General features: G+C 42.7%; 3 protein-coding genes across 7 annotated transcripts; 1 reads left to right on the top strand and 2 right to left on the bottom strand.

Annotated features, from left to right (window-relative positions):
- Positions 1-54,561: 54,561 nt before the first annotated feature.
- Positions 54,562-172,246, bottom strand: TBC1D4 (TBC1 domain family member 4). 4 transcript variants are annotated; one of them, XM_066619691.1, is made up of 20 exons: positions 171,466-172,246; positions 117,226-117,822; positions 115,371-115,460; positions 108,766-108,870; positions 106,187-106,319; positions 102,018-102,109; positions 101,629-101,739; positions 98,475-98,597; positions 97,666-97,740; positions 96,144-96,367; positions 92,014-92,163; positions 82,655-82,815; positions 80,078-80,287; positions 75,380-75,538; positions 72,974-73,132; positions 71,231-71,475; positions 64,347-64,506; positions 62,788-62,957; positions 59,834-60,010; positions 54,562-57,546 (listed from the first exon to the last, which is right to left on the bottom strand). In XM_066619691.1, exons 1-20 carry the CDS (start codon positions 172,099-172,101, stop codon positions 57,334-57,336), a joined length of 3,990 nt encoding a protein of 1,329 aa, XP_066475788.1. In that variant the 5' UTR covers positions 172,102-172,246; the 3' UTR covers positions 54,562-57,333. The 4 variants fall into 4 exon arrangements, with proteins under 4 accessions (XP_066475788.1, XP_066475789.1, XP_066475790.1 ...); XM_066619692.1 differs by having other exon boundaries at positions 98,475-98,594; XM_066619693.1 differs by lacking the exon at positions 92,014-92,163.
- A 7,706-nt stretch (positions 172,247-179,952) lies between these two features.
- Positions 179,953-192,035, bottom strand: COMMD6 (COMM domain containing 6). Of its 2 annotated transcripts, none has more exons than XM_066620774.1 (7): positions 191,957-192,035; positions 190,782-190,840; positions 187,910-187,975; positions 187,724-187,800; positions 186,064-186,232; positions 183,349-183,501; positions 179,953-180,556 (listed from the first exon to the last, which is right to left on the bottom strand). In XM_066620774.1, the coding sequence occupies exons 1-7, from the start codon at positions 191,997-191,999 to the stop codon at positions 180,506-180,508; spliced, it is 618 nt and encodes a 205-aa protein (XP_066476871.1). In that variant the 5' UTR covers positions 192,000-192,035; the 3' UTR covers positions 179,953-180,505. The 2 variants fall into 2 exon arrangements, with proteins under 2 accessions (XP_066476871.1, XP_066476873.1); XM_066620776.1 differs by having other exon boundaries at positions 186,064-186,227.
- A 5,344-nt stretch (positions 192,036-197,379) lies between these two features.
- On the top strand, positions 197,380-228,081 carry UCHL3 (ubiquitin C-terminal hydrolase L3). Its single transcript, XM_066620862.1, has 8 exons — positions 197,380-197,386; positions 203,199-203,327; positions 205,278-205,434; positions 206,252-206,337; positions 207,419-207,466; positions 225,695-225,770; positions 227,453-227,511; positions 227,851-228,081. The coding sequence occupies exons 2-8, from the start codon at positions 203,253-203,255 to the stop codon at positions 227,932-227,934; spliced, it is 585 nt and encodes a 194-aa protein (XP_066476959.1). The 5' UTR covers positions 197,380-197,386; positions 203,199-203,252; the 3' UTR covers positions 227,935-228,081.
- Positions 228,082-288,358: the final 60,277 nt, after the last annotated feature.

Here is a 288,358-nt window from a genome sequence, read left to right as displayed (position 1 = left end):
TCACCTGAAGAAATGTGAAACTTCTTTAAGATTTGAGAAGCCCTTATTTCTATAGTCTTCATTCAAACTCCTGTTCATGAACTCTTTCAGGATCTCTCCCCTCTCAGTGTGCTTTCCTTATCCAATTCTACATATGTCATTGTGCACATAACTAATACATTCATTCTTAAAAAAAAATGTAATTCCTCAGTTCAGAAGACTACACTCCACAGTTCTCTGTTCACTCTATCTTCCTTTGCTCTTTGCCTCACCCTGCAGTTCTATTCCAGCTTCAGCTGCAAACTGTCAAGAAAAAAAGTTGTGCCAGGATACTTCCAGTGGCCCGGGCCCCACAAACCACTCCCAAGTCTGCATGAAAAAGAAAATTGGCCTCACTGTTGGGTCACAATGGGTCTATAACAAGAGCCCTTTTTGGACAAGGGTGTGTGTGTCAGCCACACTGCCAACAATGTTTTTGTTTTACTTAAGTGATTGGTTTATTAATTGATTTGTATCACCCCCCCAAAAATAATTTTCTAGGGCAGCTCACACACAGAAATGACAATCTCATGAAATACCAACCCACACTTACAAAATAAAACAGCAGAAGCTCACACTTTCATTTCTCCCACAGGTAGAAAAAAACCCCACCTTCTGTATTCCAATAATTCATCTTTTCTTCTGCCACCAAATAAGTAGGTAGAACAATTGGCAGCTGCTACATGGCAGTCCAGGAGGCAGTGGAAGCAAGGAGTGTGTCAGTCAGCACTGTGCAGGCTTAGTTACCAAATGGATATTCACCGTGAGAGGACTGCCAACATGATCAAGGGTGAGTCTCTAGTCAGCAACCATGTGATATTTGTGGTGTTAATTGTTGTGCTCTCCCACCTCCAGTACCTCCTCCACTTAAAAATAAGGATGGGCATCTCTCTCACCCACTCCTAAGTGAGTGTACTGCTTCACCCAGGCCCAGAGAGTGATCACATCCTGCCTGAGCCAGCCTCTGACCCTCAGGCGGAAGGGAAGCCGTGAAGTGCCGCGGCCAAATGGGGCTTCTGTCATCACTAGGCAATGAAATTTATGAGACACCGCTGGAAGTGCAGCTAGCAGTGGTCTTGCTGATTGAGGGAACCGCAAGAAGGGAAAGGCTCAAAGGGGAAGGCTGAAGAGACAGAGGAAGAGGACAAAGCATGTTTGGAAGGGAGCAGAGGAGGCAGAGACAGAGGGGATGGGTCCAGAGGTTGGAGGACATACAGTTGGGCAGGAAGGAGAACCTGATAGCTGTTGGAGGAAATTAAAAATAATTTCCTCTTTGGGGGGGGGAAGCAGAGTAGCTTAAGCAGCAGACCCCCCCTCTTTGGGTATCACCCCAGGGAACCTCCCTCACCCAGCTGACTGCTATTCAATGAAAAAAGACAAAGAGGCAATGGCTTGTTGAAGTTGCAAAAAGAAGTTACTTTCAGTTCCATTGAGTGTATATTTACAGCATCTGATTAGGATCAGAGGTTCAGCTAACATTTAGAGATAGCAAGGCCCTAGAGCTGCCTCGCCCTGCATGCCTTGTGCTCAAGATGGCCTGGGCATCAGAGCCCTGGTGTGCGCCATCTTAACAGGTTGGTGGTCAGAGGACAAGAGGAAGTGCTCAGAAGAGAAGGGAAGGATAAAGGGTTAGGGCCACACCCCACAAGGATCACAGAGAGAAGAGGTAGAAAGGTCAGAGTCACTGGGCCATAGCTTGACCCCTTCTGGACAGCGTTCTGCCCCCTTTGGACAACAGACAGAGTTGCACCAACTCCAACACTTTTGGTCATAGTTAATCCAAAAAATTTTGGTTATGGTAATTCTGGGGGTTTAGCAGATGTCTGAGTAATAAAACCAATGTAATTACAGTTTAATTACAGTTTGTCCAAGAGGTATGAGGATTTGGTTAACCATGTTTTTGTCTCTAGAACTGAACCAGGATACTGTGAGTGCTCTCATATACAGTAAATGTTAAAGTCATTGTCAAAGTTCTTTGTCTTTTATCCTAAAAGCAAATGGATGTAGGAAAGAAATCCTAGGCACATACCATAATATATTGATCAATGTATGTAATATGTTAGACCTGTGATACAGATTAGGAGGAGAAAGGTGCTTATAGCATCATTTTTTATGAATTACAGATTTACTCGGTCAGAACAAATTTGACCAGACATTTGTTTTGCCAGAATGAGGTGACATTTCACAATCACTCTGTGGCAGAGAACCTCATCAATCTGAGTGCCAGAAAGAGTCCAAAACATATAAGGCTGATGAGCCAATACGAGTATGTTGTTAGCATTACTAATTTATTATTTCCCAGACCTTGGGCAACCATTTACAGAGGACAATAGTCATGATCATGTCTTCCTGGCACAACTCAGTCTATCAGCCACCAGATATTCAACAGCAACCCATGGTGTCTTTCTGTTGCTGCATATTTTACATAATTCATATTCCTGTATTAAAAGGTAGCTGTATACCCAGATTGAGTTAAACAAGGTGAGGACTAAAGATAATCAAAATACAAAAACACCTCCTTGTTTCTGGATTGCAAATGTAATGGATATAACCTGAATATTTGCTGAAGCACTAACACGATTAAACAATTTCTGGTGTGCTAATCATGAATACAATGCAATGCTTAACCAAATTAGATAATTACTTTCAGAAATGAGAATATCATCCATAATCCCCACATGGCTTGCAGTTGCAATACTTTTTAGGTTCTTCTTTGATTTTCCCTGTGGTAAGGCATCAAAGGGCAGGAGACTATTCATAATGCTTTGGGGGAAATGAGATGATTATAATATATTCTGGCATTTGCAACTAGAAAGAGATGCTGTGTGGTTCAGTGATTAATAAACTGGATGAAAATCTGGGAGAAGACCTGGATTAAAATAGCTGTGCTAAGAACTCACGGCCTCCAGGCAAAGTATCATTTTCCAGCCTCCATTCCTCTTCCGGATAATGAAAATAATTGTGAAAATCTGCCCTGTGAATCTCAGCCCTGTTCATGCAACATGGTGATTATAGGGAATACATGGCAGGGGACGGGCTGACTCACACTTGCTGGCTCCATCCCTGTGTAACACGCATTGAACAGAACTTGTGAACAGATCATGCAACCTGGAACTGGAGCCAAAGAAGCAATTTTCAAGGCCCTTGAGACCTTGGAAAAATACCACATAGGATTGTCCCATTGATACATCCTGCCCCTGTCTCCACAGGCTGGAAAGTCAACATGGGAGTTGGGAAAACACAGTCTTACCATGAAAATAGGGATATCTTTTTCCCCCCAAAGGTTATCAAATGTGTGTAAAATTTGTATGCAAGTAGCTCAAAAACCCTACTGAACATGAGCAATGGGTCCAGAGGACACCATTTCAGCTCCCATCTCTTTATGCACCTTGTACATGCTAGATCAGGGGTGCCTTGCCACAGCTCCTCCCCACTGGGCCTCGTGCAGTTTTCAGAACACCCTCCAGATGCAATCAGAGCACAGCTGATTGCACCCTCCAGATGCAATCAGAGCACAGCTCTGGTCATGTTCAGTCAAGTGCACCAGAGGCTTTCAGGGGACAAGAGGCTGGCCATGGGCCATATAGAGGCTTGCTGCGGGCTGCATCTGGCCCCCAGGTCAGGGTTTGGAGACCCCTGTGCTAGATCACGCAAACAGTGCTAAAGTGTTCCCACAATGATGCGTGAGGTTTTCCAACACACCATACATCTTATTTAAAGCAAACGCAGTTCAACTAAAAAGAAAAAAATTATTCCAAGATCCTCAAAACGTTCTTGTTTACTGTAACTCAGAAAGCTGCTTTCGGGAGATGACACTTGCTCCATCTGCAATTAGGCTAATCCCTAAGTGTAATAACTGATAAAGGGCGCAATCCTAACCAACTTTCCAGCACTGGCATAACTGTGCCAGTGGGACATGTGCTGCATCCTGAGGTTGGCAGGCAGTCATGGAGGCCTCCTCAAGATAGGGCAACGTTTCTTCCCTTACCTCGGAGTTGCATTGCCCTTATGTCAGTGCTGGAAAATTAGTTAGGATTGTGGCCAAAGTTTTTTAGAATAAATGTTACTAGAAAGTTGTATCTCATGTACGTAACAAAAGAAAGATAAATTCCACTCTGGAAGTAGATGAAAAGAAATATTGGAAGCTCCTTGCCTGGTATCTGACCACCTTATGAACAGCTGAATCTTCAGTCTCGCCCTGTTACCAAAATGTAAGGTAAGAGTCAAATTTGGCAGAAACATGCAAAGGCCAAAAGATTACTCATCAACTGTGCAGTCAGAAAAGTTCTTAGATTTCTAACAGAGTGGAAATCTATTTAGAACTGTATGTCAGATAACCTACTGGACAGGATGACTGCCATGCTAAAATAAGGAGAAGGGGAAGAGGAGGAGAGATCCTGGTAGGTGTATTATGAGCCAGAACAGGAAGCAGTTCATGTCTTCCCAAAGCAGCAGCTGTTTCTGTCACTTTTGCACAATCTTTGCCCGTGTTCAGGTCTGAGTTCTGATGGCACAGCAGCCCAATAGGCCTGGGCCCTAACAGTATTGTCTAAACCAGCTCTATATGTAATATTAATGCATAAATCAGTCCTAAGGCAGAGAATTTTCTTAGGCTTGTGTATTCTTCCCTACACTTATGAGTTGGAAGAGGAGGAGGAATTGGAGCCAAAGAGTCAAGAGAAATTTTTGAGGCCTTTGAGACCTTGCAAAAATGTAACAGAGGCTTGTCCCATTGATACAATATGCCCCTCTCTCCACCTGGCTGAGTAGTCAACACGAAAAAGTTGGGGAAAAAACAGCTCACTCTGCCTTGTGGGGCAGAGAGAACATTTGATGTTCTCTGTATCAGGACACAAGCCCAGAATAGCCCATCTGGCCCACAGGTATACACATTTGGTCGCCATTGCGCATATGCAATGTTGGGCAGAAATGGCTTAACATGGTGTATACAGTGAACAGTGAAGAAGGCAGAGTCGGATTGTGGTAGTTAGCAAACTCCCAAGACCTAGCATATGTCAGGCGGGCCAAAGGAATATAGGGATTGCTGCCAGACTTGCTAGGAAACCTCTTAATAAAAACAGTCCAGCATGAGTCATGCAAAACTCCCTTGCCCTTTAAAGTCTCCAAGTCAGGGGTTGCTTCCTGGCTTGAGCAATTAGGGGGGATCTGCCCTTGATGTTGGGTAAGGCTGTATTCGCTGCATGTCTTGCTTCACTCCATTCCAAGTTGACAAAAGCTATATCTGATACTCTGCCTCTTGAAACACTCAATATAGATAAACATCAGGAGTCATCAGGGAGCAGCTCACACCATGGAAAGTGCCTAAAAAGGCCTACCTCACAGTCTGAGAAGGTTTGAGCAAGGGCCAACCCCATCCACGGCTCCCAAAGAGAGGATTCTAGGACGTGTAAAGCACATATAGTATAGAAAGGAAGTTAGATTAGATTACTTGGAAAATCCAGTGAACACCTGTTATCCATTTCTCGTCTTTTAAAGGATTCATTAGAACCCAGTGCATACTGTAGAGGAACTTCAAGGTGTAGCCACAAATCTTGCTGATGTAATCATTATTTTGTTACTGCTGCTCAAAAAAAAAGCAGAAGGGGAAAAAAATATCAGAGGTTCTTAGATTCTGGAGAGATTACCAGGTAAGACCATGACCCTGGAAGGAAAAGAGGCACTGTTACCAGACTTTGTCAGAAGGGTAATTGGGGGAAACAATCTCTTCAAATAACACATTTTTGTACACATTGGTTGAAAGGAAATTGGTTGAGGGCAGGTATAAAGGGGAAATAGGACTTATACATTCTTCCCTTTTTTAAGGAAAGAACTATGATGTGGCTTTTGAAATCTTTAGCTGTACTGTACATCTTTAGATATATTGTGGATGGAAGCACTAATTCTACAGAGGTTAATTCTACAGAGGCTTGTTACTGAACCCCCTTCCCCAAATATTTAAATTACCTGAACCATCTCATTTTCTCGCAGTAGACAGTAAAGTGCATCTATCCACTTGCTTCATCTCTAAGGGAAGTAGCATGTTTTCAGAGTGCTCAACACAGTGCCCGAGGGGGAAAGGACAAGGTTAGGAAGGCAGGTGCAGCCATGACAGCTAACAGGTAGTTGGGAAATTCACTTTCAAGCAATATTTTATTTTTTGGTTTTTCAGAGTTTTATAGCTGCTTATAACCAGGGATGGGCAACCCAACTCATAAGACTCAGATTCAAGTTGCCAAACATGTGTTTCCCAGACTCCTGCGGATTCAAGACACACATGTTTTGAAACTGGAAGTTACTCAGGATTCTGGAATTTTTCTCAGGAACAAGTGGTTGCTGGGGTTTGCAAGGAACTGATCAGCACTTCTGCACTACTGCACTCACTTGCAGAGCAGCAGACTTTTTGATTACAGATAGGATGGGAACATCAGGGGAGTGTTAAATGAGAATTCTGACACACACATTGCCAGCAGCTCCATTTTTTCTGCAGTGCTGTACCAGAGTCAAAAAGACTCTGTCTTAAGTCCCAAAAGGCCCTGGCCAAGTCTCAAAATCTGCCCATTAAGACTTGTGCACAAGTCGAGTCAAAGGGGGCAGGGACTCAAAACTCGACTCAAGTCTCGCTGCGGTGGATCGGCACATCCCTGTTTATAACTCCTGTGGGGGTTGCAATTCACATTTTGAAAACCCATGGATTAATCAATTGAACTAAAAATTTTCCATGATTCTTTCTTGAACAGTTAAGAACAACGTGGATTGACAGCTCTGGAGAGTGGAAGCCAACACCCTCCCCCCCCCCCCAGCTTAGGAAACCTCCAAATCCAGTGTCTCCATTTTTTAAGAAACTACTGTTTGGCTGATGGCTTAGGGCCCAATCCAATTCAATTTTCCAGCACCCATGCAGCCACAATGCAATCCAAATGTCCCCATACCTTAAGGAGGCCCCTGGAACTGCAGTGCAAAACAAATGTTCCCATACCTTAAGGAGGCCCCTGGGACTGCCACCCCACCACAGGATATCGTGCATGCCCCATTGGCACGGCTGCACCAGCACTGGAAAATTGGATAGGTTTGGACCGTTAGTCTTCAGCTTGATCATGGACCTGAAGATATTTTTCTCCACATTACACTAGATGATCTAGTCCTTTGGCTTCTAGTGTCTACTGAAGATGCTTTTTTTGAGAAAGTGTGCTCCCTGAGGCATTTGAAGGGCCACTGTGAGATACAGGAAGCTGGACTAGATGGGCCTATGGCCTGATCCAGTGGGGCTCTTCTTATGAGAAGCAAGCCTATCATGTCATTCACACCTTCACCAAAATGCCTTGTTTAGCCACTCTAAGTTGCAGAAAGTTCCACAAGTAGTTCTTTATCTAGGGTAAGTTTCTTGTGAGGACATAGTATTGTAGACATATGGTGCTTGCACAGTATCTGTAATTACAAATATATAAATTGAACATGATGGAGCAGGCTAGCACCCAGGCAGACAGTGTTAATCTTCAGAACAGGAGCAGTTCTCCCAGAAGCTGAAAAAAATGTAGGGTTCTGTGTGACGTTGGCTACATTCCAACTGTTTCTTTGTTCTCCAGTTCTGATTTATACATTGCAAAACACCGTCCTCAATCTCCGCCCTACAGATAGTTTGCATTCCGAACGGTAGAAACGCCAAATGGCCAACAGTGTCCATTAATAAGCAATCAAGCTATACAAAAGATGGCCATCTTCTCACTTGATACAGCATAATGGCATCCAGTCCCTTTATCTCAACAAGCCAGAATCGGCAATGCCGCTGAGGCAGAAATTGTTAAACAAAAGCTGTGGAGAGGAAGGACCAGAAGGCAGCTGAGAGGGAAGGAAAATGCATTCCAACCATTTCAGTGTCCCTTTCCTCCCCACCTCCCAACATCCAACAACTGTCTAATCTAGCAGTTTTGCTAAGACAGATTTATTGGCTGATAACAAAAGTCTGGGAGTGTGAGAGGGGGGAAAAGCCTGACAAAACCCTTAAGGACTGTGTTTTTTTGTTATAAATATTACATCCATATGGAAAATGTCATTTGCTTAGATTTTTTTCGCCCACGGCTCTGAAGAAGCTTGTCACTGAGTGAGGAGTCTGCTGGAACAAACCAAAGAGGGGGAGGTTAAACAATGTTATAGAAACAAAGCAGCTAATTATTGTAACAAGACCCATGCCATTCTACTTTTAAAAAACAAAAAGCTACTTCTCTTTTGATATTATCATATTTGTTAGTCAATGACAGTAATCTGCTCCTTAGAACCTTCAGGCTACGTACAGCCTGCTAACCCTCCAAAAGTGGAAGAAATTAAAGTAGCATTTGGTGTCCAAAAAGTGCCATTGGAAAGATATTGCTAATATTCAGAGCTAGTTTGCTAGGAATAGAAACATAGCTGTTGTGCCCATTTGGCCCTGACTCAAACTGTCTTAACGCAGTTTCTGCGCACAATATGTAATTAGCTTTTGGAATTTACTCCCACAAGATACAGCAACGGCCAGTAGTTTAGATGACTTTTAAAATGAGGGTAGACCAATTTGCAGGGGAATCAATCTATCAACAATAACTAGGCATGATAGCCTCATGAAATCTTCATATTCCAAGACAGTAAATATTTGAGTACTTGATGCTAGGGATGCTGCTTAACTGTTGCCCTTCCGATTTATGCTAGGAAAGGGGAAGCTTTCCAGATTGAATGAAAAAGGAGCCATGTGGTTGAAAAGTGTGATTGCAACTGCCTCCCCCTGGCTTCCCCACCCCAAAGGACTTTTTCCCCTCCCTGGTTTTCCATCCAATTCTAAGACAAGAACCCCCTTGAGGTCCTCCTTCTGCTCTACCTTATCCCAAGAAAAAAATCAGACCACCCATCCTTCGTTCAATGATCATCAGTTCCTTCAGAGAGGAAAAAGAGAGCTTGCTCCTGCCTCCTCTCTGCCACCTATCTGATGCAAAATAAAAACATTAATCCTTCCCTGCCTCCTGGCTGGAACTTCCTTGCTGCAAACCTGATCTGAACAATGGCCCCACAAAGTCTTTCATGCCACAAAGAAAGTAAGCAAGCATACCCAGACACAGACAGACTCGAGCCTGTGTGCGTGGGGAGCGAGTGCCAAGTCAGTGGCCTCAGACTCGAGAATGCCAGAGTCATCGACGCAGGTGACTCGAGTGTACATGAGCCAGCAAAAAAACATGTGTTTATGCTACTTAGACTTGAGTCACCTGACTCAAGTTCCCATCCCTGACATTCAATAACAATGTTAGGAAGACAAAGAGTCTGACACAACATACAAAGAATTTTTCTACCTACCATGATGGTTGTTATAGCTATTATAAGTTGGTAAAGAACCATATTATTTGGATGCTCAACTGTTTGTATCTATTGTTTCATGTCAAGTAAAGAACATTGTGAAATGGGTTGATGGACCAGGATTTCACCTGAATTGTGAACAGCATCTTTTAAGAGGTTCTGATAAATGGTTGAGGTGAATTTTCTTGAAATTCATTTTTTTATCTCACTAGAAATGACCTCAGAATTTAATTCCTTGTTGAAAACCCTTAGGCTTACCACTTTTCATGCTTGTTTGCAGTCACTCTCCTCCATTTTGCGCTTACTTCATCAGCCATTTTTTCTCCTGTTTGTTTCTTAAGGGAGTACAGGCAACCAGAGATTACATACTGGCTGTGATGAAATAATTCATGCAGTCAGTCACATTTGGTTCTTTGCTGATTCCACAAAGAACAATAAAGCCCATTCTCCAAATAACAATAGATCAAGCCCATTCAGAGTGAGGGAAATGCACCCTACAGAGGCTGCATAGGTGGCTCTTGCCATAAAAGAATTATGAATTGCCTGTTGTGACTGTTTTTCACAACAGTCCCCCAAAATTGCTGAGAGAAGCTTATTTTGATTCAAGTGGCCTGTTTTGATCCAACAGGCCTCTACTTTTGACTCAGCTCTAGTTTGGATTTATTTACAGCAATGTACATGGAGCAGACATTATACTTTTTTGGAAAAAAAAATTGACTGTTTTTCAGCCTTGTAGTCCCAGAATACCATGTCTTTGGCCCAAATCCTAATCAACTTTCCAGCATTGGCATAGCGGTACCAATGAGACATGTGCTGCATCCTGCAGTTGGGTGTCACTCACTGAGGCCTCCTCAAAGTAAGGGAATGTTTGTTCTCTTACCTGAGAGCTGAATTGCCCTTATGTCGGTGCTGGAAAGTGGGTTAGGATTGCGCCCTTTGGGTATCATTGTGCTTTTCAATGTGTCAAAAACAGCACACCTGCAACAACAGTTACAAAATCTTGACAAAATAATAGAATATTCATTCAGGTATTTAAAAATATATTATATTTCTATACCTGAATGAAAAGTATATTCTATTATTTTGTTAAGTTGTTGCAGGTGTGCTGTTTCTGAAATCTCCTTCTCACTCACTCATTATCTGGCCTGGACAAAAGATAACATCTTCCCCTCCCCACTGTGTTGATGGCCTCCTTCACATAGCTGTTGCATAGATAGAAGAAATAATGGCTCTCGTAGCATTCATATTGCTTCACAAAGTATTATCTAAATAATAGCAAGTCGTAATAGCACTACCATGAAGGGAATTGGATCAGTTAGCTCATAGTAGCCATCTTAAAACCTTCAGGCATGGAGGAAATTGGGGCAATTCATTACAATTAATTACATATATATCTTAAGTAAAACCCCTTGAAACTATTGTCTTCTGCAGTGTCAAAATTTAACCAGATATAGAGTATTGAATTGCTTCTGACTGCTAATTTGCCCAGACTTTCTAGCTGCTGCAAATTGAGTTATATGCAAATCAGATCTTAAAATATTTGGATCAGTATTTTAAAAACCCATGACCCCAACTTCTTTCCACTCAGGCTTCCACCCAATCAGAGTATGCTGTTTTCCCACTGGCATTTGAATTTGGAAGCCACAGTAATGCTTATGTAGCAATAGTTTATGCAGAGTAATCCCTTTACCAGAGAATTTTAAAACCTTTTATTCCTGCAGGTTCTCAGAAGCTCAGCACTGTAAAATTGGGATATGTTCCTTATTTAAGGGATTAAAGGATTTAAAAGATGTTGGGGTAATGAAAACCACAGTCCTGCATGAAAATGCCCTATATTGTTTTATGAACTACTTGCTTATTTTTCTCTTTCATGAACAATAAAGGATAGGATCTGAAACAAAAATTATTCCAAAACAAACACACATTCTGTACACCTTCAGCTGTGGCTCTCAAGCAAGTGAATCCTCAGAAGGAAAAAAAGAAAAAGAAAAAAAAAACCAAGAAATATTGCTAAAGGGGAAGTTAGAGATGTACTCTGTTGGAATTTGTCTCATTCTAAAGTCTTCCATTTGTTGTATCAAGATGGTAGAACTCCTGTTTTGTAGAAATAAAGGGACGCTTGTGAGAGACACAAACCTGACTTCTTAAACTCACTTTTCAAGACTTACCTGGACTTCAGCCAAACATGTGAAAAGCTATGGGAAGGGTGCAATCTATTGGGTTGAAGCAGTGGGTGGTGTTCTCCTACTAGCTGCTTTTCTCCAAGCCATAGTTAGCACATGCCTGGGAATGCAGACTAGGGAAAAGCAACTGTGAGTCGCACTGAAAAAGTGGCAAGTAGAGAAAAATTGCACCATCCACTTTTTCTACTACCAGCATGGCCCCCTCTTCACCCCTACCCCTCACTGGGCCTGTTGCTGAACATCGAGTTGCAAATTGCTTTCCAAGGGCTTCTCCTAACCTCTGGATTTTAAAGCAATAAGAATATTCTGTGTGTGAGAGGTAAAGTTGTCAAAGGGGAGCAGAGATTTCTGGGGAAAGGACCTCCTGAGATGTTATGTCGGAGCCATGGGGTTGTTGGCGACCAGACCCATATCCAAATTGAAAGTGTCTTCTCAAGCTCCATGTCACTGAAGCCAAAGAAGTGAATTCAGCAGGAAGGAAGTCTTCACCCATCCTTCCAGATCTAAATACAGCAATAGCCAGAAGAACATGAATGATAGATGGCTTCTGAGACCCCACAGTGCACACACCCAAGAAACTATTTTAGATTTCTGCTCTAATTCATTCCATAAAATAGCTCATCTTCTGTTTACACTCTCAGGACTAGTGATGGTCTAGAGGTGGTCAAGGCAGATGGCCAGTTTCCTCCAAGTTGGCAAGCACAATCTGACAGCAGCTTGATGTTCTCTCCAATGACAAGTTGCTCTGAATGAGGAATGAGGCTATATGAGTTGGAAGCTTTACTGAGGCAGGTGAATTCCCACTGGCCCTCTATGTCACCTGATAACAGCTATGCTAGCAAGCTGCAGGACGTTCTTCCAAATTGTTGTATTGAATTGATGGAACACAAGCACAGAGATAACATCACATCATCCCCTATCCCTCAAAAGGTATCTAGATGGCATGCTCAATGAAATGCAAGCTGCAGCAAGAAAGGCAGAGACTGTTACTAGGGTATGAAATGTTGATCAACTGTCATTTGAGTTGATAGTCATGATGACCAGCTTTAATTGGTCTGCAAGAGGAGGGTGCATTTGTTCATTTTGGGAGCTGGTGTGCTGCTGTCTATGGAATTAAAAAATAAAAAGACAGCCTTTCCTTATAATAGTAAGAATATTAATAAAATGGTAAGTGGCCTTATATCCTTATGACTGTATCTTGCCTTCTTTATATCAATATCACATTTACTGATGTTTTAGTAATGTACAAATTTATTTCAGTGAGTGTAAATCATTTATTTTACGTTATGGTTATAAGATATATAAATGACATAAAAAGCAGGTGATTAGTCAACCAGCATCATTAAATTGATTGACAGTGCTCATACTGATTGCTCTCACCAAATTGTCTGATTGTCTCAGACCAGTAGCAGAGACAAAGGGCCCAATCCTATCCAACTTTCCAGCACCAATGCAGCCATGCCAACATGGTGTGTGCTGCACTCTGCTGTGGCAAGGCAGTCATGGAGGACTTCTCAAGATAAGAAAAAGTTTGTTCCCTCACTTTGGGGCTGCATTGTGGCTGCATCGGTACTGGATAGGATCAGGCCCAAAACCTTCTATCTTTCCTGGTTTCTGATGTTCTGAGCCAGGATGAATTATGCATTAAAACAACAGACCAGAAAAACATTCTTCCTCGCGGCAGATTTGTAAATGATACTCAAGATGGGGCTGCCACTAAATTGCATAGCCCATGTTGAGTTTTCTACCTGTTTCCCAATATCAAACTGTTTTCTCCATCCATGACTTTGGTTGCTGCTGGAAGGGCAAGACAATGAAAAGCATAAAATAAAATAATACATGGGCAACAGGGAGAATGTGACACATGACTAGCATTTTCAGTGACAGCTTCATGTCAAATATCACTTATTGTTCTGCTCTCAACTGCAAGTACCACCAACATAACAACTAGATTCAAATATGTAGAAAATCCATTCTTGCAACAACTCTGCATCGAGTCATATCCAGATGGTCTCCAGATCTTTTTACCAAAGCAGCAATGAATAGAATAAAGCAAAGGCATTTGTCCTCCAAGATGATAATTTATGACGTTAGCATACTTTTTCATATGCCAATTCAATTTCTTACCAATCTATGCAAAATCTTGAACTGCTGCCATGAAATGTCACTTAATATCATCATCGTTTTTTTCACAAGGTTCAGCATTCTGAAAAGTTGGCTTCATGATTGTTGATAAATTTACCCAGAGACTGTTTTATGTCTTTTCCTCCCTCCAAGAAACTATTCATTACAGTAGTTAACAAGCACTCTCTTAGTAAACTGCCTTTAAGACAAAGCTGAGGACACGTTAATAGCGTAATGAATCAGTCGTTACATTCAATGATCAGTTTTCACAGTAAAGTACTATTGCTTTATTGACCCCACTGTTTAAAGATTTATCACAGTGGCATTTTACTGTGGTTATAGGACACACAGTTGCAAGGCAAGAGGGTGCAGTTTATTGTATAGGGTACTTTTTATATGTTTTGCTGTATCAAGAACTTGTTGCAGTCTGAAATCCAAAATAATATTTTGGAAGGAAACCCCTAGCTGCAGCAGGTTCCTTAGCCAAACACAATTTAGAGCATCTGTGCTTTTAGTGCTTCCGAAACACCAAAACCTGCCAAACTTGTGTGCTCAGTGGGTTGAGAAGGGGAAGGGATCTGTCCACCGATCCTTCTGCTTTTGCACATCAAACTTCTCCAGCACATCTCCTCTCCTGCAGCCATCCCCCCCCCCCATGCAATTCCAAATGCATACTTTGCCTCCATGATTCTCAGTTGGATCCCTGTGGTTCCTGACAGCAACTTCCATTTAAAATAATTTGTCAGTCTGTTAATTACAAAAACCATGGATGTTTCCTCAGTGTGCATTCTGGATTTCTCCTACATGTGTCCCTTCACTGAGCATTCATAACTCATAACTTTGCTGCATGTTCATAACTTTTAGTCACTGGCAGAAACAAATTAGGACATTATGACTTTATTAATATTGGATTTCCATAACAATCGGGAAAAGAAAACAAGAAATCATGTCTTAAAATGAAGAGGTAGAGAATATGGGGGGAACATGCCTACGAGCTTCCATTCATTACTAGATCAATTATTCATTTTTATATTGCAATGTTTACGTCATGCACATGATAATGAGAACACAGACAAGAGAAAGCCCATATACTATGACATTTTGTTCATGTAAGGGCTGATGCTTGTCATAAAATGTCTATATTTTATGTGCATTCTACTTCTTGCTCTGGAGTTTTGTCCTTCCTGCCTTTTGATAGCAAAGAGTTATTCGTGGACCTTTAATTTGCTGGCCTTCATTTGCATGGTTCTTCCTGCTGCAATCCAGGAATGTTTCAGGTAGTGATGGGTCAGCAGATTGGTTCATGTTCCTGCCAGGTCCCCTTCCAGGAAGGGAGGGGGGAGGTAGAGATCAGGTAACAGATGATGTCATTTCAGCCGACGGTTCCTGACCAGATGCTTGCTCTCTTCTTCCTCCAGCTAACCAGCATTCCAGGTTGGAGACCCCACCAGTCTTGCGAGCTGTTACTGTAAAGAGCTGCTGCAACTGACAACGTACAATGACATACGGATTAGTTTTTAGAAAAATCATTAGCACTTCTGTTAGTTTCAGTGTTTTTTTCTCTAATCATTTGATGTGTTGGAAAGCAATTGAAGTTCATGGTAAAGCTTGGAGTTTAAAAAAAATACGTGTGTGATTCTGCAGCATCTTCACAACATCTGCTAGCCATTTGTATGGTTACAGGTGAGTCAACTTTTTTCATCCAGAGGAAGTGGGGAGGGAGGGAGGAGCCTTGCTCCACTGGATCCAGAGTCTCTGTGTTGGGCTCACCGCTAGACATGGAGGTTCTTGATTCACCACTGACCTTTGGGTTGGCAGTGAATCGAGTAGCCCCATTGCGGGGACAAAAGTCCCCTTCTCCCGATGAGCCAATGGTGGCTGCCCGGAGTGTGTAGAATGCGGCTGCAGCCATTTTCAGCGCTGCTGCAGCCCCATAAGCCAGGCAGCTCAGAATTAGGCTGTGAGGCTGTCCGCTTCACTCTGGAATGAAAGATGCATGTTCTTATTGCCCATCTTAGGAGAGGTGGTGCATTTAGGGGTTTCTGTCACAGGCAAACAATTACATGTTCCACAAACACATTTGTCTAGCAGTTGGACAGGTCCTCTCCTGCCTGCGTGAATGAAGTGATTCAGAATGTGAAGCTGAAGAAGCACATGTACATTCCCAACTCACTAATATGAGGCATAGTTACTCGAGGATATGAATAGGTGTGGGGAAAGCATCCAAACTGATAGGCACCAGCATCAGCATTCTGGTATTAGTACAAAATGTTTAAGCCATTTCTGCCCAACATTGATTGTTTGCAACAGGGACCAAATGTGTACACCTGTGGGCTGGCAAAAATAGGTTAAGGCACCTGGTATCTTTTTAAGGCTGCTTATGAAAATGAGGTATCTTTCAGCCTATTAGGCTCAAACACTGTTTTGGCCAAAACTGAAAGGCATGTAACAATGACTGAAAGGCATGTAGTAATAACTGTCATCACCATCACAAGCAAATAGATGCTTTCCATAAAAATTATTGGTAGAATCCATTATGGTCAAAGAAGGTTTAAAAATAATTGCAGTTAATATCTAGAGCAGGGTTTCTCAAACTGTGGGTCATGACCTGATTGTGATTGGGTTGCGAAGCTGCAACTGACAAGCTGATAGCAGCGGAGCAAAATGCATTGAACCCTATGAAAAGTGAAACTGAGCAATACTGAGTGTTTACTCAAGAGTCGATGAACATGCCTTGGTCCATTGCAAAGGGCAGGCTGAGAGGAATCCAACACCACCAGAATGGTCCCAATCCAATGAATATAGCCTCCAAAAAACACCCAAGAAGGAAGCCCCTTCCTCCAAACTGATGAATGTATTGAGCCTATGGAAAGCAAATCTTAGCCACATTTTCTTATTTACTTGTGAGTAAGCAAACGTGCCTTGGCTTGTGTGGAAGGTCAGGAGAAGGGGAGTGCAAGGCTACCAGAACGGTCTCAATCCTATGCACATGGAGCTCAACAAGTTCAGAAGCTCCAGAAGGCACTCCCCACCACCACAGTACAGTAGAAAGACATTTGAGCTGGTAAGATATTTTTTCTTTTTAGTCTTGTAAAGCTAGGTGGGTCCTGATGGTGTGTAATTTTAAAAAGTGGGTTCCAGTACTAATAGTTTTGGAACCACTGCTTGATTGGAAAGGATTGTTTTTTCCAGATTCCTCTCCCCCCCCCCCCCACAGTGGAGTCTCATTTTCTCTTCTCATCACTTTGCATTTTTAGAGGGAAGCTTTGAATCTCATTCCAGCCCAGACAAAAAACATGTTGGATTTAAAATTTGTCCCAAATCACACTGAACTGGTTTAAATATTGAAATTGAACTGGGCATTGGGTAGGGTTAAAAATCTTATAGTGCTTTTTTTTTGGGGGGGGGTGGGGTTTGAGGTTTTTGCAGGCAAGCTACAGAGAGAATTCACTTGGTGGCACAGGGCTGGCTTTCTCATCTCAACTCCTCTTATCTAATTATTTCTAATTATTCATTTCAATTCATTTAATTATTTATAGTCCACCTATCTAGGAAAAATGGGACTATTTCAGTGTTTGCCATGGGCAATTTCAGTGCTTGCTGCATTCTCAGGAAAGTACGTCCTGCTTGATGATGTCACAGCAGGCCATGACTTCACTTCCAGGTTAATGACCACTTCTGATGGATCCCGGCCAGACTGTCATTCTAAAAAGTGGGTCCCAATACTAAAAGTTTGAGAACTACTGGTCTAGAACATATGCAAGATCACTGGATAAACTGTAGCGTAATTTTGTTTGATGTTTACACGCAACCTTGGTGGTTTTGCACACACAGCATTTTGACTGCAGCATATAGTCATTTTTTTGTGACAGTGATACTCCATTTCATGCCTGGTAGCTTTCTGGACATGAACATAGCATGTCTCTGCCTTTGTCCATCTGTTTTCAACCAACACTAAGAGATTCCTATAAGGAAGTGCTCAGTCACCAGACTAATTTGTTTTTAGTGACAACCTGGTTCATTTAGGGTGAAGACAGATGTAATGTGGGGGGAAGGTTCCTCAGATGCAAGTTGAGCCTAGCTTTGCAACTTGAAACTGAGACAAGTATAAGTCTCAGCAAATCAGATGCCAGCTGTCAGCTAGTCTCATTTCTGTCCCATGCATCAAGTGGGCTGTCTGTCTTTTTTATGTTCAAAAGTTCCATATGGATATTCATTCATGGAACCATTCATTTTAGGTGTCTTACTGATTTTTTTAAATTTTTATTTATTTTTAAATTATAATTATTTTAAAAGTGCAAAGCTTCTCCAGGGATCAAGAGGAGGTTCTTTGGTGACATTCAAAATCAGCACCAGGGTATGGGGCGCTCTTGGGCACAGCAGAATTTGGGCTACTGTGTGTTAATGTGCATCCAGAGTGCCCTGCTCCCAGCCTTCCTCTCTCCACAAGCTTAGACCCAGCTTAACTGGGGAGCTGCAGGTGCTACTGGTGGTAATGGCAAACACAGCAATAATCGTCTCTCCCTGCTTGCTCTCTGATGGCAATGTTGCTCCTGAGAAGTGTTGCCAGATCCAGTTACATTGGGCACTGGAAGATAAAGGAAAAAAGGAGGTGTCCATTTTTTCCCATCCCCACCCGGCGGCTAATGTGGTCATAGCCTTGGTGTTCCCTCTGAGGCCATACAAGCATGCAACCTGTCCCTTACCCCAGCAGCCAATGTGGCCAGACCTGGCTTGCTCTCTAGCAGTGAAGCCCCCACTGGAAAGCAAGCTGGGGCAGGAGAAATGCTGACACCACAATGTAAGCCTCAGGTAAGAGACTATATGGTCAGTCTGCTCCCTTCTAACTTTCTCAGAAGCTTACAAAGATAAGCAGAGAGTTCACTGCATGCTCCTCCCTCAACACCCTCTGATTGCTGAGAGAGGAGCATCTGAGGTAGTTGCTAGAAGAAATGTGTACTTGGATGGGAGACCACCTGGGAATACCCGGTGCTGTAGGCTTATACCATAGTCTTTCGAGACTGAAGGTTGCCAACCAACCATGACATCTCTCTTCCTCCACCCTCCAAGAAACGGGCATCCTCAGAGGCCCCTACATTACCGCAGGGGTTTTTGAGGAAGCCCAGTTAGGTATGGGAGGGCCAAAGAAACCTGCAATGACTTAAGTCCCTAAGTTGATCCACTCACATTGCCATTGTCCAGGACAATTCATTTTTTGAAATAAGTAATGCCCCTCCCATTTCACTAAGTCCCTAAACTTCCCATTGACCCTTAAATAGAGAAGGGGGTGGGATTACAGTCTCTATCCACTGTTTTTCAATTCTGGGGTACTCACCCCCAACCAAGACTTCCCAAATAAGTGCTGCAGAGATAGAGCTATAGACATTTTCTTCTAGTCCAATCTCCAGTCTCCCTGTAGTATTGAGATCTGTACATTGCAGGCCTACCTTATGGACAAAGGTCCTCAAAGCCTATCTTGAAGTGTGCAAGGGAGAGGGGTGCACAGTTACGGGAATTATGAGATACTGAGACAGGGCCTTCCTTTCCCCATCTGCCAACCACACTATAAGAATTATAATGAATACACATTTAATACACATTACAGCAGTCAAGCTGGTAATTCATGATATATGAATCAATGAAAGCAGCACAGCATTTGAAAATGCAGAAGAATAAGCTGCTATTAAATGAAAGTTCTTTGATACTGATTTGCTAAAGGAAAGTTGATTTTTGGAGGGAAAAAATCAAAAGTTTTCCACTGGAAACTGGGAAAAGTTTGTCTTGGACTGAAGTATGGCTAGGATAATTTAGAAGTTAGTGTACAAGCAAGGTCATCAATTTCTCCTGAGCCACATATTGCCAATGACCTCACTTCCCAAAAACAAGCACAGTCTCTCCTAACTCCCTCTTGGTTCCTTACCTGACAGCCCTGAGAGTCAGCCAGGACTTCTCCCTGGAGGTCTCCCTTTAATTAAGTTCATGCTAATAAAGGGCCATTGATTAGAACGGAAATCTATAGCATTGCAGGGCACATGTGTGTCACCTTCCTCTAGCAAGTTCAGGTACTCCACCTTGGCATAATCTTCCTTGCCTCCCCAGACTTCCTGAATAATAATTAACTGTCCAGTGGTTCAGGGCACCTGGACTGTCTTTTCAGACTCCTCCTCCAGGACATCTCTCCAACTAATGACTTAAGCATGGATGCTGCCATACCTGTTGATCCTTCAGGAACCTCTCTGATTGGGGCATAATTAAGCCTTTGTACCCTCTTGGAAGGACACACCCTCACTCAGTCAAGCTCACTAGGTACACACTCCTGGACAGTGGCGTCGCTAGGGGGGTGCGGGCTGCACCGGGTGACGTGCCCTGGGGGCTGACACAATAAAATTGTGCTTTAGGGGCTACCCCATCACACCATAAGCCGTTGGATGCAGAATGTCCAGTGGAATGCAATGCAAAAAACAGAATTGAAATAGCTCCTTTCCTTCAAAAGTTATGGCCAAAAATCCAGAAAGAAAAAATGAATTGATCCCTATGGAAAGTGAAAGTGAGCCGTATCGTGCGTTTACTCGTGAGTAGGCTTACATGCCATAGTACGTTGGAAAGGGCAGGCTGTGAGGAATCCAACGACATGAGAATGGTCCTGATCCAATGAATGCAGCCCAAAAAAAACACCCAAGAAGGAGGTCCCATCCCTCCCAGCTGCGAGTCTATTGAGCCAGAAACAAAGCCTCATGGCCACGTTTACTTGCTAGTAGGCGAACTTGCTTTAGTCCGTCAGAAAGGGCAGGCTGAGAGGACTCCAAGGATGTCAGAATTGTCCTGATCCAATGAGTGCAGCCCCCAAGAAGGAGGTCCCCCCTCCCAGCTGCGAGTCTATTGAGCCCTATGGAAAGTGAAGCAACCTCATGGACGCGTTTACTCGTGAGTAGGCAGACATGCCATGGCTGGGGGTTAGGCCAGGCAGAGGGGAATGTGAGGACACCAGAGTGGTCCCGATGGACCAATGGAGCTGGTCCGATGAATGAATGGTCCGATGGAGCTGAAGTGCAACAAATGCTCCAGAAGGCAGCCTCCCCCTCCCCCCGCTAAAAAGGACAAAAAAAGAGGCTTGAACTGGGAAGGGGCATGTTTTCTATTTTGCACTTGCAAAGCCAGGTGGGTCTTTATCTTGATGTGTCTGAAATAGAAGCACTTTAAACTTTAAACAGTCATCACACTGGGGAGGGCTGGAAATCTCACTGATTATTTTTGGGGGGTTGTTATTGCAGGCAGACTACAGAGTAAGCTCCATTGACCACTATGGGACTGACTTCAGAGTAGACATGCATAGGATTGGGCTCACAGGCTGCAATCCTACCCACACTTTCCTGAGAGTTGACCACAGTTTCCCATTGACCACAATAGGACTTACTTCAGAGTAGATTCACTTGATGGAACAGGACTGGCTCCCCCTTATTTAATTATTTCTTTTATTTTAATTTAATTATTTATAGTTATTTATTTTAATTTGCTTGATGATGTCACTTTTGGCCATGGCATCACTTCCAATGGGTCCTGGACAGATTGTCATTCTAAAAAGTGGGTCCCAGTGCTAAAAGTTTGAGAACTGCTGCAATAAGATGTTAGTAAGTTGACACAGTGTGTGTGTGTGTGACTACAAGTTTTCAAAATCACTAAAATCAGAATTTGGAGGAATAAGACCATCGTGTTATATTTCAATCAATGCATAATTTCATGCAGAAGGCAATGAAACAAACCACATTGAAATATCTGTGTTCTAACAAAAGGTACAGCCAAATAACCAGTGGAGGCGGGGCGATGGTACATCACCACCCGCACCACCTGGGGCATTGCCCTGCCCACTGCATGGGGTGACACGCGCAGGCCTCCTGCACCAAGTGATGCGAACCTAGTTACGCCACTGCTCCTGGGGAGATATTCCAGATACCATTATTCACCCAGGAATGTCTTTATATTCTTTGTTCATTCTGGGGTTTTCTTCCTCACTGAAGGCATTCAATATGATTTTGTGATGCCACCAGGAGAGCCTCTAGTCTTGGTAGCTGCTTTCATCTCTGGAGGAGCTACTTTCTCTGCCTGCCAAGGGCACCATTTTGACTGTATGTTTCCTTTTCCTCCAGGATCTGAATCCACACAGCCTGGCCTTGCTTCACAGAAGGACATCATACCCTAGTCCACCCAGTACATGAAGAACAGGTAATTTCTCTTCTCCTCTCTTCCTCTAACCTTTATAAATTCCCTATCCCTTCTAAAAACCTTCCGTCCCCTATGCCTTTTTTAAAGTCTCCTGCTAATCCTGTTTCTCTCCTGTTGGGTCATATCTGGTAAAGGAAACTCAGTCCAGCTGGCAACCTCCCTCTCACTCTTAATTTCCTTCCTTCACTTTAACCTGTGCCTGTCCAAACAGAGCTCTTTACAAGAACATTTTCAAGCACAACCACCAAAATCTCTATGCAACTGGTCTTACATGTGAACGTTGCCTTTTTCTAGTTTTCCTATATTTCTTAATAAATTCTATACTCATTTGGAAAACTCTGTTTCATAGCTACTGGTAGCCTAATTTATATATTTTCCATATTTTTATACTGCCTTTCCTCCAAGGAGCTAGGGTGGTATATATAGGAATTAATTAGAGGCACTTTGAGGCTGTTTGCTCCACTATTCAGTTAATGGCTCCAAAACAACCACACAATTCATTATTGTTTCCCTATTATAAATTTGTCTAATTATGGGTCAGGCAGACCCAGACCCAAGATTGTGGGTGCAATCCTGAGAATTACTTGGGCCAGCTCAAGTCTCTTGCACTGGTCCAGGAGGGTCGCAAACGTGCCATAAAGCACGTTTGCGCCTCCTCAGGAGTAAGCTGTGCCAGCGCATGAAAGTGCGCCAGCACGCAGAGGCTGAATCCAGCCTCCGTGGCAGCTTCCTCAGCGAGCCTTACATTGGCCCAGAGTTATGCCAGATCCCAACCCCCGTTCCTGGGAAGTTTGGTGCGGCTTCAAGCTGCTCCACTCTCCTCAGACTTGTGCCACATCAGGAGGTGGCACAGTCCAAGGAGACCCATAGGGGCCAGCGTGCTTTACCTGGAGGTAAGGGGAAGAGTTTCCCCTGAGCCACTTTGGGCCCCTATCCCGCGCTGGATACAGCGCAAGCCTCTTGGCTTGCCTGTTCCAGCTCAGGGTAGGATTGTACCCTGTGTTTGTTTGTGTGTGTACTGGTGGACACATGACTGTATGTATGAGAACAGGTGGTGCAGGCCTGAGAGGGAGCAGGAACAGCAGCAAAGGCTGCTGCTGCACCCTATCTTCCCTCCCATGCCTGAAAGCCCTACAAAGGTGAACCTGGATCTGTCCCAGAGAGCTAACCAAGTCTCCACACAAGGTAAGGAGACTTCTGGCTGCCTCCCTGGCCCTGCGAGATAAAGCAGCGGCCCTTTTGCAGCCGCTGGACTGCCGCATGGGCAGCCCCAATAAGATTGGGCTGTAAGCTTTTATAAGACATCCTATAAATTATTATTATTATTATTATTATTATTATTATTATTATTATTATTATTATTATTATTATTATTATTATACAGGTATTTCTATACCACCTTTCTTGGTCCTCAGATTAGACTTTATTCAAGGCGGTTTACATAGGCAGGCAAATTAAATCCCAGTAGGGATTTTTACAATTTGAAAGAAGGTTTCTGTCTTTCAAGAAACCACAACATTCAGGTGTTTCTTTCTTGATCTGGCTGCACATTCTGGCCTCCATCCTCCCATGCTCAGAGCAGATAGAATAGCTCGGCTCAGCTTCTCAGCTGCTTCAAGGTCACACGGTGCTGGTGACCTCGAACTGGTGACCTTTGGATGTTATCTTCAGGCAAATGGAGGCTCAACCCTCTAGACCAGACCTCCTGCCCCTAATTTCTGAATCCTGCTCCTAATTTCTGAAATTAGAAATCAATTTACTAATTTTACAGATTCTAATTCCTAATTCCTGCTCCTAATTTCTGAAATTAGAAATCAATTTACTAATTTTACAGATTGGAATCATTGAGACTGAGGCTTTCTACTCCAAAATGCAATCGAAGCATCCACACCAGAAAATTTAAAAATTAGGCAAAGATCACTCAAGAAAGTGAGCCAAAATAGGTACAAAACTGCAAGTCGTCACAGTATGCTTTATATAATCCAGGAATTGAACATACAGAAAACATCTACCAATTCTGCTTCTTTCAGACACACAGAAAAACTCTCTCACACACATATATGCACATAATGGATGGATGCACACAACCCCCCTTTTTGTTCTGCTCTGTTCCAGTATCCATATGCACTTTCTGCACACATGCATAAAACTAAGCACGGAAAGTCAACTTTCGCGCTCCTTCCCAAAAAACAGGGGCTGCAGAAACCCTAAAACTGGTTGTGCTGATGGTTTTACATCCAGCTGGCAACTCTGGATCATGTGTACATGGTGGACTCATTGCTCTACAAGTTGTATAAGATCTGGAATGAATACATAGTATAAGTTTATATGAATATTTTTTAAAGTTTGACTTAAAATTTTCCAGGTAGTTGGAAAACAGATGCATACCGTCTGTTTCTATACATATTTCATTGTTGCATGTTGCACTAAGTACTCCTTGGAATAGAATTGTGGCTCACAGATTTAGGGGGGGGGGGAACCTAATCAGAAGCCCAACTGAGTTTGGCAAGACTTGCTACTAAGAAATCATCTATAGGACTGTAGTTCATATATTATTTTTGGCATTGTAGGTATTCCCTTCACTCTAAACTTCTTCCACTTTAGCACTGACCTACACATTTCATGATCACACAGAAAACCATATATAACCCGTGAGCTTACAAGACAGCCTACAAGGGGTTTTTAGTAGAATCACCTGGTGTTTGACTGCCTTGGCTTGTGGTACCTGGGGGTTGGGGTCAAATACCTGCCAGGCAACAATACACAGGCAGTGGACTGAGTTTGGCTTGGCATCTCATGACACTTATAAGCATGCCAGTGGAGACTGTAATATAAAAAAAAAAGGCACAAGTAGATATACAGCACATACATATTCTTCTTTGAGCATTTTTGATTCAGCACTTTCCCCGAGCATGTGTACACCTCTGGTTATCTGCAGAAACAGAGTCCAACTGATAAGAGCAATCCTTACAGTGGTGTAATAGATAACTGAAATCTTGCCACTGAAATATTGCAGGACTTTAGAGCAAAGAAAAAGTCAATTGCGTTTCATCGAAAAGTTATTCTTGTAATAGATTTTCTGCTGAGGTAAACTAATCCCAGGCATTAGAATCATAATATCTCTATTTTCCTCCAGCTTTGTTACTCTAGAATCTTAAAATGAAAGGCTGCAGTGTGACTTTCTTCCCGCCATCCCAGATAATGATTAAAACAATGAAAAGATGTTCACAGGGGACTCCAGCATCACACAGCAGTGGCAAAAGTGCCATCCCCCGTTGGTTGTTTCAGAGACACACACACACCTGGGGGTTACTGTGGGCATCATCTTGGTTGAACTGAGCCCAAATCCAGAATTAGGCAGAAAATGAAATAATTTCGTGTGGTGTCAACTGCATTTCTGGCAAGCTGTGTCTGTTCCATTATCGCTGGGGAACTTCTGGCAGCGCAGTAAGCTGCCATAATCCTTGCCTACACTGAAGTTGAGCTGGAAATAAAGAGAAGGCTTTTCAGTGTTTACTGCTGCGTTTATAGACCTATCATTTTTAATACAACTGTGAAATACGACAGGTTCATCCTTTCAAGCCTGAGTGGTGGTTACATGTGAAAAGATGGATCTACCCTGAATCTAGAACTCTGCATCTGTGCTTAGACAATTAATAAACATGAACTTCCCAGTGCTTCAAGATGGGGACTGCTGAAAATTAGCAATGTGCCAACAACAGAGGCATTGCACCACATGGCATGAATATTGCACTAACACCACAATGCACATTTTTAGAATTGGCAAGTCAACCTGCAGAGCTAGAATCAAAAGTGGCTTCATTGTGCAAACCAGGCCTGTGTTTACGCACAATTCTCCTGATGCATTCCCTGAGAATGCAAACATTTTCTTCCACAAACATTAGTAAGTACAATTTGGTTCTACTTTCATTTGTGGTAATTCCTGAAGGAATTTTTTTTTTTTTTACAAGAACGAAATGCATATATAGTGTTAAATATCAATATACTTTGGGATTGATATATATCCATCACTGAATATATTGATATTTAAGACTATACAAAAATTGCTATTTAGATGTATTCCTATAAAGAGAATAAAAGCCAACTGTCCCCTCTAATACCAACAAAGATTTAATTTAGCAAGAAATAGGGTAAGTAAAAGAGGAAAGGGCAGTAAAAGAGAACACTAAGCCAATCGAACAGTACAGTGGCAGTGTTACTTAGTTCTTAACATTTAGCGACAGTATGCCTCTCAATACTGATTGTAGGGGAGCAACGGTGGGAGAGAAGTCTGCCTTCCTCTCCTGTTTGTGGGCTTCCCACCAGGAGCTGCTCCATGCCACCTGGGAATAGGCTAGAATCCAGCATTACTGCTGGATCCTGGCCCTGCCTCCCACTCCCTGCCCACAGGTCTGCCACCGCCTTCCTCACTGCCCTGAAACACTTCCTCCCCGCCCTCCCCATGCCCCCAAACCCAGCCAGGCTCAGCCAGCGTGGACCTACCTCATTTCAGCACATCAGAGGCTGGATGCAGCCTCTGCAGGCCAGCCTGCATCCTTGTGCCAGCCCAGCTTACTCCCACGGAGGTGCAAATGTGCTTTACGGCATGTTTGCAACTTTCCCAGGGTGGCGCAAAGAACTTGCACCAGCCCAGGGAGAAGTTAGGATTGCAGTTATCTTCAGGTATACGCAGATATTCAGTGGTACTCTTCAGTTACTCTTCCCTCAAACTTGTCCCTCAAAACGGCCACGGTACCAGAAGATTGGAGGATAGCAAATGTCACGCCTATTTTTAAAAAGGGAAAGAGGGGGGACCCGGGAAACTATAGGCCGGTCAGCCTAACATCTATACCGGGTAAGATGGTGGAATGCCTCATCAAAGATAGGATCTCAAAACACATAGACGAACAGGCCTTGCTGAGGGAGAGTAAGCATGGCTTCTGTAAGGGTAAGTCTTGCCTCACGAACCTTATAGAATTCTTTGAAAAGGTCAACAGGCATGTGGATGCGGGAGAACCCGTGGACATTATATATCTGGACTTTCAGAAGGCGTTTGACACGGTCCCTCACCAAAGGCTACTGAAAAAACTCCACAGTCAGGGAATTAGAGGACAGGTCCTCTCCTGGATTGAGAACTGGTTGGAGGCCAGGAAGCAGAGAGTGGGTGTCAATGGGCAATTTTCACAATGGAGAGAGGTGAAAAGCGGTGTGCCCCAAGGATCTGTCCTGGGACCGGTGCTTTTCAACCTCTTCATAAATGACCTGGAGACAGGGTTGAGCAGTGAAGTGGCTAAGTTTGCAGATGACACCAAACTTTTCCGAGTGGTAAAGACCAGAAGTGATTGTGAGGAGCTCCAGAAGGATCTCTCCAGACTGGCAGAATGGGCAGCAAAATGGCAGATGCACTTCAATGTCAGTAAGTGTAAAGTCATGCACATTGGGGCAAAAAATCAAAACTTTAGATATAGGCTGATGGGTTCTGAGCTGTCTGTGACAGATCAGGAGAGAGATCTTGGGGTGGTGGTGGACAGGTCGATGAAAGTGTCGACCCAATGTGCGGCGGCAGTGAAGAAGGCCAATTCTATGCTTGGGATCATTAGGAAGGGTATTGAGAACAAAACGGTTAGTATTATAATGCCGTTGTACAAATCGATGGTAAGGCCACACCTGGAGTATTGTGTCCAGTTCTGGTCGCCGCATCTCAAAAAAGACATAGTGGAAATGGAAAAGGTGCAAAAGAGAGCGACTAAGATGATTACGGGGCTGGGGCACCTTCCTTATGAGGAAAGGCTACAGCGTTTGGGCCTCTTCAGCCTAGAAAAGAGACGCTTGAGGGGGGACATGATTGAGACATACAAAATTATGCAGCGGATGGACAGAGTGGATAGGGAGATGCTCTTTACACTCTCACATAATACCAGAACCAGGGGACATCCACTAAAATTGAGTGTTGGGCGGGTTAGGACAGACAAAAGAAAATATTTCTTTACTCAGCGCGTGGTCGGTCTGTGGAACTCCTTGCCACAGGATGTGGTGCTGGCGTCTAGCCTAGACGCCTTTAAAAGGGGATTGGACGAGTTTCTGGAGGAAAAATCCATTATGGGGTACAAGCCATGATGTGTATGCGCAACCTCCTGATTTTAGGAATGGGTTAAGTCAGAATGCCAGATGTAGGGGAGAGCACCAGGATGAGGTCTCTTGTTATCTGGTGTGCTCCCTGGGGCATTTGGTGGGCCGCTGTGAGATACAGGAAGCTGGACTAGATGGGCCTATGGCCTGATCCAGTGGGGCTGTTCTTATGTTCTTATGTTCTTATGTTCTCCCTTCACACACTTGCCGGAAGTATTTACCAGGTAATGAGATGCCACTTGAAGTTTTAAACTGGACAGTTTCTCAGCAGTGCCCATAAGCTATCCTTCTGCTCATTTCTTGGCTCAGACCATCTTATGAGATGCTGAAGATTATTGCCTAGCAACGGACGAGTGCTAGTTGCCTCCCTTCCAGAGCCAAGGATGGCTGGTTGGGACAAGGCTAAAGAGCTGCCAAAGACATCTGGCTGCCAGACCCCACTTGTGGCTGGTGCCTGCTGGGAAAGAGGCCCCACCCACCTCTGAAAGCAAGGAGGTATCATTCTCATGGGCCTTTGAAAGAAAATCTGTGTATATTCATTAGCCTCACCTCGGTTTTCTATGGGATGTATATTTGAACAGACCGTTTTGCTGCTGAATCGAGCCTTTGTTTTCAAGCTCAGAAATTACTAAAACCAAATTTGTATGCTATTCTGCCAGGACACTGTTATAATATGCAAAGATTCGTGTCAGGTCTGTCATATAGTGAGCTATGATGCTGCTCATTCGATATTCCCTTTTTTATAACTCTGCTGAATCTTGTTCAACAAATTAGTAGGCTATGTCATATTGTACTGCTGCTTAATTATGCATGTAAGCATTCGTTTTATCAGAGCAATACCTTTCTCGCACAGGTGGCAGGGAACCGAGTTTACTGCTGAAACTGAACACAAACTGATGTCTTGTTCAGAACTGTTGCCTGTATTTAAACATGGTGTTGTGTGTTGGCTACTGGCTGGGAGCTTGCTTAAGACTCATCTGAACACAAGAGTGTTGGAAGGGATCAAAGATGCCTCAAAAATTTTGCCTGCAGCGAAATTTGAGAGTTCATCCTCAGGTAAAAAGTGTTTTGATAAGATTCAGAGAAAAACTTTTCAGGAGGGTCAATGCAGCCCTGCATTTTGACTGGATTTATCCTAATTCAAAGCAAATTTAAACACTGGTGGTGAATTTTCAGGATATATGAAAGGCTTCCAATAAGACAGGTGAATTTTCTCAGGGTGTACTGCTAACACGTCAGCCAAAATCTCCAGATAACTCCAATTAGTGGCATTCATGTAAAAAAAAAACGTGGGGGGACAAGATGGAACCCTACAGCACCCCTTAAACCAATGGCCTCAGAGCAGTAGCACTGCTTTCCAGGCCTTAAAACCCAATTCTGAGCTCTTCAGCGTTCGCTGAATGGGTATACCGCTGGTGCTGGGTATGGGTGTTATAAACATGCCATAAGGCACACCCGTGATACTCTGCACCAAGTCAGCACCAGCCCAGTGCCAGTAGCTGCTGACCCCAGTGCTGACCGGATACTGCCCTGAGCTATGTAAGAGCTCCAGGAAGCGGTGAGGGCCTTGGTGGCAGAGTGGAGGTATTCCGGAGTTGGTGGGAGATTCTGAACTCTGTGTTGGGCTGGAATGCCTGACATGGAGTTTCTCAAGTCTGCACCGGCAAAATAGCCAAGACCTCCTGGCACTCAAGGCAGTGTGTCAAATGATGTGCCCCCACTTGGTGATGTACTAGTCCCTACTCTTCCCACTCCTTTAGATTGGAAAAGGAGGACAAACTATAAGTGGGATAGAGGTTATCTTCTCTTTCACGCTTCTGCTCCATCCTGGTCCAATACTGTTCAAGCCATTTGCTTCCCCTGCATGTGGCTCCTTACTGTTTCTCCAGATTAGACACAAATATGAACCCACCCTATCAGGGATCATGCACTGAACACAAGGACACCACAGTGTTATGTAACCAATCAGATATGGCTATGTGATGTCATCACTAAGGGTAATTGAGAGCGAGAGAGCAAGGCACGTCGATAGTGACATATTTTTGAAGGAGTGCTAAAAATCACTGCAAAAAGGAGCAATTTTTTTTCTAATACTACTGGAAATCTTTGCAAAGAACTATTTAAGCTGAGCCTTAAATAAAATAAAATATAATCAAATATGTGCAAGTGGCAATAGAGTCCCATCACCAAGGGCACCACCATGGAAATGATTACTCCCCTTTCAGGGACTGCATGGCCTGGGTGGTCTCTGGCAAGGGTTGCAGAACCCCACTTATTTCTTTCAGCCATGAGTATTCCCCGAGGGAAGATTACAAGTTTGACTGGCTTGCTTAGTCCAGCTGCTCAGCCGCTCTTCCTCAATTGCTGGGAAGGAATTGATGTGGTGCAGGGCCACCTGTGGTGCAGGGCACCAGGTGACTTGAGGAATGCTCAGGTTTACCCCAAAGCTCCTCTCAAACATGTCTTTGAAGATGATGCTGGTGTGATGCAGACAACACACTTTTGACAAGAGCGATCTGAATCTTGGCTGCCTTCAGGCCATCACTGACACACAGCTGGAGGTTGTGTGCAAAGCACAACAGCCTCCTCCTCAAAGGGTGCTTGGGTCTGCCGACTCCACCTGCTGCACAAGGGAGAAAACCACGCGCTCCCCAACATCGTGCCAGAAGTCTGTGTTCTCCATGCTGGTGCCCCTTCTGTCTCCAGAAGGCAGGCCTTGTCCTCCTCATCCTCCTGGCTGTTAGGCCAGTCCTCCTGGGAAGGGAAGTCTGTTGTGAATGCTTTCACCATGTTGTCTGTCACCATGTACCGCACCTCTTTTGTCTGGAAAGAGGTGCACACCCCTTCAAAGACCTTGGAGATGTTCACATCAGTATGCCTAATCAGAAATCATTGGCAAGCACACAAAGCAAACTTCAGCTCAAAGTCCACGATCACATGGGCTGTCACCCCGAGGAAGCTGCACATTCTCCAGTCTGACCAGATGTTGAGGGTCAGAGTGACATCGCCTCCCTGGGCCAGAAGGCTGCAGACTTCAGCTTTAGCCACCAAATACTGTCTTATTTCACCACAAAGCAGCTTTCAGTTCATCTGTCGACAAGGATCGAGCTCCTCGCAGAAGTGTCAAAATTCTGGCCTGTCCATCAATGACAGAGGGAGGGAACACCTCATGATTAATTTGTGGACAACAGCCCCCAGCATTCTCTTCTGCTTCGGGTTGCTGTGTAAGTGTTGCATGGGCCCTGATCCACATTTAGTGCAGGAGAGGACACGGCATTGGACAGTGTAGTCTGAGTGGAGGAGGGCATAGTGGTGGCAGCATGGCTACTAGACTGTGCATGTACAGAACATTTGAACTCCTCCACCTTTGTCAGATGATGGCCTTGAAGTTGGAGGTGGTGAATGATTTGTCGCTGATGGTGCTCTGGCAGAAAACGCACTGAGTAGAGATGTGATCATTGGCAAGTTTCTGCAAGTTAGTGAACCCAAAAGACATCCATTTGCTCCCCCTGCAAGAACTCATCGCAAAGCAAGGAATGGACAGTATGCAGTAGTCTACTCTGTCTGGCCTTGAAAGCCAGGGGGAGGGGGGGTTTGGGGGTTGGGATGCAGCCAAAGATGGGCTCTGCTGATCACCGAGACAGAACATGGGGTGAGGAAGACAGCAGGTCTGGAAGGGCAGCAGAATGGCTGGACTTAATGGGAGGTCTGCAGCTCTTAGAAAAAATCAGGCACCACTGCTCAGCTGTACACATTAACTAAACTTTTCTTATGTTTCTCAGTAGAGTCAGGAAGGAAAGGGAAGTAAAAATACAGTTTCTCTGGAAGAGTTCGTGTTGGGAAGGACAAGTGGAGGGGACTGGCCAAAATATATTAGATCAGGGGTGCTCAATACGTGGATCGCGATCGACCGGTAGATCGCGAGGCAAAATGAGTCGATCGAAGACTTCTCTCCTGTCCACGCATGCCTGGGAGTGAGCCCCTGGCAGGCTTGTGAGCCCAGGGAGTGAGCCCAGGGAGCCCAGGAAGTGAGCACCTGGCAGGCTCCTCCCTGGGAGAGGAGCCGCTGGCAGGCTTCTCTCCTGTCCACGCATCCCTGGGAGTGAGCCCCGTTGACTCTACTGGGGCTGACTTACCTTTCCTCTGTTTTTGCGCTGGTATGTATGGAGATCTGCCCCCCCCAACTTTCATCTGTTGGTTCTGCGTGCAAGGGGTTTTGCACTGGTCTTGCTGTGATGTCTATATAGAGATCTTCCCTCCCCCACACCTTTCCCCTGTTTTTGCACTGGTATGTATGGAGATCTGCCCCCCCCCCCAACTTCCATCTGTTGGTTCTGTGTGCAAGGGGTTTTGCACTGGTCTTGCTGTGATGTCTATATAGAGATCTTCCCTCTATATAGAGATCTTCCCTTCCTTGGTTTCTGCCATTATCTAAGTTGCAGAGGACTAGTCATAAATAAAAAACAATATCCTAGCTAGCAGGTTCATCTTAATTGCTATCTTTCCAAGCAAGAATTGTAGCAAGTTTGACTGAAATTGCAGACTGTGGACAACTGTAATTTATTAAGATTCTAATCTGTTGTTACAGAAACATCTTCAAGTTCACAACATTCCAGCATGATACTTCACCATCTCAATTACCACCTCATTTAAACTGTTTGCATAGTATGTGTGTTACTTTGAATGCCAGAACTTAGAGCCTGTTGATATTTTTATTGTGTTTCTGGTCAATGTTCACACAGCAAATATCACTGCAGGAATTGTCAAAACTGACGTATGAATATTGACAACTTACAATTTCCAACTTACAATTTGTGTGTCAAACTTTTGTGTGATGAGGATCTTTTGTGTGATGAGGATCTAGTATACATCACATCACCGGGTAGATGGGACTCGTCAGCCTAGGAAGGCAGCTCATCTAAGAGAAGGAAACTCTGACCTCAAACCTCCACTGCCTTGTGGCTACATCCAGTTCTGGAAAAGGCTTCAGGAGTCAACCTCGAGGCAAAATCAGGAGCCGGAGTCCCTTAGGCAGTTCATGGCTGAACACAGTCACGTTCTGGCAACTCCTGCGACGCCGCTGGAACCAACTGTATTGGCTTCTGCCTTTCCATTGGACCATTCCAGCAACGTGGAGAGGGGGGATTTGCTGCATGGGTAACAGCCTATCCTCCATACCTTCTTTACCCAGGCTTCGCGCACTGGAGAGGACACTCCAACTTCACCATACGGCGTCGGCACAACACGGGAAGCAGCAGTTTACCGGTTATAAGTCTTTGCTCGATTGGCGTAGAGCACGACGCCAGGGGCTGCTTCCGACGGTGGGAGAGATCATTGCATCTCATTGGGCAGCTACCGCCCGCCTTAAGCTGGGCAGTCCCCAGCCAGTAAGGTGTTGCCTCGCCACGGTCCGTTAACCTCATGGGGTGCGTGGGGTTTAGGGTGAAAACCAACAAGCGGATCGACAACTCTGCACCATGCAACAGAAAACAGAAAACAGAAAACTACTGCCCTAAAGCTGGGCACCTGGAACGTTAGGACAATGACACCTGGCTTCTCTGATGACCTGCAAGAAATAGACGACGCACGCAAAACAGCTGTCATCGACATGGAGCTGAGCAGACTGCAGATGGACATCGTCGCCCTTCAAGAGACTAGGCTGCCAGATTCCGGATCTGTCAAGGAGAGAAATTTCTCATTTTTCTGGCAGGGAAAACCACCAAACGAAACCAGGGAACATGGCGTTGGCTTTGCGGTCAGAAATACCCTGCTGAAATCCAACATCCCACCTACTGTGGGAAGTGAAAGAATTTTGTCCCTGCAGCTCCAGTCATCAGCAGGACCTATCACTCTCATCAGTGCTTATGCACCGACTCTGTCGTCTCCAGCAGAAGCCAAAGACAAATTCTATGATGACCTGGCCACCACTGTCAAGAAAATCCCTGTAAAAGAGCCATTGTTCATCCTTGGCGATTTCAATGCTAGAGTTGGTGCTGATAACAGTTCATGGCCCACTTGCTTAGGTCAGTTTGGCACTGGGAGGATGAACGAAAATGGCCAACGCCTGCTAGAGTTTTGCTGTCATCACGGTCTCTGTGTCAGCAACACGTTCTTCAACACAAAGCCCCAACATAGAGTCTCTTGGAGACATCCAAGATCAAAGCACTGGCACCAGCTCGACCTGATCCTCACCAGACGCTCCAGCCTTCCCAGCATCAAGATCACACGCAGTTATCATGGTGCTGCCTGCGACACTGACCACTCCCTGGTGTGCAGCAGAGTGAAACTGCAAACAAAGCGACTGTATCACACGAAAAAGGAAGGAAGACCTCGCATTGATACCAGCAAGACCCGGGATCAGAGAAAAGTGGAGGAATTTGCACAAGCGCTTGAGGAATTTCTTCCAGGCCCGGCCGACGCAAACGCATCCAACAGATGGGAACATTTCAAGAATACCGTTTACAACACCGCCTTGTCCATATTCGGCAAAAAGACCAACAAGGCGGCAGACTGGTTTGAAGCCCACTCTGAGGAGTTGACACCAGTCATTGAGGAAAAGAGGAGAGCTCAAGCAGCATACAAGGCCTGTCCCAGTGAGCGCAACCTGCAGGTCCTCCGAACTGCTCGCAGCAAAGTCCAACAGACTGCCAGGAGATGTGCTAACGACTACTGGCTCCAGCTCTGTTCCGAGATACAGATAGCAGCTGACACGGGCAACATCAAGGGGATGTATGATGGTATCAAGCAGGCCCTAGGTCCAACACGGAAGAAAATTGCCCCTCTGAAGTCTGCCACAGGCGAGGTCATCCAGGATCGGGCGCAGCAGATGGAACGCTGGGTGCAGCACTACTCTGAGCTATATTCCAGAGAAAATGTAGTCACCGAAGAAGCACTGAACAACATTGAGTGCCTGCCTGTGCTGGAAGAGCTTGACAGTGAACCAACCCTAGAAGAACTTCACGTGGCCCTGGACTCCCTTGCCTTTGGCAAGGCACCTGGAAAAGACAGCATCCCTGCTGAAGTCCTAAAATGCTGCAAAGAGATCATCGTCACTGAGCTGCATGAAATCCTCTGTCTCTGCTGGAGAGAAAGTGGAGTACCTCAAGACATGAGGGATGCAAACATCATCACGCTGTACAAGAACAAAGGTGACAGGGGTGAATGCAACAACTACCGCGGCATCTCTCTCCTTAGCGTTGTAGGAAAGCTGTTTGCCCGAGTTGTACTAAAGAGGCTCCAGGTACTTGCAGAGAGCGTCTATCCAGAATCGCAGTGTGGATTCCGAGCCAACAGGTCCACCACTGATATGGTATTCTCCCTTAGACAACTGCAGGAGAAATGCAGGGAACAACGACAGCCACTCTTTATAGCCTTCATAGATCTCACAAAGGCTTTCGACCTGGTCAGCAGAGACGGCCTCTTCAAGATTCTCCCCAAGATTGGATGTCCACCCAGGCTCCTCAGCATCATCAGATCTTTCCACAAGGACATGAAGGGCACTGTTGTCTTCGATGGCTCCACATCAGACCCTTTTGACATCCGAAGCGGAGTGAAGCAGGGCTGTGTTCTTGCACCAACCTTGTTTGGGATTTTCTTCGCTGTCCTGCTGAAGCAGGCCTTTGGAACTGCAACAGAAGGCATCTATCTCCGGACCAGATCAGACGGAAAGCTCTTCAACCTCTCCAGACTGAGAGCAAAATCCAAAGTCCAGCTGAAATGTCTGCGTGACTTCCTCTTTGCCGACGATGCAGCTGTCACTACCCACTCTGCCAAAGATCTCCAGCAGCTCATGGATCGTTTTAGCAAGGCCTGCCAAGATTTTGGACTGACAATCAGCCTGAAGAAAACACAGGTCATGGTTCAGGATGTGGACTCACCTCCCTGCATTACAATCTCTGAGCATGAACTGGAGGTTGTCCATGACTTTGTGTACCTTGGCTCAACGATCTCCGACACTCTTTCTCTCGATACCGAGCTAAACAAGCGCATCGGTAAAGCAGCTACCACGTTTTCCAGACTCACAAAGAGAGTCTGGTCCAACAAGAAGCTGACGGAACATACCAAGATCCAGGTCTACAGAGCTTGCGTCCTGAGTACACTTCTGTACTGCAGCGAGTCATGGACTCTTCGCCCACAACAGGAGAGGAAACTGAGCGCTTTCCACATGCGCTGCCTCCGACGCATCCTCGGCATCACCTGGCAGGACAAAGTTCCAAACAACACAGCCCTGGAACGTGCTGGAATCCCTAGCATGTATTCACTGCTGAAACAGAGACGCCTGCGTTGGCTTGGTCATGTCGTGAGAATGGATGATGGCCGGATCCCAAAGGATCTCCTCTATGGAGAACTCGTGCAAGGAAAGCACCCTACAGGTAGACCACAGCTGCGATACAAGGACATCTGCAAGAGGGATCTGAAGGCCTTAGGGATGGACCTCAACAAGTGGGAAACCCTGGCCTCTGAGCGGCCCGCTTGGAGGCAGGCTGTGCAGCATGGCCTTTCCCAGTTTGAAGAGACACTTTGCCAACAGTCTGAGGCTAAGAGGCAAAGAAGGAAGGCCCATAGCCAGGGAGACAGACCAGGGACAGACTGCACTTGCTCCCGGTGTGGAAGGGATTGTCACTCCCGGATTGGCCTTTTCAGCCACACTAGACGCTGTGCCAGAACCACCTTTCAGAGCGCGATACCATAGTCTTTCGAGACTGAAGGTTGCCAATACAATACAATTTCCAATCCCAACTTACCTCCAAGGTGCTCAAGGAAGCAACCATACCTTGCCTCATTTTATTCTCACAACAATCCTGTGAGGTAGGTTAGACAGAGTTACTTTCCAGGGTAGCCAGCCAGCCAGCTTCAGATGGAGCAGAGATTAGAACCTGGGTTTCCCCACTCCAAGTCGAACTTTCTAACTGCTACATTATGCCAGCTCTCCTTGCTAATAGTTATGGTAATGTGCTCTTAAACCACTTCTTGTGCATTAAAGTGTCACCAATTTGCAAAATATGATCCTGAGAATGTGCTAACATCACATCAAATGGTCTGCTGGCTAACTTATTACATGCAAATCCACTGAGGGCCAAGTTGTAATTCCACAGGGCAACAGGGCACAAATTAGCTGTAACATTGGCAAGAAGGAAGGAGGCATCTCATCCAAAGCAACTGTGCCATAAACAATCACTTTTGCAATGATTACAGTTATTTGAATCTGCGTTTTTAACTGTCCTATAAAAAAGCTATTTATTATCCGGGCTGCCTGGTTTATAAGATTAGCCCGATGATAGACTTGACATATTCAGGGGACTTTGTCACTAATTTGTAAAGTGTGCCCTCTAAACACTGAGCAAATCCAAGAAAAAACTCAGAGCAAAGAGAGCTCGCTAAGCAAGCACACCAAGGAAGGCTTCACCCGCTGACATTGAGAGAGCTGCAGAGGCTGGAAAGAAAGGAACAAAGAGAGGAATGTACACCGTAATCTAATGGAGCTAAGGAAACAGCCAGACTGTCAATTCACTGCGTTGGAGATGCAGGAGCTGACTGGGGCTTTTCAATTCCGCTGCCTCCTCCCTGGGGTTAGAATCAGGACTGGTTGCCATGGATATCCTAGATTCCTGCAGCTAATGGGAGGGATCTAAAGGCAGTGGTATCCTGGGGACTGTCTAGGACGAAAGATTAAATGGAGGCCTGTGGGTGTGGTGGAGCAGTACCGGGAAGCAGGAGGTCAGAGGGTCAGCTTCCAACCGCGTTGAAGCTGAAATTTCATTTCAAGTCACATTCATCTGGCAATCTCCATGTCAGACCTCGTTTGTCCTCTTCTCCTATCTGTCCTTTTCCAAGTCTGCCAACATTGTAGCCTTAAAAAGGTTATTATCAAAGCACTAAATATTGCCCGTAATTGGATGCACGCTGATGGTTTAGAGAGATTTTTTTTGCTCTTACCATATACTTTCAACATCTGTATAATTTGAGCCAGGCTGGGATTTAAAACCTACAATTCCAATTTCTAAACATGAGACAGCAGCAGTACTACCAAGATTTATACCTGCTAAGGGCATGGTGGGATTTACAGACCCACACACCCACACCCTGGAGATTTTGAGTGTTTGCACTGTATAATAATATTCAAGTCCAATTTTGTAGCGTTTCACCTGTGTTAATTTTTTGTTTGTGAGTGCTATAGCCTGTGACTTCTATAAGGATAGACTGTGGACAGAAAATCATATTCAGTCAGTGCATTTCCCCCCCCCCCTTTAAGTATATTTACCCTGTCAGCTGTTCTCCTCCAGATACCTCCACAGAAAAAAGGCAACATTTCTCCCATTTCATGTCTTTAAGACAGTGGTTCCCAAACTGGTGGGTGGCAACCCACCAAGGGAACTGGAAGAAAGCCATTCTCCCTTAAGGGGAGCAGCCACAAAATGACTGCAGTGATTGTGCTGCCGCCATAAAGAAGGAATTTTATAATGTACCTGGGGGTAGCGCCAGCCATCTGGAAGATGCAGGGGACTCTGTGGGCCTCCTTGATGCTCAGAAAGGATCTGATCTCTGATCATGGCATCTAAAGCCTTTAGTGATTTGTGGCCCATAAACATGGGGATTGCCTTCTTATATAAAGCCTATCCTGATCCATACTACTTTCGCTGTCCATGCAAATGGTGAGGGCAGATAGACCTGGGGACCAATCCTATCTAACTTTCCAGCACCATTACAACTGCAATGCAGCTCCAGAGTAAGGGAATAACTTATTGCCACCATGACTTGTGCGACTAGTTGCTTGTACTGTAAAAAGAACTGCTGCCATCATATCACAATTGCTCTATGTATAGCTCCCGCACAGAGGCAGCAATTCATATAATTGGTGCTGCCACATGATCCATACCAGGTTACAAGCCCAGTATTGGCCTTGCACAGTCCTACAAATGCTGGCTAGATTTGGAGGAAGGCAATAGAGAGATATTTATGGGGGTGAGGGAGATGTTGCTAAGCCATTTTCAGCCTTTACAAAAGCCTAGCACATTTTTAAAAAATATTATAAAGTGAGCAGCTCCAGCCAAAGCATCACACAACACCTATGGGAGATTAGCAATAGAATTCTAAAACAAACAACCCACATAACAATAGCAATGAATAAATCCCATGAAACACATAAATGTTTCATTTAAGGGGGAAAACAAAAAGGAACATTCCTGAGAATGTTGTTCTAGGGTTTCAGGAATCCTATCATAATTGCCATGAGCAAAGTTTGCCAAGTAATTTAGGAGGTTTTTTAAAAAGTTAATTAACCAATCAATTAATTGAGTAAAAAGCTCAATATCACTGAGTCTCCATAGACCTCCAAGAGCTTTCTTCCATAAAGACACAAAACCCCACAGGATTTGCTCTTCTCTGCCTCTCTAGTTCCAGACAGCCTCCAGTCCCTGCACAAGGACATACATGTACACAATCAATCTGCAGATTGATTGCAGTCTCTCCAGAGCAGCCTGGTACAAATGATGACCTTAGTGATGGACTCTTTAAGGAGAAGGTACCACTAGGAGAAAAAAATACAGCTGACACTCCAAATGGCAAGCATTGCTGAATTAAAACCTGCAATGAAGCCATCAATGTATACATTGTGCTTAGCTTACAATGTTGCCACAGAAGATCACTGAGTCTGGAAAAGTGAATATGTGCACAAGTAGCAATCTGATTTTGACACAGGTTTTCATCTGGACCTTGTAGCTCTACCTGTAACAGCAGTTTGATTTACAAACAATAGCAGGAGAAAATGATTATTATTATTATTATTAACATTATTATTATTATTAACAGTATTTATATACCGCTTTTCAACTAAAAGTTCACAAAGCGGTTTACAGAGAAAAATCAAATAACTAAATGGCTCCCTGTCCCTAAAGGGCTCACAATCTAATGATCCACTCCAGGACATGAAAAGCTTCATCTGATGAGTTCAGCAGATCAATCTACTGTTAAAGGTACAAAGACAGACCAGGTGGTATTTTTTTGATCATCTAATAATCCTACTTGGGCACCTGTTGCAAATTCTTGTTCGGGATGGGGGAAAATAGCTTTCCTTCTAGAATCTACTGTATATACTCATGTATAAGTCAAAAAATATGCTTAAAATTGGCTCTGAAAACATAGGTCAACTTATTCACTGGTCAATACAGTAAATAAAGCTTCTATGAGCAGCTGCGTGGTGAGGTGGGGGTGGCATGGGTCTAGGATGAGAAGCAGGATGGGGGGAGGAGCCATTTTACTTACCAGGAATTGTTCTGAGGCAGTGACAGAAAGCAAGCAAAAAACATAGCCATTTTAGCTTCTGAATTGTAGTTTGTATGAGGGCTGCTCCTATGGAAGTGCAGCACTGCACAAATTCCATAAGCAGCTTCATCTCCCTTCCTGTTTGGAGAAGAAGGTTAAATAGCTCCTTTTTTTTCTTTTTGGCTTTTTGCTGCTGCCTCAGAACAATTCCTGGCAAGTTAAAGAAATTCACACACCTTTAACGTATCCAAGGGTCATAGAAAGCTCCATGATTTGGGCCTCAAAACCTGCCCTTGTCTTATCTGCGAGATTGACTTATACTTGAGTATATAGGCATATTCTCCTATAGTAGAATATACAAGCCTATAGTCTGCTGCCATGCTAATAATTGCAGGCTGTAAATTCAGTGTTAAATCTTTCCTGAAAGCTAAGGGAGGGAGAAAAAATGATAGACATATTACAACAATAATATGTTGTGAAATAAACAGAGACATTTGATAAGTAAGCGGGTTGCCAGGCTGGAAGCATCTCTAACTTGAGATTCAAGAGGCAGGATTCGATGATGTCTCCAGGTTGCCAACTATTGATTAACAAACAAACATAAGGCTTCCACCTCTTCTCCTTTCAGTCAAGTTTGAGGAGCAGCACAAACTGAATTTTGAGTATAACAGACAAGGGGAATGGTGACAGAGCTGGTGGATGGCTGAAGACTGAACTGTGGCATGAATGACAGCTCTCCATGAACATCAAGCTGAAAAACTGATATGGCAACCTGATTTGGAGTGCCTGAGTTAGTTTACCAAAACCTGAATCTCAGGCTGACAATCCTAAGTTTGATAAACCAAAACAAGCCAAAAGTAAAATAACTGTGTGGATTTACCGATGACACAAACTGAAGATGCATCATCACAGAGGGGACATCTAGATTCTTTTGCACATACCTGAACATGACATGCAACTTGTACATGCATTAGCATGTACCCCTGCTAATTGGGTAAGAGGCACTTTTTCAAGTGGGTGCTCCTTTTTTTAGCAGGGGGAGAGTAACTGGCCCACCTCACCCCAGCACTGTCTGTTCTAGTGGCTGTCTGCTGGTATTCCTTTGCATCTTTTTAGATTGTGAGCCCTTTTGGGACAGGGAGCCATTTAGTTATTTAATTTTTCTCTGTAAACCACTTTGTGAACTTTTAGTTGAAAAGCAGTATATAAATACTGTTAATAACAACAACAACAACAACAACAACAATAATAATAATAACTTGCTGAATGTTGTGAGGGGAATTCTTGCTATGATGTGGGTAAACTGAGCTAATTCTCACATGGGCACTTTCCTCACCTCATTCCCCCATGGGGAATCATTTGTGTGACACAGCCCCATGGAGCAAAACAAAACAAACTTATCAGAAAGAATGCCTGAAAAACTAGTCTTCTGGCTACTTGACTTTTCTCACAGTGATGCAAGACGCTCATCTGTTTAAGACACAAGTCAATCACTAACTGCTCAGTCACTCAATATGCACATATTCTTATAGAGAGACCTTATCAAAGTTAAAGGTACCATTACTTTTGTTTAACCTCTAATCCAGTGGTGCCCAAACCCCGGCCCGGGGGCCACTTGCAGCCCTCTAGGCCTCTCAATGTGGCCCTCAGGGAATTCCCAGTCTCCAATGAGCCTCTGGCCCTCGGGAGATTTGTTGAATCCCACACTGGCCCAACGCAACTTCTCTCAGCGTGAGGGCGACTGTTTGACCTCTTGTGTGAGCTGTGGGATGAGGGCTCCCTCCACTGCTTGCTGTTTCATGTCTGTGATGCAGTAGGGGCAGCAAAGGAAAGGCCAGCCTTGCTTTGTGCAAGGCCTTTTATAAGCATTGAGCTATTGCAAGACCTTCATTCGTTCATATAAGTTCATCTTTAATATATTCATTTATGTAAACTTATGTAAATTTATTCAAATTTTAAATATAAATTAATTCTTTTTTTTCCCTGGCCCCCAACACAGTGTCAGAGAGCTGATGTGGCCCTCCTGCCAAAAACATTGGACACCCCTGCTCTAATCCTTACCCCATTTAACTTCCTAACACTCCCAGCCCTCCTTTAGATGCAGGTTGAAGATGCTGTTCTTTGCACAGGCTTTTAACAGGTTTTAATTGGTGGGTTTATGTTTATTTTTTTTACTGCCATTTTGAAACTGTTTTTAGATGCAGGTGATTTTTTTTTGTTTTTTCAGCTGCTGTTTTTGTATTGAGTAATTTTTAACGTTGCTTTTATTCAATGTTGAGGCACTGAGAAGGAAGAGCTAAGCTTGCACTTCTGACCTGCCTTGCTCTCTCTTTGCTTTTCTTCACTTCACTGTACTGTAAATCTGGAGATGAGGTGATTGAGTTCTAAACTGTGATCAGTATGTGATCAGGTGAATGTGCTTGGATTTGGATTTCCCCTCTGTTGCCCTTGAACCCAACAAAGGTGGCATGAGGTTCATTACCTGGTGTGCCACAATCCAATTACACACCAAGGAAAGGGGTCACAGATAACATTCTTGTTTATTGCTGGTACCAAAGCAAGGCAGCACGGAGGCCATAGCCTCAGATCATGTGCAAGTGCTAGCTGGATGCAGCCACCCTTTTATACTAAGTTCAAAGCAGGCAAAAAGTTCAGGCAAAAAGTTCAGTAAAATTTCATCCCTACCTCAGTCAAATACCCCCTTTACCTCTCCTATTGGTTGTTGCTTTTGCAAAATAACACAGACTGGCTCTGTCTGGTCTCGAAGGACCAAGGTACTGGGGAACTGGGACTAAAAGCACTGAGTGATTGCATGAAGGCTTAAGGTCTGGAAGCCGGCTCCTGACATTGTGTTATCAGTATAACAGAAGCACTGGGTGAGGGGTGGCACAAAGTTTTCTGCTAACTAGCATTTTAGGACCAGAGGCAGAGTCAGAACTGATGTTAAAATGGTGTTCCTTTGGCAAGAGTTTAGTGAGAGCTCTTGGGTTATGTTATCACCTCTACCCCAAGCCACTCTCTATAAATCCATTTTCTGGAGCTTTTCTGTGTAGTGTTGCGCTTTCGAGAAGCTTGGAAAACCAAGCAAGGCTCAGTGAAGCCTTTCTCTGATTTTATTTTTTCTGTGTTGTACTGCGCTTTGACCTGATCACTTTCTGTGGTTTTTTTCTGCACACATTTTATGCTATTCTGGTATGCAAAGGAGGGATACTGTGATTTTAAAAAAGAAAATCTGCTTATCTGTGAAGCTTAGAAAACCTATTTATGTGTATGTGTATATGTTTGGTAACAGTCTGGTTAGTGCAGATCCCCTGGGTGCTGGGGACAAGAATAGGCCCTCCGTCTGGCTGTAATTGTCATAAGAGGCGACTAAACAGGTAGATGGGACTCATCAGCCTGGGAAGGCAGCTCATCTGAGAGAAGGAAAACTCTGATCCCAAACTTCCACTGCCTTGTGGCTACATCCAGTTATGGAAAAGGCTTCAGGACTCACCCTTGAGGCAATATCCGGAGCCGCTTAGGCAGTTCATGGCTGAACACAGTCACGTTCTGGCAACTCCTGCGACGCCGCTGGAACCAACCGTACTGGCTTCTGCCTTTCCATTGGACCATTTCAGCGACGTGGAGAGGGGGGGATTTGCTGCATGGATAACAACCTATCCTCAATACCTACTTTACCCAGGCTTCGCGCACTAGAGAGGACACTGTGTTCCAGAACCACTATTCAGAGCACGATACCATAGTCTTCCGAGACTGAAGGATGCCAACAAGTTAGTGCAGTTTTGTGCCATTTTGTGCTCAATTGCCTCTACATACTTTTTGTGGGGCAGGCAGTCCACAGCCAGCCTCAATAACCCACCGCCAGTGCTAGTTATAACTCATTGAGATTCCTTTTGAGCAACTTCCCACCAGACTGAAGGCACATATGCACATCTCAAAGTAGTAAAGTTTATTAAAGAAGAATTACAGTACAGCTAAGCACGAAACCTCTGCTCTTCCCACCAAGTGGCAGGAAAGAGAGATGGAAAACGGTTCCTGGAGTCAGTATACATTCAGCAAGAAAATAAGAAAACTATCTCAGTCTACTTTGAGTCCTATTCTGGCTACCAGTCAATTTACCTTGGCAGATGGATGCTCATAATGACAGAGTTTCCCCTGGCAGATGCCAGGCTCAGAAGTAAAGGATAGTTCACCCACTGTATAGTTATAGGAAATTTTCCACAGACCCACGAGGGATTCCAGATCCAATCACTTTATTACAACTATGCTGAGTCATGTCACCCCAAGTTGTTATCAGATCACAATACAAGTCACATCTCACTTGTTTCCTTCTCTGTTGATCTCTCACGCCTGTGGTAAATTCTTTCTATTTCATTAGAATAGAGTGCTTACGGATCAACGCAAGTTCTGTAAGACACATTTGCGCTGACTTGGAGAGGCTGGCACAAGGACGTGCACTGGCCTCGCCATGCTGATGTGGGCCCAGGGATCTTTACACCGGCCTTTCAAGGCTGGAGCAGGGTCATGGGGAGGGCAGGGAGGAGGCATTTTGGGGTAAGGGCAGGGTGGGCAGTGGGCGGCAGGCGGGCCCATGGGTGGGCGGGTGGGGAGTGGGGCCAGGATTTGGCATTTATGCCTAGCCTCGTTCCTGCGCAGCTCTGGGCAACTTGGATTTGCGCCACCAATTTAGGTGGTGCAGATCCAAGTAGACCCATTGGGGTTGCTGCGGTTCCACCCAGGGTAAGGGAAATTATTTCTCCTTGCCCTGAGCCAAGCTTCAGCCAGCTCCAAACTTGCGCTAGATACAACACAAGCCTGCTGGCCTGCCTGTTCCAGCGCAAGTTAGGACTGCGCTGTCAGCATATGAAAAGTATGTTAACCCTTTACTATTGCCCTGTCATCTGGTCCTTTACATATGCAATTGTTCTTAAATGGACCAAGCTTACAGGACATTGCCCATTACCGGCTTACAAGATCTCCCCATTACTTCCCAGACTCAGTTTGGCCGTTATTGTTGCTAAGTATTTGTTCATTCAATGTCTCTCTTTTAAAATTCAACTCTGGAATTTTATTGCCATGTTAATATCCCACATTAAAATATTCCCCATAATATGCCAACACCTCCATGACAGGTCTAAAATTATACAGGGTTCACAGCTGAAATGCTTATTGCGCCTTATTGCACTGTTTGTACAAATCTGAATAAGACTGGATAAAAACCTAACACCACAATTGCTATTTTAATCAAGAAATTTTGGAAAAAATATCACCCCAAAAAACGCCCCTACATATGTCCCATGCCGTATCTAATTTTACCCTTGCACAGAGAGAAAAATACACATGTAAACAGGAATCTTCCATTGTGACTGATATTTATAAATCATCAACAAGGTAAAATATTTTGTTGCAGACACCCACAACACAACACTCTGCAGCAACTGACAGCCCGATCCTATGCACGTCTACTCAGAAGTAAGTTCCATTATAGTCAATGGGGCTTACTCCAAGGGAAGTGTGGATAGGACTGGGCTGTGAGGTGCTAAAGGATTTTAACAGTCCAATCCTAAGCTTCCCAGTACCCGCTGAAGCAGCGGTGCCAAAATGGCTACTGCTGTATCCCGCAGATGCCGGGAAGTGAGCAGGTGCTGATGAGCTCGTCCTTTAATCATCTAGCCAAGCATACTCTCAAGCTAAATATCTATGTAACTATTCTCATATGGTCTTTATCATGGGACATATCCTGCATTTACTGAGAGATCTCTGTAATTGTATCAGTTTTCTCTGTTTCTAGCTCCTATAATCTTAAGTATACAATCCAGGAGTATGCTCTAATATGTTAAGTTCTAGAACACAGATCAAGATTAAAAGGGGCATTTTTCCATGACCAGATTGCAAAGAGCAACAAAGGTTTGTTCTACATCAGCACATGACAGAGGCAGGTAATTCCACTGAATTCTACATATGATCAGCTCCTGTTTCTGTTCAGAAATCCAGCCAAGAATTGCTAGAACAAAAAAGGTGACCAAGATAATGAGTAGAAGGTGTGTCTCCCCCAGTCGCCCAAGCAGGTCTTTCAAGAGAATTAAATGTCTTGAAGATTTGTTCCATAAACCTGTTTCATAAGGAACAAAAGCAGCACACAACCAGAGCTCTGCAGAGTGCATACAATTTTTGTTTTTTTATGTTATGTTTACATTTTTACAGAACGATAATCTGAAAAATCACCTTGGGAAAGAAGCTTGCCTTGGGAATCCTCTATACCAGGCTAAGAATTAATCACCTGAAAATCTTCAGAAATATGATGCCATCTAGTGGTGTGCCCATGAAATATACTGTTAAAGTGACTTAAGAGAAAGCTGGAATACTTGCCTTGAAATATTATGCCTCTAGATTGAGGTTTGCTTGAGTCTAAGCATAATATCTAGAAATGGACCATGTTTCTGCACTGATACACTTTAAAGTAGATCATTTCACCTAACAAGATGCTTGCAGTGTATCAAGAAAACACCTGCATTTTTGTATAAGGTTAATAAAAAACAATTATAAATACGCGTATTTTCATTTTGTAGAATTGGATAGATAAGGGGTTCTACGGATACAGGGGCCCTCTGTAATAGTAATAACAAAAACACTGATTGGGACCTTAAGTTTGCAGAGCTCTGTCTTGACTCTTGCTTTTTGGTGACCCCAAAGTGTGATGGAATGTTTTACAGTAGTCCCACCCTGAACAGGGAGAAGTTCCAAGAGCAGTGCTGGAGGGTTTTATTTTCTTTAGATAAGGATGTCCTGGAAACTTGTGGCACCTTTGTAATATCTGCTGCATTTATACATATTGCACAGATTTATACAGCATTGCACACCCATAAGCAGACAGTGCAGCTGGGAGTCCTAAATTTGATTGCCAGAGAGCAACTTGAGCAGCCATCTCCCTGCAGGCCACACATACATTTTGGCTAACTTTAGTTAGAAAGGCCCAGCTCTCTCTCTCTCTCCTTTCCTTCTCAATTCAAAATTCTAAACTGGGAGTTTCAGCCTCTTGCCTTGAAGTACATGGGTTCCAGATTCCACCTCTGCCAGTACATTTCCAGTTAAGGGGGGGGGGGAATGCCATTACCATCTATGTTCTCTAAGAACAGTTATTTTGTCAAGCAACCGACTCCCATAAGGTGACACTCCAGCAAAGCCACACTGAGTCACCAATCCAATCAAGGCAACTGTAACTGTCTCTCTCTCTCTCTGTGCGTGCATGTGTGAGAGAGATTATCTGAGGTAAATACTAAACACTCACACCTAAAATGACTCAAAGATGTCGCCCATATGATACGACTTCCCATTGTGGGCAGAGTGTGTCTTCTGCAGGGAATGAAGGAACAGACAGGCAGCAGCGAGCTCTTGGGGCTGCCCCCGGGGAACAGCCTATTTTCAGCTTGCTTGCAAACCTCTCCCAGCATTATGTGCTGCATTTTCATGGAAGAATGATTTAATTTCTGTTGCCATCATTAATTTTTGACGGAGGGCACCATTCGACATCCTGTTTACAGCCCACTAAATCTCCATTATGAAGCTCACACTTACAAAGAGAGGAATCCTACGAAGAGCTGCATTAACTTTTACGATGGTATTACAACTCTGAAATACAAAAGGAGGAGGATTACAATGGCCAGGTTGGTGGGGTGGGGGAAACAGCATTCTCAAGGTACTACAGGACCACAGAAAATGCTGTCAAGATAGTAAACACAAAGTCTAGCAAAGTCAGCTAAATAAGGAGCATGCTGTTTACCACTGTTGCCTTACTTCCTGTATGTACTGCTACATAACAAACACAGAAAGTCCTGTAAATTTAAATTTACAATGTCATAAGTACTCAGGATCTGCGAAAGTATCTCCATATATAATAATCAGGGTATTGCAATAGGTTTGTTCTTAAGGACAATGCATCACCAGAGTTAAAGGGTACAACCCAACAAATCCTAATTCAGTATTTCTCAATGAGTGGTACGAGTATCACTGCTGGTACTTTAGGTGGTGTCTGGTGGTACTTGCAAGACTCCCAGACCCCCACCACCTGCAATGCAACATGACAAGTAGCAGTAGGTTTGGCTTGGAGGGCAGAGCTCCAGCATGTCAATTGTCAAAAAACTGATGGTGTGCCTTGACAATTTTAGTACCTTGTCAGCGTGCTGTGAGATGAAAAAGGTTGAAAATCACTGGTCTAATCAATGAACAGGATGCAGCTGTGACTTTGTCCAATGGCTCCTGTCCAGGAAATTCACCTGCATAACATAAGGTTCATTTGATCTTCCACCAAAAGAGGGTCCCATGTACTCACACATCTTCTCTCTTCTCAATAGCTAGCAATGGATAGTCTTGTAGTAGCACACGTGTGGTGCTCTGGAGTCTAGGCTCAGATGTTTGAAGTTGACTCAGGTATTCAAATAGGGTAGGTAGCATACCAGAACCGGCAGCTGTAAAGTCAGATAAATTTCTATCAACAGAAGCATCATGTATAAGGCTCTAGTCCTGGTCTGTTTTGCACTGATGCTTCTCAGCTGAGAGTTCCATGCCTTGTTTGAAGTACTATTATTCCATAGGCAAGTGTTATCCTAGGTCAGAAAAGCATCTTGGTTTACAGAAATCACTTTATCTTCTAGATCAGTGTGGATTGGGACCCACAAGGTGGGTTGCGAGCCAATTTCAGGTAGGTCCCCATTCATTTCAATGTATATTTTATTTTTAATATATTAGACGATGCTACCACTACATTTGGGGAAATGTTACAGATCTGTGCTTTGAGCATATGCATATACTTTTAACAATGACAGTCAATGGTGCTTACTCCTGGGTAAAGGGTGGCTAGGACTGCAGCCTTTGGGATATTTGGGGAATTTTTTTTTTTTTACAACAGATCAGCAACAGCTTGGGAGGGTTAGGAGAGGAGTTCTTTATTTTCAATAAATTTTTTAATTTATACTTCTTGAAAACTTTTCATTTACTTACATAAATTTGATTTTATAATGTGGGAAGTGTTAAAATTTTTCCTGTTCAATGATGTTACTTCTGGCCATGACATCATATCTGGTGGGTCCAGACAGATTGTCATTCTAAAAAGTAGGTCCTGATTCAAAATAATTTTGAAAAAGTGTACATATACCATTAACTGCAGATGCGCATGGCTTCCCCCATGTCCCCCACCCTCCAGAGGCAAGGGGACTGTCCCCAGGCTTCATAATGCCTTTTAAAGGCATAAAAACATCCCTTCCGGCACTGCCCCCAAAAAACCCGGTGACATTTTCTCGCTTGTTATAGTCATTCTGAGGCCGCTGGAGGCAAGGGGAGCATAGTTGTCCTTGCCTCTGGGGGGTGAGGGGCACCCCCCATATCCACAGATTGAGTTATCCGCAGGGGGTTCGAGAATGTCAAGGCAGCAGTTGCCCCTTCCTCAGTCCCATTTCCTTTGCCTCATTTACCAGTCCCCAAACACCAAAGACAAAACTGTGAGTTATGCAAAGCTGCACATTGCATTTAAAAGCTACAACAATGAAAAACTTTATGCAAATCTTGAGAATTATTATTTAACACTTTTCAACAAAATGTAGTCCACAAAGCAGTTTACATAGCTAAATAAACAAACAGTTCTATGTCTCCAGAGAGCTCACAATCTGAAAAAGATGCAAAAGAAACAGCAGCAACAGCCACTGAAATTATGCCATACTGCGATGAACAGTTGCTCTGCTCCTGCTAAATATAGAAGGACACCACTTTAAAAAATGCCTCTTGGCCCAGTTAGCAGAGGTGAATTCAGACTGTTTTTGTGCTTTCTGGTAGCAAGCTTTGAGAGGAGCTTGTGCAGAATTCTAGACATTTTGCCTTTGGTCTCACAGAGATGAACAGTTAAGAGTTTTGTTCATTCCAGAACAGTAGGCTCACCAGATTCGAGGTGCTTCTGGACAACAGTATATTACAACAACATTTGGGTGAAGCAATCACAACACAAAATGGGGCAGCTATAGGATTGCAGCAAATGATACTGCTGCCCTTCTACTGGCAAAGCATTAGGAGGAAAGTATTGAGTATCCTGGCAAACAGGATGTGGAAACAGTCCAAAAGTAATGATTGACAGGAGAACAGGAAGAGGAAAAATGCATTAAAATTGATGCTCAAAAGCTATTAGCCTAGGCTGGGATTGCTTGTCATCTGCTGTAAGTTTAAATTGTGCTATCGTGCATCTACCGAAGGCAACCTCTGCCAAGGTGTATACATCCAAGTAATTGAGCTGAACAAGAACAGAAACAAAAACAAAAAACCACACACACGCAAGAAGTTTTTCCTCCCTGTCTGTCTTCTGGCAGATTGTTTAAACTTTTCTAATTCCAACTTTCTGTATGTTGATTTGGACACCTTATTTACAAGGGAAGAGGCAGGATACAAAACTTTTAAATACATAAATTAGCAGCAACTCCACCAATTCCCTCTACAGGATCATTACTGCTACACTAATGGTGTTAGACTACAGGGTGTAGTGTTTCATCCTAAGTGAAATGTGCTATAAATCCCAATGGAATATAGTCAGCCTCCTATGTTCCCTATGTTTGTTTTAGGGAACAAAGTTACATAATTGGAAAAGCCAATTCAAGCTAAAACGTACAGCAGAACCGCTAGTAGTATTCATGCATGTGGTTTCGTAACCACAACAGAATGTGGAGGTGTATTGTTGTTCAATGTGTGCAGTGGAAAGTGACAATTGTCTGGGAGATTTCACCAGGTAAGAGGGAAGCAATGAGGACATCTAGTGGCTAATATAGAGTTGGGAAAAGGTTTTAACCCTCTCTGCAACTGTGTAGAGAAGACAGTTTTTCAGAGAAATATTGTCGAGCTGTCACTGTCTGCAGTACATGCAGTTAGTTTTTCTCAGAATAAGCCTCAGAAGGAGTTTACCATATTGTCATTATTTCTAGGGATCATAATCTTTTAAAATGGGATCTCTTCTGGGCTGAGTGTCTAGGTCTGTAAACGTATTGCATCTGATCTTTTCACAACTTTATTCCTGGGAATACTCAACTGTTCCAGATCACCTCAGTGACTAAACAAAACCACATTCCAGACTGTGTTAACACCACAATTTCAAAATTCCAGGTCTCATTTAAGGGAGGGAAAGCAAATTATATTTTAGACACAGCTTTTCCAAATTGGTTCAAAGCATTACAGCTTTGATAGTATTATAGCTAATATAATTATATTTATTCATGAAAAAAAGTGCGTGCGAGAGTGAGTTTGAAACCAAAGAAACCAGAAAATGACTGATTAAGGCTGTGGTTTTCAAACTCTCCAGGAGTTTGAAACCTGCAGTTAAGTCTTTGTGGGGGCGGGGGTGGGGAAGCAGCAGGGGCAGGGGGGAGGCAGTGACGCAATCCCCAGGATCGCGTTGCTCAGGGGGCTGCAGGAACTGGGATGCACCCTCCAGTCCCTGCAGCAGCCATCCCTGTGTGCGGGGAGCCCTGTGCGAGCGCCTGCAGGGCACCCCAGGTCAGGGAAAGGGAGAGTGGAGCGATCTGCTCTGCTTCCGCACTGATCGCCCCACTCTCCCTTTCCCTGACCTGGGGAACCCTGCAGGCGCTCGCACAAGGCTCCCCGCACACAGGGATGGCTGCTGCAGGGACTGGAGGGTGCACTCCAGTCCCTGCAGCCCCGTCAGAAGGGAAAGCGGAGCGATCGTGCTCTGCTTCCGGTTTTGCGGAGCAGTGCACGATGGCTCCACTTTCACTTTTCCTGAAGGTTGCGCAGGGCTCCCTGCACCCCCAGGAGGCTGCAGGAGGCTTGGGCAAGTGCACCCAAGCTCCTGCAGCCCCCCTGAGCTGCCTTCCCCCTGTCTCCTGGCTGTTCCCGTCCCTTGAGGGGGCAGAGGCCAGGACCCACAGGCTGGGGCGTTGTGACGCCCCAGTTTGAATACCACTGGATTAAGGTTTTAAGGGGTTGGCTGTGCCCAGCTTCAGTACCTATGCCCCTTCCGTAACTAGCCAAGCTACTGAGTTTGGCAAAATAAAATCACAAGTTGAGTCTCATTATACTCAGCAAGGGTTCCACTCCCAGAACTCACATGGATGGCAAAAATCACATTAAAGCAAATGCATTTAAAAAACAATGTTCTTTTGCTCAGTGTTTAAAAACAGCCTTTGTAATGTAACACAGAGTAATTAGTCAGACAATCCATCGATCTCCAGGAGCTTAGAAACACCTCATTCCAAGCCAGTGACCCCTCCCTTCACCAGAGCTTCCCTTCCCAGAGCTGGGAAAGAATGCAGAGTGATTATCTTTCTTTCACATGCTCTGGGGGAAGGGAGGAGTTGCTGGTTGGAGTGAAGCCATTCTAAGTACCTGGAGAGAGAATGATTTATGGATTGTCAGCCAGCTGTCCTCTCTCATATTAATGAGGCTATTGTTCAACAAGTTTTTCCTTTAATTTAAAGGGCCCTCCTCATCCTGTTGAGGCCAAAAAAGGTGATTTCCAGTTTCCCTCCTCATCCTGTTGAAAATCTGTGGGTGAAAAATGGGTGAAAAATCTGTGGCTAATTAGGTTATACCTGTAATTGCTTGCATGATTGTCTCTCTACAACTGTAACAAAAGCAGTTTTTTAAACTGTGATTTTAAAGTGGTGCATTCTTCCCCTTCTCCAGGAATCAGCACATTCCTTCTCATTTGCAGGGGCCATTCATGTTGAGTTAAATCCATGTATAAAAAATCCGTGTATAACAAGGTTGGACCTGTAATGATGCAGAGTTGTGCAATTTGCATAATTTAGTCAGGTTGCAGAAGGAAGGCTTTTTGGTGCAGATTTGGTGTGTGGGGAGTACATAAAACCCCAACCACAATCATTTTAGTATCTTGTAAAAGAACAATTTCTGTAGAATTCCCATCCCTTGTCTATCTTAGTTCATTTGTGCACTGCCTTTTTTATACACCGCACACTTGTCAGATACTCCTAATGGCTCAGAGCAAATCATGCAACATGCAACATAAAAGATTTCTGAAGTTTCAGAACTTCTGCTGATGCACAATGGATTTTCATGTACAGATGTGGCCTCGATATCCGCAAGGGATCAGTTCTTGAACCCCTTGCGGATACCAAAAACGTGAATACCAAAATCTGCAGTTTCAGTCCATTTATAGCCTCCAAAGGCAACCAGAGGTGTGCTCTAGAGCTTTTCTGAAGCCCACCAAGCTCATGCCCTTCAGCTCTTGGCCACTACAGGCTTCAGAATGGCCTAAAAGGCCAAAAAAGGTGATTTCCAGTTTCCCTCCATCTGCAGGCTTCAGAAAGCCTCTGGACATGGGCGGAGCACAGCTTGGGTCATCTTCAGATGGTTCAGGTGGGGCCAAGTCTGGGTCAGTGCGAGTCCAGGAGTCTTGCATTGAGCCAGATCCACAGATATAAATTTGTTGATAAACAGGCTCCACCTGTATTTCTTCTTCCAGTGACTCTTTTGCTAGCATTATACACTACTGTTTGAGTTGCCCCTAGATATCTGTGTCCAACTCCTGAAACTTTACACCAGTGCTTCCCAAACTAGTGGGTCACAACCCAGCAGAGGAACTGAAAGCAGTCATTCCCCTTAATGGGGTGGTGACGGCACTGCCTCCACTGATGGTGGTGACGGCACTGCCACCACGACCAAGGTACCTGGAGCAGCACCCACCATCTGGAGGATGTAGGCCTCCCCACTGCTCCAAACAGCTCCTATCTCTGATCGCGACCCACTTCGTTTGCAATCATGAACCTGGAAGTGGTCTGTGATCAGAGATAGGCGCTCTCTGGGGCAGTAGGGATGCCCACAGAGGTGACTGTAGGGCCCCTGCATCCTTTGTATGGCTGTCACTGCCCCACAGGTACCTTACTAAACCCCTTGGCTGCCATGGTGGTGTTGCTGTCGCTGTCCCCTCCCCCCCCGCAAATACTCACAGGGTTCCTTGTAGAAGTTTGGGAACCATTGCACTACACCATCTGACTCTGATATGCTGCCTCTGAACATTGTGAGTACATTTCACATATTTAAAAGGCTATTAGTTCATCAATCTCCCCAATCCTCTGTTAAAGCAACAAAGCCACAGGTTAATTGTGCAAAGTTAATTGTTAATTGTGCAAAAAAGTTAATTGTGCAAAAAAAGTACTTTCTCTTATCAGCCCTTATTTCAGTAATTTGCTCCCAGTCAATTAAACTGGGTGACCCCAAGTTCTAGTGCTACAATACAAAAAGAAGAACCTGTTCACTCTCTCCACACAGAAGAGCAGTACTGCAAATGAAAGCAGCCAGGGGAAATGCAGCAATGAAATATTTATTGAAAATTCTCCAGGTGATACATGAGCAAGTCGATATCAAGATCAATGTAGGGTGAAACATTCTGTGCCTCTAAGAACAAAAACAAAAAACATTGCAACATGTTCCTGAGCAACTCAATCATTGTAGCACACAGTTTGACAGTTGCCTGGAACTGGTTCCATATGCACTAAGTTGCCTCAAATGGTTTTGAATGAAGTTGCAAAAAAACAAACGAACAAAAAAAAAATACAATATACCATTTGGCTTTTCTTTTACTTGGTAAATATACTACTGTTACAACTTCACCAAATTCCATGCAAGTTTATTCATTTGGTAAGAGGCAGCAATGGCAAGAAAAGAATAGCAGGCACATTCTATAAGAAATCTGTTTTGCGCACAACTGGAAGATATCAGAAGTTACACAGTCTCCCATTCATTTCTTACACTCCAGTTGGACTGTGTCCATGGTACGCCATGATTACTATTGCATAACAAGGGAGGGGATGAGAAAAAAGACTTACAAAGCAGCAATAACTCAGCAAACCAACTTGTGTTTGCTGTCCCTTAGTTTTGCTTGTCCCTCACATAATGCACGTTACAAAAAGGAAGCAATGGCAACCTCCCCTGTTCAACCCTCCCCCCACACATATAACCTGTACGAGTAAGACACTTGGCTGAATTTGGCACTTTGCTTGTTATTAAAAACTATACCTGGAGGAATATGACAAAAACCCACTGTAACAATTCAAGCATGTTCCAAAATGCACGTTTCCTGTGTATGACTGACAGGCTATTTTCAGAGCTTTGTTAGGGTAACATTCTGACCAGGGTCTGGTTTATGCGACAGAAGTAACCTCTCAAAACAACAAATCTTCAAAATTGTGCAGAGCAAGAGTAAATAAGGACAGAAGGTGCCTGTAAAGCAAACTGTGTCTATTTCATATTTGCTTTTTTTTTTCTTCTTAAAGTAGTATACTATGGAACAGATGTTTTAAGCAGAAAATGTACCAATTGCTAGATCTGAGTAACCACTTCCCTGCAGAGTTCACCATTAAAAGCCCATATGCTCCTCTGAGGCAAGTGCATTTTTGATGCTATAGTATTTCTACATATTTAAGGAATCCTAATGCTTAAAAGTTAATCCAGTGTCTGTGTTCCAATAAAAGAAAAAAGCTGGAGGGGTCACTGACCCAGTGCAAAGGGGTGGCCTTTTAAACGAAGGAAACAATGAAATCACATAAGGTTTCTTTGGCTCTTTGAAACCCCATAACCATCCTATATTAAACAGGACATGCTATCCCTGCCTTGTGTTCCCTTAGTGCTAAAAGGAGACTAACAAAGCCTCCCTCCGCATGATCAATCTGCTAGAAGGCTAAACAAGGTGAAAGGATTAAATGCTTCCACCATATGATTGCTTTTCACCAATGTTTCACCGTATAAAATAATGCCAGCGTATGTAAAAATGAGCACATCTGAGAAGAGGTTATTCTAGAAAGTTCTCCAACATGCTAGCTCTGTACATGTATTTTATGTGAGAGAGTAATTTAAGCATTCTATCCACCACCTGTGTTCTGAAATGATACAGCCAAACAACAGATATGTCACATAGGGCTTCTGCTAGTCTGTTTCAACTTTTAATTTCACACAACAGTGCTCAGGGAAGAGTTGAGAGAAGAGCTGTTTCTAACCCTCACTTTTCCCTGACTTCTTGAGGCATCATTGGGAAAGCAAGGCCTGGCCACTTGTCAATAGGCGCAGGAAAGCCACTTGGCATTGTTAACTCTCCTCAACAGCAAGGCCAGAGAACGACAGCCGGTCAGAATTACTGTTGCATATATGCAATTGTCAGTAGAATTCATTACAGGCACATGAGAGCTAGGGATCTTCCCCCAAAAAGTTACCAGAAGGAAAGAAATCCTACACAAAACAAAGAATTCCCCCACTAAAAATGGGAAACATGCTCTTCTTTGGAGGGAAAAGAGTTACATTCTTGTTTTTCTTTTCAAGTATTAATCAATGTACGGAAACACACAACACCATGTTCCTGTCACCACACAGATTAAGGGAACGTACAGGTGGGGCCTTGGTATCCACAAGGGATTCGTTCTCAGAACCCCCCTCGCAGATACAAAAATCCAAGGTTTCAGCCCCTTTAAAGCCTCCAAAGGCTATGCTCTGGTCACCTCTGGAGGCCTTTTGAGGTCTGCAGAGGCTGCATACATATCTGCCTGTGGCCTCTGCAGGGTTGACCTAAAGGACAAAAAAAAAGTGACTTCCAGTTTCCAGAGGAAAACTGCAAGCTGCATTTTTTTCCTTCAGAAAGTCCTTCAGAGGCAAATGGAGCTGTGCTCTGGTCACCTTCAGAGGGTTCAGGTGGGGTCCGAGTCTGGTTCAAAGTGGGTCCAGGGGACCCACTTTGAACCAGATTCGCAGATATAAAATTCACAGATAAACAGGGTCCACCTGCATTGAGGCTGGCATTTTAAGTAAACACCAGTCTTTTTTTTCCTTTAGATCAATCCTAAATATACATCTAATTGTCCTCATCAGATTCAGCTTTTTTTGCATTGCAATTTATGTACACATTATTAAAAATATTTATCCTGGGATTTGCATATCAAGATTTAAAAGGCCTCTCTGCTGCTGTAAGAATCCCAGTACCCGTGTGAAATGATGCAGATACCTTTCTACAGCAAACTGTTCCTCTTTCCTTTCCTTTATTGACAGAAACCATGTTGCCTGCAACTCTTTACTTATGGCTTTTTTTTTTTTAGATTTTGCTTGGGTTACAGTTCACCTGCTTTAGCAGCTGCTCACAGTCGGACAGTGCTTCAGTTGGCAAGTATTTACAGAGTTTCTCAATAGTCTTTCGATAGAGTGTCTTCTCTTGTTCCAGTGACTGGATTAAGCTCTTCATTTTGTTCTCTCTTGTCAAGACATCTTCCAGAATAGATTCTACACTCTGGATTTTAGCATGAGCTGCCTATTAAAAAAAACAAAAAAACCAAGAGAGATTTTAGGAAGAGAGCTTGTTCAAGAGTAGCAAGACATAATACCTGGGAAAATGTATGGCAGCATCTTGTAATCAAATTGCTCATCAGGCCCATGGGAGGTACAGACATTTCCACATCACAAGTGTTTTCACACTACGCCCTTGGAAATAAGTATCTAGAGATTGAGTCTCTTTGTTTGCATTCCCAGCAAAAATCGTATTAAAGCAAATCCATTTTTTTTAAAAAAATGTCCCTTTGCTTGGTGATTTAAAAACAGCCTTTATTATACAGGTATTTCTTGCTGTATAAAGCCTTACTGATCTTTGTAGTGCATCAAGCGGACAATCAGTCTCTCTCCAGGCGCTTAGAAAGGCTTCACTCAGAGGCAGCAATCCCTCCCTTCACCAGGGGAAAGAATGGAGGTAGTGCTAATCACTGCTATTTAACACTCTTTCACATGCTCAGGGAGAAGGGGGGGAATCTCTTCCCTTGGACTAAAGCTGTTTGAAGTGCATGGAGAGAGAATGATTGATGAATTGTCAGCCAACTGCCCTCTCACATTAGGAAGCTACAGTTAAACAACTTTTTTTTCTTTAAGGTCCCGCAGAAGGTAAAGAAGGGCTCCCTGCACCCCCGAGAGGCTGCAGGAGGCTCTGGTACATGCAGCCAAGCTCCTGCAGCCCCGAGCGGTGCGATCCTGGGGATCGCGCCGCTGCCTCCCCCCACCCCTGAAAGAACTTAGAGCGGCTCAAACTCTCCAAGGGAGTTTGAAAACCGCTGGCTTGACCTACTGACCCCCAATCTGTGAGGTGGCTATAAACAGTAAATCTTCCCAAGAGCCCCCAAACATATTGGCACTTGGTGGTGATGGTGCCTTTCATGCAGCTCCCCACATATAGCGTAGAGCAGGGGTGTCCAAAGTTTTTGGCAGGAGGGCCACATCATCTCTCTGACACTGTCAGGGGCCAGGGGAAAAAAGAATTAATTTACATTTAAAATTTGAATAAGTTTACATAAATTAATATACTAGAGATGGAACTTATTTGAATGAATGAAGGTCTTGCAATAGTTCAAGGCCTATAAAAGGTCTTGCACAAAGCAAGGCTGGCCTTTTCTCTGCTGCTGCTACTGCATCAGACATGAAATAGCAAGCAGTGGAGGTAGCCCTCATCCCACAGCTAATGCGAGAGGTTAAACAGTCGCCCTCACACTGAGAACAGTTGCGTCGGGCCAGTGCAGGCTCCATCAAGTTTCCGGAGGGCCAGAGGCTCATTGGAGACTGGGTGTCTGATGGTCGCATTGGGAGTCTTCGAGGGCCACAAGTGGCCCCAGGGCCGGGGTTTAAGCACCCCTGGTGTAGAGCAGTGGTTCTCAAACCATGGGTTTGGGACCCACCAATGGGTCATGATTCAATTTTTGGTGGTTCGTGAAACTGACTTGGCAGATTAGGTTATGTGCATCGAGCATTAAACAAGCTGCTACTTGTGGGGCCGGGATTGCTGCCCAATCACCATTGATATTTATGTATCAGGCAGAAGCCCCTAGGGCAGTGATTTTCAAGCTTTTTCATCTCATGGCACACTGACAAGGTGCTAGAATTGCCAAGGCACATCATCAGTATTTTGACAACTGACAAGGCACACCATGTTGCTGGTTGGGTGCTCAAACCCCCCAATGGCCATTCTAATAAATGACCCTCCTCAAACTCCTGAGGCACATCTGTGGACCATCCGCGGCACACCAGTGTGCCACGGCACAGTGGTTGAAAATGGCTGCTCTAGGGCCTCTAAAGAGTTTGGAAATCACTGGCCTAGAGTGTTAGCAGTCCACAGAAAGGTCTAGAATTCGAATATATTGATTCTATAAACTGGCTAACTGCCTGCCTGCCAGTTAATGATATGGATCTCTAGCATGACCCACATTTGTGCAATTCTACTCAAAATCTTTTGCTACCTGATCTGTATCTTTTGCCAAACATTAAAAATTTGTAGGATAGCAGAAGCAAGAAAGAGATGCAAGGTGAAGGGGACCTTAAATAACCCACAACAGGGTTGTTTAACCCTTTCTCTACATTCCCTTTTCTTAGCAACAGCAAATGTGAATTTGGGAATTTGAGGAAAAGAGGCTAGGAGTAGGAGGGAATGAGTAACAGAAGGGTTAAGCTCCCTGCTCTCATCCTGTGCTTCTCCCCTCACCACTTTTGAAATGTTCTGCAGAGACCTGAGTTCCCGGATCCGTATCTCCTGCCAGACATCTCTTTGCCCCTTGATGGTTTACCTGCAGTTTCTCCAAGAGGTCCATATTCTGTCTCTTCAGTTGACTGTTTGCTCGTTCGAGTTTTTCTGGAGCTTCCCCATTGTCACATGGATTTGAGTTTTCTTGGAGCTCATCCTGTAGAACATAGTACTCCACCTCATAGGCATGAAGCTGTTTGGAAATGTCCATCTCAAATACCTTCCAAGAGAAGAGCAAACAAGTTGGTTTTTGGAGAGGGTCATGTGTTGATTAATTCAAGCAAGTCAGGTAGCTTGCTGGGCTGAAATGCTTCCCCCATCTTTGCTGCCTCACTACAGGCATCAAAACTGAGGGTGAGAGTAAAGTGCAACAAAAGAAGCTTGCACTAGCATTTTTAACCTATAGGTCCCTTAAAATAATATGCAATGATGTAGCTTTGTTCCAATAAGCTTCCGGGCCAATAAATGTACTCAAAAAGGTGTTACCAGCCAGGAACTATTAGCAGGAGCACAGCCATTGTTTTGTCCTTTACCCTGATTTCACTTTCTTATCCAGAGATACTGGGACCAAGGAGACCAACAGGCCCCTTATGAAGACCAGAAGGTCTGTCTCATACAGATAAAGAGTCTACAGACAGCAGGACAGCCAGGGAGTTTTCTCAACCTCTAGTCAAAATGCTCTGTAAAGAGTTCAAAGAAATTACAGATTTCACGGAGTAAACTGGTATACTTAGAATTACAGATTGAGTCTCATTATTTGCAAGGGTTCTGCTCCCAGAACTCAAAGTGGATGGCAAAAATTGCACTAAAGCAAATCCATTTAAAAAACCAATGTCCTTGTTTTTTAAACTGCAATTTTTAATGGATGCATTTTTCCCCTTCTCCAGGGATCAGCACATTCCTTCTCATTTGCAGGGGCCATGCCTGTTGAGTCAAATCAGTGTATAAAAAATCCATGTATAACAAGGTTGGATCTGTACTGCGGTGGCTCAGACACTATATTTGACTCCAAGAAGCTCTTCACAGAACAGTTTTAATATCATTAATTCACCCAAACATAGCCCAGTCAAATGATTCCTTAAGGTGTGCTCTCACTAGCTTTTACTCACACAAACACATTCTGAACAGAAATAGCTCAAATAAGATGCTTATTTGTGCATAAATGTGTTGTACCCAACCTGATGCTTGAGGAGGAAAGTAAAAAAACCACATTGTGTGTGGGAAGTTTCCCTTTTGCCACTGAGGAGACTTTGGGTCCAATCCTAAAGCTTCTCAGTGCTGGTGCTGCGCTCTAGCGCCAGTGTTGGGTGTTGCAAATATGAGGCACTGGAGAAGAGGGGTTGCTGGCGCTGGGCCAGCACCAGTCAGTGCTGAGCCTCAGCGCTGCAAGGAGGGCGAGCCAGCGCTCCAGCAGCACTAGTCGGTGGTAAGTAGCTTTGGGGTGGGGGAAGGTGGGGAGTGGGTAGAATGGGACAGGGAGAGGATAGGACAGGTGGAGAAACTGGTGCAGGAAGAGGGTGGAAGGCCAGAAGGCCCCATTTTGCACCGGCAAGATAGCCAGTGCAGACTTGAGAAGCCCCACTGCAGGGCTTGGGGTTTTCCATATGGTATGGGGATGAAAGGAGACTCCTGGCGGCTTTCCGGCACCTGCTGGATACAGCAGTAGCTGCTTGGGCACCACTGCTCCAGCGGGCACCGGGAAGTTTAGGATTGGGCTGTTTGTCAGGAAACATTCCAGGCTGCCATACCAAGTAGCAGACCAAAGCATTTCTAGCCTTCAGGTCTTCTTGCAAGAGGTTATGACATTTATCAAACTTTTTTCCCAAAGAACTCAGGGCAATGCATATAGTGTTTCCCTCCCCGCCCCATGCTCCCCTATTTCTGCTTACAAACACCCTGTGAGGTAGGTTAGGTTGAGAGATACCGATTGGTCCAAGATTACCCAGTGAACTTCATGTTTAAGCACAAATTTGAACTCTAGGCTAAGTTCAACATGCTAGCCACTATACTGTCAGCTCTCATTCAGAGGCAATTCTTCAATTGCAGTTTACTTTGAAAACCAGTGCAGTTACTTACTGGGTATGAAAAAAGAAAAAGTTAAAACACACACACAAAAAAATACAGAAATGAAGGTGGAACACAGCCCATGAATCAGGACTCAATATTCCAGGTATTCCAGAACTTCACCTTAAAGTGCTATATAAAAGCTACTACTGCATTTTGAGCCCTCTATCAATGTCACATATTTGTGTCTTAATAACCCTGTAAGGTAAGTTATTATTCAGTGGTGTAGCTTATGATTGTGTAGCCTGGTGCAAAGCTCAAACTGATGTCCAGAAGTGACATCGCAACCAAGCTTTTAAAAAAGTGAAAATGGGGGAAATCTGACTCCTCCCCCAGCAGCTTGCCAGCCACTTGCTCTGCCACTTCACCCCCATATTAACACCTCACAGGTTCCCTGCTGTATTGCAACAACACTTAATTGGCTCGGAACAGTCTCACTGGTCAATTTTGGGTTAAGAAAATCCAGTTTCTGTTACATAATGCAATTGTGTTTTTTATGTTCTGGTTATTTGGCTATAACCTTTGATAGACTAGAGATATTTTGATGCAGTTTGTTTCACTGCATTCTACATTAAATTCTACATCGATTGGTATCACATGATAGTATCTGAAAATACCAAGGTTTTCACAATTTTGGCTACTGTCAATCTCAGGTTGTTGCCCCCCTAGAGTTTGTTGCCTGGTACAATTGCTACCCCATTAGCTACACCACTGTTAATATTATCTATCACCCCCATTGTGCAGATGGTGGGAGGACCCGAGGCAGAGAGAACAGCAGCTTGTCTAAGGGCACATAAAGAGTTCAAGGTAGTCAGGAGGCTCAAACTGAGAATTTTCTGATTCACAGGCCAGTCTCATAACCATTGCGCTACACCAGCTCTCATGGGATATAATTTTTAGGCATGATACTTACTGGATAAAAATGAACATTACCTGTGTCATAATCTTCTCCATCTGGGGTTTCGTCATGTCTGGCAGCGTGTTTTTAAGAAACTCGACAATATTCTCAAAAGTCTCACACATCATGAGATGTTCCTCTTGGCTGCTGAGCAGACTTAGCGCAACTTTAAATATGACTTCTGTTCCCTGAAGAAAAATAATGTCTGGGGCATAAAGGCAAAATATAAATCAGATATACCTTTCTAATATAAGATATAGTTTCAGTCAACATACACAGCAAGTTGTAAATAAATGTATATGATGAAAGTGGGCTTCACAAAGCGCTTTCTAGACAGGACCCTGGGTGATCTGACACTCAGCATTTGATTGCAGGGGGCAGGAGCTGAATGTAGGGAGAGTTTGAATCAGGGTTCCAACTTGTGATAAGTAATCCCCCTCCCCGGATTCAGCACTTGTCTCTGCAGACAATGCACACACATCTGGAGCATGGCTAGGGAGTTGTCAGCTGGTGCCCTCCTATTTCCACTGTAGATGGCAGTTCGCCAGCCTAAAGCTACTGGGACAAAGCAGCTTTGCAGGGATGCTGAAACAGTGTGATAGGCAGTCAAGTCCGGATGAAACAGGTCAGTCTAAACAGAATAGATTACTTTCAAAATTATCTTAATATTGCCATTGCTAAAAGATCTCTTCCTTACATTACATGCCAACTTATTCTACATCACATAATAACTACAGTAGTTACCATTGGTGACCCAATGCTAATGATTTGTGTTTTGTATATGGTTTTGAAGAGGAAGTATTATTATTATTATTATTAACAGTATTTATATACCGCTTTTCAACTAAAAGTTCACAAAGCGGTTTACAGAGAAAAATCAAATAGCTAAATGGCTCCCTGTCCCAAAAGGGCTCACAATCTAAAAAGATGCAATTGAATACCAGCAGACAGCCACTAGAACAGACAGTGCTGGGGTGAGGTATGGGTTGAAGTATGCTACAAATGGATACTGGCTTTATATCGTGGCTTCTAGAACCCATAGGTTTAAGAGTGCCAAGAGTGCTGGAAAGTTGGTTAGGATTGGGCTGTATGGGAATTGTATCGCTGTGAGAGAAGCTGTGAATCTACACAGCTTCTCTCACAGCGATACAATTCCCATACAGCCCAATCCTAACCAACTTTCCAGCACCAATACAGGCATGCCAACAGGGTGAGCACTACGTCCTGTAGTGGAGGGGCAGTCTTCTCAAGATAGGAGAGCTTTTGTCCCCTTATCCTGGGCTGCATTAGTGTTAGAATTTGTTAGGATTGGGCTGATGGTTACAGAAAGAGATGGGTGGAGAAGACTGCATTTGTTCATTTAGTTAATTTTAAGACATTAATACCCTACCATACAAGAAACTCAATGTGGCCAACAAACACTCCCTCTTACATAACATCAACCTAAAAACAGCATAATAGAACAATTTAAGCAAACAAACACCACAATAGTCAATGAAAGACCCAGTGGAACAAAAGTTCTAATCCCTCTTTGAAATGCTTACAGATATTAGAAATAACTCACTTTACTACTGTACTAAAAAAATATTCCTACCAAACACTCTGGCAACAAATCCCAGTGGAAACTGTGAGGCAAATAAAGTAAGGAACCATGGTGCAGCATAAAGGCTAGGGCTAATTTCATTCTCTTCTAGATGGTTGTAGAGGTCTCTGTGATAATCATGGAGGAGCCTTGACAGCTGGTACATCTGGATCTATAATAAAATGGGAAAGAATTAGAAACTTCTCAACCATTTTCTAATAAGAATGCTCAACATATCTTAGCGCTGGCTGAATCTCTCCCCCCCCCCCCGCAATCAACATTACTATGAGACTGAGTGTACATATTCAGCCAACCATGCCTTTGCTTGCTTTTCCTTCTAGTCTAGGAAGAAAGGCATGAGCACTGGCCCGACTCAGGGTCATAACCATTGGCTCCTTTCACCATGTTTAGGTGTGTCACAAACTTCCACTGTGCAAGTCATTTGTGACACTGGCTACCAATTTTCCAGATGAGAGGAATAAATGTTGAAGGGCTCCCCTTGGGGGGAGGGTCTTCTCTGGCTTGTTGCTACCAAATATGCTCATGGAGTAACCATGCATGCTTGAAATACTTGTTTTCACGATTCACTGACACTGTGTCTATGGTAGATCTATGACTAAGGAACCACTTGGGAACCAAGCAAAAGCTAAAAAGTGTGCAGTTTGAATGTCACTGACCTAGTCTTTAACTAGCCCCCCTTCTCTCCTCCCCACCCCATCACCTGCAATGCACGTATAATAAAGTGAACATATAATAAAGTTGCACAACTTTATAGTTCTGAGAAAATGTATCTGAAACATTTTGAAGATTTAGGACTACTAACTAGCATTTATATAGCACTTCATAAGCGAGACTGCCTGAGAGATGAAGTACCTCCAATAACAGCAGTCATTAGTACTGTTGCAATACTGTGGTGCAGAAAATGAAGTGTAAACCCACTGACAGAGCAGCAGATCCACTGAAGACACAGACAGCAGATAAAGCCAGAGGAGCCAGAGTGAAGGATTTCAAAGCTTGCAGGGCAGCTTCAGATTTCTGGTCAGGCAGCAACACAAAATCTACTGGGAGAATAGCTTACTAACAGCCAAATTCTGAGCTGCCCAGGGTGCCCAGGCTCAGCAGCACAGAGAAGGGCTGCCGCCAGATCCTGCGCCTCCCGAGCTACTGCAGGAGGCGCCTCAGGAAAAGGGGACATTCATCCCCTTCCCCCGAGTAAGGTAAGAAGCCCCACAATGGGGCTACTCACTTTAGGTAAAGGCACTCATGTAGGGCGCGCAGCCCTACACGAATGCCCTGGATCCTGTAGAGCAGAGCTCCGTGGACCAGCCTCCCATCCCTCCCCCAGGCACGCCTCCAGCCCGCCCCCCTCCCCGCATCACACCTCCCCATCACGCCTCCTCACCACCCTCTCTCCACCCCCCGCGGGCCTCCCCCCTCCCCGGAACACCTCCTCCCCGCCCCGTCCCCACCTACCATTCCGCAGCTCGGCGGTCCAGGAAACGGCCGAGCCACAGAAGCTGGGCGACCGCCCTGCGCTAGCCCAGCACCAGCCGGCGCTGGGCTAGCACTGGCGGGAGCCCGGCGGTGAGGCTGGCCAATGTGCCTTACGGCACATATGTAACAGTGCTCAGCGGTACAGAGTCGTGCCGCCGAGCGCAGGACTGGGCTCTCAGTTAGCAGAGATTCCTGGACAATTGACTGCGAAGCCCACTTGGGATGTTTCTACAGGAAGGAGACACACAGAACTATGAGGACAGTGCTTGAGTTTTCCTGGGATAACTCAAGGAACAGGTTATCCTGGGAGGGGTTTGCCAAGAAGCTCTCTCACTGCCTGGCTCGTCCCTCCTCCTCCTCTCTGCTAGCAGTTTTACAGTGACAGGGAAGTCCTGGTAGATTCAGGTGGGCAGCCATGGTTTCCCCAACCAGTGACAAAAGGAATTCATTCTGCTGCACAACATGGGAGTGCACTTAAGTGGTAGTCACTCCAGATGCAGCCACTGAATTCCTTTCCCAAGGAACTGGGCTAAAGGAAAAAGGTCACTAGTCTTCCAGATGAGGTGAGACTTAAAGTCATTCTGCCCACTCAGTAACCTTCTTTGTATATCCATACGATAACTAATGAGCGCTGAAAAAACCCTGCCTTCCCAGGTCTCAGTGACAGCACCTTCCTGGAGCTGAAGGCCTTCTTTCCCAGGAGCCATTTATGCAAAATGTTACCATAAACTATACCCTTAAATGTAAGATTATGGTTGTCCTCAGAAGATTTTCAGTCTTTTCCATCTCCATTCTTTCAGCAAGTCTGAACTGGGTCAGAACTGATCTTCCTTACTGGTGGAAAATTTTTATAGACTTTTGCAAAGCAATCTCATGAATCTATAGCTCAAGTGGAATTTGGAACTAGGTTTAGCAAAGACACAACCTTTTCCCATGTGAATCTAGTATGGGAGGGGTATACTTTTGATTGCAAAAACAGCCTCAGAGGAAAAGGTTACAAACCCATCACATTTGTAGGTCTCAAGGCTGCATTTCAATGTAACAGTCTAGACTAAACACAGATTCCCAACACCACATAAGATTTTGTTTTCTAATATATATGATTCTACATATCACTGGCTGAGGTTAAAGAAATTGTTGTACCTAGCAACCACAAATTTGGTACAATTATAACCCAAGACAAACTTGATTTAAGGGAGACTCTCTCCCTCTCTCTGCTTATTCTTGCACTAGTTAAGATGCTGTAATTCGAAACCTAACGCCTAAGACACCTTGATTACTAGAACACACTTGATCATGGGACATTTTCCTTAAATGTTTGCAAACTATGTGACCCACACATTCCTCTACATAAGAGGACTTCCTGGGGGCATTTACATGCCGCATTTGTTTTTCAACTAGCAGCGCCAGTAGCACTCAAGAGGTGTATGTGACTCTCCCTCTAGTACGCTAGGGTCACATACATTTTTCAACTTCTAGCACACTTGCAACCTTTCCTTCAAATTCAAAAGGTATTAAACACAGCAGCCACCATGCATATCATTTGCCTTCCAGATGGAATGTGGGGGTGCCATGATTTCTGAGGACAGATGCCAAATGTTTGCACCATGATAGCTGAGGGTGAATTGGGAGGGGGACAAAACACACAGTAATTTGGGGGCTAGCTGCTGAATAAGTTTTTCTATAGTAGGTCTGTACAGGCAAAAATGCTCTTTGAAATCTTGTAAATAAATATTTAAAGTCACGAAAGCACCCTGAAGCACATTTTACGCAACTTTCTGTGCTTGTGATCATTTGTAAATGGATCAAACTAGAACCATGCTAGCGACATCACTTCTGCTAGTTTATAGGTGAAAAACAAACACAACCCCAGCTTAGCCCAACCCCCACTGGTAGTGTGCCAACAAAACCCTGCCCCCGCTCTCCCAGTGATCATTGTTTGACAAAGTCAGGCAGGCTACCCAGAAGCCCTCACATGTATATGAACGTGTGGCGGAGGACATAAACATAGGACCTATTCGTAAGTTACCTCACAATACAGGTCAGTATATCAAGTGAAATACGAAGTTCTGATATTCTTCCAGGAAACATATGTGCTTTGGAAGGTTAAGATTTCTATTAGCGGCCAGGAGTGTGCCTTTTTGATAGCAAAGGCCAGTTTCATTTATTGTTCACTTTATGTCCCCCTTGACTATCTTTAAGTTTAGAAAAAAAGGCTTTAGCCTTTCCTCCAGGAGCTCCAATCCCGAGATCAATCAAAACCACCAACTGCAACAGACCCTCTCACTCAAAGTTCTCATTTTTTTTTACCAATTGTCATTCCAAACACAGACTCCCAATCACCTCTGAAGAGAAATGAGAAGCACAGAAATATTGATCAGCTGTCAAATCTGATCACATTGTTAATGGAGGCTTACACTTAAGAAAGCAAGCAGCCATTTTTTCTTAACAGTTTGTCAGACCAGCAGCCAGGCTCCATACAGCTTTACTTCCACATTATGATGGGCAAGTTTTCCTGGGCACACATACAACCATCTGAGCTCAATACAGATTAGCTCATTTTAAGCTTGGGCATATTCAATTGTACCACTCCCAAGTAGGTTATTAGGAGCATGAGGCCTCCCTTCTAACACCTCTACCTCCCTCATAAGTTTCCCACCTTCTAGGGGACATGACAAAGCTCGGACACCTCCCCAACCTCATGAACTCACATATGCATCCTCCTTCCCTTTGGCTTCAAAACATAACTGGCAGGAGCAAGAAGGGCTGCTGTGACAGCCACCTTCAGTAAGCAGCAACAGCATACATTCATCCCAACTGGAGGCTCTCAACAGCAGCTCTACTTGCTATTGCCATATACATTTCCATGGACGAGGTTAGAAGAAGTGATTGCAGTGATGAGAAAGGCTGCTGCTGGGGATGCCAATCATGAGCCAAGCCTCTTTGACCTGCCTAGATTCCACGCTAAGAGAATGTCAAAAGGGCAGTGCTGGCACTTCGTCAGGGAAGTGAATCTGGGCCTTGGGAAACTCCTGACCACCATATAGCAGTAGCTATATGACCAATGATTTTGAAAATAACTGAATATCTACAAAATTTCACTATTTTGTAGAGGCCACTTTAGAGGACAAGAAGAACAATAATTAGTCAATGCTTTTAAACAAGTATTCATCCTAGGGCCTAGACCCTAAACCCAGCCCGCAGACCACATCTAGCACTCCGGAGATTTTTATTCGGCTTGCATTGTTCCACAGCTTCTCAGGGCTAAAATAGCTCGAAAGATGTACTTCTGGGTCATAAGAACACAAGAGCACTGCTGGATCAGACCAAAAACCCATCTAGTCCAGCTTCCTGTATCTCACAGTGGCCCATCATGCTGGGTCTCCCAGCATGGGTGTAATACCACATTCAGCCACTAGAGGTGCTGAATGTAATGGAATGGAATGGAATGGAATGAGTGGCCGAATGCGGCATATAGCCATGCTTTTTCAATCCTTTTTTCAAAATCCATTCTCACTCTTCCTGTACAAGTTAATTTTGCCTTCTGCTCCCCTCCTCTTTCCACCCCTACCAACTTATTGTATTCAATCAAAATCTCAGCACATCACTCCACGTATTTATTTCCTGGCCCAAGACAACATGTCAGATATATGATGTGGCCCTTGTGCTAAAAAGTTTGGAGACCCTTGGCCTAGAGAATCACAGGCAGACCCCAGACTCCTTTACCGTGCATTTCTAATCTCTTCAATCTACAGGAAGTCAAGGTTAAGTTCAAATGGATCAGAAGAGTCTCATAACCCCAACACAGTGTCAAAACAGAGTAATAATAATAATAATAACTTTATTTCTACCCCGCCTTTCTCCCCGAAGGGACTCAAGGCGGCTTACAACATATTAAAAACAATTTAAAAACAAATAAAAACATATTAACACATACTAAAAACAGCAGTCAGAGTAAAAATAGGTAAAAAGAGCATAGAGCAGCAGCAAGTCATAAAAGAATCAGGCCTGTAAAAAATATTAAAAGATGTTAAAAAGATGTTAAAAGGCCAAGAACTCAGAAGGCCTGTTTAAACAGAAGGGTCTTCAGGCCTTGCCGAAAGGTCTCAAGAGAGGGAGCCATTCTTAAGTCAAGGGGAAGGGAGTTCCATAGCGTTGGTGCCACTACTGAGAAGGCCCTATTTCTTGCAGCCGCCCCACGTACCTCCCTAGGCGGCGGCACTTGTAAAAAGGCCTTCTCTGACGACCTGAGAGGGCGAGCCGGATTGTACGGGAGCAGGCGATCTCTAAGATACCCTGGTCCAGAGCAGTATAGGGCTTTAAAGGTCAATACCAGCATCTTGAATTGGGCCCGGAAACGAATGGGCAGCCAGTGCAGCCGCTGGAGAAGCGGACTGACAGGGTCGAACCGCCTACCTCCAGTAACCACACGGGCCGCCGCATTCTGCACTAGTTGCAGTTTCCGAACCGTCTTCAAGGGCAGCCCCACATAGAGTGCGTTACAGTAATCTAATCTTGATGTCACCGAGGCATGGATCACCGTGGCCAGGTCTGCACGATCCAAGTACGGCCGCAGCTGGCGCACCAGCCGAAGCTGAGCAAAGAGTAGTCTTAGCCTTTAGCATCGTGCCTAACATATCAAATTTACCTCACAGGCATGTCGTAAAGATACATGGTTTATATCTTCATATATGCCACCTGAACTCTTCCAAGTCTGGCACTCAGTGGCTCAAAGAATAGTTTATCTCCACAAAATTCAGTAGCTACAGGAGGATGTATGCCCAGTGCCTCTCTACCATCCTCTCACACACAGGCAAACCTCTAACCATTTATTGGCTTCTATTCTTTCCCTTACCTTCCTCCATTCTGCGAGTCTCTGGTTCCTCCCTGTAACTGCCCTCCAAAATCACCAACCCCCATGCACACACTTCACAGCTAAAAGACTAACTTCTTCCCTGTGTTCTCCTTAGTCATTATACTGCCAAGCACCACAGCATACAGTCCAGATTTATTTCCACACCCTATATTTGCCAGCTTCAAACAGATTAAATGCACAAAAGGAGAGTAGAAACCTGCCAATTAGCTTCCAATGCCATGCTCATGTTTTTCAATCCACTGAAGCCAGCATTGTCACACAGCAGCAGAGCTGTTGTCTGAGACACTGAATACAACTTTGGAAACTGTTGGGTAGAAAATGTTAATCAAACCAGGGCTAGGCGCGGTTAGAAGAGGTGGTGGAAGCAGAGGGTAAAAGGAGAGTACTGAATATGGCAGTGACTACAAAAGATCAGCAGACAGAACTGGCAAGCCAAATTTAGCCAATGGGACATCACGGCTTTTCACAATATTGTCTTGACCCTAACAAAACATTCTGCTTCAAATTGCAATCTCTTTTGCCTTACCTGCAGTGACATCATGTCAGGCCTATACTGTTTCCGGAAGCCAAGGTCGTACATGAGAAACTTCAGCATTTCAAAGGCCTGCTCTTCACTCATATGGAGAAGCAGCACTCCAGCCACAAAGCTGATACCTTGGCAGTAGCCCACCTCCTTGTCCAGCAAGGAATAAGCTTTCAGGAGATTGAAGAGGGACAGTTGGCCTGCCCCCAACTGAGCAGAGAAGTAGGGATGTGTTGGAAACGTCCTTCCTGGGGCAAAAAAACAAGAGATAGTTGCCAATCAATACTTAAGCCACAAGAGGCCCATATATGCTATCTTTTATTAACAACAGTACTAAAGGCTCATATGTGCAGTCAGATTACCTAGAAAAAAGTGACCCAAGAGACCATATTGTGCTTATAAGCACTTGGGAAACTGATCAGCTCAACAGTTGGCCAGCTTCCAAAGTGATTACATGTATATTAACAGTATTTATATACCGCTTTTCAACAGAAAGTATACCACGATAATCCTTGACCAAATGGGAAAAGTGGATCATCCTATCAACACCATCATTCCTCTGCTATCCCAGCACTGGCCATCTTCACCACTTGGCAAACTTGGACATCTCCATCTCCATCTCCCCACCCCCAATTTCTTCCACAATGCTACCACTAATCTGTCACATTCAAGACAAACATGAGAAGAGGCATACAAAAATGGCTTCCATTTGGGCATTGCCTGGAGCATTTTCCTAGTACTCTAGTTGACATCCATAAGGAAGAAGCTTGATCAAAATTATGAATGATACTGTAATGGTTCAGGAAAAACATCTCGTGCAGCTGCTCTTTGTTTAAAGAGAGTATGTGGAAAGTTACAGGCTAACTTGTAGTCTGGTCCAGAGTTATCATGCAATAACCACAGTTATGCAAACAAATTCAAAGATCAACAATTTTTGTTAGAATACATTACTTGCACAGTAAATCTTATTAGATATATGTTCAGTGTATGATCAAGAACAAAAACAAATGTTCAGTAACAGTTGTTTGCAAGTTCAGTAGAGGAACAAAACTGACAACTACAGGAAGATATCCTGACCCCACAATGAAAGAGCTACCAGATTGGGATCTGGAGCAAGGATTCCCCATGCATTTGATTAAAAGTCCAGCATGAAGCGATAGCCCTAGCCCAGTGGGAGAGTTTGAGAGCCAATAAGTTCTTGCGTGGGCGGGAGGGGGGAGGCAGCAGGGGTGGGGGAAGGCAGCGGCGCGATCCCCAGGATCGCGCTGCTCAGGGGGGCTACAGGGGCTTGGGTACACGGACCCAAGCCCCTACAGTCTCCCAAGGGTGCGGGAAGCCCAGCACGACCTGCAGCAGGGCTCTCTGCAGCAGTGAGAGAAGATGCGAGCACAATAGCTCTGCATCTCCTTTCACTGCTGCAGGGAGCCCTGCTGCAGGTCGCGCCGGGCTTCCCACGCCCCCAGGAGGCTGCAGGGGCTTGAGTACGTGTACCCAAGCCCCTGCAGCCCCCCTGAGCAGTGTGATCCTCGGGATCGCACTGCTGCCTCCTCCCTGCCTCCAGGCTGCCACCACCCCTTAAGGGGGCAGGGGCCAGGGCCCACAGGCTGGGGCATCGCAACACCCCAGTTTGAAAAGCCCTGCCCTAGTCTATTCCACACACATAGCTCTACTCTCTACTGCCACGATGTTTACGTTTTGAGAAGCCATCATCTCTCAAGTATCTGTCAGCCATGACAGAGAAGTTACCTAGATCTACAAGGATAGCATGTTGTTGAGCTGTCAGTTGCTTCAGGAGTTCTTTGTAAGAGATGTCAGGGGGCTGCTGTTTGTTTGGCAGCCGATGTCTTACACGATGCTGCACAGCAAGGAATTGCCAGATTTCTCCCCGGCGACTTTTTGGAACACCTGAACACAAAAGGGGGGGGGGGGAGAAGAGATGTAAAACTGAATTATTCAGGGAACTATGCAATTACAGATTTCCATCACTGTTTTGCGTTTCCAAACATCATCCACATCAACACTTTGAAACATTAATGTTGCTCTGGTTCAAAAGAAGTGAGACTTTAAGGAAACCATTCTCAAAAGGGGCCATTTGGCCCCCTGGGAACCCTGGGACATTTGAAGAGGGCCGCAAACTGAAAACTGTGAGAAGTGAATTTTATCTGTTTGTTGTATCCTTGTTTGACAGGGAGTGTGTGTCCTGTAACCTGAGAGGAGCTCCCAAAGGGCCGTAGCCAAAAAAAGGTTGAGAATGGCTGCTTTAAGGAGCAGACTGAATATGCACCACAATGCCTAAATCTGAGATGTGGCCTGGTGGAAGCTCAGCTTCCTGATTTGTTTGTTTAAAATAGTGTATGAAGAGGCTGTGAAACATAGTAAAGCCATGGTGGGGTAGGTTGGTTGTGGCACCTTGCTCCCATCTCAGTTTTGATGTGTTCCCCCCCCCCACCATGCTGTTTTAGTTTTTAAAACTTCAATTGTGTTTACGTTCCCACAAGTTTTGTGATCCTTGTGGAGTGGGGAGGGGGATTCTGTTTTTAAATAAAAGGCTCATGGAAAGGATCACAAACTGGTGGGAGCTGAAACACCAAGACAAAGAGCTTCTGCAAGCCACACCTGACCCTCAGGCCTTATAGCTGACACCCCTGGCCTAGAACGCATGTTTACAGTCACAATATCTTTGTGACTCTTCTCGGTCACAACATCCCATGCCACTGATAAGGATGTTTATGTATTTTAGAGAGAAGCATTAGGGTTTGTTCTCATTCGGCATGAGAATGCCGAGATCTAGTTACCATTTCCAAGCCAAATAATATACAGTGGACCCTCCACATCTGTGGGTCCTGTATATGCTTATTTAACCATCCACGTATAAATGGGTGCCTTTGGAGGCTCCATGCAAATCTGGAACCTCTGAAAGCCTCTGCTGGGTTGTACCGATTCTGGTGGCCTCACAGTCCTCAGAATGGTCTGCAAAAGTCTCCAGAAGCTATTTCTGATTTTCCAGTTATTGGAAGCAGCTTCCAGAGACTTATGTGAGCCTGTGGAGGCCAACAGAGTGGATTGCCAGTCTGGTACAACCCAGGAGAGGCCTCCAGAGGCTCAAGGTAAGCAATTGCAAAAGTTTTAGAAGTGGATCCCAGCATCTACAGAATTCCTTATTTGGGGCGGGGGGGGGGAGGGTTGGAACCAAACCCTTGTGGATAAGGAAGGTGCACTGTATACCATCTGCAATACTGCTGATGGTTTTTGTTTACTTATTTGTCAACTGACAAACATATCAGTTTCTTAGAACCAGCCTAGGCACTACTTTGTATATATTCGGTGTTTCTTTTTTCTCTTTCCACAGAAAGTGGGTGGGTGGGGGGCTCTGACAGTCCTCCCCACAGTTACTATACTAATCATGTGCCAGTCAAGCATTATTTGCTGTAATATATTGTAAGTAGGGTGGCATAACCCTATATTGTAAGTAAAATGGCATAACCAGGAGATTATGATCAGGATTAAGTTCCAAAGATTCCCTAGACCCATATCTTGGTATCACCTTGTTTCACATACAAATGGGGGGAGGAGACGGAGGAAAACAGCCAAACGCGCACATTCAAACTAACATCCACTTTGACACTCACAGAACAGCATCTTAGAATATTGTCTTAAGCACTGGCTGTTGTCTGTACTGTCTGAATTCTCATAAAATTTATTCTTCTCTACATCTAAATCAGTTACACAAAATAAATGTTATGTTGGGAAAAATTAAACAGGTTCATCATTGACCATTACTTTTTTCCAAAATGCCTGTTTTCCCCTTATCATAGCAATGAACTGTCATTACGCTCGCCCCCTCTAAATTTTAAATACATTCCACAATGTTAATTTTATTGGAAACATTAATATTGCTGTTGCAGCCGAGAAATCTTTACTTTTTAGTCACACCTTTTCAAATGACGAATGCTAATCCAAGATTCAAAGAAACTATAATAAACAAGTTTTCATTTGAAAGTATGGGGCAATGAATGCAAAGAAAAGGAATCACTGGACAGAGAGCAGCTCCCCTTTTCTACTATTCTCCATCCCTGTATATGGGGACTTTCAAATTGAAGTCAGACACATGGCACTTGTGTATTTCACTCTATCGCCTACATGCAAAATTACCATCTTTCAAAGTGGCATGAATATCTTCCATGTCGCATCTGATCTTGGCTCTGCAATTTAATAGTTTCTTATCCCAGACATTGATAGCATCTTTATGACAAGTACCAACTTCCTCATAGTCCAATTTAACCTTTCTGGATTGGAGCTCATCTCTGCTTGCTGTAAGAGAGAACACACAAGGCACACACCACTTCAGATTAATGTCTGCTGATTAGCAGATAACACCATGTAGTTCAGGCCTATATGCATGGGACCTTGCGCACAAGGCTCTATACATTGTTATGCCTCACAGGTAAGATGATCCAGAGGCAAGTCTGAAGGTCGATGCATGCAATGTTGTGTTCACACTGCACACTTAGAACCTTGTAAGAACCAGTTCTTAATCATTCAAGGTTTTGGAGGAAAGGCCAATAAACTGGCATGGTCCCAAGTCTTATTGAGGTAATCATTAGACTTTATGGCATTTCAGATGGGTTAAAAATATACAAGAGGCATGCAAGGCAAAGTTACATTTTACACCATAACTCATGTTGTCAAAACAAATGCAATGCCAATTGAGTGCTGTTATACTATTTTCACCAATTCAAAAACTGGAGGAACCCATCTTTAGGATATCTGACTCTAAAGCATAATAAACGGATTTTAGGTACAAAATAGATCTAAGTAAATGGATTCTTTTCATCCAACTTTAACAGGAGTACTAATCCTTGAAAGTTATTACAGATGCAACACTGGTTCTCTCTTAAGCTTCTTTACAATTGGTGCCAATGCACCCCTCAAGACATAGAACTACTTAGAGCAGTGAGTGGTTCTCTAAGTCCTCTATGGGGAAAAAGAACCAACTGAGACTTTGTGTGGGGTGGTGATCCCCAGGATCGTGCTGCTGTTGGGTCAGAAAGGGGGTTTAACTTATCAACAGGTTGTGCCAACCTCTGGAGGGGTTGCAGGGAACCCCGTGGAGCCCTCCACAAGACTCTACAAGCCTCCAATTCACTAAAACTAGAGATTGGAAACCTCTTCTTTTTCAATTGCAAAGCCATTTTTCGATCCGTGGGGCTCCCCACATCCCCCAAAGGCCAACATCACCTGCTGGTAACTCCCCGTTCTGTCTCAGCAGCAGTGTAATCCTGGGGATTGCATTGCTGCCTTCCTTGTCCCCACCTCTTAAAGGGGCATAGGCCAGTGCTTCCCAGGCTGGTAGGTTGCATTTGGGAACCGCCAACATGAAAGTTATTAATGTTCATTAAATTACGCCCAGGTAAGGACTGTATATAAGAGAGGGGAGAGGTTTTGGACAGAGCGCAGGCAATCTGATGGCTCATGCTCAATCACTTAACCATAGGTAAGAGAACTGGTATTACATCTGCACCAGCCCAGAGATGTGCTTTTTTATTTTGTCATTTGTATCTGGGGGAACCCTTGCCCTGGTTCTTTGCAGGAATGCTTTTGTGCTGGGCTTCTGTGATTCAAACTCATGTATAATGGAAGGTTTAAGTTCTGGGGTAAGCTATGAATCTGACACTAAAGGACATACATGTTTGCCATTTTTATGATTTCTGCCATAATGCTATTAAAGGAAGTCAAATTTTCTCCACTGAGCAGACTTGCATGCAGAATCCAGGTCAAGAGAGAGACTTTCTGGGATGGAATGCAAGTAGAAAACTAGGGACAGATTTCTGTCTCATTCAAGTAAATGAGGGAACTCTGGTGCATGACCTGCTTCCTAACTATAGAGGGTGACTGGTAAGACAAAAAACTGATAAGATGTTGTGGGCATCACCACAACCAGCCCATAACAGAAAGACATGGATCCAAACGCCAGATCCAACATTCTGGGACTGCTTAGTCTGCTAACTTGTCTTTAGGCTTGTGAAGTGTTCTTCAGCTCACTGAAGTTTACTAGTAAGATAAAAATTATGGAATTTATGTAGGTATCAGATTCCTGCATTTACATCTGTGGCAACTGTGGCAAAAGGTCTGGGGGAAGAGGTTCCTTCTCACTGATCAGTGGTCAAGAGGAGAAAAAAAAATCTCTTTATTTGCTTCTTACCTTCTATAAAAGAAAAAATCGTTCAAGGGTCCTCGACAGCATTAGAAAGAACAAGAAGTATTTTATTAGTATTCTGTTCACATATGTCATATAAAGCCTATTAAAACAGGGGGGAACCTGCATATGGGGGCGGGAAATTAATAATCTCACAATAGCATGAGAAACCCCTGAACAACTTACTTACTCCTGGGCACAAAGGAAGAGCAGATTTGCAGCCTAAATTGCTTCAGTCAGTGAATTATACAAGATTAAATGCTATGTCATATAGTAAATAATTCTGAAGATGATGCAAGTCAACAAGGCTGAACACATGGATTAAAACTTTTACTCAAGCACAATTCCCACTGCCACTGTTTATTATTTTCTTGTTTTCACTATAACACATTAATCATTAAGAAAGGAAAAAAAGAATTTGCTTGTGCTTTTTTTAGTCCCCGATCTATTTAACAAGACTGCAAGGCATTTCGTTCTTAATACATTTCATACTTTTTCACCACAAGCCTCCCTGCACATCTCCCCCCCCCTTCTTAAACTTTTCAAAAGCTGATTCTATGATGCAGTCTTTTAAAAAACAATTAGTACTGTTATGCTGGAAGGTTAATTTGAGTCCAGAATTTGAACAGTAGACCCAAGATTGAATGGACTGGGCTGCTAAAGAGAGAGTAACAGCCTAAGTGAGATTGGTTGTAAAAATTCCAACATGTTGGTAAGGGATTAAGGGGGTTGGTGGATGTTTCTTTTGCATTCACCTTCCATTTTTCTGATTTCATGTGCATCTTTTGTTGCTACACTGGCTATCCCAAGTCTTCTAAATTTATGCTGTCCTCATCAAGAGATAGGATAGGTCGGAGTATGGGGAGGAAAGGGGGGTAAAAAAGTATGAGGTATGTGAGGTGGATTATGAGCAAAGAGAAAAACTGTGTCCATAACATCATTTTTTTTTTAAATAAAATGTATTGTATTTCATGTGCCAAAATAAAATTGATAATAAGAGAAGAGAGAAAGTGTGCACACAAGAACATGTCATGGTACTCAACCATTCTAGCCCCCCCCTCCCATTCCAGATTGATAAAGTTCTTACTCTTTCAGCAACTTGATTTGAACTTGTTTTAAAACAAGACATTTTGTTTGCAAAAAAAAAAAAAAAATGTGCCTCTGTGTGTGTCCATTCAGAAGTATCCTTAACACACGTGATGACCCTCTACACCAGATGCATCTATATGCCTACACTGCTTCCACAAAAGGCAGAGATTATTTGCATATGAATATGATGTGCCATGGGTCCAGCGCAGTGATTAAGAACCCTTTAAATGTGATGCTCAGCTATGGATCCCTACACAGGTAGGTGCCTTCTGCATGCCCAATACCCCATTTAAGAATCAGTTTATACATCCAGACATCCAAATGGCAAAGCTGTTCCTTGACCATATTGCCACAGCAGGGTACAAGAGGAAGACTGCCTGGTGCAAGTGTTTCAAAACAGGCGTTTTCCTGCATATGAAAACACGCCAACAGGAGTAAGTAAAGCTGAATCCTTCTCTCCAACATTCCATATTCACAAAACTAGGGAGTTTAGATTGGTGAGCATTCAAACACATTCTCTCACATGCAGCCTGTGGTAGTATGTTCCAGGAACAACTTTAGATTCTGCTGACCCAGCTTACACAATCAGCTCTTTTGTGCAAGCTGAAGCACTGACATTCTGAAGAGAATGACGTGGACGTTTTCAAAATTTCCTGCCCTTCAAAGGTAGCTTTCCACAAAATACTGACATTTGTACAGCACTTTGAGTGTGCATAGCATTTCACAACACCTCTTGATGTTATTCTTACAACAAATTAGTAAATAAGTATCTCCACTTGCTGCTGGGGAGCCAAGGTCTAGGGTGAGTAGCCTATTGAAGGCCACGTAAAGAATTCATGAGGAAAGCAAGATCTGACTTCCAGCTCAGTCTAGTAGCCATTGTATTACACCAGCTCTCATCAATGCATTATCTGCCATGAGCACTTTCACGTTCCAGGGGATTCCGGCACATATTCCAGGACTCATTCTCAGTTCTTGTGGGGGGGGTCTGAGCATTATCATTGCCCTATATGAGCCAAGTGTGCACTCTAGAATACTTCTCAAACTATCGTTCACCTGTGCATTGGTGTCAAAAATCAGGAAGCCATCTTTAGGAAATTTTGTCTGCCAATCACATTAAGGAACTCTCTAGACTAATTTCTGAGGAACACTGTTTGAAAATCAGTGTGCTACAAGAAAAAGAATGAGCAGAAGCTTGACTAGATAGTGATATGTGGCAATAATAATAATAATAATAATAATAATAATAATAATAATAATAATAATAATAATAATAAACTTTATTTATATCCCGCCCTTCTACCTACAGGGACCCAGAAGAAGAAAAGATCATCAGCAGATACTGTGAAGATGGCTGTTCAAGGAAAATTTGGCAATGGGAGAAAACTGACAAAATGATTGGAAGTGCTGAGCTCTTAAAAGGGATCCCTTCAAGACTAAATGCAAATGTTACATTAACAAGTTCTGTTTCAAGTTTTGTGGGTGAGTCATTAGCCAATACTGGGCCATGTGTATCTCGAAGGCTGAACAAATTTAAGCCATTCTTAATATTGACCATCACCAACCTTCCAACTTCTGATTTTCTTTTTCCATTCGAAGTAACAGTATTTGTTGATGGATAGCTTTTCTCCACAGAGTCTGCAATTCTTCAGAGTTCTTTTTTTCGCCACTCTTATCCTGGGCATCATCATTTTGCAAGAGGGAAACAAGGGGGTCTTCCTCCAAAGATGTTGCAAGGGGAGAAAGTGGTAATAATTCACTTCCATCACCTCCATCTGCAAAGAATTGTATGTTGGAAAGGATCAACTAAACTATCCGATAAATAGATCACAATGGCAAAGCAATGCATCATCTCCTACACTCACCAGTATTTTAAGGTTATATGAAAGATACATAGCCAAGCCTAATACATGCAAACGTATTTGCCCACATTCATCAGTTGTTTCCTTCTACTTCCCCCCTTTCACCAAAACTGAAGATTGTAAGTTCCAAACAACACAGTCCTGGAACGTGCTGGAATCCCTAGCATGTATTCACTGCTGAAACAGAGACGCCTGCGTTGGCTTGGTCATGTCGTGAGAATGGATGATGGCCGGATCCCAAAGGATCTCCTCTATGGAGAACTCATGCAAGGAAAGCGCCCTACAGGTAGACCACAGCTGCGATACAAGGACATCTGCAAGAGGGATCTGAAGGCCTTAGGGATGGACCTCAACAAGTGGGAAACCCTGGCCTCTGAGCAGCCCGCTTGGAGGCAGGCTGTGCAGCATGGCCTTTCCCAGTTTGAAGAGACACTTTGCCAACAGTCTGAGGCTAAGAGGCAAAGAAGGAAGGCCCATAGCCAGGGAGACAGACCAGGGACAGACTGCACTTGCTCCCGGTGTGGAAGGGATTGTCACTCCCGGATTGGCCTTTTCAGCCACACTAGACGCTGTGCCAGAACCACCTTTCAGAGCGCGATACCATAGTCTTTCGAGACTGAAGGTTGCCAATACAATACAAGCTCCCTGAAACATGAATCTAAACTTTTGGGGTTGTTTCTTTGTTTTGCTTATGCAATAAAGTTTATACAATCATATACATTAACTGTACTTTAAAAAGACTTTTCTGGGCTACTATTTTTATGAGTTGCAATCGTGTGCCCAGTAGAATATCTGTGCACATGTACCTGTTGGCACAAATGCTCTTTCAACAGAAAAGAAAAAAGGAGAACAGAACGACTATCCTGGTCATTATCTTGGATTCATCACGCTGCTGCAACTTTGCATTTTCTCTCACTGATCCTGCCCCTTTATGTAATCATGAGCAAATCGTTTAGGATTCTCAGCTTTCATAATTTGCCCTAACCTACAGACAATATACTCCAATCACCATTAGCACCCACTGGGCTATAGGAGCTCTTAAATCACATCACATCTGAATGTAATGGGTGTCAATGAGGAATCATTTACATTATTGCTGCTTAATATATAAGTACGGCCAGAACACAAGAGAACATTTATAAATCTGCAAGTTGCATCTCAATGATACAAGTACCAGGCATCTGCATTCTCTTATGTATCACAAAGCGGCTTCATAAATAATATGCAAGTTGAAAAGATATTCAACAACAGCTAGAACCCTTCTTCTGCCTAAAGTGCCCCTTCTCAACTGATAATAGCAGTGTATCTCAAACTGTGGGTCCCACTAAGTGGGTCACAAACCAATTTCAGGTAAGTTCACATTCATTTGAATGTCTTTTTTTATATATTAGACTTGATGCTATGTGACTGCATTTGGGAAAATGTTACACATCTGTACTTTTAACAGGCCACAATGTCTATGCTTTTAACAATGATAGTCACTCCTGGGTAAGTGTGAGTAGGATAGCAGCCTAGGATTGTGAAAAATTTTCCTACTTGATGATGTCACTTCAGTCATGACATCACTTCCGGTGGGTCCTGACAGATTCTCATTCTAAAAAGTGGGTTGAGAACCACTTGAGGGCCACTGGATAATAGCCAAATGCAATTAGTGCCTCTTTTGATTTAACACCCACAACTGCTATTAAAGCACTCTACTGGTAGTAGCGGTGCCTGACACTCACACCAAACCTCATCAGAGAAGTCTCAAAGCTGCAGACAACCACTTTCTCTCCCCCCTGGTCCAGAAGGTATCCAGAGGGCACCTCAAAATTGAATAATAAAAATACGGCAGTAGAATATAAACAAAGGCAAGCTAAGTCTTAGAGACCTTATGACCAAGTATGTTGGCATCAGAACATAACTTGAAACATAACTTGGGGTGATGCAGGAGGGAACAGGCCAGTGGTAGTCACACATTCACGTGCAGTTAGTGTGTAGTATAGACCCCAAAGTAGTCACACAAAACAATTTGCCATTGTTTTGCCCATCATCCCCTCCGGAACAGCACTTCTTAAAAAGTTAAAGCATTTTGTCAATCGTAGTCCTGCACAAACTCAAAGCTAACAATTTAATAGGTAGCAACACCAATGCCTGAAACAAGTTATTTCAAGTATCAGAAGTTGCAATAAGCAACTGCAGTTGTGCCCACTTGTTTAAAAATAAAAAAGGGAAACTCTTCAAGTGAGAAATGCAGCGATAGGATATTGTACAGTTGGCTCACCCCAAATGCACACAGACCTTGAAGTTGCATTGCTGAGGGAGACTTCTTCAGGGGCGATGCAACCCTTAGGAAGATTCTCTGCCGCCAAGAAATCCGGCGAGGGGTAAGAATGATTCCACCAGCATTTACAGAGTCATTGCTACACACAGAGGAGGTCCTTTTTCTTCTTTCCCCATCGCTGTAGAAAGGATTGGGAGGGGGAAGACAATCCATATCACTGTGAAGTAGTACAGATAAAGGCCTAGACGGGACCCATGCAAGGCCAGCAAACAAACTTGTCTTAAATACATAGGATTACATTCTATAAATGTAATCTTCATATATCAGGGGTTAAGCAGACTGACCCCACCATGGTCCAAATGTCCCCTTCCCTTTTCAGCCCATGGCATACAGAATTGCCCCCAAATAACCACACCCCTAGGGCTTCTACAAACCATTAGAGGGTTCTATACTAGCATTCTGGAACAACAAAAATTCATAACTTCAACAAGCATTGCTTAAAAATGCACATCATGTAGCAATTACAATGGGAAATCATATACAGAGAAGACACACACACAGTAGATTCTTTATTATCCAAATCAAGATGACCTGCTCCTTCAAATGTTTTGTTCAACCTTCATGTCAGTATATCCAAATGTTAAATATTTCCAGTTATCCCACCTTCAAATAATTTAAAGTCATGATTGCCTCAATCATGACCTCATAGACGAGGTTATGCTCTGTATGTGTACAAGTGTGAGACAGTGGCATACTGGGGGGACAACAGGGCAAATGCCCCAGGCACTGTATCTGTGGGATTAGCTGTGCTCCAGTTGCCACCGGAGGCTCTTCTGGGGACCATGGAGGTCCTAGAGAGGCGCTTACGGTTTTTGCCTGAAAACCGTAAGTGCCTCTCTAGGGACCTCTTGAGGCCTTTCCGAGGTCCGCAGAGGATGCGCGCGGCCTCCATGGGCCTCAGAAAGGCCCCTGAAAGTCTCGCAGGCCACTTTTCCAGAGGCTCTTCTTGCATAAAAGCAAATAAAAATTTATTTCTGTAGAGTTAGGTTGTTCTCTCTGGGGTTGTGATCTCCAACATCTGTGATGATTAGTGAATACAAGGTGAAGATATTGTGAGACATCAGCACAGGGAGGGGAGAGTAGGGGATAGCTGAATAAAGGTAACTTCCCTTCTTCTATGTGTTTCTCTTTACAGTACTACCAAAAATTGGACAGAAGGGAAATGCAACATGGGAGCACACAGTGAGGTTATTATTCTATTCATATCTTCTTGGGCACCTTGTGTGGTGTAACATCGTTTTCTATTATTAACATAGTATTACTGTGCATAGCACTCTAGTGCAGGGGCGTCAAACTCGTTTCATACAGAGGGCTGAAGTTAGCATTCACGGCTCCAGCTGAGTTCTGGAAGCGATGTCATTAAGCAGAAAGTGACATCATTAAGCAGCTAATGGCCAGAAATCAGACCTCGTTCTCATATAGAAACTCATTAACAGCAAATGACAGAAGATAAAGTATGCAAATCTTGATCATATTTCAAGATTTGGGAAAGCCCAATTTTCATGCGGGCTGCCATTTCAGCTGTAACACCTCAGCAGCTGAGAGCTGCATAAAAAGCTTCCGGGGGCCGCATCCGGCCCCCGGGTCTTATGTTTGACACCCCTGCTCTAGTACAACATGTAGAAAAAGGCAGCCACAACAGAAGTTTCAGCAAAAGATTGGAAAAACATGGACAAGAAAAGGCAGAATATGGCTTTCACTTGGTTCCCTACTGAAATCTGACTTCTCCAAAACTCCTTTTCTATAGTTTGATCTAGTTCATATAGCAGGTCACAGCAATAGGTATCTTTCAATTGCATTTAACATCTGATCTCTTCTAATGGCAAAAGGTCTAAATGAATTAATAGGGTATAGAAGAGAGAAAGTGATCTCACAACTGAGGTCAGCATCCATATATGCAGTGAGCCCTCATTATCCATGGATTTTACCCTCTGTGGGTTCCAAACCCATGGTGGGAGAACTCACAGAGGACATCATGGGAGGTTCAGGTGTTCCGAGTCACAGGCAGGCCACCTGCAGCCTCCTCGCAAGAGTGCCCACCACAGCCTTTTAACACTGACTTCCAGTTTTCATAAAAACTGGAAGTCCCTGTTAAAAGCACCTGGAAGGTTCATGAAAACCAGAAGTCCCTGCTAAAAGGCACTAGCAGGCATTCTGAGGCCCGGGGAGGCTGTATTTGGCCTCCCTGCAACTCAGAAGCTTTCCCAGATGCAACCTCCAGTAGTGTTCAGGAGGTTCTCTGTGCATCGGACTGCAGATTTCTTTATCTGCAGTTATTGGCATCTGCGGGAACAGAAATCCCACAGATGCAGAAGCATGACCTTTTTCCATATGTTTCCAGGAAGAGAAATTAACAGGTTAGACAAGGTTTTTTGGGGTTCTTAAATAAAAATATACAGTTTCACAGAGTATGCTCCATTTGAAGTGCTCTGTGAATAGAAGCAGCATAATACATATGTACTACAAACACGTTAAACTACATATTCATAAGAGGAGTGTCTTACAATACTAAAACTATAAAGAAATGCAGGATCAATGCTATGAGAGAAAAACCCTACTTGATACACGGACCTGGTTTCTTCTTCCACCCAATGGAACAGACCTACTCCTCTTTGGATAGAATAAAGTGACCCCAAAGATTAAGCAGCCTCATAGTGATACAACTGCAGAAAAAGGTTTCACACGACCCACAAATTGCAAGAACATTGTTAAAGGATATTGAAGAGTGGTATTTTAAATGAGAATGAGAAAGCTCTTCCCAACTTCCCTTGCCACCTAACATCTCCCCTCCCCTTTGACCACCCAATGACTCTGAAGGAATAAAGATAGTCCTCCTCTTCTATCTTCTGCCTGCTTGTGGCTGTACTCAGGCCTGGCTGGGGTCTGCAGGCGATAGCAAGCATGGGGGATGAGTTGAGAGAGAAACACTGACTCATACTTGCTATTGCCTCCAGACCATAGCCAGCTAAGTTAGAGGTTGAAGTTCCCACATTGTTTAAACTGTAAGTAATTATAGCTAAGTAATTTGCTATGGGGGGGGCGGGAATTTGTGAACTGTGGAAAACTGAAACTGCAGATACTGGATCCACAAATAACTGGGCATGCCTGTATACAGAGTGCATTTATTTGGCAATTTAACATTTTCTGTGGTGAAAACTGTTCCATCTTAAATTGACACCCTATGTCAGGGGTGCTCAATAGGTGGATCGTGATCTACCAGTAGATTGCGAGGCAAAATGAGTAGATCGCGGAGTGCTGACCCCCCCTTTCAGGTGCCTCTGGGAGGAAACGCCGGGAGTAAGGCCCATTGTACTCAATGGGGCTTACTCCCAGTAAGTGCGGCTAGGATTGCAGCCTCACAGCCTAATCCTAGGCATGTCTACTCAGGAGTAAGTCCTGTTATACTCAGTGGGGCTCAAGGTACACCAACATACATTGTACACATAAATGTTATATGTTATGATGGCGCGAACATTGTAAAAAAAGTAGATCTCCAGGCCTTGCTGGGTTTCAAAGTAGCTCTCGAGCCAAAAAAGTGTGAGCACCCCTGCCCTATGTGTTAAACAATCTTTCATGCTTGGTTTTTGTTTCCCCAGTTAGTAGTTGGGGGAGAAACCCACAACAGGCCTGTGACAGGGCAATACAGCATACATCTCCCCCTACAGCATAATGGTCTGAATCAGGACCTGCTGCAGCTGCTATTTAGAAACAAAAACTACACATGCAAAGGCATGCCCAGTGCATAGTTTGGCCATCACCTAATATATTATGTACAAAACAATGAAAAAAAAGGGTGCCACTGTAGACTTGTATTATATCCCTTTTATTGAAGATATATTTTTAGATAGTGGTTATTATAAATCTGCTGTAACCTTTTTGCTAAGGAAGAAACTCTCACTAGGAGATGTTTTAAGTCTGATGTTCTCTACAGAATCTGTCAAAAGTCGAGCACAGGTTAATAAAAAAAGCTCCAAAACATCTTCCTATGGCTCACAGCAATACTTATAAATGCTGATGAATAAATTAACTCCAGTCACTCTTAGACTGGCCTTTTTTGCAATTATACATTTAAAGGAAACCCAACTGTCTAGTTTCCCAAGTGAATAACAAGCCCAGATCGTTACTAGAAAAATCCTAAAAATTGTTTCAAAGAAAGAGCCCAGTAGTAATCCAACCATTCTTAGAGAGGTTCCCAGTTAGCATTACTTGTTTCTTGAACTGGCATCAACTTTGTCTTATACAGCTCAGGGTCTATCCACACACAGATAAGGCTTTCTGGCCAAATGAAATGTGTTTCTGGTCATCCCCATTTCCTTAAAAGAGCAGAAGATTCAAAATTGTAAGACTAAAGACCAAAACAGTATTGGAAAAACTGTCATGAGCTAGTTCATTCTAATACTAACCTCCTCTTTAGTCCCAATGTGTATTCTTCTTTGCACTGAAGCGGCAGAGGTAATCAAATCAGAACTACATTGAAAAGCCTTGGCTGATTTGTCTCCTTGTACTTTAACCCTTAAGCCACTCAGTAGTTAAAAGGAATTACCAAAAACGTTAACCTACCTGTGGGATCACAAGCCTGTTCTCACTTCAGCCAGTTAAAAGTATGCCTCTACATTTGCAACCTCTGTCAGGGCTGAGACTCTTTAAAAAAGATCCTGTACCCAAATTATACTGAAATTACAGAAACTCTTTTCTTCCTCCTACTTTAAGTTTCATTGACTTGCTGTGGAGCTTCTCCAAATACAAGCAAGGTTTTTCGCTCATCAAGAGAGGTTTCTTTGCTTTCAAAATGAAGTCTTTGAAGCATCTTTCCACAACTGCCATTCCAAAATCATTTCCCCCTTCCTTCTGTGCGTGCAAGCAGAATGTTTCTGAAGACGTTTAATCCACATGCAGCAGCTGACCCAGGAGCAACTGCTACTGCCTGTGGCAAAATTTGCATTCTCTCTTTTGAATGTGCTTTCACAGTTCAACTTCTCCTTTCCTTTGAAGGAAAACAAAGCAAAACTTACTTTCTCTACTCTTTGAAATTAGCTGGAAAACCAGAAGAAGAAAAAATGAGTCCAGTAAAGAGGTGAACAGCGGCGGTTCAAATTTCTACAACTTCACCTATCAGTCAGGAAATAGAAGCATTTCTCCCCAAGGCTGAATAGCACTTATCATTTTTAATCCTCCTACTGGCTAATTCTGACATAGCTCAGCTTTGGCATCTAAACCAGATTAAGACACACCTCCAACTTGTTTGCTTGCTCTAGCTACATAAACCCCAATTTACTACTTCTGCTGCTGTAGAATTGTTTTGCACAAACACAATAGAGAGTGTGTCAAAACACCAAGAAGCAGAAGAACTTTTAGTTTAGAGAAGTCAGTTGAAGGAAACAAAATACCCTTATTCAGTCACAGCAGTCTGCTTTCTGCTTGCATACACAAGATGACTATCACTGAATCAGGGTGACTGCATCTTTGTGAAGCCCTTATTGCAGTTATCAGCTGTTAGGCATAGTGGGAGCAAGGAGAACACATTCAGGCCAAGATCAGATGCCTCTTCAAACCTTAAGACAGCTGATCAGCTCGTTAAGAGGCTTTGCTGAAACATTAGTGATACGAAAGTCTTCTGCTATCCAGCCCTCGTCATTATTTCATTACAGCAAGTGCAGCACCAGGTAAACAACTTGCTGTTCTCGTTCGATTAAATGTGGTAGATGCCATCTCAGAAGAGATAGTCCTCCTCCTTTCATGTAGGAGAGAAATTGCTTATTCCAAGACAATCCCTACCATCTGTTTCAGTACAGTACTTGTATTAGGCGTAACAACTTAAACAGATCCACAGTCCAATTAAATAATTGAAGCTTTTCAAACAACTGAGAGCCCAATCCCATCCACGTCTATTCAGAAGCAAATTCCATTATAGTAAATGGGGCTTACTCCCAGGTAAGTGCAGATAGGATTACAGTCAGATTAAAACAAATGTTCCAGCTTGCTTTGGGAATAGAGAGAATGCACTTGATAACATCACAAGGAAGGGTGGCCAACCTGCACAATGCACTCAGTCAGCTTCAGCTTAAACATTGCAGCCCTCTCCACTGGAGTTCTACTGAGAAAAGGAACATTTCAACTGAACACACAAGTAGGTTCAGAACACCCTGCTTTCCTGGAAATGGTACACATATACAACCTAAATTAAAGCAAGTGGCAGACACCAATACCGTAAAGTAGAGAGAAAGGAAGAGGGGGTATAAGAAAAGAATGAGTCAAACTGTGCAATAATTTCACATTAGTTCGCAAGATAAACTGTTTGGACAGGCAATAATAGAGCCCTAGTCCCACACTCACAAAATTCATACCAATAGTACCTTTGAGATAACTGTTTCCATTTTAAAGACAGAACAACTGAGGCAAAGCTTCTGCTTATCACCCTTTTGGTATAACAGCCAAAGAATGCAACAGAGTTTTTCATGGCAGATGTATGCCACAATAAGCAGGTGTGCAAGTTCTAATCATATAGACCAGTGTTTCTCAAACTATGAGTTGGGACCCACTAGGTTGGTCGCAATCCAATTTCAGGTGGGTTCCCATTCATTTCAAATTTTTAAAAATATATTAGACTTGATGCTGCCATGATATGTGACTGCAATTGGGGAAAACGTTACACGCCTGTACTTTTAAAAGGCTACTAAATGGTATACGCTTTTAAAGTATACAGTATATAAAGTATATGCTTTTAACAATGATAGTAAATGGTGGTCATGAGATATCCATGGAGCAATGGGAGAGCTTGTGGATTAAAAGATTGAAATTTACTTTGAATGTAAACCTTAAAGAGAACTTTTATAAGGTGATGTATAGATGGTATTTGATTCCAGTTAGATTGGCAAAAATGTATGAAAATGTACCAAACAGATGCTGGAAGTGTAAAAGACAAGAAGGAACATTCTATCACATGTGGTGGACTCATACAAAAGCGAAAAAATATTGGACTTTGATACACCAGCAAATGCAGTTGATATCGAAGGTAAATTTACAAATGAAACCAGAAGCTTTTTTGTTGGGAATACTGGATGATTTGATTCAGAAAGGCTATGAAACTATGTTTTTATATATGACAACCACTGCAAGAATATTGTATGCCAAATACTGGAAAGTTCCAGAGATACCAATAATGGAAGAGTGGTGGCTAAAGGTATTGGATTTGGCAGAAATGGACAAACTTACAATTCTTCTTAAAGACAAGTCAGTAAAATCTTTTATCGACAATTGGAAACCATTCATGGACTTCCTGTGCGTTGAGGGGAAAGCGGGCCAAGTGATTTATGGATTTGATGAGTAGATAGGAGTTAACTTTTATGTTCTTTTTCTATTTGTGAGGAAAATGTATTTTATAATAGGTGCAGACTGTTAAAATTTGATAATTTTTTGTATGATTTTGCAGTAGAATAAGAAATGTCGTTTGAGATATCTGCACTTGCCATACAACTTATGTTTTTTTAAATTTTGTGTGCGCGCATGCTTTGTGTTTGTTATTAACAAAATTAAAAAGTATCAGAAAAAACAATGATAGTAAATAGGACTTACTCCTGGGTAAGTGTGGGTACAATTGTTTAAATTGTTCTGCTTGATGATGTCACTTCCAATCATAGCATCACTTCTGGTAAGTTCTGACAGATTCTCATTCTAAAACCACTGATACAGACCAGTGGTTCTCATACTTTTAGCACCAGGACTCACTTTTTAGAATGAGAAACTCAGGACCCACCGGAAGTGATGTCATGACTGGAAGTGGATTCCGGACTGGATTCTCCAGGAATCATATCTCCTATCCCACGGTTAGCTTCAGAACTTTCTTTCCTCTCTTCTTTCCTGCAAATTCTCCAAAGCCAAGATCTCTCTTTATCAGTAGCAGTGTAGACCATCAAACCTTTGGACTCTGTGGGCCAAATACCAGGCTACTGGCATACTTACAAGCCAAGTTTCAAGAAGCATAACATTAGACAAATAACCCACCATGCACCCTCTTAAAATCATGGGTCAGTGAGGGTTAGATATGGTTCAGTTACAGCATCTTATAACTAAATAAAAGCCCAAGCAGATGCATTGGAAGAAAGCAAAAGCATAAAAACCATCAACTTTGCCAATGCAGTGCAATCAACTATTTCATGTAAAACAGAATGTAGTGAAACCACTATTTCCAATTGATTAAAATATCGCTTGTGATCACAGAAACTAAAGTCTAGTTTAGGAGGCACTGCAGAAAGCAGTCACTTCTTGTATGCATGCACTGGTTTTCAGAAGTCATGCCTGGCAGTGGGAGAACATGGACATTTCCTCCTTCCACCCCCACAGGGAAGGAATAGGAATGGAACCATATAATGGTGCCTCACATAACCTTAATCCTCAAGCTACAGAAGTTGAGGAATATATGTATGTACCAAGAAGGAAGACCCATCAACATGTGTAACAATGTACTGAAAGGTGTGCAGGTCATGGGCCCAAACATAGCTTTGACTATGCAGCTGTACCACTGATGCATACTCCTTAACAGCTTTTTAAGATCTGCAGTACATATCATGCCAATATTAGTCACACTTGGGCTATTTTAACACTGCCCCCACAATACAACACATTAAAAGAGAAGCTAGAATATTCACTCAAATAATCAACATTGCCAAGTCTGCTGTTCAGTCTTTGGGATTAAAACCCAAAAACAAATAGACAATTTCCCTTAAATTCTGTTAATTCAACAATAACGCAAACTTAGTTTAATGTTTAAAAATACCTTAGAGCCTTCAAGTCTGGGATGAGATTATAAATATAGCACATTTATGTGAATTACAAGCTCTAATAATTCTCAATCCAGCAGTTCTGCAAGGTAGAGAAATATCTATTTTACAGATAGGAAAATAAAGAGCTAAGAAAATTACTTGCTCTTGCCCAAGGTCAAAGAAAGCAAGGACTTTCCCAACTCAAGTCTAGTTCTAGACCACAATAAAAGGTGAAAACTAGAGTCTTAAAGTCTTCTTTGGATGAACATATGTTTAAAAAAAATTAAATTCTGAAAGATGTTAGCTTTAATGAAGAGCCATAGGATTCCCACTGATTGTGTATGGCAATGTTGATTTTCTTTTTCTTAACGTATGCATTAGAAAAGAATGTTTTCTGTGCTGTAACTTTTAACAAGCATTTTTAGAAAATGCTTTTGCACAGGTTCTCATGGAACAGCTGGTGTATCTCACTTAGCAGAGTGGCAAAAAGTTCTTATTGCAAGCCAGCTGCGTGGGAAGTGCAATATTGCAGGGCAGGCAGAAACCAATGCTCTCACCTCTTGGGGATTTCGATTTCAGATTGAGGAGACGACTTTCCTGAGCTCTGATAAAAGCTTTTCAGGAAAGATGGGGCAGAGAAGGAAGAAGGGAGACTGGACGGTGCAGATGATTCACTCTCACTGCGAGAACGTTGGGCAACTGCAAGCCTGACACCAGGCAATAAGAGAAAGTGTAGCAAATAAGTGTATAATACTTATGCCGTTTGGTGCAACACTCCCCACCCATCCAAATTCTTAGCAACACCACTTCAAACTCTAAGCACAGTATCAATCTGAATTATAACTGATGTCAAAGGAGTGTCCAAGTTTGTAACATTAGAAAGCATTACATACATTATGATTTGCTATAGTTATGATGGGCATTAACATGACAGCCAACAGACTTGGGTCTTGTGCATGATTCCTTTACTGTCAAATCAGACTGCAGTCAAGGTGGACTATCTTCCCACAGGACTGGAAGATCTCCTTCCAAAGTTTTATTTTAGCTTTAATTGATGCAAAGAAGTTGCAAGCACTTTTACATAAAGAGATTTGGGATGGGAGGACGAAAATAAATTTGTGCCAGCCCTGATCACAGATCAAAAATCAATGCAATGCTAAACTCAAGACTACTGCTGAAACCCACAGTTGCTCATCCCTCGTATCAGGTGGGGACTTGGTCCAGAACTACCATTATTGTACAACCATACATTTTGCATCACCTCTGTGCAGCCCATAAATAACTAAGAGCCCAATCCATCCAACATTCCAGTGTTGATGCAGCTGTTCCAACGGGGCATGTGCTGCATCCTGCGGAGGGCAGACAGTCACAAAGCCCTCATCAAGGTAAGAGAACAAATGCTGTCTTACCTCAAGGCTACATTATGGTTGCATCGGCACTAGAAAATTGGATAGGAATGATCCGTAAATCTGTTACCACTCAAGTCTGAGATTCTCAAATGGGGCGTTGTGATTCCCCATCCTTTATTTATTGTGGCCCCTTAAGGGGCAGGGGAGGGGCAAAGGCAGCAACATGAACTCCAGGATCACGCTGCTGACAGGGCTAATGGGGGATTATCAACGTACCTTATGCATGCTGGCCTCTGGGGGGGGAGGTGTGGGTAACCCCACAGAGCCCTCCACAGGACTCTTTTTGAGCCAGCAATCAGCAACTACTGAGTTCTTGATCACAAAACTGAAAGCGGTTTCCAATTGCTTTTACCCCCCCCCCAAACAAAGGCTTAAGGAACCCTGCAGAGGTCTCTGCATAGCCCTCCCCCGCACCTCCCAGAGGCCGGCACTACAAACGTTGAATGCACATACACCCAATCAGTACCCTGCAGCTGCACAATCCTGGGGATCACATTGCTGCCTTTGCCCACTACAACTTATGTCAGTTCCCAAACTCCCAAGGAACTGTTTGGGAACTGCTGGTCTAAGTGTTTGAGCCAACAAATGCAAAGATACTGGAGGATACTGGCAATAGTACAAGAAGTTATTTGTACTAGAAGTTAAACCACTTTAACCCACATTAGAAAATGCTTAAATACAAGTTGTCTCCTTCGTATCAATTTACAATGCCCCACACTCACAGTTCTCTGTTCTTCAGCATTTCTGGGTACAGGTCTCCTTCCAAACAAGGCAAAACATGCCCCCCCCCCCGAACATCCATTAATTTAGAGTAACAGAATGGAGAAAAACAAAGTTGTTAGACATGAGTTCTATGACCAGGTGCTAGACTATATCTAAAAGTTTACTTTTGGGGAAATAAACATTCAAATGGACATTCAATGCCAAACATGCTACAACTAATGCACTGTCAATTTACTGTTCCATGGACGTTTAATGAAGGCTTTTTTAAATTACTGAAAACACCACACAAATGGAATACATAGTCCATATTAGAACCACAGCAGAGGAAAGGTATTCAAGTCTTCCTATGGTTCTGCTTCAGATCTTGTCCCCACCCAGTCCTATTTTTAGCAAAAACTTTAATGGGTCAGTACACCTGCATGCACACATATCAGTCGTAACACTAAGTTTGGCACGTAGCACCTCAAACAGTTTTTTAAAAGTGGATTATGCAAGACATTTGAAAACTTCTCCTGGATTGTTCAAACATTTCTACAAAGGATACCCTTAGGGGGAGGCCTTGACTGTTTACAATTATTTCAGCCTTTAAAAAGAAAGAGAGAGGGACCAATCATTTCATTCTTTGGTCCTAAACAGGTTGAAGTTTATCATTTTGAGTCTATACACAAGCACACAAAAACATATGATCAATCTGTGGTAATGATGCTGTTTTGTCTAGAAAACTTGCTGACCAAGCAATACAGAAGCCCTGCACTGACCAGCAAAGAAATGCTGTCAGCATGTCTAATCATTATGAGACTGCTGTGGAAACAGGAAGCTTGAACAACAATTGTGTCAAAAGTTTGAGGAAAACAAAATAAACGCCAGGCATTAAATATATTCACACAACATAATGTTGGTTTGACAGGCAGCAATCCAATATCCCCTTTTTTCTTAAAAGAGAAGGTAGCAAGATTCACAGGTGCACTTCTATTGACATAGGAAGGGGGGGGAAAAACTTTCCTTATCAGCAAGTAGACTTACCACTGGGAGAAATACACTGCAATATGCTTGGGAAGAAGTCACTACACAATAGAGCTACAGTAACTTTCAAAACCTTAAAAACTGATAAGGAGTACCAGCAGATAGAGAACTTGCCAGTAATGTTTGAGCTGCTTCTCATCTCGAGGCAGGCACAAACACTGAATGATGGGAAAGTGATCCTTTTTGCAGTGGAGGTATTAGAGCCAACTGGAGGAACAGAGATGTAGCCTTACAGGTAAGGTGCTCAGCCAGGGCTTCTCGGAGCTCCTCTTGCCAGGGTTACCTGGGAAATGTTCACTCTCCCCCCCCCTCCACTGTCAAAAGATCAATGCTAGAGATGTTCTGATAAAACCAATACTAACTAGTTCTCTCATCTCACCTAACTGAAAATGAGACTCTGCAGGCTGCAGACACTTTTGGGAAGCGTACTCTGGTGGAGTGCTCCTCAACAGGTATGAGACACATACCAAAAGACTGTGGATACCAGAATACAGTGCATTATTGGCTCTTAATCTGCATAGCAGAGCTTAGGCATTCCTGTCACTCTGCCTGCAGAATTATATATGAAGCATGGCACCGGTTCGACAGGTTCATGAACAGGGAAAGTTGCTCTTGGATCTCATGGACAAGAAATTGTTTTTATAGAAAATAAATGGCACAGAGTTAAGAGTTGCTGTCAGCACTTAACAGCTGCCATTGCATGGAAGTATTTAACCCAGGAGGTGCTATCAGTAGGTCACAATGTATTTGGACATAAGCCACTGTACTACAAATTAAATTACTGAACAATGAAAAGCAAGTTCGACAACATTAAAACAGAATCAGAACTAGGCTCAACTTATACATTCATGACTAAAAGAAACCTATTAGACAAAACTAATAAATCTCCAAATTAAAAACTTGTTATCCTATATACAAAATATTAAACAAATTTAAAGAAATAAAATAAGAACCTCCCAAATTATTGGACCCACTTGCTCTTATGCATCTTGCATTCATCTTAACAGGTAGGGTTTTCATAGCGAAACTTCCCAGACAGCTGCATCCAAAGATTCTTTACATCCAACCGATATCTACACTGACAGGCTACATTTATAATATAAGAACTTATAGCTATCATTATAGGTACCTAGAGCTTAATATATTTTATATTGCCATCATATAAGCAACATTGCCAAGCAAAATAAAAAACGCAAATATTCACAGAGGGACAGGTCTATTTATAAGGTACACAGAGCCTTAAGATTGCAAACTCATGTACACTTACATGGGAGGAAGCACCAAACTCAGTGGAACTTACATCTGAGTAAAACATGCTTAGAATCTGTGTTACACTAGAATCCTACTGTTACTCTGTGCTCTTTGATTGCTGGCAAGTATTTCCCAAGTTGAAAAAAATTTGCGAGTATTCAGGTATGCCTCTTGTCCTCCAGGTCCAGGAGATATGCCTCCTCCCTCGAAAAGTCGAGAAACAAAAGCCCGAAGCACACCCAACTTCTTACTGCAGTAAAAGGTACTTGCTCAGAACCCACCTGCTGTGCTCTGCAGAATTCTGTCTCAAGAGAGGAGACTTGACACTTTGGGACCTCCCGTCTTGGAAACTAATCCTCTTCTTTGAGCTAGGTGGGTGGCTGAACGTGTGAGCACGCCTTCTGAACTGAGGTGAATCAGAATCCTCTTCAGGAAATGGCTGCCATACCGAGGATATGGGAGAAGCAGGAGGGGTTATAGGAGGCGATTCCCCAGAGGAACAATCCTAAAAAAGTCCATCACACAGAAAGAAATGAGGTGTTTTTCTGTGTGCCCCAAAGCAGAGCAATCACTGCAGCTAACACACTCACAAACCTGAAGCCTCTCTTTCTTGGGGGGGAAAAAAATGAAATGAGTCTTTAACTCAGACAATTGTATGCTAATTACAAGCTATTCCAGTCAACCTTGGCCCTGAAAATGCCATGTCCTCTCATAAGAAATAACTGCAAAAAAAATCCTGAATAGCACTCCAAAAGCATTGTAAAACTACCAGACAAGCCTTCAGGGGAGAGGAAGAGAAGGAAATCAAGTTTATAGCCTAAGTTCCAATCAAAATTGGTTTCTTCACTCATTTCCTTGACATATCATGCAGATTTCCTGTTCTGCCAAAGCAGTATCCTGGAGAGAAAAAAGCAATTAGACAGCTACATTACTAAGAGCAACAGGAAAACTAAAGTCACAATACTACTGTAAGCCACATCTCAGTGTGAAGAAATCATTCTGAGCATGTGTTACAGAGAAGCTGCTTAAAACTGGAAGTGAACAACAAGCTTGTCCCAGGCTACACAGACACATTAGGAGCAAAGGATGACAGAGTTCAAACATTATTCCTTAAAAAAACAGTATGTTTGTTGTGAGTTTTTTTTTGCTTGTTTGTATTTCAGTTATTAAAATAAAAAAATAATTTTTTTAAAAATAAATCGGTTCCCACTCATACCTTTTTTATGTGTGTATTCTTATCTTAACTATTTTGTTCTAACTGGCAGGAAGTTACTCATTACCTAGGAAGCTTTCTAAATTAATTTTCCTCTTAGGTTTTCTGTTTAAAAGTTCTGGGAAAATTTTAAAAGGCTTAAAGAGAAAGAGATTGCCATGCTCTCTCAGACAACAAAAACAGAACAAAATAAGAGTCAGCATAGCAAGTAAGTCCACAAGTTGCTAGTCCACTGGCATTTTTATTAGCTTAAATATACCTGTAAGATGTTTGTGGCAACTTTATAGTTTGAATGAAAATAGGATCCTCTCTCTCCCCATTTAAGACAAGCTTCCTTACCTGGAGATCCTGGAACTAATTTTTACCTGCCACAGGCTACAAGGTATATGGCCATTTATAAGCCTGCCCTGGACAAAAAAGATATATATTGACTGCTGTGGTGTTTGAAGATATTATAGTTGGCACATAATAAACCAGCCATTCTAGCAGAGACTGATCAAAATATGTAGCATAGGCAGGACAATCAGGGTAGTGTATACACAGCGTAAGACTGTACATCTTACTTTTTTCTTCTTTAAACTGTTACCTACTTTATCAGAAGCAAGGTTGTTGCACCTTTCAAAGCTGTCCATGCTCCCCAGACGACCACGCATTCTGATAGCCCCCTACAGAACATTTAAAAAAAGAGAAACACCAACTCTGTTTTTATGCTCCATTTGCCACTTTGCGTAATGCTTTCCGTGTGTGCAAAGTTCTTCACGGGTATCACTTTTCTGTAAGCCTGACAACTCCTGGATAAGATATTATCATCTCTATATTGCAGCTGAGGAATTGAGACGGAAATAGAGTGGCTTGCCATTTGTCCAGCTCATGGCAGAGGTGAGATATGAACCAGAAAGTCCTGATTTGCAAATAACCCAGATGCAATCCTTTAAGGTTATTTCTTGTAATCTCTACATATATGAGCTCACAATTACATTAGACAGCAAAATTTACCCACAGAAGCAATGAAATTTCAGGGAGCATTGTGCTTGGTTAATTTTAAAGGAAGGATATATAAAAAAGACTTATATATTGATAAAGCAGTTAATGTTAGTATTAAAATATTGAACTAAATTCAGTAAATACACAATTAAGTATTTCACTTGACATCAACCCAATTTTCAGTAGCAGCTGTGCAAATAAGACAACTTTGTGAATATTAATAATATTTATGATTCAATGGGAATTTTAAATTCTATGAGACATATGCAGAAGGCTGCGTGGCTAAAAAGAGATAAAACTGGCTCCATCTACCTATCCTGCTGGCAAAGACACTAATGATAGATCTGATAGCTTGTAAGGATCCTATTGACAATTCTGTCCTAAAAAACTGTTGACAGTGTGCAATTAGTCTTACCCTTGAGAAGATGTTTTCTAGAGAGCTGGTCAAGGATTTCTTGGCTTTGTTTTTCAGAATGTCAAGTTTGAACCTGCCACCACTAGCTGCATTTTCTAGAGCTGCATTATTAGAGGCATTCTGCTAAAATAAAGGCAAAAATGACACACGTTTGGTACTAACATACTACTGCCAAATTAATTTTCATATGAAATAGAAAAGATCTTTATACTTATGCTTCTTTTAAAAGAAATAAAATTGTGATTTTAAAAACTAGACTACGGCTCCAAATTATTTTGAGAGGTCAATTTTCATGGTAGGTTTTCATCCTACAATGAAATATGCAATGAAAAATATCAGATCTGATCCAAGCCCTACTGGCACCCGAGACCAAGCTAAATGCCACCTTCCCTGTGACATGCAAATTCCCCCATTCTGTGCAAATTTGCTTCACATACTAACAGGGAATGGAGCATGGACAGGAGATCATGCAAATTTTAACTCTCTCCTACCATGTCCAACCTCCTTCCCCCTTCCTCGGTCTTTATGGTTCCACTCCCTTTCATTTCAAGATGCAGTACGGGAGTGGAAGGGAAGAAAGCAGCTGAGGTGGACCACCTAAAATGGCTTCTCACTATCAATTCTGCCTCCTGAGATGGTTGGAACAGGCAGGGAGCCTTGGGGGGAGGGGGAGGGAGAAGCTGGCAACAGCTCCAGTTCCTTCTCTTCCAGCCCTTCTCCTCTATTCCTTGTCCATATCCCTCTCTCTTTCATGTGGCAGAGGGTGTGAAAGCAGCAAAAAGAGCCAGGACTGGTTGCCTGGAGTGAGTCTCTCTTTGAAAGGCCCCAGCTGCTTTTCCTAATGGGCCACCATGGACCCACTGGGAGTCCCACTGGGGCTCATTCTAAGGTCAGATCTGAAAAAGTATTTCTCTGGTTTTTAGGGCAGTATAATGGCTGACCTACAGTCATAAGCCCCCAAGTCCAATCTTGTTTCTGCTACAAATTCAGTCAAACATTTAGATTCTCTTAAAACCTTGAATTTTATAATGTACAGTAGCAACTATTGACATACCCTGAATTTTAACTAACCAGTAACAAAATCTGCAGGGCCAGGGCTGGGAATTATTTTCACATTTCTAGGTGCCAATTCTTCATAGGATTGCTTAAATATTTCAACATTCTAGGCCAGTGGTTCCCAAACTGGTGGATTCCAAAGGGGCGTGGTGGGGAAGGCAGCAATGCAACCCCCAGGACTGCACTGCTGCTGGGGGGAGGGGAGAGTTTACACTTATCTTGGTGAGTGCTAGCCTAAGCGGCAGGGTTCCCCAAGTCTGTTAGTGTAAAAAACATGATCAAAATCCACTTCCAGTTTTCGATTAAGAACAAGAAGTGGTTTTCAATTGTGTTTTATTTACTTTTTTAGTTCCCTTGTAGGAGTTTGGAAAGCACTGACCTAGGCTGTAGTAGCACATTTCAGGGGTCAGATTTAGTTTGGCAACAGTTACACTCACAAAATAAATTCAATGGGTAGAGAGTACCACATTAGGGAAAACCCTCTCCCAAACAGAGGCCTGGTTGGTATCCTCCTTACATAGTTCTCAGAAAGTTGTAAAACCTTTCATATGGTTCTAGGAATTTTCAGCTAAGATTTTGTTTTACTTCTTGATGCTTTTTTTGTTGCATTTTATGATGCAGAACTGTTTCTTACCAACTGACTCATTAACTTACCTCATTAACTTACACTAAGACTTGACAATCTTAATGAAAAGAGGCTTTACAAACATGTGAATACATTTGGAATGAATGAGAGAACTTTCAGTGGCCCGACGCTCTCACAATAGACAATGCATCTTAAAAGACAGAAAAATGCAGAACTTTTGTGCACTACAGTGTGTGGAGTAGGCACCTTAGGGCCCAATCCTATCCAACTTTCCAGCACCTGTGCAGCTGTAATGCAATGCACCTGTGCAGCTGCAATGCAGCCCCAAGGTAAAGAAACAAATGTAAAGGTAAAGACCCAAAGATCTTTACCCAAAGATCTTTACCCAAAGGTAAAGAAACAAAGGTAAAGACCCAATGTGCGGCGGCAGTGAAGAAGGCCAATTCTATGCTTGGGATCATTAGGAAGGGTATTGAGAACAGAACGGCTAATATTATGATGCTGTTGTACAAATCTATGGTAAGGCCACACCTGGAGTATTGTGTCCAGCTCTGGTCGCCGCATCTCAAAAAAGACATAGTGGAAATGGAAAAGGTGCAAAAGAGAGCGACTAAGATGATTACGGGGCTGGGGCACCTTCCTTATGAGGAAAGACTACGGCATTTGGGTCTCTTCAGCCTAGAAAAGACACGCCTGAGAGGGGACATGATTGAGACATACAAAATTATGCAGGGGATGGACAGAGTGGATAGAGAGATGCTCTTTACACTCTCACATAACACCAGAACCAGGGGACATCCGCTAAAATTGAGTGCTGGTAGGGTTAGGACAGACAAAAGAAAGTATTTCTTTACTCAGCGTGTGGTCGGTCTGTGGAACTCCTTGCCACAGGATGTGGTGCTGGCGTCTAGCCTAGACGCCTTTAAAAGGGGATTGGACAAGTTTCTGGAGGAAAAATCCATTACGGGGTACAAGCCATGATGTGTATGTGCAACCTCCTGATTTTAGAAATGGGCTGTCAGAAGGCCAGATGCAAGGGAGGGCACCAGGATGAGGTCTCTTGTTATCTGGTGTGCTCCCTGGGGCATTTGGTGGGCCGCTGTGAGATACAGGAAGCTGGACTAGATGGGCCTATGGCCTGATCCAGTGGGGCTGTTCTTATGTAAATGTTCCGATACCTTGAAGAGGCCTCTGTGACTGCCTCCCCAACACAGGAAGAAGTGCATACCTCATTGGCACAGCAGCACCAGCACTGGAAAATTGGATAGGATTGGGCACTTAGTTACAACCTTTATTATTTTACCAATGCAGTCTGCTTGCAGGAGGACATGTCTGATCTGTAGGACATAGGCAAAGTGCTTGCCAGTCTGATCACTACACTGTAAGCCCCACTGCTTACATCAAGTCTTCAGGGATTAAGACTGGGGAAGGAAAGAGACCCATCCAAGGACAGCATTTAACACATATTATTCCAACAAGTCTTCCTACTAGCATATGAGTAAAGGTTTTTACCACTGGTGCCTCTCCAATATGCATGTGTGTCTTTTGCTTAGCTTCACACAACTGTCGCAGATGCAAGATCACAAGCTCATTTTCTTCCTGGTCACTAACAGGCTTCATTTTCTGTGAAGAGATAAATAAGATATCTTTGACACTTCCAATTCAGTCTGATTTTTAAATAAAATACCATTCCCTTTTTTAATAATGAAGTTGCAAAACAAATTTATTTTATCACAGTTTTAAAAAGAGAGATACTGGAATATACACAGAATGGCCATAAAACAAATATTTAAACACGGGGGGGGGGGGGGAGTTACAGCTATGTTTTGGTTTTCTATTTCACCTGTCTAGCAACTGAATCCTGCAATTCTATTCCAGAGAATAAATGCTAAGGTCATTACCTGAACACGCTCAAAGATGTCAGCTTGCTCATTATCACTGAGTGATGACAAATGTCTTTGAATCACAAGTTTGGCTCTTGGTGGATAGAGACCTTAAAAAGAAGAGGCAGACTTTGAACAGATTGACAGTAAATAAGTTACACTCATTTGACAATCTATCACATTGTATTTGTTTAAGACAGAGTTGCAGAAAACTGTGTATACAGTATAGAGCAGGGGTGTCAAACATAAGGCCCGGGGGCCAGATGTGGCCCACAGAAGCTTTTGATCCAGTCCTCAGGCTCTCAGCTGCTGAACAGTGCTGAGGTGTTACTGCTGAAAGGGCAGCCTACTTGAAAATTGGGCTCTCCAATATCTTGAAATATGATTCAGATTTGTGTATTTTCTCTTCTGTCATTTGCAGTTAATGAGTTCCTAAGTGAGAAAAGGCGCTTATTTTTGGTTTTGACCTGTTTAATGACATCACTTCCTGCCTAATAACATCACTTCCGACCCTCAGCAGGCATTATGAATACTATTTAGCCCTCGGTATGAAACAAATTTGATATTCCTAGTATAGAGCTTATATGGGTAATCTGGAGCCCATTCAATTACAATAGAAATCCCAGTTTTTATGTAGACATAAAAACTGTTTATTTCACAACTTTTATAGTCCCAGTTTTTCTACACAATAAGAAAAATGTAATCAAAGCTTACAAACAAGCTGGTAAAAATACAGCAAATCTCAATATATGCAACACCATAGATAGGTTAAAGGTGCTCTTGGCTGCTACAGGAAATCTCATCCAGCCCCACTTCATGCACTTGGTGGTTCGGTAAACTCACAAGGTCCAACAGTCTATCCCTTATGTGATTTTACTTGCTTTGTACCAGTGTAGCCCTCTGCTACATCTCTTAGGGCACAATCCTAACCGGGTCTACTCAGAAGTAAGTCCTATTTTGTTCAATGGAGCTTACTCTCAGGAAAGTGTGGTTAGGATTGCAGCCTTAGATGTACGAAAATCTCATTTGCACCCAAGTTGTCTTGAACAAAAATGTCCCAAGTTTTTGGAATGATGTAGAATCATATTTCCTATCCCATGTTGAGGCTTTAGTGATCTATTAGAGCAGGGGTCTCCAAACCCCGGCCCGGGGGCCAGATGTGGCCCACAGCAAGCCTCTTTCCGGCCCATAGCCAACCTCTTGTCCCATGAAAGCCTCTGGCCCACTCAACTGAACATGACCAGAACTATGCTCTGGTTGTGATTGGAGGGTGTTCTGAGGGCCAGAGAGGTTGAATGAATGAGCCCATTCATTGATTTATTAACTCATCTAAGCTCCATCTCTAATTTATTTATTTAAATTTTACATTTAAATTTTTTTCCAGCCCTTCACACCACACCAGATATTTGATGCGGCCCGCAGGCCAAAAAGTTTGGAGACCCCTGTATTAGAGACAGGCAATCTTGGCAATGAGTGTAAACTCAGCTCATGGAGAAGTACTCTAACAACTGTTAGAGTTGTTAGAGTAACAACTACTTCTGTTAAGTGAGTGTGCCTATATAAAGTATCTTTCTATAAAGCTATCCAAGCTTCAGAATTGGGTTATTACAGAAGGAATAAACTGGTTAGGTTAAATGTGCCAAATTACAAAGTACTAGAAATATGCTTCACTGGGGGCTGCACCCAGGTCTGCTTGTTGGAGCCACTCATGCATGTGTACACAACACACACCCCAAAGATAGAATGCCAGTTTCCATGCACTATTCCAGCCATTTTCAACCACTGTGCCATGGCACACTGGTGTGCTGCAGATGGTCTGCAGGTTTTTGGGGAGGGTCATTTATTAGTAGGGCCACTGGGGGAATTTGAGCCCCCTACCAGGAGAATGGTGTGCCCTGTTGATGGTAACAATACTGATGGTGTGCACTGGCAATTCTGGCGCCTTGTCAGTGTGCCATGTGATGAAAAAGGTTGAAAATCACTGCAGATACTCAGAAACCAAAATTTCCAAGGAATTCAGTTTGTACTTTCCTGAAGCCTACATACAGCCAGTCACTGTTAACACATGACATTATAGAACAAAAAGCAGAAGCTTCTACTTTTCACATAAAAAGGGAAGAAAAAATGGAAGTAGTTTACTCTGAAGCCTGGGGGGTGGGAGTGTCTTAATATGCCTTATTTTAAACAAGGATTGTATCTGCTCATACTTTGCCTATTGGTCCACTAGAGGGCACCAATTAGGTATATACTGTTGTGATAATGAACATTTACAACAGACAGAGGAAGGCAATCTGTCTCCCGTTTGTGTCAATGGGCAGAGGAGCCTAGGTGCAAAAAAGTAGCCCTGATGCAGGAAATAGCTAAGACAGTAAATTCTTCCTGAGAGGGAGTAGGGATTGTATGTACAAACAGCTTTGCTACCCTTTCAGTGCAGTAATTTCTCTGTCACATTTCCATTCTGGATGAGAAGGGTTTAGGCTTTTTAAAAAAATTTTAATGTACAGTTTAGTTGTTTAAAATGTATCAATTGTCTTTTCAAGGAAAATCTCTGTCCCATGTTAATAAATATAACAACATTACTTAAAACTATCAAATACAGTTTTAAGGAACTAAAAGGAAAATCTGGTCACAACATTACAGCAGAACAGGCCAGTTGGGGAAAAAAGTTTACTCCATAACCCAAGGTTTAGCATGTTTTCATGCACCAACTTGAAATAACATGGGACGTACAAGCAACATTACAGGGAGGCCTCTCTAAGAAGGTAATTCTATGGCCCAGGTACAACAAAAGAGAAGGCCCTAGACTGCACACCTGCCTAATTTCAAAGAAGTGGGCATCATCCAAAGATCAAGCAGTACTAAAATAAAAGGATAAATTCCACATTAGGGCTTAGTAGGAAGGAAGTTGAAAATAAAACTCAACATCTTACAGCCCTTGAATAAAATCAGTGGCATGGCATGGCTGTATTTGGAATACTAGGTACAGTTCTTGCCAACCTCTCAAAAAGGATATCACAGAGCTGAAAAAACCATCACCAAGGATGACCAACTTATCTTCCCCATCAACAGAAAAAGTGTGTGGGGTTTTTTACTTGGTAAAACAAAAGGAATGATTACAGAGATTGGGGGGTACAACAGAGGTTTCTCAAAGGGTGAAGGATGTAGATAAAGAATAGATCAAGAATGGCCAAACTTGCTTAGTGCAAGAGCCAATATTATAAACTTCAGATGTTTGACAGCCACAACATTTAACCATATAAATATTTAAGAATTTACTCACCAAGAACATTAGATTTATGTTTTAATCAAGTGGACTCTCAGTTTATATTCAGTAAATTATAAAGCTGCAAAAGGTATGTTTAGTTTTTATATTACTTCTGAGGCAAAAAGGAGCACAGGCAATACATTTCCAGGAGCCACACCTTATATGTCAAGGAGCCACATGTGGCTCGCAAGTTACACTTTTGCCACCCCTGGAATAGACAGAGAAATATTTTTTCCCTCTCTCATATTAGAACTTAAATTGATGGGTAACAGATTCAGAATATACTTCACACAACACATAATCCATGGAACGTGCTACCACAAGATGTGGTCTTTTTATTACTTGGTTTTAAAGGGAGATTAGACAAATGCAGGGAGGGGAAACGCACATATTCCTCTACACCAGGGCAGGGAGAGAGAAAGGGTTGTCACTTTCATGCTTTCTTTCTAAACAGGGTGCTGGATTGGACTTCAAACTGATCTATCAGAGTTATTCTTCCTGGTAAGGAACTCCCTCTTCTCTCCGTAGTTAGGATATGTGCAAGCCAATCCAATAAAGAGGCTGAACCAAGGAGGGGAGAGAGAAAGGGTTGTCACTTTCATGCTTTCTTTCTAAACAGGGTGCTGGATTGGACTTCAAACAATCTATCACAGCTATTCTTCCTGGTAAGGAACTCCCTCTTCTCTCCGTAGTTCGGATGTGTGCAAGCCAATCCAATAAAGAGGTTTTATGCCCAAATATGCATGGCTAGAGACTGCAGTGCTGTGTGCATAAACACCTGATAACTGAACAGCCAAGCAGCTGTAGCCACCAACATGCAGAACAAGTTTCAATGTTATAGAAAGAGAATGCCCTGTGGCTTCTTTGCAGCATGAAAAACAAGACTTCAGTTTTTGAAGAAGCAAACAAGGGCCATTGGTACCTTCAATCCTTTCACAGAGCTTATGCAATGAGTGCATCGGACAGGCCTCGCATAGTTTTATCTGATTCTTGGCATTCTGGAGGGCTGCAGCAGTGCTAAAAGCTTGCTTCAGAGTAAGCATTACCTCATCAACCTGGAAAGGGATGATTCAAGCAAAAAAACTGAAACATGGGTTTTAAAACAGCAAGCAAACAAAGAGAGAGTTGTTCATGTTTAATCAAGCTTGTAAACCATGGTGTAGGGCAGGGGTGCTCAATAGGTGGATCGCGATCTACTGGTAGATCGCGAGGCAAAATGAGTAGATCGCGGAGTGCCGACCCCCCCTTCAGGTGCCTCAGGGAGGAAACGCCGGGAGTAAGGCCCATTGTACTCAATGGGGCTTACTCCCAGGTAAGTGTGGCTAGGATTGCAGCCTCACAGCCTAATCCTAGGCATGTCTACTCAGGAGTAAGTCCTGTTATACTCAGTGGGGCTCAAGGTACACCAGCATACATTGCACACATAAATGTTATATGTTATGATGGCGCGAACATTGTAAAAAAACTCTGGTAGATCTCCGGGCCTTGCTGGGTTTCAAAGTAGCTCTCGAGCCAAAAAAGTGTGAGCACCCCTGGTGTAGGGCATGATATTAGAAATTAAGAAACAAGGCAATTTCTCCAGCAGAAGCTCCATTGAAATGAATGGGAGTTGCATAAGAGCTGAACTTCCATTTAGGTCAATGGGGCTTTTGCACGAGAATGTTTCAGTGTATTGTGCCCTTGGTTCATTATTTTTACTGTAAAAATGGGCTGTTAACACTGACAAGCTGGGGCTATCGGGCTCTCTTTCACATTGCTCATAATCATGAAACCAATTACTTTGTGCATCAGTAAACCTATTTGTTAGGGACCAAAACTTAAAATTTTCTGAAATAATCTATAAAATAATAAAATACTATTTTTATATAGGCTGCAAGGAATTTAGGATGCTTTTTCATTATGCACTGGAACTGAACATGAACTGAAGACAAGTGTCCAGCCTGTCGGTATCCAACTGAACATCTCATCAGCCTTTATTGTATCCAGACATCAGTCTAGGCCTTGCCCAGCCACAAATAGAGAAAGGCAAGATTCCCACATTCTCCCACGTGAAGAGTGGGCCAAACTTTACATTCTCTCTGGGAAAAAGGGTCAGAGGTTACAAAGCTTCCCTTCAACTGGTAGAGAGATTCAAATCCATTTTCATGCCTCACTTTCAAATTGAATATCTCCTTTCCCTTCATGTATTTTAAAATGAGATGGATTGCCTGACATGGCACCAAGTTGGAACAAGAAGGAATAATATTTGCTTTTATACAGTAGCTTTTAGTCTGTTCTGAACTTTTATATACTTGGACATTTTGAGTAAGAAAATCTGTTCTATGGGGCTCTCCTTAGACTTGCTAGGCGCTCTAGACACAGCAGGCCTAAAGAACCCTGAAACAAAGGCTCCTTGACATCGAGCAACAGGACCTTTATAGCAATGCCCACAAAACCTCTCTCCAGTATATTTCCATCTTGCTATTCTACCTGGAAGGAAGCCTAAATATTTTGACTTCTTGGAATGCCCCCAAGAACGGAGGGCGTTTACCCTAGCGAGATGCAACGTCATCCCATCCGAGCAGTTATTTGGCAGATATAGAGGCATTCCAGCTGCAGATAGAGTTTGCCCATGTAGGATGGGGAATTTAGAAACTCTTTCCCACATGTTATTGCACTTACATGTTATTACACTTATCCCACATGTTATTACCAAGATCTTTGTATATGCTACTTAGCACCAATCTTGGCCACTATCTGGGGTTGGGATGAGCAGAACACAATTACATACATACTCGGTGGGGTTAATGAAGAGCTTTCTGGGGGGGGGGGTGGCCAAATATATAAAAATGATTATTAAGAGACATATTACTATGTTGGTCCCAAATGGCTGAATTGATGCAGCAAGGCCTTGTTGAAGGTGAACTGTTTGATTTATGTTTCCCTCCAGCCAATTTTGTGCTTTACACTGTTTGTATTTTAAACATGCCAATAAAGATTTCTTGTCTTGTCTTGTCTTGTTTTATATACTTGGACACAGTTCCCTTGAAAAACACACTGCAGAAAAAGAAGCAACCCAGTTCTTTTAATTAGTACATAGAAAAATAGCTTTCTGAAAGGTTCAGCGATGTGAAATTTTCTGTTTTAAAATACTCTCATTCTCAGTTAATGTTTATACCTGAACTGTTCAACCAATAGCTTTACACATATCAAAGTTATATACAAAATTATTTTTGAGAAGTCAAAATGGCTTTTAACTTATCAATTCTTTGATTGGATTTTTCCCTCCCCTGGTTTGGGGCTGCATTCTCACCATGGGAAATTTGTACAACACAAAGAATCTGAAGACTGCCACTTAATATATTTACATGAACTCAGAGATCACCTGGGTCACCCAGATCTCACTGTATTTATTTATGTCACTTAATACATTACAGCAGAACAGCATTGCCCAAACTTTTCGTACCTGGATTACAGTTAGATGCACTGTTACAGACACAAGCAAGAGCAACCATGACTTACCAAAGATTCACTTGCACACTGGAACACATAGCAAACATATTGATTTATCCCAGGTTCAGTAGATTCCCGACAAATAAAACCAAAGTGATCAATATGTTTTATGCCCTAGGAAACAGAAAGAAGAACCTGAATATAGTTGCACTGAGCTCATTAAAAAAGGAGCATCCTCTACTAGGAGCACCATAGATACTAGCCTATAGGCTAATATCACAGATAGGTTGAGGGCAGATTTTGAGCCAGAAATCATGGAATGTTCTACGACCCTCGGATAAGTTGGGGGGGGGCTGACTATAGTTTTGTCTGATTTTACCTGAGGCCGGATTCTGAAAAATAACCTAACAGTAATTATTAACCAAGAACTGCACAATTTCTAATTAAAAACACAGGTCCAGCCTTGTTATATACAGATTTTTTATACACGGATTTGACTCAACACGAATGGCCCCTGCAAATGAGAAGGAATGTGCTGATCCATGGAGAAGGGAAAAAAATGCACCCCTTTAAAATCACATTTTTAAAAAACTGCTTTTTACTGTTGCAGAGAGACAGTCATACAAGTGATTGCGGGTATAACCTAAGTATCCACAGATTTTTCTATCTCAAAGCTGATGAGAAGGGCCCTTTAAATTAAAGGAAAACAGTCATTTAATAATGCTAGAGAGGGCAGTCGGCTGACAATCCATCAAACATTCTCTCTGCAGGCTTCACTCCTCCCTTCCCCCTGAGCACCTGAAAGAAGGCTGAATGGCAGCGATTATCACCTTCTCCATTCTTTCCCCCTTGCTGGGGCTCCTGGTGAAGGGAGGGACTGCGGCCTGCTAGTAAAGCAGTGCCTGGAGAGAGACTGTTCGCCTCTGTGTGCATTACAAAGCTCAGCAAGGTTGTTTTTAAATCACCAGAGTAAAGATATTTTGGGTGCAATTCTAACCTGCACTGGAACAGGCAAGCCAGGAGGCTTGCACTGTATCCAGTGCAGGATTGTGGCCAGAAGCAGCTCAGCCAGAGGCAAGGGGAAATGATTCCCCTTACCCCTGGGTAAGGGCTGCTGGCCACAAGGTGTCTCCTCGGACTTGCACCACCTCTGGAGGTGCCGGATAACTGCTGGATCCCAGCCCCGCCTCCCGCTCCCAGTCTGTCTGTCCACCCGCCCTTCCCCCACCCAGGAATACCTTCTCCCCGCCCCCCACACCTACCTTTTCCGCTTGTGTCGGCGCAGGCAGACCAACACTAGCAGCTGAGGGGAAGCGGTGTGGAGGCTTATGTCAGCCTCAGCAGGCCAGCGCTTCTCAGAGCGCTGGCCTGGCTTCCCCTCAAGGAGGCGCAAACATGCTTTATGGCACGTTTGCGACCCTCCTAGGCCAGCCCAAGGGACTTGGGCAAGCATAGGGCACAGTTTGGATTGCGCCCTTAGTTTTTTTTAACTGATTTGCTATAGTGCATTGTTTGCCATCCACGTGAGTTCTTGCAACTGAACCCTCATGAATAATGAGACGAGACTCAGCCTGTATAGTAAAAGATAATTTAGATACATTTTTATTTAATTTTTTTAATTCTGGTCTTCACTACCATTTTGTAAACACTATCAGAGTAAGTGAACTGTAAACATACCAGTAGAACAGTGGTTCCCAACCTGGGGTATGTATACCCAGGGTACGTATACTTGACAGGACCTTTAGGGGTACTTGAAAAAGAATGGAATAATGGCAGAAAGGCAGGTAATGCTCCAGAATGCCTTGCAGGGCCAGCAAGGCAGGAAGGGATGTAGCTAGTTGACTATGAAATCCCCACCAATAGCTAGTTTTTGGTCATCAATTCATGTATGAAACAGTGACTGAAAACAAGCACAGTAAAAAAGCTGAAACATAATATGGAAAGTGATCAATCACCCAGAATTTCTCAGGACACTTCTGGTGCAAAACACTGAAAAGGCATAGTCTTCAGTTCTTCAAACAGATATAAAGAGAAAACACTGTGATGAATACATGAAGTCTGGGTTTTCATATGGAGGAGATGAGGGCTTATATTAATTACAAACATTTCGCTAATATGAGGGGAACAATTTATGGGCTGCCAAGGGGTATGCAATTGAAAAAGGTTAGGAACCACTGCAGGAGAACCATTAATCAAATCCTTCTTTAAGGTGCCTGGTGTGTTAAGCAAGCGGCTCTACATATAGCATGCAACTTATAACACCTAACTGGGAATGTGCAATTCAATTCACAGCAGAGAGACAAGCAAGAAGAAATTACTGTGAGCAACTGGAGTTGCACATAGTTGCAACTCTATTTACTCAGATGTAAACCCATTGCTTTCCAAGGATGTTATTCTTACGTAATGGTGCACTGAACTGTAGCCTGGGACTTTGTTTCAAATGGAAACAAGATTACATTCTGGTATTTAAAAACAGACCTCTGCAAAATGTAAGGATTTGCAAAGTGGAACAAGGCTTGCTTGATTTAAATGGAAGCCTCTAGACCAGTGTTTCTCAAACTGTGGGTTGGGACCCACTAGGTGGGTCGCGAGCCAATTTCAGGTGGGTCCCCATTCATTTTATTATTTTATTTTTAATATATATTAGACTTGAGACTACCATGGTATGTGACTGAATTTTGGGAAATGTTACAGATCTGTACCTTTAATAGGCTACTATGTATATTCTTTTAACAAGGATAGTCAATGGGACTTACTCCTGGGTAAGTCTGGGTGGGATAGCAGCCAAGGATTGATAAAAATGTTCCTGCTTGACGATGTCACTTATGATCATGACATCACTTCTGGTGGGTCCTGACAGATTCTTATTCTAAAAAGTGGGTCCCGGTGCTAAATGTGTGAGAACAACTGATCTAGACCTTTTCTCAGGAGAAGAATAAAAGCTTAACTTTGGCTGGAACTTTGCCTTGGAGCAGTTGCCGTGGAGAATAACAGCACTCTGATTATCTCTGCATTGCTTCTCTGGCGCCTACCACTTGAAAAGTAACTTCTCCTGAGTTGCTTGAAAAGCCCTGAGTGACCTCGGAGATAACATGAGGTGATGATCTAAGCTTGATTTATTGGCAAAAATTTCTTGCCTTATAGGCAAGTATCTACAGTAATTAAATCCAGTTCTATAAAGTATTCTCTAATCTTACATACTGGCTTTTTTATGCAAGTGTGTATGTAATTACACACTTACGATCGTATTCGTCACACTTACACAATTACATAATTACGATCATATTCGTCACAACTTGGATGCCACATTGACAGTGTCTGACGATGTCCCCTTGGCAACTGCTTGTCCTGTGTTGTGGGATTCTTTTCAGCTTGTACAGCCTGAGGATGTGGACAGACTCCTTTGGAGTGTGAGGCCATCTGCCTGCCTGCTCGACCCTTGCCCAGCTTGGTTGATAAGAGCTGCCCGGGGTGGGCTGGTTGAGTGGACAGGGAGGGTGGTCAACACTTCCTTGATGGAGGGGACATTACCACTCGCTTTGAAACGGGCAGTGGTTCGCCCCCTCCTGAAGAAGCCCTCCCTGGATTCCACTGTGTTGGATAACTACTGGCCAGTCTCCAACATCCCGTTTCTGGGCAGGGTAATTGAGCGGGTGGTGGCGTCCCAACTCCAGAGGGTCTTGGATGAAGCGGATTATCTGGATCCTTTTCAATCTGGCTTCAGGCCAGGCTTTGGGACGGAAAACACCTTGGTGGATGGCCTACGCCGGGGACTGGACAGGAGGAGTGCGTCCCTGTTGGTCCTGCTGGACCTCTCAGCGGCTTTCAATACCATTGACCATGGTATCCTTCTGGGTTGATTGGCCGAGTTGGGAGCTGGAGGCACTGTTTTGCGGTGGTTCTGCTCCTACTTGGAGGGTCGGTCCCAGATGGTGGTGCTGGGGGATGCCTGTTCGACACCCTGGCCATTGAGATGCGGGGTGCCACAGGGTTCAATTCTGTCCCCCATGCTATTTAACATCTACATGAAACCGCTGGGAGAGGTCATCCGGGGCTTTGGAGTGGGGTGCCATCAGTATGCCGATGACACCCAGCTCTATCTCTCCTTTTCTCCAGACTCCAGGGTGGCAGTTGAGGGCCTGGAGCGCTGTCCGGAGGCAGTGAGGATCTGGATGGGGGCTAACAAGCTGAAATTAAATCCGGATAAGACAGAGGCTTTCCTGGTTCAGAAATCCTCGATGCAGGTGCTGGACTATCGGCTTGCGCTGAATGGGGTTGCACGCCCTCTGAAGGAGCAGGTCCGCAGCTTGGGGGTCCACCTGGACTCGCAGCTGCTCCTGGATTCCCAGGTGGCGGCTGTGGCTAGGGGGGCCTTCGCTCAGCTTCGGCTGGTGCGCCAGCTGCGGCCGTACTTGGATCGTGCAGACCTGGCCACGGTGATCCATGCCTCGGTGACATCGAGATTAGATTGCTGTAACGCGCTCTATGTGGGGCTGCCCTTGAAGACGGTTCGGAAACTGCAACTAGTGCAGAATGCGGCAGCCTGTGTGGTTACTGGAGGTAGGCGGTTCGACTCTGTCAGTCTGCTTCTCCAGCGGCTGCATTGGCTGCCCATTCGTTTCTGGGCCCAATTCAAGGTGCTGGTATTGACCTTTAAAGCCCTCAACTGCTCTGGACCAGGGTATCTTAGAGATCGCCTACTCCCGTACAATGCGGCTCGTCCTCTTAGGTCATCAGAGAAGGCCTTTTTACAAGTGTCGCCGCCTAGGGAGGTACGTGGGGCGGCTACAAGAAATAGAGCCTTCTCAGTAGTGGCACCAACGCTATGGAACTCCCTTCCCTTGACTTAAGAATGGCTCCCTCTCTTGAGACCTTTCGGCGAGGCCTGAAGATCCTTCTGTTTAAACAAGCCTTCTGAGTTCTCGGCCTTTTAACATCTTTTTAATATCTTTTAATATTTTTTACAGGCCTGATTCTTTTATGACTTGCTGCTGCTCTATGCTCTTTTTACCTATTTTTACTCTGACTGCTGTTTTTTTATGATGCATTAATATGTTTTTATTTGTTTTTAAATTATGTTTTTAATATGTTGTAAGCCGCCTTGAGTCCCTTCGGGGAGAAAGGCGGGGTAAAAATAAAGTTGTTGTTGTTGATTACATAAATACAGTTGTTTCCCCCCCTATTCTTGATTCACAATGCTCAGGTGATTTCCATAAACCACCAATTTAGTTATCCATGGTTTTTGGTATCCACAGGGGGTCTGCGAATGGATCCCTCCTGGATACAGAGGTACCACTTGTATTTACAAACTACAGGTGCAATGACTTTAGAAAGAAACATATGGAGCAGAAGTTCCTAGTCTACCAGAAGAAGTTGCCCACAACTGGCATTTGCAACCAAACAACTGCATATTATTGTATATTTAGGGACCGGGTAGATGGGACTCGTCAGCCTGGGAAGGCAGCTCATCTGAGAGAAGGAAAACTCTGATCCCAAACCTCCACTGCCTCGTGGCTACATCCAGTTCTGGAAGAGGCTTCAGGAGTCAACCTCGAGGCAAAATCCGGAGCCGGAGTCCCTGAGGCAGTTCATAGCTGAACACGGTCACGTTCTGGCAACTCCTGCGACGCCGCTGGAACCAACCGTATTGGCTTCTGCCTTTCCATTGGACCATTTCAGCGACGTGGAGAGGGGGGATTTGCTGCATGGGTAACAGCCTATCCTCCATACCTACTTTACCCAGGCTTCGCGCACTGGAGAAGACACTCTGTTCCAGAACCACCATTCAGAGCGTGACACCATAGTCTTCCGAGACTGAAGGATGCCAACAACAACAGGGACATAGTGTACAGGGAATACAGGTCCAATCTACCTGCCAGTTTGGTTCTTTGATCTTCCACTATGGTTTTCCATTATGGTTCTCCACAAATTCTACACATGAACTGTGCTGTTTATAAACCAAACCATACCAGAACGTTTCGGCCATTAAAAATATAGTTAGTTTGAAATGATGTTGCTATTTTAGTACAGAGAATTAGAATGGAACAGAAAAGGAAATGCAACACTGAGGCAGTGAATGGTGTTATTAAAAACTCTATTCTCTCATCAATAATAGGTGGCTGTGTAGTTTAGTTATAGCCTTAATTTCCTTCTTTCCATTTAGCAATAGAGATCTGAATACAGGAATGACTTTTCATCCAGATGCAAACCACCATCCACAGCACAATGCATATCCATGGTTCTCTACATAGATGCATCTCATCAGTCAATGCATATACACAATTTAGAACCATCCAAATGCTATGCATGCTAATGACCAGATCTGGGCTTGGGGGGGGGGGGGGTCAGCAGGGGGAGAATTTTTAAGATGTCCTTTCCTGTGCAATGGCCACCAGAGAATTACTTGATACCAACATTTTGATTTCCATAAGTAGGTGATCATGTTGAATTAAATCAATCAATATTCTCTAGAATTTATTTTTAACTATTCTGAAAAACCCTAGGATTCACAGCACATTCTATTATAAGAGAACAGCAGAGGAAGCAAGCACCCAGCAATTCTTAACAAAAGTTATTTCCTGTTGCTCTGCTTTGATTCAGTTTCCCAAATTTATTTTTGCTTTGCAAATGTCCAATTTTTTTCAACCTATCTTGAACAGTGTTGTTAGACTTACCTGAGAACATGAGGAAATATCTTTAAAGTTCTTCTCAAACACAACAGATTTAGTATCTGGACTGATGAGGTTAATTTCAAAACGACCGACCTTAAAAAGAACATGTCAAAACAAGAGACATAAGTAAGAACATCTTGGAGTTAACAGCTAATCTGAAAACTTAAATGTTTATTTAAGAGGCTTTTCATCAACATCTATATAAGGGAAATATCACAAAAGTTGATGTTCATCCAACACTAATAGGAAAGGGTGCCAATCCTACTAGCCAATTCAAAAGCAGTTGTTGACAGAGAAATAATCACATATGAAGTGCTCTCAGTACATCCTCAGAAAAACCAGCACATCTAGAAGAAGGTTAGACTAGAACTCTTCTTACAGAATAGTCTATTTCAGTGGCTCCTCAACAGGGAGCACACTGGTAGGGCTAACCAGCAGGTTCTTGCCCCCTCCCTTGCATGGATATCATCTACAAGGACATCATGTCCCTGGTCCACCAGTGGGTCAAGACCCAATTTCTGGTGGGTCATGAAACTGACAAGGAAGATTAGGTTATGTGCATCAAGGGTTAAACAACCTACTACTTGGGGGAAGTACTGCTGTCCAATCGCCATTATAGCCACAGAGGCTTGAGCAACTGGTAAACTGCAACTAGGTGGGTCCCAATGCTAAAATGTTTGGGAACCACTGGTCTATTTGGTTTTGTGCTATTCAGTCATCTCAGCCCACACCTACAATCTGAAGGAACTTTCCCACACATGTTTACCAGCTCAATGAAAATGAGACCCTTAATACTGCCAAATGCTCAGATAAAAAGGGAATCCCCCCTCAAAAAAAAAAAAAAAAACCTAGACAGAACTCTTGTTCACAATTTCTGTGGATGCCGTCCATGTGATTATGCCCCCAATAGCCCCCCAGTAAATGCTGCACCAACATGTACACCTCTGCAAAAATTAATGTTTCCAGACACAGGGAAAAGTCTCTCCAAGTACAAGTCTGTCCAGTAACCAACAGGGCTGAGAAACACTGTACACATAGGGATGGGGCTTAGGGAGTACATTGGTAGGGTTAACCAGCAGGTTCTTGCCCCCTCCTCTGCATGGACATCATCCACATGATGGTAACGTGATCAGGGCTAAGGAAAGATGAAGAAAGGAAACTGAAATGTGATGTTTTATAAGAACAATACTCCTAATCAACTTTCCAGTGCTGAAACAGTTGTCCCAATGGGGCATGTGCTGCATCCTGCAATGCAGAGTCAGTCACACAGGCCTCCTCAAGGTAAGGGAATGCTTGTTCACTTACCTTGGGGCTGCATTGCCCTTACCTTGGTGTTGGAAAGTTGGTTAGAACTGTGCCCTAAAGTACCTACAGCAGTGTTTCTCAAACCATGGGTTGGGACCCACTAGGTGGGTTGCAAGCCAATTTCAGGTGGAAATGAAATATTCATTTCAATATTTTATTTTTAATGAAATGAATAATGAAATATTTTATTTTGAATGAAATGGAAATGAAATATTCATTTCAATATTTTATTTTTAATATAATGGACTTGATGATACCATGGTACGCGACTGCATTTGGGGAAATGTTACAGACCTGTACTTTTAACAAGCTACTATGTATATTCTTTTAACAATGTTAGTAAATGGATTTACTCCTGGGTAAGTGTGGGAAGGATTGCAGCCTAGAATTGCAAAAAATTTTCCTGCTTAATGATGTTATTTCCATCATGACATCACTTCCAGTGGGTCCCGACAGATTCTCATTCTAAAAAGTGGGTCCCAGTGGTAAATGTATGATAACCACTGACCTACAGAACAGGTTATTTGTACCTGAAAAAACATGTTATTTATACCTGAAATAACATAGTCCTGTTTTTCTCAGAGTCAGATGGCTGGACATGGCTAGGAGCGCTCGCATGTCGTCTTCGTGATTGCGTTTTTGAACTGCTATCATGAACCTTCCTTTGCATAACACCTGTGACACTGCTGCACCGTGAACGGAACTCCTGGGGGTCATCAAAACCAGAATCCTCCAATATTCGTTCAGGGAAAGAGACACGACAACTAGTGAGGCTGGCCAGATTGGTCTGGCTTCCAACTGTAAACATCCCAACATTGTTATTGCCATTTGTGTCATCCAGCTCCTCAAACGGGCTGTCTAAAGAAGACAGTACCTCCCCTTCACACTCGGCAAGGTCTATGCTAGATTCTGCATTCCTTTGTTCACTCAGCAGTTTCAGGCGCTGGCGCTCATGAAGGTTGAACTTTTCAATGCAGTCATCAATTAGGGTGGAGGGGGCCTTCTTGTGAGCCACTGTCACTTTCCCACAGTAGAGAACTTCAAACTTTTGTGAGTTGTAGAAGGCATCTTCACCATCTTTACTGGGCTTGACATCCTCTTTTAGGGCTGCTTTGGAAGCTTGCCTTATGCTGCTGATAACATCTGGAACCTTAACAAGATACACAAGATTAGGAAGGCCATAAATGGAACTAAATACAACAGAACTTCAGCACAGGTAGAAGAGACATACAATTCCTTCAAACCATTTTCACAGACAAATAGCAAGGTGATTATCTGTGAAACCTTAAATACATGCATAACTGCATCTGACTTTTGGAGAATGGTATTAGAAATGTTACACTTTTGCCATTTTTATAATTCAATATGTGTTTTTAATTATTTGTTCAAAGAGAGAGTCTATAGGCTATAAGCACACACACGCACGCGCACAAACCCCCCTTTAATATAGTAACACCCATGCCCATCTATTGTATGAGCACTGACCAAGGCCCCAGAAGACCCTGCAATCCTATACATGCTCTCTAGGGAATTAGTCCCATTGAGCACAATGAGAAAACTACAACCCATGCATTCACATAGTGAATTGCTACACAGCCTATGCCTCAATATTGGCATGAGGAGAAGCTACCAAGACCCGAGTGTGCAGATGGTGCAATTATATTTCTAATCATCCTCATTAAGCCCTTAATGGTTAAACCACACTTTCCATTATAACTTAAGTGTATCCAAGAGTGCCTTCCTATAGGCCTCTGTCCACCAGTTTTGAACAACAAGAATTTGAGTGTTGTGATACCACAATGGAAATGTGTTATGAAAACAGATTCGGCTTAGAACCTCAACCACCAACTAGACTCTTGCACCTATGTGTAAGAGGCGAAAGATGGATCACAATATTTTAATACAGCATCATCCTTGAATGCCAACAAATCAAAATGAAATACGGGGGTGTACCAGTATGTGTGGGCGTTCTGTTCTGGAACCCCCTGCAGATACCTGAATCCACAGATGCTGGGGACACCCCATGTGGCTTCTGTGGGCCTCAGAATGGCTGTTTAGGCCAAAAAATGTCACACCCGGTTTTTAAAAAATCAGAAGTGACTTTTTTTGGCCTAAGCAGCCATTCTGAGGCCCACTGGGAACACAGTTCCCCTCACTTACAGAGGGTAAGGTGGCCACAGTTAAGTGAAACCATGGATACAGGATTCACAGATACGGACCCCCTGTACAATACAGGTAACCCCTATATCTGTGGATATCAGCTCCCCATGGATATGGGGAACCCCATCCCCACACCCTGCCCCCCGTAACTATTACATTCTTTTTTTATTCTTACCAGTAGCACCAAGAATGAGTGTCTTTTGCTTTTACTGGATGTTATAAGCATGAAGCTTGTACAAAACAAGCAAGCAGGTAGCAAACTGGAAAATGTTAACAGGAACCAGGATGCTTCCTATTAAATGTTCTGCCTGTGTCCTCTCTAGCATGCCGGCTGCCTGCCTGTTTCTCATCTATAAGCCACATGCTGTAAAACCAAGAGACAGTCATTCTTGGTGCTACCAGCAAGAATAAAAACAAAGGTAATGGTGCAGGAACTGAGGATAAGAGAAACCACTGATATCAGGAGACACCTGTATGTACATAAAGCTCTCCATATGAAGATATTTGTCTCCACATCTTGCACTAGAGTGTGTACACAAAACACTCTCCAATACAAACATCTGAAGAGGGAGACCATTACTAGCATAACTTTTTTTTTTTTTTAAAGAAAACGAATTCCATCAGGTTTCACATACAAAGATTAATATATCCTAGATGCACAGCGATCTGTTTATGGATTTATCAGATAAGAGTTTTAACATGTAGCAAAGTAGCTTCTCCCTTTAAAGAGGTTATGAAACGGTACCTTCTTATTGGAATTCCAGTAGAACAGTGGAGACATTCTCCAGAACTCCAGAGACAGAAGGATGACTGCGCAGTTAGAAAGAGATTTCTTTCTCTTTAAGTAGAAAAACTTTCTCTTGCTACTGGCAGGGCATTTCCTCAAACTCTGTTCACAGTTCACTCAGTCCAAACAGTTGCAGCCATTATGATTCAGAAAATAAAAGTGGTTCTTGATATTTTAAAGCATAGGACACACATATATTGCCAAGTATTTAAGTAACTACAGACCCTTTTAGATGCAGTTTTAAAACTAAACGAGTCCAATTCACATAAACAAGTGGTTGCTAAAATTCTTTGCAAGGATAAACACAGCCAGACTTCAGCTATGATCAAGCACTTTCAGTTCCCAAATTGTTCACAGGTGGAATATCTCCACAATACATAAAACTAAATGCAACTGCTTTTTTAAAGAAACCACACTCTTGTGCAAACTTTGGGGAATGCATGTAACTTGCAAAGAGTAAGCAATCAGATTGTATAATAGGAAGACAAAATTAAAAAGTGATCATAGGGCCAACTCATAAGTTGAAGATGAAAGTGAAAAAGTTTGCCATCTACTCATCAAATCCTGCCACATCAGGGTTCTCCAAACTACAAATATTTTAAGTATATTGAATACATTAAGTTTGAGATCCAAATAAATACCGTGCAGATAGATTGCAACGGAACTGCAAAGAGGAGCAAGGACAGATGTAATAATTGAAGCACTGCAAAACTGGTTGGAACACCTATCCTGTGCCCTGAAAACACATTCCTGAACATGTACTGAAAAGGTGCAGAAGAGAGCAACCAAAATGATTACAGGACTGGGGCACCTCCCTTACAAGGAAAAGCTACAACGTTTGGGGCTCTTCAGTCTAGAAAAGAAGTGCCTGAAGTGGAACATGATTGAGATGTGCAAAATTTTGCAGGGGATGATAGAGTGGATAGATACTCTTTTCCCTCTCACATAACACCAGAACCTGGGGACTTCCACTCAAATTGAGTGTTGGAAGAGCTGGGGCAGACAAAAGAAAATATTTCTTTACCCAGCATGTAATTAGTCTATGGAACTCTTTGCCACAGGAAGTAGTGATGGCATCTTGCCTAGATGCCTTTAAGAGGGGATTGGACAAATTTCTGGAGGAAAAGTCATGATAGGTATGTGCAAGCTCCTGGTTTTAGAAAAAGGCTACCTCAGAGTGCCAGATGCAGGGGAGGGCAACAGGATGAAGGTTGTGTCATGTTGTTCTGTGTGCTCCTTGGGGCATTTGGTGGGCCACTGTGAGATACAGGAAGCTGGACTAGATGGGCCTTTGGCCTGATCCAGCGGGGCTCTTCTTATGTACTCCCTCTGAAAGTTACAACTGTCTTATTTGCATAAAATTGATTTGAATGTCATACTGATATGCAAATATGGAATCATACCAGTATTTTATTATGCATTTTGGTTATTATTCCACATCCCCTTTCTTTGCAGTGTTTTGAGGAATAATACTCCTTCCTTGTATGTTTCAGAGGTGACCCCAAAACATCTTGCTCTGGGGGATTTCAGTAGCCACTTACCTAATGCAGCCTGGGTCTGATCACCTAACAACCATGGTGTTTTTATAAGAATATTTATTACAAGTCCAATACACGTAGCAGGACAAATACTTGATGGGTTGACTTCAAGCAATATGGTAGTAGGATATATCCAAGTGACATGCTATGAATGTATCTATCTGGAAATGGTGAGGTAATTAATGTAAAGAAAGGGATTGATTTATTCAGATTGATCCACATTCTGCAATTTAAGGGTTTTAAGTCTACCGCAAGCCTGAAAGATACTTTTGCAAATAAATTTGCTCAGATCTGTATGAATAGAATTATTAGGACGAAACAGCATCCAAGATCTCATTAGCAGACTTCTGCATGACTGTTTAAAATTGTTTTGGCCTGTGTCCATTTCTGATGCTGACAGGATATTTGGAGAGGCAAGCCCAACTACAATGTCATCTGGAATAAAGTTTAAAAGCACTTGTGGGGGGAGGGAGATTAAGGTAGTATCCACTAATGCTATGGCTGCAGAAAATTCTAAATTATACCTCTGAGAGGACAAGGGACCAGATTATTTAATGAAAGTGGTTATATGACTGACCTTTAAACTACTCAGGATAGAGACATTCTTACCTGCTACTGGTTAATCTCCCATTTGTAGAGTAGGTGGTCCCATCAGAGCTTGAGACACTCCTTGATGAACCAAATTTCATTCACCCACTCCAATTCATTTTCAGACCTGATCATTACCCAGAGATCCCAAGAGTAGCCCAGTAAACTATTTATCCCTAGAGCTGTGTTTCTCAAACTGTGGGTCATGACCCACTAGGTGGGTCGCAAGCCAATTTCAGGTGGTTCCCCATTCATGTCAATATTTTATTCTTAATATATTAGACTTGATGCTACCATAGCATGTGACTGCAAATGTTACAGATCTGTACTTTTAACTATGTACATGCTTTTAACAATGATAGTAAACAGGACTTACTCCTGGGTAAGTGTAGGTAGGATTGCAGCCTAGGATTGTGGAAAATTTCCCTGCTCAATGATGTCACTTATGGTCATGACATCACTTCCAGTAGGTCCCAACAAGATTCTTTTTCTAAAAAGTGGGTCCCGATGCTAAATGTGTGAGAACCACTGCCCTAGAGGGTAAGTGAGAACCACACTGTTGACTCTTAACCTACTAGCAGGTTTTGATATACAGGATCCAATGATAAAGACTCCCTTCTCTTCATATGAGTTCCAAGTTCTCCCCCACCATGAAATTTAAACCATTTTCAGAAACATACCTCAACTAGAATCATAACAGTTTTGAATAAAAGATCTATTACTCCTTTGACTGATAGAAAAGTACCAGTTCTAATAACAAACACTATCCACAACTTGGGAACCACTGCTCTAAACTCCAATGTGCAATCTGAAGTTGTAGAACCCAGACACAGGTTTCCCACTTTGCAGAGCATTCTTAAATCTGCGTGTTTACTCAGAATTAAGTTCCACTGTACTGAGTGGGGCTTACTTCCAGGTAAGTGCATATGATTGCAGCCTTTGCAAATGATTTTAAAGAGCAACATGTGGGAGTAATGTCTCTCTATAACAAGATTATAGATCAGCGTCACAAGACCCATATTTGAAGAAAGTTTCTCAAACATGAAAGTCATGAAAGTAGATATTAGGTTCTTGCAAAACAACCTTGAATTGTTCAAACATGAATCTAAATACTTGAGAAGGGCAGGTGTTTTTCCACTACAAAACCTTTGCCAAGGAAATGTCTCCATAATTAATATTATTGTGTCTAGGGAAAAACACCATCAAATAGCAATATACTCTCTTACTTTCCTTCGGTACTGAAAGAGTACAACACACACTGAAAGTACACAAGTCTCTCAATGCACATACATTTCGTTTGTAGTCAGTGACTCTTATACATGGTAAAATTTTATAGTTTTGCCAATAGCTCCTAGGTTTTATTTTTTTTAGTTATAGCTAAAGACAAAAATAAGATTATTATCAAGGAATACAGGCCTTAACACAAAGCACAATTTCAGTTTCCTTTCCTGTCATACAAGAAGTCATTTTATTTAAATGAGAAAGAAACCAACTTAACTTGTGCCAGAAAAACAATCAAAATGGATTAAATGGATCAATTCGACACCTCCACTTACTCAGAGAGCAGTTTTCTACATTTTACATTTAAAATTTAATTTAATACAAACAATTCAGAAAATGTGGCTGCTCCATTAATTTAGAAGAACTGTTCTTTCACATAGAATGAGTGGGGGGAGGGAGACACAGCTCAGTGGAAAAGGCAATACTTTACATGCAGAAGGCTGACTTAAACAGAAGGATCAAGGCAGTTTCTTATACTGCTCTTCTAAAAAGGTGCCTGCACCTGACTGGTTATCTAAACACAGAAGGAAAAAAGAAAAGTTACTCTTTGAACAATTTTTATTTCCAAGTAGATTTATGCAGGTTAACCCATTAACTAATGGGATTGATTCAACGTTTAATCATACAAAAGATCCACATTTAACCTAAATTAACCAAACCCCATTTTTAGCTCCTGAAGTGTAACAAGATTAAACAGATACCATTCAGTTATAAGAAAAAAGTCATTTTTAATATTTGTCTTCATTTCCTATTTCAGAAACACCAGAACAAAGATAGTCTCAAAAAGTCAATAAGCATGGTGTAGCCTAAACAACTTAACACTGCCTCCTATCAATTAAAAACTTTAATTATAGTTGCAAGTTTCAAGACTTCACCAAAAGACTTTCACCAAAAGAAGCCAAGCATACATGGCACTCCTGCCCCTACCCCCAGTTTATAGAATCAACTTAACGCTCATCACTGAAAAATACTTCCACTATTACAAGTTCAGAGAGATACCAGACTTCAGTTGGGGGAAGGAAAGAGGACAAATGATAATTGCACTAATATCATGCTGAACATCCTTCAGTTCTTTGTCGGACAGTCTTTGTCTATAGTGTGGGATGGTAAACAACAGGCAATCTTATAAACAAAGCAGAGCACTGAGGCAAGGGTTACAAGGACAGAATAGGGTCTCTACGTGAAAAAAATTAAAATGGCTAAGTAAAGCAAGATTCCCTTTAGCCTTTGTTAGTGCCACAAAAGGACCCTGGAACAGTTGTCAAACATATATGCAGACATGCCACTCTGTCAGGTGGCAAGTTGCCAAATTCAGCAACAACTGAGCACCAGACATTAGAATGCAGCTTTGTGCAAACTACATTACAGGAGGCCTGCAATCAATCACTTGTCTGTGGCAAGCAAGAGCTGCCCACCCCCAGCAAATTCCTGTTCTCTAGTATAGAAGAGTTTCTCTCTCTTTAGAAACCAGATGAGAAGCAAAGAGAGCCCCACATGCAAACATCCACAATGCAGTTCTTTGTGCACACATGACAGCACCGCGCTCAAGATGGTTGCTATGCAAATCCAGAAATCAAAACTGGTAGCTACCATATTGGTTCCCTTCCTGACAGGGATGCCAGATCTCAAGAACAGGCCTAGTTTTTCCTTCTGTTTGAAAATCTCCAAGTTTATATGGTGTGTTGCCAACTAGACAGATACTGGACGAGAGGTTTTGAATGCATATAATCACGAAATCAGATTACTTTTTGCTGCCAACTATCCAATTATCATTAATTAAAACAGCATCTCTCTCTCTCTCTCTCTCTCTCTCTCTCTGTGTGTGTGTTAAAATGGGTAACTGGAAAAGAACCCTGCTATTTCCAAATAAAATGAGTTAACCTATTTTTGCCCAACCCAAAGGTGTTGGCATTTTGTCCCTGTTGCAGACATATGTAATGTTGGGCAGAAATGGTTTAACAGATATCAGTCACATATTGGACAAGTACTCATTGAACTGCCTGCCACCCATTTGTCACAACTGCACACTAAACTTCCCCCAAGGAGACTGGGTTAGCATATAGTGAGTTATCCCATTTTATCCTCACAACCATGTGGAAAGATCAGGCTGAGAGAAAGCAACTGGCCTGAAGCCATCCTGTAAGCTTCAGAGTGAAGGGACATGAACCCAGGACCACAAGACCATCCAACATACCATACAAGCACTCTGGTTTTCTTGCCAATACAGGTGTGCCCCTGTATCTGTGGGGGGGGGGGGATCCACAGATCCAAGGGAACACCTACCCCTACCCTCTGAAGAGTTCTCTGAGCCCAGCAAACGTCACGGACATCTGTCCACCGCATCTGCTAGGCTCAGATGGAGTCCTAGAGGCCAAAAAAGTCACTTCAAGTCTTACATTTTTTGTCTCTAGGTTTCAGTAGAGCACAGCAGAGGCCACAGATGGATGGATGCAGCCTCTGCTAGGCTCAGAGGACCTGCCAGAGGCAAGAGGAGCAGAACTTGCCTCACTTCTGGAGGGAGTGCACGCCGGAAGGGTACGAGCATGGAGACCGTAGACCTGATCAGCAGATACGGGGCCCCCCTGTACTAAACCCTTAGGGCTTCTATGATCCTAACATCAGACATGACACATTGTAGAGCTAAAGATACTGAATTATTGTCATGATTAGAAGACATTTATAAAAATTAAAACGGGGAGATTTGTACTTACCATGAATCCCCCTTCTCAGTGGTCTCCATGTCTGGATTAGTCCTTACAAGTGGGTAGCTCCTCAGGTAGGCAGGCCAGAATCTTTTGGTCATCCTGAGGGGAGGGGCTGCCTGGACTCCCCAGACTGTCCAAGCTTGAAGAGCCCCGCCCCTGACACCAGATGTTTCGTGTCCATCCGGGTGCACTGTAGTGGTGGTCATCTGTTGTCACGTGCTGCGTTGCGTGTTGGCTTGGGGGATGAGTGCAGAATGGGCCTAGGTGGCGCAGGGCCCTACCCCAGGTCTATTGCTAGTCTGTACTGTACTGCGTCCCCTTGACTTTACCATTCTGGTGTTCAGCATGTCTGTTTCTCCTCTTTTTTTTCCTTTTTTTTTACGGCTGCAAGGGCAGGCAGACTAAACTAGACATGGAGACCACTGAGAAGGGGGATTCACAGTAAGTACAAATCTCCCCGTACTCCAGTGGAATCTCCATGTCAGTCCTTACACGTGTGCCCAAGTAGTGCTCCTCAAGGGTGGGAGCTGCCGTAAGCTTATAGAGCTACGCTCTGGAGGATGCGTCTTGCAAAGGGTACATCCCCAGAGGCAAAGGCATCGATCTTGTAGTGTTTGATAAAGGCGATAGGTGAGCTCCAGGTAGCTGCCCTGCATACTGCCTCCAGGGAGGGGTGAGCCCTGAATGCGGCTGAGGTGGCGGCCCTTAGGGGGGTCCTTGCCGGATGCCCTGTAGGCCCCAGCTATGGCCTCCCTAACCCATCTGGAAATGGTGGAGGGAGACACCTTCTTGCCTTGGTCACTAGGTCGGAATGAGACGAACAAGGCCTCTGAACGCCGGTGGGCTGAGGTCCTGGAGAGCTCACCGCCCGATGCACGTCGAGGGCATGCCGTTCCTGCTCTCTGGGATGAGAAGAATTGGGGCAGAAGGTGGGTAGCACCACCTCCTGTGAGCGGTGAAACAGGGAGTTCACCTTGGGCAGGAAGGAAGGGTTGGTGCGGAGGACAATCTTGTCCTCCTGGATCTTGCAGAGCTCCCTGGCTACAGATTGGGCTGCCAGCTGGGATACTCTTCTGGCAGAAGTGACGCCCACCAGGAAAGTGGTGGGAAAGTCTTCTGTGATAATAGCTTTAGCGAGCATGTTGCCATAGGCCTAAAGGGAGGCCTCGTCAAAGCCCTCAGCACCAGGGTCAGGTCCCACGTGGGGGCCCTGGTCACGGGGGGCGGATTGAGGAGGTTCACTACCCTGAGGAATTTTCTAACACAGGGGTGCAACGCCAGGGCCCTTCCCTTGGAGAACCCCAGGACGGAGGCAACTGCTGAGACCTGCCTCCTAAGGGTGGCCGTGCAGAGGCCCTTGTCGAGGCCTGCCTGGAGGAAGTTCAGGAAGTCCTTGACTCGAATCCTCTCCGGGTCAAGGTTCCGGGGTTGGCACCATTCGGTTAGGACCCTCCAGGTTCCACTGTAGACTCGGTTGGTGGATCCTCTCCGGTCGGAGAGAAGAGTAGCCAGTACGGCGGGGGAGTAGCCTGACTTGGCTAGCCTCTTCCACTCAATCTCCAGGCAGCTAGATGGAGCTTGGCTATCTGTGGGTGCAGGATTGGGCCCTGTCACGGTGGGTCTGGGCACTGGGGAAGGGGAATGGGTGGGGAGATGGCCAGCTCCCGCAGGTTCCAGTTCCAGACCAGTGGGGCCAGTTTGGGGCCATGAGGAGGACTTCGGCCTGCTCTAGCCTGACCCCTGTGAGGGCCATCTGCAGGAGCTTTGTGGGGGGGAAATGCATACATTACCCCTTGGGGCCACCATTGGTGGAGTGCATCCATACCCTCTGCTTCCGGACAGCATCCCCGGGAGAACCACCTCAGCAGCTGGTGGTTGTGGCTGCTGGAGAACAGGTTCAAGGTCATCGGACCGAACTGACAGTTGATCCCTGCAAAGACCTGTGGGTGAAGCCTCCATTCTGAAAGGTCGAGGTCCTGGCGACTCAGCCAGTCCACTGCTGTGTTTTCCAGTTCGGTGATGTGCTCGGCTCTGATAGACGTGAAGTTCTTTTCAACCCACAGCATTAGTCTGCGTGCCTCCATCTGCAGCGCTGCTGACCTGGTGTCCCCTTTGTCGCGATGTTGTCGTAAACTAGAACATCTTGGTCCCTGAGCTGGGGGAGGGCGGCAGGGCTAGTCGAATGGTCCTCAACTTTAGTGGGTTGATGGGAGCCGTCTTTTCGCTTGGGGACCAGCAGTCCTGTGTTACCTCCTCGGGGGCGTGGGCCCCCCATCCCCGGAGACTCGCGTCTGTGAACAGGACGGCTCTGTGGTGTATCTGGATGGGCGAGCCCTGGTCCAGCCTGCACGGCCACATCCACCATTGAAGGTCCTTGATAGTGAGGGAGTCCAGTCTGACACGCTTGCTCCTTTTGCAGACGATGAAGTCCTGGAAGGGCAGCAGCAGGTCAGATGTCCTGGCAGGAGGTCAGCATGTCCAGGAGATGGGTCAACTTCAGTACGTCCGGTCTGGGGGAGCGGAGGGCAGCGTTGTTCAGGTCTGCAGTCTTGGCCCGCTGTTCTGGGGACAGGAAAACTTTGAACTGGGAGGTGTCGATGATTGCTCCCAGGTGTTCTATGGTCTGTGAGGGTGTCAGGTGACTCTTCTCTAAGTTGATGAGGAACCCGTGGTTCCAGAGACATTGGATGGTCTGGTGCAGGTGTAGGGCGCCCTCATCTGGTGAGACAGATCTCAGCTGTGCCTTCTGTGTCATGTAGCTGTGCCTTCTGATGGACATCAGGATGGAGCAAAGGGCCCAGGGTCTCTATCTTGAATTTTTGTTGACGCATTCATCTGTTGAGCCACTTGAGGTCGAGCATGGCTCTGGTGCCGCCAGGTTTCTTGGGCATGGTGAAGAGGTGAAGAGTGGGACTGCTCCCACTGCTCCCTTGGAACCAGTTCGATGTCCCCGACGTGTAGGTGGTGGAGTGTCTTGCTGTGCTTTAGCGGGCACTTGGGTCTGGGGACCCGTAGGAACCAGTTGGCTGGATGGCTGGCAGTCATGGAGACCCTGGGCCCTTTGCGCCAAAGAGCTGGGGCTGCTGCCCTCTGGGCTTGTAGGCTAGCCATCTTGGGTGCCAGATGGGCCTTTGACCTCTGAAAGGGGCACGCAGGCGATGAGGTAATGGGTTGAGAGCTCCTTGAGGGCCGAAAGGTCCGGCGCTGGGGCCGCTGGGCGGGACTTGGGTTCCTTTCCCTGGTGGGCAGTACCCTCTTCTTTCCCCTGAACTCCACCAGTAGCGGGTCCAGGGCATCCCTGAACAACTTGGATGGATGTCTTGGATGGCCCTGGAGAGCTCTCCCCAATCTAAGGCGCTGAGCCCTGCGTGAGGAGTGTGCGCGTCAGGGGCCTTGTTGGGGATGGGCAAGTGTGGGGGGGTGTCCGCCAGTTCGAGGGGGGCTCACCACTTCTCCAAAGTCCGGACCTGTTCCGGCTGGCACATAGCCAAGATGGCGCCCATGTGCGTGGTCCTCTCCTCCGTTGCTCTCCTGCTGCGGCTGAAGCAGCTGGACAGCCCCCGCTGACATCGCAAGCCTGCCTCAGCCGCCCCTGCCCCGCTTGGGGGGGGCTGGTCTTCACGCCCTTTGGGTGTGAATCCAAGATGGCGCCCACCAACCACGTGGCGCCCTGGAACAATGGGGAGGGGAGGAGGAAGCTCCATGCCCCCGCTGCTGCTGGGGGAAAGCGACTCCGGAGGCTGGCCGCAGCCAGAGCGCTTGTGGGCGAGCCTGCCTCGCCCCTGCAAGGCTTGGGGGGGGCAGGCAGCTGGAGACACGGGAACGCCTGCTGGGTGTGCTGCCACTGCTGCTTAAGCATTTGTTGTCGGCAAAGGAGGGGCCCTGGGGTCCTCCCTGTCGGCCCTGGGGTCAGATGAGGGCAGCCCAGGTGCTCCCGCGTTGTGGCTGCTGCCGCTAAAGCACTGCCCTGGGTCAAGCGAGGGCAGCCCGGAAAGCTGCCCAGTTAGGCACGGAAAGGCGCGAAATTCAAGAGTAGAGTTGGCTGTCTTGCTCTAAAGCAGGAGCCTCTAGGCAGGCAGCTGGTAAAATAAAGGGAACTCTCTGAAAGGGACTGCAGCCAGTACTGAAATTCAAAATAGGTTTGGCTGCCTTGTTCTAAAGCCTCCAGGTGGGCTGCTGGTTAAACAAAGGAAAAATTTCTTAAAGGGACAGCAGGCAGTCTTGCCTGCTGGAAGGCTGGAGAGTTAGGGAAAAGGTAAAAAGAAGAATAAAATCCCCTCTTAGCTTCTCCAGTGGAGGGGTTCAGCAGAGCTGAACCCAGCTCTGTCCTGCTTCGCTGAAAGGTTAGGCCAATCTGGGGAGTCCAGGCAGCCCCTCCCCTCAGGATGACCAAAAGACTTTGGCCTGCCTACCTGAGAGGGAGGAGCTACCCACTTGTAAGGACGAAGACGGACATGGAGATCCCACTGGAGAATGGCTAAGTAAAGCAAGATTCCCTTTAGCCTTTGTTAGTGCCACAAAAGGACCCTGGAACAGTTGTCAAACATGTATGCAGGCAGGTGGCAAGTTGCCAAATTCAACAACAACTGAGCACCAGACATTAAAATACAGCATTGCACAAATACATTACTGCCCTGTTCTCTCCATTAAGTAAATACGGTTTCTTTTTAAAAAAGCACCAAGTTAAATAGTACTAGGATAAGCACTGTTTTAAGAGGCAGTTGAGCCAAATAAACAGTAGTTGTACCAGTATGAAAACAGACAATAGAGCAGGCATTTTCAACCACTGTGCCATGGCACTTTGGTGTGCCGTGAATGGTCTGCAGATGTGCTGTTGGAGTTTGGGGGAGGGTCATGTACTAGTAGGGCCATTGGGGGATGGATGTAAGCCACCTAACAACAACAAGTGTGCCATGTCAATTGTAAAAAAACTAATGGTATGCCTTGACAATGTTAGTACCTTGTCAGTGTGCCAAGAGATGAAAAAGGTTGAAAAACACTGCAATCGAGGGAACTGGTTTATACCAGATTGCCCAGAGACTAGTTTACACCACACCTTCTCCATTTGTCAGTTATTACACAGCTAGAGGCCTGAATGAAAATCCTCTTTAGAAATTGATCTTTAATAAAGTATTACGTTTTAAACCTTCTGAGGCTTGGTGATTGAAACGAATTGCTATTTAAAACAGTAATTAGTTTAGTAGAACAATTCAGGCTAGACAGAATACAGACTCTTCCCTTAAGTTTTGTTAAGTATAAGGTATGAAGTGTGTAGGCTAGACCCCTGTACAGCCCAAATGGGAGTGCCAGCAAGCTCTACATCCTGTCCTCCTTGGACAAGACCCAACACAGTTTGCCTTTGCCAACACTCTTGTACAACATCAAAACTGGTAATCAAGTTCTGACCTATTACCTGCAAATTTAAGATTAGCATGCCATGATATAAGAAATAAATATTGTAATGCTTTGGCATCAGCAGGGGTTCTGCTCCTGGAACTCCAGTAGATGCCAAAACCTGTGGATAATCAAATCCACAGGTCTTGGCACCCAACCCTCTGAATACGACTGGAGTGCTGGGGAGACTGAATGTGGTCTTCCTGGTCCTCAAAATACCTTCCAGGGGCCAAAAATCAGCATTTCCAGTCAAAAACTGGAAGTGACAATTTTCATCCCTCAGAACACTCAATGCTCCAGTCACATTTGGAGAGTTCAGGTTTCCACAGATGATCAGGCACAGATGATCAGTTGGTCAAAAGCATTTGTAACAAAACACAGTTTAATCTAAGGTTTTCTGGTTGAGTGCAGAGCTTCAGGGAGCTACAATGACAATACGGACAAAAACCAGAAGTGGGTCGCGATCACTTCATGGAGCCTTTTGTGGCATGGGAAGCTCACAGCCTCCAGATGGCCGACGTTATCCCTGGTAAGTCAAGAAACCCCCTTTTTCGTGGCGGTGGCAGAATCCTGGAAGGGCTGCCCTCACAATAGCATACAGAGGTCCCAGTCTCCTAGAGCATTTGGGAACCTCTGGGTTAGAAGGGGAAAATGCTGGCTTGATTATGGTTTAACACAGGGGTCTCCAAACCCGGGGGTCAGATGCGGCCCACAGCAAGCCTCTTTCCAGCCTGCGGCCAACCTCTTGTCCCCTGAAAGCCTCTGGTCCACTCAACTGAACATGACCAGAACTGTGCTCTGATTGTGTCTGGAGGGTGTTCTGAGGGCCAGAGAGCTTGAATGAATGAGCCCATTCATTCATTTATTCACTCATCTAAGTTCCATCTCTAATTTATTTATTTAAAAATTTTTTCGGGCCCTCCATACTATGCCAGATATTTGATGCGGCCCTCTGGCCGAAAAGCTTGGAGACCCCTGGTTTAACATATAATGTCCAAGTAAAGCTTTTAATATGTATTGAAATACCTGTAATGTCTTATAAATATTTACAACCAAAGAGCATACCCTTCTCTTACATGATTTACATTTCTAGGGGGAAAACTGAAGGCTTATACCAATTTGGGTGCATCCAAAGAACTGTGCATGATTATACCGGTGCATTTATGTACTTCTAAAGAATAAGTCAACTGAAAAGTTAATTACAACTTCTGGAGAGCCAAGGACATAGCCACCTCTGAACAGTTTAAAAACACACTGCTTAAGCTATTACCCAGTTGAATTGTGCATAGCAAAGACAGTCAATACTAAGATGTCAAAAATGTACCCAGGAAGACTTTAAGTGATTTTTATAATTTCTACAGTCGATAAACAGGCCAACAGTTTCTGAACAGAAATATATGGTCTTGAGTTCACCATGTTAGTGATCATTTAGCAATCATCACCAATTACTTTTGAGAGACCTGTCCTCCAAGAAATCTGTTTGATTCTCCTTTAAAGTTTTCTGATCCAGTGGCAATCACCAAATCTTGCAACACTAAATTCTGTAAGTTGACCATGCACTGTGTAAAGTAGTCCTTTCTTTTTCTAAATCAAAATCTACTGCCCTTCAAATTTCATTGGTCAATCACAAATTATAGTCCTTCAAATCCTTAATCATTCTGTTTGTTCTTTCCTGTTCTCTGCCCTCCTTTCTGAAAACAGGCTCCTGTATATAATATTTGACATGCTGCCACATCAAAGGTTTACATCAAAAAGGAGCATTGCTGTTTTGTTTTTAAATTCCTTGAACAATCCAACATGTACAAAATCAAGTTCAGGGTAGTGTTAGTGAAATTAAGAGATATAGGCTGCTATTCTAACCACACTTTCCTGAGAGTAAGCCCCACTGAACAATAGGACTTACTTCTGAGTAGACCTGGTTATGATTGTGCCCATAGTTTATCTCTATAAAAATCAAAGATCAATTTTGTTTAAGAGAACAAAAAACAATATTTTGAAGTTAAAACACACACAAACAATAAGGCCTCAGTTTCTGCAATCAACGTTACTTCCCATTTTCAATACTGAACATCCATGTTTACAAACTCAAATGTTCCATTACAACTTATCACCACACTTACTCCTCCATAATTATATTTTAGAGGCTGTTCTGTTACAAAACATAAAGTGGAACATCTGCTAATGGAAATTCATTAAAATTATACTGTGTAAGACAAAACCTATAGTGGTTGAAGACAAAACACAACACACACACATACTTCATGCAAGAAATAAAACTGAGTGAAAAGTGATGATCAACAGAAGTCCCATTACCCTTGCTTCACCAATACTTATTTTGCCTAAGACTCTCTCCTCTGGCCAGGTGCAACAATTGGGGGGGGGGGGGAAGAACTGGGTCCCAAAACTTACACAGGATCTTGAATAATTAACATCAAATCTGATTAGTGAGGATACTTGCATAGATCCTTATTGGAAAACCTTCAAAATGATCCAGGAAATAAGGCTTTTTACCTGATATTACATGGCATGATATCAGTGTGTCAAGGGGATGTAAGCACAGGAGGCAATTAAAGACCCTAAGAAATTTAAGGAAATGATCACTTGGATATTGGTCTTCACTTCAAAGTCTTCTACTTTGAAAGATACGAAGTAGAAACAGGACTGGTTTGGGCAATACCTGCCCCCATTCAATACCAGTTAACCATGTGGGGGGGGAGCTAGAGCTCCCCAAATCTCTATGCCTATCAAGTCTACCTCCATCATTCACATGGGAACAGATACTCTAAAATCTGCCTACATGTGTAAAATTTTACACATGTAGATCAGGTTGGTGTGGTAAAATGCCCACCCCACCCAAATATGATGTCAGCTGCACAATTTTAGCTTACAGGTAAACAAGTTTACACACACAGGCTGATTTAGGATGATCTAACCCTGCCTGAACACAGTTGGAGCCAAGCTGCTAGAAAGACAAGGTGCACTCAAGCTTCCCTCCATGTGATGGTGGTTTGGGGGGGGGGGGGTTCCAAAGCAGTCCAAAATCATTTACATTTACTCCCCCGGGACAGTTTTCTGGTTCATTTTCAAAAAAGGAGGGCAGTGCATACTAGAGATATGAAGAAACACAAGTCAACCAAAAATGGGAGACACCCCCACCTGGACACCTTACACAAAGAAAACTACTTCAGACCACACACCTACCTTTGACATGTAGATACCTAGCAAGAAGGAAAAGATGAACACATTTTTGTATTGGCCATTCAGCATCTGCAATAGGCCAGGTTTGATCCTAACAACAAGATAATCATTTATGGGAAAGTAAGGGAAAGGGAATTCAGTGAGTCAACTAATGGACTGTTAAATGCTTCACGTATCGCACAGCATGGCTGGTATAAGGTCCTTTTAAGCTGAATTTATAGACCTATGCACTAAATGCACTCGTACATCACATCACATAAAAAACCCAAGATGGGGGATATGGGAGATTGCTGCTGGTGACTGACAGACTTCAACTGGGGGAGGGCATGCATGTGCATACCCAAGCAGATAGGTCATTTCTAAAGAGGCTTAGGCTGCAGAAATAGGGAGTGAGTCAAATGATTGACCAAACATCATTAAGATCCAGCTAATTTTCTGCGATTAAATCCCAAACCTGGTTTGTAAACCATAAGTAAAACTATAGCTCCTGACTTCAGAAGAGCCATTGTCTAAACTAGATGTATCAAATATACAGCCCACGCAATCTCTTCAGGAGGTCCGTGGAGATCCAGGTCCGCCATCCGCCCCCTCTGAACGCAACTGGAGCTGCGTTTGGAGAGTGTTCTGAGGGTCAGGAGGCTGTGTGCCACCTCTCCAGACCTTGGAATGACATTCTGAGACTTCGGAAGGCCTTAAATCATCACTTTTGGTTTTTCCAAAAAAAACTGGATGTGACATTTTAAGGCCTTATAAGGCCTTCTGAGACCCAGAGAAGCCATGACCATTCATGACCACAGTTTGCTGAACTGCCTATTCTCAACCACTGCTGCACTATAAACATAAGTGGGAGAGGGACAAATTAACTAAAGGTCAAAAATACGATCAACAGTATCACAGATTGCCTTATCCCATTTGTTAGGTACCACATTTTGTTTGCTTCAGCAGACCTAGATTCCAGGTTGAGCCTACTTATGGCTACAGTCATAAAAAAATGTGTAGATTCTCTCCTTTGTCCAGTAAACATCAGTATTTAAGAACAACACCTCACTCGCCAGTAGAGTACAGACCACCCTGCTATACTATAGTTTCCTGGTTTAGAAAGTAGATATTTCAGAGTCCAGTCCCAACAGTCTGAGAATACTAATCCAGAACGGTTGGGCAAGGCTGTTCTGTTTATTCAAGGTACTTCAATACCTTGCCCTCCGCATAACTCAAGTCCGGAATGTAGGCAGAGCTGTGCATAGATTTAAGAGTTCAAGAACTTGTCTTGTGCACATTTCAGTTAAAGTGATTTTCTCTATGACCCTGAAAGACTGGCTGTTCTGGCATCCCAGATAAAAATACAGGTATGTGTAATGTAACTTCAGTTAATGGATACTGAAGGAATGTTGGTTAGTTCCAGCTCAGAGTTCCTCCCTATGGAAGATTTTTCCTGTATAAACCGCCTGCCAACTGCTATGCACGTCCTTCAATGACTTCTTGGCATCACCCTGAAAACTGCGACAAGTCTCCTAAAAGGCTTTACGCACTGAAATATCACCACCAGTCTATACTGTCAGCATAGTCATGGAATACTTGCCCCAGAGAGGCAACCTCTTCCATTGCTAAACAGTTGGAAAGATTTGGTGAACACCAGGTGAACACAGGTTGACACAAGTTAGACAGCAGGAAGCTGTGCCCAAGAATAATTGGAGGTTCTCATTTATGCAAAGTAAAGAGCCAGTGACAAGCTCCTTTTAGAAAGATGTTTATAGAAAACTAACTATACGGGACATCTTAAAAAAGGTACACACAATTTAATAAGCTAATTTATTGTAGAAAACGTGCACCACTCAAATACTTGAAAGGATGTGCAGAACCATCCCAGCACACATGTTGGTGGATGCCTGCAGATTCCTTAGTCAACGATGTCAGTAGTATACAGAAGCCAATGGGAAAAATTTTGAGCACTTGGTCTAATTCAGGGGTGTACAAACCCCAGCCTGTAGGCCATTTGCAGCCCTCTGGGACCTCCAATCCAGCCCACAGGGAGCCCCAAGTCTACAATGAGCCTATGGTCTGTCGGCAGGGCCTCTAAGAGGAATTATTTTCAGTCCCTTTGCAAAGGGGGATAGGTGAAATGAAACAGAGCAGGGGAGGGGGTGACAGGCGAGCAGAATGGGGCAAGGAGGGGCAAAACAGAGTAAGGGGGAGGGTGAAGACTGCTGGAAAAGTGTTCAGAGCCCAGGTCTACCCACCCATGTGGCATTGGCAGCTAGATACAGTAAAACAGAAAACAAAATACATTCCTAAGTCTAAGTCTTTTAAAGATAGAAAATCATGCAAAAATTAGCATCATCCTAAATTAGGCTCACGCTAGATGGAAAGTGTCCTGTTTGCACCAAAACATGCTTCTGCGGCAGCTATAGTCCCTCAGCTGTGTCCCTGAGTTCCTACACACTCCTTCATGGTAAGCAGACTGTAGAAGGCCAGTTTCTTTCCAGAATTGACACTGTGTTAAGGAATGTCATGTATGTATCCCTCAGCCCAGCATATAAGGCTTCCAGTCACATGCTTGTGGTAGTGTCCTGTTTCCTGTGTGGGCAACAAATCTGAGTAGACAGGAAAATGTAAGATCTCTGAAAATTTCTGGATCCCCTCCTTTGGTGCCTAAGCCCCCTTTTTGACCCTGGGCCAGGGTACAAATTACCCCCTTTACTAGGCCCTGCCAGTCGGAGTCCATGCTGGCCCGCAACCGCTGGTCACAACCACCAGAGTAAGGCCTTTTACAGTCTCTCTGTGTTTTCTGCTTTTCCCAGGCCATTATTTTAATTCCCCCCCCCACCTGCCTCTGCACAATTTATGTCTCCATGTGTTTATGGCTTGATCTGTATGTTTTCACTGTGCAAGAGGTGTATAACAAATAGTTCATAGTTCTCATGTGGTTCTACATGCCTGTCATAGTTCTCATATGTATTATAAATAAGCTCAGTAAAATTCATCCATTCATATAAATTTTGTCTCTATGTAAGTATAGAGAGCAAAGCATGAAAGTATGGCTCCAATAATCTGAAAAAATCAAGTGAAAAGTAGACCCCTCAAACAGTTCACAAGCCAAAAACATGATGCTAGAATCCAAAATTCTCAAAGTGATTCAATTTGGGAACAAATTGGTATATGATATTTTATGCAAATGTATTTTGAATCTGTTATAGGTTGCCTTGGGAGCTCTTGGGAAAGAAAGGCAGGATAAAAATTGAATAAATATAAAAAGGGAAACACTTCCGGTGAAAGGATAACTGAATTCCAGCCCACCAACTGTTACGAAAGATTAGATTATCATTGTGGAACAAGTCACACTTTCCTCAAGTAGTTTCTTTGCACAAAAACTCAGGTCAAAACACTAGCTAGGTTAAAAGTTATTCCCCAATAAATTTAATTGCATTTGCAAAGGATTTCATGGAAACGGTTTCTAAACCAACACTGATAGCAACACCCCAAAATCCACACCAAAGAGAGCTGTATGCCCCCAATCCCTTGTTTCAAAGGTCCTGTTTCTCAAATGGGTTAAAACAGCCATTTGAATGGAATAAAAATAGTTCTTCAACATGCTCTAAATTTGCACTTCCCTAACCTTGTTCAATGTCACTACCTCTCTTGGCAGCTGCTGCTGTTCAGTCACATGATGATCTCAGTCAATCAGGATTCACAGTGCTACACAGCCAGACTTAATTGGATGGCTACTTCACCAAGGTCAATTGTAGTCAAATGAGCGTTAAGTGGAGGAGGGAAAGGACAGCAAGGAAATCAGAACAACATTTTTACAAGGAGAGCTGAAAGGAAGCAGAGTCTGCAAAAGGGGAAAAACCTGCCAAAAGCTTTTGTAGAAGACACTGTGTTAGAACTCAGTCTTACCAACGCCACAGGTTGGAAGCAGCTCTGTGCAGGAAACATTAAATCTGGCAATATTCTCTACTTGATTTCCCTTTCCACACACTGATCAGGTTTTCTACCTAAAGCCCACATGTACCAACTCAAATCAATTAAATCTTTATTATGGTCTCAGACCAGTGAAAAGCCCACATGTATGCTGCACAGAAGATTCCACCAACATGTGGTTGGAAGCAGAACAGCTGGGATCCCACTTCTGCCCCCCAAAGCAATTATCCTGAAATCACTTCATCCACAAAAGGCTTCTGTGTAAAATTCAAGGCAGCCTCAAAAATAAACAACAACCTCTTCAATTAAGTTTTCTTCTAAAGTCACTCGCCAACTCAACAGTGAGGTGTCTGTTTTGCTATAGATCAGAACTTATTTTTGGAAGTGAACTTATTGGAGGAAAATTGTGTTCTAAACATCAGCAAAGTTTAAGCAGGCCCATTCCTTGAAGAAGAGCAGTTCCTTCTCAGCTAGACTTGTACAGCTTACTAAACTATATTTTGAAATTATGTGGTCAACTTCTCCAATTGGACCACACGCAAAGCACTCTCATATTTACATAATAACTGAACTGATATTTTTATACAGGTCAGTAAAGTGGGAGTGCAAGAGATAACTAGATCTTGCCAGTTTTAGATTGTGGTTTCTTCAGAACATTTGAATGTATCAAAGTAAAAGCCTTTGCTATAATTTAAGTAGCATCATTGAGGATCCCAGAATCAATTTTATTATTTTCAAGAAGAAAACAATTTGCATGGAACAGAGGAGCATGGAAAGCAGATTCTCACAGTGACATGCAGCAAAGTCAGAGACTGATGAGGCACAGTGCTGCAGACCATGCTGTCCCGGACGTATGGTGGTATGTGGCATCACCGCCAAACTTCCAGGTCACAAACCTCCATGTTTGTTTACCCAAGCAAAAGGCGCCAGGCCAGAGCATTAAAGCTTTGTGTAAACAAATGTGGAAGTTTGCAGTGTCCTGGCACCCATGCTAGAAGGAAAGCAAGTCCCGTACCATTCCTAAAGAAAGCCAACTCATAGAACTGCCCTCAGCTGCTACTGAGAGAGCCAAAGGGATAAACATAGTGTTGGCCAAGTCCTTGCTCCTTGACATCAATAAGGTATCAAAGTCTGCTGGCCAGGTTTATGCCTGGGGATAGAATAGAATTAAAGCCCACTCTACGCAATAATAACACTTCCATTTCAATCAATACTGGATTTCTGTGCTGGAAACACATGGGGCATAGGAGCATTGCTAGCACACTGATTCAGTGTTGATGGTGATGATGAACAAGTTCATCACATTTATAGACCACAAACAAAAGTAGCTCACTGACTGGTTTACTGGTTGGCCTATCTAAACTTCTGTGCTCCCAGAGGGCTCTGAAAAAGAGAGGCCAGCTGCTGTGAAAAACCAAGTTGAGTATGAGACACAAAGCACACCACTCACAGCCACAGCAAGTGCAAAACACACCAAACTGAATAGAAAAGAGATGCAAAACACACCCCAGCCAGTCGTGGCAAAAGATACCAAGCTGTGTGTGGGACCACCTAAGCCCCTTCTCTTTTAAAAAAACTATAACTATGATTTTATATCACAGGCACACATACTTTATATGCATGAATAGTGACTACACAAAAACAGACAGTCAGAGCTTCAAGAAGGGAAATAAGGGTTTGTTTCAAAACAAGGGCAAAAAGCCAAGCATTTCAACAGCCAAAATATCCTCTTTAGCATTACAATAGATATGTCCACCTGAGGCTGAATACAGTACAGGTATGTACAAAACAGTAGACGTTTGTATACAGTACTCCTGTCCCTATGCATTCAGTTAATGTACAAGGGGCATACTGTGGGCATTCAGCATTCCAGATTATAGGAAGAAAGTTTCTCTGGATACAGCATTCGTCTATGCAGACACATGTTGTATGTATGGCAGCAGGGCTTCAGAAGTATATCAGCATGAGGTCAAGGTTTACTGGAACACTTTCACTCCGTGTGTTCTGGATTCACTCAGAGAAAGTCTGAATAGTATTAGAGCTGGCATTTGAATCAGAGGTTTCTGCCTCATACTCATAACTACTATACTACACTGGTCTCCAGCATAAAATCCAAAGTCTAGTTCAGGGACCAGTAACCTTTCAACTTTAGGGATCCTGGACTTTTAACCATTGTGTATGAAAGAGAATTCGTGTAGGATAGAGAATTTCTGTGAGATGACAAGCTGTATCTGCTGAGATTCTATGCACAGCCCTGACCAAAACTCTGTACACATTTTATGCTCTTCACATAATTTAACACAAGCCAAAAGGAGTTTTAGGCAAACATGTCAGCACAGCATGTTTCTAACCCTGAAAATACTTGGGAACCCCAATTCAGAGGAAAACAAAGTTCTATATAAAAGAATGAGACCAACTTTATTTTCATCTTGCCTTTCTATCAGATCCCCACAGGATTATAACAGCAAAAACTGGATTCTCACTGGGAAAGCTCTGCAATAACACTGGTGGCCTTAGGGCAACAAGCAGCAACTATCAATGTTTGTATAACAAAGGGTAAAGAAACAGTTCTTAACAAACTTGCTTTGAGACCAATTAGAAAAGATACACAGACATCTAACTTTGCATCAAGCTTTGATTTCATTATAGGTTCTATTGTACTGACCTTACCTCCACTACCACCAATAACAGTCCTGGCCTGGGGTCCTAGCCCTACTACCACTATTAGCTACCTAAGAGGAACCTTATTAAAGTTCCCAGCTGCAACACCAGTACACACCTACCTACTACATGTTTTGGAGACATAACAAGTCTCAAATGTTTCTCTGAACATTTGAAAATCACCCTAGCCCTATCGGTGCGAATGTGGCTTAAGCACCAACAGAAAGACTAGTGCCACAAAAACTTACTTTAGGGAAACCTTGTCTTCTGAATCGGGCTACAAACTGAAACACAGCATAAGCTTCCATATTAGAAAAAGCAGGTAGCAAGGAAAGAAGCTTTGTTTGTACCATACTAAACCAGAGCACACCCTTTAGGTGTGCTAGCAATGCCTGACAAAGGAAACCTAGTACGCAAGGTAGTGGTTACAAAGCAATTACCAGCAAATACTTACAGCCCATTACACGCTTGCCAGTCAAACTCTTATACTGCAAAATGACTGGAATGATTTAATTAGCCAATCTAAGCTCAGGTTGCCAACTGATTAAAAACATTAGTCAGGGTTGCGCCTGTGTTTTTAACAGCAATTTGATATAAACAAATCAGGGCCCAATCTTATCCAATTTTCCAGTGCCGGTGGAGCCTGCCAATGGGCTATACACTGCATCCTGTGGTGGGGAGGCAGTCACAGAGGCCTCCTCAAGGTATGGGAACATTGGTTCCCTTACCTTGGGGCTGTATTATAACTACACCAGTGCTGGAAAGTTGGATAGGATTGGGTCCTCAGTAGGTGAAGCTTTCATCAACACAGAAATAAACATCATCAGTTGCTGATGTCTATGTATCCACCTGCTGTTAAAGACCCAGCTAAAAATCAGCATCCATTGCAAGTATTACTTCGATGTAACTCCCATCATCTGCTACCAAAGAGCCTTTGACTAGAAAGTGCAAACGACTGAACCTGGGAACAAAAGCATGCAAAAGTATCTAATGTACTCTGCTACTGAGCTATGGGACTCTCCCCAGTACCTGTGCATCTGCTTGCAGCCTTTGTTTGTCTTTATCTTTTCAGTGGATGGAATCTATTACATTCCCTATATGCAACATAAGAAATTCATTGGACTCCTTTAAATAGCAGACATTCTAAGTTTTATACTGTTTTATTCAAACTTATGCTTACAATACAAGGTAAAGCAGCTTGTCAGAGCAGAATGATTATTATTTTTAATTAAGAGAACCTAGGTTACACCTCTATTTTCCTAATACAGAGTCTCTTCAGAGCTGTCATGTTGCAAACTGCATTCTGGGAATACAAAAGTCCTATGTTCTTCAGACTATTGCACCTGCATATCAGTCGTTGGCTTAATTAGCACTGCCAAGTGAAAGTTAATTCTTAATCCCTAAGGGACCATTAAATCCCATTACATCATGACTTTCAGGTGTCCCTTGAGATAAAGGTTCTTCTGCATTGTTTTCTTCAGTGTTTTAAAGCCATCCCTTTTCAAGTCAAATTTCTCAGCTCCATCATTTCAAGCTCTTAACAGTTCTGATAAACAGTGTCTCCCACAGTACAAGAAAGGCACTAACTACATTACATTTTTAAGCTTTGCACATACACAAAAATGGCACTGAGGAGTACTGTACTAGGAAAACATGCATTCAAGCATCATCTCAGCCATAGTTAAAGTTGCCATTTTTTTGGGATGGTGCTCCAGCAGCCTGGCACATAGAAATTTAGCAGGTGGAACTTATCTCCATACCAAGAAAGTTCCAATCACTTAATTTCTGGCAGGCTCTTGTTAAAGGTTCAGGAGTAGAACCCAAAAAAGTAAGCTAGAAGTTCTAACCATGAAACTAACTAAATGGGCTTCAACCAGTAATTACCTCTCAGCCTATCTACAGAGTTGTGTGGGTGTTAAGTAGACTGATTCCATGCGTAAAATACTGGCAGCCCAATCCTATGCATGTTTACTCAGAAGTAAGTCCCATTAGATTCAATGGGGCTTACTCCCAGGAAAGGGCTGTGAGATTTGCTGGAGGAATGCAGAATACAGCTGTGATGAATTGAGAAGAAAAAAACACTAATCTTCCCTCCAAATGCATGTGTTGGTTATATACACCAATGCATGCAGGTTCCTTAACACCTTCAAAAAAAGAAACGGTTAGAGAAGGCAGAACTTAGGATAGCAGGTGGTGAGCAAAGGCAAATACCTAACCCTTTCCCTGCTTATGTTTCTTCATGTTCATTTACCTTTATTGGCATATGTTCTTCATTTTAAGTTATCCTTTCTTCTCCAATGGTTTTCCCTGAAGAGCTCAAAACAAAGCTCTGTTTGTGAGACCAAACTAATGTAGGATTGTTTTTTTAGAACTGGCATCAATTCCACAAAACCGCCCTTCTCTGATGATGTTGTCACAGGTTATGGGTTGCATATGCCCCTCGACAACTCCAAATTTTGCCTTAGTGGATTCTGAGCTCCTAAAGGTTAAGAACCACTGCTCTAAAAGGGGGGGAGAAGGGAAGAGTTGTCATTCTCTGGTCTCATACTCACTTAGAGGACACAAAGGGGAGCTCTGGTGATGGGAAAGATGGAGAAAGAGCACTCTGTACAGACTGCTGCCCACAACACACACACTGTGTGTGTGTGTGTGTAGGATTTGTGTTCTCAGAATTTCAGGACTCTACACACAAAGACTCAACTGAAACTTTCACTCCAACAGGGGGGTACACAAAATGCATTCCACACTGGAAAGGGGAGAGGCAATTCCATGCCTAAAAGTTTGACTGCTGCATGTTATCTCTACAATGCACCACATGCTGCAGTATTATCAAATGTGTCTTTGCTATAAACCAAGGGTCTCAAAACTTTTTGGCCAGAGGGCCGCATCAAATGTCTGGCACGGTTTTGTGGGCCAGAAAAATTTTTTAAATGTAAATATATATAAATAAATTAGAGATGGAACTTAGATGTGTGAATAAATGAATGAATGGGCTCATTCATTCAACCTCTCTGGTCCTTAGAAAACCCTCCAGATGCAACCAGAGCATAGTTCTAGTCCTGTTTGGCAAAGTGGCCCAGAAGCTTTCAGGGGACAAGAGGCTGGCTGCGGGCCAGATAGAGGCTCGCCGCAGGCCGCATCTGGACCCCAGGCCGGGGTTTGGAGACCCCTGCTATAAATTTTAGTTGAATCATTCATTCCATTCTCTTGCAACAGCTAACAGTATCAAGTGTCTGCTTTCTCTTAGGGAATACCAGGTACTCTAATCATGGTGCCTGATGACCATAGGTGTTTTGTGCATGTCTCCTACTGTGGCTGAAGGGCTGGCAAGTTGAACTCTTGCTTCTACCTCCTGTTTTGTCTCTGCCAAAGGTGTTTCTGGAAAGTCAGGCAAGAGGCGAGTTTGGTCATAACACTCTTGGTGGCTAGGCTTGAACCTTGTTTAATTGGGTCATAAACTGGGACTTTGTGCAGTGAGTTACCTGCAGTTGTTACCTAACTGCAGCTCCCCATCCCAAGACCTCCCATGGCAAAAGTCATTCTTAGTTGAAGCGTTCCACCACAGGAAGTTGAACACTTGCTTTGAGAAATATTATATGTTCATTCTATATGCATTCCAAAGGAAACTAACTTCTTCCATTTGATTTAGGGTCCAATCCTATCCAATTTTCCAGTGCAGTTGGGCTAATGGGTCATACGCTGCATACTGTGGTGGGGAGGCATTCATGGAGGCTTCCTTAAGTTATGGGAACATTTGTTCCCTTACTGTGGGGCTGCATTGCAGCTGCACTAGTGCTGGAAAATTGGATAAGATTGGGCCCTTACTCCAGTCAAAAAAATATTTCTTGGCAGTGTTTGTTTGAGTGGTGCAAGGAGATTCAAGCTGTACTTCCTGGCTGCTCTTTGCTTCTCAGGGTTGGGATGGTAGTTTTCAGTATTTAAACAGTACTTGTCCATTTTTATTCTAAGCAAATAGCCATTCCTTAATTTTGTTGACCCAAATATGTCATTAAGGCATGTGGTTTTTCCTAGAACAAGTATTAGTGCAATACTGCTGAGGTGTTGTGTGTCATCTCATCTCGTAGCTTTAAATAGAACTTCAAGTTGCAGCACACAACTAAATATAGTGGCAACTACAGTATAAATATCTTCAATGGAATTACTGGACCAGAGTCATCTTGCAGGTTAAATTGCAAGTGGTTGTATTGAAGGGGGGGAAATCTTCTTTACATTTATTTTCCAATACAACAAGCCCTGCAGACAAAATGATTTAAAAGACAGGAAGGGAAAGAACAGAACTTTTCAGATAAACTAAAACCATACACAGTGGAACCAAAACATCAGGAAATGCATAAAATACAGTCTGTGACAATTCTAACATAAATATATATGATAAGCACAGGAATAATTTACAGAAGCACTAATTGGTGAAAACATATTCTTCCTAGCTTTGCTGTTAATCACCACCTGAAGTGGGACAGGAAACTAGTGTTTTAATTCAAGCCTTTACAGATAGAATCAAATTCTAATCCAGCATGTTGAAGTCTCCATTTGAAATTCTTCTGTTGGTGACCAAGTTTTAGAGTAAACTTGCTTCAAAAATTTAACAATACATACAGAATCCCTGGTTTAAATTAAATGTGTGAGCTTAATTATGCACAAGGAAAAAAAATAATCAACTTTAAAAAAACAGAACAAAACAAAAAAAACTAACTTCAAAAACACAGCACTTCTAATCGTATTTGTCCCAGATAGGATTGGGCTATAAAGGATTGTTTTATTTATTTATTTAAAATAAAAAATTAAGCTGATGGCTCATAACCACTATGCATGATGGAGGAAAATGAACTTTAGGAAATGCCTAGCTGAGGGGACAACATAAGGCAGTGGTTCTCAAACTGGTGGGTCGCGACCCATCAGTTTGTGTAATGCTTCACCCATCCCTTTAAGGGGAAGGGGAGGGAGGCAGCAACACTATCCCCAGGATCACATCGCTAATGGGGATGAGGGGGCATGCTTTGCACTAACTTTCAGAAGGCACTTACAGGAGGTGTGGGGAGCCCTGCGCAGTGTTCCCCGAGGCTTAGAACTTTCACTAAAAGCAGGTTCCCCGCACCTCCTGCAGACTGCTGCAGCCCTGCCTTCTGAAAGTCAGTGCAAACTACCCCCCTCGCCCCTCTTAGCCCCTAGCCCCTCCCCCACAAGAACTTACTGAGGGAGTAAAGCTCCCTCCAAGTTTGAGAACCACTGCTATGAAGGCAATAAGTTCAAATATTAACATGTACACTGGGTCCTCAATAGGGAGGTAGAGTGCATTATAAAGACATGCTGCCCAGTCCTAATATTTGTCAAATGTAACTCCCGCTGGTAAGTGTGCTTGGTCTGCAGCCAATTTTTAATAGGGGCCATATTATAAAAATATTAGGAGCAAAAACTGAAGGGTGAGCAACATTAACTCTGCCCTTGGTCTTATTTCCACTCAGCCAAAGGGATGTATGAATGAGAGTCACTTTAGCAGAGCCTCTGCCATCATTTGGAAAACTGATCCCCTATTCCAAACAACAGGAAAGGGCTGTACAGGTTGAGTCTCATTATTCAGGAGTGTTCCATTTCCATTTGAAAAACTATGTCCCTTTGCTGGGTGATTTAAAAACACCCTTGTTGACCTTTGTGATGTAAAGCAGAGTCATTAGGCAGACACTCCATCAATCAGTCTCTCTCCAGGTGCTTAGAAAGGCTTCACTTTCTTTAACTTTCTTATGTGCTTCAGCCGTTATAAGTGCCTGCAGAGAGAATGATTGATGGATTGTCAGCCAGGTGCCCTTGCTTGCATTAACGAGGCTATTGTTAAATAACTGTTTTCCTTTAATGTAAAGCGCCTTTCTCATTGCCTTGAGATAGAAAAATCCATGGATAATTAGGTTATACCTGTAATTACTTGCATGACTGTCTCTATAACAGTAAGAAAAGCAGTTTTTTAAACTGTGATTTTTAAGGGATGTATTTTTTCCCCTTCTCCAGGGATCAGCACATTTCTTTTCATTTGCAGTAACTGTTCATGCTGAGTTAAATCCATGTATAACAAGGTTGGACCTGTATTTCAGTGGCAGAGCATGCAATCTCATGCAGGAGATCCCATGCTCAATTTCTGACATCTCCAGGTGTGGCTGTGAATGATGGCTGTCTGAAACCCTGGAGAACTACTACCAGTTCATGGAGGCGATACTGAGCTCAACAGACTGGCGATACAACTCCACAGAAGGTAACTGCAACGGTTCCTAAGAAAACCCCTTGTCCCCAATGAAGTACATGACTGAATGCTGAAAGTGAGGCAATGGTGTTACATTTGGAAGCACCAAAGCTGAAATAACTCTTTGTGTCAGTTCTTTTAATGTTGTATTTATGCTGTTCAAAAATGTTATTATGTAGAAAAAAAAGAACATTTCTTTACCTTGAAGCAGAAACCATTTTCATAGTATTGCTGGACCACATGAATTGTGGTCACATGAATTGTGGTCAATTGTGGTCAAAAAATGGCTCTCCCCGTGCCCCACCCTAAGTTGGCAGAGATGAATAATGGACTCTATCCAGCAAAGTGTAACCATGCTAGCTTCTAGGCTTGAAAACAAATTGAGCTTAATATTGCCACCTTCTTGCAATACTTGATGAAGAGGCTATATTAGAGATAGGCAACAGCAAGCCTAGGGCCAGGTTTTGCCCTTGTGCGCCTCCAGTGTGGAAACTAGCACTGACCATTCCCTATGGGTCCTCTCTAATAACTCTTGCCAACTTTCTTCCATGCTGAAACTGAAGCTAAAGACTGTTACTCCATTCCTGCCACATGAAAGATAATGGAAGCTTTGCCAGAATTCTCCCTGATGCACCTTAGTTGCTCATTCCCATGAACCAAGATGAATGCAAACAACTGTGAGCAGCCATGATCTGTAGGGAGAGAATTCTGCCGAAGACTTCATTGCTGCCAAAGACGCCTCCCCCCCACCTACTTTTCCACTGCTCATCTGTCTGCATGACCCCAGCTGGCGGAGCTCCAGTGCTGCACTGGCACTAGCCCAGTGCCGGCTAGCACGTTTGCAACAGTGCACGCTGGCACTGAGCTGGCGCGCAAAGACTAGGATTGGGCCCTAAGTCCACAGAATATTCCCCCATCTCCTAACAATGGTACACATGTGATCAGGTTAGGCAATCTCCAAGCCATACCCATCTATCATGCGACAAAGAAATGTGGGTGTGGACCCCCCCCCAATACTAGATATGCTAGCACAAGTTGTTTAGGAGTAACTCACCAAAACTACCAATAGTCTGCATGATTATGTGCAAGTTCACTAGTAGACAGGGGAGGGATAGGGACATGTGCATCTACACATCTTCTTGCATGGTAGCTAGGTTCAGAGTATTGTCCAAACCAGCACATGCCTAGGAGGTTGGGTAGCATTATATCTGCATTGTATTTCTAAGACACACACATATAGAATGTTAAGACTACACCAAACACTACTACAACTCCTTCCCATTTCCAAGTTAGGTTCCAAAAGAGCAAGAGAGTACTGCCCAGGTGTAAGAAGAAAACCATGTATGGACAACTCCCCAAGATACATGGGTTTATGGTGCATTAATTACAGTTGATAAAATATGCAATCATATTTTTCAGAAAGATAAGTTATATAACCGATTTTAATACACTAGAGCAGGGATGTCCAAACTTTTTGGCAGGTGGGCCCCATCATCTCTCTGACACTGTGCCGGGGCTGGAAAAAAGAAATTAATTTATACTTCAAATTAATGCAGGTCATGCAATAGTTCCAAGGCCTATAAAAGGCCTTGCACAAAGCAAGGCTGGCCTTTGCTTCACTGCTGCTGCTGCATCACAGATGTGAAACAGCAAGCAGTGAGGGAGCCCTCATCCCACAGCTCACCTGATAGGTCGAACAGTTGCCCTCAGGCTGAGAGTGGTTGCTTCAGGCCAGCACAGGCTCCAGCAAGTCTCCTGGGGGCCAGAGGCTCATTGGAGACTGGGGGCTCCCTGTGGGCCGGATTGGGAGTCCCCAAGGGCCACAAGTGGCCCCCGGGCCAGGGTTTGGGCATCCCTGCACTAGAGGGAAGATATGGAGAAACTGAAGAATAAACTTCTCTTTTTGCAATCAGCTTTAAAAATGTTCATACAAAGTTCATATTCTACACTCTGCCGATACTGAAAATAATGTGAAGGATACAGATACGATGAGAGCACTGTTGAGGTTACTACACAGTGTTACTACACTGGCAATGAATTAAAATGATTTAGGACATTTTCAAGGGTAAATTTTTGGTACACAGAATGTGTGTTCCAACTATATGCTGTAGTCTCAAATCCTGACAGAGATATTAGAAGCTGGCTTTCAATGACATGAGTTTATGCATCTAAATACTGTTCTTCTGTACATGCAGCTAAATCAACAAGATTTCCAAAGATTCCAGTGCAATTTGTTTGCACTGCCAGAACCATCCAGTATGCTTGCTACCAAATTAAATAAGTATGTCTTTATTAATAAATGAAGTTGTATGAAGATCATCAGCAAGTACAAAGAACACCGAGTTCACTGCTGGCAGAATTTATCTGCCAACTGCAGAAAACAATTTTGCTATTACAATGCCCTCTTCTTAGAATCCTGAAGTACAGTACATTCTCAACTATGTCAACAAAATGGAAGCCATCATTGTTCTGCTTTCACTTTTTCACTGGTATAATGTTTTTGGTGGGGGGAGGGGTAAAAAGAATTTTCTTATCTGGTTAGCATAATATTGACTTTACAGCAATCGTGGTTCAAATAATACAGTACTTCAGAAAAGGGTACACACCATGTGACTTATTATGTGAGCTTAACAGGTGCCTCACAGAACAAGTTCTCTTGTTAAAATTCAACTCTCTTAAATGGCTATCAACGCTCAGCACAAGAACTCTGATCAAGTCAGCATTTAAACTAATTTACAAAGGGAAGAATCAGTGAAAGTGTTCGTACTCCTCAAGAAAATAATGGGGCCTTCACCTAGAGCACCCAGGTGGGCTACTGCTGCGTAGGCAGTAACTTGCTATAGCTGAAAGGCTTTCATACATTCTGCCTAAGCATGCTGGTATCTGTACAGCAACAGAAACGACAACCTACAGCCTTAACTGATAATACAGTAGAAGGCACATTAAAAAAAAATACTTTTCATAGTTGTTTGCTTTAGTGCTCCTGAAGCAGAGCTGTAATGAAAAAGTATTGGGCAGAAAATATATTGCTGCTCTCCAGGACAAACTGGAAGCACACCTTCATTCTTTTATTTTTTGTGTCTTCTGTCCTCCACTCCTCACTTTTCTCCTACCTTGAAGGAACCCTTTCCACACTGATTTTTCCATAGAAAAAACTCCTGCATGTGTGCTGCGGAACAACTGCTATCATCAGAGGTTTGAGGGAGTTTTCTGTGGCAAAGAATACATTTGCACAGGGCAGAAGGCAGGTCGGTTGACTCCACTTGCAGAGAAAGCCAAGGCCTACAAACAAAAAGACTCTTCTACTGCTTACGCACTGCAGGAGAAGGTGGTTTTGGTGAGAAAACTTTTTTTTTAGAGAAAAATCTTCAGGGGTTAGATCTATTGATTTAGGTTGGACAACAGGAACAGCCAACCATCTTAAAGCCAAGCACTATAATATGGGTAGTGTACCTTTTCACATGCAAGAGAAGCCATTGCTTAAGAAAAGAATTTCCCAACTTGTGTCTTCTCTATAACCATTCTTGTAATGGAAATGCGGCCCCTTTAAGGGTAAAGGCCTGGGATTTCAGCAGAGGGTGCGTTGCACAACTGCAGCCACTAGAGGCAATAAGGTCTTTATTAATAATAACTAGGTATAATAATAACTAGGTATTTATATACCACCTTTCTGGTCATCGGATTACTCCTTTGACTTTATTCAAGGCAGTTTACATAGGCAGGCGTTTCTAAATCCCTCAAGGGGAATTTTACAATCATAAACAGTTCTCTCTTTCAAGAACCACACAACATTTCAGTTGGATCTTCCTGGTCTGATCTCTCTCCTGGCCTCCAGTGCCTCCCATGCAGGCTGACAAGCAGCTCCTTCACCTCTCACGTGGAGAGCAGCCAGAGCAGATGGAATAACTTGGCTCTGCTTGTCAGCTGCCTCAAGGTCTTGCCGTTCAGGGAGCTGCCGGGTGTTCTTGAACTGGCGACCTTCTGATGTTATCTTCAGGCAAACGGAGGCTCTACCCTCTAGACCAGACCTCCTGCCCTTATATCCTTTAGGGATATAAGGAACACCCAATGCAGGAAGGGTTTGTGGGTAGTAGGAGGAGGAAAGCTGGAGACTGGACTGAGGAACTAATGGCTGATGGACTACTGGAACTGCTGATGGAATGATGGGTGAATGGACTTTGGAGACTGCTGGAACAGATTGCTGGAGACACTGGAGATTGGTGTGGGGCTGCCACGCCCAAGACCTGCAGAGGACCAACATGCTGCTGTAGTGGCAGGAGCTGCTGGCAGGAGAGGGGAGGAAGGAGGGCCTCTGCAGGTGGAACAGGCGAGCTACCCTGGTGGTGGGGTCCAGCAGTGCTGCAGGGCAGAAATAGGTCCATCGTTGGGGAAAGAAGGGAAGCTAATTTGCTCAAAGTGGGCATAATTCTCTAAGTGAAGTCTGGACCAGGGATCTGGCAAAACATTCTCCTTCTCAATTACAAGACACAAGAAGACCCCCTTAAGACTCACATCCTGCCCATCATACTCCAGGAGTGGGAATGGAAATTCCAAGTGACATCCATTATGTCCAGAGTCATAAGTATAAAACAGCAGTACATTGTGCTTGGGCTGATAGCAGCAGCTCAATATTTTATACAAATAAACAATGTAACAACACTTGCAATTTGATTGTTACTATATTGTTATTTGCATAGCAAAGCAAATAACATCTTCAATACATAAAATACATCTTTAAACACTCAAATACTGAAAAATTGCAGAAGTTGAAGGAATTGATACCAGTACTATATGGAAAAGTCTGAATTAGGACTGACAAATCAACAACAAACCAATTAAATCAATAGATGTGAACAAATGGTGTGACATGATGCATACATTTAAAATTTGATTATAAACACATGCTCAGAATTACTGCTTTACTAAAATAGCAACAGCATGTTCCAAATTTTCAGCATTCCAGACTACTCCAGGATTTTTTTAAAAATTCATTAACAATGGGCCAATACTTCAAAATCCTAGTCTGTTAGCAACCAAATTATGTTCCCTAAAAAAATTAAGTAGGACATGCTGACTCACAGTTGCAGGTTGCCTAAAAAGCAACCAAGAAGTGCTGTGAAGTAGGTGAGAGAAAAGATTAGTCTTCCAAGAGGAGTATGAGAAATGAGGTGGACTCAGCAGCAACTACTGTACATGTAATTTAATATCCAGGATTCCTTGGATTATTTCCACATTGGTTACTGTCAGGGGAAACAGAGGCTTAACAAAAGACTTGTACTGAGAACAGTCTGGAACTCTGGCCTTTCCATTCCTAGAAATACCAATTCTACAACTGGCCAGAACCTGTAATATATGATGTAATATTAAATGGGTCAGCTTAGAAAGCAAAAATGTTTTGTACATTTTGCATTAGTCCTTCATTTTTCAGTCATTCAGCTCAAAACTGACTGAAGCTACTTGTGCCTTTTGATCAAATTATTTTGCACAGGATATTGGAAATTCCATTCTTGAAGATCTGAAAAATGTACCTATGTTAAGCACTAAATAACAGCAGGCACACATATGTAGTTATACACATCTTGAATTGTCACCAATGAAATCAGCAATGGTTGAATATTTTCAATCTAAGGAAGCATAAGCAAAGCAAGTAGATTTTTGCATTTCTCTGTCACCTGCATTCTTAGAGGTGAGGGCAGAGCCACCCGATGACTGTAGATACTCCCCTTAAGGTGAGAAATTTCTGCCAATAAATCAAGTGTCAATCCTCTCCTTGCCTTATCTGTGGATCACTCAGGAGTCAGGGCTGTTTAGGCACATCACCTTAGCCAGGAGAAGCCCAGACTACAGCAAGAGGGCAATGCAGAGATAATTAAGGGAAATCTTAAATGATGACAGACATGAGAAATGAGGCTGCAAGCTGCAGCCGAAGTTAACCTTTTCAGTCCTCCTGAGAAAAAAGTAAGCCAGGGCTCAACACTTCCATTTAAATCAAGCAAGCCTTGTTCTCTTTGGCAGGATCATACCTGACTCTTCTGCACCCTACTTCCATTTTGCAAATGTATAGCAGAGGTCTAGTTTTTAAAACACCAGAATGTAATCCTAATTGCCATCTGAAACAAAGTCCAAGGTTACAATTTCGCACACCATTACTTAAGAATAGCACCCATGGAAAGAAATGGGTCTACTTCTGAATAAACTGGGTTGCAACTATGTGTAGTAGCTGACTTGTTCATGCTCATTCCTTCTTGCTTGTCTCTCCACTGTGAACTGAACTGCTCACTTCCAGTTATGTGTTATAAATTGTGTTAAGCCAGAGGTTCAACATATAACTTACACCAGGAACCTTAAAGAAGGATTTGATTAATGGTTCTACTGGTATGTTTACAGTGCACTTACTCCAATAGTGTTTACTAAAAGGTTGTGAAGATCAGAATTTTAAGTTAATGAATAAAAATGTATCTTATGATCTCTTTCTATATTTTTAATAAATTAGAGCCTGTACAGTTCTTAGGTAACAAATACTGGTAGGTTATTTTTCAGGATCTGACCTCGGATAAAATCAGATAAAATTATAAGACACCCCCCCAAGTTTAAAACCCCCACACACACACTTTTCCAAGGGTCATAGAAAATTCCATGACTTTTTTCTAAAAACCTACCCTCAACTTACCTGTGAGATGGACATATTCGCGTGCCTGCTGTAGCTCCAATACAAATTATGAGTTTTTTTGAAATAGAATTTAATCAATTTTATTTACCTTTCTGCTCCAAAAGGGCCTCTCAAAGCAGTTTCCAACAAAAAACACTAACACAGTACAGGTGTGCACCCCTTTGTGACATACCAGCTTACAACGGGATCGCATATCCAACAACCATGTGTGGTTATGTGGTAGTCAGGGGGCACACAACCCCATCCTTGGAATGCAAGGGGAGCTCTGCTCCCCCTGCCTCCAGAACAGTGGTTCTCAAACTGTGGGTCAGGACCCACTTGGTGGGTCACGATCCGATTTCTGGTGGGTTGCGAGAAACTGGCTGCAGCCATCTTGGAAGATGGCAAAAGACCTGGGCGGCACCATTTTGGAAGTGGGCAAAGCCTGGGCGTCGCTATTTAAGCTTCCTGACATTGAGACATAACTAAGAGCAGCTTGCACGTGTGCAAAGAAAGAAGCGTGCCACTTTTCACCAGAAAGTGTGCTGCTGCCTTCCAGCTGGACCTCCCTCTGCACTTGGAGGCTTCTCTCAGGGGGCCAATCGCGGAGTGCAGGCATGGATTGCAGGCAAAGAAGGACTGGGAGAGACATGGACGAGCCAGCCAGGTTTCTCCCCACCAACCTTTGTCAGCTTGGCTGCCTTGACAGGATGGGCTGCCTTGGGGTTGCAAGACAGAGTGGCTCCCCCCCCCGCCGCAGCAGGACTGGAGAATGTAGGTGGAGACCTGAACACAGGGCTTGGGTGAGTAGAGGCAGACCCGCGTGATCTCCCCTCTTGTGACCCTGCCTTGAAAGCAGCATCACCACCACCGCCACCCCACTGCTGTTCTCGTTCTCTGCAGCACAACCTCTCTCCCTCTCTGAAATCGCGTGGAAGCCGAGATCCTTTCCTGCCCTGGCTAGCATGCCCTCTCTGTATATCTTTGCTGGGGTGAGGGGGGATCCCTGGTTGCCTGGCTGCCAAGAGAGCAGTCGGGGGGAGGAGGGAGGGCAAGCCTGGCATGTGGGGGGGAAGCACCCAGGTAGAGTGCTGCTCCCCCAGCTGCTTCTCTGATGTGCACCCTTCCTCTCTTAGGCTGCAATTCTGTCTACTCTTAACTGGGAGTAAGCCCTATTGCCAATAATGGGAGTCAATTCTGAGTAGATGTGCTTAGGCTTGCGGGAGATGAGGGGAAGCGTCCCTGCTTATCTTCCTTCTGAGGATTTCGTAAATAAAGACCGATATAAAAATAGTAGTAGTAGTAGTAGTAGTAGTAGTAGTAGTAGTAGTAGTAAATAAATACACAAATATTTTGTTCCAGATGTAGTTTTATTTTTTGCTTGATAGCAATGGTAGCGAGGGCAGGGAGAATTGGAAGAAGCTTCTGAGCTGGAATACTGTCTCTTGTCATTTACAGTTTGAGTTTCTAGGCAAGAACTTCCTTCTTGATGACATCACTTTTGGCTCTGACATCACAGTTTGGCTCTGACATTTCACTTCCTGTTTGATGATGTCATTTCTGGCTATGACATCACTTCCGGTGGGCCCCAGACAGTCATTCTCAGAAGTGGGTCCCGGGCTAAAAAAGACTGCTCCAGAGGGTCATCTGAACCATGACACCGGAAGTCACACGAGAGACACAATTTTTTAGTCTGAGCCTTGCAGAGGTAGCGCCTGGATGTGCACTGCCTCTGTGAGGCTCAGAGGACCCCCCAGAGGTGAGGGGAGCGGAGCAGCCCCTTCCCTGAGGAGGGTTCGCACTGTGTCAAGCGCTCATCATTAAGTGGCGCACAACTGTATTTAAAAAATAAAACAATTTTTAAAACAAAGCAATAATAAAATATACAAGAACTAACTTAGCCAAGACAAACAAAAAACAACCACAGTACTACTAAGTTCAACAAATGATTCAAGTGACCAACTTACCTGGAATGCCTATCTGAACGAAAACAGCAAAAAACTAACAATGAGTTGTCCAAATAGGCCCGGGGAATGGGGGTAGGGAATTTCACAGCCTGGGAACTGCAACTGAAAAAGTTATATCACATGTTCTGTTCCCCCACCCCTGAACTTCACAGAGGGACAGAGAACATAAAAAAGGGCATTTGAGGCTGAGTGGAGAGCGTGGATATATTCATATAAGAGAGTAGGCACCTCATATATCCTGGCCTCAGACCACTGAGGGATTTAAAGGTTATAACTAACACCTTGAATTTTGTCTGGAAACACAAAGAAGGCACTAGATGACGTTAAATGGTCCCAAGCACAAGTCAACAGAATCTGTGCTGCCACATTCTGTACCATCTTAAATTTCTGAATACTATTCAAGAGAACTCCCAATGTAAAGCACATTACAGTAGTCCAATCTAGCTGTGAGGGTATATGTTTCACTGGCCAGGTCTGCCTTTCACAGAAAGAGTCCCAGCAAAAGCTTTGCAGAGGCACCACTGGCCACAGCTGTCAGCTAAATGGAGTAAGGCCAGTTTGGGGGCACTCCCCCAAACTGCACACCTGATTTTTCAGGAGAAGCACTACCTCATTCAGAACACACAAATGCAAATTGGCTTTCCTAGTAATTAATAACACCTCTGTCTTGCCTGGACTGTGTCTCAGCTTATTAGTCCACATCATTTACCTCAGACACCAATTCAAAAGCTCCACTACCTTCTCACAATCAAACAGAAGAGAAGATACTGATGCCCATACCTCCAGACAACCTCTCTCACCAGTTTCATGTAGATGCCAAGAAGCATGGAAGATAGAAACCTAAGAGACCCCCATAAGCTAGAAGTCAAGGAGTCAAATAATAGCTCCCCATCACCATCTTCTGGTACTTGCCCTCCAGGAAAGAGCATGAGGCATTGCAAAGCAGTGCCCTTCAACTCCAACTCAACAAGGTCACTCAGCTGTCCAGCAGAACTAACACAGTGACCCCAACTAGCCACTGAAGCCAGCTCAAAACTATACAGTGAAACCAAATAATCAGGAACAACAGGCACAGCAATAGGATTACCACAGTCTCAACTTTAAACTCTAAAACCATACAAATCCATCTAAAGTAGGTATAGGCAACTGAAGATCAAATCCAAGTACTTACAGACCCCACACATACAATCTCAGAAGCAAGAGGTGTGTAGAAGGAGCAGTAGCTCTGCTAATAATCAAGAGTGTCCACACTGAGAGATAGGAATTGGGGGCCAGGCGACTAAATATCTCCTCCATAAAGTAACTTTTCACTAAAGTTAGCTGCTGACCAGGGGTCTAAAAAGGAACATTTAGATTCTTCATAAAATCACCATTTGAAATTAGGGCTTGCAACCAGCAACACTTCTTGCACGTGCTATTACATCACCCTACATGGTCTGTCACCCTACATTTGTCCTTTTGACAATATTTTATTTAATATTTTTATTTATTCCCCCTGATAATATTCCAGGTGCAACCTGGTGCTAAATACGTTACACAGAACTCCACTGAGATTTAAGTACAATGCTTTCCCCCTCCTTCAGCCATGGATTGCTGTGTGATGCTGAGGAAAGCGTTTCAGTCACTGCAAACACAACGTCTGGAGGATACAGCTCTACCCAAATATTTCTGTTTGGGAAGACAAGAAGTTAACATAAATCCCATGAATTTTCCTGCTAATGTATGTTTCCTAGAGCGTGCAGGCTTATGACTAGATTTTGAAGTGGAAAATAAAATTAGATTTAATTTTCATCTAAAAAAAGGAAAAGAAACTTGAGTAGCAGCAAGCTTTTAAGTCTCTTTATGGTGAGCAATCTTACACAGAGTTCTGAAGACTATTATCTTCATAGGTCACTGTTAGAAAGAAAGAAATTAGTCTGTGAGCATTTTTAAAAAGAAGCTTTTTTTTAAAAGTTGGTTAAAAGGTTTCCCATCAGGAGCGGGAGAAAAATCAAGTTGTACTTTCCTTTTACAAACCACAAACTCAATAAGGAAAACTATTTTTAAGCTATAAATCAAATCAACAGGTGTCAAGCTAAAATTAAGTTCTTGTAAACTTGTAAAATTGTAAACTGTTCTCCACACGTTTATATTATATAAAGGTGCTCAGGCCTACCTCAGTCACACATTTGCAGCCCTTTTCATATATTCAGTAAGGGTTGCAGAACGCTGTGAGCATGCCCAGTGAGCCATACTCTGCCACATTCCTCCATTCATTTTGCCCACATGTTCAGAAAGCAGTAGAACTGTACCTTTTGGTCCCGCCCCTCCAATGTTCATGCCTTATGCTGAACATTTGAAAAGTGTCCCTACTTGTATACAGGTCCAACCTTGTTATACAGGGATTTTTTATACACAGATTTGACTCAACATGAATGGCCACTGCAAATGAGAAGCAATGTCCTGATTCCTGGAAAAGGGAAAAAATGCACCCCTTTAAAATGCTTTTCTTAACTGTTGTAGAGATTTTTATCTCAACCTGATGAGACGGGCCCTTCAAATTAAAGGAAAATAGTCCTTTACAATAGTTAGAGAGAGGGCAGACAGTTGACAATCCATAAATCATTCTTTCTCCAAGCAACCCCCTCCCTTCCCCCTGAACAAGTGAAAGAAAGATAATCCTTTCTAAGGGCCTGGAGAGAGACTGACTGTTGTCTTAATGACTCTATGATAATGATAATCAGAAAGGTCAGCAAGGCTGTTTTTAAATAACCTGAACAAAGGGACTTTGTTTTATAAATTTATTTGCTGTTTTTGCCATCCACCTGCAAATAATGAGACTCAACCTGTATATGCATAGGAGCTTTTATGCAATCTGGAACAGCATACACATGCATGGAACAAGGCAACTGACTTAAGTTGTACTGACTACTACCAGGATGCACAGATTTTGGCTGGCTTTTATAACCTGTCAAAATTACTGGTTGCCACTGACCCTGCCTCTCCCTTGACCCAGGGGCAAGGGTGGGGTCTCATTCCTGACCTCATGTTGAGCTTCAGAATCCCTAGAAAGCACCACGTCTCCTTGCTGCTTTCCAAGTGCCTCTAAAGCTGAGCACTGGCAGAAAGAAGCCTCCACTCATCTTTCAATGGGCCCCAAAGTACTAGGAAAGTAAGTGCACTTAACCATCAAATTATGGTGCATAAAGTTCACATCATAACAGATTCCAACATTTAAAAAAACATGCTGCACATGGTATGGAATGCTGAAGTGTAGGTGTTCCACTGCCTCTTCAAGCCTATTTGGAAGGGGAACAACACCACACCAAGTCAAACCATTTGTTCCTCCAGAGTTTTCAGATTGGGTTCTTTTCCTAGCACAGCCTGAAGAGAGATTCAACTTAACACTTCCTGCATGCAAAACACAGGCTCTAGCACTGAGTTATGGCCCCTGCCAATAACCTACCTACTTGGTACTTCTGGTAGTCACTAGGAACTATATCCTGAATGAAGTAAACATATATTGGATTGTGCTGTAAGTCACACTATGGTCAACAGGGCTTAGTCCCATGAAAGCGAAATGTCACAAACCACCCAAGTTTTAATCGCTAGGTTGTTCTGCACAACTACTGAAAAATCTATTTTTCCCCATAGATACCCTAAACCAGAGGTCAATATCCACACCCAGTAAAATCCAATACAGAAGCAAGTTAGGAACATAGTTTCCTCCCAGGCTCATGACAAAGATACAGGAAACTGAAGTAGAGTACAGCCTGGCAGATATTACTCCTGCAGAAACCCTGGCTGCTATAAAAATGATTTCTACAAGCATAATTCTGTTGAAGAACCCCAGACTGCATCACAAGTGCTCAAAATGAGAAAGTTGTTTTCCAAACGCTCCCCCTTTAATGATCCTGTCCATGCAGAAGACAAATAAAAATATAAGTTTTTCATAATGGCTAGTTCTTGACCTACTATAAGACTTAGGGCACAATCCTAACCCACTTTCCAGCACCGACATAAGGGGCATGCAACTTTGAAGTAAGAGAACAAACACTGCCTTACCTTGAGGAGGCCTCCGTGACTACCCCCAACTGCAGGATGCAGCACATGCCCCACTGGCACAGCTATGTCAGTGCTGGAAAGTTGGTTAGGATTGCACTCTTAGGCTGCAATCCTAACCACACTTTCCTGAGAGTAAGCCCCATTAAACAAAATAGGACTTACTTCTGAGTTGACCTGGTTAGGACTGTGCCCTTACTGAGCTAATGTGATTATAGTCTGCTGCCACAGATCATCTTGGGATTTTGATTTTAAATAGATGTCAGATGAATATGGTGGGATATGCCTGTTTGCTTGCATGTGTACACAAGACTGAGGCAGGCTGTGAGATTCTGACATGGCTGGAGTTAATCTGAGTTTCCAACTTCAAGTCTTTCTGGAGTAAGGATCCAGAAATGCAAACTTGTTTGGTCTTTTGAAAACTCCTTCATACATTCTCTGGCGATAACTGTAACATAACTTCATGGTGCCAAGAACCATCAGGGAGCATAAGGCAGTAAGAGACAATAGATCAAGTTGGATGGTCATCAACCTAGCCAAGGAAGGAAGAGGATATAACACTGGTTTGGCAAACTGGTGGTAACCAAAAGAAGGAGGAAGTGAGGTAAAGAGTAAGAAAGCAAGAACCAGTGAAAAGGGTTAAAAACGAACCCAACAGTAGTTCTTTTGGGGTAGCTGACCAAAAGAATGAGACCACATGCACATGTCAGAACTCCCCCTTCAAAGACTGAGCTTCACTAGAGCCAGCCCATTCTGGTCATGCAAGTATGAGTGGACAGAGATGGCTTTCATAATACTAGCATTTGTCTTGAGATTCATTGTGGAGCAGTGACCAAGAATTCCTTAGAAAAGAGCCTCCTGGGCTGGCCTGATCTTCTCTGGACCAGCAACAAAAGCCCTACTGTGACAATGCATTTCCTGCCACTGCATTTACCAACATTCAGCTAAGGCAGAACAGAATTATAGAATAGCACTTAACAGAGTACATATTTTTATTTGCAAACGTTCTTTTCTCTTTTCTATATAGGGTATAATTTCTATGCATTATCACAGTATTAGGTGTTATGTATTACAGTATTATATACAGAATTAGGTGTTCTCAGAAAATTACTGAAACAATATAGTTAATTGTCTGAAGCCTCTGCATTTGTAGCCAACTGTCTGGTAATTTGTTTTTGTAATGCTGCTTTAGTTCATTGCTTTTGTTGTGAATTGCTTTGTGCTGGAAGTCTCCCTGGTTTAAAGAAGGTGGGAGTATTAATACTTTAAATAAACAAATCAAGGAGACAGTCAAAGCTCTTTGGAGGAAAATGCATTAGGTTAATATGCACATGCTCAGGCCATTCTGTAAATTTGGGTTGTATCCCTACCATGAGAAGCTTGGGAAAGATTGATTAGGACTAACAAAAATGTAGCTTGGCTTGCTAAAATATCAGCTTCTGAAACCAAGCATCCAAGTTCCTCATCTAGAGCAGGGGTCTCCAAACCCCGGCCTGGGGGGCCAGATGCGGCCCACAGAGAGCCTCTATCTGGCCCATGGCCAGCCTCTTGTCCCCTGAAAGCTCCTGGCCCACTTTGCTGATCCTGCCTGGAACTATGGTCTGGTTGCATCTGAAGGGTGTTCTAAGGGCCAGAGAAGTTGAATGAATGAGCCCATTCACTCATTTATTCACAGATCTAAGTTCCATCTCTAATTTATTTACATAAATTTTATATTTAAATTTTTTTCAGCCCTCAAAACTGTGCCAGACATTTGATGCGGCACTCTGGACAAAACGTTTGGAGACCCCTGCTTTAGAGACATAGACATCCTCCCGTTCCCCATATCAGTTCATCAGCTTCTGTCATGTAGCATTGAGATATACATATCGTAAGGAAGTGGTTCTCAAAGTGGTGAGTCACAACCCATCAATTTGTGTAAAGCTTCCCTGTCCCTTTAAGAGGTAGGGGAAGGGGGGAGGCAGCAATGCAATCCCCAGGATCACATCACTAAGGGGGGCGATGGGGGTGCTTTTACTTACTTTGGGTGTCTGCAAGTAACAGGAGATGCTAGGAGCCCTGCACAGCCCTCTGCAAGGCTCCCCGAGTGTTAGAATGTTGAGAAACTGCACGTGCAAACCACTTCCAGTTTACAGGAGGTGGTTTGCGCGCACTGTTTCTCAACATTCTAACACTTGGGGAGCCCTGAGGAGGGCTACATGAGACTCCCCACACCACCTGCTGCTTTCAGATGCCCAAAGTAAGTAAAAGCACCCCCCTCACACCATCGTGACGAGATCCTGGGGATTTCGTCACTGCCCTCCCCCCTCCCCCACAAAGACTTACTTAGAGAGTTATGCTCCCTACAAGTTTGAGAACCACTGCCTTAAGGGAAAAGGAAACTCCATTCTTCAAGAGGGCATCAAAGCAGTGAACACCAAGCTACCTATTATGTCAGATAAAGGGGGCTGCTGAAAACAGCCTCCCCATTTACTCAACAGTCTTCCTTTTCTTCCCATAAGATATAGTGTCACTTTCCTACAATCTGACTTGTCATATTTCTCCATGATCACACCTATGATTGCCAAAGATATGGAGCAGGTGTGAGGAAACACTACACAATGACAAATCATGTTATGAGCAAGTAAAACGACATATGACAGTGGCTGAAAACACAGGATTGACATAATGTGGCATTTAATTCTGGGAAAATATTAGTAGCATCTGAAAACAGATATGCAGTTCCAGAACAAAAGCCAACATAGTAAAATTTTCCTGATCATTTTTAGAGGAGGAAATTGTCTCTTCCTGTATCAGTATTATAAATATCTCCACTAAGAACTGCTGCTTTGATTGAGATTAATCTGTGCTGGCAACTGTAAAAAAGGTCTCCTGGAAGAGCTTACTGTTTTGAAAAGCAAATTCTTGTCTAGGCTACCCCTAGCTACAATTAGTTACCTATTTATAGTCCAATACTACAACTTAATGAGTCAATCAGCTACCAAAGCATGCTTCTCTCAGCACAGAACATCCTCATAGGAGAGCTGTGAAAAGACAGCTGTGAAAGCCAACTGAAGTTGTTGCCTCAGGCAGCAGATTGGTTTACTGCATACACACCCATCCCCTCATTGCTTCCCCTCCTCCTCCCACTCCCAGTCCTGGAAAAAGGAAGAAGAGGAACAGAGCAGAAGGCATATGAAGGAGAGGCTGGGACATCATGAGGAAAAAGGGGGGGCAACATTTGGCACATGGCCTCAGGCACCAAGAGGTCTTGGGCCAGCATTCCCCTGCATCTGGCATTCTATTCACCCTCACATCCCTCAAGTGCAGTCTGGTGTCTTCGTTGGGGGGTGCAAAGGTAAACAGAATGCCAGATGCAGGGAAGTGGCAAGATACAAGTATGTTGTGGTCTTGTGTGCTCCCAGAGGCATCTAGTGGGTCACTGTGAGATGCAGGAAGCTGGACTAGATGGGCCCTGGGCCTGATCTAGCCAGGCTCTTTTTATTGGCAATATATGGAGAAAGTTAATACGCTGTACAGAGAAATTTAATGTGTGGTCTTTGAAAAGGAGGAGTCCAGGCCTAAGCATTTCTATGATAAAAATATCAAACTGAAGAACCAAATTCAGAATAATGAATTGTTATTTAATAATTTGAGTAGCGATCATTCTCTAACCCATTTCTGATGGGGAAATGCTGAATTTGTAGAATGTATTTCTCATGCTCAGAAGAGTTTAGAACCAGTTCTCAGTCTGCAAAAATCTGATATTTATACAGGTATTTATATACCGCCTTTCTTTGGTCGTCAGATTTCTCCTCAGACTTTAATCCAAGGCGGTTTACATAGGCAGGCTGTTCTAAACCCCCCCACCCCGTAGGGATTTTTACAATTGAATAGTTCTAGTCTTTCATATAACTCCTTTTCTAGCTGGATTCCTTGCCGGTTTGGCCTCTCTCTGGCCCTTCGCCTCCCACGCTCCACTTGACGGCAACTCCTCTCTGCCACCTAGGTCAGCTTATCAGTATATCAGCCTGATGTCAGTTCTTGGAAACATCAGAAATATCAGAACAAAGCACATAAAATATGTAGAAACTGAAATCCTCTTCCACTACTCATCCACATTACAAAGCAAAAAGCCAAAAGCACCATGTCAGTTAAGCCAACATGAACTTTTCCAGAAAGATCTTGATGCATAAAGTTGAGCATTTTTATTTCTCATTGATTGCAACATGAGTAATTTAAGTGCACTCTAAAGACTTCAAAGACTACATATCTAGCCAAAATATTTTTCCATTCCTGATGTTATGTGATAAGATATTCTGTTTATATGCTTCATTTACCTTTGCTCTGACAAAAAACTTGAAAGGCCCTAACAACGTACTACTCCATGCAGAGCTTTAAAGGAAGCAGAGGAAGCAGACATTTTATCTCTTTCCTAAGGATGGTCAGATTGCTGTATTATTATTTGCTAAACAGAATTAGAAGCCAAGTTGTTTGAAAAGGTTACAGTCTTGCTGTGCAATGAATTGACCATTCTCACCCTGGAACACTCAGAGGACATACACAACCCAACTCCAGTATTTTCACACTGCCCATTTTTCAGCAGTAGGAGGTAAAATTGGGCATCTGAACCTACTGCTGCCCGAGGAGGAACAAATATAGATTCAGGGAACAGGCCCTTTCATTCCATGTCTGTGACTACAAAACTACTACACGGCATCAAGTGTGAACTGGAAAGAGCATGGTAGATATGATTTGGAGTGCAAACATTAACAAAAATTTCAAAGTCAGAAAGGTTTTTCCAGAGAGAAGACTAAAAGGAAAAAAAAATTTCCTGATTCCTGAGGAAACCTAATTGCAAACTGTCAGGTTCAATTTTGGGCTAGTAATGTCTAGATCAGTGTTCCTCAAAATGTGGGTGGGTTTCAGGTGGGTCCCCATTCATTTCAATGTGTATTTTATTTTCAGACATTAGACTTGATGCTCACATGGTATGTGACTGCATTCGGGGAAATGTTACAGATCTGAACTTTAACAGGCTACTATGTATATGCGGTCAACAATGATAGTCAATGGGGCTTATTCCCAGGTAATAATAATAATTAATAATAATTACAGTATTTATATACCGCCTTTCTTGGTCTTTATTCAAGACTTTATTCAAGGCGGTTTACATAGGCAGGCTTATTAAATCCACGCAGGGATTTTTACAAATTGAAAGAAGGTTCTCTCTTTCAAGAACCACCACATTCAAGCTGTTACACTCCGATCTGGTTTAACATTCTGGCCTCCATCCTCCCACACTCCGAGCAGATGGAACAGCTCAGCTGCAGCTTGCCAGCTGCTTCAAGGTCGCACGGTGCCGGTGGCCTCGAACTGGCGACCTTGTGGATGTTAATCTTCAGGCAAATGGAGGCTCTACCCTCTAGACCAGACCTCCTGGTAAGTGTGGATAGGATTGCAGGCATTGGGATGTTAGGAGAACTTTTAAAAAAACAGATCAACAACTGCTTGGGAGGGTTCTTTTTTATTTTAAATAAATGTTTAAACTTATACTTAATGTAAACTTTTAATTAACTTACTTAATTGATTTTGTCACATAGGGGGTGTTAAAAATTTTCCTGCTTGATGATGTCACTTCCGGCCATGACATTGCTTTCATTTTAATAACAGCACTTCTGGTGGGTCCCCACAGATTATCATTCTAAAAAGTGGGTCCCGGTGCTAAAAAGTTTGAAAACCACTTGTCTAGATGTAAAAACCCATGTGTTGTGAATACTTAAACCACAATTCCAGAAGTGTTCTTCCTCCAAGAAGATCAGAGTAAGTTCCCAGATAGTTCCCAGATAGGATCTGACCCAGGGAGCTTATAGAGCCAGACCTGCTCTTTGCTTCAGCAGTAAAACTGCATCATGCACCTTCAGTTTCAGACTATTAACTATGTACATCAGTTACAGTTTTTATGGCACAGTTGTGACTAAGCCTTATTGTATCAAACAGCAGTGCAATTTGCACTGGCAAGGGCACCATCAGCCAGATCACAAAAGTTAGGTCCTTTAATTCCCCACACTTGCCTTTTAGGGTACAAATGCCAAGACAAGAGATCAGGAGCCTATTCTCTGGATGGAGCCTATTCTCTGGATGCACCTTGAAACAACTCCCATTAATAGCAGAGGATTTAAACATCACTAGAAGTAAGAGAATTATTAATGTTGAAGATAGCACAGTTCTAAACTAAACCTTGTAATGCTCTACATCTCAGAGCAATCCTCTAAGAACAGGTTCACATGTCTGGAAAAATGGCTGTTTCTCTGTGAAAGGAGATATTATATTTGAGTTCTGATTTTAAAAAGTTAATCCTCAAGATTCATGAAGAGTGTAGCAGACTTGGATTTTTTTTTCCTAGCTAAATGCTCCACCTCTGTGGTACAATGAGTGCCGTGGGATGTAAGGCAGAGATTTTTTTATTCACTTATTACATTTACCGCAGACACCTATAAGTCGAGGACAGGTTTTGAGCCCCAAATCATGGAATTGTCTACGACCCTCGGATAAGTTGGGGATTAAACTTAGGGGGGGTCTGACTATAATTTTGTCTGATTCTACCTGAAGCCAGATCTTGAAAAATAACCTTCCAGTAATTGTTACCTAAAAACTGTACAGTTTCTAATTAATTAAAAATACAATAAAAGAGCATAAGATGCATTTTTGACATTAACTTTTAAAATTCTGGTCTTCACAACATTTGTGTAAACACTGTCAGAGTAAGTGCCTGTAAACAGCATACCAGTGGAACCATCAAATCCTTCTTTAAGGTGCCTGGTGTTTCGCCAGAGGCTCTGCATATAACATGCAACATAAAACATGCAATTGGGAGTGTGCAGTTAAGTTCACAGCAGGGATACAAGCAACAAGGACTGAGCTGTGCACAGTTGCAACCCTCTTTACTCAGAAGCAGAGCCACTGCTTTCCATGAGTGCTATTCTTAAGTACTTGTGCACTGCAGCCTAGGACCTTGTTTCAGATGGAAATGAGGATCATAGGCTGGGGTTTTAATAACCAGACCCCTAAATTTGGGGGTGAAATTCTTTGCAAATGACTTGCCAGGAATGTTCTGAGCAGCAGCAAAAGAAAAGGAGGCATTTCCCTTCTCCAAACTGGAAGGGAGACAAAGGGGCTTCTGGGAATTGTGGAGAGGCTTTGTGGGGGGGTTGCTGCATTCCATAGCAGCAGCCCATACAGACTACAGTTCCCAGAAGCGCCTTCACTTTTCTTCCTGTCTGGAGAAGAGGCTAAAATGGCTGCCTCTGAATACCGAAATTACTGGTAAAAATTCTCCTTTTTCTCCACCTGCTTCCTGCTTCTCAGCCCATTTCCAGGCCCCCCCCCCCCCGCCCAACTTCACCAGACAGCTGCTGAGCTTCCATAAGCTTCCCAGAAGCTCCCAGAGGACCCAGCTTCATTCACTGTATTGACCCAGGTATAAGTTGACCCAGGATCTCAGGCTGTGTTTTAGCCATAAATTTTTTTACCTATAGGCGAGTATATACAGTATATCCTATTTTTCATCCATAATAAAACTTGTGGTGATATGTCTTGGAATAGCAGAAGATCTGGCAAGGAGGTAGAATGTGGAGTCAGCAGTGGCCCCTTTAAGGGTTAAGGCCTGGGCATTCAGCAGAGGGTGTGCTTGCACAGCTGCAGCCACTTGAAGGCAATAGGGCCCTCAGGCATAAAATCACCTGATGAAGGGAGAGTTTGGTGTGGGTAGTAGAAGAAGGAAAACTTTAGGAAAGAGCCTGGATTGATGGACTGAGGAGCTAATGGACTACTGGAACTGCTGATGGACTGATGTGTGAATGGACTTTGGAAGCTGCTGGAGACACTAAGACTGGTGTTTGGCTGCTGTGCCCAAGACTTGCTGAGAACCAAGGGGCTGCTGTAGTGGCAGGAGGCTGCTGGAAGGAAGGAGGACCTCTGTAGGTTAAACAGGCAAGCTACTCTGGTGGTGGGGTCCAGCAGTGCTGCAAGTCAGAACTTGGGTCATTTTGGGGAAAGAAGGGGAGCCAATTAGTTGAAAGTGCACATAGTTCTCTAAGTGAAACTTGGAGTGGGAATCAGGCAAAACATGGTATACATGGACTTGCCCACCCAAACACTAACTAGACTTATCAGAGTCAGATCATAACCTGGAACCTCATGAGAACGGGAGAGATTTTTGAAAAATGTAATTGAAAACACCCAACAATATTTGGGTATCATGTACTGCTACAGGCCAGTATATATCACACTACTGTAGGCTTGAATTTGGAATGGCATACAGTGAACATTCATAAGAACATAAGAACAGCCCTACTGGATCAGGCCATAGGCCCATCTAGTCCAGCTTCCTGTATCTCACAGTGGCCCACCAAATGCCCCAGGGAGCACACCAGATAACAAGAGACCTCATCCTGGTGCCCTCCCCTACATCTGGCATTCTGACTTAACCCATTCCTAAAATCAGGAGGTTGCGCATACACATCATGGCTTGTACCCCATAATGGATTTTTCCTCCAGAAACTTGTCCAATCCCCTTTTAAAGGCGTCTAGGCTAGACGCCAGCACCACATCCTGTGGCAAGGAGTTCCACAGACCGACCACACGCTGAGTAAAGAAATATTTTCCTTTGTCTGTCCTAACCCGCCCAACACTCAATTTTAGTGGATGTCCCCTGGTTCTGGTATTATGTGAGAGTGTAAAGAGCATCTCCCTATCCACTCTGTCCATTCCCTGCATAATTTTGTATGTCTCAATCATGTCATGTTGTCAGCATTTGTCAGAGTGGGTTAGACTGGGGCAATATAGATTTAGAGATTTTACTAGAAGAATAGAGCTATCTGGAAGTATTCATGACCAACAGGAAACATTTTCACCTATGCCTAGAAGTATTGAAAACTGTTATTTAAGCCCATTGTGTTCAGTAAGACATAGGCTGTAATCCTATCTTATTAACTCAAAACAAACACCTCTACCAATACTGCTGCAACTATTGGATTCATTATTTTTGAAGTCCACTGAAAGCAGAACTGTCCTTTGCATTTAGGCATTGTATTTTCAGTGTTTAGTTAAGAAAAAAAACACACTGCACTCACTGTATCTCCTCCTTTTCTCTCTTCCCTGACCCTCCCCCCTCCACTGCCCTATTTTGACTGTTTGCTCCTACTAACTAATTCAGCGAACAGGATCATTAGAAGTTCCTTAATTAATGCAGAGTCACACGACTTGCATGGCTGATTTTTATAGCAGAGAAAATTCAGCACAAGTATTAGCTGCAGTTCTTAAATGGCTTGTCCCAGAATAGTTCCACTGGCATCCATAGCATTACTCAAGTGTAAGCAAAGGTTGTGACCTAGCTATTTTTCTTGATTTAACTTGATATATACCTATGCACAATCGGATACCCTATATAGTTCATTGGGAAGTTGATTCATCTTTTTCCCACCTATCTCACTGGATTGCAAAACAGCTAATTTAAACATCATAGTAGGCACTACTAATCTGATAGGGTACCACCCATGCAACCAAAGATTCAAAAGATTTATGAATGCAGGTGCCCATTCTGATTTCCCCTATTACATTTACAGTCCAATGCTATAAGTCTATCTAGGAAACCACTCGCCCTCCCAAGACAGCAGGTCAGTTTGGATTATACTTTATTGTTCAGTCTCCCATGACTTGCAATATCATGCCTGGCTCCTCTCATCACTTCCTCAGTAAGTGTCCTGCCCAACACATTTCCCAACTGTATGAGGTAGGGCAGTTCATCCAAATGATTAAAGGCAAATTCATCTGGATGCAAGAAGAGGGGCCAGGACATGAACAAGCCATGCCTTCTATTTCATGGGGCAAGTTGAGAATATCAGCAGAATGCCCTCACATTGAGATTGTCCTCATGTTGCTTTTGATAACCATCCCTTTTTGTACCATTCTCCCAATCCAGAGAACAGTTCAATCCATTTTTAACCATCTGCTCAGTTAAGGGCCAACATCAATTAGTCCTAGCTTTGCATGCATCCAGGTACAAAACCCACCTCATCTACTGACAACTTGGTGACAAATAGGAGGCATATAACTGAACTTTTCAAATGGAAAGGGTTTGCCATCCTGAAGCATGACAAAAGTTGTAATAGTGCAAACCTTCATCTGAACCCAGACCACAAGTGGTCACACTATGCCTGGTCAGCTTCTAAGGCTGCAATCCTATACAGAATTCCCTGGGAGTGGCACCCCACTCCTGAGCTGTCCATAGGAGCAGTGGTACCAAAATGGAAACTGCTGCATCCTGAGCATGCAGAGCAGCTGCTGGCAGCTCCTCAGAGGACATTCATTCCCTTCCCCTAGGTAAGGGACTAGGCACCACAATGGGGCTACTCAAGTATGCACCGGACGGTACAGAGTTGAGGAGGACCATGTTGGGCCTGGAGGCCCAACATGTGGTATGGATCTGGCAGAACAGAACTCTGCTAGTCCTACCCCTCCTACTCTGCCTCCCCCCACCTTGACTCACCTCTTTGCCACCTGGAGCTTGTCCCTTGCTCCAGGTGGCATGCAGTGGGCCTCTGACTGGCACTGTGCCAGTGCTGACCCAGCACTGAGTCTCACAGGTGTGCCTCAGGACACATTTGTGACACTCAGCACCAGTGAATGGTATCTGCTGGGACTTCAGGATCTGGCCCTAAGTCTCACTAAACATAATTGGATTTACTTCTGAGTGAACACACAAAATTCTGCTGTCCTATATTACCTTGCTACACTACACCACATGGGATGAGCAAGGGGGGAAATAGAGAAAGCTTTTGCACCAACATCACCCAGGTCAGTACTCAAAATATCGGGAAGGGGGGAGTATGGTGCAAACAGCAGCATACTGGACACCTAGTTTCAAGCCCTCCTTAACCTCAGTAGGCAGCCTTGACAAATCTTTCACACCCTAAACTACCTCACTAGCTTAACAGACTCAACCAATCCTGTGTTTGTTTGGGGGTAAGCCTGCCTGAATTAAGTTGGACACATTTTTAAGCAAGTGTTCATAAAATTGCAGCCTCAGCAGGTTGTGTGACAAAAAGCAGTACAGTCATGGAAAAGTACCACAGAAATGATGACTTCAAAATAAGAAAAGCACAGTTGCTGCTACCATGTAGGGAGGTGCATTCCCCTGCAAAGTACTCTTATTTTGTGATCGTGGAGATAACACTTTCAGGATGCAATCCTGGGGACTTCCTTGGGAGCCGGCTCTACTGTGCACACTGAGACTTACTTCCAAGTAAACCTGCACAGAATGGGGCTGCATGAGGGCAGAGGGATGTTCATATTTTTATGTTCACATTTTTTATCCAGACTGTCTTTCAAGCAGCACTGGGCATTCTGCTGCTGCCCTTGAAGTTGCTATCTTCACATCGACCCTGTGAGGTAGGTTAGGCAGAGAGACAATGAGCTCAATCCTATGCCTGTCTACTCAGAAGTAAGTCCCATTGCAGCCAATTGGCTTACTCCCAGGAAAGCGTGGCTAGGATTGCAGCCAGTGCTCGCCAAGGAGCGAGCTTGGTGGCGAAGCAAGGAGCTGGAGGCGGGTAGTGTCCACCGCAGCGCAGCGCGTGGGCCGAGGGAGCAGCGGGCACTCCTGGGGCGGACTTGCCTGGCTGGGGTCGGTGGCCCTGAAGACGTGGCAGGCCATCTGGGACTCGGGGTCGTCGGGCTGCGCCTTGATCAGGTAGGCGAAGTAGGTGAGGTCGTGGCTGTTGTGGACGAAGCGGGAGATGTGCTGCGCCTTGTGCTCGAAGATGAAGACGGCCGGGTTGGCCCCGCCGCCGCCCGCGGGGCTGGCCGCGGTGGGGACGCAGCGCAGGTTGGGCGAGCCCAGCAGCAGCAGCACCTCGCGGGCGGGCACGGCGCTGGGCTCCTGCTTCTGGCTGCGCCGCCGGATCTCGGCCATCAGCCAGGGCAGCATGGGCAGCGTGGTGCGCCTGTCCAGGCACGAGCAGCCCACGTACCACAGCCTGAAGCGCCTCTCCGCGAGGCCCGCCGCCCTGCCTGCCTGCGCCTCGGCCTCGGGCTCCAGCGGGTGGGAAAAGGGCTCGGCGGCGCTCGGCTTCTCCATGAGGTCGCCTGGCTGCTCCCGAGGGGGCTGCGGTCCCGGCGCTTCTTCGGCGGGGCTTACTTCTGCGTAAGCGTGCAGAGGCTGGGCGCGCTCCGGTCCCTGCTGCAGCGCGCGGCGAGGAGCCAGCCAGGCGGCGCCCGCGGCTACTGCCCCCGCCAGCCGGGCTCCATTCATTCAGCCCCGTCTCCAAAGCCCCCCAGGTCGTGGCGAGCAGTCCCCGGGGCGACGCGGTCCCCCACGGCACGAGCGTGCTGCTGCCGCCGCCGCCTTGCCAGGGCTGTTGTCCCCATCCACGCCCGCCTCCTGGGCCCGCCCTCCACGCGGCAGCGCCAGTGAGAGGGAAGCCCTGTGCTGCTGCTCCCTCCTTTCCCTCGGAGGCGAGGCGAGGCAGGGCAGGGAGGCCGCTCTCGCCTGCAGTCAGCCCGCAAAGCAGAAAGGGGGAAAGTCCCTCCTCCTCCGCCAGTCAAAACAAAGCGGAACGCGCCTCCCCACCAGGGGTCCTGCACGCAGCTGCAAGCGCCGGGCGGTCTCGCGCTGCAGTCCTAGCCGCACTTTCCTGGGAGTAAGCCCCAGTGGCTATAATGGGGCTTACTTCTGAGTAGACATGCGTAGGCTTGAGCGCTCAGACTGCAAGTCTGTCCACACTTTCCTGGGAGTAACAGCCATTGACAATAATGGGACTTACTTCTGAGTAGACATGCATAGGATTGAGGTCTCAGGCTGCAAGCCTATCCACACTTTCCTGGGAGTAACAGCCATTGACTATAATGGGACTTATGTCTGAGTAGACATGCATAGGATTGAGCTCTCAGGTTTCAAGCCTATCCACACTTTCCTGGGAGTAAGCCCCATTCACTATAATGAGTAGACATGCATAGGCTTGGGCCCCACCTCCACGCCTCTTCCGTCGTCGACGCGGGCAGCGCCAATGAGCATGTGTGCCCTGGACCTCGCATGCCCTGCCAGACTTTAAGGCTGCAATCCTATCCACACTTTCCTGGGAGTAAGCCCAATAGACTCTAATGGGACTTAGTTCTGACTAGACAGGCATAGGATTGTGCTGCAAGTCTCTTAAAAGTTCAGCTGCCCCTTACAAGGTCAATCGGAAGCATACTTCCTGGGATGCACATCCTGCTGGCTGCAACCGGACTCCCTTGCAAGTAAAGTCAGGATTGCAGCCAAACAGCCCAAGCAGATGCAACTTCGTTCTGAATCCACCAACACTTCGTTCCATTCTATGAACTTCATTGTATACCAAAGACCATCATATCACAATTCAAAAATGGAAAAACATAGATGCATGCAAAAAGAGCAGCTAGATGCTTCCCCTACTCCCACGTGAGAATTGCTAAGGATTGCAGATCTTTTCCATGGGAATAAGTTCCATTGAATTAGTGGAGCTTCTCAGTAAGACTGCACACCTAACCACACTTCAAGTGGAACAAAAACATACATGAAAGAGTTTTGAGCCACTTTAAAAGACTAATGAATGTATTCTGACAATCTGCAACAGAAAAGTACTCTTGTAGGCTAAAGCAATTATTGTCACTTGAGTTAATATACTTAGGTTTTTGTTGCATGTGTGGTCATGGTTAGGTGTAGGAGAGCTTGCAATAAACCATGGGTTTTTTAATTATACAAAAAAAAATTGATCTTTGATTCCCTCCCACCTGCTCAAAGCAATGGGAAAAGGATTCAGGGCCCAATCCTATCCCATTTTCCAGTGCTGGAAAATGGGATAGGATTGGGCTCTCAGACAGTTAGGCTGCAATCCTAACCACACTTTCCTGAGAGTAAGCCCTATTGAACAAAATAGGACTTACTTCTGAGTAGACCTGGTTAGGCTGTGCCCTTAGAAAAACAAATCTGCCATGGCTGCTCCTGCCTGTCCTGAACCAAGATTTAAAATGTTCAGATAGGGCGACCCCACTATTATGGGAATTGGCTGCCAATTTGCAACTGTTCGAGGCCACCGGCACCGTGCGACCTTGAAGCAGCTGACAAGCTGAAGCTGAGCCATTCCATCTGCTCTGAGCGTGGGAGGATGGAGCCCAGAAGGTGAAGCCAGATCGGAATGAAACACCTTGAATGTAGTCGTTCTTGAAAGAAAGCAGCACGGAGCCATTTCAATCTGCTCTGCTCTCCTCGGGCTTATGCCACCTTAGGAGGTGGTGCAAGTTTGAGGAGACCCATTGAGGCTGCAGTGATTTACCCAGGGGTAAGGGGAAACTTTCCCCTTACCTCTGGCTAAGCCACTTTGGGGGCCTATCTTGCACTGGATACAGTGCAGGCCGCCTGACCTGCCTGTTCCAACACAAGATAGGATTGCGCTGCACATCGCCTAAGGACATGTTCCTCAGATGGTATCCCTGTCTTTAAGGCACATATATCTGTACTGCCATTTGAGTCTATTATGGCTAACACAAAAACACAAACCTGACTCATACTACTAGCCATTTCAGTGCTGGCACTTTTCTGCTTTGTAGGGCCATCCCCAAATATGCTACATAAAAACATAAGAAGAGCCCTGCTGGATCATGCCGAAGGCCCATCTAGTCCAGCTTCCTATATCTCAAAGTGTTGAAGAGTTTAGCTAATTGAAAAGGTGCTTTGTGAAGAGGCATTTATTCAACAGGCCAGGAAATTTTTCTAAAAAATAGAATAGCCTATAGCAGTGGTTCTCAAGTGTTTAGCGTCAGGACCCACCAGAAGTGATGTCATGACCGAAAGTGACATCATCAAGCAGGAAAATTTTTAACAATCCTAGGCTGGAATCCTACCCACACTTACCCAGGAGTGACTATCATTGTTAAAAGCATATACGAATATAGTAGCCTGTTAAAAGTACAGATCTGTAATGTTTCCCCAAATGCAGTTACATACCAGTCTAATATATTAAAAAAAAAATATTGAAATGAAATATTGACCCACCTAGTGGGTCCCAACCCACAGTTTGAGAAACACTGGCCTATAGAATGTAATATATACATTCAAGGATCCATAACACAAATGTTACAGATATGATGCTGGGAAAGTCTACTAGTTTTTAATCACTGAAACAGTACCACAGTCCTTCCCACTTAAAGTTTAAAGGACTGTGGTTTAAAGGTTTTTTAAAGCAGTTTTGATCAGTGGGTAGTGATGACTCAAGTATTTCAATTTTTTCTTCTAACAGATGACCAATCTGTATAGGCAGCCCAATCCTATTCCTGGTGGTGCCACCAGGTGCAACAGCATCAAAATGGCTACTACTGTATCCAGTGGCTCTGCGGGGGCTGCTGGAGGGCTCCTCTGGAAAAGGGGACTTTCATCCCCTTCCTGTAATGGGGCTTCTCAAGTCTGCGCCAGCTATTTTGCTGGCGGAGACTTGGAAACCTCTGTGTTGTGCTTCGCAACCCAATATGGAGGATAGGATATGTCCCACCCCCCTCCTGCCCCAGTTCCTTCCCCACCCCAAAAGTCACTACTGCCATCTGGAGCTCTTCCCTTGCTCCATGTGGCTTCCAGCTGGCCAGCCAACTGGTGCTGGCTTGTGACCCCAACACAGAGGGTGCTTTATGGCACATTTATGACACCTAGTGGTGGCACTGGAGCTCAGCACCCATGCTCAGACCTCTTAGAATTGGGCTCTAAGTATGGATATATCAAATATGGTCAAGACTAAAGCAACTGTTTTCAGAAGATCTTTTCAGTATGAAAAACAGTCCAGGAATGATTAGTGCAAAAAGGCCCTTAAAAATGGGACATCAGCTTCTTGGGGACTTTTAAACACTTCTCAAATATCCCTTGGCTTGTGTAGCAGTAAATTTTCCAACCATAGGCATGTCTAAATTCTTGCAGTGCTGTGTGGCAATCAGCAGGGCAGTTAACTCCTTTCAGCCCTTTCTCCAACTGTACTCAAAATCTTCTGAAATAGCTTAGCTAAACAATTATCTTCACAGCAAATGTACAATTGGACTGCTGTATGTAGATCCTGTCCAATATTCTGCATACTCCTATTAGCAGACTACAGGATATCTTTGAACCACTTATGATGCTGAATTTTTTAACTTTGCAGTTTATTGAGCCAGACTTAACACTTGTGATAATTATCAGGTTCTTCCATTTTGTGTCCACAAAATCTTGTCTGTTAGGTGTTGTGTTATTTTTCTGGGCACCTTGGGTTTGTGACAGCATAATGGAACTAAAGATGCGTGAATACAAATTATTCTGATTCAGCAAGAACGTTTCCCAGTTTAGCTCTTGATACAAAACAACTATTCTCTCTTATTCCAAAGAGGGCTGAAGCCTATTAGACAAGCAATTAAGCCAATGTCATAAAAAGGCACTCACCGCTTATAAAAACCTTGTATTCCTTGTGGGTTCATTATCTGTCTCTTGGGGTAGAACTTCACCTACAGCAGACAGACAGCTGGTCCTAGCAAACATCACAATTGTGCGAAAAATCACGATAGTATTTACAGGAGGTTTCCTAATGGAAGACTTAAATTTGCAATCCCAGCATAAACAATGAATTGTTTTTCTATTCCAGCCATGTTCCAATAGCAGCATACAAACAGGTTTTACTTTTCATTATTATCCCGACTAGTGAAGTGTAAAGTTCCAAAGTAAAAACAAAAATATGTTTTCATGACACAATTTGCCATGTATCTATTTATATGCTGACTAATTTCATAGAAAAGAGCAAGAAAATGCCCCTAGATGTTCAAACACTGGATGCTCTTTATTTGGCATTAAATTTGCAATACTGCATACCAGCATTGAGGTTAAATTAGTACTATTCCTTGTGGCAGTGACAAGAATGCTCAATTCAGGGCTGTAAAATTTGTTAATTCACTCTAAAGAGGCATTGTGAGCAGCTGTGTTCTTGTCCAATTGAGCACAATTCCTCATTGACAAGTACAGGTGGAGCCTGTTTATCTGTGGAATTTCCATCCATGGATCTGGCTCAGCGCGGGTCCCTGGACCTGTGTGGAGCCAGACTTGGCCCCACCTGAGCCCTCTGGAGGTGACTGGAGCTGTGCTCTGGTCACCTCTGGAGGCCGCATACTGCTTCCACAGAATGGCCTCCGGCGAAAAACGGAATTGCCCTGGTAGGACCTACAGAGGTTTTTCTGAGGCTCATGGCGGCTGCACACGGCCTCCATAGCGCTCAGAAAGGCCCCCCAAAGGCCTTAGAATGCCCTTGAAAGCAACAGAAGGTAAAACCAGAAGTTGCAAAAACTGGAGGCGCCTTTCTAGGACCTCCAGAGGCCCGTGGAAGCTGCACATGGCCTCAGAACAGTTCCGAACATGACCAAATATCTTTAGAATCGTTTAGAATACCTTAAGGAACTACTTCTTCCATGTTTCCCACCCTCCACATCCCTTATACCCTGGGGCACAGGACTGCAATATGTCACCACCCCCCTGGAAAGGAGACACCACCTTTGTTCTGGAGCCTTGTGCAACATCCCCAGGTGATTTGAGTCCTCTGGAGCGCCCTTAAACAGTACTTCTAATTTTCTGATGAAATCTGGAAGTACTATTTAACGGTGCTCTGGAAGCCTCAGAAGCACCCGGGGTTGCAGCCTGGGGCCTCCCTGGCCATCAGAAAGACTCCAGAGGGCAGGCAGAAGCAGCAGTGGTGGCACGGCGAGTGCAGTGGTGCCTCCCACACAAGACACACAGGCATGGCACCCAGGGCTTTTGCCCCCTCCCCCGAAAAGGACCACCGTGGGTGTTAAAACTGCTTCTAATTTAGCATAACTTGCTTGGTTTTAGCGTAGTTTTAAAGAAATATATATAATCAGCAACTTATTTATTTTAGAAATTCAATCAGTTCTCTCGGCAACAATCTTTGCTACTTGTGCAGGCATGAGCCACTTACGGCTAATGATGAGGGGCCAATGGTTGGCAACCTTCAGTCTCGAAAGACTATGGTATAAGCCTACAGCACCCAGTATTCCCAGGCGTTCTCCCATCCAAATACTAACCAGGCCTGACCCTGCTTAGCTTCCAAGATCAGACAAGATCAGGCATGTGCAGGGTAACAGTTGCTGTCTTTTAGCAAGAGAGAGCCATTGGTCTGCAGCAGGATGGAGACGCAAGCAAAGAGAGAGCAGATGTATTGTTAATGCCTCTATGGAGGCACCAACAGTGAGACCAGTGGTATACCTGAGGTGGGCAAAGGGTGCAAGTGTCCTGAGTGCCAGGCTTGGGGGACAGCGCTGCACCACTATCCACTTCCCCCAGCAGCCCTCCCAGCACTCAATCAGCACGCTGATATCACCAATCTGAGGGATATCACCAATCTGAGGGTCGCCTCCTAAGGGCTGCCCCTAGAGGTATTCTGAGGGCTGGGGAAGCCGTCCGTGGCCTTCCCGGCCCTCCAAAGGCCTTAGCCTTCTGGAGGCTGAAAATTATCACTTCTGGTTTTTGACTGAAAACCAAAAGTGATTATTTTCAGCCTTCAGGCTATACAAGACCTTCAGAGGGCCGGGGAGGCCTCACGCAGCCTCCCCAGCCCTCGGAATGCTTGGAGGGGGGAGGCAGGCACCTCCAAGTGGCACGAGGGGGCAGTACCCTTGGGGTGTGCCCCAGGAAGAGCAGTGGCCAAGAATGCCACTAAATGAGACTACTCCTGTGGAAGAATGGCCGTAAATAGCAATCACACCTTTCTCATCAAATGACTGCTTCTCTTAAACTGAGCAAATGGATTTGCATTCACAGTTCATCTCGGCTGCTTTGAGAAAGAACTGTGTTGGGGTGTATTTAAAGAGCATGAATCCTAAGTATCCTTGACGTTAAAAGGATTAAAAGGCATCTTAAGATCCTTTTTGCATCTTTTAAATTGTGAGCCCTTTTGGGACAGGGAGCCATTAGTTATTTGATTTTTCTCTGTAAACCGCTTTGTGAACTTTTAGTTGAAAAGCGGTATATAAGTACTGTTGTTAATAATAATAATAATAATAATAATAATAATAATAATAATAATAATAATAAACAGGGCTAAAGTAAGTACTGACTAACAGCCCAATCCTGAGCTTCCTAGTGCTCTCTGGAGCAGTGGCACCAAAGCATTGTATCCAGTGGGTGCCAGGAAGCAGCCAGAGGTCTCCTTGGGGGAAGCCCCAAGCCCCACAATGAGGCTTCTCAAGTCTGTGCTGGCTATTTTGCCGGCACAGATTTGAGGGAATCTGTGTCCCACTTTTGAGCTCTGCTGATCCTGTTCTTCACCTGAGTCAGTTCCTCTCCCCAGAGGCTACAGCATGGGCTGGCAGTTGAACTTACCCCCAGCAGCAGCACATCCTCTTCCTGCTGGCACTGTTCCGGTACCTGACTAGTGCAGGCCCATCGTTGGCACTCCTTACTCACCAGGTGCTGTAAATGTGCTTTACGGTATGTTTACGGCACCCAATGCTGGCACTAGGGCTCAGCGCCAGCACTGGCTGAGTTCAGGATTGGGCCTTGTCTAATTGATTTTGATGGGCCTTGGTCAGGAGTCGCATTCTTTGCATTGTATCGATTGTAAATATAAGAATCAAGATATGAGTCATGCCTGATCTTGTCAGCTAGGCAGTGTCAGGCCTGGTTAGTTCTTGGATGGGAGATCACCTGGGAATACCGGGTGCTGTAGGCTTATACCATAGTCTTTCGAGACTGAAGGTTGCCAACCATGCTGACAAGTATTCTGCAATTGATTCCAAGATAGCTTTGACAGAACACACATGTAAACAAGATCCAAAAAGGCTTGAACGCAGGGGAAAGGCAGAGAATTTTCCTTTCTAGGTGCTGCTTCTTGCACTGTAGTGAAGACCACTTTTGTGCTCAGCAAGGGGGAGGGAGAACAAGGGTCTGTAGCAGAAGGGGTAACCTGAAAAACACTGGCCCATGCGAAGAACACCATACCTGGCCCTTTGAAAACAAGTTTCGATACACAGTGTGAAATACTTACATCTGTAAACCGGTTGAGGCCTCCAGATTTAACTGGTAAAGCTCAGTCTTAATGGAGGAGAAAAAGAATAGCAACAAAAGATACAGAAGAAGGTGTAACCAGATTTTTCACCATTTTATTAAAGTATTCTTTAGTAGAAGACAACGGAACTGTGGCTTCCAAAAATATATGTGACATACCATTTTTTATGTACAGCAACTTGCCAATCATAGAGTCATATACATTCTGTACTGCTAGCTGCATTGGTTCCATTTGTATAGATAATGCTTCCATTTTGACTGGAAGTATAAGATGTATAATGTTGCAATTATCTCCTTCAGTTAATTTTTCTTGTGTGGCCTTCCGTCTCTGGTTGCTTTTGAACAATGGGAGTTGTGTTTATTCCTTCTGCTGTTAACCTTCACCTTCTTCTATGCATATGTTTAATTTCAGTCAATAATGGAAACATTTTTTTTTAATAAACAGAGGTTACGAGCCTTCGGAAGTTCTTTCGAACAGGAACAGTCTGGCATATTGGCAAAGCTATTTGCAGTAGGAAACTGAGCAGGCAAAAAACTCGCATACCTTTGATCAATGAAAACATCTCATTTCATAAGCAGAAGGGAGAGATCATTTGGTTTCAAGCAGTTGTCCAAGTGATGTTCAAACTGTTTCAAGAACAGCTGCAATTTCCTTGAACTGACAATAGAAATTCTAAAATGGAAGAAAACAAATTGGAACATGAATACATTGAACTGGGCCAGGGAGGTGTAAGGCAGAGGGTGTTTGTATTACAATTCAAATGTCTGGTCAGGTCCATTTTGCACCTTAGAAGTACCCTGTAGGCTCATGGACAAATTCTTTTTGGTATGCAACATCTCCACCTCTTTTTGGGGCCAATTATGGCCCAGCACAGCATTATGTCTGCACAAGCATTTTAGCTAACAAGCTGCCATTTGAAGCTCTCTTCTAACCATGGTTGGAAGCAGTTGTCTGGAGCAAGCCACAGCAAACAAAAATGTAGGGGCAGAAACAATATTGCACCATAGTTAATTCCAAATACAAAAGTGGGAATTCATATGCAAGGAACAGTAGTTTACAAGCCTGTGGAGTGCTCATGAACTCCTAATCATGTTGTTGCATTTGCAAAATGTGTATAACTAGGAAAAAAAGGTGCTTCCATTCTCAACTTCCTGGTATGTGTTTATCTAACAATAAACACGTCTGTAGAAAACATGTATGTGCAGAATAGCACTTTGTGTTTTCTTTGACTAACGAAGTAAAAGGTGACCGTCAGATTAATTTTACATGTACATGTGAAAAGTGTAACATTTGAAACAGTTCTCAGCCATGAATAGCTCTAATGAACAGTCTTTGATCTTTCAAACTAGTCTACCCTCATGGGGTTTTGAAAAGATGAAGTGAGCTAACTAAGGGCCCAACCCTATACAACTTTCCAGTGCCAAGGCAGCCATGATGCAGCCCCAAGGTGAACAAAAATATTTTTCCTTACATTGAGGAAAGGAAACGACTGCTCCACCACTGCAGAATACAGTGGACACCTCATTGGCATGGCTGTATCAATGCTGGAAAGTTGGATAGGATTTGGCCCTAAATCATCTATATATTGTGGTAGAAGTTATTCAAATAGCAGGAACCACCTGGGGGGAGGTCCCAGGCTGCAGGGAGCTCCACAGCTTATTTGTACTGGCCTGCCTACCAAGACCTGCAAGGCACATCCCATCTGTGAGGAATGGCCCCGTCTCCACCAAGGAACTAGCAAAACACTTGTCATTATGATGGTAGGGCAGTGGTTCTGACATTTAGCACCCACTTTTTAGAATGAGAATTTGTCAGGACCCAACATCATGAAGTGATGTCATGACCAGAAGTGACATCATCAATCCGGGAAATTTTTCACAATCCTAGGCTGCAATCCTACCCACACTTACCCAGGAGTAATTCCCATTTACTATCATTGTTAAAAGAATATACATAGCAGCTTGTTAAAAGTACAGGTCTATAATATTTCCCCAAATGCAGTCACATACCACGGGAGCATCAAGTCTAATATATTAAAAATAAAATATTGACATGAATGGGGACCCACCTGAAATTGGCACGCGACCCACCTAGTGGGTCCCGATCCACAGTTTGAGAAACACTGCGGTAGGGGGAATGGGTGTGGATGAGCGATTGCTATAGATATAGATGTAGTAGATATGCCCACAGAAAAGGTCCAAAGCAAATCAGGTAGTTAGGGACTGGATGTTGAGCCACCAAAAATGTATGTTGTTATAGCAGTAGCAAGAAACCTTGTTATTTTGAGATGTTTTCTTCAACATTAAGATCAATAATGTGAAAGGACAGAGATAATAACCACAATAAAAGAATCCATCAGGACAGACCAACAAGCCAAAGACCAGAGGCCCATTCCCTCCAGGGTGTTTGTCTAACAGAAAGCTTAATGCAAAACAACCAGCTTAATTGAATTTGGTTTATATTGCTTACATTTCTCCACTTGTGGAGCTTTGAAGCTTATACTACATTCAACCTGGATTGAAGAATCTACAAGTACCCACTTAACATGCACCCTTTGAAATGTTCAACAATACTGAATGCTTTGAAGCACTTGCTGGAGAATTTGCTTGGCTGATTAACCACCTTGGATTGCTCCTCTCATCTTTTAACTTCAATACACAAAGAAATCCATAAGCAAATCACTACAATACTATACTACTGGTGTTGATCTGTGATATTACAACAAGTCTTCTTTTAAAGTTATTTTGTTAGAAGTTATTGAGGAAAAAAAGGCAATTTCTACATCTGGGTGGAGTTTGCACTTTCTCCCCATGTCTGCATGGGTAATCCCCAGCCCAGGAAGCTCACATTTATTTCAGAGTTTAACATTAGAAGTGTTTAAGGTCTTTATTTAGAAATTTGGAGGTGTTATTGTGACCAGAAACATGCTATACAACAAAACTCTTGTTTATGTATAGCAATTAGCCTATTGTCAAATTGGTTTCCTTATAGGGCAGGAGGTCTGGTCTAGAGGGTTGAGCCTCCATTTGCCGGAAGATAACGCCCGAAGGTCGCCAGTTCGAGGCCACCAGCACCGTGCGACCTTGAAGCAGCTGACAAGCTGAGCCGAGCTATTCCATCTGCTCTGAGCATGGGAGGATGGAGGCCAGAATGTGTGACCAGATCAAGAAAGAAACATCTGAATGTTGTGGTTTCTTGAAAGATAGAAACCTTCTTTCAAATTGTAAAAATCCCAACAGGGATTTAAATTGCCTGCCTATGTAAACCGCCTTGAATAAAGTCTAAGGAGAAATCTGAGGACCAAGAAAGGCGGTATAGAAATGCCTGTATTATTATTATTATTATTATTATTATTATTATAAGTAATTTCACTTAAAGTTGCAGTTTCCAAGAATCTATCAACAATCTTAAGTAAGGACTTGCTGTAAGCTTTAAAAGAGGTTAAGCTATAACCAACTACAAACCTGAAATTGTGGGACTGTCATTTCAAAAGTCTTGGTTGTGACATGCCCCATAACATCTGCCATTTTTATTGTCATTGTAATGTAAGGAGATTTCAAAGATTTATAGCTGTCCGAACTGACTGCCATCCCCAGCTTCCATTGAAAATCAATAAGCTGTAAAACAAAGACAAGACATTTCAAGAGTGTAATAGCCACCCCACCCCACCCTAAGGGAGTAGGTCAATGTTCTGGAGCTAAGTGTAGGACACTTTAATTAGGCAAGGAGACCAGAGTGTGCTTCTTTACCATTTACAACTGAGACTCCTCATCAGATGTAACAAGTACATGAGTTGCTTCACCCTCTTTCTTGTAAGAATTTTCTTGGAGTCTCAGGTAGCTTGGTAGCACCCTGGTCTCACTGGCTTCTACAGCTCTCAGGCACAAGCATGTTGGTCACAGATGCCCCTGGCCTCATGGGAAAAAACTCAGCACTCTGCTGGCTTGATGGATCAGGTGGACCACCTGAACCAATGCAACTCGTAGCAAGCCTTGTCAGTATCAGGCTATGATGATCAGTGGACACACAGAGTTTTACTGTTCCATCATATACTATGGCCAGTTGTTTTGGGGATGGGCAGAAAACACAATGACTTGGTTCACATCCAACCGGGGTCCTGTGTTACACAGGCAAGCCTGAGCTTCACATATTGCCTTCTCATGTTCAAATTCCTTCTCTGACTTCTGTGGTTTCCTGTTGGTCATTGTAAAAAATACGTTTGTTAGGTTTGGATGCAATGGCAACAATGGGTTGCTACAACCCAGGACGTCAAAAAGAATGTACGAGGAAGAGCATCTGAGCATGTATGAGGAAGCAGAATGCAAGCCTAGGCTTTACTAATGCAATTACTATATAACTAATTATTAATCATCTTAAAATGATTAATCATCTCTCTCTCTCTCTCTCAATCTCTCTCTCCAGAAAGACAATTGTGCACGATTTATTGATATGCAATTCCTTAGTGAAATTATTTGGATACTATATGCCAGGGGATTTCAAATTTGTACCTGGAAGGAACCTTTCTACAGCACCTCATCTGCTGAGGAATCCTTGCACGTTGGAGAAGATTCTGGCCCATATTCTAGGATCTGCAAACTGTTCACGTTGAATACTGACCAAACCTATTGGGTATCCCAATTGTTCCACTTGAATTGAGAGTATACTTTAAAATACAGGGGGGGCCTGTATTTGTGGATCCTTTATCCGCAGATCGGGTCTGTATGCTCTCCCGTGTGTGCCCCCCCCACATGTGCCCCCTCCAGAGGCGAAGGGAGCTCTGCTCCCCTCACCTCCACAGGGTCCTTGAACCCAGCAGAGGTTGTGGATGTCCATGGGGAGAGGGGGAATCAGCTGTAGGTTTTTAAACTGTGAGCTGTTTTGGGAAAAGAAATAATTTTTTCCATTCTTTTGCTATCTAAGATACTTTGTAAACTTTTTAGTTGGAAAGTAGTATATAAATATTCTTAACAATAACAATTAAAATAGTAGTGGTAGATAAGCTATCTTTCTGTGATCTCTGACTGTTATTCCTGATCTTCTTATTGGAAACCAGATAAGCCCTAAAGGCTCACTGGAATATCATTTTAACAAAATCACGGCTCTATAAAACTGTTGTACATTGGAAATCTATCCTACCAAATAATATATGGAATTTTACTGCACGTTTGGCACAACTGTGTGGTAAACTGATGGTTTGCAACCATACTTGTCCTATAAAAAAAAAAATACTTATTTCGCTGGTATGCAGAAATTCAATGTACAGTACCCACACAAACTGAAAATCTACTGTTTGATCTTCCAGCCCACCAGCCTGAGGTATGCATAAACACACACCAGAATCACTGGTCTAAAATCAAGATGTTGGGGAGCAAGGATCTTGATAAATGTGAAGTAACTGCAAAGACATTAGATATTAAGTCCTTAAGATAAATTTTTAAAAGCTATTGGCACAGAATTTTACCAATATGCAGGCAAAAGTTAAATCAGCAGACCTGGATTTAGATAAGTGCTTTTCAACAAGTTTCAACAACATATTTCAAAATATGGTAGGTGGCACTTGACCCCACTGACATGGTGTCCATGTGATCCTGTCCCTCCTGGCCCAGCCCTGCTGGCAGCAGAGACGGCTGAGGTGGTGGTACACCAGTGGACAGATGTGACTGTCCATATCTGGTCTTTCAAAAGAGGCACAGTTTGAGAAAGGAGGGTGCACAGCAGAGAGCCAACTATGGGGAAAGCTGCCAACTCCTCAGCACAGCTGCCATATTGTGACTTTGGTGGCAGGGATGGTAGTTGAAAAAAATGGTACTCACAATAACAAAAGTTGAAAGGCTCTAGTTTAGATTATGCATTTCTGTTATGACCACAAATACCTGAAAATATACTTTTCAAAATATACTTTGTGGGTTTATACACATGCTGGAAGGCTGCCTAGGAAGCCAATGTAATAAAGCTTAAGAATTCTTCTTCTACAAACAACTACAAGCATCCTGTATATCAGAGTCCCTGCCAAGCTGCATGGCCACACAGCTCTCAACCAAGCTCCATGCAGTTCAGGGCTCAGTTGAGCTGGATGTTATTGATGATGACACTGTGGAATGCTGGGAAGATGCCACTGCACAGCCATGACAGAGCTCTGTACAGGAGCATCTGTTTTTAGGAAGAACCCGGCTGCTTACCTGTCCAACTGCTGCTACATTTTTAGCATCTTCTGACACTGAGACGGATTTCCCCCGTTCATTCCACACATGCCGAATAACCTGTATTGCTTCTTTAGGCAGTGTACCAACTGCATTGCCTAGCCTAGTGGAGAGTTCTTCCGATGAGAGTGGTTTTTTTGCTGCTGTACTATACAGAGGGGGAAAAAATGGTTTAGGAGCTTGTAACAGGTTATATATCAAATGAAAAGACAGTGACTTATTATTTTGCTGTTGCCAGGGAGACTTATTTTAATAAATAAATGTAAATATTTTAAATAACAGTTTGTCACATTTGTAACCCATCCTTCTTTCAATGATGTCTCTCTCTCTCAGTTAACAGAGCGATACAGATTTGCCTTGAGTTGTGGTTTTCCAACTTCTTTGGGGCAACTCTTTTGACATTGGCCTCTGCCACACTAGCTGTGCAATTGCAGAACTTCTGTATACTGCATATGTTTCTAGGGCATAGTCCATAGTGGATAGTGTACTAGCCAGGCTGCACTGCTTTGCATAAGCAGAGTATACTCTATCACATCAGCAGCTGCCAATCGTGGAAGAAATTCAGTAGTAGTGAGCAAATATCTCTTTTCCAGAAGCTAGCCCATCATTATGGATCAAAGAAGCCCCGTTTGAACACCAGAGCCCTTGTCATCAGATGAGCATCAGTATTACAGCACACACTTCACACACTGAAGCACGGCTGGCCCAACAATGAGAAGAGGTGGTTGGAGAAAGCAGTAAGCTGATGGGAGCACCTCAAACCCTCCAACCAGCCACTGCTTCCTCCAGCCTGCTACCTGCTTGGGGCTGGCTCCATTTCTTCGCATGCACTAGTAGTACTGGCAGTCCTACTAGTAGTCCAGTAGTACACTGGACTTGGAAGGTGGTACGTGAAACTCAACTGGCCAGCATAAGGGCTTTCTCTCCATTGACCACTAGAGGAAGCAGGGTGGAGGCAGCAACTCTAGTCTCCAAAGAGGAAGGTAAGCTCTCATGTGCCTCATGCACAATGATTTGCTAGGTAGGCAGCAGGTGGCTAACAGAACACTGATAGTGCACACTTGAGGGGTACATCTTATAACATGCATGCTATTGGCGTAAGGAGAATGGGTGGCAGCATTCAAAGGTGAAGTCAGGTGGCAGTTTGACACAGATCACCGCTGCATTGAAAGTCCAAGATTCCATTCCTGCCACCTTTTCTTAAAAGATATGTCAGGGTGTATGGCTAAAAACAGGAAACCTTTGAGTAACAAGGAGTATTCAAACTGTAGGTCAAAACTGAAGCAAAACAGGCCATACACTGACTGACTTCCTTGATTACTATTTATGCAAATTAGGTTTTCATTGTCCGCCTTCCTATTAAGGAAGGAAACAATTGCTTGTTCTGTACTTCAGGTTAACTTCAGGTTATATCTTAAATTATAAACATTTAACTAAAGGTTGCAGTTAGCAAAATATGCCTCTAAAGCTTCCACAAAATTTTGCTGAGCAAGAAAGAAATTTCAAGACACTTTTAATAACAAGAGACATGCAGATGCCTAGCAGTTTTTCCCAAATGGATTTATTACACACAGAAACTTATAAATACATATTTCCTGAGCCTTCAGATCTCTGAGAACTAGGAATTGCTTTTGCTTACCTGAATACAAAGGAAATGGCATTAACTACCTTTGCCAAGTCGCTAGCAACCATTTCAACTCCAGCTGCTTGAAGTCTCTAGGAAAACCAATTCAAAGTGTCAGAAAAGTTGAGTTAAGACAGAAGGTTGTTCTAAGTATACAATACATCGTATTAAGTTCATATCAATTTTGGTAATCCTGCTTACCTCACATAGTTCCAGTGTATCCACACCTGAGATCTGGCACTGCAGGTACTGGATAATTTGTTCACACTAAAAAATAAGATATTTCATGTGTATTCGATGCTGTCTATTTATCAATATGTAAATAAAATTTAGGGCAGGGGTGCTCACACTTTTTTGGCTCGAGAGCTACTTTGAAACCCAGCAAGGCCCGGAGATCTACCAGAGTTTTTTTACAATGTTCGCGCCATCATAACATATAACATTTATGTGTACAATGTATGTTGGTGTACCTTGAGCCCCACTGAGTATAACAGGACTTACTCCTGAGTAGACATGCCTAGGATTAGGCTGTGAGGCTGCAATCCTAGCCACACTTACCTGGGAGTAAGCCTCATTGAGTACAATGGGCCTTACTCCCGGCGTTTCCTCCCAGAGGCACCTGAAGGGGGGGGTCGGCACTCCGCGATCTACTCATTTTGCCTCGCGATCTACCGGTAGATCGCGATCCACCTATTGAGCACCCCTGATTTAGGGAATTCGCAAGCCTTTTTTTTTTCCTGAAAATAAACCAAATTCCTTTATGTTCAGCAGTGATACATGAACTGAGAAAAGGTGGTAAACAAATCCCTTGGACACAGGGGTGGTATAAAATATTTTTACTCTTGCGCCAGAAAGGTATCTCTTTGTGATTAAAGGTGCAATCCTAACCCACTTTCCAGCACCGACATAAGAGCAATGCAGCTCCTAGGTAAGGAAACAAACATTCCCTTATCTTGAGGAGGCCTCCATGAGTGCCCCCCAACTTCAGGATGTAGCACACGTCCCATTGACACAGCTATGCCAGTGCTGGAAAGTGAGTTAGGATTTGAGTCTAATGCTCATAACTGATAACACAGGCCTACAAAATTGAGGGTCAGAAAAGTTTTACCCAAACTTTATGGTGGTTTGATATGAATTTGGGGAGCTGATTCCAAAATGGCATTTGTTTTGCCCTATCACATTTTTGGAGATACAGTATAGCCACTTTAGAGAGTGGTTCAAGCAGCTTTCTCATGAGGAAGCTGCTTGAACCACTCAGAGGCTATGTCGTGTCTCCAAAACTAGACGTGATAGGGCAAAACCGATGCCATTTTTTGAATCAGCACCCCAAATATACCCAGGAATTGGTGTAACATTTAAGGAAGCAAAATATGTGTTGGCCTGTGTAATCAAGCACTTGACTACCTTATGGTATGACCTACCAATGGGTATGAGTCTTTATTAGTAGATTAATCAACTACAGGTTTTGTTGGTTAACTAGTGGGATAAAATTTTAACCTGTGAGGCTGGGAGCAGGGTCAGCTGAAGCTACTAGGCAGCTTGTGGCAGCATATAGCTTTGCTCTCCCCCCCCCCCCCCCATGTGGATCCTTCTTCCACTCAGTCTCAAATCAAACCAGGAAATGTGAAGCAATCTGGGATTGCTCCCAGTGTGCTCTGCATTTCCTCATTTGTTTAAGACCCCATATAGAGGAAAGAGTGATTTTACCCCTTCCTCCACTGGCTCTTTTAAAGTGCCAATGGAAGAAGGCAACAGAGCCAGATCATTTTGTTCCAAAAAAAAAAATAATAATAATGCAGTGATCTCCCTTGGAATAGGCTCTTTACACAAAACAACTAATGAAGGGTACGCAGCAAGTGCATCCTGCATTGTCTGTTTTGATACAGAAGGAGCCAGTAAGGAGGCTGGCTCTGTCCACAGTGGCAGGGGGGAGGTGGCAGCTGTGTGTTCTCCACCCTTCCACTCAGGCCCGAATTTGCCACCCAATGTAAATGGGCTCATTCGTATTATGGATGGGTTGGGGAGTCAGAGGAACACTTATTCTTTCAGACCACTTTGGCTCTGGTGTATTAATACAATAAAATAAATAATAAATAAAATAAATAATAAATAAATAAAATAAGGGAAATGACTTTCCCTTCTAGACTACATTATTTCACATCAATCTCTCTAAAGGGGCATTTACATTGAAGTTTGGATAATATGAAATTTAATCCATTACATTTTAAAAGATAATTGGCCAAGTAAAAATTAGTTAATTGGCCAACAGCCCAAAGTGCAACTTAGAAGCATCTTTGGAAGTGTAATCAAAACACATGAAAGCTTTTGGCTTCTTTATGAGGAATTGCTGGCAGCTGCCCATACACAGATAGTTCAAGGGAAATGTTATACAAGCCACACAAATAATTTATTCAGTATGTTTTCAGTTTTCATTATCCAAACAGACTAGAACTTAGAATGTTCTCTGATTTTAAGTTCAAAGTCTCAGTTTTCATGATTTATGGAAATATTCTGACATGGATGAGATCACAGTTAAACAACCCAAGCTAAACTGAAGCTTCTTCCACAGAGAAATAAATATCCTCTTTATATGAGAGTGAAGTTGGAGAGGGTAGAATTGTGTTTATTAACTGGGGCTTAATCACAGTGTGGAAAATATTCCAGGGCTCCCATGAGGCTGAATGGTTCCAGACTATCACATTCTTAAAGCAAAACTGTAAACTGATAACATTTTCCTTTACGAAACTCACTATATATCAGAAACAACTAAGGTAAATGAATTAAAGAACTGCAACATGGACAGCAAAGTAGGATTGCTATAAAATGGTATTAAAAATTATGCTTCTTTGGGCGCAATCCTAACCCACTTTCCAGCACTGGCATAGCTGTGCCAGTGGGGTATGTGCTGCATTCTGCAATTTGGGGGGGGTGGTGGTCATGGAGGCCTCCTCAAGGTAAGGCAATGTTTGCCTTACCCCTTATCACAGAGTTGCATTGCCGTTATGTCAGTGCTGGAAAGTGGGTTAGGATTGCGGCCTTAGTCTAACAAGGATGTAAAGCAGGTGTTACTTACAAGCTCTGCAAACAGATCCTGTGGTATTGTTTTAATTAAGTCAACTGTGTTGCTGAAATCTACAAAATAAAAATATTGTGCAGTTGTGAGTCTTCAAATCCAAAAAAAGCCTCATTGTATTAACTTATAATTTGTTTTTCATACATAAATGGACTAAGATTTTGTTTTTGGGGCTGTCTCAGATTGATCATTGGGCTCTCCCATATCTTGAAAATATGATCAAGATTTGCATATTTTGTCTTCTGTCAGGTGCAGCTAATGAGTTCCGCCATGAGAACAAAATGCTTTCATCTGGTCATCATCTTCTTAATGATGTACTACTTAAGAATGTCACTTCTGGCCCTCAGCAGGTGCCATGAATGTTATTTGACCCATTGTGTGAAAGACGTTTGACACCTCTGGATCAGAGGATAGTAGCTTGAGTTAAAGCCCAGAAACTTCAGGTCAAGCCCTGAGACCTAGTAGCACCCCTAGCATCACCCCTCCCATTAGTCAACTTCCACTAACACGCTCCATATAATTGAAATCCCTTCTCCCATTTACCCAGCATCCATAGAAGTTCATATGACCTACATGCAGGCTTTCTACAGAGCCTATCCTGTGCAGCCAGGATGCCATCCTTTCTCTCCTCCCTTCTTCCCTCTCAGAGGATACCTTCAACGTTCAACTTCTAGGTTGGGAGGCCAGATGCAATGTGGCAAACACCAGTAAGAGGCTCAGGGTGGATGAAAGGGCTTTTTCAAGCACAGAAATGCTTTGGAGCTCCTACTGCTGTTTGTTGAGTCACATGCCTGGTCTCGCTGCCAGGCAGCAGGGGCCCTGTGAGTCCCACCAGGCACCACCTCAAGTACCACTGGTGGAACCCGTACCACTGGTTGAGAAACACTACTCTTCCTCGGCGACTCAGCAGAGGAAGCCTGTGAATTGAGGGATCGGGTCCCAGAAGCGCCTCCTTGCACAATAAGCTGCACGCAGCCTGAGCCAAGACCTGTTCACTGGGCAGGAAGCTCCACTGTGCTCAAAGGGCCTTGCTCCCTGGCAGACATGCACAGCACTGCAGCCTCGTTCTCTTTCCCAGACCGAACCTGTCTCTTCATCGCCTCCTGCCAAGCCCGCCTCCCGACCTCTGCCTGCTGCCTCCCCCACGCCACGCTCAGCTACTCCCCGAAACTCACCCCACGACTCAAGCACCATCCCAGCAGCAGCTCCCGCAGCCATGGACAGAGAAAACCCCGCCCTCTCGCCAGCCTCCAGGAGTGTTTCCTTGTGACGTCACAAAGAGCAGTTACACTCGAAGCCACGCCCACCCGCCAGCGCAAAACAACTTGGGAACCTTCCGTCTTGGCCAATCAGAAGCTGAGGCTGCTTTCCTTCCTACTTCTTCAGAAGAGGAGGCTTCTTCCCGTGAGGGCGGGGAAATTATTTGTGGCTCTGTTGCACATTGATCCGAGAGTAGGTGTTTAGGCAGAAGCAAGCACAGCACCCAGATATGCCCCTAGGGCGCAAGCCTATGCATGTCTATGCAGTCCCATTGTGTTCTATGGGACTCCCAGGAAAGTGTGTATAGGATTGCAGCCCCAGGGCCTAATCCCATCCAGTTTTCTACTGCTGGTGCTGCTGTGCCAATGGGGTATGCACTGCTTCCTATGGTGGGGAGGCAGTCACAGAGGCTTCCTCAAGGTATGGGAGCATTTGTTCCCTTACCTCTGGCTGCATTGCGGCTGCACCAGTGCTAGAAAGTTGGATAGGATTGGGCCACTAGTCTCTTTTTGATTTCCTAAACTGAGCACAGGCTGGCCAGGTCAGTACAGTACTTGGATGAGAGACGGAATCTCATTTGCTATTTTTCTTATCCCTCTGGAATAAACTTCCCAGACTCTGACAGCCCAATCGATTCAGACCCTGCTCTTGACTACACCCCTGTTCAGGAGTCAACCTTATTAAACAGGCTGAAATTTACTTTTGAGGAAACATTTTTGGGATTTTACTGCATAACTACAGAAGTCCAGTCCTCTTTAGTAGTGGTCGCTCAGTGCATAGTGTTTTGGTGCCTATGTTTTTCAAAATTGGTAAATGGCTGATCCAAGATAATAATAATGTCTTTCACATAATGTGTAACAATGCAATCCTAAACATGCCTACTCACTTAATTCAGTGGAACTTACTCTCAGGTAAGTGTGTACAGAATTGTAGCGTTATCTATGGAATGTTGAGCTCTTTGGAGGAAGGTAAGTATAAAAATGTGAAAAATAAATAAATCTGTAGTCAGGTTGTTGTGCTAGGACAGGGTGAGCAATTTTTCTGCTTTAGGATGCCTGGATCTTTAACAGTTGAGTATAAGAAGGAAATTGCAGCAGGTGCAGCTTGTCATCTCCCAGGTGACAAGCTGCACCTGCTGAAATTCCCTGCCTCTATACAATTGTTAATGGTCCAGGAGTACTAAAGTTGAAAGGTTGGCCACCCTTGTGCTAGGAAGTGCCACATATTGCTTTTTAACAGGGTTATATTACTAAGACTGCAATCCTAACCACACTTTCCTGAGAGTAAGCCCCATTGAATAAATGGGACTTACTTCTGAGGGGACCTGGTTAGGATTGTGCCCTAAGTGGAAAATACTTATCTGCAATGATGATCAATGAGATTCAAAATACTGTAGTAAACTCAAGTGTCAGTGGAAGTATATTCCCAAGACTTCATGAATTTCAGATTCACCTTTTAATATGTGATAGTGGGTGAGGATGAGTGGATCCTACACACTCGACCTACAATGGTTAGCTTGCAATCCTAAACACACTTACCTAGGAGTAAGTCCTATTTAAATAAATAGGACTTAATTCTGAGTAGACACACATGGGGTTGTAAGTAAGCCCTTCCACACAAAAAGGAATTAACACCTGTTCTATAATGGAGCCTGACATGACACAACAGCAAAGCCCCAACAAGAAAAAATGAACAAATATCCTGCTCTGTAAAAGCTTCCTACACTGTGTATGTTGGTGGGTAACCTCTTCAAGTTGTCAGAGGCATGTCAATTATAAAACTTGAGTGTGCACTATTTATGTGACAGTGCCTTTAATATACACAGCATAACAATATAACCTAGTCAGATATTACTTCAACACAATTGTGTGATGACTGATGTTCCAGTAAGCTGCTATCATCACTGTCAAAAGAAGCAAGACCTGAAATACCAAGATATCATTTCACACTTTATGTAGCATGTTGATTTGTCACATCTCTGTTTTGCTGTGGTAAGCATAGCAAATACAAAGGACATTTGGGGGCACACAGGAGACCTACTCTGGAGACATCAAATTTATTGCAGTTTAGCTCCCTGAAGTGTGTTCACTATACAGTGGAGTTACATTTTATATGGAGATTAGGTTCTAAAGTCAGCACATAAAGCAAAAATCCTATATAGTAAAAAAAAGACCCTTAAATCAGTTGTGTTTAGGGGCCATATTGTACAAAAGATACATACTTTATTGTTAAAAATTAGCATTGCACTTTGAGAGATAGAGTAACCTTAGGGAACAGCTGATTCACATCTCTCATCCTACTCCAGAGTACATACTCATTGAGTGGAATGGCAGGAGAGTCACCTGTACTATTTGGATTGTTCTCTGACTGCTTATAGTTGAATCTATGTAAGCTGAATGTGCAGATGATAGGATGCTGTGCTTAGAGGTGCATACCTTACCTTTTACATGTTGCTATAAACACAAGTGCTATGTAAAGTGTGAATCAGAATTTACACATTCCACATTATCCATTGATAGGGCATTAAAAAGATCAGTGTTAATTAGAAAACTATTATAAAAATGAACAGATAGCAGGAAGCACTGCCTTTAATTACTGTGATCAAGAAGATCAGTTTAATGGAACTTTATGCTCTCACACTATTCTTCAGTATTGGTTGTGGAAACTGGCATAAATAATAGGAGTGAATAATTTCATAATGGCCAAATTGCTTCCTCTCGAGCACTGTTTCCCAATGAAAAACAGGTGGCTAGCCAAATGTGTGGCAATAAACTTGGTTTTCATCATGTTGTTGGCATCCTTCAGTCTCGGAAGACTATGGTGTCACACTCTGAATGGTGGTTCTGGAACACAGTGTCCCCTCCAGTGCTCAAAGCCTGGGTAAAATAGGTATGGAGGATAGGCTGTTACCCATGCAGCAAATCCCCCCTCTACACGTCGCTGAAATGATCCAATGGAAAGGCAGAGGCCAATATGGTTGGTTCCAGCGGCGTTGCAGGAGTTGCCAGAACGTGACTGTGTTCAGCCATGAACTGCCTCAGGGACTCTGGCTCTAGATTTTGCCTCGAGATTGACTCCTGAAGCCTTTTCCATAACTGGATGTAGCCACAAGGCAGTGGAGGTTTGGGATCAGAGATTTCCTTCTCTCAGATGAGCTGCCTTCCCAGGCTGACGACGAGTCCCATCTACCCGGTGGCCATTTAGTTGCCTCTTACGACAAGTACAGCCAAACTGAGGGCCTATTCTTATCCCCAGCCCCCAGGGTTTTCATCATAACAATTATTAATACAGATGGGTGAAACAGTGATAACGAAATAAAAACACAACAGAGCTTTCTGCTCTTTTCATTTTTGTAAAATAGCAAAAACAAACTCTGTGAAAAAGCAATTTTATTTTATTTTTATTTATTATTTAATGGGGGGCATGAGTAATGACTGTGGGCCCAATCCTATCTATTCAACTGTCCCGACCCACAGTTTAAGAAACACTGGTCTAGCAGAATTTGGCTGGAGGCTGTTGGAAACAGGATGCTGGCCTAGCTTGATCTAATCCAGCAACCTTCTTATTTTCTGTTCTTACGTATATGAAATCAGAAAAGTAGTCACATACTTTTATGCTAAACATCCTTGAAGAATCTATTTCACCAATAAGCTCTTTGCCATCAGTTACCCCTGCAAAATTTTAGACTGTATACAGTTAAGTGACCCAAACCGACATGCTGAAACTAGAAAGACAACACCCACTTCAGACTTAAATCTGAACTCTCTCTTTCCTTGTTTGCCATATTGGACTGAGTGAAGTGTTCTGTCTGCAAATACAAGGGAAAGACAAAGATCCTCCTTGAAATGATAAAAGATTTTGTGGCAATTGCTACTGTGTGCAGCCCCCACGACTTACAAGAAGGAGCAGCGTAGAAAATGCACGTGGAGGATGCAGACCCATAAGGAACAGTTCTTTGCAGCATAGCATGTCAGAGGGGGAAAGAAACTATTTCTCAAACTGCTTTTCTAGTCTGTCCTCCTCTCCAGGTGACCAGATGTCATAACCGCAAAAGGGGGACAAGGCACCCCAAAATGTAGGACATCAAAGAAAAATAGGACAACAAGATAAAAGCTAAAAACACTTTTATATTGATTTCATGTGGTTAATTTAAACAGTGTATTCCTTATTCTTAAATTTAAAACTATATTACATACAATTTATTAATTGCATTACATTAAATCAAATTATTAATTAAAATATTTAATTTAATTAATGCAATTTAACTAATTTAACTAATTTAATTAAATTATTAATTAACATAATTTATTAATCACAAGAAGGCTATGTGCTGCCTGCTCACAGGGAAAAAAGAGGGCATGAAAGTTCTTTTCCAGGACACGAGGCTGAAAAAGAGGACATGCCCTAGAAAAAGAGGACATCCGGTCACCCTGTTTGCGCCAGAATATTTAAGGATCTTCAGCCTAGCAAAAGGGTTTGTACCAACTGCAACCTTCCCCCCAGCGACTAGCCACGCCCCCTAGAGCTTAGCCACGCCCACTCTGCCTCTAGCTGCTTAACAGACACACCTCTCCAAACCAGGGCAGTGCTGAGCCATCGGCTCGGGAGAGACCAAGTAAGTCCAAAGAGGGGGATACGTACGGCCATAACTATCACGTTGTGCGGTCATTTCTCTTGCATCCCGCCACGAGCCCTGTTATTTTAACTCAGACGGTAAAAGATCCGCTTGTTTCCACAACGCCACCACTGGGAAGAGCACAAGAGGAAAAAGAGGTTACAAGCAGATTGTGTGTGTCCCCCACAACCCTGGGAGGACTTGGTATAGCCCACAGTCGTGTTCGGAATAGTAACGAGAAGGGGCGGGGCGAACAGCTGATGAGGTGTGCTGTCAAGAGACGGGTGTTTCGGGTCAGTCGAGCTTGGGTGCTGTGTGCTGGCGCGCGAGGGAGTCAGTAGTAGACGCGCCCTTCCAACGTCCGTCTCCTGCCAATCACCTGCTGGACGCGCGAGCCATGGACCCTCACCGCTGGCTGCCTCTGGAAGCGAATCCTGATGTGAGAGCTGAGATGGGGGAGAGAAAGGGGCGTGGCTTCAGTCTCTGGGCAAATGGTGGAGAACGCGTGGACGAGGGGAGCTAGCTAGCCCGCCCAGCCATGAGCATGCATGGGGTGGGGGAGTGGTGGGTGTGGGGCAGCAGGGGCACGAGGGCTGAAGTGTGGGGGTGAGTGACTGGGGGGGAGGAGGAAAAGTTTCTTCCTACTCATTTGGGGGAGAAATAAGTGTGTAATTTAATTGAGCAAAGAACTGAAGTGTTTCCATTTTCTTTCTTTCAGGTCACGAATCAGGTGAGCTCGTTTTTCTGATCCTCTTCTCTGAAGGAGCATCTTCTTGAATAGTGGCTCTTGGCTCCCTGCTGCAGACCATATATCTTCTCCATTTTGTGGTCTTTGGGGTCTCAGGGTTCATAATTTTTCCTCTGTCACTGTCCTTATGGACATCTGTCAGCTGAGGGTGTTCAAGCATCTGATGAAGTAGGCGTCAGTCCTCTAAAGCCTGTGATACAATACAGGGATGTGTGGTGGGTGGGGAGGCAGGCGAGGCAGAGCCTCCCCACCGAAGTCCTTCAAAAAGCGGTGCCGCCTTGTGAGGTGCCCAAGCACCCACAACCCACGCACACCGATTTTCGAAGGGCTTTGGTGGGGAGGTTCTGCCTCGCCTGCCTCCCCACCCACCACAAGTCCCTGACACAAAAAAACTTAATTTTTAAGGTGCCACGAAACTACATTGCCATGAGGGAGACTGACTTTTTCTACCTCACCTGTACAGAAACACAGAAAGTTTCCCATTGGTTTCCTGTTTTTGAGCAGCTGCTACCAAAAATTACACACCAGCCTGCTCTTCTTGTTATAGAAAACAGCTGATTATAGGGATTTCACTTTTAAGTTCGCTCAAATGGAAAACGTATGAATGGAAGCACGTGTTCTGTTTTCCTAGTGTATTAACGTGAAGTGTTGCAGGCCAAAAAGGGTTCACATCTTGTTTGAAATCAGCCTTTGTCCTAAGTGTAATAAATGAAGATACGTATGAATTATGACAGCATGATTTGTCAGTAGAGTTCTTCATTCTCTGGAAACTGGATTAGTAATAAATGAAATATGGTGATCCTTTTTGGGTGTGTCTGCATGTACCTGTGCTAATGAGATGAACAGTTTTTGGGCCGTAGTTCTTTGGACCCAGTTAAGGCCTCTGTTTAAATTGATCTTATTGCAAACACTTGGTAAAATTCCATAGCTTAAAATAACTTGGTTGTAGCTGGTTCCTCCAAACTTCTAAATCCATTTTCAAACCTCACAATTCCTATATATCTTATTACCCACCATAGCTTCATCTTTTTGCCCTGCTTTCCTTCTGATCTCATTTCTTGAATGCTTGTTTTCCTCAGTAACCATGGCACTTCTGTATCTTATTACTCCTGTTATACTTCTTGCTATATGATCACTCCCGGTTGACACCAGAGAAAGGAAATGGACTTCCTGAATTCTTAGGCAACATGACACTCTTCTACCATGGAATCATAATTAAATGATGATGTTGGTATGTGGGAACTAGTTGATGTGGCAAGAAGAAATTAATTTTTATAAGTATGTAATACAAACAAGGAAAAGAGATTGATTTTTCATGAAAGCAAATGGGTAAGCTATTCAGTTTGGAGAATAGGTATTGAAATTTTGGTATACCCTGACAAGCTGTGGAGTTACGAATCTAATTTGGGTTGAATCTATGCTGGAAGATATATTGAGGTGCATACTCAAGGTGCAAGATATATTGAGGTTTTAATTTAGTGTCTTGTAAGATGTATTTGAAAGGCATTTAGTGTCTTGTAAGATATATTTGAAAGGCATTTCTCAAAATCATGGTCTCTGAGAAGGCAAGAGACGGTTGAGTTGATGTTGAAAAAAGATCATAGTAGATTAATCTTTCTAGCATGCTCAAAATCTAGTGGATTAGCACATTTGGTTCATGAACAAATTTCACCTTAGGCTCGCCTTGAAAATTTTGTTTCATTTTATATGTAGTGATGCTTGCTTGAATTATTTCTTTGTGGTTACTGAACATCTTTGCTTCTACCTTCTTATGTTCCTTATTCTGATTGATTGATATCAAATAGATTACTCTGCTCTGTTTCAACCTTGTAATTAAACAGTTGCCTGACCAGTTATGGCAAGCAAGAATTATCTATAAGCAGCATGTGCTCTATTCTTCCAGTGCTATCCCTCTGCAATGATGTTGGAGCACATTGTAATGATTCACTAGAGAAGCTGCAGTTCATTCTTCTCATCTATCTTCTCCCCCCTTCCCCAAGAAAAGTTAGTCTGGAAGGGCAGGGGGAGAGCAGGAATGCCAAGTGGCAACTGCCATGGCACAGGACAGCACAGCATTCTTGTGTTGATGACAGAAGGTGTGAGTGTGCCTGACTATTTCCTTAGTGCTTGGTTTCCTCAGGTGAAGAAATGCAGTGTTGTGTTTTGGTAATATTTGTTGGTGACTACAGGACTAGCAGCCTATAGGATGGATGAGGAGTGATGGTGGGAAGTCCTTTACCAAAAGGTGGTTTTGCAAGCCAGGATTAGCTGTTGGAAAATTTCAGTTGTGTAGAATTGGTCTGAGTTGACGGAGGATGTAGGGCATGTAGATCTTTATAAAATTCCAGTGGTTCAAGCTGTAGCACTGGTGACTACTTTTGGCTGCTGAATGATGTCTTCCTACATCTCGATGATGTATTGAGTGTTAGGACAGTATGTTTCTTCAAATAAGTAAACATAGTTAGGGCACAATCCTAACCAGGTCTACTCAGAAGAAAGTCCTATTTTGTTCAATGGAACTTACTCTCAGGAAAGTGTGGTTAGGATTGCAGCCTGAATAATTTAAATGCTTCTTAAATATTATGGTTCTCAAACATCTCCCTTGTGGCTCTCAAACTTATGAAGTTTATCATATGTGGGTATTAAGTAAGTTTGGCCACCCCTATCTTATAGCCTTAGTTACATGTGAAGAGGTGCACAGTTGGGTTTTCCTGTGCTATTTCAAGGGCCTGGCTGGGCAAAACAGTACATTCTTGTAAGCAAGTCATATGCTTCTTAGAAAGCAAGTAACTTGCCCTAGGCCAGCTAATGAAACTCATGACAGCACAAGCATAAAATTTGAAATGGGTGGAAATGTGGCAGCACAGTCATGAAATCTGTCACCATGCAATACTTGAGACCCTATCATCAAATATTTTCTCTCCTTTGTGGTCTTGCATCACAATCCTTATACACTCCCCAGGAAATAAGTCACATTGAACTCAGTAGGGCTTACTTCTGAGAGACATCTGCAGGATTGCACTGTGAGTTGCTTAATGTTTTTGAGCTTCTATCTGGGCATTTGGAAAGAAAAGAAGGAACTCTAGAATTTTTTGATTAGTTAAGAGCATAAATGTACTTGAATTGTTTTACATTTCTGTTAAGACTAGGTAGATAGTAAGTGAAACCCAACTCTTATGGTAACTTGCATGAACCTTCCAGACACTCTGAAGACTTTTGATATTTGTTATGCTGTTAAATTGCTTTTTCCATTATGAATTTACAGTGTTAAAAACTTCAGAAAGTTACTTCCTGGTTCTCATTTCTCCTTAATATCATAGCACCAAAGGTGAACTTGTATGCACTGAAGTAAGATGTCTTGTTTAAGATCATGACTCTTGGTAAGGGCATGTAGAGAGATGGATTATATTGAGATGTGGATGAAGAAATTGATGATAGGAATTCTAGCCTTCATTCATAAGGAATTCTAGCCTTTATTCATAAGAAACTAAGGCTGCAATCCTATGCGCACTTACTTGAGAGTAAGTTACACTGAATTTGCTGAAGCTTACTTCTGGTAAACACACTTAGGATAGCATTGTAATTTTCTAACATTCATAATTGTATATATGTGAAAAATAGACCATTATATGTAAACGTTGTTTGCTACATTATTCTTAGACTCTTAAATGTTGACAAGGTGATTTATTAGAGCTGTACCTCATTGGACTTGATCAACTTATCAATACAATGTATACAGCCATCAATGTATACAGCTATCCTGTGTTGCAGAACTTTGTAGGAAAAGAAAAGTAGGGTAATGAGGTTTTTTTTTAAAAAAAAAAAAGCTTTGTTACACTTGAGAATAAATTTAAGGGGTTAAATTTCCAGTGGACACCCCCCCCATTTGTGAGGAGCGACTCCTTTGGTGCAGTGAACATGCCTACCACTTGGCAGCAAACACCCAACACAATGCTGAAAATGGTGGCAATGGTCCTGAGCATCTTACCACCATTTTCAGGGCTGCTCTATGGTCTCCAGCCTTAAAGTAACTAGCCATGATGTCATCGCCATTTACACCCAGGTTCCAAGCTCAGCATCTGCAGCATAGAGAACATTGCAATGGAGTTAAGTTTAGGTAGCATTGGGTTAAACCAAAAATCTTGTGGAAAGGTTGGAGTTTGAGGCAAGATTTGAAGAGAGGGCAATTTGCACATGTTTCATACAGGAACCAACAAGGAAAAGTGGTGGAGTTTTTCATATGCAGTTAAGACGCTCTCCCTTGTGCCTTGATGTAAATGACTCAGCTGGCAATTATGACAGTAAATATTGTATGGTGCTGTTGACAAGTATATGCAGCAACAGAACTCCAAGAAGTTTCAGTCTGGTGTAGGGAATTGAGTACTAGGCTTTGACCAGGGTTCTAAACCCCACTCAGCCATGAAGCTTACTTGGTGACTTTAGACCAATTGCTAGTTTTCAACCTACCCTACTTAACAATGTAGTTGTGAGAGCTAAAATAGCATAATACCCTATGTACTCTGTCCAAATGTCCTGGGAGGAAGGGTAGAATAAGAATACTCCAGATTTTCTCTTCTTCCCTCCACCCATGGTATTTGAGTGATCCCTACAAAACTCATTTTCATTAACATTATGGAATCTGAAAGGCTCAATTCTTGACTTCTGCTTACAGCTTTAAGAAAGTTGGTGCTGTCTTGGTGCAGGAAAAAAAAAACCCCTTAATTATCTGAGAAGTGAAATCAAAGTGTAAAGTTCAGGTAACTTTCAAGATTAGGTGAACAATGTGCTACATCAGATATTCCTTAAACATATATCATTATATAGTTACTTTTCTCACTTTGCGTCTTGCTACTGTTTCAAAAATTTTTTATTTTAGTTTGTCTGAGACTAGTCTCAAGGACATCTGTAATGAAGTTTCCTAAATAAAAACTGTGAGTAACAATAGATTAAACCATACATTGCATTAATCTATATGTCATTAACTTTTGTATGCAGTACCTAGATTGTATGGTAATAGAACTAGCAGATGTATCTTTGAAGATAAGATACATTTTATGGTTATCCTTGTTTAGTTGATTTTGAAACTTCTGAAGGGACTTGAAGGAAAAAAGAAGTTATGTAGCTGGATTGAATTTTGTTGTTGTTGTTGTTTGTCTTAATTATTGCTGATAAGCTGGTACCCAAAGCGCTATTTTTAAACTTTCTTTATCCAATGGTGTGTTTGATCTGATCTTTTAACAGCAAGACCCTTGCCTCAATATCACAAACTGCTTATGCACCTCTCAGATTTAAAGTCCAATGCTAACCAACTTGCCTGAGCAATGCATCCCCATGCAGCTCCAAGGTAAGGGAACAAATGTTACCTTACCTTGAAGAAGCCTCAATGACTGCCCCATCATAAAATTCAGTGCACGCATACCTCACTGGCATAGCTGGAAAGTTGGTTAGGATTGGGCTGTTAATCAGTGATTTGCTGCATTGTGTGTTTTATTATAGGAGAATAACAAGCCTATAGCTTCATCAAGCAATCACTGGTTATGATTCTCAGACTCCCAGCTACAGTGGAGATTGTTTTTCTAGAAGCAAATATAATTTTCTTTATCCATGAGAGAGTTTGATCTATCTTTTAATAAAATTTGACCTGCTGTTTGCGTTCCTCTAGCAGACGTGCTATTCAAGCATAATGAAATAACCAAATTAAAATGCTTTTCTTGATGTCTATGATGTTTTCCCAGTTTATGAAGAAAGTATTTATTGGTAGGTGTTTAATAAGCATCTTTATTTCCTTTACTAGTTCCTCAGACAGCTAGGAATAAATCCAAGCTGGCAGTTCGTAGACGTATATGGTATGGATCCAGAACTTCTTAGCATGGTGCCAAGACCTGTTTGTGCTATCCTCCTTCTCTTTCCAGTAACAGAAAAGGTAAATATTACTGATCTGTTTCCTGACCTTTATGATTACAAGTACTTTAGCTGTGCATCTTAGAAATAAGGTAACAAAATAAGATTTTGTTTTATTGTTGAATGGGAATAAGCTGCTAAGTATGTAATGTTGATGAAAAATAAGGAAATGCATTGTGATAAATTTTGAAATGGGCACCTGCATGTTTTTATCTCCTTTCTTATGTGGATTTCTGGAACAATTTCTTTTAGTCGTAATTGTTCAGGACAGAGAAGGAGAATGTGTGTATGCTTGGCAGTTGTCCTGTTCTTCATTCGGCAGTCAGCACAAGCTGTCCTTAGTAGTTACGCTTTGTAATAAAAGGAGCACCAACCAGACAAAAGGGTTTTGTGCTTATGGAGCTCATGTGCTTGGGCATAACTGGGCCATTATATACAAAATCCAAAGAGAAGCAATATCTCTACTTCACAATATCATAATTTTCAGCTAAAATGTTCTGGAAATGTCAAAGAAATTACAAGTTGAGATTGCATCCTTCGATATCTGCTGTTTAAAAATAAAAACTGATTTAAATCTTCTGTGTTTTGTTAATTGCTATTTTATGTTACATTTAATGTTTTTGTTGATGTAGAAACTATTTTTATTTTTATTAACTGTAAAAGAAGCGAGTATGAACTTTCTAGAAGGGGCTAAAGATGTCCACCGAAAAAGTAAAAGAAGAAAACATAAAGAATAAAGATAATGCAAGCTGGTTTGCACATCTTTTTAAAATTGAGTAAACCTGGCAAACAAATGTACTATTTTCTACATGTTTCCAGTGGATGATTTACAGAATTGACAACTTCCTTAACTGATCCATAACTGACTCTGCTGTTATCCTTTGTTTCCTTTGTTCCCTACCTGCACAATCATAATCAGTGTTCTCAAATTAACTGTTTTATGTGTTTCATCAATTATACCCTCTTAGATGTTCTTCCTTGCCTTCTGTCTTCTAAAATGGAGACTTCTGTGACAGGTGCATATCAGTGCTCAAATTTATGGGGGAGTGGTTGAGGACTCAATGAAATCAAGCTTCCCTTTTAGGTAAAACATGCCTTCCCATAGCTTTCTATAAAAGGGAGCGGGCAGAAAAGATAAGGGGCTGTGGTTCCTCTGTTCCCCTGAACTTTGAGCACTGGCACACACATCCTCTAAAAGCAAAATTCTTTGCCTTTTATCAGAACTGGTTTTACTTATACGCAAACTTGTTTAGATTTAATTGATGAAACGCTCTGTAATCAGACTATAGCAACTATCATTGTGCGTTTTAGTTGTTGATACCTGGAAGTTTGGTGGTTCTATTCACTTTAAAATATTAGTGACTATATGTATAATATTCACAAACATTGACACATGAACAGAACCATCAAAGATAGTGAAATGTTTAGTTGATACATACCTAATTCTTTATATCCCATGAGTCAGGTGGGAGCTTAAAGTTCCACACTTAAACCTTTGCGATATATGCAAATTGAATGTTCTATATATAATGGACAAAAACCAGCATTCTTTTGCTTGGAAGATGACTTTCCAGATCCAAGAACACAACATAACATGGACAGGGTAAAGGCTTTAAGCATGTGTCTATGCGAAAACTAGTTGGAATTAATTTTCCCCAATTTAGAAAAGCTGCAATAATTTTGTTTCTGGCTTTTTGTTAAAAAAAAAAAAGGTGTGTTCACTCAATATTAAAAGTTATCATGCTGAGAGCATTGAACAAATGGCATTAAATGCACATATACAGCGCTGAAAGTAAAACAAGAGGTAAATCTAACATTTAGAAAAATCTTCAATTGGTAAAACACTTCAAAAGTTAGAAAAAGCATTATTCCTATGTTTTCACAATAACTAATTTTTTTTAAAAAGGGCTGTTTATGTCTTGGAACTGATTTTTTTAAAAATAGAATTTCAAAATCTTATTTTGGCTTTTAGTATGAAACGTTTCGAACAGAGGAAGAGGAGAAAATAAAAGCTCAGGGTCAGGAAGTTAAACCATCAGTGTATTTCATGAAGCAAACGATCAGCAATGCGTGCGGAACAATCGGACTTATTCATGCTATTGCGAACAACAGGAATAAAATTAACTTTGGTAAATCCATCACTTTTGCTATGCTGCCCTTGGTTTGAAGTATAGGTGGCGCTCTTGATCTGGTTATCATTTGACTAACTGAAAATTTAGAGATAAGCAAATGTTGGATGACAGGTACAAAACAAATTGCTGTGAGATGAATAATTTTGATGAAATGCGATATATAGCTAATAATAATAATAATAATAATAATAATAATAATAACTAGGTATTTATATACCGCCTTTCTGGTCATTGGATTACTCCTCTGACTTTATTCAAGGCAGTTTACATAGGCAGGCATTTCTAAATCCCTCAAGGGGATTTTTACAATCATAAAGGTTCTCTCTTTCAAGAACCAACAACATTTCAGAATGGATCTTCCTGGTTTGGTCTCACTTCTGGTGAAGTGAGCATCCAAATCCAGCATAGGTTAGTTAGATGAAAGTCCTGAACCTGTTAACAGGTTCCTATTGATTTTAGATTTTATAGGTGAGCATGTTGCTTCACTCACTTACAATGCAACCTAATACATGTTTACTCAGAAGTAAGTTTTACTGAGTTCATTGGGACTTCTAGACAAGTGTATATATAAGATTTTCTTTTGTTCTTGTATATTGTGAAGAAGTTATGTGGAAAACTGTTGATTTTTACTTGTTAAAGGTTTAAATATTTAGTTGGCTGGGAATATAATTTTGACTTTTCTGTATCATTTGTATGCTAATTATGGGAAGAAATATAAAAATGGTCATAGAAGTGATAAATATGCTAAGCAATTTGTGGCATAGGTCAGGGTAATGCATGTATTTTAGTGTTTGTTTATTTAAATTTGTTTCAGAAGCAGAGTCCTCACTGAAGAAGTTCCTAGATGAATCGGATTCCATGAGTCCTGAAGAGAGAGCCAAATTCCTAGAAACTTATGAAGTCAGTGTTGCTTTTAAATAATATATTATTTTGGTAGCAGTTTTTTTGCATTTAGACCAGTGGCTGTCAAATGAGGTTTTGGAGTGCAGGGTCAAGTGGCACAAAGTGTGAGATATGTTTATTATCTAGAGTGTGAAGTGAACTTTAAAAATTTTTTGTTGACTTCTATTCAAATTTAAACTTAATACAAAACATTCAAGTTAAATAGCAGCACAATTCTGTGTTCAGCTACTCAGAAATAAGCACTGCTGAGTTCTATGGGACTTACTCCGGTATAAATAACTGTATAGTATTGTAGCCCAGCTTTCTTTTAGGGATATTTAGGGAAGTGTGTATAATTTAGTACAAGAAGGTGCTACCCATTATTAGATTAAATTTTGTGGAGGGAAATCTTTTAAGGAAAATTTAGTATTTTTTTATTCCTTGCTACAATAATACCACTAGAACTGAAATATCCTTTTAAAAGATCAGTAATTAAAGCTTTGTCATCAGATTACAGTCTATAGGCATTACTATTTTTAATGTACACAGCAGCTAAAAGTCCACTAGGTAGCACACAGTAGTAATCCAATAGGCAACATTGTCACATATTTAAAGTGTTAAAATGAAACTGGTTTTCTAGTTCTGTAGCTTGGCAATGCAGTGTATCCTTGGAGTGTTCTATGGCAAGTTTTAATAACTGGCATCTTCAGTTAAGAGATCTTTTGTAGCAGAGATCTTTTTGTAGTAGTTGTGACTGAAGTATCCACATAAAGAACGCTTGGTTATGTGAGCTGTTGGCTGAATTAAGTTTGAGGAACATCTTCCTTTTCCCCCCTCTTACTTTAGTAAGAAGCCATTTTATCAAAGTGGATGGCCATACTCCTTGCCTAGCACGCAAACTTGAGTGGTGATTATCGGCCTTTTGTATTAAAATGCTATAGGACCAGAAAGTAGTTAGACAACCATTAATTGTTTTGAATAATGTTTTTAAAAGCAACATGGTTTAGCTGCTAGAAGACTAATTATATCAGTTATAATTATATAATCAGTACAGTATAAGCACTTGCTTATAGACTAATGATCCCTGTTGGTATTTCAGGCTATTCGTGTTACTCATGAATCTAGTGCCCATGAAGGTCAGACTGAGGTATTGTATTCAACTTTTTCTTATAAAAACTCAAAACTGTTTTTATTAAGTTGATGAGAGGTTTTTTCTTCTAAAATTTTCCATGCGGTTGCTTAACATTGGAAAAGAGTAGTATCAAGTAGAAAACGGTATGTGTCTGACTGCAGACTCTGTTAGGATGGCAAGTGGGACAAAATATTCTACTGGTATAGTAGCTTAAAGTAGGAATCTCAGCGTCATGGTTCAAATTCAGCCATGGAGTTTGCTGGATGACAAGCCATGCTTTGGTCCTGCTCTGCTATAATGTGGATATAATACCATTCAGTTCTACCAGGTGGTTATTCTAAAACTCTAAGGTCATGCCTGTTGTCCATGCATTCAGTTCTGGATGCAGTTCTGGATTCAGTTCTGGAACCCTCAGTGGTTAAAAAAAATCAGTGGGAAAATAGTTTTTCCCACTTCCAGATTTCTTGCTCCTATACTGTTGCCCCAGAATGCAGTGGTATAAACACTATACCAAATTCAGCCACTATATGGGGTGAATAATAGAATCTAATGGAATGAAATTATAGTTATTTAACAGCACAAATGTAGGAAATTGGATTTTGCTTTTTTTCTTGTTAAAAGTCATTTAAAGGTGGACCTCGGTGTCAGTGGTGAGTCAAATAAGTGGATACCAAATCAGTGGATACCAAGGTGCCACCTGTATATGAAGAGCTCTGAATACTTAGAGAAAGTTCTGGTAAGAAGAAACTGGCAATAAGAAAAAAGTTACTGTTAAGAGGTAGCTACTATTCATCTTAAGTAGGAATGATGTCTCCTGCCTTTTGTTCTCAGTTCATTCCTATGCGCAGTGAGCGCAGCCTTATGAATGCACATGTAATCCTAAGTAATGTATGCCTACCCTAATTAATTTTGTCTGCTGCCTCTCCCACCAAATTTGTTACTGAGTGAATGGGGATGGTGAAAATCACCCCTCCCTCCTGTACACAAAACTATTTTCCAGAATATCAGAATAACAGCAGAATATCAATGGGGCAATTAATAAACCTTTTTGTAGTTCTTGCTGCTTTTGTTTCCAGCCTGAGGGTTGCAACCCCCTGAGGGATTGCAAGCTGATTTTCAGGGGGTCATGGAAACTACTGTAGATGTGTTTGCGCAACATTAAAAAGTTGCAGTTTTGCAACATTTTCAGGGAACTTCCAAAAAGAAAAATATGTTTTGAAAAAAATTTCAAGGTGTTTCCACATACCTAAAAAAAAAAAAAGGTTGCACTTGATAACCTATGGTAGTGGTTCTCAACTTTTTAGCACTAGGACCCACTTTTTACATTGAGAATCTGTCAGGACCCACTGGAAGTGACCTCATCAAGTAGGAAAATTTTTAACAATTCCAGGCTGCTATCCTATCCACACGTATCCAGGAGAAAGTTCCATTGACTATCATTGTTAAAAGTATATACATTATAGTCTATTAAAAGTACAGATCTATAACTTCCCCAAATGCAGTCACATGTATTAGACTTGGTGCTACCTGATATTAAAAATAAAATATTGAAATGAATGGGGACCCACCTGAAATTGGCTCGCAACCCACCCAGTGGGTCCTGACCCACATTTTGAGCAACACTGACCTATGGTATTCTACATACATGTTTTTTACAGGCACTATCCTGGGTGCTGAGTATTGTTTCATATGAAGAGTGGCATAACTAGGGTTTGTGTCACCCAGTGTGGGAGGCATGCATCACCCTCATGGTGGACTTCTTCCCATGCAGTGAGTGGAGCAACACTCCACGCAATGGGCATGCTTATACACCATTGTCCCACCCCTGCTGGTTTTATGGGTATAGAAAAGAAACTTCAATGCAGTTTGTGTCATTGCATTCTGTGTGAAATTATGCATAGAATGATATATAATGTGATGGTATTTGAAAATACCAAGATTTTCAAAATTCTGACCAGTAGTGGTGTTGTCCCTCATGTGTGTCACCCTGTGCAGCCCACACCCTTACCAATGCCACTGCCTGTGGAAATCATGCAAAATAGTTGAACTCTGAAAATCTTAAAAAAAACACACCATGATTTTACTGATGACACAGCTACTGAAAAAATGTCAGTTTCTCCACATACCGATTCATCCATGAGTACAAGCAAATTTTTTTAAAAGTGTGATTTATTATAACAATGACATCACTTCCTGCTTAATTGCATCACTTCCAGCCGTGCTGGCACAATGTCACTTATGCTTAATGACATCACTTCCTGTCTTAGGGGGTCCCAACAAGTTGTCATATCTAAAAAGTGGGTCCTGGTACTAAAAAGATTGGAAATCACTGCTTTAAACTATCCAAAAAGAATATGTGTAGCTGTTAAATTCTTTTCTTTTACCCCTCTTGTTGTAACAAACAGAATCAGTCAAGTAAATGTATTTGTAACCTTCCAGCGGTTTCATAAGATATTTGATATCTGAATTATCCAGACTGTAATACAGGGCAAAACTAAACTTAATAGCTTTCGTAATCATATCCGAAAATGATTTTTTTGACAAAGATTCAAAGATTAGAGCCAGAATTTTTAAATGGATGATTTAATGGCCACAAATTTGGACTAACTGCCTGTACCCAAGATTTCCTGTGTTAGGCTAGTAAGTACTTGAGGTGGAATTGAGAAATTGTGTTGCTGATATCCATCAGGCTTTGTATGCAAGCACTGAAGATGTGTTATACTAGTATTTAAAGGTTATGCAGTAGTACATATATCCAGGACCAAACTTGTGGCAGCTATTGAATTTACTTCTTAATTCTAGTCCTATTCCACCAACTCATGGTGAGGTGTTTCTCCCCCCCATTCCGTTTGAGGAACAGCAGCAAAATGTCTCTTCTGTGTTTTAATTATCACCAGTTTGTTTACCTGTTTCAGTTTACCTGTTTACTGTTTCTGGATAGGTATAGCCTTTTTGTTCTATGTGCTTGCTTTGTATGCAGATAAAGGAATGGTTGAATTAAGCATCCTCAGCACATGAATGCTGAGCTCAGTAGGTCATCTCTCCTCTCACACTCTTTAGTTTTGCAGGTTGTAGGACATTTCATTAAAGCAGTGGTTCTCAAGCTTTTAGCACTATTTAGAATGAGAATCTGTCAGGACCCACTAGAAGTGATATCATGACTGGAAGTTACATCACCACCCAGGAAATTTTTGACAATCCTAGGCTGTAGTCCTGCCCACACTTACCCAGGAGTAAGTCCCGTTTCTATCATTGTTAAAAGCATATACAGAGCAACAGAGCAGCCTGTTAAAAGTGCAGATCTGTAACATTTCCCCAGTGTGGTCACACCATGGTAGCATCATGTCTAATATATTAAAAACAAAATACTGACATGAATGGGAACCCACCTGAAATTGGCTCACGACCCACCTCGTGGGTCCTGATCCACAGTTTGAGAAACACTGCTTTAAGCATTTTGCAGAAAACTCAAAACTGTGCTAGCAGCACTAAAATGACAAAAGAAGAGATGGGAATCCTCTCTCATTGGTTGATTTTTGGACCATTTGGTCCAAAAACAGTCAAAACAGAGTGCTTGAAAATTAAATTCTCAGGCCTTAGCAATGTGGAGTTAATCTTGTTAAGTTGATAGATCTGAACTTTCAGCTAGTATCCACCACATCTTGCAAAATTTTGGGTCATTCTGTGTTTCTGTGCTACACAGAGAGATTTTTCAGCAACATAGGAGAAATTTGTCAGAAAATTAAGTTCAGCTGCTATCTGTAAATTGGTCCTTCGCTACAGGTACTAGACTGACTAGCTTTTAGTAATCTGTCACTTCTTTTGGCATACTTCATGAATGCTCAGATGTTTGATCAGGACAGCAGCAATTAAAATGGGAAACTTGAGAAGCTGCAGGGAGCAGGCTCTGTCAGACTGCTGTAAAACATAAGGTTTCACGATATCTTTGGGTTTTTTAAATCTGGCTTCATAATTTATTGGCCAAAAAAACATGAAAGAACTTGTAATGGACTTTTCTGCTGCTTGCAGACCATATGGTATTTTATGTGTGGTGACGTAGAGGCCTTTTTGTGTGTGAGTGAGTAGTGGTTGTACTGGGAACCATACATTGGTCTCTTTAAAGAGTATCTATTTGTCTTCCACCCCTTGGTTCCTCTTACTTCCCTTCTAAATATAACTAGTTTTTGATATAATTATTTTTAACAGTAACATCTGTTCAAAAATTGAACCTTTACTTTTAAGTCTAGAATGTTCCTTTTTCTGGTAAATTCTGGATATGCACGCTTTCTGTTGACTGACTAAAAGAAGATCTATTTGCACACTGTGCTTTAATCAATGTTGTTTCCGTCTTACTATATTGCTTCGCATGAGAGACAGTTAGATACTTTGTACAAAGGAAAGCATGAACATAGTAACATTCTGAAACAGCTGAGATCATTTCATGATTAGGTCTTGTTGCATTACTGTACATTCAGCATGTATGCAGAACCAGTCATAAATGGAAGTTAACCAAAAGGAGATTGTGATACCTGGAGTATTGTGTCCAGTTCTGGTTGCCGCATCTCAAAGATATAGTGGAAATGGAAAAGGTGCAAAAGAGAGCGACTAAGATGATTACTGGGCTGGGGCACCTTCCTTATGAGGAAAGGCTACAGCGTTTGGACTTCTTCAACCTAGAAAAGAGGCGCCTGAGGGGGGACATGATTGAGACATATAAAATTATGCAGGGGATGGACAGAATGGATAGAGAGATGCTCTTTACACTCTCACATAACACCAGAACAAGGGGACATCCACTAAAATTGAGTGTTGGGCGGGTTAGGACAGACAAAAGAAAATATTTCTTTACTCAGCGTGTGTTTGGCCTGTGGAACTCCTTGCCACAGGATGTGGTGATGACATCTGGCCTGGATGCCTTTAAAAGGGGATTGGACAAGTTTCTGGAGGAAAAATCCATTATGGGTTACAAGCCATGATGTGTATGTGCAACCTCCTGATTTTAGAAATGGGCTATGTCAGAATTCCAGGTGCCTTGCCAAAGGAGCCTGGATGTCCACCCAGGCTCCTCAGCATCATCAGATCTTTCCACAAGGACATGAAGGGCACTGTTGTCTTTGATGGCTCCACATCAGACCCCTTTGACATCCGAAGCGTAGTGAAGCAGGGCTGTGTTCTTGCGCCAACCTTGTTTGGGATTTTCTTCACTGTTCTGCTGAAGCAGGCCTTTGGAACTGCAACAGAAGGCATCTATCTACGGACCAGATCAGATGGAAAGCTCTTCAACCTCTCCAGACTGAGAGCAAAGTCCAAAGTCCAGCTGAAATGTCTGCGTGACTTCCTCTTTGCCGACGATGCAGCTATCACTACCCACTCTGCCAAAGATCGCCAGCAGCTCATGGATCGTTTTGGCAAGGCCTGCCAAGATTTTGGACTGACAATCAGCCTGAAGAAAACACAGGTCATGGTTCAGGATGTGGACTCACCTCCCTGCATTACAGTCTCTGCGCATGAACTGGAGGTTGTCCATGACTTTGTGTACCTTGGCTCAACGATATCCGACACTTTCTCTCGATACCGAGCTAAACAAGCACGTCGGTAAAGCAGCTGCCACGTTTTCCACACTCACAAAGAGAGTCTGGTCCAACAAGAAGCTGACGGAACATACCAAGATCCAGGTCTACAGAGCTTGCGTCCTGAGTACACTTCTGTACTGCAGCGACTCTTCGCTCACAACAGGAGAGGAAACTGAACGCTTTCCACATGCGCTGCCTCCGATGCATCCTCGGCATCACCTGGCAGGACAAAGTTCCAAACAACACAGTCCTGGAACGAGCTGGAATTCCTAGCATGTATTCACTGCTGAAACAGATGCCTACGTTGGCTCGGTCATGTTGTGAGAATGGATGATGGCCGGATCCCAAAGGATCTCCTCTGTGGTGAACTCGTGCAAGGAAAGCGCCCTACAGGTAGACCACAGCTGCGATACAAGGTCATCTGCAAGAGGGATCTGAAGGCCTTAGGAGTGGACCTCAACAGGTGGGAAACCCTGGCCTCTGAATGGCCCACTTGGAGGCAGGCTGTGCAGCATGGTCTTTCCCAGTTTGAAGAGACACTTGGCCAACAGTTTGAGGCAAAGAGGCAAAGAAGGAAGGCCCATAGCCAGGGAGACAGACCAGGGACAGACTGCACTTGCTCCCGGTGTGGAAGGGATTGTCACTCCCGAATCGGCTTTTTCAGCCACACTAGACGCTGTTCCAGAACCACCATTCAGAGCGCGATACCATAGTCTTTCGAGGCTGAAGGTTGCCAACAGAGTATGTCAGAATGCCAGATGCAAGGGAGAGCACCAGGATGAGGTCTCTTGTTATCTGGTGTGTTCCCTGGGGCATTTGGTGGGCCGCTATGAGATACAGGAAGCTGGACTAGATGGGCCTATGGCCTGATCCAGTCGGGCTGTTCTTATGTTCTTATGTGATGGTATGGCTTACGTCTCTTCTAGACCTTGCCTTTATGTCAGCAGTACTGTTTTAAGAAATGGACCAGACAAGATCATGATCTGGTTTAGACAATCTTCCAAATAATATTTTAGAGCAGAGGAATCAAATATAAGGCCTGTGGTATGTTTCTCACCCATGGAAGCTCTGTATCCAGCCCCCATGATAATTGGGTTCTCCCAGCACCACCTGCTCAGCAGCGCTGCTTCTGCTGAGACTCTGGGAGGAGAGACAGAAGAAGGCATCCAAAGTCAAGGAACACAACAAGAGATGGGGCAGTCCAAGAGTGGGGAGAAAAGGAGACACTGCTGAGATCCTGGGAGAGCCCAATTATTATATGGACCACCCTTTCAGCAGTGCCATATCTATTGAGGCATAACTTTGCTGAGTACATGAGCTGCGAAGTGATGCCTTGGTTGAAGGGTGTCCTACATATCTCAAAAATATGGTCCAGATTTGCATATTTCTCTTTTCACGAACTAATTAGTTGAAAAATGATAGAACTAAGTGTTTATTTCTGACCATCCTCTGTTTTATGACATAATGGCATACTTAATGATGTTACTTCTGGCCCTTTGCAGGTGTCAGGAATGCTCTTTGGCCCTACTGAATGAAACCATTTGACACCCCTGATTTAGAGGACTGAGAATGAGTCCAGGTTTCTGCCCATTTCACACCCCTCCGTCCCTGAAACAGCTTTGTTTTCTATTTCTTGTTTTGCAGAAATCTATTTTTCAATATACGTATGAAATCAGTTCTTAAAAACACTACTAGCCTGAAATAAACCAGGTTAATATTTTGGTATTTCCTTAGGCCTGAGGTTTTCAATCTGTTCCTCCCTAGGGAGGCGTGGCTAACTGCCAGGGGCATCATGAGGCATCTCCAGGAGAGTGGTGTTCATGGCTGCAGGAGCGAGTAGAGTAACTGCTCTGCTGAGCTGCACCTGCCCCTCCCTACTTGCTGCTTTTCTTCAGCTGTGAACAAGGTGGGGGTGGGATGTGGACATGCTCCTGGCAGGCTTCAAACTGGGAGGGAAGAGTTAAGTACAGGCAGCACAGTGCTTTCCTCTGCTTGGGAAGGAGGGAGCTCAGCCTGCTCTTGGAGGGGGGGGGTGTTCAAATGCCCCAGCCTGCATTCCTCAGTCTTGCCTGAGCATCTACTTTGGGGTGAGTTGTAATCTTGCTTTGTGTGGCTGTAATCCATTCCACACTTTCCTGGGAGTAAGCCCTATTGACTCTGAGTAGACCTACACAGGCTTGGGGTCTGTCAGGTTAATCAAGGATCTTCACCCTTCTCTTTTTCCTCCCCCTTCAAAAAAGAGAAAAAAGCCACTCTTGATGGCTTTGTCTTAAAAAATATATATATACCCGTTCCTTTTCAGCCATCCCTCTTTTTCCTCCCGCCTGCGGGGGGGGGGGCGGTATTTCCCTTGTTGTTGTTGTTGTTGTTGTTAACATACCGTAGTCTTTCGAGACTGAAGGTTGCCAACCATTTTTATTAACAGTATTTATATACTGCTTTTCAACAAAAAGTTCCCAAAGTGGTTTACAGAAAAAAATCAAATAACGAATGGCTCCCTGTCCCAAAAGGGCTCACAATCTAAAAAGATGCAAAAGAACACCAGCAGACAGCCACTAGAAAAGACACTGCTGGGGGGAGGTGGGCCAGTTACTCTCCCCTTGCTAAATAAAAGAGGAGCACCCACTTGAAAAAGTGCCTCTTACCAGTTAGCAGGGTTAACTGTTGTTGGCTGCTAAATGTTGGCTGCTATTTTAAGACAAAAGGCACAATCCTAGCTAGGTCTACCCAGAAGTAAGTCCTATTGTGTTCAATGGAACTTACTCCCAGAAAAATGAGGCTAGGATTGTAGCCAAACAGTCTCTGGGTCTCAGTTTGCATCAGTTTGCAATTAGCAGATAAACACAAAACAAAGTCTTCCCCTCCCCCAGCAAATTCATCACTTCTCCCTCCCTTTCCAAAACCTCCAGGTGTGCTGCTAACAAACTCAGGGCACAATCCTAGCCAGGTCTACTCAGAAGTACGTCCTATTTTGTTCAATGAGTCTTACTCTCAGGTGAGTGTGTTAGGATTGCAGACTCAGAGTGCTGGCAGCTCTGTTTTTTTTTAAATTTTTTTGTGTCTAGTGTATAATTATAACACCTTCACCCCCATTTTGGGGGTAACTGAGGTGAGGTGTTGTAATGGGGAGCTGTGGCCAATGGCCACAAGGATCAGGGGAGCTGCAGGCCAGAAATGTTCGAGAACCTCTGCCATAGGCTGTTCAAATATTACTGGAATTACTATTTAACTGCATTTTTAAACCATGGTTTGGGATTAGAAGGTTCTACTCAAGTTTGGGGCTAACTCTGCTCCTGGTATTGTATATGTATGTATGGTAGTGCAGGGGCTACTTTGGTTGTTTATCAGTCCACATTATGAAAATGGCATTGTATGTTCTCGAATAGCACAGATGCACAGTTAACCTTCCTCAGGATTTTTAATTGGATTGGCACAAGTTCAATGAGGCAATTGTTATTACTTTGTTTATGAAGTTAACTTAAGCCAGAAACTTGAAGTTAGCAGCTTCCTATTTTAAAAAGCTCAGGAAATCCAGTTCTGCTCCAAATACCAAATCACACCCTCCATTGTACAGAATGTTCAATGACTGTATGTTAGAGATTGCTTAACTTTTCCAGAAGAAGGTCCTCCTTACTAACAGAGTATCTGATGTGAGAAAAACTTCCTAAATGAATTTTTTTCTTGCCTGCGAGTCTCTCATTTCTAGCAGCAATAATCAACTTGCTTTATGTTGCAAGATGCTCTGGCAATCAACAAGTTAGCATAATTATTTTCAGTTGATTGTTTGTAATGTATCCTTAAAGTAAGAGCACTGATTTCTTTGGTGTTTAGGTTGAAATAGTTATTGTAATTTAGAATTTTAACAGGCAGCTGTGCTTAAGAAGCTTATTAGTTTTAAACCAGGATGACAAGTCCATGGGGTTGTGCATGCTTTTTTAAACAATGAAATAAATATTAGATTAATTATATGATCTCTACAGATAAGAGATCCTGCATGGGCCTTGAACCATCAGCTAATGGACTTCATGCTAACATTGTTGTAGAATGGGGTGCCCAAACTTTTTGGCAGGAGAGCCACATTGTCTCTCTGACACTGTATTGGGGGCCAGAGAAAAAAAAAAGAATTAATTTACATTTCAAATTTGAATAAATTTACATAAATGAATATATTAGAGATGTAACTTGTGTGAATGAAGGCCTTGCAATAGCTCAAGGCCTATAAAAGACCTTGCACAAAGCAAGGCAGGCCTTGCCTTTGCTGCCACTGCTGCATCACAGATGTGAAACAGCAAGCAGTGGAGGAAGTCCTCATCCCCCAGCTCAGGTCATAATTACTCTGAAGAAAGCTGCATAGAGCCAAATAGGACTTGCTTCCAGGAAGATATAGACAATAAGATGTAAAAATGGGGTTGGGGGGGGATTTACTTTTGGTTCAGTGGAACTTGGTCCCAGGGCAATGTGGAAAGAAGCTGGAAAAATATTGGGTGGGGGGGCATAGAGAAAGTGAAAAGGTTCCCATCAAGCCCCAGCAGCCTATTACTTTAATCCAGGACATGTTTCCTCAGAAAAGACTGAAATAAACAGAAAACTTGAAGAGACGGAGAAGGAAGCTAGGAGGAATGCAAATGTGAATGGTTAAAAAGGAAAACATCAAAAATTCTGATAGAAAGATACAGGGAGGAGGAGGAGAACTTTGGAAAAGGATAGACAAAAAATGGGGGAAGGTATGACTAGCATGTTGGAGAAAAAGCAAAGTACAGATTTGAGGGGAGAAAGAAACTGGGCAAAGCAAATAGACACACATACAGGCTGTAATCTTATGCACACTTACTTGGGAGTAAAACCCATGGAACTCGATGGTGTTTACTTCTAAGTAGACAAGCATAGGATTGTGTCCGCATAAAAGTATGAAATACTGGCTTTGTTCTGTACATACAACTAATAAAAGCCAACAAATCACGCATTTTAGAGGTGGCTAGATGCTGCATTATTTTGTGGTAGAACAGCTGATGTACACGTATGCATACCAATAGTTCCTACATGGATAAGAATTGGAAGATTGGTGGCAATGTTATGAATATTCATCTCCAGTAGAATGAACAGAGGTGCAGTAACTTTTTCAGTTTAAATAGTTTAATAGTGGAAAATGTTTGTTAAATCTGATTTGATATCTGTTTTCTTAAAAATATAAAATGCAGTATGTTTCATGACTGGTGTAATCTTCTATATTGACAGAACTTCTGGCTGAATTCTTGAATCCTGTTTTTCACAGCAGCATGCTGTAAAGCTATTTCCTATTGAGAGTTAACCAGCCAAAACTAATTTCTTGCCTTGCAGTTTTTTTAAAGTTTATTTTTATTGTGTCTTTAGGTAAACAATTCGTGGACAAGGAAAGTAAAACACAACCTCTTTTGCCAAACAAGACCAAGATGTGAAGGAATGCAAAGCCTAATATACCTTGCTTTGGCATTTCAATTATGAGAGGACTCTGAGCATCTAGATGGCTTGTCAAGTCTGCATTCTGTAACTTGCCTTACAGACCTATCACTGGAACCCTTAGTAGTTTGAAAAGGTTCATCTGCAATTAACAACTTGTTATGACTTTTTAGGCTTAGAGCAATTTTTAAAAATAATTTATATTCCACCTTTCATGTGGAAGTAAATGCCCAATTAGACTTACAAAGTCCTATAATGTACAATGTGTATTATAACCTGCTTTAGGATCATATTGGTGTCTAAGCAGGTTTGTCTATACTACTATACTTTGTTTCAGCATTCTCTGTATATAGGCTTTATTTTTGGATTTGTGGGCATGTATGGTGCCTGGGGTTCCTACCTGTCTTATCAGAGTACTGTCAGGGAAGCCTGTGAAAAGCCTTGGGTAGTGCAATCCTAACTTGTGCTGGAACAGGCAGGCTGGCCTGTGCTATATCCAGCGCAAATTTGGGCCTGGCTGAGGCTCAGCCCAAAGCAAAGGGAAAAAATTCCCCCTACCCCGGGTAGAGCCACAGCAACCCCAATGCATCTACTCAGATCTGCACTACCTAAAGAGGTGGCATAGATATGGGCAGAATGGAGCAGCCTGGAGTTGTTCTGTGCTGCCTGGGACAGGGCTAGAATCTGGCATAACTACTGGATCTGGCCCCCTGCCTGCCCTCCCCTGCTCTAAAATGCCCCTTCCCGCCTCCTCCCTGCCCTTCCCATGCCCCTCAGGCCCTAGCTCTGGCTGAATATGGCTGGCATAGACCTGCCTGACCCCGTTGGCTCAGAGCCTGGATGCAGCCTCTGCAAGTTAGATGCCTAACCCTGCAAGTTAGACAAATTTTGCAAAGTAAGGACTGTAACCTGAGTTTTGCCTTTTAGTACTGTGTGCCTGCCCACGAAGAGTCAACACAAGATTGAGCTTACTGTGTAATTTGCAGGGGGGGTGGGGAAAAGTAAAAACTGCATCTTCCTTGGGAAGGCTAAGCCTTCCTTGAAATGCATCGACCCCAATCCCACAATATCAGAGAACCTTCTGGCTGTAAAGGATTGAGGGGGTGGCAGCTTTGACTTTCATGGCTGTCTACCAGTGTCTCATTTCCACTGCTTCTGGTGCAAAATGCAAATATATTAGTGTCTTAGGAACATGTGGAAAATCCACTATATGTGGTATGAAAATAATTTATGAAACTGCTATAAGAAGGAAATACGTGCAGGCTCTTCTTTCTGAAATTGCTGGTGGCCTGTACTGTATACTTTTCAAGTTCTCAAATTGCAGGATTTCATATTGAAAGTAAAATGAGTCTTTTTCCATGTGTTGTTCACTGCTTGTTTCAATAATTGTGTCAATTACATCATTTAGAGCCAGGATCAAGTAGTGTAGCTTTTCCAGGATTCTTCCCTAATATGTATAAGAACCTAGGTTTTCAGAAGAAAGGCCAGACATCAATGTTTACATGCTTCATGGGAAACATTTAGATATGCTGTCTGAGTCACAGAAATCTAAAATGCTACTTTATACAATCAGCTGATTAAAAATGCTATAAACAGGCCCTTATTAGAAAAGTCCTGTGTGAATGGGTTTTTTTTTAAAGAACACACTTAATTTCTGTCCCCCTTCACAGATGCATACATCATTTGAGACTTAAGCAATTTTTTAATTCAGCATTGTGATATGGTTCTTTGATACCTCAGCTAGCATAGCAGCCTTCTTTTTCCCCTGTGCAGCAAACCTTGTCATTCTCTGAAGGCTTTAGCTTTTATTTAAGACATTAAAGGCTATATGCTCTCCTTGGCTCTAGAATGCACAAGGTACTGAATATTGTTTTTCAAAGGACAAGGATATATTGCCAGCTTCTCTCCCCGCCCCTCAACTTAATAGAATAAACCAGGATATTCAACAATTTCTTATAGGATTATTGCATAAGGACTAAAATATTTAGGAGACATGCATTTGCTGATATTTGTATAAGTCTTAACTTCACAAAGCACTAATCTTGCTCTATAGCTTCTATGCATTTTAAAATAGAGCAGCATAGACTTATTAGGCCATAGTTACAATCTCTGCTATTGACAGTTAAATGTTTGTCTGAGTTATGTAGCAGAATGGAACTGTACAGTTGCCTTTTAGTCCAAGGAGGGTAAAATGTGTGTTTTTTTAATATTTATGTAGTCATCATCATCATCCTTGCTGTCCTCACCATCTACCTCATCACCATCTCAGTTTAGCTACTGCAAAATGAAGGCATCATCCTTGCGTCGGTCTGCATCCTTGACACTGATCAGATGTAATCATGTAGCCTCTGCAACAGCTACAAGCCCTGTAAAGGCTACAAGTCCACCAGTCTGCCTTCAGCGTTGGCGGCCCACAATACCCCTATCAGCTATTGGGCTCCGTTCTGTTGTAAGTGTAGTCTCTTTTCCACCTCTTCTCTATGGCAGATCTGCCTTACAATTTTTTTAGGGTTAAAGGTGCTTTTTTCCACTTCTGCACTTCCCTTTAGGCCATGCTTCATGCAATATCAAGCATACAACCACTATGTTTTGCGGTTTTACAACTTCATACATAGACGGTCTTAAATTGCTAAGACGGTATTGCAGTGGTCTCTAAAGGAACCTGCCATTTGTCTTATAGATTTTCCTATCTGGTTACTCTTTCCTTGCTGGTTTTTCAGCTGGGTCTGCCAATTCTGTACCAAATAAATTTCTTTCATATCTGCATTTATAAATGACTTCCTTGGTCACTTTGCTTTATGCAGAGCTGAGTGGTCATCTGCTTTATCTATTTTTTTTTCTTCCTGATCTCTGGTGTTTCCAATAAGATCAAATATGCCTTGGCTGCTGTTTTCTTAGCATCCTGATTTCTTTGAATTAATAGTAAAAAACAGCAAATTAATTAATGGTTAAATTGCCAATTCTTACTCAATCAAATCTTGATTAATTTTTTTTTTAAGTCTTAGTTTTGAAAGTGTTTTGAGTCATGATGAGGCAACATTTTGTGGAATTAGACTGTTTTTCTTGAGACAATTTTATTGATTACATAGGAATTTCATAAACTGGTGTGGCCACAGAGAAGATACTTACCCATATTCCAAATAAACATTTATCAAATATTGGTGGGCTGTGAGGAGAGCCTCCAGCAGATCTTTAACACATGAGCAGGCTCATAGGAGAGGAGACGGTCCTCCAGATACCCCAGACCATTTTAGGGCTTTAAAAGTCAAGACTGCCACTTTGACTTGTGCCTGGAAATGGACTTGGGAGCTAAAGTAGTTACTGCAGGAAGGAGTTGTATGATCTCTGTATCCTGCCCTTGTTGATGGAGTATTCTACTCTGGCTTTATTCTACTCTGGCTTTACCCATGCAGAGCACATTGCAGTAATCAGGATGTAATGAAGAAAGCGTTTGTTACCATGGCCAGATCTGATTTCTATAGGAATGGACACAGCTGGCATTCCAAACCTAACTTGGGCCAACACACTCCTGGCCTTAGCCACGTTCAATGCTGAATCCAGGACATGTCCAGGCTATGAAGATGCCACTTCAGAGGGAAAGAAATCCCATTTATAAGTTCCCTATTGGCTCAAAAATTAATGTCAAGGTGGCTTACAATCTGTAAGGCTGAATTACAATACAGAACTTGGTTCAGATGTGGATTTTTCATCTTCAAGATGTATGCAGCCATTGTTTCCAGCCTTGCTTCTGCATAGCTAAAATTTTCAGTGATTGATCACTGTTGCAGGTTTGTTTATGCACAATTAAACTTTAATGTACAACAATACTTCCAGTAGCATGGGGGAAACAATGTGCAAGAAGTACTGTAGGCTACATGTTGATTGAATAGGCAGGAAATGGGTCCTGATTTGCCCAGAATGACTGTTTCCCTTGGGTAAAATTATTGTTAATCGCATTGGACAAAGAGCGCTGTAATGTACTAATGGAAACTTGCATTTTTCCTGTATGTCTGTATTCATTAAAAAAAATTCTCTTCTATGCAAACACAAAAATTGAAAATGGTGGGTGCTAATGATGGGAAGGTCTTCATTGCAGCAAAGTTGGTGGCAGAGGGGGCAGACAGGTGAACTATTGTGCCATGTTATCAACTACCCTAGAAACCTTGTTGAAGCATGTAGCACTATAAATGCAACATGGAAGCCGAAATATGAGGAAAAGATGCACTCACTGTGAAGTGTCAAGTTGTGACATTGTCTGGATGCTTGTGTAATTGATACCTATTCTAGAGCAAAGTCTGGTGTAGAATTTATCTGTTGTTGGATTACAAGAAGCTGTTCAAATATATAATGTCTGTACTAGCAAAACAAACTCCTCCAAGTTGTTACAAACATCTATTTAATCTTTGCAGGCTTGTTTCTTTGCAAATGGCCTACATCTGTAACTGATTCTACAAGTGACACTAATATGGGGCTGAAGACCAGCAATAATGAAAATTAAGACCAGACAAACACCTTTGATCTTCTAAGATTTGAAATTATATCTGCCTAATATATGACAGTTCTAGGGTAAAATTCTCTTAGGAGTCCTAGTCGGCAGCAAGATCAATGACATAAAGTTACATATGCACATAAGTATTTAGAACTGAATCACTAAGCAAGCTAACTGCTTTGAGTCCTGAGGGCATAATCTCCAGTCCCACTACATACATACATTGATTCTGTCTTTTTGCCTCTTCCAGAACATGATCCACTTCTTGAGAATAGCTGTTCTCTTGCATTTGTAATGACTACTCTCCAAGGGGGTTAGGAAGTTTTTGGCTATGAAAAGTGACAATGGTCAGTTTACTGCTGACCAAATGGTCGGTGGTAAGGAAAAGTCGCTCGTGTAGGGCACACAGCCCTACACGGGCGCCCTGGATCCTGCGGAGCAGAGCTCCACGGATCCTCCTCCTCCCCCCTGCCCCGGCACACCACCCTCCGCTCTCTCTCTCTGCCCCCTGCCAGCCTCCCCCCTCCCCGGAATAACTCCTCCCCACCCCTGTCCCCGCCCCATCTACCGTGCTGCTGGTTGGCGGTCCTGGAGACCGCTGAGCCACGGGAGCTGGCCAACTGCCCGGCGCTAGCCCAGCTGGTGCTGGGCTAGGCAGTGAGCCCCGCGAATGTGCCTTATGACACGTTTGCAACTGTACTGTGGCACAGAGCCATGCTGCTGAGTGCAGGATTGGGCTCTAAAGTAGTATTGTACATTTGCCTTACTCAACTTAAAAAAGAAAAAAAATCCTGTATACAATAGGACCTTGGAATCCATAGGGGTTCTGTTCTGGAACTGCCACCCCCATGGATTCCGGAGTCACAGTGCAAATGTGTTTAAAAACAAAAGCGCCAAAACCACATTCCTACCTTGACACAGCAAAACTGTGCTGTTTCCAAGGCTCTCAGAGCTCTTGCTGCACCAAAGTAGGAATGCTGGATTTGACTTCAGTTTTTAAACTCATTTACACTGGGACCTTTGTATTGACTGGCTACTTCGGTAAGTCAAATTCATGGATGCCAGATCTGCAGCTACTGGAGTCCCACTGTTTCTAGTTCTGTTGCTGTCTTCCTTCAATTTTGTCAAAGATAAATTTGTTAGACCTGTGACTCTTGTATATTCAATTTGTGGAGTATATTTGCTAAGTATAAGTATAATTGCTATGAATGCTTTGAAGATGCTTTCTTGAAATCTTATGGTTGTAGAATGCATAGGAAATGGAATTTGATTGCATGCTGTATTTCAACTGGAAATGGCAAAAAATAGGAGTATTCAGAATGTGGATGCGACCTGAGCCCACAGGCTACTTCCTTTGCTCACATCCATCTGCATCATGGTTTTTTTAAATTACAGCTTTCTTTACCTGAAACTGTACTTTCTATTGTGGTTTTTCAGCATGCAATTAAGCATTTAACACCAATGATGAATCTTTATGTCAAATGCTGATTTAATTGTGATTTGTAAACTACAGTTAAAGCACAGCTCAGGATTCAGACAGTCCATGGAGCTGTAGTTTAAACTTGATATTGATTATACAAAGGGCCCTTGGTATCCACAGGGAATGGATTATTCCAGAATCCCACAGAAACCGAATTCTATGGATAATGGAATCCGTGGGAGGGGGGCACAATCATGTTGTGCCTGGCCCCCTCTCAAAATCCCCCCAGCTTGGGGCATTAAGTAGGAGAACATGACTGGAAGACACTTCTGGTTCATGGCAGCTACTTCTGGTCATGTCTGAAGGTGGTCTGAGGCCCTCCAGCTGAGGGCTTGGCATCTGTGATTCTCAAATTGCGGATGCCAAAGGAGGACCCACTGTATTATTGATATTAAACTATATTGTTGTTGTAGCTTAGTGTCAAAGCTGAGGAGGCAGGAGGGGAAAGGAAGTGAATGGGATCATGGCTGAATCAGTCATGGTTTATTTTTGTCATCAGAATCTACTTGCTATCTTTTTGGCTAAATGACTTTAATATGGGAGTCTGTATATAATGTATGTCTTTGGGGAAGGAAGATGGCATTTTTATCTAGCTGGAAGGTTTTAAAAATAACCAGATGCAATGGGTTAATCTTGTGATTAGTTACATAGCATAGTTGGCAACCTTCAGTCTCGAAAGACTATGGTATTGCGCTCTGAAAGGTGGTTCTGCAACAGCGTCTAGTGTGGCTGAAAAGGCCGATTCGGGAGTGACAATCCCTTCCACACTGGGAGCAAGTGCAGTCTGTCCCTGGCCTGTCTCCCTGGCTATGGGCCTTCCTTCTTTGCCTCTTTGCCTCAGTCTGTTGGCCAAGTGTCTCTTCAAACTGGGAAAGGCCATGTTGCACAGCCTGCCTCCAAGCGGGCCGCTCAGAGGCCAGGGTTTCCCACTTGTTGAGGTCCACTGTTACCATGAGGACTAACGCCAAAAGTCAGTCTTTATGGTGCTCCTCTCCTCCTTTATTCTCCATGATAGAACTCATGTTTGTATTGGCTAACTTTTGGAATGAGAGATACCAGAGTTCCAGCCTGCCTAGAAGCACAGTTCCTTATTGCAGAGGTGTGTGAACTGGCTTAGTGGTGAATGAAAGATAACTTTATATGTGTGGAAACATGCTTATTTTTACTTTCTGTATAGATGTTCAAACCAGATTCATAGGCTGAACCTAGATACAGATTAATTTATTCACATATTTGGTTAAACAACTTTGCATTTTCTCTAACAGGCACCAAGTATAGATGAGAAAGTAGACCTTCACTTCATTGCTTTAGTCAATGTTGATGGCATTCTCTATGAATTGGGTAAGAAAAATCGTTCTTATTCAAGAGCAGGTCAAATCTGCAGCCAGTAATATCTAATACTTGATATGAACTTTTTATAGCCTGCTGATAGAATCAATATTGTAAAATTGTTCAAGAAATTGCTTGCCTACTACTGTGAAGTCTTCCTATAGCTTTCCTTTCGAACAAATAATTGTGTTTTTCCTACCAAGAGCAATCCGCATAGAATTCAAGGATATTGACACATCTGCTTGGAAAAGGGGTGGTGGGAGGTATTAAGCTAACAAACAGCTTTCAGTGTTTAACTCTAGCTGGTTTTCTTTTGAATGTGTAGAGTTGTGTTTAATGTAGAATATTCACAAATTGCTTTTAAACAAAAAAATTTTCAAAGTGGTTTGTAGTAGCAAAGGAATGGAAAAATGTCTTTCCATACACCCTCTCTTTAGAATGTAAACCCCTTTGGGAGAGGGTACTAACACAAGAAGGAAGCGTGTGCAAAGAATATACAGTCGTTTTTTGTACATTTACGTAGTCTTAGTTACTATATCCTATCACTCCATTCCAGGTTAGTGGAGGAGATCTCACTGTCTTGCCAAGCCCTCTGCTGTAGCCAGGTGGAAATGGCTGCAGATTACATAGTTCTAGAAGTGGGGAGAGGCAAACGGTCAGCAGAGCTTCCGAGAGAAATTTTATCGGGGGGGGGGTACAGTTTCTTTTGGGCCCCTTCCCAAAGGGGGAGGAGAGGAAATGAAACAGAGTGGGGTGGAGAGCAGGGAGGGGGAAAAACAGGGCAGGGGGAGGGTGGCAACAGCTGGAAAAGTGTTTGGAACCCAGTTCCAACCTCCCCCAAAACAGGGCAGGGGGAGGGTGGCAACAGCTGGAAAAGTGTTTGGAACCCAGGTCCAACCCAGGGCTTCCTAATGCAGAGTCCAGGTCTGTTTTGAAGGAAGGAAGATTACTAAAAATTGCTCCTCCCCCCTCACCTTTATGAGCAGCACTTGTTCTGTTCACAGACAGGATGATGCCTTAGGACAGTGGTCCCCAAATTTACTGCTGTCGCAATGCCTCTATGCTGCAGATGCAGAGCTTGGCAACTGGAATTAATTGGTGATAACACTGAATGCAGTGGCATCACTGCTACTTACTTTGGGGTTGTGAGGCCATAAGGCAACCCTGAAAATGGTGGTTAGAGGTACTGGGTGGGTGGGTGTGCTTCTTGGGTAGTGAAAACCTTGCACACAAGTCTGCCTGCTGAGTCAAGCCTCTGCCCTGTAGTCTTCAACATCACATCATGGTCTTGCTGTCAGTCAGTTTGGGCAGCAAGTGCCCCCCAATGCCCCTGAGCGTTCGATGCACTACCCCATGGAGCTGTGCCTCACAGTCTGGGTACCACTGCCTTAGAATGTAACCCATTGGCTTTCCACTGGCTTTCCATTGGCTTTGATAAATTTAACAATCAACTGACACTTAAAGCTTGTTAAGTGTTTATATACTTGCTTTTACTTTTCAGCATATGATGAGGAAATATAGGAGGTAATGTTTAGATTATGGTATACATGAAATGGTGGTAGTAGTGTGCCATTTGTATGGCAGTTGCATCAACTTGCTTACTTTTGGAATAAGTCTTAAAATTTGCTAATGCAATATGAGTAAAAAAAACCTCTTCTCAATCACAAAATAAATTTTTTTTAATTTTTCAATAGATGGTCGGAAGCCGTTTCCAATAAACCATGGGCAATCAAATGATGACACATTTTTAGAGGTAGGATATTCAAGTGTTATACCATCAAAACTTGATTGAGTCTTCTTGAAAACTAATTATGGGTGGTCAAAGTGTATTTACCTGTAATTACTGCAGAATGCAAATTAAGCTCAAATTGCTACTACTTATTATTAAAGTTGCATGCTCTGAGAATTGCTTACTATTGACATATTTATAACTGTAGTTAAGATTAGCAATTCACTTCTGATCAGGCAAAGATTGCTAAATTAATAGTGGAGAACCATTTGTACAGGAAGAAAACTCTTATCTGATACTTGAGATTTGGGGTTTTGTTTTCAGAAGTGATAGTAAGTATAGCCTTTTTGTCTTTTTTACCAGGATGCGATTGAAGTATGCAAGAAATTTATGGAACGTGATCCAGATGAATTAAGATTTAATGCAATTGCTTTAGCAGCAGCTTAATTTATTATTTAATTCAGGTGAATACCCCGTGTTTGTCTAATGTATTGTAACAAAAATGATGCTTTTGCAAGAAATCAATAATGATCAAATTTTTGATATCTCCCAAGTAATATGTCAGTGAAGATTAAACTTCAAATTCGTCATTCATCCATTGTTGACTATTTCTTCTAAAGTGTTGAATGGCTCTGTATGAATACATTCCAGAAGAGTAGCTGTATTAGTAGCACATAATCACAAAAGACCCTGTGGACCACTTCCCATCATTGCTTTTTACCTGCAAGGAACCTGTCTTGATAATCTAGTACATAGAAATTAAACTGTATTATGGTAATCAGGAAATCACAGGTTTAAAAATAACTAGTATTTAAAAAAATTGAAACTGCATAACCCACACTTAGACTTAATTCCAAAAACAACCTGTGGTTTTGATTATATTTTGTAAGCTGATATACTAAACTTTAAGCATATACTAACATGAAAGTGATGACAAGCCAGTTACAGAAAAATGTAGCTATGTACAACTTGCACATATCAGTCAGGAGAAAAAGGTAGTAAACCAAAAAGGTAAGATTGGGCTTCCCATGTTCACTCATTTGATTACAATCTTGGAACATACTTGAAACAACTTTATTGTTTGCAGTAAAACCATTAGACTTTTATGGTATGGCTGTATAGTGCAGAACTATAGCTAAAGTTTGAAGTCTGACTATATAGAATCAGTACATGACACTAATTTATGCTTTAGTCCTCTCCCACTTTTCTAGAATATACTCATTTGTGTCTTACTTGGTTGCTTTTTGCCTAGACCTCCAATGCTAAGCATATTTGGAAGTAAACTAGTGGAACTAAACATTACAATAAACATGGGGATGGCCATTAAAAATGGCAGGCCTGTCTATAGTTTTCCCTTCCCTCCATAATGTCTAATACGTTCCTTCCATCATTATTCATTACACTTCCCTGACCATTGGTTGCTGCTTGAGATACAGGGAAATGCACAGTACAATGACATTGGGGCATAAAGTAAGTTAGATTAGCCAGCATACTTATGGAGAAGAGAACTTACAATGGGACATCCATTTAAAACAGCAGATCCATTTTTCTTGCAATGTGGTATTTTCCTTGTATTTGCCTACTTTTATAGAGCTTACCCTGCAATGCGTAGCCATAGGAGAGTTAAGTAGATACTGGAGCATGCTTCTGGTTCTACTAAGCTTGGCCAAGATGATCTCTTTTCTAAATGATATTTGCCTTATGGTGCATTGAAAACACTTGATATTTGAATTTGTTTAAGCTGTGTTATCACATAAGATTTCCTCCCCACTCTACCCTACGGATCCTTGACTCATTCTTGTGATGATGATAATACAAATACCACACTAATTTTAAGGCTGATTCTGAGTGTGTATACACAGTGTGTATCGCAATGTGCAGATGTTTCATGGCAAATGAATCTTTATGGAAAGCTTCCCTGAAGGAAGGAAGCTTGAGTCCCCTATGTGTTATCTATCTAATCTTGCATCATCTGTGAATTTAGTAAGTGAACTGTCTGCTTTTTCACCATTTCATGAATGGTGCTAGGTCTACCACAGGTCTATAAGGAAAATACCTCTTTATTTGTAAATTCACTTTTCTATGCTTTATAGCAGTTATTTTTTCCAACCAGCTTGTCTACTCATTTCACAGTCTCTCAAGCTTTAATACGAGGATATGCTGTGAAAATATTCTTCCTGAAGTTTTGGCTGCAATATTCATTACATAGTAACTACTGGAACAAAGCAGAAAATTAGGATTGTGTGGTATTATCTATATGCTGATCACTAGTAATAATTCCCATTTTATTCCATACAACTGGCTCTTATTTGCTTTTGAAACTTTCTTTTGCAGAAGTGAAGTGATCTGATTTTATAATTCCCTGGATATTCTTCTTTTGAAGATAAGGACTATATTTGCTCTTCTCCAGATGTCTGGGGACAATGTTAAATTCCACACAATCCCAAATATGCAAGCAAATCATTCTTGTGATTGCCCACCTAACATTTGGGATCATCGCAGAAATGCTATTGGTTCCCTGTCTAGAATTCATTCAGATGATCCAAGTATTCAATGAACTTCATTTTTCTGACCTCTGGCCTTATGCATTCTTATTCCTGTTAGCACTGCTAAGTGTCTCATCCAAAAGGGCTTTCTCTTTCGAGGACCTGAAGCAAAGCAGACATTTTAAAGTTCATTGAGCCATATACCATCCTTCTGTTTTTTTCCTTCTAATATAGGTATGAAAACCATCTGTACAGCCATCATTTTCTTATAGGATATTTTGCTTATCTTGATTCCACAATATCATGCAAAATGTATCCTAACTGAATTTTAAGGTTAAAAAAAAAAGCCCACATGCTTATAATTCAACAAATGATTGAATTTCAAAAAATGTTTCAAATTATGCTCTCAGGGGAATTAAAAAAATTATAAAATAGAAACTAAAACATTTGGATAACACAGGCCTACAAAAACAAAACTTTTTTTAGTTGCCAAGGATGTTTGAGTGAATTTAGGATATTTTTGGGGTGCTGAATCAAAAAATGGCATTTGTTTTACCCAACTGGCTCTAGTTTAAGGCGGCTATGCTATACTTCCAATATGCTGATTCAAGCAGGTTCCTCATGAGGAAGCCATGATGTCAACTTCTTCATGAGGAAGCTGCTTGAATTGGCAAATAAGGTGGCTATGCCATACCCCCAAAACTGGAGCCAATTGGGCAAAACTGATGTCATTTTTTTTACTCAGCAGTCCAAATATACCCAAGAATACATCTAGCTTTTAAGACAACAAAATGTGTGTAGACCTGAGTAATCACTTAAAATAGTTAACTTGCTTGCTGCTTTATTTGAAAAGCTGGGGCAAATAGTTCTCTAAACAGAAATCTTAATTCTCTTTTTTTTCTGCTGTCAGGTAATAACCCATCAGCAGACAAGAGACAAAGAGAATTTACTTTTTTAAATTTCTCCAGAAATGTACCACAGCATGAAACATTTGGCTGATTATATCTTCAAAACAACCCAGATCCTTTGTTCTCCTATTCCCATTCATTCTCCAAGTCTCCCCCCCTTTTGTGCCAATTGTACTCTTGCCTTCATTTTAATAGCTCCACAACTCTTGGGGGGGGGGGGAGAATGACAGTAGTTCCCTTAGTTCTGAAGGTACATGTAATAAAAGTAGGCAGCTGTGGTGAGACAGATGTGCAAGTGGTGTCATTTTATTTAAAAAATCTTACTATGAACAGTCTACCAAAGGAAGGAATAGAAGATTTAAAAGTTGGTAAATTGTGGAGGAGGGAGAGTTGTCATTGTACAAGTACATCAGGTTAGGATGGAGGAGACCTGGTTCTAATTTCCAAAAGGCCATGAAGTTTGCTTGATAATATGCAGTCAATCACACTTCCTAAGCCTAAGCAACCTCACAGGCACTTTGTGAGGCTAGAATGAGGATGGTAAGAGGAACAATGCATAAGTTATGTGGAGAAAGAGCAGGATAGAAATGAAATTTAGTGGGGGGGGGGAACCTAATCTCTATCATTAATTCGCACATCCTCTTATTCTTGTATGAATATGCTCTTTGCTAAGCTTGCATCACATTTGCCACCTTATACTTTTAAAACTTCACAAAATGGGAGGGTTGCTTACTGCTATTTGCATCAGAAGTAGGAACTGATAGGAGTATATGATAACTATTCTACATTTTTATTTTAATAGTGCAACCATTAATCTCTGAAGCAAAAATTACATGATCAGGTTTAAAGTATTACAGTTAAAGGGCTGCAAAAATGGGGCAGATCTGCAACAGAAATGCTGCTTTGGCAGAAAATGACGAGCCTGTGGAACAATATTAACCACTGTGTGTATTTGTGCAAAATGGAAAAAAAAGACACTACATGTGGGCTATTAAAAAAGTGCGCATAGGAACAAGTGCTTGGAGGATGTTTAAGAAAAAGGAACTGGTGAAAATGTGAGGCTCATTTCCCCCTCCCCTCAAAATGCAGGGCACTAGCTCATATGCGTCCTTGAGCTTCTACCCAACATGTCCCTGCAGCTTTGGTTGCCCAACTTAGACATCCTTTTTATTGGTACTGCCTCTACTAGGCACGCAGTTGTACTTGGAACTAGTTTGGTCATTTTGATGGGTGCTGAGAACAGTACAGTAGTGAGCAGCATGGGTCTAGAACCTGACCCTTGCTGGCTAAATATGGAATCACAGTTATGGTTCCTTCTCCTGATTCTGGAATGAGGTTTGGTATCAAGGTTTGTGGGATACCATGTATGACTCTCCTGGATCATTGGAGAGAGTTTCAAGCAAGGCTGGAATTATACTGTACTGCAATTCTGTTGTTCCTGCTGTTTTGAAATAAAATCTTCCGAAGTTACATTTGCTCTAGTGTCAAGTGCACTCTGTGAGATTTCCTAAACAGTGCTGTTGGCAGTTGTGTATGTCCAAAAACAGAGTTTACTAGATTATAGCAAACATTCTACAGCAGACCTCAGCTTCTTAGTGAGATAACAAAGTTTTGCAAAACCTGAACTGCTCATCAAAGTCAAGCCTTGCACAATCTCACCTTGCTATAACTAAACTTTGCAGAACATTAGCTGTGAGAAATCTATGATAATATAACCAGGTTTTGCAAGATTTTAGGTCCTTTGCTAACAATTAAAGCGGGATGCTGGAATGTCCAGACAAGAATAAAAATTTATATTTTTATAAATATCAGTTCATGTTTGCTTGTAAATGTTTACAAAACCTAAAAATACACTCTAAATTTTTTAAAGCCCTTAATAGTGCAATTCCATGTGCATTTCCCTGAGAGTAAACCTCACTGAACACAGTGGGACTTCTGAGTAAACCTGTATAGGCTTGCACTATTATTGTTTGCTCATATTATGGATCAGATAATAAGATTTGGAGTTGGAGTTTTTATTAGAAAAAGAATGGTAAATCTTTAAAAAGTTTAAAATCAAGTATGTAAAGACTTGTAATATCAATGGCATTCACAAATTAGATTTTACTTCTGTGTGAACACTGTGTGCCTACAAGGTTAAATACAAACATAGGTTGGAGAAATAGGGAATCTATATGTTGGCATAATAAGTGAAACATAAGTCTTCATCTTTGAATGAAGAGCACCTGGGTCACAGCAAAATGTCATGAATCTTTCCTCTGACATCTCCCCTTGTTAGACTTTCAAAGACAACAAAAGCTGTGATTGATACGGACACAGTAAACAGAATGCTTTCTGTTCCCCCACGCGACTGCCTCAAAGGCCCACATTCTTACATACAGAAACAAAAGCCACTATCTCTTGGCTTATGATGATATTGGAATAAGTGAGCATTGCCTTGCTTCATACAAGCAGGATAAGAGTACAGCCTGAGGAGTGATATAATGGGTTCAGCTCCAATAAGGAAATTGCTTTTATGGATGTGTACTGGTACAAAGTTTACAAAAACAAGATGATAGCTTCTCTGCCAACTGTTTCTCTCCTACCTTTCCTGAAATCGCATGCTAGAACTTGGTTTCATTGCAATGTCTAGTCTTCATGCTTGGTTAAAAAAGGAAACCCAATGATTCCTGAATGAAGTGGCTGTGAATATCTTGTGGAGCATGAAACAGCATAAAAACAATGTGTTATAGTTCAGAGAATTATAAACCTTCTAAAAATTATCTCTAAATAAATTTTTCTTCCCTTTGAGTGAAATATTTTATCAGAAGGTATCGAAGAAGAATGAATGGTTACTATTTTGAATGAGGTTATTCTGAATGAGAATGTAGAAGTAGGCTTGCATATAAGATTTCCACTTCTATCCATTTTAAATCTACATTATGAGACCATATTTAATAATGCTTAACACTTACAGTACACACTGAAAGTGTTGGAAGGTGACTGCAAATCAGAGCCATCTTTAGAGCATGACCACATCCTGCTGAGGACTTCAGAAGTTCCACTGCTAATGCATGAAGGACTTGGGATAACTCTCTTCACTGAACATCATGCCATCACTGCTTCCTTTCATCTCTCACAATTGAAAATGGGAGGTTGCCTCCAGACCCCACCTATTTTGGCTGACAGGGTTCTTCAATTGCTGCTTTCTCCAAGTAGTGCATGGAAGTTGCTTCTGGAGGCCCTTCAACAATAAAGGGATCTCTAGGGGAAAGCCCTGTTTTCTGATGAGATGGGTGGGAAGAGGGAAAACTGGTGATAGAGCATGCATAACTTTCACATCTTTGCAAGTTTCAGTGTTGTGTGCCTACAGATGGGAGAAGAGGGGAGGGAGAGCTGACCCTGCTTCCAATATATTATTCAGTAGTCATTGATTCTTGCTCTTGTTGAGTAGTTCTAAGAAGAAACTAGTTTTCAGTTATCCCCTAAAATAGTTAGGTTGCAGATGATAGGAAAGACCTATGCCTGAATCCTTTGAGAGCTATGGGATCAGTGATCTTGGACAGTGTAAGGCAGCTGTACAGATTACATGCAGCTGTGGGGGGAATGGAGAGTCATAGATGAACAGGCCTTGCTGAGGGAGAGTCAGCATGGCTTCTGTAAGGGTAAGTCTTGCCTCACGAACCTTATAGAATTCTTTGAAAAGGTCAACAGGCATGTGGATGTGGGAGAACCCGTGGACATTATATATCTGGACTTTCAGAAGGCGTTTGACACGGTCCCTCACCAAAGGCTACTGAAAAAACTCCACAGTCAGGGAATTAGAGGACAGGTCCTCTCATGGATTGAGAACTGGTTGAAGGCCAGGAAGCAGAGAGTGGGTGTCAATGGGCAATTTTCACAATGGAGAGAGGTGAAAAGCGGTGTGCCCCAAGGATCTGTCCTGGGACTGGTGCTTTTCAACCTCTTCATAAATGACCTGGAGACAGGGTTGAGCAGTGAGGTTGCAAAGTTTGCAGACGACACCAAACTTTTCCGAGTGGTGAAGACCAGAAGTGATTGTGAGGAGCTCCAGGAGAATCTCTCCAGACTGGCAGAATGGGCAGCAAAATGGCAGATGCGCTTCAATGTCAGTAAGTGTAAAGTCATGCACATTGGGGCAAAAAATCAAAACTTTAGATATAGGCTGATGGGTTCTGAGCTGTCTGTGACAGATCAGGAGAGAGATCTTGGGGTGGTGGTGGACAGGTCGATGAAAGTGTCAACCCAATGTGCGGAGGCAGTGAAGAAGGCCAATTCTATGCTTGGGATCATTAGAAAAGGTATTGAGAACAAAACAGCTAGTATTATAATGCCGTTGTACAAATCGATGGTAAGGCCACACCTGGAGTATTGTGTCCAGTTCTGGTCGCCGCATCTCAAAAAAGACATAGTGGAAATGGAAAAGGTGCAAAAGAGAGCGACTAAGATGATTACGGGGCTGGGGCACCTTCCTTATGAGGAAAGGCTACAGCGTTTGGGCCTCTTCAGCCTAGAAAAGAGAGCTGAGGGGGGACATGATTGACACATACAAAATTATGCAGGGGATGGACGGAGTGTATAGGGAGATGCTCTTTACACTCTCACATAATACCAGAACCAGGGGACATCCACTAAAATTGAGTGTTGGGCGGGTTAGGACAAAAGAAAATATTTCTTTACTCAGCGTGTGGTCGGTCTGTGGAACTCCTTGCCACAGGATGTGGTGCTGACGTCTAGCCTAGATGCCTTTAAAAGGGGATTGGACAAGTTTCTGGAGAAAAAATCCATTATGGGGTACAAGCCATGATGTGTATGCGCAACCTCCTGATTTTAGAAATGGGTTATGTCAGAATGCCAGATGCAAGGGAGGGCACCAGGATGAGGTCTCTTGTTATCTGGTGTGCTCCCTGGGGCATTTGGTGGGCCGCTGTGAGATACAGGAAGCTGGACTAGATGGGCCTATGGCCTGATCCAGTGGGGCTGTTCTTATGAGAATGTTTTTGTCTTTGGACCAAGTATTGTTAATCCATCTTCAAGTTATGGGGAGGTGACTGAGATTAAGCAGGTGAGTGAGGTAGGCTGGTAAGTGGTTCTTAGAAGATGTATTTGGAAGGTTACATAATGCATCTTGATGTTTTACCATCCTTTTCATACTATCTGCTGTTCCCTGTCTGGATATTTGAAATGATAAAAATCTGTTTCTATCATTTTAGTCCATGTTAGTGATATGAAAATTCTGAACTATGTTAGCTGCTCTAGGCAACATACTGGCTAATGTTGCAATCCTGAACACACATTTTGGAGGTAAGACTTACTAACCCAATAGGACTTACAGTACAATCCTATTATGCCTACTCAGAAGTAAGAGAGTGTGCTGCAAATCGGGACTTCTCTGGTTCAAATTTAATCTCTGCCACATCATCTCAGCCCTTAGTTTCCCACTGCAATATGGGGATAATAATTATAGCTATTTACAGGGTTGTCATAAGGGCAGGGGTTGGTTCAGACAGTACATATCAGCAGTTCCATATGACAGTGAACTTGCATATGTGTGCATATCCTAGTCCCTTCCCTCCCCTTTGGGGAATTTCAGAACAAGTATTCAGAGTTCAGAGCAAGTGCATGGGAGGTGGTTTGTCCATACTGCACCCCTATATGGCTACTAAACCTATTGTAATTGTTACACACACAGAAAAACTAACAGGGAAGCAAGGGGAGAAGCTAGGCTGTGAATACAGCATGAGTGCACACACCTGTAATTGTGTAGGGGAGGGATTATGTTATCACCCAAGCTTGCCCCTCAATTAAGAGATACATGTGAAGCACATAGCACTCTCAGGAACCACTATCCAAATAGCTGAGAACAGCCTGAGTTTTTGTCATCAGGGAGCTCCAAGACTCCTACAGCGGGATGCAAACATCAGCAGCAGGAGTGCTCAGATGCTGCCTTCAAAACTTTTTCAAAGAACCTTAGAAGAAAAGAAGAGGAAAACTAAGATATTTGTCTAGGGCCATAAGCTCATGGCTAAGGGCTCAATCCTATCCAACTTTCTAGCACTGATGCAGCCACAGTGCAGCTCTAAGGTAAGGAAACAAATGTTCCCTTACCTGGAGGAGGCCTCCATGACTGTGTCCCCACCACAGGATGCAGTGCATGCCCCATTGGCACTGGAAAGTTGGATAGGATTGGGGCCGGGGAGCCCAATCCTGAGCTCCCATGGTAGGCAGCTTCAGTGGCACCAGTGTGCACTGTTCAGGATTGGGCTCTGGCAGGCCAATCCTATGCATGTTTACTCAGAAGTAAGTCCCATTAGAATCAATGGGGCTTACTCCTGGGAAAGTGTGGCTAGGATTGGGCTGTGAGTCATCTTTTTCCAAGGGAGAGACAGTATATAGACCAGTACTTTGGCATCCTACAGTGCCCCACACACCGTCAATGCAGTGCGCAGCTCCCAGCTGCACACCTAAGTACCAGGTGAAGTGGACAAGCAGCAGCAGGAAGGCTGTGACCTCCTTGCCCCCTTTCCGAGCTCTCCAGAGGCCTCCACGTGGGCTGCTGGTGGGCTTCGGGCCTTTCCTGCCTCCAGCCGTCCCTGCAGAGCTCCACCGAGCCGTCGTGCTTCTTCTCCGTCGAGAGAAGGCGCCTCCACACAGCGCTTGGATGCCCATAAAAAGGGAGCGGCGGCTGCTGTTCTTGTCCCTGCCGCCAGGTGGGAGCCGAGACGCCGCTTCCCGGGAAGTTTGAGAGCAGCAGGAGTGCGGGCGACTGGCGAAGCCGTGCCCAGCATTCCCGGGGGAGCGAGAAGGCAAGTCGGGGGGAGGCTGAGAGCCAGCCCGCCAGCCAGCAGCCCGGGGGGACAACGCGCTCGAAGAAGCCGACGAGCGCTCAGCGAAGCGTGGCGCCCGTGCAGGAGAGCGAGGAAGTGCTGCTGGCGGGCTGCGGTGTGCGCGCTGGAGGCGTGAACGAGGGCAGGGGCTGGGGAGGGGTCGGAGCGCGCGCGCCTTGGGCAGGCTCCCGAGGGGTTGCCTTGCTTTGCTCCGCTCCGTGCAGCCGTCGAGTGCCTGCCTGCGGTGCTGCCCGTCCGCTTTCTCTGCCCCGCAGAAGCTCTTTCTCCCCCGCCATGGACGGAAGAGAGGATGCCGAGGGAGGCTGCGGCGGAGCGTTCGCTGAGGCGCGCCGATGGGTGGAGGTGAGAGGAAAGTTTGCGCGCGGCTGCCCGGGGGCTCGCTGGGCTCGGCAAGGTGAAAGGAGGGGCTGCCTGCCCTCCGCACACACGCACCCCGCCCCTCCCTTGCGAGACAAGGTGCTCCGGGAAGCCCCTTCTGCCCAACGTTGCATATACGCAGCAGGGGGCAGATGTGTACACCTGGTGTCTGCCTCTTGCTACCAGAAACTGCTCTCATCTCCTGCTCTTATGCTGGGAAAGGGAGTGAGTGGTTGGGGTTCAGTCCACCCTGCTGGAAACTTGGAGCCCCACAGATGTGAGGGGTGTGGTGATGGGACCCAATGACACTTCTGCACATCATGCCCTGTGGGTTCTCACTCATTTTTTGGAAACCAGGGATTAATGCCCTGCCTTTTGGCCCTAACAGGGGCCTCCAAGGTGTCTTGCAAGCAAAAATACGGCCAAACAAAAATGTGCACAGTTTTTTGCTGTTGCTTTTCTGCCTTGGTGCATTGAGCTTTGCCATTGAAAAGAGGTTTTAGGTTGGAGTGTGTCAAGCCTGATCATATGGCTGCTTGCTTGGGATTGCATTGCATTGCGGTGGAGCTAACTTCTGTGGAGATATGCTTAAGACCTGCTCTTGGTATGATGTTTGGACTGTGTGGGATAATGCTTAAGTAACAAAATATCTTTGACGTTAAGCCATTTCTTTCCAACGTTGCATATACGCAATAGGGACCAAATGTGGGCCAGGCAGAAATGGGTTTGTCTCATTCCAGCAAATCTTGACCCTACAGAACAGTGGTTCCCAATATTTTTTTTCATATTTTTACCCCTTGGCAACCTATTTCCGTAAATTGTACCCCTCATGTCAGCCCCTTAAGGCATTCTAATACAGACCTGCCTTTTCCTGCGGTTATTATTATTATTAACAACAACAGTATTTCGGTTTTTTCAAGTATCCCTAAAGGCCTGGCAGGTACCCCCTGGGAGTACATGTACCCCAGGTTGGAAATCACTGCTATATAGAACGTAAAATGGGTGTCATGAGTGGCATTTTTACACTTCACTAGAATGGAAAGTGTATATTTCAGAATTCTAAACTCCCAGAAGAGTGATGTTGTTTTTTAAAGTTTGACCTGGTGACTCTAGTGGTTGACAAGAGCACTTTCACGGATAACTATGGTTATCAGGTTGCTATTATTGATTTACCGTTAAAGATGTAGTGAATGAAGATTGCAGTACTGCTCAGATGCAGGTGACTGGATTTATTATCTTCAGGTCCAGTTCCAACATTCCTCTTCAACATTCTCTCCTGTATGTCACTGAATGGGTTGGAGGGGATGCACATTCCTTTCCACTTAGCAAAGCCTATGTTGAATTTTGTGGCAGGGTTTTGATCTCCATGTGGTATTGAAGGGAGTAATTCAGTTGTCTGTTTGAAGTGTATAATTCTGCAAAGACACACCTAAAGGAACAGAATTCCCAGCTATTTCCAGAAAAGTGCCTGTCTCATTCTTGGAACCTACAATATGTAATAGGAAGAGGTACTGTTCTATAAAATTAGCAAGGTGTGAGCAGAGTTTGCTGGAGATCAACTGCTGATCACTTACTTTCTAAATTGCCCATTTACTTTCTAAATAACTGCAGGCATTTCTGCAGTTTTGGAGGTATTTTTTGGAAATAAAGTCCTGTCTCCCTGAAGCTTTTAATCTTAACTGTTCTTGAAGGAAACTGTTCCCAACTCTAGGAATTGCAGGGCACATTTCACCAGACTGCTTTACAAAAAATACACATTTTGGGACATTTCCCTCCAGTTTTTTTTTCTGTTTCAGAAGAGGGCTGAACTAGAATGTTGAGTGTTCTCTCCTGACTTGACCTGTTTTGAGTAATAAAATGTCTCAGTACATGGACTTTGAGCTGATCAGCAACTAGATGGGAAATGCAAAGCAAGTTTTCTTGCACAGCAGATGTGCTGGAATACAATGTATAATCATAGTTTTAGCTGCAATGAATAACTCACATGGGGATACATAAGCTGCTTGGAAGTGCCTTGTATTGATGCTGCCTTGGTCAGAAATGGTGAACTTTAGTATTTTCAGGTTGCACTGTGTTTTTCAGAAGGTTGTTGAAGAACTGGAAGGAATTCATTCACCTTTGAAGTGTCTAGGCTCCATAATACATTTGGTCCTACCTAGGCCTAAGAGCCTTGTGGTTATAGAGCGCATATGCTTGGATATAGCTGGAGCATAGAATCATACAAATCCCAAAGAGCAATGTAACATTCAAATGTAAAGGGGTATTCACTCTTTAACTTTTCTCCAATTTTGAAGTTATATGTTTATTTTTTTCAAAGGTATCTAATTCTGTACAAGATATGTAAAAAAAAAATCTATTTTTAAATTTAGTTTTATCTCCTTACAATGTTCTGCTAGGTGTTCTAAAAGATTTTAAAGCTTTGTTATTTACATCTGTTCGTCATGCATATTCCTTGTTTAATCTACCTAGTTAACTTATTTAAAACAGTGAAATTCACAGAACTATTGCTCCTTTTAATCTTAGGGGTTTCATTAGAATTTTCATTATCTGTCACATATTACTCTGGCTGCTAAACTTCTAAGAAACTTTTCTTCTTTGAAACCTTATACTTTAGTTCAGAAGACATGCTTTAAAAATTATTTGAAAACCTTTCACTTATTTAAAAGCAAACTTGTGGGAAAGCCTTTTTTACATCTTTATTAAAAAATTGTAGGGCTGCCAGGACCCAGGTAAAATTGCTTCAGGGTCATTTGGCCTTTCCTGGTTTAGGCAAATTGGTGTACCACTTTAAAAAAAATTATCTTGTACATCACAGTATATTTAATGAATATTCGAATATTAGAGATGTTTGAATTCTGTCCATGTAGATCTTAAGTTTCCAGTAGCTGAGGACAGAATATAATGAAGCAGCTAGCCGGCCCTCCTGAACTTATGTTGGTTGACGGGTATTTTCAGGAAGAATTATTTAGTTCCTGTCTTGTGTTGTGCCCAAACTCTTGAAGTACCTTATTGATATGATTTGCAGCTAGTGAAGTTGTAGTGTTGGGGGGGGGGGGAGGGAGGAACAGTAATATTGCATTTGGTGGAATTGGGCAAGGATTCTTCTGGAGAAAGTGTCAGCCCTACCTTTTAAGTTACTTTTGCTTTTGTCCTTAAGGCCTTAGTGCTCTCTCTGTTTTAGATCCCTTTGGTCACATATGTTAATAACTCCAGGTGTTCCCGTTTACTACCGATGCTTGTGAGCATGGCTCACTTACTTGATTGCATCTTACTACAAACTTGCTTGTAGTCTTACAGTTATCTCTTGTTTCCTGCAACCTGCCTGTTGTTTTCTACTTATTATTAACAGTATTTATATACCACTTTTCAATGAAAAGTTCACAAAGCGATTTACAGAGAAAACCAAATAACTAATGGCTCCCTGTCCCAAAGGGTCTCACAATCCAGCATGATTATAAGTTGCAGTCTTCTGTTTATGTAGCTTAATGGTCTATGTGTGTTTAAGTAGGGTTGATAGTTTTTAAGCTACATAAAATGACCTACTTCATCCTGGGGGTTCATACTTCCTCTGGTCAAGTGATTCTAGGGCTGGAATGTACCTGCCACTGTAGCTCCCCCCTTCAGGCAGTTTTGCAAGCAAAGAAATGTGGAGAAAGGCATTGTTTGCTTTCAGACATATTTGAACTAGGTCATTCTGGAGACATCTTTGGTGAGATTACCAAGTAAACTGCCATTAAATTCATTTTTTTTTAAAAGTTTAAGTACTTAAGTAAAATATGGGCAATCAAAAAACAAAGGCCTATGAAATGGAGGGTCAGGAACTTTTTTCAAAATTTATGGTGGTTTTATATGAATTTGGAGTGCTGATCCAAAAATGGCATCAGTTTTGCCCTTTCACGTCTAGTTTCGGAGATATGGCATAGCCTTGTTAGTAAATAGTTCAAGCAGCTTCTACATGAGGAAGCCATGGCATAGACTTCCTCACGAGGAAACTGCTTGAACCGTTCACTAATGAGGCTATGTTGTATCTCCAAAACTAGATGCAAAAGGGCAAAACTGATGCCATTTTTGGAATTGCACCTCAAATATACCCAGGGGTAGGTCTAACATTTAAGATAGCAAAATGTGTGTTTGCCTGTGTAATGGGATAGAGATGTCAATCTCCCGCTAAACCCCCAGTTCATTTACTTAGTACAATCTTCTAATTTAAAGGCAAGAAGACATTTACTATTAAATGTTTATGAATAGATGACCAGCTGGATCAGATCTAAGTCTGCTCTTCAAGCATCTTGTTTGTGACAGTGGCCAGCCAGTTGCCTTACAAAGCTTGCAAGCAGGATACGCGAGTAACACTCATCCATTGTCTTGTGTCTGCCCAGCTTTTGGATACTTCTGCACATAGAGAGACCCACTTAAGCATTGTAGCTAATATCTATTCAGGAATTCACCTAACCATTCTAAAATGTCGTCTAACATGGATATCTTGTAATAAATTCCATAATTTATTCCATTCTGTGTGTTCTGCTCTTTTTACCAGTCTGTTTCATTGTGTGATACTGAGCCCTGGTAAAATGTGAGTGTTAACGTAAATTAAGAAATGTTCTCTACCCATTTTTTCCACATTGTTCATAACTTTTATAACCTTCATTGGGTTTTTTCCAAATTGAAGAGCTCTTAGTAATTTAACCATTGTTAGTAGGGAAAATCATTCTGAATTCCTAGTAGTTCTCATTGTTTTTCTGTGCCGTTTCCAGTGCTAGATGAGCCACCTGGAGCTGCACACAGCATCTTAAATGTGGCCACAGTATAGATTTATTTAAAAGGCATTATGATATTGGCCACTGTATTTTGAATTCCACTCTTTTTATTTTCATACAATCTCACCAAATGTGTTAAATATCTGTCTTATGTTGACCACAACTCCAGCTTTTATCTTATACAGTCATTTCCAGCCAGTGCAATTGGTGCAAGGTGATATCCTTGACAGGGGTGAAAATGCACCATAAGAATATAATCAAAACCAAAATATTCTTGCATGTTAACATGTGGTAATAATAGCACTCAAAACAATAAGTCTGTTTTTCTGCTGCCAGTAACACACAGGTGGAAATAGCAATAAAACTTTTATGTGAAATGGTGCCATACAGAGTTGTTTCTTTACTCTTTATTTTAAAAAGTGAACTTTCATAGTACAGCTTGGATGGATAAGCATATATGACACCGAAAAGTGTGTATGTATATGTATGTTTGAATTCAAATATTACAATAGTTTAAATGCAAATTCCACATGGGCAAGTTGTTGCTGTCTTGTACAAGAACTCCCAAAACTACAGATATGCATTTTTTTAAAAAATGGGTGTAGTTGTGTAGAAGGTTATACATGAACTTTACTTTCGATTAAGCAGATATTTCAGGGAAAACTGACCCCTCGCTCTGATCTAGAACCTCTTATACACTGTAGAGTGTGTGCAGGGCTGTTGCATGTGTATTCTTACCCGTTTCTTTTAATGAACAAGGTAGCTCATGTTGTGCATCCCTTTGGGTGCATTCAGAAGGAGCAGGGCGTCTAAAGCAGCAACCCAAGGCAAGCTTACTGTAGACACTTGTCTTTAATTTCTGTTGATATATCAAGTGTAGATTGTCTCCTTGTCTTATCTGAGAGTCCCTCAGGGGTCAGGGCTGTTCAGGCATGTCCTGGCAGCCAGGGGAAGCCGGGAGGAGCTTTAATAGTGCCTGTGGAGGGTCTGAAGTGTCTAAGGAATACTTTGAGTGACTGCAGGCAGCTTATAGTTAGGCAACTTTGTTTCATCATTGGCAACCTTCAGTCTCGAAAGACTATGGTATCGCGCTCTGAAAGGTGGTTCTGGCACAGCGTCTAGTGTGGCTGAAAAGGCCAATCCGGGAGTGACAATCCCTTCCACACCAGGAGCAAGTGCAGTCTGTCCCTGGTCTGTCTCCCTGGCTATGGGCACGCCAGTCGAGCGAAGACTTATAACCGGTAAACTGCTGCTTCCTGTGTTGTGCCGACGCCGTATGGTGAAGTTGGAGTGTCCTCTCCAGTGCACAAAGCCTGGGTAAAGAAGGTATGGAGGATAGGCTGTTACCCATGCAGCAAATCCCCCCTCTCCACGTCGCTGGAATGGTCCAATGGAAAGGCAGAAGCCAATACGGTTGGTTCCAGCGGCGTCGCAGGAGTTGCCAGAGCATGACTGTGTACAGCCACGAACTGCCTCAGGGACTCTGGCTCCGGATTTTGCCTCGAGGTTGACTCCTGAAGCCTTTTCCACAATTGGATGTAGCCACAAGGCAGTGGAGGTTTGGGATTTGTTTGCAACTTTGCAACTTTGTTTACATTTGTCAAAAGTCTGTTGTAGAGTCTTCTGAGCATGCTCATTGACTCCAAGCCCAGAAGTGCCTCTTAAAATGATAGCGAAAAGTATAAAAAGTCTGGCAGCAATGGAAGGAGTGTTGTACTGAGGTAAGCTGTTTATGTGGCTTTATATTGGTACTGCATTTGTTTTGAAAGGTTTTTGAAAGTACAAATGCTTTTCTTCAGTTTCAAACTTTTTAAGCAATACAATGTAATGTTCAATTCTTTTGGTTTGGGGGGAGTATGGCACTCAATACTACACCTTGTTAAACATCTTTTTAATGTCTTCAAAAACAGTGGTGTGGCTCATATTCTTTATCCCTTTAATCAGGCTCCATGGCAAGCTGCAGCTTCTCACAAGTACCATTCCCCAGGTTTTACCCTTATCGGAGGGTCATGGAACATTCCATAATTTTTGACTGAAAATCTGCCCTTAACTTATCTGTGAGATTGCCTTATAAGCGAGTATCTATGGTATGTTGGTGGAAAACTGCATGGTAAGGAAGACTGTTGCCAACTTCTCATGGTCGACTTGAGATCTGCATGCCCTGAGGGGAGGAAAGAAGAGGTGCCCAGGCCAGAGGATCATATAACACTAGCCCCCATGGAGTCTACTACTGGCTTGAGAGTTTTATTATTGTGAGGCTTTTGTAAGTTGTCTTGGACATTTGGTTAGGCAGGGGAGATGTGGGATATACGTTCATTAGAAAAATATATACCATTTCCCCGAAAATAAGACCTACCCTGAAAATAAGACCTAGTGTGTTTTTTGAGAATTGCTGAAATATAAGACCTACCCCGAAAATAAGACCTAGTTTTGATCAGGGCCGGGGTGGGGAGGGCGGAAGAGGTCCTCAGGAGGGGCTGGGTGGACAACGTGACTGGGAATGTTGCACTCCCATGCACGCCACCTAGAAAGCACCTGCTGTGCTGCCTTGGGCAGAGGACTCTGAGGAGGAGCTGAGGTGGGAAGCAGCAAGTGAGGCAACCCTGCCTACTGGACTCTGAGGCTCTCCACACTTTCCAGGGAGTAAGTCCCATTAACTATAAAGGGACTGACTTCTGAGTAGACTGGCAGGCAGGCATTCTCCTGGGTGCTAAGGGGACACCCTCTACACAGCTTCCAGGGAGTAAGTGCCATTTACTATAAAGGGACTGACTTCTGAGTAGGTAGGCAGGCAGTACATTGTTGTACATTAAAAAAAAAAAAAGACCTACCCCCAAAATAAGACCTAATGTGTTTTTTGAGCCACAAAAAAAATATAAGACAATGTCTTATTTTCAGGGAAACATGGTAAATGTCTGGACATCTGTCTGGCTTCTGCCTGCAATACTATGTGTGTTCTTAAGGCTGCAGTGATAAACATGCTTATTAGAGAGGAAAACCTATTGGACACAGTGGGACTTACTACCAAGTAAACATAAGGATGCACTGTATATTGAATAATAATAAAAAGATTGGGGTGGCACTTCCCTAATGAAGTGCTAGTACAAGCTAAGAAATGCATCATAGAATAACCTCGGATCATTGCAACTCGGAAGCCAAAGAGTGGACTTTGGATATGCTGTCTTCTCATATTTAGAAAAGCCATCTAGAACACTTTATTTGTCAATTTCTTTGTATTAAGTGGTGTCTCTGAGAGGATATTTTGTCAGGCAGAGGTCTCCAAACTTTTCGGCATAAGGGTTGCATCATATATCTGACACGATGTTGAGGACTGGAATATAAGTATATGGAGAACTGCTGCGCCTAAGTTTGGTTGAATATAATAAATGGGTGGTGGTGGAAAAAGGAGGGGACCAGAGGGAAAAATTGACTTGCCCAGGAAGAGGGGGGAATGGATTTGAAAAAGCATCAAGCAACCCGTTGGTTTTTGAAAAGGCATCAAGCAACCTGCAGGAAAATCTTGGTTTCTGCTCCGTATAAGTTTATATTTATATTCCAGGTCTCCTAGTATTGGTATACAGTACAGGTGAGCATCGCTGAATGGGAATGTGTTCTCCCATCCCTGTTAAGTGATGCCGTCAGATGACGCCACCTTTCATTCAAGCTTCCATAGTTGAGGGGAGCTGCACTCCCCTTGCCTCCAGTGGCTTTCTGAGTCCCGCAGAGGACACGTGCCACTGCCCATGGCCTCTGTGGGGCTCAGACTGGCCTTTTGGGCTGAAAAAACGCTACTTCTGGTTTCTGGAGGGAAACTGGAAATATTTTTATGCTTTATAAGGCATTCTGAGGCCTGGAGAAGCCTCTGGAGCAGTGATTCCCACACTGTTTAGCACCAGGAGCCGCTTTTTAAAATGACGCTCTTGGAACCTGTCTAGGTTTACCAGACTTTTTAAAAAAAGAGATCTTGAAAGAAGTAATATTTTATTTATCAAGTAATAATAATCAGAAAAAGACCAAACATTTATCTCCCTATATTTACACATGCTTGCAAACTGCAGGAGCTGAGCTCTTTGCAGAGTAATTGGCAGCCACAGTGTCTGATTGCTGAATAGCTTCAGAGCTTGAAGCAATTAGTTATCTGATCTTTCCATCACCTTTTCGTGCCCCACCCAAAAACAGGTTGTGACCCACCAGTGAGTCCTTACCCACAGTTTGGGAGCTAGTGCCCTGGAGGCGAGGTTTTGGGTGGGGGAAGCAGGAATCAACGTCTTATATGTGGTCTGTTGTTCATTGGACCTGTATCTCATTCAACAGCTAGAGGTGCTGAATGGAATTTCTTTCCATTACATTCTGCACCTCTAGAGGCTGAATAAGGAATATACCGTGTATATACCTCATTCATCCACTAGAGGTGCTGAATCTAATATAATGGAATAGAATAATTTCTTTTTATTTCTTTTTATTAATCTCTAGTGGCTGAATGAGGTATATACCCAAAAAGTGCATCTTTTGGTCTGTTGTTAGTGCTGAGAGGCTGGGGAGCCATGCAGGCCAGATAATATAATCCAAAGGGCTGGATGTGGCCCACAGGCCAGGGTTTGGAGACCCCTGTTGTAAGGCATTGTCAGAAGCAATGTAGACTCAAACCAAAAAGATAAGCAAATAAAAGTGGGGTCTGAAGGATTTGGATTGGAGTTATAGATTCATGGGTGGGTCTACCACTGTGGCTGTGAAGGAATCCTGTTTCCTGTGTCATGTTTCTCATGCTGCTCTTCCAAGTCCTTGGCTGGCTAAGATAGTGTGGTACCTGGATGTAGAACAGATCTTTAAAATGCTGTAAGAATCCAATTAGAATGGCATTTGTGAATAGTACCTTCTGTATATATGTATGTGTATACGTATATTTTACATTTTAAAAGCTGCTGCGGATAGGTGAGGTGATTTGAATGGAGGCTATACTGACTGAGGGGAGCTTCATCCTTTTCCCCATTTTCTGATTTTCAGTTTGACATTATGGTGCCTGTATATTTTTTGCTGCAGGAAAATTGCTTTATGGAGGATACTGACTTCATTGCAGAGATGGTGGTGTGGAAACATGACCCTTTCTTCTGGACTTCGGCATCAACCTAAGTTGAGACCCCTCATGATTGGTTTTAAAACCCACCAGAATAGGAGAACTTGTTCACAGGTCTGCTGCCTTGTGGCTAATTTTGTTCTAAGTGTATTTGTTCTAAGTGCGCAACAAACGCTTAATTATAAAGACTAGTAGAGGTGCTTGTTTCCAGTGAGTAAGGTAGGATTACATTCTTATTGGACCCAATGGGCTTATTGGTCCCAATGGGACCCAGTGTTGTTGGAAACACCTGTTGTTTGAAAAATGGTTTTCGAAAACCTCTGCAGTCTAGAAATAACAGGCTTCTACTTCTTTAAAAACTAGTAGTGTGTTTGGCACATGTTCTGAAGTACAGCATGTGCATTGTCACAGATGCATTCAAATTTAACATGGGCACCCCTTCCTCCATTAGTCCGTTAAGTCAACAGTTCACCCTGCTGAATTTGACAATAAACTAACCAAAATAAGCATTCAGTTTAAAAATTGGTCCTTTGTTGTTCTGCTTTAACTTGCGCTTGTGTGTGCCAAAAAAGCTCAGGAAGATCAAGACACTCCTTATTGTTGTGTGTGGAAATTTCTTCATGTTGGAGCCGTGTGCACCTGGGTTCAAGTCCAAAAGCTGCAAGTCCTTCCATTTTTGGATAATTTGATTTCAGCACTGTTGTTGAGGGTAGAGTGGAGGGGACGGACGGACCTAACTTCTTCTTATCAAGACTGCTGCTGCGTTTTTAAAAATCTCATTGTATAAAATGTGCATACCTGACACATTAAGATTTCAAAGTAATTGGCCAAGCTTATGTAAGAACTACTATAGTTTGATCTTGAGAAGACTTGTGCAGATATGGCATAAGCACTCACTGAAATTGGACACCTGACTGAGTTCTAAGAATGCTGAAGACTTGCCAATCACCATTGACTTAAACTTGATAAAGGGCCCTCAAAGCATCTGAATATGCTAGATTTCTGATTACAGCATTCTTTCTGAAAATACGTCAGCATTTTTAGATGCAAGTGTATTTTAACTATGTACTTGTTTCCTTGTAACTATGGCAACACAGAGCATTGGAGAGGAAGATGAAGGGAAAACAACACTAATTTTAAAAGAAAACAAGTATAATAGGCTGCACTAAGTAACTTTTCTAACACATGTGTGTTGCATGTTATATACATGTGTGGAAGAAAGGAACTTTGTACACTATCCTGAGCTGAGTTGCTTAGAGGAAGGGTGCTATAAAAATAAATATAAGAACATAGGTACCGTGCTGAATCAGGCCAAGGGCCCATCTAATCCCGCTTCCTGCATCACGCAGTGGCACACCAGATGCCTCAGGAAGCATTCAGGACAACAAGGTACCTGCATGCTGTTTCCTCTCCTTTGCATCTGGCATTCAGAAATATGCTACCTCTAAAACACAGAGGTTGCCTATAGTCATCATGACTCATAACCTATGATTAACTGTTCTTCCATAAATCTTTTCAATTCCCTTTTCAAGGCATCTGGGCCAGGTGATATCGCCACATACTGTGGCAAAGAGTTTCACAGATTAACTGTGGCATATCTGGGGGGAGCAAGGGGGACAGATGCCCCAAGTGCCAGACTTGGGGGTGGCAGCACCACTGCCACGCCCCCCAATGTGGTTCTCAGTCAGTCAGCATGCCGATTTGAGGGCTGCCCTCTAAGGGCCTTTCCCCCAGAGGCGTTCTGAGGGCACATCAAAACATCACTTCTGGTTTTCTCTGTGAAACTGGAAGTGACTTTTTTGGGCTCTCCAGGGGCTTTACAAGGCCTTCGGAGGGCTGGGGGGGCTGAGCACAGCCTTCTCAGGCCTCTGGAAGGGAGGTGGGGGCAGCAACCTGGTCGGGGGGAGGGTGGCAGCTTGCAGTCGTGGCTCCAGGCAGTACCAGGGCCAAGATTGTCACTGCAGATTAATTATGTGCTGGGCAAAGAGATTTCCTTTTTGTCTGTTATGGTCAAATGCAGAAAGTAACTGTAAGGCTGGAGAATGACTTGGTGTGTCCTCTGCAGGATAGTACCATTTCTGCTTTTAGATGGTCTACACTTTTTTTGTATCTTGCACATATGTGAAAACAGCTGAGAGGATTGGTGTTCTTATTTATTTTTCCCAGCGTGTTTTGATTATGAAATTGTTCCAAAGGGGTTTTTGAAATCTAGGAAGCAACTCGACAAAATTCTTTGCACACTAAAGAATCTTTTCCTCAGTGGGCAGGTCAGCCTTTATTCTCGGGGGGAGGGGGGGTGATGGGGTTAGTGAAAGAAACATTCTCAAGACACACTGCCATCCTGAATCAGCTAAATATTGCTCACAGGTGTTGAGATTAACTGTAATCTGAGACATGCAGACAAAAAGCAAATTTGATTCATTCATAATTAATCTGCTTCTATCTAGCATTTCTATTGACTGGTTATTGCCCTATATCAAGCCTACAAAAGTAATGACCATGCAAGCTGAACATTGTACATAAACTCTGTAAATTTATTCTTGCTTTTTAGGGCGTGGTCTCAAAAACCCACCCCAAAATGGTGACTGCAGTGTTGCTATAATCATCTTGTAGGCTTAAGTATATATGACAGATGGGCTGCATCTAGATTGGTGCATCACAAATTGTCCAACCCTGATCAGATATGGCATGGCTATCATTTGGTCAACTGCTGGGATTCATTTTGAGGCATTAACTTTGCCATTTAACCCATTTTTACCCAGACCACAGGTGTGCACATTTCGTCCCTGTTGTGTATATACAACATTGGGCAGAAATGGTTTAAGGAGAAATCATGGTACCAGAAGAACTTTGTCCCAGACAGCCTTCTGTCTCTGTCCAGTGATGTTAATTGTCCTGGTTAAAATCTGTCAAGGCAAATAAGAGGTTGTAAATATTGATGAGTGAGAATTCAGAATTCTAGGCATTGTTTCAGTGTGTGTTCCTAGCTTTGTGGAGTTGTGGAAAGGAGCAAACAATTCCAACTATTCCAGTCTGGTGAAAATGCATGTTGAGCAAATAGCATGCTCAGCTTATTCATTAGGAAAATGCCCTTATGACCTGCTTTTAAAAAACCAACTGCGGTCTGAATTGTCAAATGATCTGAAAAAACCATGGATGATGTTTGATGGATGCTTGGTCACCAGGAATGCTGGCATTTCATGTGATATATAAGGCTGGCTTCCTTGATGATTTGCATTTTGGGGTTTTTTCCCCCAGAATTTGTGGCAGGCAGACTAGTCTTTACATCAAAAGCCATTTTATAGTATATACAGGTTTCTGGTTCTAAATACTGGCTGTTTTTACTTAGAGTTGCAGAAGGTATCCCTTGGGGTTTTTAAAGTTTTAAATTTAGTCAACTAGTACACTTACGTGGCATTAATATTGGCTGGCATTTGCATCTCTGTGTGTGGTATTATGGTGGAGACACGTGCCCATGCCTTCCAGTGACAACTAAGATTACATCTGTAACCAATCCTGATGTATATGGTTTTTTAAAAAATCACAAACTCCACAAATCCTTATTTTAGGGGAGATGATTTTGCCACAGTTGCTAGGCAACTGTCCCAAAGCAATCTAATGTGCATGAAAGAACGATTTTTGGAAAAAAAAGCCACTGGGCTTGGTAAACTAAAAGTGTCTAAAAATGTATTCTCAGTGTCATGAGCTTGGAAGAAATGAATGCCACAAACCAATTGCAGAGGCCCAACTTCTTACACAGCAGCACAAATAAATCTAGAAGACTGGAAATGGTGCATTTCTCAAGTAAGCAACAGCATTGCCTGTGCACTCCTCCCTTTTTTTAAGTATAGGAGACAGATGCTTGTGTTCCGTGCTGGTCCACTGCAGGAACAGACATCTCTAAGGCAGTGATTTTCACTCTTTCTGCCAAGGTGCCCTTTCCACGTTAACTGGTCTATGAGAAACCCAACTATCTACTGCTGAACTTCTGGGCAATATTAAAGATTTTTGGGATGTCTGCTGTTCAAATAGAACACACCAGCCAGTCTTTTTGGACCCTTGTATTGAAGTGTGTGAAATAAAAGTGAACCACAGAACACACCCAACACTCTTCATCTGAACATTACTAAGGAAGTTGAATATTTGGCAAACTGCCTTTGTGTGAAGCTGGTTCATCATAACTAAGTACATGCTGTATCTCTTAAGTGTCCAGGAACTGCAGGGTTTGCTGGAACACAGTTTGAAAACCAAGGCTGTGAGGTAATTAGACCTCATCACAGGTGGTGGTTGTGCACAGACATCTTGCTAATTCATAACCTTGAAAATGGGAATGGCCATCTTCTATAGCTGATTGAAAACTGTTTTAAATATGAGCACATGTCACTAGGTAATAGAGGCTATCTTGTTCTGGATGGGGTAACTTCAAAATGGTGTTTCTGCAACAAATCCCTCTACCATTAAACCTTTTAAAGATACACCCCCCCTGCAACAGTAAAAAACATTTGCTTTGAATAAACTACCTCCTGCTTGAAAGTAGTATATAATATAATGAAGGAGTCTAAGGAAATAGTTGTCTAACATGTGGTGACCACATGTCTCTATTTCTGGAACGTGTTTTAAAGCCAGTCTGTCTACTGTATGTTTTCATGGTTTGCTTTTCTGCCAGGGCAGAAAAGACATCCGGCTGGGATAGGTTTCTTTAATTTGCATAAAGAGCCTCTTCCTAACTCCTTCTCAGGGGCATGGTGTGGTTTTAGGCAGGAGACAAATGGAAAAATCTGGATAATGAGCTTTCAGTCTTCATCTTCTGTAGCCTAGAGGAGGAGAATTAACCATAATATTTATTGGCAAGTAGTGCTTCCCCCCCAAGACTATTGCAGTATGCCAAGGAAATCTCTGTGACCTTGACTTTTTTAATTTGAATGAATAAAATGTGAAACATAAAGCAGAAATGTGCACATCTCAGTCCAGTAATTCATTCAGATTGTAAAACCTGGGTGGGCTTTTTTTCTGGAGTGCTTTTTATAGCTATGTTGTGATGTACTTGGCTTTGGTTTTAACATCTGCATAAGGGATACACTTAAGTCTGTTAAGTGAGTATTGGTATTTCACTGTGGGTGAAGAGAAGTTATCAGTGTGTAAGTATGCATTGCTAGTGAAACAGTGCCAAAGGAATGAAGATAATTGAAAGCCAGTACTGACTATTTGTATTGGACTTGGTTTGATTCTCTCTTCAGGCAAATTCCTCAGTCTCAGTTCCCATCTGCAAAATGGGAATATCAGGAGCAGTCATGACCCTAAGTGGAGGGTGGATGGATACATAAATTTTGATGGCTACATCACCCTTTATGCTTCTTTGAAGTGAAATTGTAACTTGGGATACGAACTGTGAGCTAGAAAGACAATTTCAGATCTTGCATCAGCTGTGAGGCCACTAGCTGGTCATAGGTATGTCACTATCATTCTCCCGTGCCCCACCCTCTTCTTAATATGGGGATAATGCTAACTTGCCTCACAGAGTCATTTAGTGCTGCATAAATGTTAATGATTTTATGCATGTTCAACTTTTTAGATCTGTAGTTCTCCAGGTTCTGTTGGAAACACTTTCCTCAATAGAGAAGTCAATATGGTATCTCTGTACATGGTAGAAGCTTTTGGCAAATGCTTTACAAAGCGTGGGGGCACACTTCAGGCTTGTGGGACCTGTGTGTGTAACTGTTGTTCTGACTAGAATCTTAAGTTCTACCGATTGGAGCCAGATGCAAAATGGTGACTTGGGCTGTGCACTAAGTGCTGGTTCAGGACTATTTTGCACCGTAGACAACTTACTACCACACTCGCACACACTTCAACAAAGATAAAATTCTTCAAAGTATAAAATAAAACTAAATATTATATCAGAAACTGGTAAGATAGAACGATTATGCAAAAATTGTACAAACACTGCTACTCACTCATTGTCATGATGCACCGTATCTAGTTGTAAACAACATACGTTGCCAACTAAGAAATTCTTTCTTAGCCAAAAATATAACTAAATTTAAAAAATAACATAAATCATTTAAATGGATAAATAAAAAAGTTCAGAAATTTTTCATAGGACTTTATAATTAAATTCAACTGCTGTGGTATTTATCTTAAAATGAAAAATAAATAAATTGTCAGTTGCATTTTTACATTGGTTAAAAAAGCTAATCTGCATAAAACTGTGCCCCTTGAAGGTGAATACTGTGACCCTTTGAGGTCTGCACCCTAAGCACTTGCCTAGTTGGCCTAATGATGGCATTGGCCCTGCCTCTACCCCATGATCCATACACTATTGTGACCTGTTTTCACTATACAACTAGCACTCTGCCCTTGAATTACTAGAGATCAGAATTTTTACAGCCTAATCTGGGCAGCTTTTGTTAAGCAGCTAAAGGTCAGAACCTTTTCTGATTTATTGGCATTCACCCAGTGCTCCACCAGTAGATCCTGCTTTACCATATGCCCATCTGGCCTGAGGTGGCCCAAAAGCAATGCTGCCCCCTGCCAGCATTGTCCCCCTGTGCACCCCTTATGTTGCTGCTTTCTTAGTGCAGGTTCTTGAATTGGAGCAGGAAATGCAGAACTTCTAGGAATCGCTCCTAGCATACTCTGTATTACCTGCTTTGTTTTACCTAGCATACTCTGTATTATCTGCTTATGCAGAGAAAATAATCTTGCTCTTTGCTCTGTGCATGGTCTTTAAATCAGTGGCATGCAAATGAACATAAGAAGGGAGGGACCCCACGGGTCCAGTTACCAAGCTGCGGGGGGGGGGATGACAGAGGTCACTTCCTTATTTTTAAAATCTTGGTATTTTCAAATACTACCATCATGTTATATATCATTAGTGCATAATTTCATGCAGAAGGGAATGAAACAAACCACGTTGCAATATCTCCATTCTATCAAGCGTTATAGCCAAAGAAACCAGAACAAAAAGTAGATTACACTGGGATTACAACTGGGAATGGCTTGTTGCAAGCATTCCAGAAAACCAAATGTATTCTTCATATTGTTGTTGGCAACCTTCAGTCTCGAAAGACTATGGTATCGCGCTCTGAAAGGTGGTTCTGGAACAGCGTCTAGTGTGGCTGAAAAGGCCAATTCGGGAGTGACAATCCCTTCCACAGTGGGAGCAAGTGCAGTCTATCCCTGGTCTGTGCCTCTGGCTGTGGGCCTTCCTTCTTTGCCTCAGTCTGTTGGCCAAGTGTCTCTTCAAACTGGGAAAGACCATGCTGCACAGCCTGCCTCCAAGCGGGCCGCTCAGAGGCCAGGGTTTCCCACCTGTTGAGGCCCACTCCTAAGGCCTTCAGATCCCTCTTGCAGATGTCCTTGTATCGCAGCTGTGGTCTACCTGTAGGGCGCTTTCCTTGCACAAGTTCACCATAGAGGAGATCCTTTGGGATCCGGCCATCATCCATTCTCACGACATGACCGAGCCAACGCAGGCGTCTCTGTTTCAGCAGTGCATACATGCTAGGGATTCCAGCATGTTCCAGGACTGTGTTGTTTGGAACTTTGTCCTGCCAGGTGATGCCAAGGATGCGTGGGAGGCAGCGCATGTGGAAAGCGTTCAGTTTCCTCTCCTGTTGTGAGTGAAGAGTCCATGACTTGCTGCAGTACAGAAGTGTACTCAGGACGCAAGCTCTGTAGACCTGGATCTTGGTATGTTCCGTCAGCTTCTTGTTGGACCAGACTAGCCTGCCAAGATTTTGGACTGACGATCAGCCTGAAGAAAACACAGGTCATGGTTCAGGATGTGGACTCACCTCCCTGCATTACAATCTCTGCACATGAACTGGAGGTTGTCCATGACTTTGTGTGCCTTGGCTCAACGATCTCCAACACTCTTTCTCTTGATACCGAGCTAAACAAACGCATCGGTAAAGCAGCTATTCTTCATAAATGTACATATATTTTGCCTTCTATATTACAGCAAAACTACTTTTGTGTGTATGATACACTACAAGTGCACTGCGTAATAACTTGATAGGCATTTTGTTTTGGGTCATGATTTCTAATGTTCACCACATGTGTGAAACCTATTATATGTAAATTCAATAAAAGAAAATGTTCACTATCTGTGCCTCCTCTGGCTATTATTATTCATTTCACATCATGAATGTTACTGAAACTGTTGTCATGGGGAAGGTCCAAAAATTTATGGGTCCTGGGTACCAAATGACCTTCATAAGCCACTGTTTTAAACAATACAGTGTTTAAAACAGGGTAATGCAGAGCTTGTGAGGCCAGTGTGCTCAGTACTTCCTGTGTTGAATTAAGAACTGTGGAGGAAGGAGCCAGGTAAGCAGACAGGATAATTGCCTTCTAATCCTTGAAGTGAAGCAATCTACTGCCTTCAAATATTGCTCCTTCCTCCACAGTCTTATAAAGAGCCCGGAGGACAAAGGAAAATCATGAGGGAGCTAGATTGCTGCGCTCCAAGGATTGGAATGCAGTGTTGCCAGCAAAGGCATATCTAGGGGGCAGTCCACTCTGGGTGTGGACCATGAGGGGGTGCCTTGGCCCCACGTTGCTTGCCTGTTTTATTGGTTGCGCTGGTCAGCATGAAAATCCTTGCAGTAGCTGCCCTGAAGACTCTTTGAAACTCAATGGCACAAGCATGACAGTCTCTTCACTTTCCACCCCTTCCTTTTTGCTCCATGGGCACCTTGCCAGATGGCAAGATTGGTGGTGGTGGTGGTGGTGGGAGCTCAACCAGGACACCTCTGCACCGGGAAAAGAGATTGATTTCCACTGGGAAAGAAACCTCAAAGTGCACTGTGGACGTTTCTTCTGGGGAAAGATGACAAAGTTCAAAGGTGGAGTTTGTTTATCTTCTTGTGAAGAAATATTGTATGAGAGCCCTTAAAAACTTGAGCAAAAGTGCTGAAATTGTCTGCAGAAGAATTGAATGAACCAGAAGTGCTATAATATTGCATAGTATAATAAGGATATTTATAACTATAAGGATATTTATAGCGGATATAAGGATATATATAGCTATTGAAATTAATAGCTTTAAGCATTCCTAATTCTAGATTGCTTTGTGACCCCAATGTTGCATTTCTCCTCCTTGAGCCACAGCTACTTTTTGGGGAAAGATGCTACCCTTGTCTCCTAGATATACTTGACAGTACAGGGCCCCCCTGTATCCACGATTTCTGTTAACTGTGGATCAAGTTCATGGGGCCCCTTCTGTGAACTCCCTCAGTGGCTTCCCCAGGCCTCTTAATGTTGTATAAAGCATTAATAACATTACATCCAGTTTTTTTTGAAAAACCAGAAGTAGCATTTTTTGCTCTCGCTGTCTGAGCCTGGCAGAGGCTGTGGGCAGACACGTGCTGCTTCTGCTGGGCTCAGAAGACCATCCTCAGGCGTGGAGAGCAGAGCTCCCCCAACCTTTGGAGGATGGGGTGTTGGTGGTCCTTGTTACACAGGCCTACAAAATTCAGGGTCAGAAAAGTTTTTCCCAAATTTATGGTGGTTTGATATGAATTTGGGGTGCTGATTCCAAAAATGGCATCCATTTTGCCCTATTATGTCTAGTTCTGGAGATATAGTATAGTCTCATTAGTGAATGGTTAGCCATTCACTCTGTCTCACGAGGAAGCTGCTTGAACCATTCACTAAAGAGGCTATGCCGTGTCTCCTAAACTAGACGTGCTAGGGCAAAACGGATGCCATTTTTGGAATCGGCACCCCAAATATACCCAGGAATTGGTGTAACGTTTAAGGAAGTAAAATGTATGTTGACCTGTGTTATCTACAGTTCACAACTCTCAGGGGGTTCTGGAACCAGGGCACACCTGTATACAAAATTCCTCATTCATTTTAGTCATCAAATACAGTGCAGGCATCATTAAACACAACATAATATGTCAGGCCAGCATGGGCTCCAGCAAGTCTCCAGAGGGCTACAGGCTCATTGGAGACTGGGGGCTCCCTGCGGGCCGATTGGGAGTCCCTGAGGGCTGCAAGTGGCCCCCAGGCTGGGGTTTGGGCATCCCCGTTCTATGGCATGTCAATTACTAGAGGAAAATAAGAAAATGTGACATTTTAATTTGGGAGTATGAAGATTTATCCTTATCGCAGGTTAGCATTCCCTACACAAGAGTGGTCTCTCCATCAGGATTGCCTGCTGTGTTTTCTTCTACGAACTAGGCAAGGATACTTGTCGAGTTGTGTGTGCATGTGTTTTTTTAATATTTCAGAAACTTCTTACAACCTATCAAAAATTGGCTCGCAACCTGGTGGTTCCTGACCCACAGTTTGGGAAACACTACCCTTAAAAACATTTTAATATAAAATTGTATACAGATGGAGCCTATTTATCTGCGCATTTTATATCCACAGATCTGGATCAACGTGGGTTCCCCGGACCCACATTGAGCCAGACTTGGCCCAACTTGAATCCTCCAAAGGCAACTGGAGCGCTCCAGAGTGCTTTCTGAAGCCCACCAAGGCCACGTGCGTCTGCCACAGCCTCTGCAGATTCGGAATGGTCCTGTAGTGCTAAAAAATACCTACTTCCGCTTTCCCTTGGGAAATCAGAAGTTACGTTTTTATGCCTTTTAAGGCATTCTGAGGCTCGGGAGAGAGAGGCTGCCTGACGGAAACTGGAAGTAGCGTTTTTTAGTGCTCTGGGGCCATTCTAAAGCCTGCAGAGCCCACAGGCAGATGTGCATAGCCTCTGTGGGCTTCAGAAAGCCCTGTGGAGGGTTTAAAGCGGCCCAGACTGGATTTTTTTATTTGCGGTTTTTGGTATCTGCGGGGGTGTCCAAGAATGGATCTTCTGCGAATACCAAGACCCCACCTGTACATGTAAGCCTACAAGTAAAAGACAAAATGTACAGATTACCTTTGAAAAGTAAATAATCACTAGATCACTTGTTTCAGCATCTGTAAATGGTCTAGTAAAAACATTAATATTTTTAGAAAAAAAAATTCAAAGTGTAAGTGAACAGATTAGATTGCCCTACTGCAAGCCCCTTTAGGGACAGGACCGAATTGGAAGCAATTGCTTAAAGCGGGCGATTTGCTTAAAGCTGGCCCGATCTATATCTGTGTGCACAGGTTCTTTCATCTGTCTTTTGATCTTTGATTTATGCTTTACTATGGTTGCAAGCTAGAATCAGTCTTGGAACTGTCTAGTTTCTTGCTTCTGTCTCCTTGAACTGTGACCTAAAGCTTTCATGAGCTTTGTAAGGGTGCTAATATTTCCCTTCATAGTTCAGGAGTGAACAGATGTCAGATAATGTTTTCCATTCTCTTTACTGTTGTCAGCACTTCAAAATGAGCACAGTTCCCCCCCCCTCTCTCTCTTCCCTTTCCATCTTTTAAATACTGCCTTTTAAAACTTTTAACAAGCATTTGAAGTTGAGCATGCTTGGCTCAGATAGTATTGAGACAGGAATACCAAGACTTTATTTATGCTAAAATGGCTGTCTTATCTGCTTATTTTACATGTATTTGGAAAACAAAAGCAATCTCTGTAAGAATATAGTACTAGGATTGGTCACCTCCCTCTTGAATTCAGTGGTCTAGGGCTATTCAGTCTATACCAGCATTTCTCAATGGTGGTACTTGTGAGAACCATAGACCCCCACTGCCTGGCAGGGAGACTAGCCATGCAACAAATAGGGGTAGGAGGCTTGGCTCAGCAGGCAGAACTCCAGTGTGCGCTTTTCACATGCTAAAGAAGCCCCCTCACAGTATTTGTTGTGTTGTGTCTGGTCTCCCTATCCAGAAGTAACTGGTGATGACACCTTCACCAGTTACGTCCAGTAGCACTTCAAATAGGCTGTGCAGACTGTGCAAAGTGGTACAATGGGAGGAAAACATTAAGAAATGCTGGTCTAGAAAGAAGATACCTCAGGGGGCTGTGATTGAGACGTACAAAATTATGCATGGGGTGGATAGAGGGAAGCTCCTTTTCCCTCTTGCACAACACCAGAACCAGATGTCTTCCACTAAAATTGACTGGCAAGTCAGATTAGACAAAAGGAAATATTTCTTTACCCAGCATATAATCTATGGAATTCATTGCCACATAATGTTGTGATGGCACCTGGCCTAGATACCTTGAAAAGGTAATCGAACACATTTATGGAGGAAAAGCCCATCACAGGTTACAAGTCATGATGGCAAGAGGATACAGATGTTGTCTTGTGTTCTCCCAGAGGCATTTTACAGGCCACTATGAGATACAGGAAGCTGGATTAGATGAGCCCTTGGCCTGATCCAGCAAGTCTCTTCTTATATTCTTGTAACATTGATAAAAAGTTAGGTATCAACTTTTTGCAAAATAATCATTGTTGAAAAATCTGTAGCACAATCTAAAAAGACATTGGAGTTAGACAGTACAGGGAATATGTGTTATCCGCAGACTTGGCATCTGGCAGATTCCATCACCTGCTGTGCCGAACCGACCCCCCCCCCAGCCCTTCGAACCGGATTAGATCACCTCTGGTTGGGAGACTTCTCTGAGGCCCACAGAGACCATGAGTGTCCTGGGCCTTCCTCAGACCTCAGAATACCTTATAAGGGCAAAAAACATTACTTCCGGTTTCCCAGTTCTGAAGCCCGCAGAAGCCATAGGAAGAAGTACGCGGCCTCTGCGAGCCTCAGAAAAGCCACCAGACCCAACCAGAGCACAGCTCCTGTCAGGTCTGGACAGTTGCCCCCCTCCCCCCAATCTGCAGGTTCCAACATATGCAGATTTCGGTATCTGCAGCGGTTCCTGTAACAGAACCCTGTAGGTACCAAAGACCAAATGTGCTATGAAAGAGGGAGAACATAAATCTTAAGTTTATATTGTGTTTATCTGCTGTTCACCTTAGAGTAGTGAAAATCATAAAGCTGCTGCTGAAATTGGCAGTGCAATTCAAGTTACCTGCATCCTAATATCATCCCAGCAGCATCAAATGACATAGAATGGAGTTAGCAATAGAGAGTGGTAGATAGCAGAATGTAGAGAGTAGCAGCTCCCAAACTTACCATGGTCACGAATCACGGTGCCTTCTTTCCATGGTGCCCTGTTGCGGTGGTGCCACACTGCATTCCCCTGAGATCTTTTGAAAAGAGCACAAAATATCAGTCCAGCCAAGATGGCTGCGCTGGGAAGAGGCTGCCAGGGACATCTTGTGGTGCTCTTGTGCTTTGTTCATCATGGCACACAGTTAGGGAACCACAGGACAGAGAAATGACTTCAGGGTCTACACATTACTACAGGCACGTGTGGATCAGTCATAAACTAGGGAAAGCTTGCTTTCAAATTAGCTCTGCAGTAAGGATGGATAGAAGTGCTGGAATAAAACGCTTGCTGGGAGGCTTTTCAAAGACTTCATGACTGAACATTGGTAAAATGCAGTGAATAATATGTAGATGTCTCTGCAAAGTGTTCAACCATGAGAGGGTTGCACTCTGCCAGGAAAATATTTGCACCATTTCTGAGATCAAGAGCTAGTGTTCTGTGACATTTAATCCAAATTAGTTTTAGTGTGCAAAAGTTCTCATGCCAATGCTAAATTTCCATCTCCTCACCCAGCAATCAGAAAAGCTTATTTCTTACTCCTTTTGAGGTTCATTTTTAAATTTTTGCCTTCTTGTGAATTAAATCAAACCAAATAATTTGATCATTTGGAATCATAGTATGCTACTACAGGATTATCATCTACTCGTTTTGTATTTCAATGCATATTTGTGTAAGATATTTTGAGAGAAGCTAAGCTTTCACGTAACGTTGTAAGGATGCTGCTCTTGACACACAGGCAACTGAGACTAGTAGAACTGAAGGATCATTGTTTCATGCAGATATATGTTTGCCTCTTCAAGGTTTCCTGTATTGCTATTTTAAGTTAGTTATTACCTTTACAGCTGGCTTAGCAAAAAAGAGGAAGTTCACATTTACAGTTACTTACAGCTGTAACTTAACACATATTACATTCATAGCGTAGCTGTTTAAAAAAAATTTTAAATGATGAAAGCCAGTGAGTGTTAAGTAAAGTAAAATATGAATCTGAGAAATAGGCAAGGGCTGTCTTTACATGGTTTTCATGCAATCATCTGCAGGGAGGTAAAGTATATTCCTGGATCAGGGCTCTGATATGTTCTTATGTGAAAATGGCTCCACACTTTCACTTTATGAGCCACTTTGCCTTTAGGTCAGGGGTGCCCAAACCCCGGCCTAGGGCCACTTGCGGCCCTCGAGGCCTCTCAATGTGGCCCTCAGGGGGCCCCCAGTCTCCAATGAGCCTCTGGCCCTCCAGAGATTTGTTGGAGCCCTCACTGGCCTGATGCAACTGCTCTCAGCATGAGGGCGACTGTTTGACCTCCCGCGTGAGCTGTTGGATGAGGGCTCCCTCCACTGATTGTTGTTTCACATCTGTGATGCAATAGCGGCAGCAAAGGAAAGACCAGCCTTGCTTTGTGCAAGGCCTTTTATAGGCCTTGAGCTATTGCAAGACCTTCATTCATTCATATAAGTTCATCTTTAATATATTCATTTATGTAAACTTATGTAAATTTATTCAAATTTAAATGTAAATTAATTCTTTTTTCCCCCGGCCCACCGACACAGTGTCAGAGAGATGATGTGGCCCTCCTGCCAAAAACTTTGAACACCCCTGCTTTAGGTAATCAATAGTCTTCTCAGTATATGTTTGCTGCATTTTAAAGTATGTTTTATTCTAAGCAATGGTGAGCAAAACATTTTTTGAGACTTAGTTTAATGAATTTTCCCATAAATATAACCTAGATAAGCAGAGCACATCTGCTCTTTTGCTTGTTTGAAAACCCCTTTCTGGTGCTGGCATTGTTGCGTTTTTAAATATGACAAGTTGCTTCACTTAAGGTAAAGGATTTTTTGGTTTGGGCAAAATCCTGAAGCAGCTGCTGTAGATGAGAACAGTAGCAGAGTGGATTCCCGTCATCATTTTAGATTTGTAGAGGTATAAATATTAAAACTATATTTGGCACTTTTGTCACTGAACCATGAATGTAAAAAATATAACCTATAAACAGATTGAGGGCATTAACGTGCATGCTAAACCTGCCTTGTCTGGGCAGAGTTGTGACTTCATGACTACTGTGAGTCTGCTCCAATGTCTTATGTGTCCAGCCCAAGTACTAGATCATACTTTAGATCTGACATTCTCATCTGGGCAGGATAACATGAATGGTGGCTTTTGTTTTTAACTTCTTGTCATGATTGGTTCACTCTTGGGTGAGATTTAGACTTTCAACATCATGGATCTGTTAGAATGGTCTACCTGGAGAGCCTGATAGATTCTTGAAATTGACATGACTGGCACACCTGTTGAAACCCTGGGCATTCTGTGGTTTAAAGGGATGACTTGGGTGGTTCACATGAACACTCCTAATTGTGGTCTTTTCCCAACAAGGGGAACCTGTTTGGGCCCCTTGGTTATCAGGGAACTGGGGATGATGGAAAATTTGGGCTTGGTTTTTAGATAAAACTGTGTTAGACACTACCTGTTTGTAATTTATCCACAAATATGGAAGTGGAGCATAATGGAAGCAATAGATTTTTAAAATTGCAACACAGCTGATCCTGCATTAGGTTACCAGGCGTGCATAAACTGTTCCAGACCTCCCTCATTCCCACTGCTTCCAGTCTTTGTGTCTGCCCAAATCAGACTGTCTCATTTTTTGTCTTGGGACCCTCTGCTGGAACACTGACGCCAGATTTCTCCAGCTAAAATGCATATTCCGGAAACCATCTCTAATCAGCTCTCACAAAAGAAACATGAACCAATTGGTTGAACGAAGGTTAGATACCAATAGCATAGCAGCAAATTTATGTGGAGTTTATAGGCTTGAGCTTGAAGTTCTGTTTTGAAACTTTTTGCTTTGTTACTTAAACTGAGTTGTAGTTGTGGAAGTCCTCAAGAAGAAAATGTTTGGCTGCTTCCTGACTAGATCACTTTTGAACTTGCATCATAGTTGATTGATAAGAGTTCTCAAGGATAATTTAACAGCGCACTTGATACTAATTTTGTTTGATATAAAATGGAACTGAGGAATTCTAAAAACATGTCATTGTGAAATTCTTTAAGCTTTTGGCAGGAATGACTTTGCAGTGCAGCACAGGAAACAAGTGTGATTGCAGTGATTACTATTAAATCACTTTTCCCCCTACATTCTTGTAGGGAAAAATTCATAATACATATAAGCTAGTCATATGGGTTTTATTAAATCTAATTCTGTTTATGCAGGTGGCTTCCAGGTTTTAAAAAAGCTGGCTCTGCTTATTGTAGCCTAAAGTAAATTGTCTATTGGGCATTACAGATATTGGGAGTTGCTTACTGTAAGATTGGTAGGTAGCTTACTGTAAGATTGGTAGGTAACTTAGAACTTTCACCCATAGCATGCAGCAGTTCTGTGCATTTTCTGTAATGCCCAATAGACAGTTTACTTTACATAGCATTACAGTTCTGTGTTGCCTCCTAATAAATTAACCAAAATGCATGGATGGGAAATTCCAGCATGCTTGAGTCTAGTCGCCGAGTCACGGCCCCCCACGACTCTTGAGTTGGCATCCTTCAGTCTCGGAAGACTATGGTGTCACGCTCTGAATGGTGGTTCTGGAACAGAGTGTCCTCTCCAGTGCGTGAAGCCTGGGTAAAGTAGGTATGGAGGATAGGCTGTTACCCATGCAGCAAATCCCCCCTCTCCACGTCACTGAAATGGTCCAACGGAAAGGCAGAGGCCAATACGGTTGGTTCCAGCGGCGTCGCAGGAGTTGCCAGAACGTGACTGTGTTCAGCCATGAACTGCCTCAGGGACTCCGGCTCCGGATTTTGCCTCGAGGTTGACTCCTGAAGCCTTTTCCATAACTGGATGTAGCCACAAGGCAGTGGAGGTTTGGGATCAGAGTTTTCCTTCTCTCAGATGAGCTGACTCTAGAGTCAAGTTCCCCCCCCCTCCTTAAAGAGTCAGCTGTGGAAAAACGGGGCTGCTGCTGGGGTGTGTGTGTTGTGGTTCTCATTAACCACTTCCCTGCTGCCCTGTTTCATCTGTAAGACGGACTGCGAGAGAGCGAGAAAGAAGTGGCCAGAGGGAGGAGGACATGCTCAGTAGCTTCAAGGCTTACCAGGATGACCTGATCCTTTGCAGTCCTGATCCTTCTAAGTAGAAGTAGTCCTACTGCAACTGGAAGTAGGATAGCATATTTGGATTGCATATTAATATATCAAGCTTTCTTTTTTATTATGGGTGTTTCATTTTTGTAAATCAGGCTTCAAGCCATGATTCATTTAAATTCTAATAGCCAAGTGAAATGGTCTTGAGCAAGGACTTGGAGCTAATCATTTACAAATTGCTGAGTGACCATGCCCAGATTATTTGCATTCCAGCATTTAAAAAATAACCTTGTGATGTTTTATTTAAAGAAAGCTCTTCTATGTCTTAGTAGAAGAACTATGTGTTTTCCCCTTTCTCTCATCCTATTCTTCATAGATAACTGCAAAGATTATATTTATGGTATTCTGAAACCAAGAAATTGTTTGCAGTCATTGCTATTTGTAAATGACTTTCTGCTAGTTGCTCTTTTTTTATATCCTGAGTATATAAAGAAAAAAAGTTTCACTGGTAGGTGATGTCATCATAAGATTAATCACCAGATCTTTCATGAGACTATGAATTGCATTTCATTTAAATCTAGTATTCTGCTCAGCCATGGCTTCAGACAAGACAACTCTCAATGTTCTGCTTTCTGAAAGTTTGCAGTGTACATTTGATATGTTCAGAAGCTGGTCTGTCAGTCGTTGAAAAAAGATTTTCCTAAAGACATTTAATTTCAACCAGAGATTCTTGCCCTAAAATTCTGAATGAAGGTAATATGTTTTGGATTAATCTATATTTGGATACAAGTGAGAACTGTCTAGGAAAGGCTTATGTCTTGTTTTCTGTATGTCAACCTTTGAAGAAATCTTTAGTGGAAGCTGCCTCTTTGTTTTAAACTATTGCTAATTGCTTGCTAGAAAGTAGGATGAGTTTTACCCACCTTTTAATGACTATAGATAGCACAACTATCTCCATGATCTCATGAGTCAGGCTGGAAGTTTTACAAGGCCACTAACATTATTTGAAAAATTGCTTAAATGTAAGTCAAAACAAACCCTATCCACTTACTTATCAGATTTTATTGCACTGTAGTATCAGATCTGACATTTCTTATATGGCTAAAAGGTAAGAGATTTTAGGATTTAATTTAACCTTGCAAATCTGGAATTCTATTTGGTCTGGTATATAACACACAATTTCTTTTACTTTAAAAGGAAATTACTACAATTTTCTTATAAACTAACTGACCAGTTGGTACAGTTCTTTTTTCATTTTAACTCAACCAGAAAACAGACCCAGGCCCATTAAAAAAAAATCCTTAACTGTAAAAAAATGAAGCACAAGGATATTTCCCTGGCAAGTGATATCTTCTGTATTTACTCCAGATCACTAACAAAGGTTTAATAATAGAGATGTTTCTTCCCCAATGTTGTTCTGAATTAGCCCACTTTTGCCCAGCCCACAGGTGTACACATTTGGTCCCTGTTTATATAAAATGTTGGGCAGAAATGGCTTACATCAGGGGTGCTCAATAGGTGGATCGCGATCTACTGGTAGATCGCGAGGCAAAATGAGTAGATCGCGGAGTGCCGACCCCCCCTTCAGGTGCCTCTGGGAGGAAATGCCGGGAGTAAGGCCCATTGTACTCAATGGGGCTTACTCCCAGGTAAGTGTGGCTTGGATTGCAGCCTCACAGCCTAATCCTAGGCATGTCTACTCAGGAGTAAGTCCTGTTATACTCAGTGGGGCTCAAGGTACACCAACATATATTGTACACATAAATGTTATACGTTATGATGGCACGAACATTGTAAAAAAACTCTGGTAGATCTCCGGGCCTTGCTGGGTTTCAAAGTAGCTCTCGAGCCAAAAATGTGTGAGCACCCCTGGCTTACATGATGTCCAACACAGATCTTTCAAAGAGATATTCATGGTTTGCTTTAATCCAGTCCTGGCAGGAGGGCCACATCACCTCTCTGACACTGTGTCAGGGGCCGGGGAAAAAAAGAATTAATTTACATTTAAAATTTTTAATAAATTTACATGAGTTTACATAAATGAATATATTAAAGATGAACTTGTATGAATGAATGAAGGTCTTGCAATAGCTCAAGGCCTATAAAAGACCTGGCACAAAGCAAGGCCAGCCTTTCCTTCGCTGCCACTGTTGCATCACAGATGTGAAACAGCAAGCAGTGGAGGGAGCCCTCATCCCACAGCTCATGCTAGAGGTCAAACAGTCACCCTCATGCTGAAAGCAGTTGCATCCGGCCAGTGCAGGCGCCAACAAATCTCTGGAGGGCCAGAGGCTCATTGGAGAGACTCCCTGAGGTCCGCATTGAGAGGCCTTGAGGGTCGCATGTGGCCCCAGGGCTGGGTTTTGGGCACCCCTGCTCTAATCTAACTTCTGTCTGTCTTCACACAGATCTAATTTAGACAATTAGCATTTTGATATAACAAAATATTTGGAAAAGTTGATTTCTTTTTTGCCCTTAACCTGATAGTATTACATTTTGATGTAATGTAATTGGGTTTTTTATTTTGTGAAATTGGTTTAAACCCTGCTACACTTCTACTCGATCAATTATAACACCAGAAATCCCTTAATGCAACCACTTTCAATCACTGTGCCCTGCTTGTGCCGTAAATGGGCTGCAGGTGTGCCATGAGAGTTGACAACATCTGACAACGTGATGTGTGACATAGACTAAATGACAGGATCCTGCTCCAAGGAGTACAATCTGCAGATCGACACAGGGGAGGGAACTGAGAAAGAGGTAAACAGGGAACACATACACAACTGCTTCAATTACACATATTTAGTTGCGACAAGAAATGGAGACTATCCATATTTCCAGTGCTGGTGAAGCTGTGCCAAAGGGGTGTGCCCTGCTTCCTGTGCTGGGGTGGCAGTCACAGAGGCCTCCTTAAGGTATGGGAACATTTGTTCCTTTACCTCAGGGCTGCATTGCAGCTGTACTGCTGCTGGAAAATTGGCTAGGATTAGGCCGTCAGGCTTTAGATCTATGCACTCTTATTTGAGAATGAATTTATGGAACATAATGAAACTTCTGACCAAGCATGTATAGGATTCTGCAGCAAGGTCCAGTTCTTTTAAGCTGGTATTTTTGAATGCGTGTCATATGGGCACGCTCTCCCTATGTTAGTCTTTAGGACCCAAAGTAGGAAAGACTAAAGATTATTGCTACTTGAGCAGAAAATGTATTGACACGGATGCATATTAAAATTTGTCATTTTTGACAGAGGGGACTTTCATTTTATATGTGTTTGATTTAGGCATTTTGGAAGTTTCATACAAAAAACCCAATTTCTGCTTACAGATTTTTTAACAGAATTTTACAGATTACAGTTTACAGATTATTACAGAATAACACAGTCAAATGTATTTCTAATGTACACATTTTTGAGACACGTGCAGCTTTTTGGAAACGTAACTCTTATGTAAAACAAGAGGTGCTTGTACATTGCATTCTCTGGCACATATTATATTTCAGACAATAAACTGCTTCTAGAAATAGCTGTGAAATTGTTTGGTTTTCAATTTAGGCTTTGTTGTGCAGAGATGGATGATGCTACTGTAAGCAGTGTTGGTAGCAAATGCAGTATGCAGGTTAAGCAATATTGGCTTGAAAAAGCAAATTCCAGATAAGAACAGCAGAGGTCAGACTGTGTCAGCAAGTGAACAGTAATCCTTCCAATGGGAATGGATCCTGTACTTGTTTTTTAAAATACGAAAGTTATTTACAGGCTCTTAAATGTGGAACTTTGACTTTTTGACTACTACAGAAATGTAGCATATACTCTGTTAATCATTGGGGTTGAGTGATGGTGTTAAGATTTATAGCCAAGTATGGGAACAAGTTATATATTTTTTTGCATCTTTAAAATTGCTTATTCCTTCTCATTCTCTCTATTTAAAAAAAAGAAGAAGAAGGAGAGGGAAAAAAGGAAGGAGAGAAATTATAGGCCAGTCAGCCTAATGTCTGTTCCAGGTAAGATGGTGGATTGCCTCATCAAAGATAAAATCTTAAAATGTGTAGACAAACATGCCTTGCTAAGAGAGAATTGGCATGGCTTCTGTAAGGGTAAGTCTTGCTTCACAAACCTTTTAGAATTCTTTGAAAAGGTCACAGGCATGTGGATGCAGGAGAGCCTGTAGATATAATATATATCTGGACTTTCAGAAGGTGTTTGACATGGTTCCTCACTAAAGGCTGTTGAGAACTCCAAAGTCAGTGAATTAGAGGGTAGGTCCTCTCGTGGAACTGATTGAAGACCAGGAAACAGAGTGTAGGTGTCAGTGGGCAATTTTTCACAATGGAGAGAAGTGAAAAGTGGAATGCCCCAAGGAACTGTCCTGGGACCGGTGCTTTTCAAACTGTTCAAAAAACGACCTGGAGATATGGCTAATCAGTGAGGTGGCCAAGTTTGCGGATGATACCAAACTTTTCCGAGTGGTGAAGACCAGAAGAGATTGTGATGAGCTGCAGCTCCGAACTGGGAGACTGGGCAGCAAAATGACAGATGCGTTTCAATGTAAGTAAATGTAAAGTCATGCACGTTGAGGCAAAGAAAACAAACCAAATCAAATATAGGCTAATGGGTTCTGAGCTGTCTGTGACAGATCAGGTGATAGATCTGGGGGTACAGGTGGACAACTTGATGAAAGTGTTGACCAATGTGTGGTGGTGGTGAAGAAGGCTAATTCCATGCTCGGGATCATTAGAAAAAGTATTGAGAATAGATGGCTAATATAATGCTGTTGTATAAATTGATGGTAAGACCGCACCTGGAGTATTATGTCCAGTTCTGGCCACATCTCATAAAGGACATAGTGGAAATGGAAAAGGTGCAAAAAAAAAAAAAGTTCAACTAAAATGATTACTGGGCTGGGGCATCTCCCTTATGAGGAAAGGATACAGCGTTTGGGGCTTTTCAGTCTAGAAAGAGATGCCTGAGGGGGGACATGATTGAGACATACAAAATTATGCAGGGGATGGATAGAGTGAATAGAGAGGCACTCTTTTCCCTCTCACATAACACCAGAACCAGGTGACAGCCACTAAAATTGCATGTTGGGAGAGTTAGGACAGACAAAAGAAAATATTTCTTTATCCAGTGTGTAATTAGTCTGGAACTCTTTGTCACAGGATGTGGTGATGGCATCTTGCCTAGATGCCTTTAAGAGGGGATTGGACAAATTTCTGGTAGAAAAGTTCATCATGGGTTACAAGTCATGGTAGGTATGTGCAAGCTCCTGGTTTTAGAAGTAGGCTATCTCAGAGTGCCAGATGCAGGGGAGGGCACCAGGACGCGGGTTGTGTCTTGTTGTCTTGTGTGGTCCCTGCAGTGCTTGGTGGACCACTGTGAGATACAGGAAGACCATTTAAAAAATGCATGAAAACAAATTCAAATGGTATACAGTAGCAGTTGGGTCTAAAAATAAATTTCAGAAAATTGCCCTCAAAGTACTAGTTTCAAGGCAGATATTAAACAATTTGATTTCCCTTTTTAGAAATAGTTGGCCTTGAATTCTTTGTTTCAATCCTATACTAGCCTTCACTGGCAAGATGAGCATGAACACTGTTGTGAACGTGCTGTATTGGAGGCCAGTGCCTGCCAGAGCAGGTAAGTGCTCTGGGGTAGGGAAGGAAGCTGATCAGATCTGGGAGGGGGCAGGAATAGTGGAGGAAGCCTCTGCCATATCCTAGCCCCTCTCCCAAGACTGAAAGCCCAACACAGGGCAGCCCAAATTTGCACCAGCTATAGAGCTGGTGTGGATCCAAGTAGTCCCATAGAGGCTGCTGGGACTTTGCCCGGCTTAAGGGGATGAAGGTCTCTTTATCTCAAGGTGACCTCCAAACAGCCACAATTCCCACAGTATATGCAACAAAGGCCTCACCAGCCTGCTGTACTGCAGTATGGGAATTTGGTTAGGACTGGCTCTAAGATAGCTACAGTAACTCAAACAGTACTCACACCCATATCGGCCCAATGCAGATGTAATGCCAGCAAGCTCCCAATAATGATAAAGAGATTAGGAACATGCTGTTGACCAGGAATTCCTCCTTTTTCTGCCCCTTGTGATCTCCCACCTCTTTTTCCTGGTTAGCGTTCGACTCTAGCCCAGTGTTGACTGGTGCTAGCCATGCTTAACATTAATCTGAGAATGGAGCCATGGCTAGAAATTCCTTTGCAGTACCTGGTTAATGCTAACCCTTATTAACCCCAGTGTAGATGTAATGCTGTACAATAGTTAATGCTAACTGGAGAAGGAAACCAGAAACTTTACCGTGAATAAAGGAGGGAGGTGCACATGAGCTCAACATTTGGGATGTCTGCCCTGAATCTTGTAGACTGCCTAGGAAGCTCATTGATATTATGTTTTTTACTGTGTCAGTGAACTCACACCTTATGTCCTTCTGGGAACCTTTATCAGTTTGATCCAGCAAGGGCAGTGTGCATGGGGAACTCATCCTCTACCAGATCAGGAACCACATGCATAAAAGTCTGTTGTGCATCCAGTTCTGGTGTAGATGTCTAATAGTGCAATTCAGTGCATATTAATAACAGTATTTATTAACAGTATTTATATACTGCTTTTCAACTAAAAGTTCACAAAGCTGTTTATAGAGAAAAATAAAATAACTAAATGGCTCCCTGTCCCAAAAGGGCTCACAATCTAAAAAGCATATCTGTTCAGAATTAAATCTCATCATTTTTAATGAGGCCTACTCCCATATAATTGTGTAGAGGATTACAGCCTAGATCTATGTTTAATACTACAAGCATGACTCCTGCTCCTGGCAATACTTGAACATGATGGTATGTACTGTCAGGTTTGGCAAAGCTAACCCTCCTTGCCTTTCCAGATATGCATGCCCAACTGTACAGCTATAATGTTTATGTACCCTATATTGGGCTTAAATGTTTATGGCATTTGATACAGAATCCATATATTTCTTTAACAAAAATCTCTTCTCGTAGTTCTCAAACTTTTTAGCACCAGGACCTATGTTTTACAATGACAATCTGTGAGAACCCACTGGAAATGATGTCATTAACCTGGGAATGATGTCATGTCCAGAAGTGACATCATCAAGCAGGAAAATTTAATACCCCTATACAACAAAATACTTATACACAATAAGTTTAATTTTTTTAAATAAAGAACCTTCCTAACCCTCCCAAGCAGTTGGTGATCTGTTTAAAAATAATTCTTCAAACATTTCAAAGGATACAATCCTATCCACACTTACCTGAGAGTAAGTCCCTTTGACTATCATTGTTAAAGGAACATGAATGGTAGCCTGTTAAAAGTACATATCTGTGACATTTCCTCAAATGCTGTCACATATTATGATAGCAGCAAGTCTAATGTATTAAAAATTACATAGTAAACGAATGGGGACCCACCTGAAATTGGCCCGTGACCCTCCTGTCCCAACCCACAGTTTGAGAAACATTAATCTATTCAAGCATAATGATTGTGGCAACTTGACATCATAAAGACTGTGGCTTCAGAAGACTCCTTATGTGGCAGCTGTGTTGTTACCCAAATGATTGCATCAATTATCCTTAATGAGTGTGGGCCCAGTACTATCCAAATTTCCAGCCCAGATACAGACCCAAGGTAAGGGAATAAATGTTTCCATATCTTGAGGAGGCCTCTGTGAATGCCCCCCACACCACAGGATGCAGCACACACCCTATTGACCTGGCTGCACCGGTACTGAAAAGTTGGATAGGATTGGGCCTTGCATCAATTATCCTTTTTTCTAATCAGACTTATCCTTGCCAGTTTGTATGAGAACAGAACTATTGAGTTTGGAATAGAGAACCCAAGTTGAATGTCTCATTGAAGAACAGACATTTTACATAGATGTGTATTTGCATAATTAGAATGCAGGAATGGGGGGGGGAAGATGGAAGGAGGTTTGGGGCACAACAAAAATAGCTCTTCCTATGCTGCACAAACACTTTTTCAGAATATATGCCTGGTGGTGAAATTGATGATCTATAAAGTACATGAAGTCCCTGTGCCTGTGCAGGTTAGGTTCCGGGATCTGTCCATAAGATGAAACTGGTTCTTGCTGGCACAGTGCAATTGAAGTCATGGCATCTACATTTCTGCCACTATGCTGGTGCTGCTGCCACCATTTTGGATGGGCCTCGCATGGCACCCCTTTCCAACATGGCACTTGGGGCTCCCACCCCCCACTTGCTATGCCACTGCCCAAGCTGTACAGCTTTAAATGGATAGTAAAGACATTTTTGTAATGTTTTCATCTGAATTTCTTTTGACCCTGTGTGATGTTTTTGTTTTGCTCATGCTGTCTGCTGGTTTCTGTTACAATTTGTTTGGCTTGTTTTGATATTGTTTAGTTGTTGTTTGTATTGGAATCATAAGGCCTGTTGGTGATGCCTTTACTTGAGAAAAAAAAAGCAGAGCATTTTAATTTAAAACATTAATGCATGTCTCTTTGCAGATTCATCCAAATGTTTAAATAGTGATGGGTAGCCACTGAACCCGCTGTTTGTTTGTTGGATTTTGAGAAGAATGAGTTATTTGAAAAATCCTGAATAATTGGTGACTCTTCTTTTGCCTCTGAATGTTATAATTATAGTTGCTTTTCTTCTGTGAAACATTGAATGAACAAAGCATTGGTTCTTACAGTTAGGCATTCAGGGTGGTTGAAAATCAGCTGCTGCCTACAGAGCTGAAATGAAAGGTTATGACAACTGTGCGTTCTTGGAGTGGTGGTTGCACAACAGTCCCACATCCTGTTGTCTTATTGCCTCAAAGTCTGAAACTGAGATAAACATGTCATGCATATCAAGTTTCAAATTCCTTTTGAAATAGATCATGATTCCTGCCCCTCTGGGTTTGTGATATATATGGAATCATGTTGCACTGCAGTAAATCCCCCTGAGATGTTAATGTGGTAGTTGCTTGAATAAAGTAAAGCCACTTCTAAGAAATATTACACTTTAAACATGTTATACACTTAAGCAGGAAGATTAAAAGTGCAGGATAATTTGCAAAGTTTGTATTTCCAACAAAACATCAGGCCATCTTAACATCAAACCAAGTGGCAACCCTAGCTACAGTGAAAATCACTTGAGATTGCCAACTCACTTGGCAAGCATGTGAGACTCACTCTCAAGCATGTGAGATTGCCAAATCACTTGGTTTGCCAACTGTATGATCATAGTGTATTTTGCAAACCTGTATGAGTTGATAGTTCTAGGTTTTGAAGGGTTTGGGTGGCTATTGCTTGGCTTCTGTGCTTGTGGCAGCGCTCACTTGCTAGTTATTTGAATGTTGTGTTAAACTTGTTCTGCAGCTATCAGCAGTGACATACCTTTGCCACACCTGGTCACTGCTGGTGACACACACATTGTTCTTGATGATATGGGTAACTAATGAATTAGGAATGTACATTCCTGATTCTGGGTGGAGAATTCTGACTAGTTGTAGGTGTTGTGGTTCAAATACATTAAGCAGACATACCTCAGAAGAATACATGCTTTCAGTTCCAATCCCTAGTATCTCCACTGAACAATAATATTGGGTAGTAGAGCTAGGGAAACCTGCGTCTGAGACCTTGAAGGAATTGGCCAGTCTGAATACCCAGTACTCAGCTAGGTAGATCAGTAGTTCAACTCAGTATAAGGCAGCTATGTATATCAAGGGTGGTTTTGTCAGAAATCTTAAACCTGCTCTGATTAAGTTAGTCTGTAATGAAAATGCAGCCAGTGTTAAATTTGTTATGTGATCTGTTCAGTGCTAATAGTGGTCAGTCATGCATGGTACAAGCATGTGAGAGGCTAAAAGATGTATTTATGCTCTTTTCATCAAAACGCTCAAACTGTAAACACTCCCAGCTGAATGCTCTTTCCTCCATAGAACAGTAAAGAGAAATGGACACAGTTTCCCGATTACATAGCTCTTAATCAGATTCTTAACACATTGACAAATATGCATAACCTTGCGCAAGTCAGATTCATGAGATTCAGAACAGTTAAAATAAGTGTACTCCTTCACCCATGACATCATTAATGTGTGGAATTCACTGCTGACACAAGAAGTGGCAGTGGCCAATTTTCTAGATTGTTTGAAAAGGGGATTGGATAAATTCATGGAGGACATCTATGGCTCCTTATCATGATGGCTATATACATACTGATCTTGAGAGTACCTTGAATACCAGTTGTTGGGGAGCTGTGGCAAGAGAAGGCTATTTGCCCACAAGCATCACTTCTGGGCTTCCCAGAGACTTCTAGTTGACCGCTGTAGGAAATAGGATGCTAGGCAAGATGGAACTAAGCCAACAGGATCTCTTATTTTTTTTTCCTTTTTGACCTTGTACAACTACAAATAGCAACAGTTTCTTATCATATAGGGATATGCAAACACATCAGTGCAGAAGCCTGGCATGCAAGGATCCATATGTAAGCAATGAGTTCCCACTCCTGTGAAGAGCCCTGGGATTCGTAAATGTTAGTGATGGACTGATCATGGTCACATGCATTTTTCCAGTGTATAGAATATATGGAACATGCAAATCCTTCTAAAAATGTTTAGCATGTAATGCAACTCTGTCATAATGCCAAGCAAAATCCTAAATCTTACTTAAACGATCATTATGTATCAAAGCTAATTTTAAGTCAGGAATTTGAAGTCTCAACCACCCTTTTAAATATTCCCCCTTAATATCCTATGGTTTAATAATGAGTCTCTTTTGATACTATGACCTAATGATAAAGGTATTTGCTTACTATAAAAAAAGGAAACTTGCAAAATGGGAAAGTAGTTGCTTCAGTCTTCAGTTGTTTTACAGGTCTGTAAATAGAACTATCTTTTGTTTAGAAAGTAATTGCTATGTTCAACTAGCAGAGATGGGCATGGTGCCATGGAATATGTTGCTGAGAAAAGATGTATTTGCATGGAATAGGCTGTTCTTTGTCTGAGTTGCTAGGCAGAACTTCAGACATTCTTAAAGTCTGAACATTCCAGTAGGTAGCTGATCATAGAAACCATTGTGGTCTGAAAATAATGCTTTAGGCATCTTGTCTAACACATGAGTATTTCAGACTGTGGCAAGGGAGGAGCCTTCTTGTGAGGTTAATAGCATACATTTGATAGGGCATTCCATTCTGATCAGAATTTCAAATGTCTTACCACAGTAATGCCACAATAAAAATTTAAGAATGGGGTAGAAAAACAGAAAGCTTCTAAACCCTTTCATTGCTGTCTGCTTTGCAAATGCATAAAAATCTCTCCTATGTGTTCTAAAAGGAAGTGCAAATAACTGAAGCACAAGACAAAAATATACAATAAGTGGTTTGTAGTTTCACTAATATGCAACCAAATTCATCCATCTATGATTGCTGCAGGTGGCTTCACCAACAAGAATTGGAAAATGTTCAGTTTTTTCACATATTCATATCCTTGCATGGGTGTTCTGTGATGGCTTTGTGTGTTACAAGTCATAAACAAAAATTGTGGGCTTAGACTGTAGGTTACTTATTAGCAGGTACATTTGTGTACTGTAGCTGGATACCCTCATGTGATTTACTGTGCAGAAAGAGTGTGTGGATCCAAGATGTTTCTCCAGAGCAGATTCCCCAATATCTATGCACCTTGTACCTCTCTTCAGCACTGTCTAAGCAACAGTTCTCTATGCTGTGTCATTTTCCTTTTGAACTGGTCTAATCAATGTGAAGGGAACGGTAGCCTTGGGCTTTCAGGTGACCACTGAAACAACATGAAATGAACTCCAGGTCTTGTGGGTGGTGTTCATGCTATAGTTGTCCTTAAGAGTTTGAGAAAAGTCATTAGGTCCCTTGGCATGTAGTGTTTGGGAGGTACGTTGTTGTACCCACCTGGTGATGTCTGACCTTCAGGCATTTTGTGTTTTCTGTTGTGAAGTCCTTAGCTTCCTGAATTACAGGAACTTAATGAATCTTGTGTTCGTTCAAGGCCTAACCCTGAATGTATGGTTAAACCTCTCTTTTCTCCCTGCCTGTAAATGTCCTGCTTCATTACTGCATCTTTCCTTAACAAGTTCCCTTGCATGTTGTTCTTTCCATTAGCTCACAGACAGGGAGGGAGAGAGAGGTTTCTTCTTCCTTGCCTGGAATTTTTGAATTGTTCTGCTGCTGCTGTGCTGGTCTTCTGCTTTCATATTATCCATGCTTTTGTATGAGGTGTGTTTCAAAATCCTTGGCACTGTCCATAGTCCTTCAGAGTATTGTGTACCTTTTCCCTCATCTTCTGTTTGGGGCCCCCTTTGGTGATCGCCTCAGAAATCATGGTCTCTTGTTCCTCTCGGGGACCCTGATGCTGCACCAAGCACCACTGGTAGTACATGGTGGCTAGTGAGAACTGGGAGGAAAAAAATCAGACCCTATCCTCTTGAAGAGCAGTTAGTTACTTGTAGCAGAACTCTTTCCCGAAACAGCTTTCCTGGAGAGGAGCCAGTGAAAAAAGACCACTGCAGGAACTGCTTACAGAGACATATACAAAGTGATACTTCTGTTGGATAGCTTTAGAAATCGCTGCCTTCAACCCTGTGGGAGGCTTTATACATAATAATAGCTCTTGCCTGCTTTTGGCTTGTTAATCTATAGTTGGTATGTGGATAATGTACATAGCAACTAGCAGGGTGGTAATTTGATCTTTTGTTCCCTGGGACACACCCTAATAAGAGAAAAGGGTTCTGTCAAACTAGTTTAGCTCATCTCAGCCATGTTATAGTGAAGTGAGAGAGCTTAATGAATTTGCACTGCTTTGTCACTGTGTAGGGGTGGGGGGGGGGAGAGGAACTGAAAGAGATGCATATTGGAGCCCCATAGATTTGGGTAAAATAACATTTTCTTCCTGAGGTAGGCTGTCCCATGGAGAGGAGTGACCAAGTAGCAAAACAGTTAATGGCAAGGCATTAGGGAGTGAGATCCAAGTGAGGTCAGCTCCATCTAGAATCATGTTTGGTTTTTTTAAATAAGGAAAAAAATATTAAACTGGAATGTCTGCCAACTTCTTTCTTGTTTGGGAAAGAGTTTTCCACTCCAGGTTGTCGCTTTTACTATAAAATGTTGTAAGGAGTGAGTGAGGGAGCTGAACCTGCTTCAGATAATAAAATAATTCAGATTTCTTCTTGATTTGTCTCTCCTTTCTGCTGACTTTGATTTATTTTAGCATCTTTGCCAAGAGGCAGTTCTCTTATCTCTTGCCAGGGAAAGAACATGATGTTGGCTCTGAACCTGTGGTAGTCTTGCACCATGTATTTTTCATTGTGCCATGCTGGGCACTGCTGGCTATGTTCCCTTTGCCATGTATGTCACAGTACTTCCCCTTGGTGGAATCAAAATTGTGGCTAGATCCAAGAATAACGTGTTTCCCTTACATGTGGCACTTGTGAGAGATGGCATGGGTGAAGATGTGGGACAGTTTGTTCTTCATCTTGAAATGTGGTCATATAAGTAGGTCTGTTATCCAATTTAAAACAACTTGGTTAATCAAATGTTACAACAGATTAAATCTGCATACATTTGCATATGACTAAATCATTCTGAAGAATAGAAACAATGTCATAGTATGCACCATCAAAGACTCATTCTCTCCTGGGCTAGAATGTCTTTTCTGAGAAGGTGACTATTCTGATCAGTTTTTGACATTTAATGTATTTTGAAGAATGTTTCTTTGGTCAGTCAACAGGTTTTCATCAATTGGGTCAAAAACTGTAGCTTTAAATACTTGGGAGGGTGTGAAGCAAGCAACTCAGATTCATGCTTTGCTGTGTCCAGTTATAGAACTGTGATTTTCTACTTTTCATCTTGTATCACAATGACAAAGCACTAAAAGTGTCAAGGCACGCCATCAGTTTTTTTGACAATTGACAAGGCATACTACGCTGTTGGTGGGGGGCTCACATCCCCCAATGGCCCTACTAATAAATGACTTCCCCCAAATTCCATGGCATACCTACAGAAGAGTGACCAGATGTCATAACCACAAGAGAGGACAAGGCACCCAAAAATGTAGAACATCCAAGAAAAATGTAGGACATGGAAAAAATAAAAGCTAAAAATATGCATATATTGATTTCCTTTGGCTAATTTAAACATATTATTAAATTTAAAACTATATTACATATAATTTATTAAATACAAGAAGACTATGTGCTTTCTTCATGGACCCACTCATAGGGAAAAGGAGGACATTTAAGTTCTTTTCCAGGACATGAGACTAAAAAGAGGACATGTCCTGTAAAAAGAGGACATGCAGTCACCCTGCCTGCAGACTGTTTGCCGCTCATTGATGTACCATGGCACAGTGCTTGAAAATCACTGACCTAGAGAGGCCACTTCCAGTGGCACAGCAATTGCTGCTGTCCTTTGCTGCGACCACTTATCTGAGTTTAACTTGTTCAGAACTTCCAGGGACACATGTGGAAGGTTCTGGCTACAGTGAGGGCAAGACAGTTTCTTCTGGCATGGCCAGGGCTGGGAACCGTTATGAGGTCAAATTGACATTTAATGCAGTGGCAAATATTTCCTTGCTAATCCATTGCTTGAAATGAACTTTTTAGCTTGCCTTATCAGTTGGCTGGATTGCAAATATTGGGGGGGGGATTGATGGGGGGAGTATTTGCATTCTCAGCCCCACACTTTTTGCCTTGGAAGCATTCACAGGGAAACTAATCCTTTATTGCTGCATCTTGATTTCTAAACCATTCTGTGTCTTGAAAGTATCAAAATTACTTGGTATAGACATGCCCTGGTAACCACAGGAGTTCTGTTCTGGAACCCCTTGCAGTTTAGTGAAACCACAGATACCCAGAGATGCCCGCCCCACCCTCCAGGGGAAAAAAATGCCACCTCTGGTTTTACAATAATACCGGAAGTGACATTTTTAATGCCTTATAAGGCATTGGTAGACCTGAGGAAGCCAAATACCTTATAAAGCATTAAAACAAATCACTGACCCCTGTAGTTACAAAATTACTTGGAGTTAATTGGCGCTAGCAAGCTTAAAATGACTGTCGCTGACAATAAGCTTCAGTAAACAGCAACTGTTTATTACCTGGGCAAATGTTTTTTGTGATCAGAGATCTGATCATATGTAGGAAGGAAAGGATATCTGGCCCCCTATGAATTTTTCCCCTTCAGATGAATCCAGAAAGCAATATTCCAGTCAGGATTGCCAACACAAAAATGTGCATTCTTAAATGTGTCTGGTGTAGTCCAATATTCTTTTTTTTTTTTTTTTTTTGATCTGCTGTACATTAATACATACTGGTGCAAAAAACACCTAAACTATTCCCATGCCTACTTTAACCTCTGAAATTCTGCTTTACATTAAAATATATTGAATTATAGCTTCCAAAAGGGGGAAAAAAAAAAGAAAATCCTCGGGTGTTAGCAGAGATGGGGAGGACGCCTCCTAAACAGTGTGTGTATTATAAATAACCAAGAATATCAGGAAATGTGTAACATTTAGGTACTGCATTTTGCTTCCTTCTACTGCTTATCCAACTATGGGTCCAATCCTATCTGACTTTGCAGCACTGATGCAGCCATGCCAACTGGCATGCGCTAAATGCTATGGTGGGGGGCAATCATAGAGGGAATGTTTGTTCCCTTGCCTTGGGCTGCATTGTATTTACACTGGGGCTGGAATGTTGGCTAGGATTGGGTCTTATTTCACATAGCAATGATCTGGAAAGATATTTGGTGAGTGGGAGGTGGGAAAAAGGAGATAAAACTTCAATATCCAGGTTTCAGACAGAAAGAAGAAACAGTTCAGAAGCTGTTCTCAGTAAATGCTTGCATCAACAGGAGAGGTTAAAAGCTATGATCTAATTGTTGCCTTCTTGTGTATAGTGTGCTGCGTGTTAAATGTGTTTGGTCTTTTTTGGGGAATGCATCTAAATTCAGTACTTTTCGACGAAGGATGTGTTCCTTTCGACTTCAATTGCTTTGTATGTAAACTGAAAACTTAATAGCCTCCAATGACAGCTAAAATAAGGAAAGTTTTAAAATGTATCCAGAAGTGCTATTACACAGCCCTGATTTTTTGAAAGTAAATCACTGCAGACTGTAATTTTCGTTCCAAAAATTTCTTCTGAATTATATGTGGTGGTTTTACATGTCCTTTCCTCCTTGCTGTCTATGGAAAGGCTCATGATATCCTACCAAAGGTTCTCAGTGCTACAACTTCAACTGATGGTGCATATGCTTCTTACTTTACTTTTAATTGTGTGCCCTGCAAGAATTAAATCTGGAGTCTAAACCTGATGGTGTGCTTTGATAATTTTAGTGTCTTGTCAGTGTTCCGTGAAATAAGAAAGGTTGAGAATCGCTGCACTGTATCATCCTGGCTCTCCCATTATCTCTACTCTTCAGTGATCATCACAAAAGTTGTTATATTCTCCCTCATTTCAGGTCAGGCCATCAAAGAGCCTAACTAAAGTGCTTGTCTCAGGCACCAGATTGTTGGGGAAGGGAACCCACCTCTGTCTACATACATGTGTCCACTGTTGCCTTATTGATAAAAGATGCCCTAGATCACCATGCTCCTCTCTTCCACACTTTTGTCTTCCTAATCACTCTCTTCCTTTTCCAGTCCAGGAAGGAATAGGGATTAGTTATGGGGGAAGGCAGTATTTGTCACACCACATCATGTCCCAGAAGGTCTTGGGTCAAAGCTTGCCTTCACAGTGAGACCCTAGATTGTCAGCTTGTACCCCTCACTGATAAATCCTGTTGCAGCCACTACAAGTATACAAACATCCCCTGGCACACAAAAATCTGATTCCCCGCAGCCTGCCCCCCTGCATCCATTACCGCTTACTACCTTTGTTTATAAGGAATTGTGTACTTGCTTTAACCAGGTACTATAAACAGAAAACTTACAGCAAGACCGGCAGGCAGGCAGCCTGCAGCTAGAGGGAGCGACTCAGTTAACATAAACAGGAAGGATGTTTGCCCACATCCACAGGTTCCTGCATCCATGGTGGCGGCCAGAAAGGCATCCCCCACAGATATGGGGGGACTATGCCTGTATTTTGTAAGTCACCTTCTAAGTTTTGTAATGGTCTCATTCCAGACCCACACATTATGGAGTTGGCAACAAAGATCCACCAAAACTTTTGAACCAATGTGAAGAAAATGGGAAAAATGGGCAAGTTTTGGGAACAGAGCCTGCAGTTTGGCATCATGAATTTTGAATAGCAGAATATACTTCCTAACTGAAAGCTTCTACATATGAGAAAACACATCCTCAAATTTCTGTTGTGTACATATTACTCCCATCTATCACATTATTAAATATAATTATCATGGCTGCCTCAAGGATGAAGCATGCCCCAATGCATCTTCCATTTCTGCCTTTTTTTTTTTTTTTTTTTTTGCTGTTACAAGTGAATCCAATGCCAGCTGTACCTGCCTTATTCATGTTTAAGATGAGGAATGAGGTGTGTGTCTAGGTCTATTTTTAAAAAATTATCCCTTTCCCCCTTTAGGACAAATTATCCCAGGGTGGCTAACAATGATCAATAAAAAAATTAAAGCCATAGAGTTAGTCCTCAATTACTAGCTAAAACAATTAAGTATGTTTATATACCTCTTTTCAACCAAAATGTTCAGAAAGGGGTTTACAGAGAAGATCAAATAACTAAATGGTTCCCTGTTCCAAAATGACTCACAATAAAAAAAAAAATGCAGTCTACCACCAGCAAATAGCCACTAGAAAAGACCCTGTTCTGGAATGAAGAGGGACAGTTACTTTCCCCCTTCCTCATATAAGTGGAGCACCAATTGAAAAAGTGCCTCTCTGCCCAGTTAGCAGGGCAAACAAACTTTCAATTAGAAACTTTCAGTGACTACAAGGTTTTTGCTGCCTGCTTCAAGATTAGAGGTGAGGGAGCCTGGCAGATATCCCAGAGGGGAGCTTCAAGGTTGAGGCACCACCCCTGGAAAAGCCCTTTACTTAGAACTTTCAAAAATTAATTTTAACATCAAAAGCAGTGTAAGGGTGAAACTGAGCTCTCACTTTCTTTACCTTCCCACAGTCTGTTTCCTGAACTTTTTCTTGTAATTACTGACTTCAACAGCAGAAGTGAGCTCGACCTGGAGAAATCATGGGGTGATGGAAAAGGTTCAACACTTTTTCCTTGTATGCTCTTCTTGATAAAATTACCCTTGCTTCCACCATTGCATCTTCCCTTGTCCCATTACCTTTCATTTCTCCCTCCCAACCCCTTCCTGAAATGCACATCTTTCTTTACCTGGCAGGGATTCAAATCCACACGTTCCCCAGTATCCAGCTCCCAGCAAAAGGGCCTAACACACAATAAAGGGCGTAACAGAAAACTGGAAACTGGCCACCTACTCTGCGCTGGGCCTAGCTGTCACCTGAGCCCAGTGTCTCTCCATCCAAGAAGCTGTGTCTCCATCCAAGAATTTGTTTCTCAGAGGGTGACCAGATGTCATAACCCTAAAAGAGGACAAGGCACCCCAAAATGTAGGACATCCAAGAAAAATGTAGGACATGACAAAATAAAAGCTAGAAACACTCCTATATTGATTTTATGTGGTTAATTTAAACACTATACTACTTATTTTTAAATTGAGAACTATAATTTATCACATAGAATTAATTAATTACAAGAAGGCTTTGTGCACCCTGCTCACAGGGAAAAGGAGGGTATTTAAGTTCTTTTCTAGGACATGAGGCTTAAAAAGAGGACATGTCTTAGAAAAAGGGGACATCTGGTCACCCTGGTTTCTCATTAGGAATATTTTTCCCATATGAATGTTCAATTCTATGTCATGTTCTTGCTCTGGAATGTAAATTGTGGTATGCCTGGAATTAAAATATCCAATGTATATGAACTTTAGACAGAGCACTGAGGTCCACTTTAATAAAGATTTGTTTGGCAGCTGTAAGCAGTTACATGTGAATTGCAAAAATGCTTTTTTAATACTGTTGCTTACTCATTTTAAAAAGCAAGGCAGAACACGTGGGTGAGTAGGCACTTCAGAAAAAGAGGAAAAATGCACTGTTTTATCTGTTCTGGCACTTCATTTGTCAGATGTGATGGACGTGATTCACTGTGTTGTTCACATTAATTAAGCTTATTACAGAAATGTACCCCACCTCTGAATTAACCAGCTTGTCAGTGATTCTCAAACTATGTGATTAGACTGAATCATAATGCTTTACGGTCAACTGTGTTGTGCCATAACCATATAATACATTCATGGTTTAACAGAACAAATATTAAAGTAGCTCTTGGCTTTATATAATAGGAATTCTCTGTAATGTTAAAACATTTTAATCTTATCCAGCAGACCACAGACTCTCTTCTGATTACCCAGGCCTACAAAATTGAGGGTCAGAAAAGTTTTTCCCAAACTTTATGGTGGTTTGATATGAATTTGGGGTGCCGATTCCAAACATGGCATCCGTTTTGCGTGTCTCCAAAACTAGACATGATAGGGCAAAATGGATGCCATTTTTGGAATCAGCACCCCAAATATTCCCAGGAATTGGTGTAACGTTTAAGGAAGCAAAATGTGTGTTGTGTTACCTGAACTGAACAAGTTCCGAGACCGTTACTGAGAATGTTACTCATATCTATAAAATATATGGAAATGGGAGGGAGGACCTAAGAGCCAGTATTTTTTAGTGGATAATGATGGACATGAGCTTTCTAGGGAGTATAATTTGAACTCCACATCTTTCCTCTCTTACCTTAATCCTATTGATGTATACTTGAAAATAAGTTTTGCTCAATGGTACCAAGTAAGTCTCCATAAATCTAAAGTTTCTGTAAGTCAGTTACATTCTTTCAGCCTAAGTTATCTCACCACGTTTTTAGGATAAAATCACTGAGAACTATGTAAGTTCCTTGGTAAAAGAGAGAAACTGTACAGTACATGTTTTATGCATTCTTATGGCGGTCTGATAACACCAGAGAAGCAAATTTTTCCAGCTTCTTAAAAATGTAGATATCAAAGATAGAGCTCATTGTTTCAAGAAAGAATGAGCTTCTCACCATTAACTTTGATTATGAAGAGGTTTTGCTCTCAAATTTTAACAGCATCTGGACAAGATTTTGAAGCTTGTTCATAAAATGGTTTATGGGCCTCTCACCTTGCACAAATGTGTATTTTGACTTTGGGGATAAAGCTACATATTAACTATAGACATTCAGCTCATGACTGTGGTAGTCAATGTGTTGATTTTAATCTGCATTATGTTTAAATGAACAGTGCTATATACTTTTCCTCAACCCCCTGGGCAAAGGCAGCAATCTTGCACATAATGTTGTGGGGGTTATTTTCATGTAGTGAATGCATGTTGCATTGATTGCATATGGAGAATACCATGCACTGCTGGAGGGGATCTGTTACCCTTCTGTGAGCCTATCTGTTCAGATTCAAGTGTGAGACTGAACCCTGCAGTATTAAGTAGATGCCTGGGAGCTATTTGATTTTTCTAAATTTTGTGCTTTTATAAAGAAATGTACCTTTTACAGTTTAAGCTGTGCCAGTGTTGCCTCTTGTAACCTAGTGAAAGGAGAGATGAACTTCTGTCATTTGTATTTTGTTCATTGCACTTCTTGTAACTGAATTTTGAATAGTTCAGCTTCCTTGGTTTATACAACCATGTGTTAAATGTGAGAATAGAGTTGATAAAACTTGTAGTATTGTTGTATGTCTGAAAATTGAGATAAGCTTCCTTCAGATTTTCATTATAAAATTCAAACTTGCTTTTGCTGATGTGCTTATTGCATTTTGTGCCTTGCATTTCATTTTTGGAGGAGCAGCTGTAGGTATTTTGATTAGAATTTCTCTTTCAAATGACAGAATGTTTTGAAGCCATTTTCAACAACTGTTAGAACTGTCTGTTTTGACTCTTGTTGTGTTGCTGCCTTTCCTTGTTTTCACTGCAAACTGGTAGGCCATATAATGGTCTCATGACTAGGGGTCATTGGTAACATTATCCAAAATAAGGAACATTGAGGAACATTCATCTAAAAGGATTGGTTTATAATGTGAATTGTTTTTTGACTGCCTAAAACAGGGGTTCCCAAATCAGACGGCCCTCAAGGGGTCTCAATGTGGCCCTCAGGGAACCCCCAGTCTCCAATGAGCCTCTGGCCCTCCGGAGATTTGTTGGAGCCCGCACTGGCCTGATGCAACTGCTGTCAGCGTGAGGGCAACTGTTTGACCTCTCGTGTGAGCTGTGGGATGAGGGCTTCCTCCACAGCTTGTTGCTTCACATCTAATGCAGTAGCAGCAGCTAAGGAAAGGCCAGCCTTACTTTGTGAAAGACCTTTTATAGGCCTTGAGCTATTGCAAGACCTTCATTTATTCATATAAGTTCATCTTTAATATATTCATTTATGTTTACCTATGTAAATGTATTCAGATTTTAAATGTAAATTACTAATTTCCCCCCCGGCCCCCAACACAGTGTCAGAGAGATGATGTGGCCCTCCTGCCAAAACCTTTGGACACCCCTGGCCTAAATCATGTAATTTTTTCCTAGTGTGACTATTGTTTCACATTGTCCCAAAAGGTAATGTATTATATTTTTCATTTTGTAGGCAGTTACTGGTAAAAGTTTTGGAAATAAAGATTTTCGTGCTGCTTTGGAGAATGGAGTCCTTCTGTGTGAGTAAGTATTTTGTATAAGAAAAGTATGGTATTTCTATGTAAAATTTAAATGTTATATTTAATTTATTTGTATACAGCCTTTCCTTCTACGTGTAACTGGAACCAACACACTGAACCACTTGCTCATGATAAGTCAATAGGTTTTAGTAATGTATTGCATTCATTTATTTACTCAATTTATATCCTGCTTTTCTCCCTGAAGGGCACCCAAAATAGCTTACAGAAAATAAAACCACAGTAAATCAATAAAATATCAAAATATGAAATAATATAAACCATTATGAAATACCTTCAAGGTTTTTTCTAGATAGAGTATCTCTAGCTCAGTGATTTTCAACCTTTTTCATCTCGCGGCACACTGGGAAGGCACTAAAATGGTCAAGGCACACTATCAGCTTTTTGACAATTGACAAGGCACACTGTGCTGTCAATGGGGGCTCACATCCCCCAGTGGTCCTGTTGATAAATGACCCTCCCTAATTCCCGTGGCACACCTGGGGACCATTCGCGGCACACCAATGTGCCACAGCACAGTGGTTGAAAATGACTGCTCTAGCTAGAGTATTTCATTTTATCTTTTTGATGATTTTGTGCTTGTTGTCCATGACTAAAAGTGCAATTTAGAATGTTTTTATTCTGCATGTTATATTTAAAATATTTCTTTCCTGTGTTTTTGATGCAACTCACAGTAATATCTAAATGGTATATTTAAATCATTTAATGTAATGCATAATTTACATTAATATAATGTAAAATATTAAATACTAGTATTAAATATTATATAATCAGTACAGATAAGTGTTTTATATTGTTTAAATATTATCAGAATTCAGCAGCAGTTGAATCTTCAGATCAGAAACAATTCTGGTGTAAAATGACATGTGGTGTTCAGTTCTGCTTTTGTTGCTTCATGCAGTGTGATACTCTGCAGTTATATTGCCAGATTACTGGGGGCCCTGGGGGCAGAGCCCAGTGCTGTCCCTCAGTCACTGGTACTGAAGGTTCTAGAGTCAGCCAGACTCAGTCTGTCCCTGGCATTCTGTATCATCTACTTTGTAACTAATAAGGTAATTCTGTATTCTTGATATCAGATCAGTTGGAGGAAAGCAGGGGCATTTCCTTAAGCTTCTTGGTTTTTTTCCTCTCCTTCTGAATTATCAAGGAAAAGAATGGTTCTAATGGTGCCATATGTGGAAAACCAAGTAATGACTTTCCTACTTATGTCCCTTTTGAAAATTGCTGTGTGTTTTGAAGGGAATTTTTTTTAAAGGCATTTCAGAAAGGCTAGTGTTTTGCTGCCTTCTGGATGCCACCTTCTTACTGTTGAATGTAGTCTAGAACTCAGTTCTTTTCTCTTTCCAGCAGTACATTGCATTGAGTGACATTCGGCAAGCTGGAAGATCTTTTGAACAATTACAATAGACTAGTGACTATAATAGAGTGTAATTTAAAAGTTATGGTAATTGAAGAGTTAATATGCATAATGGATGCTTCTTCCTTTTTATGCATTGTCCAGACTTTTTATCATATTTGTCAATAAGAATGTGTGACAGATAGGAGTCCTGAAGTTCCATTTTTTTCACTAATGAGCACCCACTTGCCAGTAAAT

The sequence above is a fragment of the Tiliqua scincoides genome, chromosome 3 (assembly GCF_035046505.1).
Source record: "Tiliqua scincoides isolate rTilSci1 chromosome 3, rTilSci1.hap2, whole genome shotgun sequence".
NCBI classification, from domain to species: domain Eukaryota; kingdom Metazoa; phylum Chordata; class Lepidosauria; order Squamata; family Scincidae; genus Tiliqua; species Tiliqua scincoides.
Note: the sequence above shows the minus strand (reverse complement) of the source record. Positions and strands in the feature narration are given on the sequence as shown.

Bases quoted from the DNA above. Each gene is read 5' to 3' on its own strand.
- TBC1D4 (XM_066619691.1), bottom strand. From the start codon at position 172,101: ATGAATGGAGCCCGGCTGGCGGGGGCAGTAGCCGCGGGCGCCGCCTGG. The intron at 106,320-108,765 runs GTAAGTCATGGT...ATCCCTTTCCAG, and splicing joins AGTGTGCAAGTGAATCTTTG to GTTGATGAGGTAATGCTTAC. The intron at 71,476-72,973 runs GTAACTTCTCTG...TTTTTGCCCCAG, and splicing joins TGCTATCCTTGTAGATCTAG to GAAGGACGTTTCCAACACAT.
- COMMD6 (XM_066620774.1), bottom strand. From the start codon at position 191,999: ATGGCTGCGGGAGCTGCTGCTGGGATGGTGCTTGAGTCGTGGG. The intron at 187,976-190,781 runs GTAAGTAACACC...CTTATTTTTTAG, and splicing joins AGGATCTGTTTGCAGAGCTT to TGTGAACAAATTATCCAGTA. The intron at 183,502-186,063 runs GTAAGCAGCCGG...TTTGTTTTACAG, and splicing joins ATGTAGCAGCAGTTGGACAG to CTTATTGATTTTCAATGGAA.
- UCHL3 (XM_066620862.1), top strand. From the start codon at position 203,253: ATGGATCCAGAACTTCTTAGCATGGTGCCAAGACCTGTTTGTGCTATC. The intron at 206,338-207,418 runs GTCAGTGTTGCT...TTGGTATTTCAG, and splicing joins AATTCCTAGAAACTTATGAA to GCTATTCGTGTTACTCATGA. The intron at 225,771-227,452 runs GTAAGAAAAATC...ATTTTTCAATAG, and splicing joins TGGCATTCTCTATGAATTGG to ATGGTCGGAAGCCGTTTCCA.